The following is a 288,358-nucleotide window of genomic DNA, read 5'->3' as shown; positions in this document are numbered from 1 at the left end:
AATTATGGTACATCAAGGAAAAAGAGACATCTTGAATGCTGTCCAAGTGCCTATGAATGTTGCAAAAAGGCAATAAAAGAACTCCAACATTTGCACAGATACTTTGCCAAATAATTTAGGCCAAAATTACAAAAGTCAGAAAAGTAAAGATAAATAGGAAGCTGCACCACTGAAGAGACTACTGACATCAGTGAGCTCATGAAATCAGCAGAGTATTGAAGTTGATTCATGGATAGATGAATATGATAGGAACCCTAACTGGAAGTCAAAAGTGCATTTATGTCACAGCAGTGTTTAAAACATTTAATATATTGAGGCAATTGATGGTGGGGTGAAAGGAAAGCAATTCAGGTCAGTACTGGAAGGGCATTTTGAGAGCATCTGCTTTCAGATGAAAAACCTGAGGTAGAGGCCTTTTGATAATGTAGGCATAAAAAGAAGGAAACAACATTTATTAAGCCCTTAATAGTCCTACTTACATAGAATGATCAAAGTACCATGATAAATGCTTTACAAATAACTTGATTCTCATGTTACTACTGGGAGGTAGATTTTATTTTATTTTACTTTATGTTACTTTGAGAAACTATTCCATGAAATAAGTCTACCAGGAAAACTCCACACTTGTAGTAAAATAGAATTATCCTAAATTCCTCTATATGGCATGTGACAGGCAACCCAGGGTGGAAAACAATGACGTTTAAAATCCCAAGCATGTAAATTTAAAGGACTTTCTGTAGGAAATTTTTTTTCTTCCTTCAATACTTTCTACAAATGAACCTCCTAACATTTCTTAGGTACTAAATGTTCCCAAGTTATAAATATTTGGATGAGTTGAATGATCAGTTTTACTTAATTTCATACTTGGTTCAACAGTACACTTTTTACAAAAACATATAGGTGACATATTATTTAAGACAAAAAAAAATTCTACCTAACTTTTCTTCTCAGCATCTTTTCATTGATATTTCCTATAGTAACTCTGTTATATCCCAAATAATCTGCAGCTTCCCCTATTAATACAACTTCAGTCATACACTCTACCCATTGTAGAGTCATTACCAATAAATTTCATTTTTCCAAATAGTGCATAATGAGTCACAGCCATCTTCCACAATTCATTAGGAGCCTGGTCTCTAAGATTCTTAGAATAATTTGGAGGGGTAAGGTAAATTTAGAAAGCATTGTTTTTTTTGGGGAAAGCATTATTGACAATATTTTACTATAATCCTAGCTTGCTCTCTGGTGATTTTTGAATTCTTTCCTTAGTAAAAAGGGATTATGAAGAAATTTTTGTGAGATAATTTAGCTTGCTCTTCTACTAGGCTAATAAGAAGTGGAAGGGTTAATTGAACAGGCCTATGATTATCTTCATACATAGCCCCAGGCAATCCAATATGGGAATTTATATGTTTAATAAAAATGGATTGTATCTATTTCTTATAACTCCTCGTAATTCTTTAAAGAGTTTATATAATTCTTCATCAGTGCTATTTTTAGTAAGGGCTGCTTCTATTTTTATGACCACATGATAATTATACTTACTATCTGTAAAAAATGTTAAGCAATTGTGGCTGTTCTTTTAATACTGTGAATTGAGCATATAATTAATTCTTTTGTGTTGATATAAAAGGAGTTTGTAATTTCTTTTCTATATTGCATTTATGCTTGAATCTATAGGTCTAGAATAAGGTTTATCACATTATTTAAAAATTTCAGAGAACCCTGAACTTCAGATATTTTCCTTCATTCATTAGTTCTATGAAGCAATTAATCATTCCAGGCTTTGACATCATTACAGTAAAATAGCTGATACTGACAAAACTAGATCACATAATGTTTCAACAACTTGCTCATCAGTAAGATACCTAAGTATCGGCTACATAATTTTCAATTTAATAATTATTTCTCAAGCCCCTTACATTTATTCAATAACATTGGAAATAACTGGAGTTAAGTTATACTTCCCAATCTCTTATGCGCTCTTGTTCAGAGTTTACCATTTTTGTTTCTTTAAAATTGAACATTAAATTCTTAACCTTCAGGAAACAGGTTTCCATACTGACATCTCATTCCTTGAATGTTAACTTTATAACTGAATACCTGTTACATCCAAATTTCTTTCACATCTCTGTTTTATTAGCTTATTTTCCTCTTGTTCAAATACACTCCTATTTTAAAAAAGAAAATAAGATTCTATTTGAAATTAGTTATATATATATATATATATATATATATATATATATATATGTATATTTTCAAAAATCCAGTGTAAAATTTTTACCATTGCCAGTGCTACAGGATACATATATAATTTCTTCTTCTTAAATAACATGTATTAAGTAAGCTATTTTGATTAAGTAAGGTACATATACATATTCCCATTAATAAATACTAAGTAGAAGGGCACAGCTTTTCACAAACTCTCTGGGTCAAAAAAGACCTTGAGAGATATAACCTGATGGCAAGGTTTTCTCTAATTTCCTTATAAAATAATTTTTACAAAGGTGATAAATGGCACTTCAATTTATTCATTGTTTGTTATTGTAACAATTTTTTCAAACATTTCAAACATTCAAACATTAATTTTTTTAAAAAAAGTCTGAATTTGTTCTTATACAAATATTACTAATTATACAGAAAACATTTCAATTTAATGTATGTTCCCTTTACTCCCTAGAAGTTTGTAATACAAAAAAAATCTTATGACCAGATGTTTCTAAAAATCCCTTTTTATGATAAGATTTTATTTATACTTTTGTTAAGCATCTTATAAATTCCAAAACTCATATTCAAAATTTCCCTAAATTATTTTCCTTTACAAAATTTAAAAGTTTTCAAAATCTTCTTATCTGTATCAGTGTCATTCTAACTTCTTAATGCTCTAATTTATAAGAGCTTTCTATTCTCACTGACAAAATGATGTTCTAGGAATTGGAGATTCCCCACATTTTAAGATATCAAGGTAGTATTCATTAATTATTTACCCTGAATGATTATCATTCTTCGCTCATCTACAATATTTTTTTAAGACTCTGGAGGAACCATAAAATATTTTAATCAAAAAAAACTCTTTTTTTAGCATGCTAATTAAGATCAGTCAAAAAATAATAATTTCAGGGACAATTTTCATTTCTTCTAGATTCCTTATAGCTATAATTTGCTAAATCAGTAAATAAAACTCTGTTAGTCAATCAGAACAGAAAAGAAATAATAAAAAAAGAGAAAATAATGGAACCCCTTCTCCTCCAAAAACAACATGATTTTCAGGAAAATTTTCTTTTATGGTGCCAAATCATGAGTTTTTTGAAAAAAAAGAACTAATTTTGAAAAGAGAGAATGGAAAGAAGATTGGACAATCAGAACACAGAGACATGACAGCAGACCTAACCATGCAGAGACAGCTGAGTGCTTCCCTCTGCCTGTAATTTAAAACAACACATATAAACACATAAATGGAGAGAGGGTATTTTGCACAAGAGAGGCCCCTAAACTCCAGGGAAACCATACCTTGCTCTCACACTAGGGGTCCCCTAAATACTACTCAAAGACAACAACAACAGAGTGCCTGAAAAATACACATACTCTGGCAGGAAAACAAAAGAAAAAAAAGACCACCAAAAGTGACAAATCTTCAAAAAACCAGAGGAAAAATCCAAAGAATGCTCTATTTTTCGCAATACATTTTTATATTCAAAGGTTTTAATATTTAACCCTTCTTGATTTTAACTATAAATAACTATAACTATAACTTTTGAGAAGGCAGTCACTAAAAAAATCCCTCAGCCTAATCGGAATATTCCCTGTCCCCTCCTCAGCTTAGAGTAAATTAAATAACTTCCTTTTTAGGAAGTTATTTTCTGTAATAATCAAGTTATGTACTTTACAATGGACCTGATTCTCTTATCTTTCTGTAACTGACTTCCTTAAGGCTCTCTCAATGTCAAATAACATTTCTTTTGTGATGGCTTATTTAATAAATACCTTTCTCATTTGGGATCACTTACTGTCTGTTTCTATAACTTCAAGTAAATTCTCTTTTTTTAACATTTTATTTTAGTTTATCATGTCTTCATGAAACAATCCTATCTCTCTCTCTCTCTCTCTCTCTCTCTCTCTCTCTCTCTCTCTCTCTCTCTCTCTCTTTCTCTCTCTCCTAGTCCTTTTTTCTTAATTCCTCTTTCTGCTTACTTCAAGGTTGAGATAAACATGCCACAAGCAAGCAAGCTGTCTGATCTCTCACACCACTTTTAAATGCCTGTTGAAGCCTATCAAGAAATTGTGCAAAATCGTCATTAGCTCCTTGTTTTATTTTTATAAATGAAATATTGCCTCCTTCCTTTTTTTTTTTAGACTTTGCAAGGCAATGGGATTAAGTGGCTTGCCCAAGTCCATAGCTAGGTAATTATTAAGTGTCTGAGGTCAGATTTGAACCCAATTACTCCTGACTCCAAGGCCACTGCTCTATTCACTGTGCCACCTAGCCATCCCACCTCCTTCCTTTACAAGAATTTCAGTCATGCCTGTTTTGCAGCAGTGAATATTTGTTGAGAAGCTTGTAAGCTATACACAGTTTGTTTATTTACTCCTGCCCATGGAACAGTGCCAGTGGGCATTTCAAATGTTATTCTTTACCCTGCTGCTTCATTTCTTTTAGCTTGACTAGTACAATTCTCAAAAAATTCAGTTTAACATATTAAATAATCTCCTGGTTTAAGAGCAGTTTTTGCTATCATAACCCAATCTTCTGGGGCTATTTGTCTGGCTAATTTTCTATCATAGTTAAACATATGGGCTAGTATTGCCATATATGCTTGTTGCTGATTTTAATTCTTTAAATGTTTTAAAATCAAGATTATCATACTCTCTCAAAACATTCCCTGGATTCTTTGGATCAGGTCTCTGAGATATGGGAAAGGAGAACAATAACCCTTTCATGTCCCGTCGAATCTCTTCTCCTTTATCCACTAATTTTTGAGCAACCTTTTGAACAATATTCATTTGCCCCTTATCTTTTTTTAGCATTTTCTTCTTTAGACTATAAAGGAGAAGAAGGTGGGTTATTAAAGATAGAAGGAGGTAACATTGGAGGTAAAAGTCACCATTTATGTTCCTCCTTTTCTTTTATATTCTTATCTTCCGGCTGAATAGTTTGAACATCTACATCAACTTTTAATATACTATGAGTCAAAGTAGCATATCCAGTTGGAGCCATACAGAATTTTAAAATATTCCAAAGTGAAAAGACTGCTATGAGAAATTGCTCCTGACCTTCATGTCAAAAATGTTCAGTCATCTGTCTTCCCATAGTCTGTCATTTTTCAATATTTAGCACTCCTTCTTCTGGAAACCAAAGACAACATTTTTGTACACATTCAATAAATTGTTCCAGTTGTTAACAAGGCTTTTTTCTTGACTATCTGCTTTAACTCTCTCAAATAATGTCCTCTATCCTTAGAATGTCCCATATTAATGTTTTCTGATGTAAACCTGGTGAAAAAATATACACATGTATATGTTTATATATGTATGTGTGTGTGTGTGTGTGTGTGTGTGTGTGTGTGTGTCTCACAGGATGTCTAGACAGTGTCTTTCCTTTCAAGACTATTTCCCTTCCTTGTCCCTCCTATTAGGGCACCACTTATTTCCTGTGACAATTCAGGTGTGTGTTTGAACATTTATTTGAGAGTGAGTTTGAAGAGGTATCTCAGAAAAACTTAGATGTCATGTAAGCACCAACAATTAAAGTCATGAAAACAATCTCTTGTTTTTATTGTTGAACACCCACACTTTAATAACTACAACTTATCTCAGACATGACAAGTCAGATGGAACCCAGTTGCATAGCTTCCCTGATTAAATTAACAATACCTGTCCTTTGAAGTCTGGAGACTTCCTTATCAGAAAGCTTCACACACACCTCTAGCACCACAGATGTTTTAAGTCAGGGTTTATTGAGGAGCCAGAAAATTCATTTAATTAACAAGAATACATGTATATCTTTGGTGAGGAAGGTCACCAAAGACATACATGAATCACTCTTAGAGGCTGGCCTTTGACATAAATGTGGCTACATAAAATGTAAACACACATACAAATATATGCACACATATATGTACATGCATACATACATATATATATATATATCTGGGAGATAAGCTAGAGACATTCACAATAAGAACATGACTGAAAAAAGGTATCAGTTATCACTGTTACTCAGTGTTATATGAGAGATGTTTACTTAAGCAATAAGAGAAGAATAAGGAATTGAAGTTATTAAATACATAATGAAAAAATAAAACTGTCATTCTCACCAATAAAGTATACTTAGAGAGTCCCGGAACTATTATCTAAAAATTATTTGAAGCAATTAGCAATTTCAGCAAAACTTCAGAAATATAAACCCATATAAGTCATCACCTTTCTAAATATTACCAACAAGATACAACAGTAAGAGGAAGAAAGAGGAATTATATGTAAGAAAGCAGTAGACAAAAAAAATTTTGGAAATCTATATATCATGGCATTTATGAAAACACTATAAAATTTTATCCCTTTTTTAGAAATATTTTATTTATTTCAAATTTTAAAAATTGTCTCCCTAATCTTTCTTCCCTCCCCCTACCCCCCGAAGGCGGTTTATTAGTCTTTATATTGTTTCCTTGGTATACATTTATCTAAGTTGAATGTGATGAGAGAGAAATAATATCCTTAAGGAAGAAAAATTAAGTAAAAAGATAGAAAAATTACATAATAAGATAATGATTTTTTAAAAATTAAAAGTAATAATCTTTGGTCTTTATTCAAATTCCACAATTCTTTCTCTGGATACAGATGGTATTCTCCATTACAGATTCCCCAAAATTGTACCTGATTGTTGCACTGTTGAATGAGCAAGTCCATCAAGTTTGATCATCACCCTGTTGCTGTTGCTGTTAGGGTGTACAATGTTATTCTGGTTCTGCTCATCTCACTCAGCATCAGTTCATGCAAATCCTTCCGGGTTTCCATGAATTCCCATCCCTCTTGGTTTCTAATAGAACAATAGTGTCCCATCACACACACACATACACACACACACACACACACACACACACACACACACACACACACACATATATATACCACAGTTTTTTAAATCATTGCCCAATTGATGGGTATTCACTTAATTTCCAATTCTTTGTTACCACAAAGAGAGTTGCTATGAATATATTTTGTACAAGTGATGTTTTTACCCCTTTTTCATAATCTCTTCAGGGAATAGACAGAGTAGTGGTATTGATGGATTAAAGGGTATGCACATTTTTATTGCCCTTTGGAATAATTCCAAATTGCTCTCCAGAAAATTGAATGAATTCATAGCTCCACCTACAATGTATTAATGTCCCAGATTTCCCACATCTCTTCCACCATTGGTCATTGTCTTTTTTGGTCATATTGGTTAGTGCGAGAGGTGTGAGGTGATACCTCAGAGATGCTTTAATTTGCATTTCTCTAGTAAATAGTGAGTTAGAACAATTTTTCATATGAATATGGATAGCTTTGATTTCCTCATCTGTAAAAGACCTATACATATGCTTTGACCATTTCTCAACTGGGTTTGTGAACTGGGTTGTTTTTTATTTTTGAAAATTTGACTCAGTTCTCTGTATATTTTAGGAATGAGTCCTTTATCAGAAATAATAATTGTAAAAACTGTTTCACAGTTTACTACATTTCTTCTGATATTGCTGACAGTGGTTTTATCTGTACAAAACCTTTTTAATTTAACGTAATCAAAATCATCTAGTTTATTTTTAGTGATGTTCTCCATCTCTTCCTTAGTCATAAACTGCTTCCCTTTCCATAGGTCTGACAAGTAAACTTGATCTTCTAGTTTGCTTATAATATTGTTGTTATGTCTAAATCCTGTATCCATTTTGATCTTATCTTGCTATAGGGAATGAAGTGTTGGTCTAATCTAAGTTTCTGCCATACTAACTTCGAATTTTCCCAACAGATTCTATCAAAGAGAGAGTTATTATTCCAATAGCTGGATTTTTTGGGCTTAACAAACAACAGATTAGTGTAATTATTTACTACTGTTGCATCTAGTGTATTCCACTGATCCACTCTGTTTCTTAACCAATACTAGATAGTTTTGATGACTGATATTTTATAATATAATTTTAGATCTGGTAGGGCTACATCACCTTCTTTTGAACTTTTTTTATTAAATCCCTGGAAATTTTCAACTTTTTATTTTTCCATATGAATTTACTTACAAGTTTTTCTAACTCATTGAAGTAATTTATGGAAAATAAAACACTTTTCACAGAAATAAAATTAAATATCAATTGCTCAATTTTCTCTAAGTTAATATAAAAATATTGATTCTACTGAAATGTAATTATTTAGTGAAATACCAATCAAATTTTAAAAATTTATTTTATTCAGCTAGAAAAATAGTAAATAAAATTAATATGCAATAAAAAAGGTCAAGCATATTTAAAATTTTTTTAATAATTAAATTTTTTTTTTGATTTTTGCAAGGCAAATGGTCTTAAGTAGCTTGCCCAAGGCCACACAGCTAGGTAATTATTAAGTATCTGAGTTTGGATTTGAACTCAGGTACTTCTGACTCCAGGGCCATTGCACCACTTAGCTGCCCCAAATGTCAAGAATATTGAGGGAATTTATGAAAAAAAATAATCTAAAGGAAGGTTCCTAACTTTACCAGATATAAAATTATATTATAAAACATAAGTTACAGGAATTGTTTGCTACTGGCTATGAAACAGAGAGGTACATCAATGGAATAGATTAGGTGCAAAAGAAACATCAATAAATGACTATAGTAATCTGTTATTTGAAAAACAAAACAGTCACAGTTTCTGTGATATGAACTCACTCTTTCAAAAATATTCCTGAGAAAACTGCAAGATAATATGTCAGAGAATATGTTCACAAATAAAGAAGCAATTAGGAAATTTTATATAAAGCAAAATGTATAATTTTGATTACATTAATCTGAAAATTTTTGCACATATAAAACCAATGCAACCAAGATTAAAAGGAAAGCAGAAAGTTAGGAAATAATTTTACAAATAATATTCCTGACAAACTAATCATTTCTAATATATATATATATATATAAATATATATATATATATATGTATGTATGTATAAAGAACTGAGTAAAATTCTAGGAATACAATAAAATCATCAGTATATGAAAAGAAATTCACAGATGAAAAATTAAAGATATTAATTAAATTAAATTAAAGAAAAAATGCTCTCGATTATTACTCATCAGAGAAATTCAAAGTAAAACCACTCTGAGGTACTACCTCAAAAAAATCACACAGTCCATTATGACTAAAAAGGGAAATGATCCATGTGCAATCTAATGCATTGCAAGTAAAGGTATGAACTGATCCAAAATTTTCTGGAGGGTAATTTGGAATTATATCCAAAGAGAAATAAAACTGTACATACCCTTTGATTTAACAATATCATTGTTAGGTCTGTATCCCAAAAACATCATGATAAAGGGTCAAAAAGCATCATGCACAAGCATGCTTAGAGCAGCTCTTTCATAGTGGTAAAGAACTGGAAACTGAAGGGATGCTCAATAACTGGGGAATGACTGAAAAAAATGTGGAATATGAATGTGATGGAATTCCTTTGTTGTATAAGTAATGATGAAGGACAGGACTTCATAACAGCCTGGAAAAAATTGCATGAATTCATTTAAAGTGAAATGAGCAGAACCAGAACAACATAATTCACAACAATAGCAATACCATGTAATCATTAACTGTGACAGATGTGAATATTTCAGTAGTATATTAATCAAAGACAATTTTCTTTTTTTCTTTTTTATTTAATATATATTCTCATTTTGTACAAATAATGTGTTTTTTGCATTAATACAATATTCTTGTTTAAGAGTAAATGAAATAACCCCTCCCCCCCATGAATATAGACTTGCTTGAGAGATAAAGTATAGGGGAGAGAAAAAAAATAAAATTAAAAAAACATTAATAGTAATAATTGTAGGTATGGTCAAGTGGCACAATGGACAGAGCACCAGCCCTGCAGCCACAAGCATCCGAGCCCACATCTGGCCCATACACCCAACAATCACCCAGCCATGTGACATGCAAGCCACCCAAACCCCTCTGTCCTGCAAAAGCCAAAAAAAAAAAAAAAGAAAAGAAAAGAAAGACCCAAAATAAAATGAAATAGTAATAATAGTAGGGGTGGCTAGGTGGCAGACAGAGCATTGGCCCTTGAGCCAGGAGCACCTGGGTCCAAATCTGGCCTCAGACACCCAACAATCACCCCACTATGCGGCCCCAGGCAAGCTACCCAGCCCCATTTGCCCTGCAGCCCCCCCCCCAAATAAAAAATAATAATAAATGTGCTTGAGTCTGTTCCAACACCAACAGCTCTGTCGTGGGTAGATCACATTCTTTATGATAAGTCCATGGCAAAAGTTACTTCCATATTTTTCCACCATTGCCATAGCTGATCGCAACTCCCTCCTTTCTTATTTCTCTATTACCATGTACTATATTTTCTCTCTCCTTTTACTCTGACTCTGCTGTAGGGTAGCTGAGTGGCACAGCAGACAGATCCCCGGCTCTGGGGCCAAGAGGCCCTGAGCCCCCATACAACCCCTTAGGCCCAGCATGCACCTGGCCCTATGGTCCTGGACAGGCCATCCAATCCCGGCCCCTTGCAAGAAGTAAAAAAGAAAATGTGTTATATCTGACCACTCTCCCCACAATGGTCCATCCTCTCCTCCATCACTGACATTCACCCCTTCCCCCTGCTCTCCTCCTTCTTACTCCAGATGTCAATACCCCATTGAGTATATATGCTGTTTCCTCTCCTAGCCACCTCTGATGAGAGAGAAGATTCCCTTATTCCCCCTTGCCTTTCCCCCCTTCCATATCATTGCAATAGCTCATTGCAATAAAGAAAAAAATCTTATTATATGAAATATCTTGGCCTATTCCCCCTCTCCTTGTTCTTTCTCCCATTACTTTTCCCTTTCTTTCTATTGACTCCATTTTACACCATATTTTATCTTCGAATTCAGCTTTCTCCTTTGCTTTAACTATAAAAGCTCCCTCTACTTGCTCTATTAACTAAGAAGGTTCAGATGAGTATTATCAATGTCATTTTTCTATACAGGAATACATGCAGTTCATCATCATTTAAGTCCTTTATATTTTCCCCTTCTCCTCCAATCTCTGTGCTTCATCTGAGTCCTGTATCTGAAGATCAAACCTTCTGTTCAGCTCTGGCCATTCCAACAGGAACATTTGAAATTACCCTGGTTCATTGAAAGTCCATCTTTTTCCCTGGAAGAGGATATTCAGCCTTGCTGGGTAGTTGATTCTTGGATGCATTCTAAGCTCTTTTGCCTTCCTGTATATTATATTCCAAGCCCTACGAGCTTTCAATGTAGTTGCTGCTAAGTCATGTGTGAACCTGACTGCAGCTCCACGATATTTGAACTGTGTCCTTCTTGATGCTTGTAATATTTTCTCTTTGACTTGGGAGTTCTGGAACTTGGCTATAATATTCCTAAGGGGTTGTATTTTTGGGATCTCTTTCTTGGGGGGATTGGTGGATACTCTCCATTTCTATTTTGCACTCTGCTTGTAGAATATCAGGGCAATTTTCCTGTAGTAATTCTTTGAAAATGATGTCAAGGCTCTTTTTCTGATCATGACTTTCAGGTATTCCAATAAATTAACTTTCCTAAATCTGTTTTCCATATCAGTTATTTTTTCAATGAGATATTTCACATTTTCATCTAATTTTTCATTTTTTTGGTTTTCAAGTATTGATTCCTGATTTCTGGTAAATTCATCAATCTCCCTGAATTCTATTCTTCATCTGAAGGATTTGTTCTCCTCAGAAAGTTTTCTTATCGCTTTTTCCATCTGGTCAATTATGCTTTTTAAAGCATTCTTCTCCTCCATAACTTTTTGAACTGTTCTATCCATTTGACCTAAGCTGGTTTTTAGCATGTTATTTTCTTAAGCATTTTTTTGGATTTCCTTGACTAGGCTCCTGACTTCATTTTCATGTTTTTTCCTGCATCTCTCTCATTTCTTTTCCCAGTTTTTCCTTCTAACTCCCTCATTTGATTTTCAAAGTCTTTTTTGAGCTCTGTCATAGCCTGATCCCAATTTCTGTTATTCTTGGAGTCTTTAGATGCAGGAGCTTGTGCTTCCTCATCTTCAGACTGAGTATTTTGATTCTTCTTGGGCTCATTTGCAAAATATTTCTCAATGGTGTTCCTCTTTTTTCTCTGCTTGCTCATTTTCCCAGCCTTAGCCTGTTTTTGGGGTCCTTCCTGAGCTTTTGGGACACTCCCACAAGGGTCTCAGTGTGTGAAGCTGCATCTTCCCTCCTGGTCTATGAATGACCATAAGTGCCCCCCTCTGCCACTGGACTGAGGTGGGGGGGGTCATGCTGTTCTATGGGGAGGCCTTGACTGTGATCAGGATCTAAATGTGGTCAGCGCCCTAGAGTCCTGTTCCAGGGGCAGAGGACAGAGCTTTGCAGTCTCTCTAACTCCCCTCCCTAGGTTCAATGGGGTCATGACATGGGGGCTCCTGCTTAAGGGCTCCTGGATCTGAGCTGTGCTGGCCACTTTGCTCTCTGTGTTCCCTGAGGGCTGGGCTCCAAGTGCTTGCTCTGGCAGAGGTCCCCCAGCTGTTCCCCCAATTTGTTCCCAGTGCTCCCTGGGTTGTAGCTCAGGAGACTCCCCCACTGCTGTGAGCTATGTCTCCCAGTGCCTTCAGGCTGCCTCCAGGAGGCTGAATTTCTTTTCACTCTCCAAGCCACCCCTCTGGCAAGCCTCCCCTCTGACCCTGGGGAGGTTTTTTGCTCTTTTTTGCTCTTTTCCAGGTTATCTTGACTAGGAGAACTGCCTCACTGGGTCCTTTTGTGGGTTCTGTCTCTGGAAAGTTTAGTTAGAATCCTTAGATTATGAGTTTTATGAGAGAGAACCTAAGACTTGATCCTTTCTTGTCACCATCTTGGCTCCCTCAAAGACAATTTTCAAAGTCATATGATAGAAAATGCCATCTCTATGCAGAGAAGAAACTGTGGACTTTAAATGTTGGCCAAACCCTACTATCTTCAGTTTTTTAAAAAGTAGTCTTATATATCATGTTTTTTTTTTCTGTAATTTTTCTTTCTGTTTGGATTTAATTCTTCTTTCTCAAAAAAATTGATATGAATATATGCTTAGCATGGCTATAGATATATAGCTACTGATAAGATTATTTTCTTTCAGGAGGAAGGTGAAGGAAGAGAAGGAGGGAGTAAAACATTAAGTTCAAAATCTTGCAAAACTTATTTTTGCAAACAACTATTGTATGTATTTGGAAAAATAAAGTATTTTCAAAAGAACATTTTGTTGATATCATTGGTGAAAGCAATTGTAAGTAGGTCTCTATTGCATTGTCCATACTGACATCTGGGTCCTAGTTCTGAATGACCATGTGGACCACCAACACACCAGAACTTGCATCCCTAGGGGAGCAGGGACCATAGTAAGTACTCCAAAGCAGAAAAGAGTACTTGTGGTCATTAACAGGAACTTTACCCTGAAAGCAAAACTCTACTTTAGCTATGGCTATAGAAAATAATATCCTTACATGGAAGAACAAAACATACTCAGAAGAAGACAGCAAAGTCAAAATTGCCAAATTTGTCTCCCCCAAAATGACAATTTCAGGCAGTTGAGGAGCTCAAATTAAGGACTTTCAAAATTAAGTAAGACTTCTGGAGTGGAGCTGGCATGCTTCAGCAATTTTTTTCCCTACACAGTATTAAATGAAACTTCTAAGCAGACATTGAAACTATAGATCTCACAAAAAGCAAATGGAAGAGCATTCAGGTGGCACAGTGGATAGAGTATCAGCCCTAGAGTCGGGAGGAGCTGAGTTTAAATTCAGCCTCAGACATTTGGACAAGTCATTTAACCCTACTGCATTAAATAAATAAAATTTTAAAAAATTGAACAAATTTTCAATTGTGGACATATTGGAGGCAAATTTTAGAAGAGATTACATATTGTTTCAAGGATAATACACCATGATCAGGTAAGATTTATAAGAAGTGGGATGGAAAATACTCAACATAATTGAACATAATAATACAACCAACAGAAATCACATGATTGTTTGAACAGATGGTGAAAAAAAAGTCTTTCACAAAATACAGCATCCATTCCTACTAATAACACTAGAGAATAATATTAGAGAAGATAAAAGTAAATGGAGTTTTCCTTAATATAATAAGCAGTTTCTATCTAAAACTAATAATTCATATTTATATGTAATGGGGATAAGTTAGGAGCATTTTCAGTAATATCAGACATGAAACAAGGATTCCCATTATCACCATTATAATACAATACAATTACAATGGCATTATAAATTTTAGCTTTAGCAATAAGAGAAGAAAAAGAAATAGAAAGACTTGTAATTTTAAATGAAACAAAACTTTCATTCTTTGAAGATGATATGATGCTATAATTAGAGAACCCTAGAAAATCAAGTAAAAAAACTACTTGAAACAATTAATAATTTCAGCAAATTAGTAGGATATACAATAAATCCACAAAAATCATTAGCATTTCTATATATGAACAACAAATTCCAAAGGCAAGAGATAGAAAGAGAAATTCCATTTAAAGTTACTTTAGACTACATTAATTTCTTGGCAATCTTCCTTTCAAGGAAAACCCAGAAACTTTATGAATACAATTACAAAATATGTTTCACTCAATAAATCAAATGTAAGCAATTGCAAAAGTGGCAATTGCTCAATTAGGCTGAAATAATATAATAAAAAATGACAATTCTACCTAAATTAAATTACTTTTTCAGATTCATACCAATCAACCTACCAAAAATCTATTTTACACAGGAAGAAAAAAGAGCAAGAAAATGCATCTGTATCAACAAAGATTCAAGAATATCAAGTGAACTCCAACTCCTGGGATAAAAACTCTCTCTTCAATAAAAGCTGTTTGGAAAATTTAAAGTTAGTATGGCAGAAACTTGGATCAAACTGACATCTCACACCCTATACCAAGATAAGATCAAAATGGGTATAGGATTTAAACATAAAAGAGAATATTAAAGGCTAACTAGATCAAAGAATAGGTTACCTGTCAGATCTATCGAAATGGAAGCAATTTATGAGTAAGGAAGAGATGAAGTACATCATTAAAAACAAATTAGATAATTTTGATTACATTAAATTAAAAAGGTTTTGCACAAACAAACCACTGAAACCAAGATCAAAAGAAATGTAGTGAATTGGGAAATATTTTTTCAACTAATACTTCTGACAAAGGACTCATTTCTCAAATATATAGAGAACTGAGTCAAATTTATAAAAATACAAACAAACAACCAAAAAAACCCCCAAATCATTCCCCAATTGACAATTAGTCAAAGGATATGCAGACACATTTTACAGATGAGGAAATCAAGGTGATCCATAGTTATATGAAAAATTGCTCTAAATCATTATTGATTAGAGAAATGCAAATTAAAGCCTCTCTGAGGTACCACCTCACACCTCTCAGACTGACCAACATGACCAGAAAGAACAATGATCAATGTTGGAAGGGATGTGAGAAATCTGGGATACTAATGCATTGTTAGTGGAGCTCTGAACTGATCTAACTTTACTGGAGAGAATGTAAGAATTATTCCCAAAGGGCAATAAAAATGTATACCTTTGATCCAGCAATACTACTACTGGGTCTATACCCTGAAGAGATCATGAAAAAAGGTAAAAATATCACTTGTACAGAAATATTCATAGTGGCCCTGTTTGTGGTGGCAAAGAATTAGAAATTAAGTGAATGTCCTTCAATTGGGGAATGGCTTGATAAACTATGGTATATGTATGGGATGGAACACTATTGCTGTATTAGAAACCAGTAAGGATGGGAATTCAAAGAAGCCTGCAGTCATTTCCATGAACTGATGCTGAATGGGATGAGCAGAACCAGAAGAGCATTGTACACCCTAACAGCTACATAGGGGTGATGATCAACCATAATAGAACTGATCATTTCATCAGTGCAACAAGCAGGGACAATTTTAGGTTATCTGTGATGGAGAATACCATCTATATCCAAAGAAAGATTTGTGGATTTTAAACAAAGACCATAGACTTACCTGTAATTTAATTATGCAATTTTTCCATTTAGGATATGATTTGTCTCTCAACACATTCAATTTTCATCAATATATAGCATGGAAATAATTTTAAGATTATCAGACTGCATTCTGTGGGAGTGGGGTGGGGGGAGGGAAGCAAGATCGGGTGGAAAATTGTAAAATTCAAAAAACAATAGAAAAATCCATGTACCCCCTTTGACAAAACAATACCATTCCTAAATCTGTATCCCTAAGTATAAGAAAACACAATAAGTAAAAAAAGGAATTTTTGTGTACAAAATATGTATAGTATCCCCTTTCTAGAGGCAAAGAATTGGAAATGGAGGGAATGTCCATCAATTCAGGAATTACTGAACAGTTTGTGGCATTTGATTATGATGGAATGCTATACTGCTACAACAAATGATGAGCAAGAAGTTCACAGAAAAATCTGAAATGAATTAGTGAACTAGTACAAAATGAATTAAGTACAACCAGGAGAAGATTGTATTCAATGCTCTTATAGAGTACTGAGCTCTAAGTGAGTTTTATTGTAAAATTATTAACTCTTAATGGCTTAGTTATTCTCAGCAATACAATGATCCCTGACATTTCTGGAGGATTTATGATGAAAACTATTATCCATCTCCAGAGAAAGAATTTAGGGAATTTAAATACAGATTGAAACAAATTCTTTTTTCCTTTTTATATTTTTAATGTTTTTAGTCCTTATATTCTATTAAAATATGACTGAATTAGGAAATATGCTTTTCATGGCTGTATTTGTACAACCTATACCCTATATAAAATTGCTTAAGCAATGAGAAACATGCAGAGAGAAAGATAATTTAGAACTTAAAAATTTAAAGATGAATGATAAAAATTGTTTTTACATGTCCCCAGGCTGAGGTGTGGAGTGATGATTAAGGAGATTAACTGTATACCTTTAGGGTCTAGCCCACCTTGTTTGAGGATAACATATGTCTTGTTGCATTCCCCCACCCCTCCACCCCCAGGCCTAGGGAGTGGGCAACAAATGAAAGTCATAAACACTCCAGAGAAAGCCTCTGGCATCCTTTATTGGCCAACCCACTTTGAATTACAAAGTCCAGGGAGCAAAGCCTTTAGGAATTTCAATAATAAAGGTCTGTGGAACCAGCGCCTCCCACAACATAAGATGATAGAAAAGCCTACCAAAATGGGGGTCCATTTAACATTACCTAGAAAACAAAGATCTTAACTCAGAGAGAGATCTCGAAGTTCTAAGGAGAATATGAATTGGGGCAGCTAGGTGGTACAGTGGATAGAGCACTGGTCCTGGAATCAGGAGAACCTGAGTTCTAATCTGACCTCAGACACAACTAGCTTTCTGACATTGGACAAATAACTTAAGCCCATTGCCTAGCCAAAACAAACAAACAACAATAAAAACAACAAAAAGAAGAAGTCAGGAAGGAGTTTAACAATCAATTGGAAAACTTGGGAAATGAAATGAAAGAGAAAATTGATACACTGCAAGAGAAATTTATCATCATGCAACAAGAAAATGAAAATACAATTGCACAAGTTCAAAAAGAAAATAGTTCGCTAAAAGCCTCATTTGGAAAATGGAAAACTTCTTCAAAAATAGAATTGAACACTTGGAAAAGGAATTGCAAGATGTAGTAAATGAAGAAAATTTTTCTCTAAAAAATGATTGGAATCTCTTGAAACTAATGACTTCGTGAGATACAAGAATCTGTTCAACAAAAACAAAAAAGGATAAAATAGAGGAAAATGATAAATACATCATCAGCAAAATCAACTACCCTGGAGAATAGATTTAGGAGAAACTACTTAAGAACATTGTATTTCTTGAAAATAATGAAGAGATAATTTCATTGACAATCCTGGAAAGAAGGAAGGAGAATTGCCCTGATATCATGGAACCAGAGGGTAAAATAGTTATTGAAAAAACACATTGATTGTCTCCTGAAAGGGATATCAAAATGGAAACACCAGGGAGTATTGTGGCCAAATTCCAGAACTATCACAAACAAGAAAATCCTGCAAGCAGCCAGAAAGAAAAAAATAATACCATAGAACCACAAGTGAGGATTAGACAGGGATCAACATTAAGTAATCAAAGGAACTGGAATATGATATATATTTTTTAAATTTACATTTTACTTTATTTACACACTACTAAAATAATATTGTTGAAAGAGTAAACATAATTACAACTCTTCACACAAAAATAAAAATCCTCATGATAAATAAAATGAAACAAAGAAACAGAAAAACTTTGCTTCAGTCTTTATTCCAATACCAACAGCTCTGTCTTTGGCATGAATCACATTCTTTATCATAAGTCCATCAGAGAAGTTACTTCCATATTTTTCCACAGTTGCTTTTGCTGATTGTAACTCCCTCCATCCATTCCTCCCCAATACCATTTATTATAATTTCTCCTTTCACTCTGTCCCTCTTCAAATGTAGGGCAGCTGAGTGATGAAGCAGACAGAACACCAGCCCTGGGGCAGGAGGCCCCAAAGCCCACATCCCACCCCAGAGAGCCAGCTACCACCCAGCCCAATGGTCCTGTTCAGGCATACAAACCCACCACTTTGTAAAAAGTAAAAAAAAGAAAAATGTGTTATATCTGACTACCCTCTCCCATGATTCCCCCTCCTCTCCCTCTATCCCCTTTCTCCCATCCCTTTTCTCTCCTTTTTCTTCTATATATCTATACTCTATTAAGTATGTATGTTGTTTCCTGTCTGAGACATTTCTGATGAGAATGAAGGTTCCCCCATTTCCCCTCACCTTACCCCTTCCACACCATTGAAAAAGCTATTTCTGGACTCTTTTACATGAAATTTCTTAATATATCCTACCTCTCCTTTTCCTTTCTCTAAGTACATTGTCATTTCACCCACTGATTCCTTTTTTTACAATATATTATAATTCAAATTTAGTTCCCTCCTGTACCTTGTCTATATAAACTCCTAAGTGCTCTAATAAATGAAAAGGTTCATATGAGTATTATCAGTATCATTTTTCTATGCAGGAATACATGCAGTTCATAATCAATTCTCTCATAATTTACCCTTCTTCTCCACTCTCTATGCTTAATCTGAGTCCTGTACTTGAAGGTCAAACTTTCTGTTCAGCTCTGGTTGTTTCAACAGGAACAACTGAAATTCCCAGAATGTCAGGGCAATTTTCATGTAGAAATTCTTTAAAAATGAAGTCAAGATTTTTTTTTCCCCTGATCATTTCAGGTAGTGCAATAATAAATTGTCTCTCTTGGATCTTTTTTTGCAGGTCAGTAGTTTTTTTCAATGAGATATTTCATATTTTCTTCTAGGTTTTTTCTTTCTCTTGATATTGTTTTATTTTGTCCTGATTCCTCACAAAGTTATTAGCTTTCTTTAGCTGCAATCTACATCTGAAGGAGTTGTTTTCTTCAGAGACCTTTCTTATCTCTTTTTTCCATCTGGCCAATTCAGCTTTTTAACATATTTTTGTCTTCATTAACTTTATGAACTGCTCTTTCCATTTGACCCAATTGGCTTTTAGCATGTTGCTTTCTTCAGCATTTTTTTGGATCTCCTTTGTCAAGCTACTGATTTGGTTTTCATGTTTTTCCTGCATCTCTCTGATTTCTCTTTCCAATTTTTCCTCTGCCTCTCTTATTTTATTTTCAAAATCATTTTTGAGCTTTGTTATAGTGTGAGCCCAACTCCTATTTTTCTTGGCAGCCTTAGATGCAGAAGCTTAGACTTTCTCATCATCTTTGATCCTCCATGGTAACAAAGTAATTGTCTATGTTCAGGTTCCATTTTTTTATCTTTACTCATTCCCCAGCCTGTGCCTTGGTTTTGGGATACTTCGGGAGGTTTTGAAAATTATTAGGAAACCTCCTTCAAGGACCTCAGTTCCTTCAACATCTTAAGAGTCTCTCACTGCTCTCTTGGCCTGTGTTTTGATCTGTGCATGATCTCCTCTGCCCTGGAACTGTGAGGAGGGTCCCTGCTATGGGAGACCCCAGGCTGTTACCAGGATCTGAATATGGGCATGGCAGCAGAGTCCTGTCCTAGGAACAGAGGAGAGACCTCAAGAGTCTCCCCCATCCTTTTACCTTCCATGGGCTGAGTGCTCTTGAAGCAGCTGCCAGGTGGCTCCCGTCTGGGTGGTTCTGTGGGCCTGCTTCCCTTTCCTGGGGTCTGTACTGTGCTGTTGACTGTGGCTGTGCTGGGGAGGGCCACACTGGCCTGGACTTCATGCTTGCTGTAGCAGAAGCTTCCTAGCTGATCTTCCAAGTTGTGCCTGTGGATCCCTAGGTTAGCAGACCAGGCAACATCTTCTGCTACCAGGAGCTGGTGCTAACAGGGAGCCAGGTGTCCAATGGACTGGCTGCAAAGGGTTGGAACTCCTTTGCTGTGGCATGGTGATCCTAGCTATGCTGCACCCCTTCCAACCCCATGGAACAGATCATTCCCACAGTCTTGCAGGTTACCTTGGGCTGAAGAACTGCCTCACTGCATCTTTTTGTGGGTCTTCTCTCTTGAACATTTAGTTAGAGTCATAATTTTGTGGTATTTGAAATATTTTAGAGAGAGCTCCTAGGAAAGGCTGTTCTCATACTGTCATCTTGGCTCCACACCCTGAAATATGATATTCTGAAGGGCAAGGGAGCTTGGAATGCTTCCAAGAATTCATTATATGACAAAACCAAGCCTTCTCTTCCAGGGAAAAAAATGGACATTTAATACTATAGGAGACTTTCAACTTTTCCTGATGAAAAAACCAGAGGTAATAGAAAATTTGCACTACAAACAAGAGACTCAACATGAAAAGGGAAAAAAAGGAAAAAAATATTATTCAAGAAGATGAAACTGGCTATATCTCCGCCTGGGAGAAAGATTCTCATAAGTCTTGAGAACTATAACTCTATTAGAGAGAATACACTTAGCATGAAGCAATGGAATACACTTAGCATGAAGTAATGGACACATATGACTTGTCCATGACTGTGATAGAATGATTTAGAAAACATTAACTCCTTAAAAAGATGGTACATAGAGGAGGCAGAAGGATGGAAAAGATTGAGTGGGTAAATTAAATTGCATGAGGAAGTACAGAGGACCTCTTAAAAAAAGGGGATGAAGAGAGGTGGTGAGAACTGACTGAATCTTACTCTTATTAGATTTCGCTCAAAGAAGAATTAACATACAAACACTTAGCTAAGTGTAGAAACTCATCTTACCTTTCAAGTATTAAAAAGGAAAAGGGGGGAAAAGGGAGGAACAGAAGAACTAGAAGAAGGAAGGGAAGGAAGAAGGGGCAAAGAGAAAGGGGAAAGAAAATGTAGGGTTGGATATAAGGGGACAAACAAACTGAAGGTGGTGGTATTCAGAAGCAAAATAAGGGGGAATATGGATAAGGTGCAAAAGGGGGGAAATGAAAACACGGGGAAGATAGTATGGAGGGCAATTAAAGAGTTAGTAACTATAACTTTGGATGTGAATGGGAAGAACTGTACTGTAAAACATAAATGAATAGCAGAGCAGATTATAAACCAGAATCCAACAATATGTTCCTTTACAAGAAACTCATTTGAAGTAGAGAGATAAATACCCTGTAAAGGTAAAAGATTGGAGCAGTGAAAGTGAAAAAGTCAGGGATAGAAATCCTTATCTCACACAAGCATCTTCAAAAATAGATCTAATTAAAAGAGATTAGGAAGGAAATTATATTCTGCTAAAAGGTACCATAAATATTGAAATGATCTTAATACTAAATATGTATGCAGCAAGTGATAAAGCATCCAAATTCTTGGGGAGAAGGTGAATGAGTTATAGAAAATTCTACTGATGTGAGACCTCAACATCCTTCTCTCAAGAATTAGATAAATTTAAGTATAATGTAAACAAGAAGGAAGTTAAGGAGATAAAAATTATGTTAGAAAATGTAGACATGCTAGATCTCTGGGGAAAATTGAATGGAAATAGAAAGTAATATATCATTCTTTTTTCTGCAGTACCTGGTACCTACACAAATACTAACCATATACAAGTGCATAAAAACCTCATAATCAAATGCAGAAATGCATAAATAGTGACTACTTCCTTTTCAGATCATAATGCAAAAACTTCACATGCAAAATTGGACCATGGGGAGATAGATATAAAACAAATTGGAAAGTAAATAACCTAATTTTAAAGAATGAGTGGATCAAATCTTAAATTATAGGGAGAATTAGCTAGACAATGACAAAAAGGAGAAAACATACCAAAACATTTGGAATACAGCCAGGGTAGTTAATAGTGAATATATAGTTATAAATGCTTACATAAGTAAAATAGAGAAAGATGAAATGAATGAACTAAGCAAACAACTAAAAAATTAGAGAAAGAACAAATTAAAAACTCCCAAATAAATAACAAATTATATATTCTAAAAATTGAAAGAGAAATTATTAAAATTGAAAAAGGAAACTATTTTACTAATAAATAAAACCAAAAGATGATTTTATGAAAAAAGCAACAAAATAGATAAAGCTTTGCTTAATTTGATCAAAAAAATTAAGAATAAAGCCAAATTGCTAGTATCATAAATGAGAAAGGTGAATCCACCTACAATAAGGAAGACATTAAAGTAATAATTCAGTATTATTTTGCCCAAGTGTATGCCAATAAATTTCATAATATAAGTGAAGTAGATGAATATTTACAAATATATAGGTGGCTCAAGTGAAATAAAGGGGAAAGTAAATACTTCAATAACCCTATTTCAGAAAAAGTAATTCAATAAGCCATAAATGAAGTCCTTAAGAAAAAATCATCTTATATATGTATTGTTTCAGGAAAATCCCAGGGTCAAAAAGAGGGATCTTAAATGAAATAGTCTGATCATAAATTTCAGTGAAGATCCTGAAAGGGAACAGAGAGAACCACTAGGATAATACACCATGACCAGGTAGTATTTATACCAGGTAGGCAGGGATTTTTTCAATATTAGGAAAACACCCAACATAATTAAACAAATAAATAGCAAAACCAGCAGAAAGCATATTATTATCTCATTAGATGCTGGAAAATCTTTTGATAAAATATAAAACCCATTCCTATTAAAATACAGAAAGTTTAAGAATAAATGGAGTTTTCATTAAAATGCTGAATGGTGTCAATCTAAAACTATGAACAAATACCATATGTAATGGGAATAAACTCAGCATTCCGAAAATAAAATCAGGGGTGAAACAAGGATGCCAATTATCATCATTACTGTTCATTATAGTCTTAGAAATACTAGCTGTGGCAATGAAAGTAAAAAAAGAAATTGAAGGAATCAGAATTGGCAATGAGGAAGCTAAACTTTCAGTCTTAACAGTTGCTTATGATGGTGTTTTTAGAGAACCCAAGAAAATGATCTAAAAACATCTTGAAACAATTAACAAATTCAGCAAATTTAGCATGATATAAAATAAACCTATATAAATCATCAACATGTCCATATATGAACAACAAACCCCAAGAGCAAGAGACAGAAAGAGAAAATTGATCTAAAGTGAGTATAGACAACATTAAATACAAGAAAAACCCAGAAATGTATGAACAGTTATAAAGCACTTCTTACCCAAATAAAGTCAGATCTAAATAATTGGAAAAATAGAAATTTCTCATATTAGGTCAAGTAAATATAATAAAAATGATAATTTTACTCAAATGAAATTATTTATTCAGTGGCATACCAATGAAACTACCAAATATCTATTTTACTGAGCTAGATAAAATAGAAACAAAATTCATCTGGAACAATAAATGGTCAAGAAATACAAGGGAACTGATGAAAAAAAATGAAAAAGAAGGTGACCTAGCTCTACCAGATCTAAAACTATACTACAAAATAACATTCCACAAAACTGGTACTGGTTAAGAAATAGTGTCATGGATCAGTTAGGATAGTTTCAAAAGAAACCACAGTAAATGGCTATAGAAATCTATAATTTGACAAACCCAAAGATATTAGCTTCTGGGATAAGAACTCACTATTTGATAAAAAATGTTGGGGAAACTGGAAAACAGTATGGCAAAGACTTGGCATAAACCTACATCTCATATCTTATACTGAAATAAAGTAAAAATTTAGTCAAGATTTAGACATAAAGGGCAACACCATAGATAAATAAATAGACCATGAAATACTCTACTTATCAGATTTATGGAAAGGGAATAAATTTATGAGTGAACAAGAATTAGGGTATATTATAAACTGAAAAAACTGAATGATTTTGATTATATTAATTAAAAATCCTTTTGCACTAATAAGACCAATGCTGTCAAAATTAGAAGGAAAGTAGAAAGCTGTGAGAAAATCTTCACAACTAGGAGTTCTGATAAAGGTCTCATTTCTAAAATATATAAAGAGTTGCATCAAATTTATAAGGTAACAAGTCATTCTCCAACTAATAAATGGTCAAAGCATATGAATAGACAGTTTTCCAATAAAGAAATTAAGACTACAATCATATGAATAAATGCTCCAAATCATTATTGCTTAGAGAAATGAAAATTAAAGCAACTATGAGGTATCACCTTACACCTATCAGATTGACTAAGAGGAGAAAACAGGAAAATGATTAATGTTGGAGAGGTGAGGATGGGGACATTAATGCATTGCTGGTGAACTTATGAACAGATCCAACTATTCTGGAGAGCTTTATGGAACTATGCCCAAAGAGTAATAAAATGGTTAATTCCCTTTGAACCAACAATTCCAATTGTATATCCTGAAAAAAATCATAAAAAAATAGTAAAAGTTCCACAGTTTTCAAAATATTCACCTTATTATCCTGCTCCTCTGAAAATTATATATAAACATATATATATATATATAATATATGTTTGTGTGTGTGTGTGTGTGTGTGTGTGTGTGTGTGTCCATACAGAATTTGGAAAATGTTTGCTCATGTCAAGATGACACTGAAATTAAAAGCCATAAGGTTCTATGGACAACTGAAAAATATATAGTTATAAGTTTTAGTCAATAGATTACTTTTGGTGTTTTCATTATTATTATTAGTGTTTTTACATTGCTGCTTTTGTTTAAATTTATGGTCTGGTTTTGAAAGATTTTATCTGTTCAATTTGCTAAGAATAAGTTGAATCTTCTCAATGTGGCATATTAAATCTCACCAGAGAAATTTTCATTTCTGAGATGGAAGAAAAAGTTATTATTAAAACTGGTAAGAAACTTTCACTAGACAGAACCAATTGCAGAGTGTGTCAGGGATCTAGTGTTTCTAGCATTCTACACTAATTCCAGAATGTCACATAACTCTCACTCCAATATTAGTATTAGTATTTTGTTAGTATAATGTCTGGATGTTTCTGAAGCTTTTATTTATCATATTTATTGGACATAGAAAACACTTCAAATTTTGAGTACTTTAGTAAAATTACCCTGTAATAAATTGATAATTTCCTCTTTATTGGAGATAGAATGCTTATAATGAACAAATAAGCTAGCATATTGTTTGTCTGCTTTCTGTTGTAATGTGACAGAGTCCATCTGTGCAAGTTCACTATGCATTTTTCCCTCATAATTCATTTTTAAAGACTTTCTTCTGTCAGTGACAGTAGAACAGAAAAGGAATAGGAAATATAAATAGTTTTTAATTCATCAGCTTCCATGCCCATGCTTTTACAAAGTCAAATGATTGCATCTATCAATACTCCTTCAAATTTGGTGTGATCAAAATGTTCATTAAGATAACAGCAATTATACTTTGCATTTATATTATAGTCTTAAATGAGTGATTTCACATTTAATATTTTATTTTTATCTGTGTATTTTAATTGCAAAATGTGTTTACATGTTATGCATATTTATAAATCTCTCTATTACTAAAATAGCAAAATATTTCATATCAATGTTTTAGAAATTTAATTTACACAAATCTTAATTTTTTCATTTAACTCATTTGTCCTTAGCAATGAATTAATAATCAGACTTAGCAATAATGCATTCATTCAGTATTTTAAGTTTTATGAAGCACTTTCATAAAAAAAAGTGTGAAGTAATAGTGGAGATATTATCACCATTTTTTGCAGTAAGGAAACTGAGGTATATGAAGGTTCATACCCCTTGTGAGGAATACTCTCCCAATAGATTTCATAAGAAGACCTTTATCTCCACTCACAGAAGTTTCATAAGTTAGTTTCTATTCTTTTTTTACTTTTTTCTTCATTAATATATGGAAGACAAAAATTAGAAAAATTGTAGTGTTTTCTCTCTCCTTCCATTTTTGTTCCATTCTTTTTGCTTCCCTTTCTTCATCTAATCCCAAGACTGACACAAGCTGTTAAGGAAGATCAATAGACTTTTGAATTCAATTTTGTAAGGAACTTTTCATTAAAGAATGTTCCTCAAAAATGGGATTTTTGTTGGAGCCATTATATGATCCAACCATCATGGAGAGCAATTTAAAATTGTACCCAAATGACAAGCAAAATATGCATAAACTTTGATACAGCAATACCACTAATAGGACTATATCCAAAATATATCATAAAAAGGAAAGAAAAAGACCCATATGTATGAGAATATTTATTGCAGCTCTTATTATAGTGGCAAAGGATTAGAAATTTAGGTGATGTCCATCAATTGGAGAATGTCTGAACTGCAGTATGTGAATGCTAATGTTCTATAAAAAATCATGAGAAGATTGATTTAATAAAAGCCTGAACTTACATGAACTGATGCTGAATGAACAGAAACATGGAAACATTTTATAAGTTATTAGTAGTATTGTGTGATTTCATCTAGTAGATAGTAGATATCATCTAATTATGATAGACAATTCTTATCTGTAGTATAATGATCAAAGGGAATACTAAAAAAAAAGCTTGTGTTGGAAAATACAGTCCTCAGTGAGATAAAGAAGTATGGAATCCGAATGAACAGCAAAGCATACTATTTTCACTTTTCAAAAACGTATTTTTTTCATTTTTGTTCTGATTCTCCTTTCACAATATAACTAATATAAAAATATCTTTAACATGATTTTACATGTAAAATCTTTATCAATATATTCATTATCATATAGGGAGGATGGTGAAGGGAGGGAGACAGAAGAATGTGGAGCTCAAAATTTTACATTTTTGTATGCAAAAATGCAACTGGAAAATAATTAAATAAAAATAATTTCACATTGTTAATGCTCTGCAGTTCTTTCTCTGTTAATTATAGTCTTTGAAAGTTATCTAAAGCATTGAGAGATTTAATGACTTCACAAAGTCTTATAATCATTATATCAAAGAAGTTTGATATCAGCTTAAGACTACTGGGGTTCTGAGACTAACTCTGTTTTTCTTTTTCTATACCATAGCTCTTCTTAAAATTATTATGAAAAGTATAACAAAAATTATGGTTATATGTTTTAACTAACATAAATTATTGGATTTCTCTTCCCTGCCCAAATTTAGGAGAGAGAGAAAAAAAAATGAAATGATTTTGGTTCTCTTTAAAAGTAATAGTTTATTACTCAAAATTTGAATGATTATGATTTTGACCTGGTTATTTATATTTCACTTTTTTCTTTTTATCCTTTAAGGTTCTCATTTTCAATTGACAGCTATTACTCATTAGACTAACTCTGTGACATTGCACAATTGAAAACTTCAGCCTCAATTTTCTCATTTATAAATTAGAGTTACTTCTCAGGGTGTAGTGAGGATAGAATGAGATAATGCTTATTTAGAACATTGTAAACCTTAAAACACTTTGTAAGTGCAAGTAACTCCTAGGTGAAAAATTTGTATCACTAATTCATGTCCCAATTTCTTCAATGCAGTTTTCACAATAGAGTAAAGCAATGCAGTACAGAAAAGCAATGTGAAGGATCTATAATCAGAGGACTGATATTTGAATCTTGATTCTTCAATATACTGCCTGAGTGAATTTTCATTTCATTTCTTTGGATCTCACTTATCTCCACTTTAAAATGAATTAGTTTTATTTGATTCCATCCTGATGAGTGCAAATAATGAATCCTGTAAAGTAGATGTCTTATTCAAAATTTACTGTGCACATTTCCACTAAACTAGAACCACTGCATTTTGTATAATTATAACTTTAAATAGTGTGAGTTTAAACATGTTTTGACCCTTCATAGGATCTAGTATTGCTAATCAGGACTTGGCTATCTATGTGACCTTCCAATTCTATCTATTATTCTAGGTCTTCAAGAGTTAGTGTGAGTAAAAAATTCATTGAACTTGGTCAACTTTGTGGCAAAATATTTAAAACATATCTAAGGAAATGTCATATGATAAACACAGTCCATCTCTGGGACTGTATTTGAAGCCATTCTACCTTGATGGGAGATGCTAAAACTTGCTCTTTGATAATATCATCATGGAGACTATGGTGACATAATGATGAGGCTAAAATAGGACCATGAAGCTGTAAGATTATAGATGAAATAAATCAATAAAGTATTTTATGCTTTCCCCCTTAACAAAATCTTGATATTTATAAAGCAACTGTTTATATTTTAATTTGGCAGACTAAACAATTATAGAAGAAAACAACACCATAGACGAAGGGAAAGAAAAAAAGAAACAAGCCTTTATTAAATATCTACTATGCTCCAGGTACTCTGCTAAAATCTTTATAAATAGCATCTCATTTTATGGTGAAAACAGTCCTTAAAGGAAAGATTTCTCCCTTTTATAATTATATTTTATTATAATTTTACCAATAACTGAGAGAAATGAAGCTAAAATGTTTCATGTATGGTCCCACAACTATTAAAGATCTCTATTCATTGGGCCCTCTTGATGCTTTGCCACCAGATAACATGGGTAATAAATGAGAGAACATAAACTCAGATCCTATGGCTCTAAGTACATTGATTTTGCCTTGTTGTGATGCCTATTTCATTATCTTGCCTTTTTCACTAAAGAGACAATAGATCATTACAATTTTTATATACATTTAAGGAAGAAGGTGGATTCAAAGATAGTGTGGGAGACCTTATGAGTCATTTGACAATGAATAAGTCATTCATTTACTCAGATAATTTAATTTCTTATTTTCCAAGCTAGCATTATAACACTGAAGTCTTGTGGAATTGTATTGAAATATCATTGGTAGCTTAAAGCCCAAAGTTCTTGAAAGGAAATAGCTTATGCTAGAAAGAGAAATAAGTTAACACTACAGAGAATATAATAAGGTTTAAGAAGATTGGAAAGATGTATTGCTAGGCTATTGACAATTTGAATGCTTTATACTTAATTTTGGTGGTGATAGGGAACTACTCTAGTTTGTTGAATAAAGGAGTAGCCAGGTCAGATCTTCATTTCAGGAAAAACTTAAGGTGGTTAGATGAAGAAGGCTGTTTCAACAAACCAGGTTATAGACTTGAATGATAGACATGAAGTGATAGACATGAGGTGATAGACTTGGAGTTAAGCCAGAGGAAAACTTGATTTTTTACTAAACTCTCCAAAATGAGTATTTCTTAATTATTTAATTTCTTAAAATCTGATGACCTTTTTATGAATCCCTTTTCTTCTTGATCTCTGTAATCTTTGACAGTATAACATTCTGTTCTATTTAATGCTCTCTATTCTAGGTTTTTCTGACAGTTTCTTCCGTTTATTGTCTGACCTATCTGAACTTAACTCTTCATTATTCTTTAATGGATCATCATCTAATTCACATTCACTGGTCATGAATAGCACCAAGACTCTCTCCCACACCATCTTCTCTTCTTCCTTTATATATACCTTTTCACTTGGCAATCTCATTCACTCCTCTAAATTCAATAAATATCTCTTTTTATTATTCTCATGACTATTTATTCAGCCCAATCTCTTTCTTAACTTTACTTTTCTATCTAGTTCTACTGTAGAGATCTTGAACTAAATAGGCCACAAAAAGTTAAACTTAACATATCTAAGATGGAATCACCCCTGTACATTTTATTCTTCCTAAAGTTATTATTACTATCAATGACAAGATCATTTCCCAATTCATGGAGTTGTAATGTCATCTTCAACTCTCTTACCACCATCCCCCAAATCCATGCAATATCCAAGAACTAGTGATTCAAGTTTCATAGGATATTCTGTCTTTTTTTCCCATTTTTCCTCTGACTTTCCTCCAAGTCTATCATCTCATGTCTGGTTTGTTGAAATAGTCTTCTTCTTCATCTAACCACATCAACTATTTCCACATTCCAGTTCATACTATACTTTGCTATCAATCTCTTGAATGAAGATTTGATCTTGTAACGCCTTTATTCAACAAACTAGAGTAGTTCCATATCACTTCCAGGATCAAATATAAACACTCTTTTCAGCATTCAAAACTGTCAATAACCTAGTGTTCACCACCTTTCCAGTCTTAAACTTATTCACATTATCTGTTAATTCATTTCTCTTACTTGTATAAAATTTCAATAATCTCTGCATTTTCATTGATATCTTCCATCTTTGAAATATACCTCTTCTTCATTTTTGCCCTTTGAATTGTTATATATGATTATTCAGAAATAATTTTCTGTGCTATACCTTCCCCAATGGTTCATGAGTTCCTTGAGACCAGGGATTATTTTTATTAAATCTCTGTTTGTATCCCCAGATCTGGCATGTAAGAGGTGTTAATAAATGCTAGTTAAGTGACTGAGCAATTGATGTGGTGAAGGACAGATTTCAAAAGAATAGAGAGAAAAATAAGCTATGAAGAGGAATATGAAGTTGTTTAACATTGTCCTAAAGAACAGATCTTATTATGTCATTTTTTTCCTCCAAAGCAATTTCATCTTCTCTTCAATACTCATGTGTATAAAAATGCCAGAACATTTTGAGCTGATCTGGCTACTAGACAAGAAACAACAACTTTTGGAAGGAGATAAGTATAATAATGTCAAAAATGTGGAAGTTTATAATCTTGTTGATTTTACTTAGGTCTTTTTTCTTATCCCTATATTTATTTACAAAACAAATATGAACATTATGAGGGCAAATAGGTGGAAAAGTTGATAGAGTGCCAGACCTGCATATTTATCTTTCTGACATCAAATCTGAATTCAGATCCTAGCTGTGTGATATTACGCCAGTCACTTTGTCTAACTTCCTAAACTATAAAATGATATGGAGAAGAAAACTGAAAATTAGTTTCAGAATCTTTGCAAGGAAACCCCAACTGAAGTCACAAAGAGTTGGACAAAAAAAGCAGGAGACTCATGAAGTGTTAGGAAAACCAGTCTCCTCCCTTCATCTAATTTATTTTTAGCTTTCCCCCAATGGAGTCTCCAAAATGGCATAAAATGTGGAAAACATATCTACATATATTTGACATTAATTAAGAGAAATTTTCTAAGCCTAAATGGAACATATAAATGGGGACAGGTAAATTGAATCATTACCAGAAGAAGCACAATCAAAATTATTAACAATCTAATCTTAGTCCTTTTATAGGCTATTTTTCTTATTGGCGTTTCTAAATGTAGTGACTCATGGGCTTATGCTATGAATTAAAAGTTTTCCATTCAGGGAGAGATTTTTTTGCTATAGAACTTGAGCACATGGTAGCACATATGAGCAGGCTGCTTTGAAAATTTTAACAACTAAAGACCATCAGATAATAACAAAGATTCAAATGACCAGGAGGTAAATACAGAGTAGAACAAAGATATCCCCAATATAGATGAAAGATTACCCAATAGGAAAGGAAAAATGAACCAGGCATGCATATACTCTTTTCATGTGTATCTCTAAATGCAGTCTCCTAATAATGCTTGTCCTTCATTTTCAATGATCACAACACCAGGGCAGTGGTGCCATGACAAGGACATGAAATGGATTTTGAGTGAGGGCCATGCTGTACTAAGTCACCAACCTCAATTTTTTCTCCAGTGTCTTTTGGATCCAGATATGAATCTAGATGACTGGAAACAACCCTGGATGTGAGGCAAGCAGAATTAAGTGACTTATCCAAGGTTACACAGTAAGTTTCAAAAGTCTGAGGTTGGATTTTACTTCCATCCCTGACTTCAAGACTAATGCTCTATCCACTGAGCAATCTAGCTGCAAAGACATTCTTGGCTAAATTGGTTTTGGATGTCTTTATTGATAATTCTACCTGCACTATCCTAGGTCACATGTCCCTCTATATGTGTACATTGGTTACTTGTGCTTATTTTGTTTTTCTTTTTACACATGTTTTCTGATCACATATGTTCCCTAAGAATTTATTCTCCATGTGTGTTTCTGAGGGTGAACTGGGTCCAGTGTAAATCCGTGGGGTAAATATGGGACTCATCAGAAAGGCAAGAATAAATATAATTGTTACTGCCCTAGAGTTGTATTCATGTTTTTTTCTCATTTAAGATTGCTCTGCATAATTTTTAAACAATTACACCTTAACACAACTTGGGGATGTTTATTATCTACTTCCCAGGGCTAGAGATGAACACTATCCTGTGAATCCTAGAAGGAACTCAGTATGGGACTAAATTATCTAAAGAGACTGGTTTTTAAAGAAGAACCCTCAAAATTGTGCTCAATTCTTATAAACTCAGAGATTAGAGAATTAGACCAGAGTTTAACATGTAAAACATGTGTTGTACCAGAAGATTTTCAAAGTGCATTCCAGTTTGAAATCTATAATCATATCTTTGATCAAATCTATACAGTAGAAAGAAATACTGATTGAAATCCATTAAAATGTGTTTTCTTCTCCTAAATATCATAAAACAAGCGGTCTAAACAGTCATTAAAAATTAGTCCTCATCATTATATCCAGGAATTCTCATTTCAAATACTTTATAGATGTTACTTTTGAGCAAGTAATGCATCACATACAATGCAATCACATACAATAAATACAATAAAGAACTCTTAATAATGAGTTGTATTAATTAGTGTTTATATATCATTTTAAATTGTGCAAAGCTCTTTAAATTGATTTGATCCTAAGGCAAATACCATAAGGGAGGTGCCATTTATTATTACCTTCATTTTAAAGATGAGGAAATTAAATCAGAGAAAAGTGGAAAGAATTGCCCAGGATCACATAACTAGCAGGTATCTGAAGCAAGATTCAAACTCTGTTCCTGCTGGCTTGAGGTCCTGCTCTTTATTTAATAGACTAGTTGACTTGTGATCTAGCTTAACTGGAACATATAGAAATAATTAAAAATCTATGTGGATTGATCCCATTTCATATCTTTAAATATATGTCATTAGCTTCATGATAATAGGTAAATATTCATGTTTTTTCAGTTGATTTTTCTTTCAAATAGGTAATTAAAAGAAATTAAAAAATCTTGTATGGGGATTGTGAATAAACTAAGATATTAAGCATTAATTTAAATTAAGGTTTTTAAATCAATTTTATAACAAAAATAACAGATTCTTTTTGAACTACAATTATTTAGCAAGTATAGGTTTTAAACATATAAGAAGTCCATTTAGTGATAAAGACAATGAAACAATCCCTATTTATATGTAGCTTATATACAGATATTTATATGCAGCTTATATATATATATATATATATATATATATATATATATATATATACATATATTATATATGTGTGTGTGTGTGTATCTACACATACCTGAATAGTTAGACAAATCAAGAAATAGTTAAATAGGTGATAGTTCATCTTCAGTAATTAAAAATAGTCCTGTATCCTGAATTGCCCTGTGTACCTTTCAGTGGCAAAAATAGACATTTCTATCATTTCTTCCTTCCACTCTTCTCTAAGAAATACTTTAATTGTTTTCAGAAATGAAAGCAAGAGGCTGAGATCAAAGACCTCTGCTCTCCTCAGATGCAAGGAATGTTTCTCTAGAAGTATATATTTAGGTTCAAAGTAAAGTCCCAATTGTACTATCATGAGAGAAATGGCAGACAAATTCTATATCGATGATTTAATCTTTTTTGCCCATCAGATTTTAGTTCCACAATAAAAATACAAAGCAAATAACAAAGAGTTCATAGCAAAACAGCAAAGAAAGGAAAGTATCTTTAGTAGGATATATTCTAAAGAATACAAATAGATGGAATTCTGTCACTGGAGATGAGATTTCTCAGTTCAAAAATAGAGTCCTAGTACTCTTACAAGAAGTATATTTCTTAATTCTCTAATACGGCAGGCTGGTGATGTGTATGTGACAGAGATTGCCAACTCATTTCATATCAATTCTTTCCTTCACTTTAGCTATGCAGAAACTGGAAGTCATAGGATCCTGATGATATTGGATATCTTCTTTAATGTTTTTGCCAATTCCATCTCATCCTTATTGAAGGAATAGCACAGTCATCTCAACTGGTGAGAAAAGAAAAGAAAATGTACTTTCCGGTTCAGGTTGTGCAAGTAAAAGTAACTGAAGCGTCCACCCATCATTCTCTCATTCATTCTTCTAGTTCCAGGCTAGTTTTTTCCTACTTTCAGAGTTCAAAGAATATTGTTAGCTTGAGTGTCCAAGAATTGTCTACTTTTCCTCTATCCCCTTAGGTGCCAGTGAATATCACCTATAACTCTATTTAAGCTCTTAACATCTAATAGATATTATAAATGATTATTTAATTTGAATTTATAGCACTAACAAAATATCAAAAATTTCTCCAGTATTACAGGGACATATTTTTCCTTTCCCAATTCAGTCTTTAGAAAGAGTATACTAGGTTACCATTTAACATTGGCCCCATTAAGTTCAGATCTAGATGTTGTTTCACTACTGTCTAATGGACCTTATCCTGATGCTAAGGTATCTATAAAACTTTTTTTTCTTGGATTATGTAAAAAATAAAAAATGGAAAAAATATTAAGGTAGAAGAAAAAATTCAGTTACACATTAAGACTGCAAATAGTTTTAACAATAAATTATCTTGGAGATAGTGGACCAAAAATATTCTTCTGCCAAGGAGGAACACTTAATCTGAGTAAAATAAATCACATTTGTATAAGGTGGAAGTAAGAACAACAAACATCCTAAGAATCAGTGATGGTGGGAAATGATGTATTGAGAAGGAGAAAGTAAAACAATGTGACTGATCTATAGAATATTTATGTTTTAGGAATTGGCAGCAGGTAACATAGCAAGTGATATATCAAAATCCAGGTAAAATAGGAAGGGACAATGTTGTAAATAACAAAGGGTTTTACATTTGATCATGGAAGTAATAAGGACACATTGAATTTAAAAAATATGAGATGTGATTTGTTCATACTTACAGTTTAGTAAAATCAATTTGACAACTTTGAGGAGATAAAGATTTGAGCAAAAATTGTCTTAAACATTTGGGAGGCAATTGAAGTAGTCCAGGTGGTGAAGATACATCAGTGGAGAGAAACCCATGAAATTATATATTTATATAAATATATTCATATGCCCACACACACACACACACACACACACACACACACACATATATTTATAACCACAAATGTATATATACATATATATATATATATATGTTATAAAGCAGGCATGCTAAATTATAGGAGTCCTTGAATTTCTGTCTGTTTCTTGCTCTCTCTCTCTCTCTCTCTCTCTCTCTGTCTCTTTCTGCCTCTGGCTGCCTCCTCAGAAACACATTTTCTCCTTCGATATAAACAGAAATGTAGATAGATATAATTATTTTTTTGGTAATTCTATGTACTTAATTTCTGAAGTAAAAAGTTTTCTATACATTTTCTTAGATTACAAAAAAGTCCACACACACACACACACACACACACACACACACACACAAGCAAAATCAATCAATTTAAAAGAATTGGAAATTCAGTAGGTCTTAAGGGTAAATGAAAAAAGTCAAGCATGATGTTAAGAATTTCCTGTTCAGCTGTTTAAGCCATTTATCTACTAGGCATGGACCTTATCTTCATCAGATTGATGCAAATACTTATATATCTTGGAAATTTTATGTTTATAGAAAAAAAATCTATGATGCAATGTTTTTAAGATTAATTCTGTTTTTTCTTTTTTATTATTATATTTATTTTATTTTTGTACAAATGATGCTTTTTATACATTACTAAAATATTCTTGTTTAAGAGTAAACATAATACCCCCACCTCCAAAAAATATACACACTCATGAGCAATAAATTAAAGAGAAAAAATTTAAATTTAGATTAAAAAAATAATAATAGGGGCCACTAGGTGGCACAGTGGACGGAACACCAGCTCTGGAGTCAGGAGCACCTGAGTTCAAATCCAGGCCAGACAGCCAACAATCACCCAACTGTGTGACCTCGGGCAAGTCACCCTAACCTCATTGCCCTGAAAAAATCAAAATCAAAATATTAATAGTAATAATAATAATAATAATAATAATAATAATAATAACAACAACAACAACAACATTAAATGCATCAGTTTGTGTTCCAGTACCACCAGCTCTCTTGCAGGTGGATCACATTCTTTTAGATAAATCCATCACAAAAGTCACTTCCATATTTTTCCACTATTGCCATTTGCTGATCACAACTCCATCCATTTGTACTTCCCCATAATCATACACTATATTTTCTCTCACCTTTCACTCCATCCCTCTTCTTAAATGTGCCGCAGGGTACCTGAATGGCACAGCAGAATGGTTACCTGGCCCTGAGGCCAAGAGGCCCCGAACCCAAATACTACCACTAAGGCCCAACAATCATGCAGCCCTGTGGTCCCAGACAGGACATCCTATCCCAGCCCCTTGCAAGAAGTAAAAAAGAAAATGTGTTATATCTGACCACTCTCACCCACAGTCCACCCTCTCCTCCATCATGCACATCTCCCCCCAGCCCCAGGTCCCCCTTCACTCCTGCTTACTCAAGATGTCTATACACCACTGAGTATATATGTGTATATATATATATATATACTGCTTCCTCTCTGAACCACCTCTGATGAGAGTGAAGCTTCCCTCATTCCCCCTTACTTTCCCCCTTCCATATCATTGTAATAGCTCATTGTAATAAAAAATCTTATTATATGAAATATCTTAGCCTATTCTACCTCTTCTTTCTCTACTCCCATTACATTTCCCTTTTAACCATTGACTCCATTTTTACAATATATTATGTCTTCAAATTCAGATCTCTCCTGTGCTTCATCTATAAAACCTCCTTCTACCTGCTCTATTAAATGAGAGGTTCTTATGAGTTTTATCAACATCATTTTTCTATGCAGGAATCAATATAGTTCATCATCATTAAGTCCTTCATATTTTACCTTTCTCCTCCTCTCTCTATGCTTCACCTGAGTCCGATATTTGAAGATCAACCTTTCTGTTCAGCTCTGGCCATTTTAACAGGAATATTTGAAATTCCCCTGATTCATTGAAAATCTGTCTTTTTCCCTGGAAAAGGACACTCAGTTTTGCTGGGTAGTTGATTCTTGGTTGCATTCCGAGCTCTTTTGCCTCCTGGAATATTATATTCCAAGACCTATGAGCCCTTAATTTAGTTGCTGCTAAGTCCTGTGTGATCCTAACTGCAGCAGAATGACATTTGAATTGTGTCCTTCTGGCTGCTTGTATTATTTTCTCTTTGCTTTGGGAGTTCTGGAACTTGGCTATGATATTCCTGGGGGTTGGGTTATTTTGGATCTCTTTCTGGGGGAGATCAGTGGATTCTCTAGCTTTCTTTCTTTCCCTCTGCTTCTAGGATATCTGGGTAATTTTCCTTTAGGAATTCATTTTTTTTTTCGGTTTTTGCAAGGCAGACAGGGCTAAGTGATCCAAGGCCACACAGCTAGGTAATTATTAAGTGTCTGATGCCAGATTTGAACTCAGGCAGTCCTGACTCCAGGGCCAGTGCTCTATCCATTACACCACCTAGCCACTCCTCTGTAGGAATTCTATAAAAATGATGTCAAGGCTCATTTCCTGATCATGACTTTCAGGTATACCAATAATTTTTAAATTGTCTTTCCTGAATCTGTTTTCCAGATCAGTTGTTTTTTCAATGAGATGTTTCACATTTTCCTCTAATTTTTCATTCTTTTGGTTTTGAAATATTGTGTCTCAATTTCTTGTAAAGTCAGTAGCTTCCCTCAGTTCCATTCTATATCTGAAGGATTTGTTTTCCTCAGAGAACTTTCTTATCTCTTTTTCCATGTGGTCAATTCTGCTTTTTAAAGCATTCTTCTCCTCAATATCTTTTTCAACTGTTTTGTCCATTTGACCTATGCTGGTTTTTCACATGCTATTTTCTTCAGCATTTTTTTGGGTCTCCTTGACTAAGCTGCTGACTTCTTTTTCATGTTTTCCCTGCATCTCTCTCATTTCTTTTCCCAATTATTCTTCTATCACCCCCTTGATTTCAGAATCCATTTTGAGCTCTGCCATAGCCTGAGCCCAATTTCTATTTTTCTTGGAATCTTTAGTTGCAGAAGCTTGTACTTCCTCATCTTCATATTAAGAATTTTGATCCTTCTTGGGATCATAGACAAAGTATTTCTCAATGGTGTTCCTCTTTTTCCCTCTGTTAACACATTTCCCCAGACTGTGCCTGCTTTTTGGGGTGGTTCCTGAGGTTTTGAGTATTATTGGTACATCCCCCCCACAAGGATTTCACTGTGTGAGTGTCTGTCTTCCCTCCTGGTCTGTGAATGACCACAGTGCAACATTCTGCCATGGAAGTGAGGTGGGGGGGTGCTGGTGATCCACTGGGGTCCTAGACTGTGATCAGGATCTTAATGCATTCAGAGCCCCAGAGTCCTATTGTATATCCAGAGGAAAGACATCAGAGGTCTCTCTCCACTCCCCTACCTTTGGTAGCTTGAGGACTTAAGGCTCGGTTGCCTCAGAGCTCCTGCTTCCTGGCTCTGCCTGCTTGCCTCTCCTTGATCTAGGCTACTGTGGCCAGGCCATGCTGCTTGCTGAGTGCCCTGAGGGCTGGGCTTCACATGCTCATTCTGGCACAGGTACCCCTGCTGATCTTCCAAGTTGTTCCTGGTGCTCCCCAGGTATAGGTCAGGAAACTACACCTGCTACTGTGAGCCATGGCTCCCAGGCACCCTGGGGCTGCCTTCAGAAGGCTGAAGTTCCTTCACTCTGGTGGGCTGTCCCTCTAACCCTGTGGAGCGAAGTCTTTCCATTATTTTTGAGGCTACCTTGGGCTGGAAAACTGTATCACTGGACCTTTCTGTGAGTTCTGTCTCTTGAAAATTTAGTTCGAGTCATTATTTTATAATTTTTGAAATATTATAGAGAGAGACTACCTAAGAGAGGCTCTTCTCCTGTCACCATCTTGGCTCCATTAATTCTGTTTTAACATTAGTTTTATTAGATTAGTATCACAAAAGTTTTTAAATTATATGTAATCAGGATTATTTTATCTACTCTGGTCCTCTATCCCTTCTTTAGAATGGAAATTTTCACCCATTCATGTATATCCAATATGGCATTTTTGCAACATATTTTCTAATTTATTTATAATATGAACTGCAACATTTAGATCATATAACTATTTAGATATTATTATATCTGTAGAAATGTGATCTAAATAATATTACATTCACAATATTTAATTTTCTAAAGATTTTTCTTTTCATCAAATAGAGATCAAACATTACATCAACAATTGAGGTCTTTGCACTTTTCAAACAGCAGGATAGTAAATCTATTTAATTCTGTGACTAGTATATCTATTCTTTTCCACTAATTTATCTCTAAATATTTTAAGAATTTTTGTTTTGTGATAAAACTGAAATCTTGTAATTCTAATTTTCTCCGTTCTATCGAACTTAAAATATATAATTATGCTTATATTTGTCTTGATAATGATTTTATTGCTAAAATATAATTAATTAATATTGTGACTTCTACTTTCTTGACTTATTCAGTTTTAATCATGAGCAATTAAGGTTTTGTTTTGTTTTTGTTCTGCTTTAGTTTTGCTTAAGTTTTACCTATGTTTCTATAATCAGTGGTTTATGGTAGACTTCCAATGGTTGCTTTTTTAATCTTTTTTATTTATTTAATATTTATTCTCATTTTGTACAAATAATGATTTTTTTTTACATTGATAAAATATTCTTGTTTAAGAGTAAATGAAATACCCCCTCCTCCCCATAGATATAGACTTGCTTGAGCAATAAAGTAAAGGGGAGAGAAAAAAATTAAAATTAAAAATAATAGTAATAATTGTAGGTATGGCCAGGTGGCACAATGGATAGAGCACCAGCCCTGGAGCCATGAACACCCAAGCCCACATCTGGCCCCGTACACCCAACTATCACCCAGCCATGTGACATGAAAGCCACCAGAACCCCACTGCCCTGCAAAAACCAAAAAAAAAGAAAAAGAAAAAATACCCAAAAGAAAATAAAATAGTAATAATAGTAGGGCTGGATGGGTGGCGGACAGAGCATCGGCCCCGGAGCCAGGAGCACTCAGGTCCAAATCCGGCCTCAGACATCCAAGGATCACCCTGCTATGTGGCCCCAGGTAGGCTACCCAGTCCCACCTGCCCTGCACCCCCCCCCAAATAATAACAACAAAAATGTGCTTGAGTCTTTGTTCCAACACAAACAACTCTGTCACAGGTGGATCACATTATTTATGATAAGTCCATCACCAAAGTTACTTCCAAATTTTTCTACCATTGGCATTGATGAACGCAACTCCCTTCTTTCGTATTTCTCCACTACCATGTACTATATTTTCTCTTTCCTTTCACTCTGACTCTGCTTTAGGGTAGCTGAGCAGCAGATAGATCCCCGGCTCTGGGGTCAAGAGGCCCTGAGCTCCCATACCACCCCTTATGCCCAGGATCCACCTGGCCCCATTGTCCCAGACAGGCCATCCAATCCCAGCCCCTTGCAAGAAGTAAAAAAGAAAATGTGTTATATCTGACCACTCTCCCCCCATGGTCCATCCTCTCCTCCATCATTCACATCCCCATCGCTTCCCCCTGTCCCCCCCTTCTTACTCCAGATGTCTATACCCCATTGAGTATATATGCTGTTTCCTCTCCTAACCTCCTCTGATGAGAGTGAAGTTTCTCTCATTCCCCCTTGCCTTCCCCCCTTCCATATCATTGGAATAGCTCATTGTAATAAAGAAAAATCTTATAATATTAAATATCTTGGTCTATTCCTCCTCTTCTTTTTCTTTCTCCCATTAAATTTCTCTTTTTTCTATTGACTCCATTTTTACTCCATATTTTATCTTCGAATTCAGCTTTCTCCTGTGCTTCAACTATAAAGCTTCCTCTACCTGCTCTATTAAATGAGAAGGTTCACATGAGCATTATCAGTGTCATTTTTCTATGCAGGAATACATGCAGTTCATCATCATTAAGTCCCTCATATTTTCCCCCTCTCCTCCAGTCTCTATGCTTCACCCGAGTCCTGTATCTGAAGATTAAACCTTCTATTCAGCTCTGGCCATTCCATTAGGAACATTTGAAATTCCCCTGGTTCATTGAAAGTCCATCTTTTTTGCTGGAAGAGGACATTCAGCCTTGTTGAATAGTTGATTCTCATTTGCATTCTAAGCTCTTTTGCCTTCCAGCATATTATATTCCAAGCCCTATGAGCTTCCAATGTAGTTGCTACTAAGACCTGTGTGATCCTGACTGCAGCTCCACGATATTTGAACTGTGTCCTTCTGACTGCTTGTAATATTTTCTCTTTGACTTGGGAGTTCTGGAACTTGGCTATAATATTCCTAGGGGTTGTTTTTTGGGAATCTCTTTCTCAGGGGGATTGGTGGATGCTCTCCATTTCTATTTTGCCCTCTGCTTCTAGAATATCAGGGCAATTTTCCTGTAGTAATTCTTTGAAAATGATATCAAGGCTCTTTTCCTGATCACGACTTTCAGGTTCCAATAATTTTTAAACTATCTTTCCTAAGTCTGTTTTCCATATCAGTTGTTTTTTCAATGAGAAATTTCACATTTTCTTCTAATTTTTCATTTTTTGGTTTTGAAGTTTTGATGCTGGATTTCTGGTAAATTCATCAATCTTCCCGAATTCTATTCTTTGTCTGAAGGATTTGTTCTCCTCAGAGAGTTTTCTTATCTCTTTTTCCATCTGGCCAATTTTGCTTTTTAAAGCATTCTTCTCCTCACTAACTTTTTGAACTGCTTTATCTATTTGACCTAAGCTGGTTTTTAGCATGTTATTTTCTTCAGCATTTTTTTTTGTATTTCCTTGACTAGGCTGCTGACTTCATTTTCGTGTTTTTCCTGCATCTCTCTCATTTCTTTTCCCAGTTTTTCTTCTAACTCCCTCATTTGATTTTCAAAGTCTTTTTTGAGCTCTGTCATAGTCTGTGCCCAATTTCTGTTTTTTCTTTGAGTCTTTTGATGCAGGAGCCTGTGCTTTCTCATCTTCAGACTGAGTATTTTGAGTGTTCTTGGGCTCATATGTGAAATATTTCTCAATGGTGTTCCTCTTTTTCCTGGTTTTGGGGTGCCCCCTGAGCTTTTTGGACACTCCCACAGGGATCTCAGTGTGTGACGCTCTGTCTTCTCTCCTGGTCTGTGAATGACCATATGTGCCCCCCTCTACCACAGGGCTGAGGTGGGGGAGCTGCTGTTCTATGGGGAGGACTAGACTGCAATCAAAATCTGAATGTGGTCACAGCCCCAGAGTTCTGTTCCAGGGACAGAGGACAGAGCTCTGCAATCTTTCTTTACTCCCCTCCCTAGGTTCAGTGGGCTCATGCCCTGGGGGCTCCTCCTTACTGGCTGCCTGCTTCTGTTCCTTGATCTGGGCTGTGCTGGCCACTTTGCTCTCTGTGTGCACTGAAGGCTGGGCTCCACGTGCTTGCTCTGGCAGATGTCCCCCAGCTGTTTCCCCAATTTGTTCCCAGTGCTCCACGGGGTGTAGCTCAGGAGACTCCCCAGCTGCTTTGAGCTGTGTTGTCCAGTGCTCTGGGACTGCCTCCAGGAGGCTGACGTTCTTTAGCTCTGGCAGGCCACCCCTCTGGCGGGCCATGCCTCCGACCCCAGGGAGCAGAGCCTTTCTGCTCTTTTCCCGGTTACCCTGAATAGGAGAACTGCCTCATTGGGTCCCTCTGTGGGTTCTGTCTCTCAAAAGTTTAGTTAGAGTCCTTAGCTTATGAGTTTTATGAGAGAGCATCTAAGACATGATCCTTTCTTGCCACCATCTTGGCTCCACCCCCCCTAATTCCAATGGTTTTTTAATATCATACACACATTTTGTATAGAATTTATCTCCTCAGGTTGTGTTTTATTGATATTGTGTAGAAATGTTGATGAATTTTTGTTAATGTATTGTATCCATCAATTTTAGTGAAATTATTAATCATTGCAATTGATTTTTTACTTTTGTATTTATTAAATACACTTATAATTTTATTTTTCTTCATCCTTAATTAGTTTTATTATTTGAATTCTTTTCATTGACTTATTACTCCAGGCAGAATGTGAAGTATTTTATCAAATAAAAATGGTGACAATGACCATTCATGATTTATCCCTGATTTTAATGGAATTTTAAATCTTAGTTTTCTACATTGCTATTTTTCAATTTAAAAAAGGTCCATTTATTTCTATTTTTTCCAGTTATTGTTTTTATAGAAATAGGCATTATATTTTGTGAAGGAATCTTGTCCCACATTACTTGCTACAACATTTGGCTTTTTGATATGAAAGTATCAAATTAATAAAGCTATTTAAGCATATAGTTTTTAAAATATTAAACTAACCTTGTATCTCATTTTGTTAATGTTTTTAACATATTTATTTCAATATATGTTAAGAATATTAATTTTGAGGTGTCTACGTGGTGCAGTGGATAGAGCACCGCACCTGGAGTCAGGAGTACCTGAGTTCAAATCAGGCCTCAGACACTTAATAATTACCTAGCTGTGTGGCCTTGGGCAAGCCACTTAACTCCATTGCCTTGCAAAAACTAAAATAAAAGAATATTAATTTTCTGGGCAACTAGGTGACACAGTGGATAGAGGACTAGCTCTGGAGTCGGGAGGACTTGAGTCCAAATCTGACCTCAGACACTTACATACCTAGTTATGTGACCGTGGGTAAGTCACTTAACCCCATTGTCTTGCAAAGCAAAAAAACAAAAAGAATACAAATTTAAAAAATAATACTAATCCTCTGACTTTTGATGTGGAGCAAGAATGAGTCTTAGAAGTCTATTCAGTGGGAATTTATCAGAATTCAAAAAACAATCTATAAAATATCAAGCAATATTAATTTTTTCATAAACTGTTGAGGAATAAAATGAACATAAAACTATGAAGAGCATTTTAAAGAAAAACAGCTTTGAATGTTTAAAATACTCTCTGATTGTTGCACTGATTACCTATGACTTCCAAAGACCAATGATGAAATCATCTATCTCTTGACAGAGAGCTGATTGTTTCAAGGTAGAGAATGAAGATAAAATTTTTGTTTTGAAGATCATCAATAAGGTAACTTTTGACTTTTCAAGTTTGTTATCGAATTTTTCCCTTTCCTTACATTTTTTTCAACATAATAGTAGCAGAAAGAGAAAACAGATAAATTTATTTGCTTAAATATATTATGTGTACATATATATATATACATACAAATATATGTAGATGTGTATATTTATGTTTTTATCCTTTTTTATAAAATAGCCTTGAGGTTGTAAACAAATCTGAGTGAATAGAGAAATGATTTTCATCACTTGTGTCGAATCCAAATAAAGTTATGATCTTTAAAGTACACATACAGATTCATATAGGTCACATATCACCTTATGAAAAACATATTTATATAACCTGTGTGTTATTGTTTATTTTAAAAAATATTTTCCAATTATATTACTATTTGATACAGATGATAAGAAGTATAGTCGTGTAGCTAAGTCAGTTGTGCTCTATTCTTTGTTACCCATTTGGGTTTTCTTGGCATATATACTGGAATAGTTTGCCATCGCTTTTTCTAGATACGTTGAGGAATCTAAGGCAAATATGGTGATTTATTTGCTCAGGGACATACAAATAATAAATATTTGAACCAGGAGTCAAACTCAGATTTTCCTGTTTCCAATTCTATTGTCATATTCTTTATGCTCTGTGATGTTTCACAAATCCTCCATTGAGGGTTTGATTAAATGTGTTGAATTTTTTTTCCTGTCCTTTAATATTTTATTTGAGTACCAGCACAACAAGATGTTCACCTTTATTTTCTTATTTATTTTTCATCCATTCATTAATTCAATCATTCACTTACTTATTTGGTTTGTTATATGATTCTAAGTGAGTTTGTTATATGATTCTAAGTGAACAAATGATGTTGAGAAACAATTCTGAAATTTATAATTTTAGAGAGTTGCCCATGTTCCTGAGAGGTTCCCATTGATCATATACCCAGTATGAACCATAGACAAAATTTGAACTCTTCATTATTCATTGGAATACCTATACAGCTAATCAAAGAAAATACTGTACTCCAATAAAAGTTGACTAGTCACAAGCATTTATACCCTTACTTATTATGTGACTCTGGACAAGTCATTTAGTTTCTTGTCTTCTTTTTTCTTTTATATAAAATAGGTTTATTGGACTCTTAATGGCTACCAGATCATCTCCAAAGCTAAATTTATGATTCAATGATTCTATGACCTACAGAACTGTAAAATAGCAGGAGAAGGCAAGGACAATTTGTGAACTGAATCATTGTATAATATATACTCATTAATAAAATAATGCCTCATCAATTATGAAGCCAGTCTTATTAGACTTAAAGGTTATGATTATGTGTCATGGGTAGAGTGATATGTGAAAAAATGTTGAACTCTTAGTTGAATATCATAGTTCTCTAACTCTAAAGGATTTCTCCTTTTAAAATGATCTTCTTGTCACATCTTCCAGCATTAATTATAAAACATATACATTTGATGAATTTTTCCATGTGTAATTCAACCTTAAAGAAATTTATAAAGCATATGTAATCCTTGCTTTAAAAAAAAGTCATAGGGGTGGAGCCAAATTGGTTGTGAGAAGGCAACATTTCCCGGGAACTACTTCCCCCTAAACTCCAAAAGCTGTCAAATTATAACTCTACCCAAAATTAAGTGGGGCAGAACCCACATAAAATAGTGAGTGATACATTTTCCCACTCCAAGATAACCTAGAAGCTCCATGGGAAAGGTGTTTTTCATCAGGACTAGGAGTTGGAAAAAAGCCCTGGCCACAGTGCAGCCCAGCCCAGCCCAGCCCAATCCAAACCAGAAATCATCATGAAGAGCGTGAAGGAGTGGTAAGAGAACTCTGTACAGCAGAATGAGTGTGGAGTGAGGAGCACAGGCCACAGAACCTTCAGGGAGAAACCAGCCTGAACCTTCAGAGCACAGCCCACATATGGTAAGGGGGTCACAGGAGACTGCAGAAATAGCTTTGCTCTCCTTGGGGCAGGACTCAGGTGTATACCCCCATTCACATCCAGGATGCAGTTTGCCCTTCCATACTAAGATAGCAGGTATACTCCTCACAGCTCCAGGGCAGAGGGGAGTGCCTGTGGTCATCTACATATCAAAGCACAGGCAAGAGAGTATAAGACTTTGGAGGAATAAAGGTCTCAGTGGGGTGTCCCAAAAAATCTCAAAGCCTTGGAAGTTCTGTAAATTTGTCTTGGCCTGAGGAAATGAGTAACCAACAGTAAAAGAAGAATCTGTCCATAGAAAATTACTTTAGTCACATGGAAGATCAAAAAGAAACTCAGATGATGACAAAATCGAAGCTTTCATATCCCAAACCTCCAAGAGGAATAGAAAATGCGTTCAGACTGGGCCACTGATGATTGTTTGTAGAGCTGTGAAATCATTCAAACTTTTGGGAGTGCAATTTGGAATTACACCCAAATGACAATAAAAATGTGTATCCCCTTTGATGCAGCAATACCACTACTGGGGTCTGTACACTGAAGAGATCATGAAACGGGTTAAAATCTCAATTTTAGAAAAATATTCATAGCAGCCCTATTTGTGGTGGAAAAGAATTTGAAATTGAGTGAATGTCCATCAATTGGGGAATGGCTGAACAAATTATGGTGTATGTTTGTTATATAACACCATTCTATTTGAAACCAGGACAGAAGGGAATTCAGAGAAGCCTGGAAGGATTTGCATAAACTGATTCTGAGCAAGATGAGCAAAACCAGAAGAACATTATGCACCCTATAAGTAAAATGGGGGTGATGATTAACTTTAATGGACTTCCGTATTTCATCAGTGCAACAATCAGGGACAAATTTAGGGTATCTGTGATGGAGAATTGCATCTGTATCCAAAGAAACAATTGTGTATTTTAAACAAAGACCAAAGACCTTTACTTCTTTTAAAAAAGGTATCGTTATGTAATTTTGCTATCGCTTATAATTTTTTCCCTAAGGATATGATTTTTCTCTCAACACATTCAATTTTGATCAATGTATAGCATGGAAACAATGTAAAGACTGTCAGACTGCCTTCTTTGTGGGTGGGAGGAAGGAAGTGAGATTGGTGAAAAATTATAAAATTCAAAAAAAATAAAAAAAATCAACTAGAGATGAACAAAAAGTTTGATCTCCAATACAGGACTCAGGTGAACCACATAGGGGGTGAACAAGAAGGATTAAATTTGAGTAATTTAATGATGTTGAACTGTTTGTATTCCTTCAAGGGAAGAAGATACTGATAACTCATATGAACTATTTATAAGAGCAGTTACAAGGAGTATATAAAGATAAGGCACAGGAAGGAGCTGAACATAATGGTATAATATAGTAAAAGGATGGAGTCAATGGGTGATAAAGGAAAGTGCTGGAAGGAAATGAAATGAGAGGAAGAAGGAGCTAAGATATTTCACCTAAGGTTAAAGGAAAAGCTTTTACAATGGAGTATAATGGGGCATGGTGAGGGGGAATGAGTGAACCTTCATTCTTAATCTGATATGGGTCAGAGAGGAAATAATGTACACACTTAAAAGGGTACAGAAATCTATCTTACCCTAGAAAAAATGAGAGGAAAGGGATGGCATAAAGGGAAAAGGGGGAAAAAAGGGGAGGGAAGGGGGGGAGTAGGTGATAGAAGAGAAGGAAGATCATGGGAGAGGGTACTCAGATACAGCACACTTTTGAACAGGGAAAGGATGAAAGGAGAGAGAGAATAGCATAAATGATAGTGGGGAGGAATAAAGTTGAGGGAAATATAGCTAGTAATAGCAAATGTGGAAAAAATATTGAAGCAACTTCCCTAGTGGACTTATGTTAAAGAAGGCAACTCATCCCAGAGACAGAGCCATTGTAATCTGAACACAGACTGAAGTACACTTTTTTCTCTCTCACTATTCTTGAAGTTTCTCATCTTTTGGAGGGTAGGGTTATGTTTATTCTCACAATATGAGCTGTGTAATAATCTAAAATAAACAAATGAAAAAAATTTAAAAAGAGAATTCGACACAAACATCAGAAAATGCTTTGAGTTTATTCCCATTAAATATATTATTTATTGATATTTTAAATACTATTTAAAATAATTTTAAGGAAAACTCCATTTAATCCTAAATTTTCTAGTGTTTTTTAAAGGAATGGATGTTGTATTTTATCAAAGGCTTTTTGAGCATCTATTGGGATATATCTGTTAGTTATGCTATTGATATGTTCAATTGTGTTGAGTGTTTTCCTAGTGTTGAACCATCCCTGCCTGCTTGGTATAAAACTAAACTGACTATGGTGAATTATCCTAGTAATAACTTACTGTAGCCTCATTGCTAAAATTTTATTTAAATTTTTTTATAAATATTCATTAGGAAGATTGATCTATAATTTTCTTTGTCTGTTTTGGTTCTTCCTGGTTTGGATATCAGCACCATGTTTGTCAGCTTATTGGAACCCCTTCCTCTCCAATTTTTTCAAAGCTTTTATATAAAATTAATTGTTCCCTAAAAGTTTGATAGACTTGTAAATCCATCTGGAGACTTATTCTTAGGGAGTTTCTTAATGGTTTCTTCAATTTATTTTGATAAAATGGGGCTATTTACTTAATTTATTTCCTTTTCTGTTAAACTGGGCAATTTGTATTTTTGTGAATATTCACACATTTCACTCAAGTTATTCACTTTATTGGCATTCAGTTTAGCAAAGTAACTCCAAATTATCTCTTAAATTTCCTCTTCATTGGTGATTATTTCACTTTTTTATTTTTGATATTAATAATTTTATAATCTTTTTTTTGAAATCGAACTACTTTAATGGCTTTTTCATAAACCTACTAATAGTTTTATTTATGAGATCAATAGTTTACTTGCTTTCTATTTTATTAATATCTCCCTTGATTTTCAGAATTTCTAATTTGGTATTTAATTAAAGATGTTTAATTTGTTCTTTTTCTAGTTTTTTTAGTTGCATACCTAATTCATTGATTTGCTCTTTCTCTATTTTATTCATCTAAGTATTTAGGTACTTAAAGCTATAAATTTTCCCCCTCAAAACTGCCTTGGCTGCTTCCCATAAATTTTGGTATGATGTTTCATTAGGATCATTTTCTTGGACGTAATTATTATTTCTATTATTTAAGATAAAGTCATTTAATTTCAATTAGTTCATTTACCTTTCCCTGACCCATATAATAATATGTAATTTTTATTGCATCATAGTCTGAGAAGTGTGGACTTAAAACTTCTGACTTTCTTCATTCGATTTTAAGGATTTTCTTGCCTAGTACATTGTTAATTTCTTTTTTTCCAGTTTTTGCAAGGTAAACGGGGTTAAGTGGCTTGCCCAAGGCCACACAGCTAGGCAATTATTAAGTGTCTGAGACAGGATTTAAACCCAGGTACTCTTGACTCCAGAGCCAGTGGTTTATCCACTGCACCACCTAGCTGCCCCATTGTCAATTTCAATGAAGGTGCCATGTGCTGCTGAGTAAAAGGTATATTCTTTTATGTCCCAATTAAGTTTTCTCCAAAGTTCTATCATATCTATGTTTTTTAAGATTTCATTCACCTTCATATTTGTTGTTAGATTTGTCTAGTTCTGAGAGAGAGAGAATGTGGCTTGCATTATTAAAGTTTTGCTGTCTATCTCTCCTTGTAATTCACTCAATTTTTCCTCTAGGAATTTGAATGAAACACCACTAGGTATATCCATGTTTATTAATGACATAGCTTCATTACCAATGGTGCCTTTTAAGAAGATGTAGTTTTGAGGTAGCTAGGTGGTACAGTGGATAAAGCACTGGCTCTGGAGTCAGGAGGACCTGAGTTCAAATTCAGCCTCAGACACTTAATAATTTCCTAGCTGTGTGACCTTGGGCAAATCACTTAATCCCATTTCCTTGCAAAAACTGGAAAAAAAGATATAGCTTCCTTCTTTATCCCTTTTTAATGAGATTGATTTTTGCTTTTACTTTGTCTGAGATTAGTATCACTACCCCAGTTTGTTTGTTTTTTTTTTTAACTTCAGCTGAGGAATAATATATTTTGCTCCAAACTTTTACCATTATCCTGTGTGTATATCTCTCTGCTTCAAATGTCTTTCTTGTAAACAACATATTGTAAGATTCTGGTTTTTAATCCCTTCTGCTATCCACTTCTGTTTTATGGGATGGTTCATCCCAATCACATTTACAGTTAAGATTACTAATTCTGTATTTTCCTCTATGTTATCTTTCTTCATGTATAATTATCTCTTGCCTTTTCTCTTTAATTCTCCTCACCAAAATTTTACTACCTTTCCCTTTGATTTTTCTTTTAAAAATCTACAATTGTTTATTTTCACTTAAACCTTTCCTTCCCTTTTATCAGTCCTGTTTACCTTATCTTTCCTTTTTCCAGTACCCCCCTTTCCTGCAGAATAAATTCGATTTTTAATCCCAAGTGGGAATGTATCTTGTTTACTTAATGGGAGAAATCTATTGAATATAATTTACTCAGCATTCACATTTTCCCTTATTTTCTTCTGAAATTATAAATATTTGCATCTCTTTCCTTGGTATTATTTATCATGCTAATATTCTTAATCACATATCATCAATCACAGTTTGATAATTTGATTGATTAATCATTTCCTTTTGCTATCAAGATATCATCATAGACTGTTTACTTGATTGTTTGATAAGCAGTATTGTATCAAATTGTATCAAATTATAATTGTATCAAATTATAATTATCATTTGAACCTTAGCCCTTTTCAAATATCTTTCAAGCACACACAATCCTCCTCAGGAGCCAAAGTGTCACCGAAAGTCATATCATTGTTACCCTATTTGTGCCCCTCTTCCCAGGCAAATTTTCTTTCATACTTTACCTCCCCCCTCCATCCAGGGTACTTAACTCCTTGTTAAGAGAAGCAAGGCCTCACTTTTCCCCAGGGTAAGTAACACTTTGTTAAGTGAAGCAGAGGGTAAGTCAAACCCTGATCTAAATAAATGTAAGAATCTTAAAGATCTCTCAGTCCTGGGAGGCTCTTGAGGTATCACCTGAGAATTTACATATGATTTCTAGCTACAGAGACCTTGGCTCCAGACCTGGAAGTTTATGATGCTTCAATCACTCTAAATACTGGGAGGTTCTGAAAGTCTCACCTGAGACCTTTACAAATGGTTGTAAGTTACAGAGACACTGACTCAGTTCCTCTCACTTTATTATACCTTCATTAGACAAGGTGCTAAACATAGTAGGAATAAAGTGAGCCAAAGGATAATAAAACACTTAAGTTTTACCTTAAAACCCCTACTTTTCCTCAGGCCTTTTTGTCTAAAACATAGTGGTGTGATCTTGGACGTCTACAATGGAGAGAAGATCCAATTATACCAGGATTCTTTAAGTTCATTGTCTTACAATACAATCTATCTTCTAATTATCCTTAGAGAAATAAAGTCCTAAAGAATTAGAAGTGTTATAACTTCCCTTTTAGTATTGTATACAATTTGATAGTCGAGCAAGATTTGTTTTGTTTTGTTTTATTTTTTCCTTCCCCTTTTCATTTACTTGTTTGATGTTTTCATGCAACATTTTCATTGTGTATTTGGTGATTGAATTTTCTGTTCAGTTCTGCTCTTTGTGGCAGGAATTTCTGAACATCCATCTTGTTCCCTGACATAATATGCTGAATTTTGCAGGGTAGTACATTCTGGGTTATATTCCCAAATGCTTTGTTCTCCAAAATATGCTATTCCATTTCCTCTGGTCCTTTAGTGTGGAGGCTGAAGGGTCCTGTATGAGTCTTATTGGGTTTCCTTTATATTTGAATTTTTTTCTTTATGCTGCTTCCAACATTCTCTACTTTATTTGAGGGTTCTGAAATTTGGCTATTACAATCCTTGTAGTTTTTATCATGTAGTTTATCTCTGGGGGGTGGGTCTGAGGATTCTTTCAATGTTTATATTGTGATCTTGTTCCAATAGAATTGGACAATTTTCCCTTATAATTTCCTGAATGATGATTAGTTCAGGTTTTCTAGTAGTCTCAGCATTCATAGATTGTCTCTTCTGGATCTATTTTTCAGGTTATTTGTTTTCTCTAAAAGGTTTTTTACATTGTCTTCAATATTTTAATCTTTTTTAATTTTGTTTGATAGAATCTTGTAGTCTTGTAGTTGGTTTCTACTTGTTTAGTTCTAATTTTTAGGGTTTATTTTCTTCAATTAGCTTCTGTGTTTACTTTTCCAGTTGTTTATTTTTGCTTTTAACAGAGTTGATTTCTTTGACCAATTTTTCATAATTTTACTGCTTGACTTTCATTTCTTTTTTCCATATTTCTTCTTCCTCTTTTCATTGTTTTAAAATTCTTTTTGAGCTCTTCAATGAGCATTTGTATTTGAGTCCAATTTATAGACTCCTTTAATATATACCCTGTGAGTGATTTTTGTTCTTCAGACATGGCATTGCTGTCATCTTTGTAAAGCGGGTTTCCATAGTGAGCAGTCTTTTAGCTTTTTTGTTCTTCTTTGTTGGGGTGTAGGGAGTATAGATACAAATTCTCATTTTGCTGGAGCTGAGGTCTGATCCTTTTTGTTTGTTGTTGGCCAAGATGTTGCCTTTGTAGTCTTTGCAGAGGCTTTTTCTTCTTTTATGTCCAAGTTCTGACTTAACAGTGGTTTGTTACACACCCAGTTGTATCTTATATCCCAATGTTCTCAGGGTTCAGACTTTGTTTGTGTCTGGAATCCTTCCTGTTGGCTTGCTATCTAGCTGCTGCGACTTCTGCAATTGCTATTTGTCAGGACCTGGATTGCAATTCTGTCTAAAAGGCTCTTGGTAGCTTTCCCCATTCTCCTTCCTCTTGGCCTTTACTTCCCTTTCTCCCCAAAGACACAGGCCTTCACTGAAAATCCTTCACAGTGTCTACAATTGAAAACTCCTTGGAATCTTCCAATTTTCTTGGTTGGATCTTTAGTGTTAATGTCAGAATAGAGGTTGCATTTATTGTTGGTAGGAGCAAGTTCTGGCAGCATGTTAGATGCTTTGTGCTGTAATCTTTGCTCTACCCTGAAAGTTCAGTGTGTTCGTTTTGTTTTGTTTTTTTTTTTCAAATTATGCTGTAAAGGATATGTGTGTTTGCACAGATTTGAAATTTAGATGCTTGCTTTGTAAATTTTTCATTTTTATTCTTCAGATCGATATTTCCATTGTGCTTTTATTAGATTCTATAATTGTCTTTAAATAATCATTGATTAATAAAAACATTTGAGAGGAAAATATGTTTCAATAATTTACATGTGACCAATTTCCCAAGACTTATTTTTAGTTGTTATATTTAGTTACCATTCAGTTCAATTCTTCTGTTCTATTTTGGAATTATGATAAAGGTGCACAGATAGTATTCTGTTTTTACTTTGAGAGATGGAGGGACTGATTTAATTTATCTTGTGACTGGAAAGGATAGAAATTCAGTTCTTCTATTCTAAGGCAGTTTCCTATCATTAGTATCTTAGGAGAACTGGTTTGCTGTCTTGAAACACTGGCATAGCTGTGCCATGAATATACTATAAATCCACAATCATTTATTTCCATATCAAGACAGAACTTTTTCAAAGTTAGCATAGCTTTTCCACTTTATAGAAACATAGAAACTTCTACTCTGCATTGATTCTCTTTTAAAATTGGGAACAGAATCAATTATTTAGGCTAGGAAAAAGAATATTCATCAATGTTTATATGGGAAGTGAAAACACTATCCATATATTTATAGTCATTTGCATTTACTATACTTGTAGAGTAGAACTCCCAGTGGAATGGAGTTATGATTTTATTCCCTTTTGGTTGGGTTTCCCATGAATGATAGTTTTGGTTGAGGAAGGTAAAAAACATTTTTTGTCAAATTTGTACTTATTCTGGTTTTGTTCATTTAGTACCTAATATACCAAGTTTTCTGTGAGGAAGTTATGAACCTTTTAAAGCTGGATATCATAGACAATGTAATTTAACTTTCAAGTGTTACTATTGAACAACTAAATATGACTGTACTCTAGAATCAGATCAGGCCTTCAAATATATTGAATGTTTTATGTAATGTCATAATCCTTAAAAATATTTTTATCTTAACTCACTCAGATTCAATTTATATTCAATAAAAATTGCTTTAGTTTGATCAATAAGAAATAGCTTTAGTTTGATCAAAATATTATATGTGTGTATATTTACAATTAGATATATTTCTACCTATGCATGTATAAGTTTCTTTTAGTTTTGGGAACAAATAGAACATATAATATTATCTTCATCATACCTAATATCTGTGTATTTAATGACTTTAGGGGAATAATGAAAATATAAATCTCAGAAATGTCAATAATTGTTGAGAGATTTAAAATTTCACAAATATAAGCAAAAAGGCTTGTTAATTCATTTTTGCTTATATGGTGGAACTTTTAGATTTTTTTATCTCAGCTTGAAAATTGAAAACTTCTGAGCTGACATTTTCTTATATTCTATTGTCTGAATTCTCTTCATCAGCATCTTTTGACTGAATTATACAGAGTGTTGCTAACCCTTTATAGTCCTTTACCATAACTCTATCCTTCTTTATTATTGCCATAATCATTGATACTGTCCATACAATTATGTCTATTTCTGTGTACCAAATCCATTGCTCAGCCATATATGATCTGTTTTCTACCACTTTATCTGAAAACTTCCTACTGTTTCTAGTATTAAATATAATCCTTTGGCCTCACATTTGATGCTGGTCTTAATCTGCAACAGTTATCTTTCAGAAATATTTTACTGCTTTGCATATCCTATGGTTCCAATTTAAACAGGTTAATAACATCTTCTATAAACATGCCTCTGTTTTGTTTTCTTTTTACAAAGTGTTCTCATATTCATTGAATGCAATATCTTATTTTGACTTGTTCTGAATCTCTTTTTCTTTCTTCAATATAATATCATCTTCCAAGAAACTATCCATGATGAAGTAATCTTTATTACTTTCTCTTGCCTCACTATTATCATTATTACTATTGTTATTATTATTATTATTTCTGGATATTCTCTCCTCTTTAAGTTTATGTGATCCTGCTCTCTCCTGGGGCTCCTTCCCATCACTCTAACCACCCCTCTGTCTCCTTCACTGTATTTTAATTTTTATTATGCACAGCAACTCTAGATGTGCACAAAGGTCCCATCCTCTACTCTTTTCCTCTCCTATGTTATCCTAATTTTATCAGATGTCAAGGATCAAACTATCTCTCTCAAAATGTCATAGACCTTTATATGCAGCCCTAATCTTTATCTGTTCATTGCCCCACATCATCAGGCATCTCAAACTGAACATTTCCAAATGAGTTCTTACCTTTTGCCCTAAACACACACTATTCCTGATGTTCTTACCTCTGCAAAGACATTGCTATCCTTGTAGTCATCCACCTTATAAGCTCAGTGTCATAATTGACTCCTCTCTATCACTCATCTTACATATCTAAGCTACTGTAAAATCATCATTTTCTCCTTCATAATATGTATCATATAAATCTACTTTCCTTCACTCACATAGCAAGCCTCCCATTAAAGATATTCATCTATGCCCAAAGAGCAATAAAAGTGTTCATTACCCTTGATTTAGTAATTCCAATCCTAGGCCTTTATCCAGAAGAAATCATAAAAAACAGGAAAAGTCCCACACTTTCCAAAATATTCACAGAAGCTCTTTTTGTAGTGACAATGATTTTGAAATTGAGGGGATGCCTCAAAAGACTCTTCAGACTGAGGAGTAGTTAGGGTGATGGGAAAGAGACCCAGGAGAAAGGAGGAATACATAAACTTATTGAGGAGAGAATATCCAGAAATAACAACAACAACAATAATAATAATAGTGAGACAAGAGAAAGTAAAAACAATTAATTCATCATAAAAAGTTTTTAGAAATATGATATTATATTGAATGGCTAACAAGTTATGGTACATGAATACTGTAGAATATTATTCCTCTATAAGAAATAAATGGGGGCAGCTAGGTGGTGCAGTGGATAGAGCACTGGCCCTGGAGTCAGGAGTACCTGAGTTCAAATCCAGCCTTGGTCACTTAATAATTACCTAGCTGTGTGGCCTTGGGAAAGCCACTTAACCCCAATTGCCTTGCAAAGAAATCATTTGTGCAATTGTAAATTAAAATCTAAGCTTTTTTTACCTTCCTGAGTGAGGGTTTGGTGATTTCTTCACCCAAAACAAACCACAGATGTCCCTCTCAGATTTCCCCACCCTAGTTGTTCTTGCAAAATTTCAAGAGAGTGCAAGCTCCTTGAATACAAACACTCTTTGTTTCTGTAGCGTGTAGCTTAGCTTATATACATGTAGTAGTCATGGAACAAGCTTACTATTTGATTGATGTTCATAATTTTCCTGTTAAACACATTAATGCCAATCAAGACATTTCAAAAATTATTCTTCATTAAACTTAAACTTTATTTACAACATAATACCACATTACTGATGTGCAAATATATAGAGGAATCAAAATTACCTTCCAGGCTATGTACATCTATAGATTATTTTTTAAATGATCATTAAGTCAAGATATTAAAATCCCTAATTCTTTATAAGATGCCAGGATTTCAGATACTATCCAGGGTAAACAATGCTAACTACCTATGCAATATTTCCTTTATATTTTATCAACATTACTTCCTCCAACCACTATTTAACATATTCCAGATTTTTTTCCAGGTATGATACTAAGCTTTCTTCCATTGTCATCATTCTTACAGACTCTATTCAAAGGCCCTCCTGAAAAATTTTATCCTCTATCAATAGGATCTGGTTTAAAAGAAAATTTCTCAAAGGTGTGGATCCTTGGTTTTCGAGATATCTTTTCCATACACTGCCTGTAACAGTATCAGCACAATTATGGGCTCTGGATGATATTTCAAAACTTCCATCACCTTAGTATATACTCCTCCTACTCCTACTTCCTTCCTTTAGGTTGCTAGAAATTTCCATAGGAGAAAGAGAAAGAAAAAAATGGGGAGAGAGACGAGAGAGAGAGAGAGAGAGAGAGAGAGAGAGAGAGAGAGAGAAAGAGAGAGAGAAACACACAGAGACAAACACACAGACATATACAGACTGACTGTCTGAGAATTTGCCAGGAGTCATTATGGACAATAGACCTCTCTTCAATAATTACCCATGGATGATGAATGATACAGAACATTATGCCAGATAGATAGATAGATAGATCGATGGATAGATAGATAGGTAGATAGATAGATAGATAGATAGATAGAGATAATGGATAGATTGCTGGATGGATAGAGATAGATAGATGGATAGATGAATAGACAGACATAAATATAGATATAAATATGTATATATATAAAACTATATGGAAATATGCTATTTTATTTATGAATGCATTTATATATTAATATACTACCACATATTATGTTTTATATATCATACACATATATTAATATATGTTTGTGTGTGTATGCATGTACATATATATACACAACAAATTCATATATATTTTTTCCTCTATTTTTTACCCTATTAATGCATCAATAAATCATTCAGCAAACATTTATTAAGTGCCTATTGTCAGGCACTATTTGTTTCCAGGAATAAGAAGAAGAAAATGAAACAGTTCCTACTCTCAAGAAACTTATATTTTATTTTAGAATTTTATATACAGTAAAAGAATAAATGAATGAAACTACAACAAGATAATTTGGAGGAGAGGGACTTAGAGCTATGGAATTTAAGAAAAAAAATTCACATAGTTCTTGGTGTTTAATCTGACCTTTGAAGATAACTAAATAGAGATTTTCAGAAATGAATGTGAGGAAATACATTCACAGCATTGTGGGAGGGGCACATTAAACTTTGCAAAGATATGAAGAAAAAGAATTGCAATGTGTAAGGAAGAGCAAGAAACCTAATTTGTCTGCACTATAAATTATTAATTTTGGTTCTGAAAATACTTTTTCCTTTCATCCTAGTAATGAATATTTTGTGCCAAATTTAGAACGAAATGTGAATTAATCAAAGGATCAGTTGTAGTTCGAGTTTACATTTGTTTCTTCCTACTTACCTTGAATGAATCTGAAACAAATAAATAACAAATAAAACTTGCTGAAAACAATTATTTTTTTCAACCTAGCCTGCTCCTGAACAGAAAATTTAAGGAAAGGGATTGAATTAGAAAATTAGGTCGAAGACAAACTTTGAGGGCCATTTAAAGATCAACCAAGAGTGTTCTGTTTTTTACTAAAGGTAATAGGGATTAAAGTTTTCTGAGCCTGAGATGAGGAGGATCAGATTTATTTTTTATGACAATAACTTTGGCAAAAAAAAGGAAAATGTATTGAAAGAAGGGAAAATTTAGTACACCTAGTTGGCACAGCAAATAGAGCACTGGACCTGGTGTCAAGAGAACCCAAGTTCAAATCCTAACTCTTACAAGTGAGTGTATGGTACTTCAATCAATGTTTTAAGTCAAAGAATATTTAATAAACATCTATTGTGTCTCAAACACTGTTAAATTCTGGGCAGAAAATATCCACCCCAAAACACACATTCCATACCACACCATACACATATGCACACACACACACACACACACACACACACACACACACACACACATACACACACACACAAACACAAAAACTTCTTCTTTGGTCTTGATTCTGCTAAGTTTATTTTTTTCTCCTTATTACAATATATATTCCTTGAGAGAAAAGGGTATTTTCGTTTTTATGCGTTTACATCCCTGCTTTAATTTCTGTGCTTGGAATATAGTTAAAACTTATTAATTTTTTTCTCAAATTAATCTGATATGTTTCTATAAATTTGTCCTCTTCACTGATTATCCTCACCCACTGATTGATGGCAGACTTATGGTCAGTCCTTACAAGAGCAACTATCGTCATTCAGCTAAAGAGGTGAAAAACAAAACAAAAAAACCCCAATAATAATAATAAACATCAAATAAAGGGAAGAAAAGTGCAAAGCTTTCCTTGATTGGCTTCACACTTTAATTTTCTATTTTGTTTCAGGGCTCAAGATTTGAATCAGTAGTACATATAGACAGAAGTTGAGATATAGCTCTTGTAACTAACCAACAATGTAATAAATCATTGCATTTTGCAATTGCTGCATTCTATTGAAGATAGGAGAAGGGGTTGGGAGAGGTATGTGTTCATATGGGGTGAAGAATTCTCCAGGCTTTCTCACTCAGAAGGATAATGAGAGGCTTAAATTTTAATTCATAGGTTACTGCAAAATTTCATAGATTACAATAAAAGGGTCACAGAGTTGAGTAGAAGTAATAAAGATAAACAAAGAAAAAACAGCCACAAGCTGACTGGTGAGACCATCAAGGACAGCTAAGAGTGAAGAAAGAGAAACTACCATAATATGGTAATCTTGATCAAAATGGATCCAGCAGAACAGAAAAGAGGGTGGAATAAATAGAGGAGTTAGAGGGAGGGGGTCAATAAAAGACCCACCTGGACCTACCTGGAGTCAGGCATACAATTTAGAAGGACTAGAATCAGATAGACTTGAAGAAGGAATAGGGAAAAGGGGCAGAAGTGGCTTTCTATTATCTTGGAAGGTTAGACCAAAAATGGGGAGGAAATCAGAGACCCACAGAAAATGCCAGACCAGTACAAACAAGAGTTTTTTAATTTTATATTACAAAAAACTAGATAAATATTTCTCTAATATTTTTCCTTCAAGATTATCATAACTCATCCCATAAGATCAAGAACTAAAGGTATAGAACCCCTTAATTTTACAAAGATCCGTGAATGAATTATAATGTCCTTAATACTTTGTTGTTGTAAATAGGCAATGAAGTAACTGTGATTATTTTAGGATTAAGTTCAAAGGACTTTGTGAGCTTCTACAGAAATTCTTACCACTCTGTTAATTTTTGTGATTTTTGTCCAATAAATGACCTATTAATTATGAGGAAATAGTGAACATCTATCAATCCAAAAAAATTTTTAATTTCCTTTTTTGTACCAGGCATGGAGTTGAGATTAGGAGTATTCATACATATCTGTGTATATATATATATATATATATATATATATATGTATATATACATATATATGTATATATACACACACACATATATATATACATATATATATGTGTTTATATATACTATCTATGTACACAAATAAACACATATACACATTTACATATTATATATTATATTATATTATATTATATTATATTATATTATATTATATTATATTATATTATATTATATTATATTATATTATATTATAAAGCTTAGGAAATAGAACCAAGAGAACAGTATACGCACCAACAACAACATTGTGAAATGAACAACCTTGATGGAAGAGAACTTGGACAGCTGCATTTGACTGGTTATGGACTATATTATCCCCATGCAGAGGAAGAAAATCAAAACAAAACACACACACACACACACACACACACACACACACACAAACACACACACGCTAACACATGCACAGACTTCCAAATCTGATGAATACTATAAAAATTATCTCATCTCTTTCCCTTAATCTTTATTCCTTATGCTAAAAATTACTAATTTGCAAACATGTTTATCAAAATATATATGTTTAATGCTAACCTGACTATTCGCTGCTGAGGGAAGGGGAATAGGAAGGGAGGGTGGAAGGAAATTTTGAAATTTAGACATTAATATGTACATATGGATTAAAATAAATAAATAAATTTCAACAAAAAGAAACAATTGATATTTGTGCTCATTTTGAACCTATGATTGACCAACAATGGGTTTCTGTTTAAGCCCTCTTGAGCACTGTTTGGCCCTGAGTGGTTCAGAGTGAGTGTAAATAGCATTTTTTCTTCTTTTAGTGAAAAAGTTAAGAAGGCCTTCCCCTCTCAGATTGAATTTTTTGTTACTATGCAAAAGAGGCTTTTCTTGATCCTTGAGAAAACCAGATTAATATCTTTTGGAAGAAGTCATTCTTGTACTTTTTTCTTCATCTCTTATAAATGGGCATTCTCTCTGTCAAACCATGTACTTGGAAAGATTGGTTTTAAAGGACTCCCACTATATCCAAGGCCATTTCTGGTTGTTCTGATATGGCCACTGGACCCAGATGGTTCTCAGAGGAAATATTGAGGCTAGTGACTTTGCACAGCACAAACTCACTCAAATCTAATTCTTTGCATATCATGGCATCTTCTCTCCAATATGATCTTAGAGAATGAAAGACAAATGTCAATCAATTGCTCAAGATTAATTTTTCTCACAGTATCTCTAATAAACATATGCTTCCTACACAGTACTCTTTATCCTAATTAAATAACATAACATTTTCTTCCTCTTACATAATGAAACTGTAATATACCTTCTATGAAATACACAGTCACATTACATGCTTCTGTCAAAATTGACGGGCTTTCAGACTCCACTGAAAACAGAGAATGCATAATTTGTATATTGTTGGGAATATTGGATTGATCAATATAAGAGTGGATATAAGCATGAAAGCATTTTTCCTGGGTCCCTTCTCTAGAAGACATCAATATTTTTTTTTGTATGTTAGCAATTGGTATGTATGCTTTCCTAATCCCCTTTTAGGTGCTAAATTCCTTGAGGGGACCTATTGCATACCCATCTAATTTTGTATTTCTATTTCCCATTTCATTGACTTTTATGCAGTAGGCACTGAAAGGAATGGAAGGATATGGAATTGTTTGGCATAGAAGAGTACCAAACTATCAAATATTAGCTAACTATTTCTTGCACTAACAATATCATCATATTATCAGTGTCCACTTCCTGAAACATAGTTTATAGTTTCAGTTAGTTTCTATAATCTTGGACATGGCAGATAATTTAGTGATTATCCAATCTAATATTCTCATTTTTCTCCTGAGGAAATAGGCCCCAATAAACTTACACATTCTGATAGACACTACATAGAAAATACTAAGACCCAGATTTCCTTTCTATAGTATAGATTTTGTGAGTACGTTTAAAGAATCTCTCTTTAATGCATCAGTAACAGCCTCCTTTTGCATGATTAAAGTTGTCATTTTTGAGTTTTCCTTTTTTGAAAGTCAAATTGACTGTCTTATGTTAGGAAAAAAATAATTACATATCTCTATGTTCCTTCTCCAACACACATGATTGCAGGAATTAGGGAATGAGATTGAGAGTTTAAAATAAAAGAAAAAATGCTGTATATAAAATTAAAATAATTGTAAATTTAAAAAGATCATTTTTTTATTTTAAAATGATCTTAATCTAAATTTTCTAATTAGCATGCTTTTATTTCAATCAGTCTGGCCTCATACTTTTTTCATGTAGAAAAAGTTATTCATTAAATTCAAGAAAGCAATTATATTTTATTAACAAGGACATTGCTTTCATCCTCATTGGTGCCCATTATAATCAGGCTCACTGGTGCCTTTATAAAATACTCATAGAGAGGAAATTTTGAATAGATTACCTCAAGAAATTGTCTTCCAAACAAACAAATAAAAATCTGCTAACTGATATCTAACCCTGATTAAGGCTCGAATTAAGAGAATGAGCAAGGATGAAGTTGAGATTCCTTCAGGGAATCATACATTGCTTATTTATCACTAGAATGATGATTAATGTATGGCAAACTACAGAGAAATATTAATGGTTAAACTACATAATTTCTAATAAAAATTCAATATTATGTATTATGCAACATGATTTCTAAATATTTTATAGGTATTCTGCAAACTAGAATAAGAGTTCACAGTTTTTCCTAATTTATTCTTTGAGGTAGTGCTTTGCTTACTGAATATCAAAGTAATAGCACATTTCAGGAAACAAAACTGTTGAGTTACAAATTTTCCTCGTGTTGGAGGAAAGGGTTTTGGCTTTTTATAAAGAAACTAGCACAATTGTGCAGTTCCATTTCACAAGGCATAAATTTGTCTTAATAGTCTGCATATCAAAAAAATTAAATGAAGATAAGCAAGGGGTTTCAATTAATTTTGTCAAACTTGCATAGAGGTAGAGGAAAACAAAAGCTCAGGTACAAGTAAAGGGTGGGTAAAGTCATAGATGACACATAGACTACAACTAAAAATAATAAAACTAAGATTTATGTAGAATAAGCTATTAATTTTTAAGATAGAAAGTTAGATATAAATGATAGAGAGACAGAAAGACAAACAGACAATATAATTTTTAGCTGCTATGTGTCAGATGCTATGCTATTTTCTTTGAACAAATATGACAGCCTTTGGCCTTATGAAGATCATAATAATACAGAAACCAGCACATAATAGGATAGTGGAAAGGGAGAACTGAAGTATGCAAAAATAAAAGTATGGTGCAGAGATTGCTTTGGAGTACCTAATCTCTCCAGAATTATTGCAAAACCTCACTTATCAGAACAAGGGGACCCTGAGAAAGCAGGAAAGAGTTTAAGATTCCTCAATAAGAGGGATATAAGAATAATACCTTTATAACAGATGACATATTGTTTTTTTTTTTTGCTTTGCTAGTAGTTGGATCAATAATTTTCCAATGCAAAAGAAATTTAAAATTCAAATTAAATTATTTTTTCATAAATAAAACTAATCTAGTTAATACCCAAACTAAATATCTTGATTGCAAATTGTATTTAAATATTCAAATTGAATTGAACTAACTTCTTAAACTTCTCTGTAAAAGTCAAAAACAGTACCTTTCCACTACCAACTTAAGTACTTTCTCCTATCCTTTAGGATAAACTTCATTTAAGCTGGTTCTAGAGTCAGTATCTGAATTATACCAAAGATCTCAGTTTCATGCCTGTAAATGTAATTAGGCAAGATATAAATACAACCTTTAAATGATCTATTGTTCCTAGACCCCAAATTTGTGGTAATTTTCTCCCTAATTTTATATAGTCTTTGAGTAATCATGTATTCATAAGACTCCTATAAAGCCTATATATATATATATATATATGTATATATATATATACATATATATATATATATATATATGTGATACTCTAAGACCTAATGGACAGTTTTTCCTTCTGCTCAGCAAAAACTTATATCTTCCATTTATCAGTATCATTTTTGGCATCCTGGATTAAATTATATATTTCTAGTCCCTCTTTCATAGAATAACTATTTAATATTTGAAGACTTCTAATTCACTTCCTCATACATCAGTCTTCTCTGTACTAGATGTTCGATGGTTATAGATTATTTCTAGTATTTAATACTAGTGTCTATCAGAATGTGTAATATTAATAATAGTAATTTCTAACTCAACAGTTCTATTTCCTGAAATGTGCTATTACTTTGATATTCAGTAGATAATAGCACTACTTTGAAGGGTAAATTAGGAAGAAATGTGAATTCATATTCTGTGTTTGCAGAAGTCCTATAAAATATTTGGTAAAATAAATTTGGCATAATAAAATACTAGTATTTTGTTGCTATTAATTTCTAGTGATTTTTTCATTCAAAAGTCACTTTATACTTTCTTCCTCTCTAAATCAAGCTTTTTTATGACTATAATAATTGACCACATATAATCTTAATTACATTTTTTAGGGGTTTTTCTTTGCAAGGCAAATGGGGTTAGGTAGCTCGCCCAAAGCCAGACAGCTAGGTAATTATTAAGTGTCTGAGACCAGATATGAACCCAGGTACTCCTGACTCCAGGGCCACTCCTTTATCCACTGTGCCACCTAGCCGCCCCCTTAATTACATTTTCTTGCACTCTCTCCTGCCTCTTTCTTATGCCTTAAGCCTCAAATCATGTCATCTATACTAGAAGAATGACACTTTCCACTAAGGTTTAATTGACATTTCCTTTCCCTATAATTAAAGCCATGAATCCAAATATAACATAAAATTGCCCCTATGATATTACACTTGCTAGTACACTAATAGAGACTTGCATATATATCTCCAATTATATGAAACATTTCCCATTGCAAATCCAGGCTATCTCTCAGTTTAATATTTGACAGATGAATTCTCCAGATTTAGATAAGGTATAAATGGAGAAGTTTATTTAGTGGGTATGTAGCATGAAGATTGTGGAGTAGAAGTATTCCTACCAATAGATTTATTTCAATAGTCAATTTTCAATACCATCACAATTAACTCAAGGCAATGCTATTTATGTAAATATCATAATAATAACCACAGAAACCAAATTATTCCCTGTAAACAAATGGCACATTCTCCTTCAAATATTCAAAACATCTATGACATAGAGTACATTACTAGAGAATGATATGGAAGGAATATGTATGATCTGGGTCACTCACAATGATTACATTATCATGGTAGCAGAGCAAAACAAAACAAAATGAAAAAAACTCATTTATCCCTTAAAAAATTGCTGGAAAGAACCTTTATGGTGCATGGAAGAAATGTAAATTTGTGAAGGAAGATATGAAACATGGTAATATATTCTTAAAGTGATACAGTATAAAACAAGCTTTGTAAAAATGACTAAAAATGTGAAGAGAAAGATCAATTAAGAGAAATAAAATTTAAAAAAAAAAGAAATACTAATAATGGTTCCAGAGTACACATAATGAAATATATTTCCATCTCAAGATTTAACAGAGTAGGAGAGAATGTCACATACATTTTCACATATGGTCACTGTCTCAGATGTTTAAAATTAACATTTAATTAGTATTTTATTCAACACAAGGGATCATTAAATATGGAAGGGGATCTGCTCTACCTTCAGAAAGGACTTTAATTCAGTAAACATTTATTAACCAACTTAGCATTAAACCAACATATATATTATATGTCAGTCACTCTGCTACATGCTGGGAATACAAAGAAAAGAAAGCTAGCCTCTGCCCTTAGTTTACGTTCTAATGAGAATATTCAAAATATAAGGTGAAGCTGAAAAGTAGTGGAGTAGATGGTTTGATATTCAATGGAGAGTAAAGCCTGCTGCTACTATTGAAGAAAAATGGAGGATTACCTGTAATGTCCTTTTCCCACTAGAAAAAGTTCATTGTTCCATTCTCCATGTCTGCAATTGAAGGGCTAGATAACTGGGAGTTGATAAGGTAGTGACTATTTAAAACAAAGTCAATCTGCATGGTGATAAGATTTCAGTTCATTAGCTTATCCAGAACTAGACTACAATATGCCACAGAATTTAACCTAAATTGAGCTGATGATGGGAGACTTTTGCATAAAATCAAAATGCATTCTTAAAAATCCACTTTTAATAAAAATTCCAAATGACAACCTTCCAATATTACTTAATGGATTGATTCATTACTTACTAATTTGAGAAAAATTTCAGCAGAAATTCTATTCTTTCTAATTAATCTTATTTAAACAACAATTAATATTGTCAAGGAATAATACATCTTTTCACTTAATAGTTGTAATTTTTCCCAGGTGAAATAATAGTTATTCAAATTAGCAAAAATAAAAGAAAAAATAGAAGACACAACCTGACTGCTGAGAAAATGACTTGTAATTCTGTTTCATATTTAGAAGTGAATAGTGGACTAATAGTAATGAGAGGACATTGTCCAAATGTTTCCTTTTTTCACAGTATCAAAGGAAAGTGAAAAAATATATGTTGAGTAATGTTCAACTAATGATAAGTTCAATTATCTTTTCTAGTGTTGAGACAGGGAAAAAATGCATGTATTGCCTATGAGATTTCTCCCTTCCAAAAATTTTATAAAGGATAGAAATAATAAAAATATACAATATAATATTATGTATAGAAAATTGCATTAACTTACTGGTTTGTGAGACTTTATTAGCCAGGAAGGTAGGAAGAGAATATATCTTTCTATTTCAGTAGAATCAGATTTAAAAATGCTTTAAAACATTCACATTTAAATAAAGGTATATATTATGCCCTTGCTGAATTTTCACTATCATGATATATAGAGAAAAACAAAGGAAGAATACAGAAATGAAGAAATTCCCAAACTATTACTTCAGTAGATAGTCCCTTTGTCTTGTCTGACAAGACATACTTAGTTAACTTAAAAAAAAATCTAACCTATTAGGTATTAAAAGGGGAAAAGTGGAGAGGGGATGGAGAAAGGGAGAGGGAGGGGGGAAAAGCTGAACTAACAAAAGGAAGGGAAGGTAAAATGGTAAAATGGAAAGGGGAAAGAAAGGGGAGGGGTGATATGGGTGGACAAACATACTGAAGCAGATGGTATTTGTTAACAAAGTACTGGGGAATACGGATAAGGGGGGGGAAGAGGGAATAATAAAAAGAGAGGTAAGATAGCATGGAGGGAAATAAAGAAGTAATAATCATAAATGTGAATTTTACATGAACTCTCTCTTAAAAGATAAGTGGATAGCAGAGTGGATTAAAAACCAGAACACTAAAATATGCTGCTTACAAGAACATCATTTGAAGCACAGATACATATAGAGTAAAGGTAAAAGGTTGGAGCAAAATATATTTTGCTGCAGCTGAAGTGAAAAAAGCAGAGGTAGCAATCCTTATCGCAGACAAAGCAGCTGCAAAAAATGGATAGTGTTAAAAGAGATAAGGAAGGAAACTTTATCCTACTAAATGGTACCATAGAAAATAAAGTTATTTCAATACTGAATAGATATGCACCCAATGGGACAGCATCCAAATACTTAGAGGAGAAGCTGAAAGAACTACAGGAAGACAGATACCAAAACTCTACTAGTGGGAGACCTCAACTTCCTGATGTCAGATCTAGATAAATCGAATCATAAAATAAACAAGAAAGAAGTTAATGATGAAGTAGATTGTTAGAAAAACTAGATACGGTAGTTAGACTTATGAAAGAAATTGAATGACTATAGAAAGGATTGTAACTTTTTCTCTGCAGTACATGGAACTTATACAAAAACTGACCATGTACTAGGACATAAAAACTTAATGATCAATTACAGAAAGGCAAAAATAATGAATATATCTTTCTCAGGTCACAATGCAATAAAAGTCACCTGCAATATTGCGCGAAGGAGATATAGACCCAGAAGCAATTGGAAACTGAATAACCTCATTTTAAATAATGAGTAGACCTAAAAACAAATTACAGAAAGTATTAATCATTTTATTCTAGATAATGACAATAATAAAACAACATAGGAAAACCTATGGGATTCACTCAAAGCAGTTCTCAGGGGATAAATTATATAATTTAATGCTTATATGAATAAATTAGAGAAAGAGGAAATCAATGAACTAAACATGCAACTAAAAAAATTAGAGAAAGAACAAATCAAAAATCCCCCAATTAAAAATAATATTAGAAATTCTAAAAATTAAAGTAGAAATTAATAAAAGCAAAATCAAAAAACTATTGAATTAATAAGTAAAATCAAAAGTTGGTTTTATGAAAAAACCAATAAAATTTATAAACCTCTGGACCATTTGATTAAAATACAGAAAGAAGAAAAGCAAATTGCTAGTATCATAAATGAAAAAGTTGAACTCGCCACCAATGAGGAGGAAATGAAATAATAATTTGAAATTATTTTGCCCAACTCTATGCCAACAAATTTGATAATCTAAGTGAAATGGATGAATATTTACAAAAATACAAGTTGCCCAGGTTAAATGAAGAGGAGGAGATGAAATAACTAAACAACCCTATCTCAGAAAAAGAAATTCAACAAGCCATCATTGAAATCCCTAAGAAAAAAATCTCCATGGCCTGATGGATCCACAAGTGAATTCTACCAAACGTTTAAGGAAAAATTGGTTCCAATTCTATATAAACTCTTAGGAAAAATAGGGAAAGATGGAACTCTGACTAACTCTTTCTATGAAACCAATATGGTGCTGATACCTAAACTAGGAAGAGTTAAAACAGAGAAAGAAAATTATAGCCCTAATTACCTGCTGAATATAGATGTAAAAATCTTAAATAAAATCCTTGAAAAACTACTTCAGCAATAAAACTATTGGGTCTATACCCTGAAGAGATGATGAAAAATGGTAAAAAAAAATCACTTGTACAAAAATATTTATAGAAGCCCTGTTTGAGGTTGCAAAGCATTGCAAATCAAATAAATGTCCTTCAGTTGGGGAATGCCTTAACAAACTGTGGTATATGTATGTCATGGAACACTATTGTTCTATTAGAAACCAGGAGGGATAGGAATTCAGGGAAGCCTGTAGGGATTTGCATGAACTGATGCTGAGTGAGATGAGCAGAACCAGACAAACACTGTACATCCTAACAGTAACATGGGGGAGATGTTCAACCTTGATGGACCTGCTCATTACATCAGTACAATAGTCAGGGAAAATTTGGGGCTGTCTGCAATGGAGAATACCATTTGCATCCAGATAAAGAGCCATGGAGTTTGAACAAAGTTCAACAACTATTCCCTTTAATTTAGAAAAAAACATATCTTCTTGTAGTGGTATTGCTGGGTCAAAGGGTATGTACATTTTTGTTGCCCTTTGGGCATAGTTACAAATAGCTCTCCAGAAGGGTTGGATGAGTCCACAGCTCCACCAACAGTGTAATAGTGTCCCAGATTTCCCACATCCCTTCCAACAATGATCATTATCCTTCCTGGTCATACTGTCCAATCTCATAGGTGTGAGGTGGTACCTCAAGGAAGCTTTAATTTGCATTTCTCTAATAATTAATGATTTAGAGCATTTTTTTCATATGGTTATGGATTACATTGATCTCTTCATCTGTAAATTGCCTTTGCATATCCTTTGACCATTTCTCATTTGGGGAATGGCTTTTTGTTTTAAAAATATGACTCAGTTCTCTATATATTTTAGAAATGAGTCTTTTGTTACAATCATTAGTTGTAAAGATCGTTTCCCAATTTACTACATTTCTTTTTATCTTAGTTACATTGGTTTTATCTGTGCAAAAGCTTTTTAATTTAATGTAATCAAAATCATCTAATTGGTTTTTGGTGATGTTCTCCAACTCTTCCTTAGTCATAAACTGTTCCCCTTTGCATAGATCTGATAGGTAGACTAGTCCTTGATCTTCTAATTTGCTTATAGTATTGTTTTTTATGTCTATGTCCTGTAACCATTTGGATCTTATCTTGGTAAAGGGTGTGAGGTGTTGGTCTAATCTAAGTTTCTTCCATATTAACTTCCAATTTTCCCAGCACTTATTATCAAAGAGGGAGTTTTTATCCCAATGGCCAGACTCTTTGGGTATATCAAACAGCAGATTACTATAATCATCTCCTGCTTTTACACCTAGTCTATTCCACTGGTTCACCACTCTATTTCTTAGCCAATACCAAACAGTTTTGATGACTGATGCTTTATAATATAATTTTAGATCAGGTAGGGCTAAGCCACCTTCTTTTGCACTTTTTTTCATTAAGCTCCTGGCAAATCTTGACTTTTTTATTTCTCTATATGAATTTATTTACAATTTTTTCTAACTCGTTAAAGTAATTTTTTGGAATTTTTATTGGTAGGGCACTAAAGGGATAGTTTAGTTTTGGTAGAATTGTCATTTTTATTATATTAGCTCTTCCTATCCCTGAGCAGTTGATATTTGCCCGGTTATTTAAATCTGATTTAATTTGTGTGAGAAGTGTTTTATAAGTGTTTTCAAAAAGATTCTGAGTCTGTCTTTGCAAATAGACTCCCAAATATTTTATATTGTCTGAGGTTACTTTGAATGGGATTTCTCTTTCTAGCTCTTTCTGCTGTTTCTTGCTAGACATATATAGAAAAGTTGAGGATTTATGAGGGTTTATTTTATAACCTGCAACTTTGGTAAAATTGCTAATTGTTTCCAGTAGTGTTTTAGATGATTTCTTGGGATTCTCTAGGTAGACCTTCATGTCATCTGCAAAGAGTGAGAGTTTTGTATCTTCCTTCCCAATTCTAATTCCTTTAATTTCTTTTTCTTCTCTAATTGCTGATGCTAACATTTCTAATATAATATTGAATAGTAGTGGTGATAATGGGCACCCTTGTTTCACCCCTGAACTTACTGGGAATGCCTTTAGCCTCTTCCCATTGAGTTTCATGCTTGTTGATGGTTTCAGATAGATACTGCTAGTTATTCTAAGGAACAGTCCATTTATTCCTACACTCTCTAGTGTTCTTAATAGGAATGGATGCTGTATTTTGTCAAAAGCTTTTTCAGCATCTATTGATATGATCATATGATTTCTGATAGGTTTGTTGTTGATATAATTGAGTATAGTAACAATTTTCCTAATACTGAACCAATCCTGCATTCCTGGAATAAATCCTACTTGATCATAATGAATTATCCTAGTGATGACTTGTTATAATCGTTTTGCTAAGATTTTATTTAGGATTTTCACATCTATATTCATCAGGGAGATAGGATTATAATTTTCTTTCTCTGTTTTAACTCTTCCTGGTTTAGGGAACAGTACCATATTGGTTTCATTGAATGAGTTAGGCAAAGTTCCATCTTTCCCTATTTTTCCAAAGAGTTTATATAGGATTGGAACCAATTGTTCCTTAAATATTTGGTAGAATTCACTTGTGAATCCATCAGGCCCTGGAGATTTTTTTTTAGGTAGTTCAGTAATGGGTTGTTGAAATTCTTTTTCTGAGATAGGGTTGTTTAGGTATTTAATTTCTTCTTCATTTAACCTGAGCAACTTATATTTTGATAAATATTCATCCATTTCACTTAGATTATCAAATTTATTGGCATAGAGTTTGGCAAAATAATTTCGAATTAATAATTTAATTTCCTCCTCATTGGTGGTGAGTTCAGCTTTGTCGTTTATGATACTAGCTATTTGGTTTTCTTCTTTCTTTTTTTAAAGCAAATTTACCAGAGGTTTATCAATTTTATTGGTTTTTTTCATAATACCAACTTTTGGTTTTATTTATTATTTCAATAGTTTTTTTTTGCTTTCAATTTGATTAATTTCTCCTTTAATTTTTAGAATTTCTAATTTGGTACTTAATTGGGGATTTTTGATTTGTTCTTTCTCTAATTTTTTTAGTTGCATGTTTAGTTCATTGATTCCCTCTTTCTCCAATTTATTCATATAAGCATTTAGAGCTATAATATATCCCCTGAGAGTTGCTTTGAATGAATCCCATAGGTTTTGGTATGTTGTTTCATTATCATTATCTAGGACAAAATGGTTAATTCTTTCTCTAATTTGTTTTTTGGTCCACTCATTTTTTAAAATGAGGTTATTCAGTTTCCAATTTGTTCTGGGTCTATATCTCCTTGGCCCAGTATTGCATATGACTTTTACTGCATTGTGATCTGAGAAAGATGTATTCACTATTTCTGCCTTTCTGCAGTTGATCATTAGGTTTTTATGTCCTAGTGCATGATCAATTTTTTTGTATAAATTCCATGTACTGAAGAGAAAAAGGTATATTCCTTTCTATCCCCATTCAGTTTCCTCCATAAATCTACCAGATATAATTTTTCTAACAATCTATTTACCTCACTGATTTCTTTCTTGTTTGTTTTATGCTTACAACAGCATATTTTAGGATTCTGGTTTTTAATCCACTCTGCTATTTGCTTATGTTTTAAGGGAGAGTTCATCCCATTCACATTCAAGGTTATCCTTACTAATTCTTTATTGCCCTCTGTGCTATCTTCCCTCTGTTTGTATTTTTCCCCCTTTCCTCCCCTTTTGTCCATATTCCCCAGTCTTTTGTTTTTGTGAAAACCACCCCTTCAGTGTTTGCCCTCCTATATCACACCCTCCCCTTTCTTTCCCCTTTCCCTTTTTCCCTTTTCCCTTCCCTTCCCTTTATTATTTCCCCTTATTTACCCCACTCCCCTTCCCTTTCTCCTTCCCCCGTCCCCTTTTCCCCCTTTTAATACTTGAAAGGTTAGATGTTTTATAAGTTAACTGAGCATGTGTAGGTTGACTTTAAGCCAAGTCTGATGAGAAGAACATTCAGGTGTTTCTCCTCTGCTCCCTTCTTCCCCACTATTACCATAGGATTTTTTGTACCTCTCAGTGTAATGAGATTTACCCCTTTCAATCCTTTCCCTCCTCCCATCTATTTCCTGTCCCCCTTTTTAGGGCAGTAGTGGGTTTTTTAAGATCATTCTATCTCAGTCATAGAAAATTCTGAGTGTCTGCCCCTTCTAGTTCTGTATATTCTATCGAATAGAGTCAAAATTCCTGAGAGTTATTAGAGTCTTTCTCCCAAATGGGGTTAAAGCCAGTTACATCCCCTTAGATAGTAGTTTCATGGATAGGTCATGAATGTCCATCATTTCTGGCTAGGTGTATTCTCTCTGTTAGAGTTACATTTCTCAAGGTTTATGAGAATCTTTTTTTTAACCCCATGCTGGGATATAGCCAGTTTCAACTAACTTACTGGATTGCATTTTTTTCTTTTACTGCCCCCCCCCCTTTTTTTACCTTTTCATGTGTCTCTTGAACCTCCTGTTTGATGTCCAAATTTTCTGTTTAGCTCTGTTCTTTTCATCAGAAATTTTTGGAATTTTTCCATTTCGTTAAATGTCCATCTTTTTCCTCTGGAAGAGAAGGCTCAGCTTTGCAGGAAAGTAGATTCTTGGCTGCATTCCAAGCTCCCGTGCTCTTTGGAATATCTTGTTCCAGACCCTGCGATCCCTTAATGTTGATGCAGCCAGGTCCTGCATGATCCTTACTGTGGCTCCTTGTTATTTAAATTGTTTCTTTCTGGCTGCTTGCAGAATTTTCTCTTTTATCTAATAGTTCTGCAGTTTGTCCACAACATTCCTTGGTGCTTTGATTTTAGGATATTTTTCTGGTGGGGATCGATGTACTCTTTCAATAACTACTTTGCCCTCCGATTCCATGATATCAGGGTAGTTTTCCATCACTAGATCCTGTAATATTAAGTCCAGGCTTTATTTCCTTCAATGTTTTCAGGAAGTCCTATAATTTTCAGGTTGCCCCCCGCCCCGATCTATTCTCAAGGTCAGTGGTTTTGTTGATGAGGTATTTTACATTTGCTTCTATTTTTTCTATTTTTTTGATTTTGTTTAACTGACTCTTACTGTCTCATGGAGTCATTAGTTTCTGTAGACTCCATTATTTTTTTGGGGGGAGGAGTTTTATTAATTAACCTTTTGCAACTCCTTTACCAATTGGACAAATCTACTTTTGAAAGAGCTTTCCATTTGACCAATTGAGGTTTTGAGAGAATTAATTTCTTTTTACATTTGTTCATTTGAGGATCTGAGAGAATTATTCTCATTTTGTAATTGTCCAATTGATGATCTGAGAGATTTATTCTCCTTTTGTGTTTGTCCAATTGTACTTTCTAAGGTTTTGTTTTCTTGTTGCAAGATATTAATTGTCTCTCCCAAATTTTTAAGCTCCTTCTTTATTTCTTCAAGGAAATCTTTATGTGCTGGAGACCAGATTGTATTCTCCTCAGAGGTTCCAGGTCTCTCTGAGTTGGGGTCTTTCCCTTCAAGGAATTTTTCTATGGATCCACCTTTTTGTTGACCCTTCTTCATTATGCTGAGAACTTGAGTGGGGGGGGGCGCTGGTTAACCTGTGCGTGGGATCTCTAAAGGCTTTACTGAGTGCAGTTTCTCTGACTGGCCTGTAGGAGGTGCTGGTTGCCCTTTCTGGAGTGTCTGTGACCTGGGTTGTGAGGCCTTCTCCATTTGCCCAAAGGGAGGAGTTGGAACTATTGAATTCTTTTGCCTTTGATCAATGGTGGGCTTTACCCTGGCCTGAGGTCATTCCTCAGCTGGGCTGGTTCTTGGGCTCACACTCCTGGGCCTGAGGCAGAAGTAGTTTGCAATTGTTTGTTTGGAAGGAGGCCTCAGTGCAATGGAGGCATGGACGCAGAGTTTCTCAGACCACAGGAGCCCAGGGATGGTGTCTGCAGCTCTCCTGTACCAGACTCCTTCCCCCAGCTCCATCCCCAATCTCCAGGGGGACAGCACCAATACCAGCGCCCTGCTTCTGGGGGGATCCAAGCCCCTTTCATCCAGACCCATCGCTGAACCAGCAGGTCCCGCTCTCCGGCCCTCAGACTCCTGGTTCCCATTCAGCTGTTAATTTGGCTGATCCAGGGTTTATCCTCCCTCTGAGCCCAGACTCACCCACCCAAATTCTACCAAAGCTACAGTGGGAGACAAATCATGAGGTAGATGTTCTTTCTCCTGGCTTTTCTTTCTGGGTTTTGTGAATTGGAGTTCTTTTAAGAGGTTTGTTTCATGTGATAGATGGGGAAGAGATCAGGAGACTTTAGAACTGTGCCTGTCTTCTCTCTGCCATCTTGGCCATAACAGGACATGACTTCACTTTCATCACACTCAGTTTGGATCAATGTACTACATAGCAACAAAGTGAAGACTGACAGATTGCTTTCCATGTGGGGGGGAAGGAAACAAGAGTGGGGGAAAATTTTAAAACTCAAATAAAATTTTAATAAAAGGAACCAAAAACTAACAAAAAAGACTTTTGTACATTTCAAACAGAAAAGACTTTCCTCTATAGTTTATGATTATCTTGAAACCAAATTTTCCTTAAAATGTTTGTTTTTTTACAGAATCATAAATTTTCAGTGTCATAAGGAATCTCAGGCTATATCTTCTTCAACCAGAATCTGAACAAGTATTCCTGTTGCTGTATATATATATATATATATATATATATATATATATATATATATATATACATACATATATATATGTATATATATGCATATATACATATATATATGTATGTATATATATATATATATATATATATATGACAAGTATTCTTTGAACTATTACTGAATTCTAGAATGAAGATAAATACAAGCACTTCATTCCATTTCCACTCCTGTCACTACCTTTATGATTTTGAGCAATTAATCTAACTTTTTGGGTTTTAGGTTTTTTGTCTGGAAAATTAGCAGACCAGATTAGATGGTCCCCTAATGTTCCTTCTAACTATAAATCTTTAATTGCACCAAAAAACCCCAACCTCAAACAGAGCAACATAACAGGTTACAATAAGTTGTCAAGTTAAGTTCATTTACAAGGTAAAGAAAATGAGTTTTTTTTATAAATTTTAAAATTGTATTTTTATGTCAGGCAATGGGGCTAAGTGACTTGCCCAAGGTCATACTGCTAAGCAATTTTAAGTGCCTGAACACAGATTTGAACTCAGGTCCTCCTGACTGCAGGGCTGGTGCTCTATCCACTGCACCACCTATCTGGCCCAGAAATTGAGTTTTTTAAGGGGATAGTAATTTTAAGCAAAGAAGAGAGAGACAGCTACATACTGGGCTGGGAAAGCCCCAAAGACAGTTAAAAGAGAGAAAAAGGGAAAAAAAGAAAGGAAGCAGCCAAAAGACAGTGACTAGGCTTAGATCATCATGAATCCAGCAGCATAGAGCTTGAATCACATGGATCCAGCCACTTGGAGAATAGGATAGAAAAGTCTGGGAATGATGCTTCCCAGAGTGGGCTACCCTACAAAGAAAGAGGAGTATCCCAACTGAAAACTGACCAAATTTTTTTAAGACATGCTTTTTATTTAACATTATTTGTAAGACTCACTTTTACATTATTATAAATACTTTAAAATAAAAAAAATCAGCTTTTAAATAAAGAACTTTTTCCTTCAGTTATCATTGTACAGTTAAGCAAAAGAATAAATCTCAATATAAGGTACTCTTTCATATCTTTTCTGATTTGGGGGAACCATATTTAGCCTGGTAGAAGTAGGTGTTAAATTGACATACTTCTCTGAAAAAAATACTTTAGTTTTTTTCTTTCATCTTTTCTAATGCCTTTCTCCAACATTTTGAAATATATTCCTTCAGAACACATTAATATCCTTCTTTGAGACAGAATCAGAAATAAATAAAAAAATCCTTCTTTCAGATTTTTAAAGCCTCTTTGGTTCTAAGTTCTTGAATTTTTTTGATGGTTAAAAAATCTATCACAACTGCAACTAATACTTAGAATTTAATCTAATTGTAAATCAGAATAAAAATTAGACATGAGGCTTCAAATATACTATGACTACTGTGATGTTCTGAAACAACTGAAGTGAATCAAGCTAGTAAAGGAATACATATATTTAGTTAGATATTAAATAATACAAAAATTTTAGCAAGATTTTAAAATGTTTCTGTTTCTGTTTTTTGAATCCACAAAAGCAAAGATAGTGGAACATGAAAGAGAAACAAAATGATGTTAAATGACTCTTATTGACTTCAGATCTGAAGGTATTTACAAGTGTGAGCAAATTCCTTTAAGGAGGTTGTAGGGAGACATAGGGAGATGTAGAGAAGAGTCAGGGGGTGAGAGTCAAGAAATGATACACCTGGACATGATTGGAGTCAGGCATACACCATGTCAGAAAGGTGGCAAGTTTGGACAAGGGGAAAAATATCTGAGTAAAAGCAAATACAGTTCATCAATGTTTATCCTGCCATATTCAGCCTGTTTTAATCACTAAATAATTTTCTATAGTTGAAGGTACGTATTGTGTGTGTATGTCTGTGAGTGTGTATTGGTGCATTTGTGATTTTCTAATGGCACCTGCACAATATTTCTAAGGTATCCAGCTCATTAAAGTTTTTAGATATCAGCACTTAGGTTGCAACAGGAATACGGAGAACTGATCTATCAGCTGGAGGAGGTAAAGGAAATAATCTGAGAAGAATAGATGAAATTGTTAATAGTTATCTTAAAGAATGTGGGATATAATTCATTTAAATAGCTGGTTATTTGATCACTGATCTCTTGGGGTTATGGACCTCCCTTTGGAGACCATTGATTTAAGTTACCTGACTCTTGCATGATCACAAATCTTCTAAGGATTTGTACTCAGAACTTCTTAAAATATATATACATATATTATATATCTACATATATAGTAGTATCATTTATTCATAGTAATTTACAGTTGTTCCTAGAAAAATATAGTTTTAAATAGAGTTAGAAAATACCTTTGAGGAAAACCAAATCCCACATGCAATTTCCTAAATTAATTAATTATTTATTTAAGGCAATGGGATTAAGTGACTGTCCCAGGGTGACACAGTTAGTCAATTATTAAGTGTCTAAGATCAAATTTGAACTTAGATACTCCTGACTCCAGGGTTAGTGATCTATCCTCTGTGCCACCTAGCTTCCCCCTCACATGCTATTTTTCAGATAAAATTATAAGTTTTCTAGTTTTATTTTTGAGAGTTAAAGAAATAAGAATCACAGATGTGAGTATATTAAACATGCAAAATAAAAAGATAATACTTCAGCATTTGATTAGGTTTTAGTATACTTGAGTGTGTTTTCTTAATAAAATTATCAAATTAAAATTTAGTTATATCAAAGAGTTGAAAAGGTTATAGGAATATGTCAATTGCATTTATTATAATCTATACTTGTACATCAGGAAAAGCGAGTAATAAAACAAAAAGTAAACATGTTTAAAATAAAACACAAATGTTTTGTCTATGTTCCTTCACCTCTGTCTCATAATCTTACATATTTGTCTTGTACTATCAAAATGTTTCCAAATTAAAAAAAAACCTATGCAAGCCTATCTTTTGAGATTTATATGGTACCAGCAACAATCCTGAAAAGTATAAATTTAATAGAATATTATTATGATTTCAGAATTAAAGAGAAAATATCATATAAACCTGGAAGGCATCTAGTGACTGAGGTAGAAAAAGAACATTTTGTTATCAACATTATTAAATAAGCAATTTTGGAATGCTTAGCAAGTTCAATCAGTAATTGATCATGATACCAGAAAAATGACCTCCGACAAAGTGATGAAGGTGTAACAAAACAGGAGGAGACAGGGACAATATGTGATTTTGTTTTCTTTGAATGTGCATATTTATAAGTATTATGGAATAAGGATATTTGCTTATTAATACATATTTTTCTGAATGGGAAATAGTTGATAAAAATTATTTCAGCATTTAAAGGATTTTACTCACTGCAAATAGAAAACAAAACAAAAGTTAAAAATACTAATGGTTTATTACTTTGGAAGAAGTACCCAAAATGATTGAATCTTGGATAATTTTTCACACCTGTCATTTCGACACAACTTGTGTAGACTTCACAATATTGAATTGTGAAACTTAAATTCTGTAGCTTGAGTTTGAAAATGTATCTCTGAGTTAGGATGGAATGTTCTTTCTTGAGTGGGTATGAATTTTACCCTCTAAGAAAACTTCCAAGTGGAGGCTTTAGGGCAAATTGTTAGCTATGTTGCAATTGTGATTTGTTTAGTAGGGAAAGGGAGGGTTTGTAGGTCTTTGAAATTTGGTGGTGCATGGTGGACTTGAAATTCAATAAATTTAGGAGCTTATTAGGGGATGAATTAATTAAATGTTTATCCAAATATATATGACAAATTATTTATAAATATGCAAACTATCCTTGGCAGAAAAGTTTCCCCATCCCTGAATTAGAGTATAGGATAGAAGAGATGACCACTGAAATCTCTTCCATCCTATAATCCTAATACATGAGTATTAAATTCTAAATTATTATTAAGAGGCACACAACTACTAGACAAAATTGGAAATACATATTTTTAGATTATTTAGATACCCTAGAGATCCACAGCAAAATAAGAAATACACTAGAAAAGTACTTTAAATCTTTATCAAAATATTGACATACCAAAAGGATTATAGTTTGATTTTTAACTTATAGGAAAGTGAAATTAGCGAAATTTCTCAGAGTTGAAATAATATTTTTGGTATAGTTCTAATTTTACTGTGACACAAGTTTTAATAACCTCTACTAGAAAAAATAGATATTGTTGCTATATTTTTTAAAACTCTGTAGACTTAATGAGAGTCTGAGAATTTAGCATCTATTCTGGAGAGACCGTTAAATGTGATAGTTGAAGAAAAAATGTGAGAGAAAGAGGATGAAAAAAATTATGTTCCTGGGAGAATTGTTCTCAATTGCTATCTTGTAAAGACATAATAGAGAGAATTTTGTCAGGTTTTTAGAAGGATACTAAAGAGTTTTAGGTTTCACTTTAAAAACTATTTTAAGGCAACAGAAAGACTAGTGAGAAAACAACAGAAATTGTCTAAAAGAATTTATTCAGTTGATTAAATAAGTAAAATTTAATAAATATGAGAGGAAGATAAGATCTAATTGTTTAAAAGTGAAAAATTACTTAATCCAAAATCTAAAATCAATCAAAAGTTTAAAATATTTTTGGTCATAAAGATATTGCCTCAAATCAAGAATTTTGATATTAGTGATATTAAGAATTGAATTTTAAACTTGAATGGTATTTGATTCAAGTGATACAAATCTTATCTGGTAGGTTCGGACAAAAGAGTTTTTAGTGGGTTTTTTTTTGCCTATTTTTGTCTTTGTGTGTGTGTGTGTGTGTGTGTGTGTGTGTGTGTGTGTGTGTATGTGTGAGTTGTGAGTGTGTGTGAGTGTGCATGAACTCAATATACATATGACAGGATGAAAGTTTGGGGGAAAGGACAATGATTTGAATGAATCATATCTCTTTAAAATGTTTTAGGGTAGTTCCAATTAAACTCTTCTTAATCAAATATTGAATAGGGTCACTTCAAATAACTAATTTCAAGCATAAGTATTGTGATATATAAATAACTAGAAGCTTTACTAAGGATCACTTCCCCATACCCTCCAAAAATAGTACAAGAACAAAATAAAGAAAAGACTAGATGGCATGTTAAGAAAACAAAATCCAAATTCCTTTACTTTGGATATGATATTGAAATAATTTATATGTCTGATCTCAAAATATTAACTTTGATAACTGAAGACCATAATTGTGCTATAGAAATCTTTAAATTGAAAAGGTATTGATGGGAAAAAATAATTACTTAGAATTCATTAAAGAGAAAATGCATTCTAAGTATGATAATAGAGACATTTGTTAGATTATATATGACTTTAGCTTATTTCAGAAAGGAATTTTTTAAATTAAGAATAAATTAACTGAATTAAAACAATTTTGGTCTAGTTATATCAAATAACAAATTGATCCTAATTGTTTTTCATTTAAACTCCTTTATTTTTCAATATGTATATATATATGTATATATATATATATATATATATATATATATATATATATCTTAGAATGATTATACATATATTAACTCTTACTGAATTCTCAAATAATAGTAAAATTTGGGGGAAATTGGATGCAAAATGAATAGAGTAGCAAATCTGGACTCAGGAGGACCTGAATTCAAATCTCTTCTCAAAAACTTCATAATTTCCTAGTTGTGTGATGTTGAACAAGTCACTTAACCTCATTGCCTTGCAAAAACAAAAGAAAAAAAAAGATTATAATTTCAAGTTTATTTCTGTGTCTTCCTAATTGATATAATTAAGAATATTGCTTTTTGTCACTCTATAATGATATATAGCTACCATTATTATTATTATTTTAAAATTCTTGCAAATGTTCTTATATGACAGTGCAGGGGTATACCTACATATGTGAAAGTGTTGTTTGTGTGTGTGAGGAGAGGTAGTCTTCTTTCTAAGGTTATTAGCCCCTTTAAAAACTCTATTTTATCCAGTTCTGAGTAACCATATGGGATCTCTATGCTATGCCATTTGTATTTCTTAGTTTCAGAAGTCCTTGGTGACCAAAAAGTGTTCTGAATAATAACATACTTGAAATCAGAATTTCAGGGAGCTCAATGAGAATTGTGGATTGAGAACTAGACTTTATTCTATAGTAGAGTTGTCAAACATTGAAGAACAAATCACTTGTAGCCAGGGATGCTCCCAGGGGAATACAAACTAGATTAGAGTGTACTTGGGAAATACAGAAAAAAATAAATAAAAATAAAAAAACAACACATAAAACATTCTATTTTTAAAACCAAGTCATATAATATCTTGTTGGCTTGAATCTTTTTATGTGGATTAATGCTTCTGTATGAATTTGGTGCCATATTTTATAGGAATTGAATTAAAGAATAAACTTCATTCTTTTCAGCATTCCAGAGGCTAAGGTGTCAAAAGAGAAAAGGGGTATTAGGTCATTAAGTCTTCCATAGGGTATTAAGTTTATATATTTGTGATATTTTGAAGTGAATATTTCTTTGAAAATTTAATCTTTAGTGACTAAATGCAACTAATATAAATGGGAGTCTATAAGGCAGATCTGGAAGAAGACCTTATTGAAGACTTGAGCTATTTGGAGAAAGCTTAGATATAATACAATTACCTTAATTGCAACAAAGGACTTTGAAACGGAGAAGCAATAACATATGATCATCAGGCAAAGTGGGTAGTTACATTTACATATATATAAAATTATAATTTTATCTGTATATGCTGACACAAAATGTATTGTTATGAACATGTAATAGATAAATATGAATTGTTTATCAGAGATAACATCAATAAATTAATAATTTTTCAAATAAGATCCTTTTATGAGTCAAGTACATAAACAAGCCCCTACTATATGCCAGGCATGTGCTAAGAACTGAAAATTGCTTATAATGAGAATATTAGACTTTAACAGAAAATGACTATACTGGTTTTTTGGTCTAATAGAATAGTCACTTTGGATAAGGTTCCCAAAATTTATTTCCATAGAATGTAATTTTTCTCCATTCAACACACATTTAATAAATTATTTTATTTTCATGTTAAGGTAATCATTGTTTTCACAATGCTGAAACATTCTCATAGGAATTCATTCTGAATATTTCAAAGACATCAAATAATTAATATAGAAGGAACACACCCCACCCCCAAAGGAAACTGAGATAAAGGAAAATGGAAAAAAAATGGATTCTCTTTTGAAGTTGTAGCACCAAATCATCTCTCTTAGATTACATGCATAAATATCCTTTTTTTCTAATTTCACCAAATTTATGAATTTTAAATATTACCTTAATTAACAAGTTATTAAAATATAATGACCTTTCCTAGACAACAACAGCAATAAACCATTTTCCTCCTATTCTTTCACACTTTATTATTAGAAGTCTGGAACTCTAATAGTGAACAAGAGTCAGTATTTGCACTTTATTACTTTTCCTTCCTGTGCTTTTATCCTCTGTTGGGATCATGATTATTCAAGTCAACATTCTAATAATTCATAATGCATCATGAATTGAACTTTTCTCAATAATGTGCAAATGGAAAATGTGAAAAAATACAATCAAGCATGATGGTTTTACATACATATGCATTGGTTAATAAAGCTTTAACTGCACTTCCAACTGCAGAAAAGAATGAAAACTCTCTTTCAGTGAGGTAGCTTCTTCCACAAGGCCTTGGATCCAACATCAAAAATTTAAAGAGGAAAAGTTCCATTTTGTGTTATTCAAGGTCATCTTCTAGCAATCAATCAACATATATCTATTAGTAACTTATTATGAATCATGGGCTGTGGTAAATACAAGGGATAAAAATAGAAAAGCACAAAATTATAACAATTCCTGTCTTGCTGGAGTGTGAAGATAAATGAAGATTGGTATGTGATTTTCTATTTATCATTTTCTATTAGGTAGATACTAGATAAAAATTTGAAATTTATAAATTAATACAAGAAGTGATTTATTCATTCAACAAACAGATTATATATTTAGTGTTATCCAGAATTTTTGTTTTAGGAGTCTTAATAGGTGATTATATGAAGAGGGGGAGAAAGCTGAACCTGAGAAATTATTGAGGAAGTTCCCAAAACAGAGGAGATGACTGAAGTATGAATGTAATTCAGATTTTTTTTGCTGTAATCACAAACTTTTCACTATGCGTTGATGATTCTAGGAAATAAACCAAATCCTATTCCAAACTTTTCTTTATTTTAAAATCTGCTTTATCTAAATCACAAATAATTTCTAGGAAAGCACTATATTGATAGTATAACTTTTTAAAGTCAGCATTAGGTTTGAACTTTAGAATTTATGAAGAGTCATTTCTAACAATAAAAAAAGGAGGGGCTGCTAGGTGACACAGTGGATAGAGCACCAGCCCTGGAGTCAAGAGTACCTGAGTTCAAATCCAACCTCAGACACTTAAAAATTACCTAACTGTGTGGCCTTGGGTAAGCCACTTAACCCCACTGCCTTGCAAAAACTAAAAAAAAAAAACCTAGAATATCAAAAGGAGCAAAGGAGAGACACATGATAGCCACAAAAGGCCTAGACATATTTCCATTGATTGCATCCCTACAAGAATCAGGATAAAAAAAGTCATAGATTAAGTATATGTCTAATTGTATAGAAAGTGGTAATAGTTGGATTACCCTATTTCTTAACTAAGAACCTCATGTTTAAAAAAAAGTATGTATACTTAAGCCTATTGAACTATTAACTCCAATGCTTAACATAATGTAATCATATAAAGAAGTGAACCAGTATACAAGCCTCAATAAACATGCAAGTTCCTACCAGGTGCTAGTTATTGTGCTAAGCACTGGGCATTCAAAGAAATGCAAGTGGCAGTACTCATTTAATGATGCAGGAGAAATTATGATAATGACTATTTAGAAATAATCTTTATATAGCATAATTAGGAAATTAATATCATAAGGAACAAAGAATGAAGGAGGATTATTAATTCAAGGCTTCTTGCAGTAGATGCAGCTTTATTTCCCCTTACTTAGTGTCAGTATGGAACTGGCATGCATCATAATTCAGAAAACCATTTAGATTCATTTATAAAGCACATTAAGCTAGTGCACCCTACACCTTTTCTTTTCTTCCATTCTGTATAGATTGAAAAATAAAAATGTTGAGTTTTGGATGTATTTAGTAAATAACTAGATTTCTTATCCATTCTGTGATTTTTGTTTCATTTTCTTACTTTAGTAAATTATTTAATCAACTCACATTTTAGGTTGTGATTGTCAGTTTTGTGTTTTTTTCTCTTTATGATTTTCCTATATTGATTTTCACTTTTTTCTCTTTTTATTTCAACATTTTATCCTGTGATGTTTCATTACATTAAATTTGATTTAAATTCCTCTCCTCTACTATTACTACTTTATCCTTCATAAAGCTCCCACATTTGTTGAGGCAGAGGAGAAATTATTTTACTTTTGATATCCTTTTAAGCAAGATAGATATGTACCATCATGCCTGTTCTTGCTTTTTCTCTCTTATCCCCACTTGAAGTATTTTGCATTGTTTCTTGCAATTTACTTGATGTTTTCAGTTTTCTTATTGTACTTACATAGCATGTATTAATCTATTCAATTCTGTTGTTTCCCCTCCTTCCCTTTCTTCATTCCAAGTTTAAAAATCCCTTACTAACTAAACATCTCAAATTTCTTAAAGTTCATCATTCAATTGGCAATTTCCTAAATCAATGAAATTATAATCAAGATAGAGCAAGAAAACATGATTTATTTCTATTCCCTTCTAATCTATTCTGAACTCTATTTTCCCATTTATATGTCATATTAGGACACATTGTTTTATATTTTTCTTTCTGTTTTCTTCCTGAAAGGTAGACATTTAGAATACAACTTGAAAGTTATTCATCTATGCCATTTCTATTTTGATACACTGGTTGATCTCAGCACATTTTTACATCCCTTTATATATTTATTCTATTTTATTTTATTTTATTAAATTTATAGGCATGTAGGTGGTATAGCATAATTCACTCTCAGACATTTACTGACTGTATGATCTTGGATGTGTCACTTATTATCTCCAGAACTTCGTTTCCTTTAACTACAAATTGAAAGTGCAAGGCTTTATGAATTTTGGGGCATCTATAACACTAGATCTTTTATATTATGATCATATTTCTCATTCTAAATTAATGGTTCCTTCTTTATTACCCTCCAAAAATCTGTAGAGGCTTTAAGAAAATACCTTGTCTTCTAATTTAGTTCTATTCTAGTCTATTCCATTTTTTCTCTTCCATCCTCACAAGTTATAGTTGATTAATAACATATTACCTCTGACCTCTTCACCACGATATTGTTGCAGATGAAGAGAAGCATGGAATTTTGTCTATAGAATGTTAAATCATTTCTTCATTCTTCCCTTTTCTTAATTCATTAAGAACTTGCTCTTAGATTGCTTAATATATTCACTTGTCTTTATTAAGTCTTCTTTGAGTGCTATGAATTCTGATGACTTTTCCACCCAAGTAAGTTCTTAAGATTTTTATTTTTTTCTTTAAACATTCCAGAATTTCTGACTACTTTTTCACTACTACTGTGGATTCAATATTATTTTGTCAAATGTGTGATCTTAATTTATTTGATTTCATGCAATTATAGATATTTTTGAACTTTTTTCCTGATTAATTTTTCTTCTGTCATTATTTATCTGTTGCTTAGTCTGCTGCTAAGTTTCTTTTCAGCTTCCATATCATGAAATATTTGACTTTTAACTTATTTTCATATTTTCAGTTGCTTGAATCCTCATCCCTATTTTTGTGTCTTCTCCCTTCCATGTTTTCTTTTTGCTTTCTATTTTTCCACTTTGAGAACATATTACTATTATCTTTAAAAGTCAGAGGAACTGCTAATAGAATTGCCTTTTATTTGAATGAATTGGTGAACTCCTATTCTAATGATTTCTCATAACCCTAAATGGTTTTCAAATATGGCTGGGACCAATGTGGTTATTTTGAAACATCACTTTTCTAACTGGACTCTATTTTCTTTTTTAAGGTGATGTTATACATATTCACCAAACTAAAAAATTTGACCATTTCTTTAGCCTTTGTATTGGGCCAGAGATCTAAATCTAAAAGGTATTTTAAAGGTCTTTTATTCTGATTCCCTGTGTTTTATATGCAAGGAAACAAAGACTCAAATGGTTTAAAGTTTTGTCTAACAGTCATATAAGAAGTACTTGGCAGAATCCAGATAAGAACTCAGGTGTCTTATATTCCCAATACAGGATTTCTTCCTCTGAATGATATTGCCTCAGAAAGAGGCTACCTACAACTCAGTCATAAAATAACCAAAAGGTTAATACTTCCTCACCACAAACTGATGTGATGATGGAAAGAGACAATTAAAGTGTAGATTGGGAAGAAAAAGGAAAGCCCTTTAAAGTAGGAATTTCTGAACGTTATCCCATGCTACAAGGCAGATTGTATGGTTGGTATCTGTGATGAAAACAATAGCAAGAATGTCCCAATATTTTTATATTCCTTTCCCATTGTTTCTTTCAGTATTTCCATATTTCTTATAGTATTAATGATCACAAAGGATTATTCAGAGTATATATCTTGCATCACAAGGAGAATCAAAATGACTGGAGTATAGAATAGTAATAGTTGGAGAAAGGACAGCAATATCTAGTTCTATATTTATATCTAATAATACAAGATTTCTGATTAATTCCACCAATTGGCAGGGATGAGGAGGATTAATGAAAGGGAAGACCGTAAGCATGATTTGGCAATGGTGCAGAATCTAAATTATAATATAAAATAAAATTTCTCTATCTCTTCTTGCTGCAGATTTATGTGAGTTTACTTTGTATCCTGCAACTTTATTAAAGTTGCTAATTGTTTCAAATTCTTTTTTAATTTTAGAAGTTTTTATTTATTTTCAGTTTTGCTATTTTTTGTCCCAATCTTGCTACCCTCCCTCCACCTACCACAGAAGGCAGTGTGTTAGTCTTTACATCATTCACATAGTATGCATTGATCTAAGTTGAATGTGAGGAGAGAGAAATCATATCCTTAAGGAAGAAACGTACAATATGAGATATAGCAGAATTACATATTAAGAAAATTTTTAAATTAAATTAAAGGTACATAGAAAGTCTTTGTTCAAACTCCACAATTCTTTCTGAGGACACAGATGGCATTCTCCATTACAGAAATCCCAAATTTGTGCCTTATTGTTGCCCTGTTGGTATGATCAAGTCCATTAAGGTTGATCATCACTCTTGTGTTACTGTTAGGGTGTACAGTTTTCTTCTGGTTCTGCTCATCTCACTCAGCAGAAGGTGTCTTAGCCCTACCAGATCTAAAATTATATTATAAAGCATCAGTCATCAAAACTGTCTGGTATTGGCTAATAAATAGAGTGGTAGATCAGTGGAATAGACTGGGTGCAATAACAATCTTCTGTTTGATAAAACCAGAGTCCAACTATTGGGATAAAATCTCTTTCTTTGATAAAATCTGCTGGGAAAATTGAAAGTTTGTAGGAAAGAAACTTAGATTAGACCAACATCTCACAGCCTATACCAAGAGAAGATGAAAATAGATAGAGGATCTAGTCATAAAAAATATTATAAACAAACTAGAAGGTCAACGAATAGTTTACCTGTCAGATATATGGAAAGGGAAGTAATTTATTTTCAAGTAGTTTTTAAGATGATTTTCTAGAATTCTCTAAGTGTATCAGAATATAATCTGCAAAGACTGAAAGTTTTTTCCTCATTGTCTAATCTAATTTCTTCATTTTCCCCCTTTTTTTGTATTACTAAAGCTAACATTTCTAAGATAATATTAAAGAGTAATGATGACATTGGTCAACCTTGTTTCATCCCTAATTGTATTGGGAATACTTCAGTTTGTCCTCATTACATAAAGTGTTTACTGATGGTTTTAGATAGATATTATTTATTCTTTTGAGGAAAATTCTGTTTATTCCTGTTTTCAAAAGGAATGGAGGCTATATTTTTTCAAAGAATTTTTCAGTATCTATTGAGATAATCATATGATTTTGGCAGTTTTCTTAGTGATATGGTCAATTTTATTGATCATTTTCTTAATATTAAATCATTCCTATATACCTGGTAAAAAAATCTTACCTGACCATAGAGTACTGATAACTTGCTATTTTCTCTTTGCTAAATTTTTATTTAGAATATTTTGAATCAAAATTCATTAGGGAGATCGGTCTATTTCTGCTTTGGCTTTTTGTGGTTTAGGAATCGGCACCATGTTGGGAACATAAAATGAATTTTGAAGGACTCATTTTTCAACTATTCTTTCAAATAGTTTATCTAAAATAAAGAGTTAATTATTCCTTAACTTTGTGGTTGAATTCACTTTTAAATCCATGTGTTACTGGAGATACTTTTTAGGGAATTCATTAATGACTTAAAAATTTTTTTTGAAATGGTGGGATAATTTAAGGATTTTTTCCTCCTCTCAGTTTTGGTAAATTGTATTTTTGTAAATTTTCATCTATTTGACTTAAATTGTCAAATTTATTGTAATACAGTTTGGCAAATTAGCTCTAAATTATTTCTTTAATTTGCTCATTATTGGATGTGGATTTCACTATTTCATTTTGGAGACTGGTAATTTGGCTTTCTTTTTTTTTAAATCAGATTAACTGAAGGTTATTTATTCTATTGTTTTTACATAAAATAATTTTGTACTTCTATTTATTACTTCAAATCATTTCTTTCTTTCAAATTTTACTGAAATTCTCAATTGGACTTCTGGGGCAGAGCCAAAAGAGTGGTGTGAGATAATATGCTCCTGTAGAATTTCCTTTTATTTTATCTTTTCCAAGGCAAATGGGGTTAAGTGTCTTGCCTAAGGCAACACAGCTAGGTAATTATTAAGTGTTTGAGACCAGATTTGAACCCAGGTACTCCTGACTCTAAGGCTGGTGCTTTATCCACTGTGCTACCTAGCCGCCCCTCTTTCCTTTTTTTTTTTTTTTTTTAGTTTTCCTGTAGGATTTCCTACCAAAGTTAAATGAAGTCTTGATTCTGACATACAAACTACAGATTCCACCAGGAAAAAAAGAGATTAATCATAGAAGTTTTCAACTGTGGACATCGTGGAGGATCTTCAGTGAATGTCTGTTTCTTTGGGGGGGAAAAGGGGAAGTAAAGCCAAGGAGGTGGGAGAGTGGGAAAGCCAAGAGACTTTTAGCCACAGTACAATCCAGTTCTGGACAGTTTAACAACAGCAGAGATCCTGGCAGCTATATAGCAAGCCAGCAGGGGGGATCCCAGACCAAACAAAATCCGAACCCTGGAAGCACCAGGGTAAGAGACAGAATTGGGTCATGAACAAATACTGCTAAGTCAGAACCTGGACATAATTGAGGGAAAAAAAAAAAAAAAAAAACTTTGCAAATGTATAGGCAACATGGTGGCCAACTAAAAACCAGGGATCAGACCCCAGCCCCTGCAAAAAAAAAGGATGGATTTATACTCCTATATCCCAGGAGCAGAGCTAAAATAACAAAGATGAACAAAAAATCTGAAAGAGCACTCACTACAGAATACTACTTTACAGACAAAGATGACAGCAATGCCATGTCTGAAGAAGAAACTTGGAGAAAATCACTCCCAGAAGTATCAAAACAGTCTATAAATTCTCATCAAAGAGATTAACAAAGAATTTAAAAACCAAAGAAGAGAGGAAGAAGAAAAATGGAAAAAAAGAAATGAGAGTCATGCAGGAAAATTATGAAAAATTGACCAAAAATATCAACTGAGGTAAAAGTAAAAATAACAAACTGGAAAAGGAAACAAAGAAGCTAACTGAAAAAATAAAACCCTAAACTAGGATTGAACAAATAGAAATCAATGAATATATAAGCTGAAAAAAAATTGAAGAAAATTGAAGGAAAAATGAATGATCTGGAAAATAGTTTCAGAAGAGACAATCTACAAATCAGAAAGCTTGGATCAGAAAAAAAAGAACCTGGAAAACATCATGAAGGAAATTATAAGGGGAAAACAGTTCACATCTATGAGAGCAAGAAAACAATATAACCTTTGAAAGAATCCACAGGATGCCTCCAGAAAGAGACCACTGGATAAAAACTCCAAGGACTGTAATAGACAAATTCCAGAACTCTGAAATAAAGGAGATAATACTTCAACCAGCAAAAAAGAAAATAATTCAAACAAAAGGAAATGCAATAAGATTCATGCAGGACCTATCAGCCTCAACACTGAAGGGCTGGAAGTTCTCGAATAGCATATTTTGGCAATCAAATGGCCTAGGATTACAATCCAGAATGTACTATCCTTCAAAATTCAACATATACTGTTAGGGAAAAAGATGGATCTTCTACAAAATAGAGGATGTTCAGAATTTTCTGCACAAAGACCAGAACTGAGTTAGAACTCAGTCTCTAAATATATTCTAAATACATGACTCCAAATACACATAAAAATGCTAAAAGAAAAGAGGAAGAGAAAAAAAGCAAATGTTAGTCAAGATATTCAAATTGTATGCAATCCTAAAACGGAAAATATAACACTTCTAATTCCTTTGAACTTTACTTCTCTTAGGATAAATAAAGGATAGAATATAATTGAAGAGAAGGGAGCTAAAGGATAAGTGTATAGTTGGGACTTATCTGTCCATTGAAGAGGTCCAAGATGTTTGAGATAAAAAGGCCTAAAGAAAAGTAAGGGCATTAAATTTAAACTTCAGTATTTCATTATCCTTTGACCCACTTTAATTCTACTTGGCTTAGCACTTTGTCTAATGAGGGCATCATAAATCCCAAGGTCCTGAGTCTTGTAAAGCTTTCAGGTGAGTCCTTCAGGGCCTCCCAGTACTTTGAAATCTTTAAGATTCACGCAGCTAATTAGAAGAGGATTTGATATAACCTGTGCTTAATTTAACAAGGGGTTAAGTACTCTGATCCTAGGTGGGGGAAGAAGGAAGAGGGGTAAAAGTAAGAGAAAATAGGCCTGGGGGAGGGGCACAGATAGTTCAAGAAATGATGTGGCTGTGGATGATACTTTGACTCATAAGGAAGACTGTGTATACTTGAAAGATACTTGAAAAGGGAGTAAGGGTATAAATGATTATAATTACAATTTGATGTAATTTGAGGCAGTGCTGCTTATCAAGAAATCAGGATTATAATGCCAAGGAAAGAAACAAAACAATTTATAATTTTAGAGGTAAAGAAGAGAGAATGTGAATGCTGAGTGAATTCTATGCAATAAATTTAGCTCAGTGAGGGAATAAAATACATCCCTACTTGCATTTAAAAATCTAACTTAAACAACATGGAAGGGGGGCACTAGGAAAGGGAAAGATAAGGGAAGAAGAGACTGATAAAAGTATAAATGAAAATAAACTGAAAGATTTTTTAAAAGAAAGTTCAAAGGGAAAAGTAGTAAAATTTTGGTGAGGAGAAATAAGAGCAAAGGAAAGAGAAAAACATAAATGAAGAAATATAACATAGCGAGAAATATAGAATTGGTAATCTTAACTGTAAATGTGAATGGGACGAACTGTCCGATAAAATAAAAGAGGATAGTAAAATGGATTAAAAATCAGAATCCTACAATATGTTGTTTACTCAAACCACATTTGAAGCAGAAAGATACAGACAGGGCAAAAGTAAAAGAATGGAGCAAAATAAAAAGCTGAAATTAAAAAAAAAATCAGGGGTAACAATCCTAATCTCAGATAAAGTAAAAGCAAAAATCAGCATCATTAAAAGGGATAAAGAAGGAAATTACATCTTCTTAAAAGGCACAATTTTTAATGAAACTATATCATTACTAAACATGTATGTAGGTATAGCATTCAAATTCCTAGAGGAAAAGCTGAGTGAATTACAAGGGAACATAGTAAAATTTTTAAAATGAGAAGCTTCAATAACCATCTCTCAGAATTAGATAAATCTAACAACAAAATAAACAAGTAGGAAGGTTCAGAAGGTGTGTGAAATCTGAGAAACTTAGTTATGATAGAATTATGGATAAAAATTAATGGGGTTGGAAAAGAATATACCTGACCCTCATAAGTATATGAGACCTATAACAAGACTGACCATATACTAGGACACAAAACCTTATAATCAAATACCACCAACTGGTAGGCCACCATCCTTTACATTTTTTCATCAGTTCCCTTTCTACTCTTGCCCTTTTGTTGTTGCAGATGAATTTTGTTACTTTATATTCTAACTTGGTAAAGAAGCTATTTATTTGGTCATATAATGGCATGGAACTGAATAAGTAATGTAATTTGGGTAGAATTATCATTTTTATTATATTTTTAGCTTGACTAAACCATGAGTATTTGACATTTTTTCCAAATTATTTAGATTTTACTTTTATTTGGGTGAGAAGTGCCTTAAAATTTTATTTATACATTTTCTGGGTTTGTATTGGGAGGGAAATTCTCAAGTATTTAATGTCATCTATAGTTTTTTAACATGGAATTTTGCTTCTGTCTCTTGCTCTTGGACTTTTTTGTTCATTTATAGAAATGCCAACGTGGGTTTATTTTAAATCCTACTACTTTGCTGAATTTGTTAATTGATTCAAGGAATTTCTTAGATCATTTCCTTGGGTTCTCTACATATCCCATTATAACATCTGCAAAGAGTAAAAGTTTTGCTTCCTCATTGCCAATTCTGATTCCTTCAATTTCTTTTTCCTTCTCTAATTGTTAAATTAGAATTTCTAATACTATATTGAATAATAATGGCAATCAGGGATGTTCTTGTTTCACCCTTGGTTTTATTGGAAATATTCTGAGTTTATTTCTATTACATAAAATATTTGTTGATTGTTTCATATAGATGCTATAAACTCCATTTATTCCTAAATTTTCTAGTGTTTTTAATAGGAATGGATGTTGCATTCTATCAAACTTTTTTTTCAGCATCTATTAAAATAAACACATGATTTCTCTTGGTTTTGCTGGTCATATGTTTAATTATGTTGAGTGTTTCCCTACTGTTAAACCATCACTTTCTACCTGGAATAAATCTTACCTCATCCTAGGGTATTATCCTAGTAATAGCTTGCTGTAATCTGGTTTCTAAAATTTTATTTAATATTTTTGCATCAATATTCATTAGAGAGATTGGTCTATAATTTTCTTTGTCTGTTTTGGTTCTTCATGATTTTGGTATCATACTCATGTTGATTTCATTAAAAGAGTGTGGCAGAACTTCTTCCTCTATGATTTTTTAAAATATTTTATTTAGTGTAGGAATTAATTGTTTCTTGATTGTTTGGTAGAATTCTCTTGGAAATCCATCTGAACTTGGAGACTTTTTCTTAGGACGTTTGTTGATGGTTTCTTCAATTTCTTTTTCCTTAAATGGGGTTTTTAGGTATTCTATGCAGATCATTAAGCAATAAAAATTACATGTAATTAAATACTTGAGAATTTACCTCCCAATACAAACCCAGAAACTGTATAAATAAAATTTTAAGGTACTTCTCACCCAAATAAATGTCATCTAAATAATTTGAAAAAAATGTCAAATGCTCATGGTTTAGTCAAGCTAATAATATAATAAAAATGATAATTCTACCCAAATTAAATTACTTATTCACTTCCATACCATTAAACGACCAAATAAAATAGATACTTTACCAAGTTAGAATATAAAGTAACAAAATTCATCTGCAACAACAAAAGGGCAAGAGTAGAAAGGGAATTGATGAAAAAATGTAAAGGATGGTGGCCTACCATTTGGTGGCTCTTCCAGATCTAAAACTATACAGTAAAGTGGCACTCATCAAAACTGCATGGTACTGGTTAAGAAACAGTAATGTAGCAGTGGTTTAGTATGAGTTTAAAAGAAGTTGCAGTAAATGACTACAGCAATATAGTATTTCATAAACCAAAAGACATCTACTTCTGGGATAAGAAATCACTATTTGACAAAAATTGTCGGGAAAACTGCAAAATAGAATGGCAAAAACTAGGTATCAATTCACCTCTCATATCCTTTACCACAAAAATGGGTACAGGACTGAGACATAAAGAGCAACACCAAGGATAAATTAATAGAGCAAGAAATACTCTATTTTGCAAAGGCACTTTCCAGATGAAGAAATCAAAGAGATCATATGAAAAATTGCTCCAAATCACTATTTATTAGAGAACTGCAAATTAAAGCATCTCTGTGGCACCACCTCACACATCTCAGACTGGCCATTATAATTAATAAGGAAAATGATCAATATTGGAAGGGATGAGGGAAATCTGGGACACATTGTTGGTGGACCTCTGAACTCATCCAACCTTTCTTGAGAGCAATTTGGAATTACAACCCAAAGGTAACTAAATGTGCATACCCTTTTTGATACAGCAATACCACTACTGGGTCTATACCCTGAAGAGATTATGAAAAAGGGTAAAAATAACACTTGTACAAAAATATTCATAACAGCCCTGTTTTTGGTGGCAAAGAATTGGAAATTAAGTGAATGTCCTTCAAATGGGGAATGGCTAAACTGTGGTATATGCATGTGATGGAACACTATTGTTCTATTAGAAACCAGGAAGGATGGGAATTCATGGAGACCTCAAAGGATTTACATGAACTGATGCTGAACAAGATGAGCATACCCAGAAGAAAATTGTAAACAATTAAAAGCAACATGGGGATAATGATCAACCTTAATGGACTTATTCATTCCATGAGTGTGTGAGGGGTAAAATTCTGACTTTTCAGAAATATAGTGATAAATTAGTTTTAAGCCATAAGCCTCAGTTTCTATTTCTCAAGAATCAGGTAAGCACAAGAACTCAGATAGGCTAGAAAAATTAAGTTACCCTAACCATAAAAACTGTGAACAAAGAAAGACTGTCTTATACAAGCTTAGGTAACCCCCACCCCCTTCCTCTTTTGATCATCAAGTTTGGCCAATTATAAAGGTCAGCAAAAAAAGAGGAGGGGAAATGGGTTGTAGTTTTTGTGGGTTTTAACCCTGCTTCAGCTTCTGTATTTCGGCTTTTCCTGCTCTTTATCTCTCTCATAGAGAGTTAGGAACTATCCGGCTTCTTACAAGAAACAAAATAAATTTTAACTCTTTGCTGCCACTTTGAGAGGACTCTGAGTAGTCATTTTGGTTTAGGGTCTCACTACCGCACACAGTTTTGGAGGGTTCTTTTGGGAGTGTTGTCTTAGGGAGAGATGACCCCTGACTCAGCTCAAGGGCAGGTGCCTGTTGAGAGTTTTATTCCAACAGTCCATGATGCTGGACATGGAGTCTCCCCCTCTCTGAGACAAATGACCCACAGTACAGTAACTCAGTGGAAACTAGGACCAGGAAAGGTCAGAAAATTTTCCCTGAAGGAAAACCGGTCAGCTGGTGCAGTTGCAGTCAGGGTACTTATACACTTATAACCCAGAGGTAAGCAATCTGATGAGCCAAAGGGGAACCTGACTCATCAGAATGCCGAGCACTCTAGGGTGACTGCTGGTGGGTGGGCGATCTGCACTGTGAGCCTAGAAGAGAGACTAGGATAATTTCTTGAGCCACAGACTCGGAGGTGGCCGGTGACAGACCTCATGCTAAATATGGGGAAGGAACAATCTAAAGTAAAAGTTGCAACAAAAGATCAGGAAATACCCAAAGGCAGTCTATTAGGCAACGGGCTACAAGATTGGGATCAATTACAAAAATATCGAGGCAAGGCTAAGAAAATGATGATTAAATATCATTGTTTTATATGGGGGGATAAAAATTTGGGTGATGGAATAATTTGGCCCAAATATGACTTCACTGAGGATTGGGTATGTCAGAGGTTGAATATATTTGTGAATAACAGGAACCCACTGAACCCGGAGGAGTTGCTATAAGCAGCTCTCTGGCTCCTGGATGCCCAGTTATTCATAAGTAAAACACAGGAGGAGAAAAAGGAGGAAGCAGAGGTCCTATCTCACCCATGGGATCCCCTCCTGGCTCTCCCTCCACCCTATGTTTCTTCAGTATCAGGCTCATCAGCATCAGTTTTAGTTGAGACATCAACCCCTTCCCCCTTCTTCCTCTATACCTCCTAACATAAAACAAACCCCTCTGATAGACATGGGAGACCCCCCCCCTCTAAAATAAACATCATCATTTAAGTAGAGAATTAAAATAGCTAAAGAGGGACTTAAAGAACTATCCCTTTCCTGATTTAGACTCTCCTGGGGCCAAGTTATACCCCATCAGGGAAGTTCCTCTTGGACAGGGAGTGGTTGGGTTTGTGAATGCTCCTATGACTGGGGAAGAAGTAAGGAGTTTTAAGAAAGAATTAAAGTCCCTAATGGAAGATCCTGTGGGACTAGCTGAGCAGGTAGATCATATTTTGGAACTTAGTCTATATACCTGGATAGAGTTAATGCATATTATGAATATGTTACTCAATTTAGAAGAAAGAAGCTTGATCAGGGCAGCTGCTATGCTAGAATGGGACTGTCAGCACCCCCAAAGATTAGGAGTGGGAAGGGACCCCCGGGAGAAGACCAGTTTCATATCTGGGATCCCCACTGGGACAACAACAACCTAGTGCATCAAGCCCATATGCAGGATTTAAGGAATTTAATAATAATTGGAATTAAGAATGCTGTCCCAAAGATCCCAAAATTAAAGAAAGCTTTTGAGATTAATCAGACTAAAGATGAGTCCCTGTCAGCATTTTTAGAGAGACTAAAGGAAAGGATCCAGAAATATTCAAGGAAAGGAAATTTCTCCATCCCTATGACTAGAGTACAAAAAAATAAAATCCCTGGGGCAGCTTTTATTATGCCCCGAGGCAGGAACAAATCTACTAGGAAGGGATCAGATAACAAAATTATCAATTGGATTAGTCCCACAGGGATCTTTAATGGTCAATTAGAACCTTTAAAATGACAGAACAGGAAGAGAAAGACATAAATACACAGGTTTGGGCTAGCCCTGCCAATCCTGGAAAAATTGACATTCCTTCCATCAAAACTCAGTTAAAGGAACTGGCCACTGTGGTACAGGTCCGACAATATCCTATTTCTTTGGAAGGAAGAAGGGGACTGAAACCAGTGATCAAAATACTCTTGGAAAGAAGATTGATAGAGCCCTGTATATCACTGTATAACAGTCTGATTCTTCCCATAAGGAAAAAGGACAGGAATTACCGGATGGTCCAGGATTTAAGAGAAATTAACAAAATAGTTCTGCCCTCCTATCCAGTGATCTCCAACCCTTATACTATCATGGGACAGATCCCAAGAGATGGCTCTTGGTTCAGTGTAATTGATTTGAAAGATGCCTTTTGGAGTTGCCCCTTAGATGCAGGAAATAGAAATATTTTTGCATTTGAATGGGAAGACCTAGATACTGATAGAAAACAACAATATAGATGGTGTATGCTCCCACAGGGGTATACAGAGTGCCCAAATTTGTTTGGAAAGTGTTGGAAAGAGTTATGGAAGGATTTTCCAAACCCAAAGGTATCACTATCATCCAATATGTAGGTGATCTTTTGTTGATTGGTATTAAAGAGAGAAAGTAGGTCAGGCCACTGTTGACTTATTAAACTATTTGAGATAGAAGGGACTTAGGGTGTCCCAGGAAAAGTTTCAATTTGCTGAAAGGGAGGTAAAATATCTAGGACATCTTATAAGTGAAGGAAGAAAGAAAATAGATTCCTCCTGAGTTGAAGGGATTAATACACACTCCTAGGCTTGAGAATAAATGGGCTTTGAGAAAATTTTTAGGATTGGTGGGGTACTGTAGGAGCTGGATTAATTCTTATGCATACCTGACAAAGCCACTACATGAACATCTGTTCATGGAAAGACCAAATAGGATATTATGGGATTCACATAGTGAAGAGAGTTTTAAGAAATTAAGGATTATTTTGGCATCTGCCCCAAATCTGTTGCAGTCTTCCCCTGAAAAACCATTCCACTTGCTTGTGAATTCAGAGAAAGGAGTAGCTCTGGGGGTATTAGCATAAATAAGAGGAGAGCAGTGACATCCATTGACCTTTTTAACAAAGTTATTGGATCCAGTATACAGACTGTGGCAGTCACTGCACTCCTAGTTGAGGAAAGTAGAAGAATTATCTTTGGAGGAAGTCTGATTGTAAGTGTACCACATCAGTTGAGGACAATTTTGAACCAAAAGGCCAGCAGGTGGTTAACAGACTCTCACATATTAAAATATGAAACAATTCTTTTAGAAAGGGATGATTTAATACTAACTCAGGATCATAACTAGAATCCAGCCGAGTTTCTGTCTGCTTCCCTCAAGGATTCTCAGCAATTAGAACACAGTTGTTTGGAAGTTGTGAATTTTCAGACTGAAGTGAGAGGAATCACCCATTCCAGGTGGGGAAGATAGGTTTGAAGATAGATCCTTCGAGGGTGGTGGAAGGAAAAAGGATGAATGGATATGCTGTATTAGATGGGAACAAAAATATAGTTGTTCCAGTGGGAACCCTTCCAAAAGGATGGTCTGCTGAGACTCTGAACTGTATGCACTGAACCATGCATTAATAGGATTGGAAAACAAGGGAGGGACTAGATATACTGATTCCAAATATGCTTGGGAAGTGGTACATATAAAGAAAATGATAAATGATAAATATGATAACAATGATAAATAGTAAAGGGAAAGCTTTGGCCCCTGATGCACTAATAAGAGAAGCTTTAAATAATTTGCTTAAACTCCCTGTTATTGCATTAATACAGATCAAAGACATCAGTAAGGGAACTCTTTTTAAGCTAGAAGTAATTGCCTTGCTGATGAGACAGCTTGAGCAGCTGGAGGAGGAAAGCTTGGAGGAACAAAGGTATATTATTAGTAACATCAAAGATCCCTTCATACATCTCTCCATAATCCTTTAATGATAAGGAAAAGCAGAAAATGTTGCACCTCGGGGCTAAAGATTCACATGAGAGGGGTTGGCATTTGCCCGATGGATGGGAAGTGATGAACAAAGCAAATATGATGCTTGTCTTGCAGACTTTAAATCAAGGCAGTCATTGGGGAGTCCAGAATCTGTGTGATGCAGTCTTAACCAGGTATGTATCTCATGGCCTCTATACAATAGCTAGGCAATTGGTAGATGGGTACCTCATTTGTTGAAAGACAAATAGGGCTGCCCAGCACCAAACGCCAGCAGGGGATGGCCTCCGGGAATTTGACCCATTCAGAGCATACAGATGGACTTTACTGTTGGCCACCTCAAATACTTGTTGGTCGCCTGAAATACTTGTTGGTCATAGTAAACCATTTGACGTCTTGGGTGGAGGCCTTCCCTCTTTCAAGGGCAACTGCCCCCATGGTCAGCAAGATTCTGCTAGAACAAGCTATTCCTCAGTATGTTATGGTAGACAGGATTGATTCAGATCAAGGGACACACTTTGTTGTGGCTTGCTTCCTTGGGACCCACATCTGTGACCTCCCTCCCGGAGGGGAGCTGAAAATAAGGAGTCAAGCCACCACTGCCTTATGCCTCCAGCTCAATTTTATTACTGCTTGGCTATTACATATATACTGTTGGGTCTTCCAGGGTAGAACAAAGAATAATGAGGGAATGGGTGTGCAAGCATTGTGCATGTGCAGCGTCTTGCTTTACAGGAAAGGGGGGTACATTAGGGAGGAGGTGATAAGGCACAGCTGTGTCTAGTGCCCTTCGTCAGTGGGGCAGAAAGTCCAGCTCCCAAGGACCTGGCTCACCTTATCTCTCAGGGTTGCTTGCCAGCTCCTGAAACTGTCCAGGTGGTGGTTTTACTTGGAGATGATTTGTGTCATGGCAGTTAGAATAGTCTGTGTACCAACAACACTTTAAAACCTTTTCCAGTTCCTGGCTCAAGCCTTCGAAATTTTCTCAGAACTACATACTCCCTGGCATCCACCCTCCTCTGGCAAGGTGGAAATAATGAATCATCAAATTAAGAGACAGTTAACAAAATTGTCTCTTGAGACACAATTACCTGGGACCAAATGCCTGCCCCTTGCTAAGGAACAGGACAAAACCTAGATGGGATATTGGGTTATCTCCTTTTAAGATGCTGTATGGCCATCCATTTCTTGGCCCAATTGAACAATGGGATCCAAGTCTAGATAATAGGATGTTTGTCAGGGAATATATAAAGGTACTGACCCAACATTTGAAATAAATTCAACTTAAAGGACTTATTGCACAGACTCCTCCTTTAGGGTTTGCAGGCCACAAATTTGAGCCAGGTGATTGGGTGTTAATCTGGACATGTAAGAAGGAGAAATTGACTCCAAATTTGGAAAGAGCTTTCCAGGTTTTCCTGACCTCAGACCCTGCTGTGTGGAATCAGGAGGGAGGTTGGACCCACCATACTAGAGTAAAATGATTTGTGAATCCACCAAAAGAATGTACTGTGTACTCTGCACTCACAAATAAATTGAAACTGCATTTTAAGTGAGCATAGAACTAATGGATTCCCCAACACCTCGCCCAGGAGGTGGAGGATTCTTTGTATTCTCCCCTTTGTTATAATTTTGTTATCACTCCTTGGCTTCCTAGCTGGTATAATTGTATATAATATAAGGGATTTCCATGTGGGACCCATTCCTGGATGCAATTACAGTGTCACTCCCTGGCTTTGGCCCCCCTTCACTTTCTACTGCAATCCTGCAGAAATGTGCCTTAGATATCAGTTTCTGATTGTGTCCCTCTTAAATTTGAGCCTATTGTTATATCAGTCCTCAGTTTTAGATACCTTCCTTGAAGAAGAAAACACTTTTCAGGACTTAATTCAAACCATTGCTAATACCTTCAGTGTAACTGTTGGATTTGTGTGTGTGGGGGTGGGACTCAAGGATTGAGCACATGGCTATGGGAGCTGGTTCCACTTGAACCTCTTTAGTTTTTTGAGTAAGAAATCTTTAGTACATAGTGGAACTGGATTTTCTAATGAGAAGGAAGAACACCAATGGCCACTGGCAGAATCCATGACAGGGAGATATTGCTTTAACCAAACTGGGAAGGGACTTGACTTAGGACAAAATAGTTGCAGGTGGACTTCATCTGCTAAAATTGACCATATACAATTAGTGTCAAATTGTGGGAAGTATAAGGGCCATTGGGATAAGACCCATGTACAGTGTAATGATGGCACCTGGGTTAGATGTCATAATGGAAAAATGGATGAGAATCATTGCCAATATATACTCAGTGGAGTGAGAAGGTATAAAGGTGACCTATCCATAGCAGAATGTAAAAAGTATAATCCGAACAATGGTTCCCTGATTACTCAGCTCCAAAGTTGGAGATGGGTAAACAACAGTGGATGGGAAGGATTCTTTATTCCTTTTTTGGAGTGCCTGGAATAGAGGTGGAGAACTTTGCATTGAGAGATGGAACTGGGAAGAAAAGCCACAATTGTGGAAATGCCAGTACAAATACGATGGACAGATGAGGTGTGATGGAGACCTCTAGGGGATCAGGATATGCAGTATTATCCTGAACAGTATAATCAGACCAGGAGTTTCCAGAAAAAGAATCCGGCTATAAAAGGGCATTATTGGGTATGTGGACAAACAGCCTATACACACTTCCCACTAAATTGGATAGGGATCTGCTATATAGGATTAATTAGACTTAAGTTCTTTTTCTTCCCAGATCAAATAGGAAGTTCTTTAGGTGTTCAATTATATGATGACATAGGAAACCAGAAATGGAGTATAGATACTTCTCTAATGATAACAGGAAATGCTAATGGTTGGGGGAATGCTAAGAGCCCCCACAAAGGATAATTAAGGAGTATGACCCTGCTACGTGGGCACAAAATGGGAGTTGGGGATACAGGACATCAATCCATATGTTAAATAGAATCATTAGACTTCAGGCTGTAGTGGAAATTACAACTAATCAAATGGCAAAGGCACTGGACATATTGGCAGATGAGATCACCCAAACTAGGGAAGCGGTACTACAACACATGTTAGTATTAGATTATCTGTTGTCTGAGGAAGGGGTTGTTTGTGGAAAAATGAATTTGTCTACTTGTTGTGTGAAAATTGATGACAATGGGAAATTGGTGAAGGAGATCACCACAGAAATTAGAAAAATAGCCCATGTCCCTGTACTTGAAACTCTCCCTTTAATACTTCATGGTGGGCTTGGTTCAGAGGGAGCTGGTGGAATCAATTAGTGTGCTATGGACTTCTAATGTTAGACTGCCTGCATAACATCCATGATACAGTTGGTTACCAGTACAGTTCATAAAATTCTCCCTCAAATACTTTCAGCTAAAGACCAAGCCTGAATGCTGATGTTAAGGAGAGAAGGTTGGACTCCTGTGAGCTGAGATAATGGAGATAAAGAAATTGAACAGCATTGTGAGGAGTTATTACAAAAATTCAAGCAGAACAGGGGATAGAATGGGTGAAAAGTCAGCAGAGAATATAATAAATAAGAGGAGGGATTGTGTGGGGAAAAAATGGTGACTTTTCAGAAATATAGTGCTACATTAGTTTAAGCCGTAGGCCTCAGTTTCTATTACTCAAGAATCAGGTGAGCTGGAGAATCTGGATCTCCAGCTAGAAAAATTATGTCAACCTAACCATATAAGGTGTAAACAAAGAAAGACTCTCCTGTGCAAGCTTAGGTAAGCCCTCCCCGCTTCTTTTCAGACCATCAAGTTGATGAATTGTTGGAAAGGTCAGCAAAAAAGAGGAGCGGAAATGGGTTGTGGTTTTTGTGGGTTTTTTTTAACCATGCTACAGCTTCTGCAATTTGGCTTTTCCTGCTCTCTTGTCTCTCTGTCTCTGTCTCTGTCTCTGTTCCTGTCTCTCTGTCTCTCTGTCTCTCTCTCTCTCTCTCATAGAGAGTTAGGAACTGCTCCGCTTCTTGCAAGAATTGAAATAAATTTTAATTCTTTGCTCCCACTTTGAGAGGACTCTGAGTAGTCATTTTGGAGTAGGGTCTCAATACCACCCACAAGTGCAACAATCAGGCACAATTTTGGCATATTGTGATGGATAATACCATCTATATCCAGAGAAAGAATTGTGGAGTTTGAACAAAGACCAAAGACCATTAACTTTATTTTTTTAAAGTTATCTTATTATGAAATTTTGCTATCTCTTATACTTTATTTTTTCCCCGAGGGATATGATTTCTCTCACATCACATTCAACTTAGATCAATGTATAGCATGGAAACAATGTAAAGACTAACAAATTGCCTTCTGTGGGGGCTGGGAGAGAGGCAAGGAAAATTAGGGGTTTTATTGTAAAATTCAAAATAAATAAAATATTTTTAAAGAAATGGAATACCCTGTCTATTAGATCTAAGGAAAGGGGATAAATTTATGGCAAAAAGATAATAAGAGGACATTATAAGCTGAAAAATGAATGATTTGGGGTATATAGAATTAAAATATTTTTGCAGTAACAAAATCAATGCTGCCAAAATTAGAAGGAAAGAAACAATCAGGGAAACAATCTTTACAACTAGGAGTTCTGAAAAAGTTCCCATTTTTAAAATATATAGAGAACTGCACCAAATTTATAAGACATTCTCTATTTGATAAATGGTGAAAGGATATGAACAGAAAGTTTTCAAATGAAGAAATTAAAACTATACATATATAATCATGTTGAAAAATGTTCTAAATAATTATTGTAGGGAGAAATGCAAATTAAAATAACAATGAGGTATCACATCACACCTATCATATTGACTAAGATAAGAAAATGATCAATATTGGAGAGGTTGTAGGAGGATTGGGTCATTGATGCGGTAACTGATAGAGTTGTTAACAGATCCAAACTTTCAGGCGAGTAATATGCCCAAAGAGCAATAAAACTGTTCATACCCTTTGACCCAGTAATTCCAATTCTTGGTTTATATTCAGAAGAAATTATTTTTAAAAAGGGGCTGGGGAATTCCTACATGTTGCTGTTAGGGTGTATAATGTTCTTCTGGTTCTGATCATCTCACTCAGTTTCAGTTCTCTTTTTTTAGGATTTTGCAAGGCAATGGGGTTAAGTGGCTTGCCCAAGGCCACACAGTTAGGTAATTATTAAGTGTCTGAGCCCAGATTTGAACTGACTCCACGGCCAGTGCTCTATCCACTCTGCCATCTAGCTGCCCTTTCAGTTTCAGTTCTTGCAAATGATTTCAGGCTTCTCTGAATCCCCATTCCTTCCAGTTTCTAAAAGAACAATAGTGTTCCCTAACATGCATATACCACAATTTGTTCAACCATTACCCAATTGATTGACATTCACTCAATTTCCACTCCTTTGCCACCAGAAATAGGGCTTCTATGAATCTTTTTGTACAAGTGATGTTTTACTCCTTTACATAATCTCTTCAGGGTATAGACCCAGTAGTTCTATTGTTGGATCAAATGGTACGCACATTTTTATTACCCTTTGGGTGCAATTCCAAATTGCTCTCCAGAAAGGCTGGATGAGTTCACAGTTCCACCAACAATGCATTAGTGTCCCAGATTTCTCACATCCCTTCCCACATTGATCATTGTCCTTCCTGCTCATCTTGACCAGTCTGAGAGGTCTGAGGTGGTACCTCAGATATGCATTAATTTGCATTTCTTAAACAGTAATGATTTAGCAGCTCTGGTATTTTCACCAGATAAACTTACACACACACACACACACACACACACACACACACACACACACTCATATCCTCTTAAGAATTATACTCACTTTATGTTCTGTATCATTTTTTGCAATCTTAGCTCCTTTGTCTTTCAGAATATTATATTTCAAACTTTTAATTTCTTTAATTTGGAAGCTGACTGTGGTTCCATGATTTACTTCTTTCTTGTGACTGGAATTAATTTCTTTATAAATTGGAAACTCTGGAATTTGGCTAAACTAACACTTCTAATTATCATCAGGGATTTCTTTCAGGAAGGCATTGTAGAATTTTTCAATTCCTGTTTTACCCTACACGTTTCAGCTATTGATACAACTTTCTTTGATAATCTCTTTAAAACGTCTATCTAAACACTTTTAGCATGACTTTCAGTTAGTCTAGTAATTCTTAATTATATTTTCTGGATCTTATTTTTCAGGTCCATTGTTTTTCAAATAAGATATTTCATTCCTTCTTCTATTTTTATTCTTTTCCCTTTTTTGTTTGTTTCTTAAAATTTCATAGAGTCATTAGCCCTCCCTTTACTCAAATGTAATTTTTTTTTGTTTTGTTTTTTAGGTTTTTGCAAGGCAAACGGGGTTAAGTGGCTTGCCCAAGGCCACACAGATAGGTAATTATTAAGTGTCTGAGACCAGATTTGAACCCAGGTACTCCTGACTCCAGGGCCAGTGCTTTATCCACTACGCCACCTAGCTGCCCCATCAAATGTAATTTTTAAGGAATTATACTCAGTGAGAATCTTTATTTCTTTTTGATTTGATGAATTCTATTTTGTTTTGTTTTGGTAGTACCAAAATGTAAATGGTGGTACCTTCCTACTATTCTGATTTTTAAAGAGATTTTTTTTCCTTCACAGAATTTCTGAGCTTCTTTTACCAATAGATCAATTCCGAATTTTAATGCCATACTTTACTTAGAATTTTTTAGTTCTTTTTTATTTTGTGTGTATTTAAAATCATATTTTTCTTTTCATAATTCTGTTACATAACTCTCATTGTTTTCCCCAACTTTTCCCTCTGTCACTTTTCTCTTTTTGTAACTCTACCATGAAGGCTTGTTGGGTTTGTGTGTAATTACTTATCATTTTTCTTTGAAGCTTTTTTTTTTTTTGTTTTTGCAAAGCAATGGGGTTAAGTGGCTTTCCCAAAGCCACACAGCTAAGTAATTATTAAGTGTCAGAGGGTGAATTTGAACTCAGGTTCTTTTGACTCCAGGTCCAGTGCTCTATCCACTGTGCCACCTAGCCACCCTGAAGCATTTTCACATTAAGATTTTCTGAGATTATATCTTGTTCTTTCCAATCAGCATAGTAGGTTTTTTAGGTCTAAAGTAATATTTTTTGTTTGTTTATTTTTCCTATACTGATTTTTGATTTTGATCTTTGATCTGACATCAGAGATGTTCATGATTTTATTTTCAGAGGCAGATTTTGTATTCTGCAAGTTTTTGATGCCTCCAAGATGGTGTATGTCCAGGAAAGCTTTGGTCATTACTATCCTGTTCTATATTCTTGTCTTTACCTTGGAAGATACCTTGATCCCTTATAGCCACAAGTGCTAAACATCTCTGTCTCGAAAGCAGAGTATCTATTCTTTTATGACTAACCCCCTTCTCTCTACCCTTGGAACTACAACCCAGAAATGCAGCTCAGAATTTTTTGTGGACAACAAAACAAATAAATACTTTCTTAAAGTATTAGCAGATCTTTTCCCCCAAAATGGAAGCATCACTCCCCATTTCAATCCACATTCAACTCTGGTCACGGTCTAGCCCCCCCAAAGAGCAGGAACCCCCTCACACCTCCTTGACAGAGGGTAAAATAGAATTTGAGAAAATCCACTGATCTCCCCCAGAAAGAAATCCAAAAAACTAATGCCAGGAATATTATAGCCAAGATCCAGAACTCCCAAGACAAAGAGAAAATATTTCAAGAAGCCAGAAGGACACAATTCACGTATTGTGGAGCTGCAGTCAGGATCACACAGAACTTAGCAGCAACTATATTAAGGGCTCTTAGGGCTTGGAACATAATATTCCAGAAAGCAAAAGAGCTTGGAATGCAACCGAGAATCAACTTCTCAGCAAAACTGAACATCCTCTTCTGAAGAAATAGGTGGGCTTATAATGAAATAGGGGAATTTCATATGTTCCTGTTGAAATGACCAGAAATGACCAGAACTTTGAACTTCAAGTACAGGACTCAAGTTAAGCATAGAGAGGGTGGATGAGAAGGGTATATTATGAGGGGCTTGATAATGAGCTGTGGGTATTCCTGCATGGAAAGATGATATTGATAATATTCATATGAATCTTCTCATTTAATAGATCAGGGAGAAGGAGGTTTTATAGGTGAGTCACAGGAGAGAGCTGAATTTGAAAATATAATATATTGCAAAAATGAAGTCAAATGGTGAAAGGAAAATGTACTGGGAGAACAAGAAAGGAGAGGTAGAATAGGATAAGCTAGTTCACATAGCTTTTGCAATGCTATGGAATGGGGGGAAGGCTAGGGAGAAGGAGGGAACCTTCATTCTCATCTGAAATGGCTCAGAGAGGAAACAGCATACATGCTCAATAGGGTATAGACATATAGAACAAAAAGGACAGAAGGGGGACAGTGAGAGGGGTGAGGGAAAATGTGGGTGATAGAGGAGAGGGTAGGATCATAGGCAAGGATAGTCAGATATAATGCATTTTCTTTTTTATTTTTCTGTAAGGTTCTGGGATTGGGTTGTCTGTACAGGTAAAGTTACCAGGTGGTTACTGGTTCTCTGGGGTGGGATGTAGGCTTGGGGCTTCTCTGTCCACTGTGCCACTTGCCTGCCCTACAGAACATTTTTGAAGATGGACAGAGTGAAAGGAGATAGAAAATATAATATATGATAGTAGGGAGGAATGGATGGTGGGAATTATACTCAGCAACACCAACTGTGGAAAAAATTTGGAAGTAACTATTATGATAGACTTTTGATTAAAGAAAGTGATCTACCTGAGACAGAACTGATGGTATCAGAACACACATTGAAACACATTTTTTCTCTTTTTTTACTTTATTTCTCATGAGGTTTTATATTTTTGTTGAGAAGTATTATGTTTACTATTAAATAAGAATATTTTAGTAATGTGCAAATAAATTAAAGAAAAAGAAAAAATGCAAAGTGTTTGGTGTCTTCTCTGAATATGAGGTTTTTTTATATTGGATTTGAGTAGTTATATATGCCAAATTTTTTTTGCAAATAATTTCATACTACTAAGGTCACCCTATTTTTTTCCCAATTCAAAGAGTGGAATAATAGTCTTTTGTGCTTCTTTATCCACTAAAGTCTAGCTTTTACTTTTTATACTCCCTCATTTATGTTTTTATTGTTTTAACACTGTCTTGTTCTTCAACCCCTTTGTCCAAATATGCTTTTTTATTTCTCCTGATAAAAGTAGTATCTTCCAAGCTAATACTCAGTCAATCAAAGGCTGATTGATTGATTGATTAGTAAGCAGCATTACCTCACTATCATTAAGTACCCTCTGCTCTTCTATGCCATTTGAGATACACTTCTCAAGAGTCATAGATAGATCACATCAAATTATAATCACTTATATAATCACATATATCCCCTTTACAAGTACCCTCCATGGATATACAATCTTCATGAGTCAAAGTTTCTTGCAAAAGAAATCATTTCATTGAATCATTTATAATACACCCCTTCCTACCCAGCACACTTGCACCAATTATAACCAAACTGTCAAGAAAAGCAAAATAGCTTCTTGATCTTCCGAAGTCCAGTTCCTCTAGATACTTTCTCTATCACTCTCTCTCTTGTTCTCTCTCTCTCTCTCTCTTGTTCTCTCTCTCTCTCTCTCTCTCTGACTGCTCTCTCTGTCTGTGAATCTCCATGTCTCCTCCTCCTCCTCATCTTCCTCCTCCTCCTCCTCCTCTTCTTCTTCTTCTTCTTCTTCTTCTTCTTCTTTTCTCCTTCTATTCAAAAATCTCAGCATTTTCTGTATTTTTTTAATTAACTGAGAGAGAAAATTGGGAGAGTTCAGCTCCATATTGGCTTCTCATCCATCATTATGGCTATACCTATTGATAAAGATTCTTATACATAAAACCCTACATTTATTCCTCTTCTTATTAAAATTGATCTTTTCTATTTAACCTTCTCTAGACAAATACAATGAATATAACTATGCTTTTTTCAAATTTGTTTTTATTTTTAAGAATATTATGACACTTTTATGTCCTATATGCCTTTTTCCTTATTTGAGTTTACTAATAACTAGAAGATTTTTGCTCTACCATTAGTTTTTTACCTTTTTTATTCACTTTTCTTCCTTGCTTGAACTTTTAATATTATGATTTTTGTATCTAGGTTTATAAATATTTGAAAATCATTTGACACCTCCAGGTACTTTCTATAATTGAGAAAATAATTCCATAGCAAAAATAGAGTTGATTTCTCATTTACACATATTAAAATTATTCATGAAATCAAAAGCAATAGAAAGAAAGAAAGAAAGAAAGAAAGAAAGAAAGAAAGAAAGAAAGAAAGGAGGAGGTGAGAACTGCCTGAATCTTACTCTCATCATATTGGCTTCAAGTTAACATATACAAACTCAGGAAAGTTAAGAAACTTATATTAGCTTTAAAGTATTAAAGGGGGAAAAGGGGAAGGGGGGAGGAAAGGGGGATCAACAGAAGGAAGTGGAGGAAGAATTGGCAAAGGGAAAGGGGAAAAAGGGAAGAGAGATTGGCTATAGGAGGGCAAATACACTGAAGGCAGTGCTATTCAGAAGCAAAATACTGGGGAATATGGATAAAGGGGGAAAAGGGGGAAAATACAAACAGAGGGAAGATAACATGGGAGGCAATTATAACTTTGAATGTGAATGGGATGAACTCTCCCTTAAAATGTAAGTGAATAGCAGAGTGGATTGAAAACCAGAATCCTACAATATGCTGAATAAAAGAAACCCATTTGAAGCAGAGAGATACATATAGAGTAATGGTAAGAGGCTGGAATAAAATATATTTTGCTTCAGCTGAATTGAAACAAAAGTAAGGGTAGCAATACTTATATTAGAAAAAGCATCTGCAAAAATAGACATCATTAAAAGAGATAAGGAAGGAAACTATATCCTCCTAAAAGGTGCCATAGACAATAAAATAATTTCAAAACTAAATATGTATGCACCCAATGCTATAGCATCCAAATACTTAGAGGAGAAGATGAAGGAATTATAGGAAGATATATATAGACAGCAAAACTCTACTAGTGGGAGACCTCAACCTCCTACTCTCAGATTTAAATAAATCTAACTATAAAATAAACAAGAAGGAAGTTAAGGAAGTAAATAGATTGTTAGAAAACCTAGATATGATAGATTTATGGAGGATAATGAATGAGGATAGAAAAGGATTATACTTTCTTTTCTGCAATACATTGCACTTGCACAAAAATTGACCATGTACTAGCACATAAAAACCTAATGATCAATCACAGAAAGGCAGAAATAGTGAATACATCTTTCTCAGATCATAATGCTATAAAAATCATATGTAATATTGGGCTAGGAAGATATAAATCCAAAACTAATAGGAAACTATATAACCTTATTTTAAAGAAAGAGTGAATCAAACAGTAATTTATAGAAAGACTTATTTCATCCTACGTAATGACTATAATGAAACAACATACAAAAACCCATGGAATATATTCAAGGCAGCTCTCAGGGGATATAGTATATTTTTAAATGTTTATGTGAATAAACTAGAGAAAGAGGAAATCAATGAATTAAATATGCAACTAAAAAGTGAGAGAAAGAAAAAATTAAAACCCCCCATTTAATACCAAATTAGAAATTCTAAAAATTAAAAAGAGAAATTAACAAAATTGAATGCAGGAAAATATTGAATTAATAAATAAAACCAAGAGCTGGTTTTATGAAAAACCAATAATATTGATAAACCTCTGGTCAATTTGATTAAAAAAAAGAAAGAAGAAAACAAAATTGCTAATATCATAAATGGAAAAGGTGAACTCACCAACAATGAGAAGGCAATTAAAATAAGAATTCAGAATTATTTTGTCCAACTCTATGCCAATAAATTTGATAATCTAAAAGAAAAAGAGGAGTATTTACAAAAATATAAGTTGCCTAGGTTAAATGAAAAGGAAATTAAATACCTAAATAACTCTTTCTCAGAAAAAGGAATTCAATGAGCCATTATTGAACTCCTTAAGAAAAAATCTCCAGGGTCAGATGGATTCACAAATGAATTCTATCAAACATTTAAGGAACAACTGGTTCCAATTCTATATAAACTATTTAGAAAATTATGTGAAGATTGAACTCTGCCTAACTCTTTTTATGACATCAATTTGGTGTTGATACCTAAACCAGGAAGAGTTAAAACAGAGAAAGAAAATTATAGACCTAATTATCTGCTGAATATAAACGTAAAAATCTTAAATAAAATCATTGCAAAATTACTACAGCAAATTATCATTAGGATAACACATTATGATCAATAAGGATTTATTCCAGGAATGCAGGGCTGGTTCAATATTAGGAAAACTGTCAATATAATTAATTATATAAAGAACAATCCTCTCAGAAACCATATGATTGTCTCAATAGATGCAGAAAAAGGTTTTGACAAAGTACAGCTAAAAACACTAGAGAGCCTAGGTATAGATTGTTCCTTAGAATAATAAACCTTATCTATTTGAAACCATGAACAAGCATTATATTCAATGTGGATGGGTTTGAGACATTTCCAATAAGATCAGGGTTGAAACAAGGATGCCCATAGAAATGCTAGTTTCAGCAATAGGAGAGGAAAAAGAAATTGAAGGTGTTTGAATAGGGAAGTAAGAGATGAAACTCTCACTCTTTGCAGATGACATGATGATATACCTAGAGAATCCCAAAAATGATCTAAAAAGCTACTAGAAACAATTTGCAACTTTATCCAAGTCCCAGGATATAAAATAAACTCTCATAAATCCTCAGCAATTCTATATATGACTAGCAAGATGCAGCAGAAAGAGCTAGGAAGAGAAATCCCATTCAAAGCAAGCCCAGACAATATAAAATACCTAGGAGTCTCACTGTAAAAGCAGACTCAGAAAGTTTCTGAAATTATTAAAAAATATTTCTCACACAAATACAATCAGACTTAAATAACTAGATAAATGTCTACTGCTCATGGATAAGCCAAAAAAATATAAAAATGCTACTTCTATCAAAATTAAACTGCTTGTTTAGTGCCCTATTGATCAAAATTCCAAAAAATTACTTCAATGAGTTAGAAAAAAATTTAGGTAAATTTATATGGAGAAATAAAAAGTCAAAAGTCTCCAGGGATTTAATGAGACAAAGTGTAAAAAAGTGTAAAAAAAAGAAGTGGCCTAGCCCCACCAGATTTAAAATGTTATTTTATATCATCAGCCATCAAAAGTGTCCAATAGTGGCTAAGATATAGAGTGGTGGATCAATGCAGTAGACTAGGTGAAGTAACACCAAATGATTATAGTAATCTCCTGTTTGATAAATCCAAACAGTACAGATAATGGGGGGGAAGTTCTCTCTTCAATAAAAACTGTTACAAAAATTGTAAGTTAGTATGGAAGAAACTTAGATTAGAGGAACACCTCACACCCTATACCAAGATAAGATCAAAATGGCTACAAGATCTAGATATAAAAACCAATATTATAAGCAAACTAGGAGATTAAGAAATAGTTTACCTATCAGATCTATGGAAAGTGAAGCAGTTTATGACCAAGGAAGAGATGGAGAACATCATTAAAAACAAACTAGATAATTTTGATTACATTAAATTAAAAAGTTTTGCACAGACGAAACCTCTGTAACCAAGATTAAAAGAAATGTAATAAATTGGGAAACAATTTTACAACTTGTGGTTCTGACAAAGGACTCATCTCTAAAATATATAGAGAACTGAGTCAATTTTTTTCTTTTAAAAAGACAAGCCATTCCGCATCGACAAAAGATCACAAAACCAAATTATATATGAGGAAATCAAAGCAATCCATAATGGTTTGAAAAATTGCTCTCAGTCACTAATTATTAGAGAAATGCAAATTAAAACATCTCTGAGTTACCACCTCATACCTCTCAGATTGGTCAATATGACTAGATCAATGTTGGAAGGCATGTGAGCAATCTGGCACACTAATACAGTGTTGGTCAGTGGTGAACTCAATCCCTTCTTTCTGCAGAGCAATTTGGAATTATGGTCAAATGGTAACAAAAATGTTCATACCCTTGCTTTGATTCAGCAATACTACTACTGGGTCTATAGCCTTAAGAGATGATGGAAAAGGATAAAAACATTACATGTACAAAAATGTGCATAGCAGCTCTTTTTGTTGTGTCAAAGAAATGGAAACTGAGGGAAATTCCATCAATTTGGGGAATGGCTTAACCAACTGTGGTATATGTATGTGATGGAACACTATTGTTTTATTAGAAACCAGGAGGGATGGGAATTCAGGGAAACCTGGAAGGATTTGCATGAACTGATGCTGAGCGAGATGAGCAGAACCAGAACACCATTATACACCCTAACAGCAACATGGGAGTGATGATCTGCCTTAATGGACTTACTCATACCAACAGGGCAGCAAGCAGGTACAATTTTGGAGTATCTCTAATGGAGAATGCCATCTGTATCCTGAGTAAGAATTAGGCAGTTTGAACAAAGACCAAGGACTATTACCTTTAATTTAAAAAAAAATCTTATTATGTAATTCTGCTATATCTCATACTATATGTTTCTTCCATAAGGACATGATTTCTCTCTCAATATATTCAACTTAGATCAATCTATACTATGGGAATTATATAAAGACTAGCAGACTAACTTCTGGGGGGGAGGAAGGGAAGTAAGATTGGGGAGAAAATTGTAAAGCTCAAAATAAATAAAACCTTTCTAAAATTAAAAAAATAAGATATTCTTCAATGTGATGACTTACTGTAAAAGACATTGATGGAATTCAACTATTGCTAAAATTGATCATTAAGAATATAAGCACTTTGCAAGATAAAGTAATGGATGTAATGCCCCAAATATAATGTAGTATAAACTATTTCCCTTTACAAACTAATAAAGGAAAATTACTTTTAAATCACTTAAATCTTTTTTGCAAAACTCCTCTTCATTCTTTATATGATGCATTCATTATCACTTACACATGTGCTTTGTTAATTACAATATTAACATTTACAAACAGCCCTTTTAAATTGATAGGAGAATCTATTTCTTTAATTAGTGAATTATTGGATGTGAAATGTAGTTTTAAATGACCATGAAAGTAACTTAGTAAAATTATTCTTCCACAAATATAACCGTCCCTCTCTTAATCCTCTCCTGGCCTCTGGAAGTGAGCCCTCAGCTGGCTCTCCTTTGCCAGCCTTGCTTTGCATAGATTTTTCATTTACCCTGGCTGGAGGCCCGGGGGCTCGGGAGAGGAAGAGCGGGCCAGGTAGGCAGGAGAGGGCTCCGGGTTTGGCCACAGACCCTCAGACTCTTGGGGGCCATAGTACCATGGACACCACCCGTGTCCTAGGACCGGGCAGCCTGCCCTGACCTTCAGCCTGCTCTGTCGACCCCAGCTGCAGCCACATTCTGCTGGACCAGGGGCTGGGCTGTGCCTAGAGTCGAGTGCGAATCCTGCCCAGGGGAGCAGGGCCACCTTCACCCAAGCCGGCCTTGGGTTCCCCTTCTGTAAATGGGCAGGATAGAGGCCCTCGACTTACCTGGGGTTGTGAAGCTCAAACGAGCAGATGTGAAGTGTTCCTTAGTGCTCACTGCCTCCTCCCAAGGGTTCCACAGTTTTGTTCTTGTTTATCTGAATCAGCTTTCAGATAAAAGGTGGCAGCTTGGGGAGTTCGAAAGTCCAGGATTGGTTTATATGGTGCAGTATTTAGAGCCCTGGCCTGGGAGTCGGGAGCAGGGGAGTTCCAATATAGAATCAGACACTTGACACTTAATAGCTGTGTGACCTTGGACAAGTCACTTCACCCTGACTTTCTTCCATCCAGGGTCATCCCCATTCATCCTGATGCATATCTGGCCACTAGATCCAGATGGCTCCAGAGGAGAAAGTAAGGCTGGTGCCTTAGCATGGCTAAGACCCCCTCACTCAAATCCAATTCAGGTGCTTGTCATGTCCTCACCCCCCTGATGTTGTGGTCTTAGAAAATGAAGGAGAAAAACAAAGCTTCCTCTGTAAATGAGATGGAAGAGGAAATTGCAAACTCCAGTATCTTTGCCAAGAAAACCTCAAATAGTAGACTAAAATAACTCAATAACAATGTTGGTATTCCACATTTTTCTAAACTAAAAAGTTCACCTCCTTTTCTCTATTTGTTCTCTTTATACCCTGGTTAACCTAATACCAAGTCCCTACCTAATCTCCTTTTTGGTGACTTCTTCTCTAGGATCACTATTTTGGGAAAGACCCGAGTCATAGTTTACTTCACTATTAGCTAAACTTACTCCAGAGTTATTTCTCTTCAATTACAACGTTTTCAATATGGAAATTTCTACCCTCTTTTCCTCATTAGTGATTTCCTTTCTAGGGACACCACCATTTTAGGAGAGGTCCAGTCATACTCCACAATATTCACTGTAGCTCTTGGAATGAGGCATTTCAGTCAAGGGATTTTAAAGAGAAGATATCTGTTTCTTCTGCACATTTAAATTCCTCTATTAGGATGAATGAATGAATGAAGTACTTACCATCATTCAGATACAGTGTTAATCTCTACAGTTATAAATATTTTTTTAAAAAAAAATCAATTTTAGAAAGAAGACATTCTAATGATGGAAACAAGTATTTGTGCACAAATGTATGCATATATGCATACATGTATGTGTATGGACTATCTAGATATGAATTCACAATATACAAATAAGTATGTATATATAAAATAACAATTTATTCATATTTGTATCACATAAACATTGCATATACATATCTATATGCATTTATAACAAACGTAAAGTGAAGAAATTAAAATAGATGCATGAAATGTAATATGCGAACAGGAGTTTGGGAGGAGACTATTGTCCTTAGGAGGAAATCCTTTTCTTGGTTGACTTTTTATAAAAATGTAATCAGGGAACAATTAATACTGACATTTTACATTCTAATTATATGCCAAATTCAAGAACAAAGACCTTGGGTTGTTATCTCAAGCAGTGAATCAAGTATTTCTTCTTTATCAGGGTATTGACTAATTTTTTTTTAATTTTCTTGCATCATTCTCATTTCTTGTTTCAATTTTCCTCTATCTCTCCTTCTCTCTTACATGATTTTCAGCATCCAATTCATGCTATCTGTGTAGGCTTTAGATGGAGAAGATTTGACTTATCTTCTTCTGTGTGTGTGTGTGTGTGTGTGTGTGTGTGTGTGTGTGTGTGTGTGTGTGTTTTAATTTTCTTTGACACTGGAATAAGTCTCAATGTTCAGGATTTTTTCTGTTGTTCATTACATGACTTCTAACTCTTGAAGTTATGCTTCAAGAATGGAAGGCAAACTGTCCCAAACTTCTGCGCCTTTTTGTTGTTGGCTACCTCTAGGTACCTGCAATTCTCCGAAGGAGCTCTGATCTAAGGAAAGGTGTCTTTATGAAACAGTTCTGTGCTCCAGTCTACGAATTACTACAAGTCCTCTTTTCTTCACTGGAACTGTGAGGACAGTCCCCCTCTCCTATGACTGCAAGTCCTGATATGTTCCTGCTCCTTCTACTCCTAGAACTACCACCTAATCCTGTGACCCTGTGCCTAATATGGGCAAAGCAACAAAGTCCTACCTCAGTGCTAACAAAAATACCCCTGAAATCTACTTCTGAGCAGTTGTTCAACCACCTTATTGTCTATTGGTGGAAAGCTCCAAAATTTGCTAATGAAGATTGATGACACTCTAGATCTGCTCCTGATTTTATGGACCTAGAACTGTGCTGACTCAACCTAAGCTGAACTGTGTTCCACTGTCACCCTGGTAAGACATTTCTGCTAACTTTTGTACTAAAATTCTATCTTCTCCTTGGAGTCTATGAGCTTAAAGGCCTATAAATGGTCACTGCTAACACTGATTCATTCACCCCTGCTTTTCTGGAGCCTGGGTTGTGCTTTGTGCTCCTATTCATCTTGGTATAGCTTACCTTTCTGATTGAATTTCTAAGTTGTCTTGGACTGAAAAATTGTTTCACTGTCTTTTTGTAGAATTTTTCCTTATTAAGTTCATTATTTAAAATTTTTTGGAGTGGTTTGGGAAACAGGTCAGATGAATCCTTAATTTTATTCCACCATTTTACCTGCATCCCTTCAAAGATCAGTATTTAAGAATTTGAATAAGAATGCTACATCATTTTATTAGAAAAGGGAATAAAATTCTGGTAGACAAAGAGCTTAACAAGGTCTAATTTGTTAAAAAAAAAGGTATTACTATGTTTATGCATATATTTATTTTAAAAGCAAAAGTGAGACATTTACATTCTTTTGAGAAAATACAAAAAGGCAGTTTAAAAGTGTTGAGAAGAAATACTATCTCCTTATTCACTTGATAATTATAGTATTTATCTATACACTTGAGGTTTGCAAAGCATTATATATATATATATATATATATATATATATATATATATATATCATTTCATATCCCCAATAATCTTGTTACCATAGCTCTAAGCTTACCATCACTTTAGAGATGAGGAAACTGAGATTGAAAGACATTAAATGACCTACCCAGGATCTCACAACTAGTAAATATTGGAAGTGAAATTTGAAATCCAATTTTAACAGGTCAATTAGAAGAGAAGCATGGTAGTCCTAATATATAGAAAACAAAATATGAATTAAATTACCAATTCTGTCAGCTAATCATGGATATGTCACTAAAACTTTCAGTATCCCCCAGACGACACTCTTAGAACTATGGTTTGTAGGTAATTAAAAAAAAACAATAATAACTGAAATCAAGCAATGATGGTTAATATTTACATAACACTACTTACAATTGCATAACTAACTTGACTAACTTTACAGGCAATGTGCTAATAATTTATGAGTCATCAGTTAATCAATAAACATTTCAAATGACTATTTTGTGCCAAACACTCTGCTGAGTCCTATTGATTTAGAAAAGGAAAAATAGTTCTTTTCCTCAAGGACTTTATATTCTAAGGGGACTATATGCAAAGAAATAATATAAAGTTATCTCTACAAATACAAAATACCTAAAAGATGAAAGGATTCCAGTAAAACATTGAGATTGTATTTTTGATTTAAAGGAAGCCAGGAAGATCAGAAGTTGGAGTAGAGAAAGAATAACATTTCAGACATGAGAGACAGAAGGAGAAAATGCCCAGAGAAAAGATAAAACATAAGAAGCTTAAAAATGTAGGGCAGTTAGCAAATAAAGCACTCTGAATGGCAGAAAATTTTTCATTTGCTCCTAGAGGCAATATATAGTAACTGGATTTTAATGAGTGGGGATAAGGTTATATAAAATTTCCAATACTTAAAACACTTTATTGTCTCTGTGGAGATGGACTGAATTGGAAGGAATATGCAGTCAGGATAGGCAGAGGATATACAGTATACAGTCTTCTTATTGAAAGGGGTATGTGTGTGTCTCAACTCTATTAGACTCATATAGTACAAATCCTGATGGATACTATTCATGTTGCCCTAGTCATAGACCCAAACACAGGTCACAATATCGGGGAGATATTCAAGGAAGGCAGACCCATCAGCAGGCTACTGCAGTAATCAAGGCTTGAGGTGAGGGCAAGATACTAAGATTAATATTTGGATTGGAAAAGAAAAGGAGTTTTATTCAAGAGATATTGCAAAGTTGAAAGTTGGCATGATTAGCAAAGCTTAACAAATGGAAAGTGAAAGATATGAAGAAATCAGGAAATTTCTAAAGTTGTGAGCCTGAGAGCCAGGAGGATGAAGTTCGAGAATTTAAGAATACAGAAAGAATTTAGATGGAAAATAATGAATTCTATTTTGGGAATATTGAGTTTAAGATGTTTACTATACATTCATTTTAAGATGTTTGAAAGCCAATTGTTGCAAGATTAGAAGTCTGTGGAGATTTGGGAAAGAGAGAAGTAGATTTGTGAGTTATCTATGTGGTGATTGTAATTTAATCCATTGAATCTGGTAAAGTAACAAAGTGAATCATTTTATACTCATAACATTCCTGTGTAGTAGGTACTATCATTATATCCATTTGAAATTGTGGTTAAAATAAGGTACTGATTAGTAGGGGTAGAGGAGGATACTCACAAGGGTTTTCTTACACAAAATAAATCTCATGTCTGGTCCTAAAACTAAAGAACTAAATATTATTGAAAGAACTATAATAAAGTTTAGTTAGCCCAGTCACAGTCAATAAAAATTAAACATATAATCACTAAATTTTATAATAGAAAACAACCTCAGGGACCACTATTCCTTTGAAAGATAAAGGAAATTATTCCCAAGTACATTAGTAAGATTTCTCAAAAGCAAATACAGGTTTGAAAAGCGTAAACATTACTAGAAGCCAGGTAACCTGGTTCCTCCTCTTTCTACTATGCTATGATATGCTTTGTAACAAATATCCCTCTACGTTTTTCTTTCAAAATGCCTTTTTCCCCTTTTTTTCTCTCCATTCAGACTTCTGTAATCAATTTTCTCTTATTTTTCACCTACCATTTTAATCACTTCTAAGGAATTTTAGGTTTTCCCCTATATAATCTGTTATGATTACATTAATGTTACTGAAATAATATTTACAGTTCAAGTCAATTCTACTCACATTTATGTAACACCTATAGTCCACAAAGAACTGCTTAGGCATATTTTTCATTTATTAAAAGTAATAATCTCTGTTCTCATGGAAGCTATAAAATCTTTCTATTTCTCAAATTATAATTTAGTGTTCTCTCAATAACTATGGTACAAATAAGAATTTGAAAAATGAATAGAACAGATCAAGAGAATTTGGGGAAACAATCATTTTTGACAGGTTGAGAAAAAATTTCTTAGAGAAAAGTCCTCTTGAATTGGTCTTTTTAATTTTAGAAATAGTTCATTTCTATAAGTCTTTGCTCTCTCTCCAGTTGTCCCTTTCCCTAATTGAGCAACTTCAAAGAACACAAATGGAGAGCAGAAGCCAAAATGACTAAATAAATTTTTGGCAGGGACAACCATGCTCTTTTCCCAAAACCATTAAAAATAACTTTAAAATGATTAATGACTAAACAAAATCTAGAGCACCAGAACTCACAAAATGACTGAATAAAACAGTTTTCCAACCCAAGAAGATTAATTCTGCAGGAAACATTTGTTGCACCAAGATGAGAGAGAAAGATAATGCAACACAGACTGCTAACGTTCATACCAATTTAGCAAACCAGGAGCAGGCCTTGGGGTGATTTAATCAGTGTCAGCAGTGACCATTTTCTGACATCTTAGCCCCACATAATTCAAGATAACATAAGATTACCAGGAAAGGTTGTTCCTACTAGGGTGAAATTAGAGCACAGACCAGCATTAGCAAAGGTCCAACAGCTGCAAACCAAGAGTATGGGAACAAATTAAATAGCAGCAGCATCAGGAGCTGCTTCCAGAGCTATCAATTCTCACATGACAAACAGGTTAAATAGTTGGTCAACACTGAGACAGGACTCTGTTCCTTTGCCCATAGTGGCATTTGAGTCACAGTATTAGGTGTCAGTCCTAAAAGCAGAAGGAACACCAGAGTTTATTGCTATAAGTTTTCTGGTATGCTCCTAAGAGTTCCAGGGTAGAAAAAAATGTATTTGGTTACTCACAGACCAGAGCACAGGCCAGTACAAGAGTAAAGATGTCTCTCCTTGAATGATACCTCCTTTGAAGAAATGAAAACCTACAGGTCACTAGAATTTCAGAAAAAAATGCTGCACAAAGTCCCAGAAGGTCTTCCACCCTGGAGACAGAGTCCTACTTTAACAAAGAGGTAAAAATCAAGTAGTAGTTTGGGAAAATGAGCAGCAGAAAAAAATAGTCTGACCATTGAAAGCTATAAGGTCTATGGAAAATGAAAACACACTTTCAGAACCTATCAAAAGCCCATCCAAAGTCTCTCAGAAAAATGTAAATTAATCTCAGGTCAAAACAATGTTGAAAATCAAATACAAAACATGGAGAACAAATTGAAAAAAGAAATAAGCATGGTGTACAAAAATCAAGCAAAATTAATCAACATCTTGGTAAAGGAGAAACAAAAAAAGCAAACAACCAAACAAAAAACACTGAAGAAAATAACTTTAAAAAACAGAGTAGGACAAATGGTAAAAGAGGTACAAAAGTCAATAAGGAACAAAAGCCACTGTCCCTGGAGTCAAGAGGTCCTGAGTTCAAATCCAATCTCAGAAATTTAATAATTACCTACCTGTGTGACCTTGGGCAAGTTAACCCCACTGTCTACGAAAACAACAACAAACACAATAAGAAAAAACAAAAATAATATAACTCAAATTGGTCAAAGGACAAAAGGTGTACAAAATTCGCTGAAGAAAATAATTCATTGAAAATTGGATTTAAGCAAATGGAAACCAATATCTCTTTGGGGAAATCAAGAAACAATGAAACAAAACAAAAATTATGAAAACAATAGAAGATATTGAGAAATATCTCATTGAAAAAATAATTGATTTGAAATAGATCTATATGAGATAATGTAAAATTTATAGATTATTTGAAAGTTATGATTAGAAAAAGAGCCTAAAGATCATCTTTTCAGAAATTATCAAGAAAAGCTGTCCTGATATTTTAGAACCAGCAGGCAAGATAGAAATTAAAAGCATCTACTGATCACCTCCCGAAAGATGTCCCCAAGTAATTTTTTAGCAAAATTTTAGTTAGTAAAATTTTAGTGAAATTCCAGAGTCTCCTAATGAATAAGAAACTGTTTCAAGCAGCCAGAAAGAAACAATTCAAACACTGGGATAACAGTAAAGATAAAACAAGATTTATTAGCTTTTATCTTAAAGATAGAATAACATGGAATATGATATTCTTTAATGCAAAAAATTTGGATTAAAACAAGAATCAAATACTCAGCAAAAGTTAATATAATATTTCAGGGGAATAAATGAAATTTCAATGAAATAGGGCACTTAAAAATTTCTTGTTGAAATAAAACAGAGTTGAACAGAAAATTAAACTTTCAAATATAAGATTCAAAAGAAACAAAAAAGTAATCAAGACAAGGAAATCATAAAGACTCAATAAGATTAGATTTTTTATATTCTTACATGGAAAAGATATTACTGGTAACTCAAGAACTTTTTCATCATTCGAGTAGTTAGAAGGAGCATATATATATATATATATATATATATATATATAGAGAGAGAGAGAGAGAGAGAGAGAGGGAATAGTGGTGAGCTAAATATGAGGGGATGATATCTAAAAATATAAAATAAAGCATGAGAGTGAAAAATACTTGAAGAAAAGAAAGGAAAAGATAGAATAGGTTAAATTATATTACATAAAAGAGGCAAGAACTAGCCTCTTTTATGCAGCCTCTCTCTTCAGAATTAACTCAAAAAAGGAATAATATAAATATTTAATTTGGCATAGAAATTCTTTTACTTCACAGGAAATAAGAGAAAACAACATCTTGTGGAAGAACAGGAGAGAAAGAACAAAATAAATGGAGAGAAATAGGATGAAGGGAAATATAAGTTTAATGAACTCACTGTGAAAATAATTGAATACCAATTATAAATGCCACATTTCTCAAACATAAAAAGAATGAGTAAAATTTCTAAAAAAATAAGAATCATTCACCAATTGATAAGTGATCAAAGTTAATCTGCAGTTCTAGATGGTTATGTAAAGTCATACCAAAAAAGTTCCCTAATTCATTATTCTTAGAATTACCATAAAAATCACCTTGTGAAATTGAACAGAACTGCCCCCCTGCCAAAAAAAAGATAAAACCACAACAAAAATAAAGTTAAAAATAAGTTTGCCACAATCTGTATTCAGATACCATTAGTTCAGTCTTCGGGGGTGGATATCATTATTCTTTATCATAAATTCTTTAAAGTTGTCTTGGGACACAGCACAATCAACCTACAATATTGCTATTACTTTGTGTATAGTACATTTCCTATTACATCTGCTCATTTAAGTCTTTCCAGGTTTTACTGTGAATATCCGTTAATCATTTCTTATGTGACAATAGAATTTCATTATGATCACATGCTCTGATTCATTCAGACATTTTCCAAATGATAAGCATCCCCTCTATTTCCAGTTCCTTGCCACATGTAAGGACTGCTATAAATATCCTTATACATATAGGTCCTTTTCTTCCCTGATTTTCATCTCTTCTGGAATATAGACCTGTTAATAGCATTGGTAGATCAAGGTGTAGTCATAATTTTATAGTCCTTTGAAGCTAGTTGCAAACTGCTTTACAGAATGGTTGAATCATTTCACAACTCCTCCAAAAGTGTATTAGTTTCATCTTGTCTACATCACCTCCAACATTTGTCATTTTCTCTAAAAGCCAATCCAATAGGCATAAGTTAGGACTCACAATTTTTTAATTTGAAAACTCTCCAGTCAATAGTGAGTTATGACACTTTTGAAATATGATTATATGATCATAGATAGCATTAACAACTTCATCTGAAAACTCCACAACTTTTTTTTTTTATCATTTTTCAATTGGGGAATGGTTCTCATTTTTTGTATAATTTTGATTCTATTCTCTATGTTTAAGAAATAAGGTCTTTATCTGAGAAACTTTTTTCAATAATTTTGCCACAGTTATTATTAATAACTATATTTCACTCTATCCTATTCTCACATCCTCATTTATTCTTTGCTGTCTCCTTTTACACTATCCCTTCTCAAAAGCTTTTACCTCTACTTCCTCAATCTTCCCTCCTTTCTATCATGTACCTCCCCCCCCCCCTTTTCTCCCATCCCCTTCCTCTTCTACTTTCCTTTATGGAAAGAAAGAATTCTATAGCCAATTGTATGTGTATGTTATTCCCTCTCAGACAATTTCAACAAGAGAAAAGCTCTCTCACTCCCCCTCATCCCCACCCCCTTCTCAGTCTACTGCAAAAAATTTTTCTTGCCTCCTTTATGGAAAATAACTTACCCCATTTTACCTCCCCTTTTCCCTTTCTGCAGGTACAATCCTCTCAAACCCCTTAACTCCATATTTTTATATATTGTCCCTTCATATTTATGTATCTTGTCTATATATGCTTTTTCTAAATCCCCTAATAAAGTTCATTTGAATTAATACAAGCATTTCAATATCATTACATCTCTTATGATCTTCCTTTGCTGTTTGCTTTTTTATGGTTCATGTCTTCAAGTCTCATTTCTGAAAATCAAATTGCCTATTCATCTCTCATCATTTTTTATCAGGAAAGTTGCAAAGTCTCTTATGTCATTGAATGTTCATCTTTTCTCCTAAAAGAGTAACTTCAGTTTTTCAAGTTGGTTGATTCTTAGGCATAATCCAAGCTCTTTGGCCTTCCAGATTATCATATTACAAGCCCAATGATCACTTAAAATAGAAGCTGCTAAATCTTGCATTAACTTGACTTTAGATTCACAATAATTGAATTATTTCTTTGTGGCCGTTTGCAATATTTTCTCCTATATCTGAGAGTTCTGAAATTTAAAATATACCGATCAGTTTTCCTTTTGGAAACTCTTTCAGGAGATGATCAATGGATGCTTTCAATTTCTCTTTTAATCTCTGTTTCTGATATATGAGAGAAGTTTTCCCTTGATAATTTTTAAATAGATGATGTCTAGACTTAGTTATTTTTTGTTTCTTGTTTTTTGCTCATGACCTCACATAGTCTAATAATTTTTAAATTATCTCTCCTGGTTCTATTTTCTATGTCAGCTATTTTTACAATGATATAGTTCACATTGTTTTCTATTTTTTTCATTTTTTGTTTTCTTTTACTGTTTCTTGATATCCCATAAAGTTATTAGGCTACATTGGCTTAATTTCATATTTTAAGGAATTATTTTCTTCATTGAGTTTTTGTATCTCTTTATCTCATTTTGACAGTTTTGCTTTTTAAAGCATTCTTCTTCACAGTGGCTTTTTGGACCTCTTAACATTTTTTTTAGGTTTTTGCAAGGCAAATGGGGTTAAATGGTTTTCCCAAGGCCACACAGCTAGGTAATTATTAAGTGTCTGAGCCTGGATTTGAACCCAGGTACTCCTGACTCCAAGGCTGGAGCTTTATCCACTGCGCCACCTAGCTGCTCCTACCTCTTAACATTTCATCCAGTCTGGTTTTTAAAATGCTATTGTCTTCAGTAATTTTGTGTCTCTTTCACTAAACTGTTGAATTGGTTTTCATGCTTTTCCCATATCACTCTCATTTCTCTTTCCAATTTTTTCTCCATTTCCCTAATAAGATTTTTGAATTCCTTTTTGAGTTCTTCCATGACCTGATACCAATTCTGATTTTTCTTAGAGGTTTTGAATGTAGAATCTTTGACATTATGATCTTCTTCTAAGAGTGTATTTTGGATTTTTCTGTATGACTGCAGTAGCTGTCTACAGTTAGTGTTTTTTTTTTCCTTCTGTTGTTTACTCACTTCCCTAACCTATAACTAGATTTTAATTCCTTATTAAGGTTGGATTCTCTTTCCAGGGTGGACGGCACACTGTCTCAATCTTTTGTGTTCTTTTGCAGTTGTTTTCAGAGATACTTCCATGGATTTGCAAGTTTTCACATCTTCCAAGGTCTTATGAACTAAGGAGAGGTTTTGTACTACTTTATTAACCTGTGCTCTGGTCAGTGGGTATGCACAATCACATTTTTTTGAGTCATGTTTCCCACTTTGCTGTGGCAATATGCTCTGTTGTGCTTCTGCTCTTCTTCCTGCATCTGGAATCCAAGACTGTTACCCAGATATTATTATGAGAAAACAAGCAAAGTCTTACCTCAGAGAAAATTAAGATAGCCCCTATCCCCCTTACAGTCTTTGGACTGAGAACTCTGAAAGCATCTACCCTTTCTATTTCAGTATTTCCAGGAACTATTCCTAGTCTACTTGGGCTTGGTATGCTTTGAAGAGAACCACTCCCACCCTGGTGTAGCAGTCTTTTTCAGGTGATATTACAAGTTGTCCTTGGCAATCTCTGAACTGAGATATCTGGAAATAGTCAGTCAATGCCACTAACCTATTCTTGTTCCCCACGCCTCCCACTCCCCATCCCCACCCTCCAGTCTATTCCTGAGTTGCTGGTGCTCCAGCATATCCTGTGCTACTCTTTGCTCGTCTCTTGCCCAATTGCAGAAGTCCCTTCTCTGACCATCTTCCAAGTGGTCTTGGCCTGGGAAAATTGTTTCACACAATATATTTGTGGGTTATGACACCCTAGAATTTGTTTACAATCATTATTTAAAGGTTTTTCAGTGGTTTGGGGAAGAGTGTGGATGATTCCCTACCTTTACTTAACCATGTTAACTGCACCCTTCTCTAATTCAAAACTGATTGGAGAAAAATGACTTAAAATGATTTTGAGGTACCACCTCTCTTTGACTATTAGCTAAGCTAAAAGAAAAGGAAAGGAAATTGACCTAAGTCAAAGATCATGCATGGTTTTATATCCCTTTGGGTATGGTTTTAAGTTGTTCTACAAAATATTTGAATCAAGTGTAAATATTATCAATAATATACTGATGTTTCATTCTAGCCCTATCTACCCTGACCCCCACATTCCTTCCAACATTTCTCAATTTTCTTTTCTATTCTGAAATTTGAACACTAGATCTATATTCCAAAAGAAATTTTTAAAAAAGCAAAAGCATCTTGGCTAGTGACAAATAATTTGAAATTGAGGAGATAGTCATAAATTAAAGATTGCCTGAACAAACGTTGACTATGATGGAATACTATTCTGCTGTAAGAAATTATCAGAAGGATTCCCTAAGAAAACCTAGAAAAACATGAAGTGTTATAAGGTGAAATGCCACTGTGCAAAGTATCAAGTATATTGTAACATGATCAGTTATGATTTAGCAATTCTCAGGAATACAATGATCCAAGACAATTAAGAAAGATGTTATCCATGACCACAGAAAGAATATGTTGTGCCTCAATGCAGATTGAATCATACTTCTTTTATAACTTTATTTTCTTGAGTTTATTTTTTACTTTATTTTCTTTCATAACATGACCATTATAGAAGTATTGCCTATATTGTATTGCTAGTCTTTTCATTGAGAGAGGGGAAAGAGAAAGGGAAATGATTTTAAATCCAATATTTTAAGAATGAATGTTAAAATTTGCTATGACACACAATTGGAAGGGAAATAAAATATTAAATTAATTAGAAGTCCACAGAAAAGAAGACAAATATACTCAAAACAACCATTCATAGTCCAGCAAAACAAATTTCTGCCTAGTTTAATGGATACCCCTTTCTGTATTTCATATTTGTCACCTCATTTGCAGAATGTTTTATCTTCACTTTTCTGGACTTGTGATTCATCATTGCATTGGTCAATGTTATCAAGGTTTGCAAAGTTGTTTTCTCTTTTTATATTAATAGTATTTAAATTTTTCCTGGCAATTCTAGCAAAATTAAACTACTTGGTTAGTACCTTTCCCATCAAAATTCCAATAAATTAATTTAATGAATTAGAAAAAATTGTAAGTAATTTCATATAGAGAAATGAAATGTTGAGAATTTCCAGGTATTTAATGAAAAAAATGCAAAGGAAGGGGATTTAATCCTTCCAGATATAAAATTATATTATAAAACATCAATTATCAAAACTGCCTGGTAGTGGCTAAGAAATAGAGTGACAGATCAGTGGAATAGATTAGGGTCAATAGCAGGAAATGATTATAGTAATCTGCTGTTTGATAAACCCAAGGAGTTCAGTTATTGAGATAAAAACCATCTCTTCAATAAAAGCTATTGGGAAAATTGGAAGTTAGTATGGCAGAAATTTGGTTCAGACAAACACCTCACACCCTATACCAAGATAAGATCAAAATGGATACAGGATTTGGACATAAAAAACAATATTATAAGCAAACTAGGAGATCATGAAATAGTTTACCTGTCAGATTTATGGAAAGGGAAGCAATTTATGACCAAAGAAGTGATGTAGAACATCATTAAAATAAGCTAGACAATTTTGATTACATTAAAAAGCTTTTGCACAGACAAAACCACTCTAACCAAGATCAAAAGAAATGTAGTAAATTGGGAAACACATTTTGCAACTAGTATTTCTGACAAAGGACTCATTTCTAAAATATATGGAGAACTGAGTCAAAATTTAAAAAAAAAAACAAGCCATTCCCCAATTGACAAATGGTCAAAGGTTATGCAAAGGCAATTTACAGATGATGAAATCAAAGAGATCCATAGTCATATGAAAAATTGCTCTAAATCACTACTTATTAGAAAAATGCAAATTGAAGCATCTCTGAGGTACCACCTAACACCCCTCAAACTGGTCAATATAATGAGAAAGGACAATGTTCAATGATAGAATAGATGTGGGAAATCTGGGACACTAATACATTGTTGGTGGAGCTGTGAACTCATCCAACCTTTCTGGAGAGCAATTTGGAATTATGCCCAAAGGGCAACAAAAATGTGCATACACTTTAATCCAGCAATACCAGCACTGGGTCTGTTCCCTGAAGAAATTATGAAAAAGGGCAAAAACATCACATGTACAAAAATATTCATAACAGCCTTGTTTGTGGTGGCAAAGAATTGGAAATTAAATGAATGTCCTTCAATTGGTGTATAGCTTAACAAACCGTGGTATATGTATATTATGGAACACTATTATTCAATTAGAAATCAGGAAGGATGAGAATTCAGGGAAACCTGGAAGGATTTTCATGAATTGATGCTGAGTGGTATGAATAGAAACAGAAGACGATTGTACACCCTAACAGCAACATGGGGATGATGGGTTAACCTTAATGGACTTGCTCATTCCATCAGTGCAACAATCAGGCACAATTTCGGGATATTTGTGATAGAGAATACCATCTGTATCCAGAGAAAAAGTTGTGGAATTTGAACAAAGATCAGACTATTACCTTTAGTTAGAAAAAAAAAAACTTTATCTTACATAATTTTGCTATCTTATACTTTATGTTTCTTCCTTAAGGATCTGATTTCTCTCTCATCACATTCAACTTAGATCAATGTATTCTGTGGGAATGATGTAAAGACCATCAGACTGCCTTCTGTTGGGTTGGGGGCAGAGGGAAGCAAAATTAGGGGAAAAATTGTAAAATTCAAAATAAATAAAATCTTACTTAAAAGAAAAAATAGTATTTACAATTTCGAAAATACACTTAAAGTTAGTTTTCAACATTCATTTTTGTAATTTTTTTCCTTTTCTTCTTTCCTTCTGTTTGCTTAATGAGTGTTGGTTTCTATTTACTCCTACAAAATGACACATACATACCAACGAAACTAAAACGTATGAATAAAGTGATTATGAAACAGGTAGAAATAAATCAGTTTTACAGCAAAAATTACCTATAAGTCCTAATTTAAAAAGAAGGGCAAAGCCTACATAAGCATTAATTGTAATTGAAAAACATCACCCATTTCAGGGTGAATCAACTGTGGCTGGGGAGTCCCAGAGTACCACCTCCTGAGCCTCAATCCGGAAGGCCCCAGGAAGAGCATCCTCTCCATGGATGAGACTCCAATTAGGCTAAGCTCTTATTAGATCTTATATAGCTTGAGAACAAAGAAGGCTTCTTTTGCCAATTTTTTGTGGAATGAAACCAAATTTTCCAGGCCATCTGAGGAGGGAGCCACCCTGCCCTGAGCCCCAAGAATTATGATGTTTACATTCATGAATGGCTAGTTGTTGAAGAGATAGTCAATGTTGATCAAGTACAGCCTTGGGAATCTGGACAAAACCAGTCAAGGATGTTCACTAGTTCTTTTAATTACTCAAGTTATTTTAAATATATGCATAAGATCAGTCTGGCTCATCTCTCCTATCTGTATGTCAGGGGTGAATTGGGGGTCAGTAATTCTCTGTAAACCATATGTAAATTGAGGATCAGTAATTCTCTTTAACTAAAGTATAAGGCCTAAGCATGGAAAAATCTTACATCTTATAAACATACACCCTCCCCCTTTTTTAAGTCAGCAAGCAATCTGATAAAAATCACACAATGGTGATGTTATGGTGTACAATATTCTCCTGATTCTGCACATTTCATTAACACCATCAGTTCATGTAAATCTTTCTAGGACTTTCTGAAATATACTTCCTTATCATTTTTAAAGTATATTATTATTCCGTTATATGCATATACCAGAACTTGTTAAGACATTCCCAAATGATTGGGATTTCTTCAATTTCTAGTTTTTTACCAACATAGAAAGAGCTGCTATAAATATTGTTGTACATGTAGGTACTTTTCCCTCTTTGATTTCTTTGGGATACAGAATTTGTAGTATTTTTGCTGGATTAATGGGTATGCACAGTTTTATAGTTCTTTGGTCAGTCCCAAATTTCTTTCCAGAATAACTGGATATATTTACAACTGGATATATTTACAACTCCAACAGAAACAACAGCTAAAATAATCACAATAAAAGGAATAATGAGGAAGGTGATAATCATATAAAATCACCCTAAGTGCAAAGTGGTTTATGCAAAAATATAGATATTTTATTCAATACCCTAAATATTATTTATTCAATATCCTAAACATCCTAATTGTTTTTGCTTTCAAAGTTGATTTTCTTTGCAATATTGTTATTGTTGCTTAAATTGTTGATAGGGAACTGTTTATTTCATTTCTTAGGAATTCATCTAAGTCTTCATAACTATTCATTTTATTAAATTGACCTTGTAGGATAAATGTTTTTTTCTGGTTATGTTTATTTCACAAATTTATGGATCATTTGATGTCTCTTTGAAAATATTTATTTCTTAATTTCCTATAGCACAATTGTTTTCAATTGCATACATATAGCAATATATTCCAAATATGGGATAAGTTTGGCATATCTCCTCAACTTACTTTTAGTCTCAGTATGACAAGGAAAAGCTATTATACTCTTTTTGTACACTTGGAACAATTCTTATTATTTGATTTTGTTGTTGTTAAAATACTAGTAGTAGTATAGCAGGATCAAAGGTCATACAATGTTTAGTAACATTTTGTCTACAGTTCCACATGGTTTTCTAGAATGGTTGTATCAGAGAGTGCATCATTTTGTCCATTTTTCCACAGGCTCTTCAGAATTTATAATTATCCTTTTTGGTATCATTTTTGCCAAATGAAATCCCAGAATTTTTTTACCTTTTATTTTTCTTATTTATTGAGAAGCAAATTTATAGGTTTACAAATTATCTGAATTTCTTTTCTTGAGAATTATATGTTCATATCCTTAAACCAATTCTGAAATGGCACTTGTAAATTACTTGAATCAATTTCAAATAGATATATTTTATGGATATAAAAATGTTTACACATAAGAAAATATATGTATGCGTATTAATGCACACATTGATAATATCTTTTTTGGTTTGTTTTATTTTTGTTTTTTCGGTTTCTTTTGCAAGGCGATGGGGGTTAAGTGACTTGCCGAAGGTTACACAGCTAAGTAATTATTAAGTGTCTGAGGTCATAATTAAACTCATGTCCTTCTGTCTTCAAGGCCAGTACTCTATTTACTGAGCCACCTAGCTACACAGTAAAGATATCTTTTTAAGAGAAAGTTTTGAAAAGATCATTTTCAGGTCTTAAATTACTGGTTAATATTATCTTATCATATTTGTTTATGTAAATCTATTGAATTCTATGTGAATTAATTTATCTGTTTTAAATTTGGGGCTTCTTTATATCCAATATTTGCTGTTGGTCTTTTCTTCTACCTATAAAATATGAAAAGCATTTTAGCTATATTTTTATCTTTCTCATGATATGACTTTTGATGCTTTGGTAATATAACTTGAAGAATGTGAAAATTTATGATAAGACCTTTTCTACTTAGTCTACACATTCATCTGAAGCTTATTTTGTAAGAATTTTGTGCTAGTGGTATAAATCTAATTTCCACAATTCTGTATAACTTTTCTTCTTAGCAACGAAGTGTAGTTTGTCTTCTAATGTGGTCACATTGTTGTTATTCTTGTAATGTGCAGATGCACCCCAAAATATCATTGAAAAATATGTAGAAATGATGTAGGAATTAATAATTTAGTAATATGCAGTACCCATCACTTAAGACAAGGTATCTCAGGGAACCAAATTTATTTCAGCCCATTGTGGTAAAAACAACAGAGTTTAGAACCTATGTTAGTAATGAAACTTAATTAGAATAAGAATATATCATATATAAAATTGTATTCTCTTTCTTATTCCTTATTCTTTCATTGAAACTTCTTCCTGGTCCCCTACACACCCAGACTTGAAACTTAGGTATCATCCTCAACTGCTTGCTATCTTTCACAATCATTTTAAATTGGTTGTCAAGATTTTCTTAAACATTTCTTAAAATCCTCCTCTTCTCTCCTCTCATATTGCCATATTGGACTATTTTTCCTGACTGAAATCTTTCCCCAATTCAAACTACTATCCATTCAGCAACCAAATCAATTTTCTTAAAGCACTGTTTCAATTACATTACCCTCCTCCTTCTTAGTAAACTGCTATGACTCAATTTTATCTAGAAAATTGAATAAAATCATTAATTTTCTTATCTTCTTATACTTTATTCCCATTCACTTCATTTGATCTTGTGATATTAGACTTCTTGATCTTTTAGAAAGATACTCAAGACTGGTTGACACTCATGTTAGGAATGCTTTCTCTCTTCATCTCAAACTCCTGGTTTTATTGGCTTCCTTCACCCACAATCTTATTATTTATATGAAGTTTTTTTCTCAAGGCATCATAATTCCAATGTCTTCATGCTGTTAATTATTTCCTGTAATCCTGTGTTTGGCTGATATTTAGGAGTACTAGGAACTCTGGTATGAGGACTTATCTAGCCCTTTTATGACTGTTTATCCACCTTTGGTGTCCACCCTGTTGTACGCTAAAAAGCGAGACTGAAATTAAGTTATTAAATTTTGGGAATGGAGTTTATTACCTGACTATGTGGAGTTACATCACAAATCACACAGCCCTGAGTGTCCAGAGAACAAAGTTTTTATAGTACTTGGCGGGGGCGGGGAGATTGTGAGCAAGAATGATATAGAAGCAGAGATAGCAGTTAGATATATTTCCTTGTCAGAGTATCACAAACACATGTAAACATATCGTCTGGTATAGATAAGAGGCTGGTAAGGGACAGAAGAGGGTTAGGGTCTTGCTTTATACCTTAGTATGTTTCCTGTGACAGAGAGTCACATAACCATGGGCTTCCCATAGGCTTAGGACGAGTGGAATTTACTATCTCACATTTCCGGCTGCAGCTGGAGAAGGGGAAGGCAGTTGTGGGAGGAAGCAGGAAATTTGTATATTCAACAATAGGATTAAGTTAACAAGAGCATTTTGGGAGTCTCAGACAAATTTATGGTATATCTCATGACCCCCAGGTTCAACTATTTGCATCCTGTCAGGATGTTTCCAGATCCAAAGGGACCTAGCCAAATTTGTATAACTGAGGAATTTCTTGGGACCCAAAAAAGTGTCAAGGACCCCTTTTACACAGGGGTTACACAAATATTAATATTGTATTTCAAACTGTCACCTGTAGGACCAAGTCATTAAATGAACAGAAGCCACACCTTCGTAAACCATCTTGGCAGTTGGGCTCAACCAAGTTGAGTAAAATAAGTAAGCATCTAACTCATTGGTGAGTAGGGGGATATCATACACAAGTATGTGAAAACTTTGCCCTAGCAAAATGTGCTAAGAATTTGTTCCAATGGTCATGAAGAGGAGTAAAGCAGGTGCTGTGGAATGCTTAGAGCTTTGTCAGTCATGAGAGATGTAGTCATTCATTGCATCCAGGGCCAACAACTGATGATTTTGACTTTTGTTCTTCCACCACCAAACTTTGATGATTTTGAAGAGAGAGAGAGAGAGAGAGAGAGAGAGAGAGAGAATTATGCAATTTTACCTTAATTAAACCCAATTCATTTTCAAGTCACAATAACACCCTTTAAGATTTTTGTCCTTTTTTGTAAATGAAGGAAAAGAAGCAATAAATAATTAATTTGATTGACTTCCTACCTCACACCCACATACACATTCCTACACTTTATTAAATCTTATTCTTTTTGATACAGGCATAAAAATTGCTAGATAGGTTTACATGAGCTCAGGCTATATAAATTAAATGTAGAAATTCATGATTCTAAAATAAAGATTTGACTAGGAATGGTATAATGCACAAATAAATTAGTACAAATATCCTCCTTAGGTATTATAAAATTGCAGACCTAGAGAGGACCTTAGAGCTTTGGTTATCTAATTTCTTATTTTCCAAAAGAGGATTGAGAAATCAAGCTCCTCATGTCAACAACAGTAATTACAGTAGGAGTTAACTTTAGCACCCTGGCCTACTTCTGTCACAATATCCTATTTTATGTTTTGTATTACAGCATGAATAATTTTAGAGCTGAATTTATATCAATCTTTATTATTTTTAAACAAGAATCAGAATTTTTATTTTAGGATAGTAAGTTTTAATAATATTTTATTTGAATCTTTATTTTCAGTAATAATCTATATTTCTAAACATATGCCCAATAATTTTTCTTATTGAGAAAAAAGGAAGCAAAGAAAGGATAGAGGAAAGAAGAAAAGTAAATAGACTTTAAAATATAAATACCAGTGCATTTGTGTTTGACAATTATACGATATTTTATACAGGTAGTTCCCTATCTCTTTAGAGAAGTAAGGGAGATGTATCTTCTGAACTCCTCTCTGACATTTTCTTTTTTTCTTTTTTTTTTCCTTTTAGGTTTTTGCAAGGCAAATGGGCGTAAGTGCTTTGCCCAAGGCCACACAGCTAGATAATTATTAAGTGTCTGAGGCCGGATTTGAACTGAGGTACTCCTGACTCCAGGGCCAGTACTCTATCCACTGTGCCACCTAGCTGCCCCTCTGGCTTTTTTGTTGAGCAATTTTATTTCTTCTAAGATCTTGAAATCAGATTGAATGTAGGAAAATATGCTTAACCTGTAGCCAGCAGAATATTTCAAGGGGAAAAAAAGATCACACAAATTGACATAAATTGTCAGGCATTAGATCACTTTTGAGACAACTATATGACTCAATGGAGAGAGCTTTGAACCTGCATTTAGGAGACTGTGGATTAAAATCAGACCACTTATGTGATACTGGAGAATTCACATAATCCACTGGAGAAGAAAATGACAAACTACTCCAGTATCTTTGATAAGGCCCAATGAGGACACAAGGAGACATAAACAGCTGAATGACTATACAACAACAAATGAGTTTAAAGAAAGAAATTGCAATCTCTTCTAGATAATTCTTTCATAAAGAATTCATAATCCACAGCAAAAAGCTGTTAGAGCTGAGAGAACTTAAAAGGGTTTTTTGATATTTAATTTTTTGTTACAGTTTAAATTCTGCCTCTTGGCCTTTCAAAGATGTAACAGTAAGATCCTTGGTCACAAACCACTTTCCTTTCCATATATCTGACGGGTAAACTAATTCCTTGATGTCCTAGTTTGCTTATAATATTGTCTTTTATGTTTAAATCTTGGATCCATTTTGATCTTATCTTTGTATAGGGTATGAAGTGTTGGTCTAATTCAAGTTTCTGCCATATTAACTTCCAATTTTCTCAACAGTTTTTGTGCAATTACTTTTGATTCTTTTTGTTCAGACTTATGACTTCATTGATTTAGGGATTTCTTGTAAATTCATCCAACAATTTCACCTTCATATAGAGGCTAGAAGATTTACTAATGATTACATAACTAATAAATGCCACAACCATGACTCTATCTTCATTAAATAAAGATATTTTTTCTATACAATGTTTCAAGCTGACTCCCCAGTGTAAAATTGAGTTAGCCATTTCATTTGATCTCACAGTCACAGATTTAATTGACATTGATATTGTGATATATTGAAGTATTATTATGTAGATGTAAACTTAGACATGCTTATCAGAATTTATGTGCTCTGCAGAACACAATGTGTATGAATATGATTGTGCATATAGGTATAATTATATTTAAAATCATAAAATTCAAAACCAAAATATACATGTAATATGCTATCTGCTTATTTACATGTAACTAATAGAACCTACCTATAGTAAATGAGTTCTTTGATACCTCAGAGGATTTAAATAGAAGTTCAATTGACATTCAAAATTTAGTTTAGTACAATAAGTCAATATATAATTACCTTTAAATTCAAAGGGTTTTGAGTTATTTGAAAATACATGAATCTATATTTTCCTTAGGTGAACTCCATCTATTAGTTTAGCAGATGGACTAATCTGACATTTTCAATTAAGTATTTTTAAAATAATGTTTGTCATTTTTTTCATTATCTTATAGATTCTCGCAATAAAGCTGTGAATCAGGTGGAGCAGAACTCATTAATTATCTCTAAAGTAACTAAATCTAAAAGAGAACAGATCAATGCATGCCATGGAACAATGTAAAGATTAACAGACTGCCTTCTGTGGGGGTTGGGAGGAGGGAAGCAAGAATGGGGAAAATGAGAAAAATCAAAATAAATAAATTTTTTCTTTAAAAAAAAAGAGGTTGATTGACTTGTTTAAAGGAACATAGGATCAGAAAGTCTGGGTTTTTGATTTTATTTCTCTGCCTTCATTAAGGCACATTAAGCATATTTTTAAAAAATTAAAAATAAACAATTAGACTTTATTACTTTGACAAGTTTGTCATGATTTTCATGTTAACTTTTGCAAATAGAAAATGTATCTTGAATTTTTTTAATGAAACATTTAATACAATTCTACAAAAGCATACCAAGTGAAAATCCTTGTCTCTCTCTCTCTAAATATGTATATATATATATATATATACTTGAACCTTATTAATTTGTATCTATTGCACATAATTCTTATTATATTTTATGATTTTTTCTCTTTTTTGAAAATTCAGTTTGTAGAAGTATCAAGAGAATGCATCCTATATGATTTCTTTGTCCTAGACAATAATGTATATGAAAGATAACTATCTTTTTCATTGGCATCATTCCACTATTAAATAATTAGAAACATACACTTTAATCCATACATCTGAAATGAAATGAAATTCTCTTATTTTATAGATTCTAATAAAAGGCAATTTAAGCATAAAGAACCATCTGGGACTTTATTAGTTCTCTAAGTTGAATTATATTATAATGAATACTCTTTTTGCCTAAAACATTTCTGTTCCTAACTGATGTTAAAATAATAAAAAAAAAGAAAAGGAAATTTATTACTCTACTATAGCATATCATGGAAATATTTTAAAAAACTCACTGAATATTATTTTTGACTAAAATAATTTTACTTGATTAAAACTCTGTAATTCTATGGTTGCCAACAACCTTTCCAAAACATCTAGTTCAGTAAAACTGTGTTATTCCCTATACACTGAATAAAATTTTCCCATATACCTGCTTTTGGAACACATATCAAAACAAATGAACATTATGAAACAAACTCAATTCTTTTTGTTTTCCCTTATATTTTATTTTTTTCTTTAGGAATATGATTTCTCTCTCAACACATTCAACTTAGATCACTGTATAGCATGGAAACAATATTAAGACTAACACTGCCATCTGGGAGGTATGAGGGGGGAGGAAAGCAAGATTAGGGGAAAATGGTAAAATTCAAAAATAAAAAAATAATTTTTTAAAAAAGTATTTGCACTATATCAATAACTAATATAATATCCCAGAAAAAGGAAGATTTAATCCAGTAATTTTTCCTATCTCACTATCTAACTATACATCTTAGCCATTATATATACTGCTTGCCAATTGAAAAGTTTTTTTCAAGTTTATATATGTCTAAAAGAGGATGACCAGGCTTGTGAGTTATGTAGTAATTTTTCTAATTCTGCTATTGATTAGCATCATCCTTTTCACTTTGTCTTGAAACCTAAGGATCTACTTCATTTCTTCCATCTCCCTCAATCTCTAGGTGTAATCAATGATGAAGTAGTTTTCGTTGTACCTTTTAACTATCATTTTCATTCAAACCATTTAATAAGTATCCTTTTCACTTTCTTTACTCACCCCAAAAAGGTAGAACAAAATCTTTAGGATGTTAAAATTTAAGTTTCATACCAATTTGACCATTTAGTAGTAATTTAACCTTGGTCAAATTACATAATCTCTGCAACAGTTGTTTTAAATAAAAAAAAAATATTTTTATCTCATAGGATTTATTTGAAGACCTTTTTAAAAAAAATTAAGATACCATTATATCATCTCTTCCTTTTCTATTCTCTTTTCCTTCTCTTTTTCTTCACCTTTATCCTTGCATTTCATCATCATCATCATCATCATCATCATCATCATCTTTTTTACTACTACTACTACTACTACTACTACTACTACTACTACTACTACTACTACTTTGTTGCTCTTTCCCTCCTATTCCATAGGTTCAATTGTCATCTGCATACAATTAAATCTCTAATTACTTGAATAATCTCAGGAATGTTCTAATTCCACACCCCCGGTGCCTGCTAAATATCTTTATTATTAGCTATTGCTCTATGATCTTAAACTCAATATGTTTCAAAGAGTTAAAATATAACTTTCTTTTCTTTTCTTCTGTTGAAAGAAGTAATGTCTTAGCAATTCAGACAGTAATATTTTATTCTTTCCTCTCCATTACTCTCCATATTCAGTCTGGTCGAATGTTAATTCCACTTCCACAAGATCTCTTATGCCTGCTCATTCATACAGCAAACACATTTGTTCTTATTATCTCTCATATCATATCAAGAATAATTTAACAGGATTCTTGGCTTCTCTATTTTTATTGTCTTTTCTTGTAATTAATTCATATTATCAATATCATAATTCATCATGCACTGATCTGATAGTACTTTTTTGATTAAAACTCTTTAGTGGTTCCCAATCATCCCAGGTAGAAAATAGAAATGAAAAAGAAAAAAAAAATACTACACTCAAGAATGAAGGGAAACATAGCTGAGAGTTATTCTGATGGTCTGATTTAGTTCATTAAGAAATACTTCAAAAATATTATTGGTTCTCATATAGATTTGTAATTAACAAAATTGTGGTGAAACAAAGGGTGGTGAAAAGAGAGACTGATATGGAAAGTTAAATTTATGTTTAGTAAATTAGTACTTATGATTGAGTGAAACTTGGAAAATATTGCCAAATGTGGAAGAAGATTCAAGGAGACAGCATAGAACTTAAAAATAATCAATATAAACCAAAAAAAAAAGTTTATTGTTTTGTACAGGAATCTTGTGCCCTGCTCTGTAGGTCACATATTAGATGCCTGCTAATGATTTTAAGAAGAGTTAAAAGGAAGCTAATCAAGATGATAAGAGGTAGCAATCCATAATATACAACATTTAGTTGGAAGAAATGGAAATATTTAAACTAAGTAAGAGAAACTAAGAGAGAAAATATATCTCCAAGGAATAAATGTGAAACTAAGTAGAAAAGATTTTAGAAATCTCTTCTTGGGGCAGCTAGGTGGCGCAGTGGATAAAGCACCAGCCCTGGAGTCAGGAGTACCTGGGGTCAAATCTGGTCTCAAACATTTAATAATTACCTAGCTGTGTGGCCTTGGGCAAGACACTCAACCCCATTTGCCTTGCAAAAAAAAAAAAAAGTCCTCTTGATTACAGCATACAATGCAAGAAAACTCTTCTGTTACAGAAAGATTATTCAGACATTTTTGGGGTAGGGAGGAACAAACTCACAACTGTGGTTGTTAAAAAGGGTGCGGTTTTAGTTTTAGATTTGGTCCAGTTAGCTCACCTTTCTTTGCATTTTTTACCATTAATTCCCTTGATATTTGTTAATTTTTGATCTTCCATATGAATTTTTTCTTATTTTCTCTAACTCTAAAAAATATTTTGGGTGCTTGAAATGGCACCAGATAATTCTAATTACTTAGAATTGTCATTTTTATTATATTAATTTAGCTTACCCATGTATAATTGATATTTTTCCAATTGCTTAAATGTTAATTTAATAGGGTGAAAAATACTATGTAATTTGGTTCATAAAAGTCAAATTGACATCCTAAATATTTGAAATTGTCTACAGTTATTTAAAATGAAGGTTTTCTTTCTATCTCTTGCTGCTTTGCTTTATTGTATTCTATAGAAATGTGGGTTTGTTTTATAATCTCAACTTTAGCTAAAGATTGTAATTTTTTTCAAGTAGATTTTTAGTTGACATTCTAAGTATACCATCACATCATCTGAAAGAATGATTTTATTTGTCATTGCCTATTCCAGTACAATATTGAACAATATTGGCTAAAATGGACACCCTTGTTTCATACTTGATCTTATTGGGAAGACTTTTTGCTTATCATTATTGCATATGATGTTTGTTGGTTGTCTTACATATATACCACTTATTTTAAGGAAAATTCCACTTATTCCACTTCTGATGTTTTTAGTGGGAAGGGTGCTGTATTTTGTCAAAAAGCTCTTTCTGGACCTATTGACATGATCATATTATTTCTGTTAGTTTTATTATTGACATTGACAACTATTCTGATTTATCTCTGAAACAAATCTCCAACTGGTGATAATAGCTTTCATGACACATTGCTATAATTTCCTTGCTAATATTTTATTTAAGTTTTTTTGTATCAAAATTCATTAGTTAAATTGGTCTTTACATTTCTTTCTCAGCTTTTGCTCTTCCTGGTTTAGATGCCAGCACAATTTTGTGCCATATGAAATTGACAGGACTTCACCTATTTTCCAAATGATTTCTGTGGTACTCTAATTATTTGTTCTTTTAATGTTTTTTAGATTTACTTACAAATCCATCTTGCCTAGAAATTATTTCTTAGGGAGTTCATTGATGACTTACTAAATTTAAAATAAATGGGATTATTTAATATTTTGCTTCCCCTTCCATTCCCTGTGACACTCATAAGGGTGGTTCCCTCTTAGTTATTGCTGGTGAGATTCTTGCCAGGGTCCTCCTCAATAGGTTACTCCTTCATCAGGAAGGATAGTCATCTTTCTGAAAGCAGGTAGCTTCAGAAAGGGTTGAGGAACAATTGACTTAGTGTTTGCTGCCTTAAAGCTCCAGGAAAAATGCCAGGAACAGAACAGAACTTGGTATACAACTTTTGTATATATGACCAAGGCCTTCGCATTGGTCAGTAATAAGGAAAGTTATGACAAAGTTTTGTTGCTCAGAGAAGTTTATCAGTATTTTATTTCAAACTCATGTTTGCTTTTCATACTTACCTGGTTCTGGCTATTAGATGATGCTCTTGTGATTTCCCCATCCTCAATGGAATGAATCAATAGTGTATCCTTGTTCCCAGGCTTTTGGAAAGATATTTTCAGTAATGTTAACAAATGCCTTCACTGAGGATGAACAGAAGATCAAGGTCAGCTACTGCACTGATGGTAATTTCTTCAGCTTGAAAAGGCTAAAAGTCAAAATCAAAGTGGGGGGAGTGTTGGAGCATGAATTTCTGTTTGCAGATAATTGTGCACTCAGTAAAGCCTCTGAATCTGAGATGCAACAAGTATGGGTCTATTTTCAACTGCCTGTGCTAATTTTGGCCTAACCTTTAATATACAGAAAAGAGGTGCTCCATTAGCCAGCACCACACCATTCATATGTGGAACCATCAATTACAGCAAATGGAGAAATTTTGAATACTGTGAATAAGTTCTCTTATCTTGGCAGTATACCTTCAAGGGAGTTAGACATCGATAACATGTGCATGCATTACCAGAGCTAATTCAGTATATGGATAGTTCTGAAAGAAAGTGGAGGAGAGAACAGATTTAAGTCAGTTAACACTACCAAGCTGAAGGTTTACAGAGCTACGGTGCTGATCTTAATGCTATGTGCCTGTGAAACATGGAGAAGTTTTGAATACTTTAAAGATTGTTTCCTAGCTTTTGTCTTTGCTTCAAATCTTGTGTTACTTTTTCCTTCTTCTTTAATAATTTGAGTGCTAAAGGCAGAGTCAAGATGGCAAAGTGGAGACAGGAACTTCAGCAAGTTCTCCCCCAAACCATGCTAAATATCACTTAAAAATAATTTATTTTTAAATTTACACATTGCTAAAATAGTCTTCTTACAAAAGTAAACATAATCTTCCCTCTCCACATAACGACAAGGAAAGCCCATGAAAAATAAAGTGAGTGAAAAAGAAAAATATGGTACTTCAAACTGTTTTCAGAAAACATCAGTTCTGTCTCTGGGATGCATCATATTTTTTCTCATAAGTCTTTCAGATAGGTTATTTCAATATTTTTTCCTATAGTTGATGTTGCCATGATGTTGCCTCCAGTTATTCCTCCTACTCCCATTTATTTTATTTTCTCTCTCCTTTTACTTTGTCCCTCCTCAAAAATGTGTTATAGGCAGCAAAATGGGGGTGATGATCAACGTTAATGGACTTGCTCATTCCATCAGTGCAACAATCAGGCACAATTTTGGATTATCTGTGATGGAGAATGTCATCTGTATCCAGGGAAAGATTCTTGGAGTTCAAACAAAGACCAAAGACTATTACATTTATTTTTTAAAAAATGTTATTTTACTATGTAATTTTGCTACCTCTTAATTTTTTTTTCTTTAAGGATATGATTTCTCTCTCATCACATTCAACTTAGTTCAATGAATATCATGGAAACAAAGTAAAGAGTAACAGACTTCTTTCTTTGGGGGAGAGAAGGGAGATTAGGAGAAAAATATAAAATTCAAAATAAATAAATAGATTTTTAAATAGAAATTATAGTTAATATTTATTGAATCTATTTCCTGAATGGGAAAAAATGTATTATTGGGTAGTGAAGTGTCATAGTTGACAGAACACTGGGCCCTTTAGCTAGGAAAGCCCTACAACCAAAATCACCCAGCCACATGACCCCAGGCAAGCCACCCACCCGCAATGAACTACAAAAAAAAGTGAATTTTGTCTCTTACTATCTCTCCCTAAAACCTCTAACTAATGACTCTAGCCAATTTCTAGAGGGGCAGAACATACAAAAAGACTCAGTGAAGCATTTTCTAGCCCAAGACAACTTGGAAGATCTGTGGTAAAGATTTGTTACACTAAGGTGAGAAAGGGCCCCTAACATAGCTCAGGCTGCATGTGAACAAACTAGCTTCAGTCATCCAGGTACAACCCTAGAGAGCTCTGCATCCTTGGGGATGCCTGGTTCTGTGGATGTTTGAGTGGTCTCCACATCTCTCAGCCCAGTTATTATCAAAGACAATTGGGAAGCTCAGCAAGAAAACTCTCTTGGAATAGCATGAGAGTAGAACCCAGTTAGGCAAAGGCCTCAGTGCAAATCCAACACCAGGAAGTTGGAGCAAGTCTGGAGAGTCACCCAGCAGTTGCTGCCAAAACTCTTTGGTTTTGGAAATACTCAAATCCAGGTTGCATTCACGATAATACAAGATTTAGCAGCTTCTACATTAAGGGTTCACAGGGCTTGGTGTATGATATTCTGGAAGGCCAAAGAAATTGGATGACAGCCAAGAATCAACTATCCAGGAAAAATGACAAGATTCTTTCAAGTAATAAGAATGATATATTCTATGAAATAGGGACTTTCAAACTTTATTGATGAAATGACCAAAACTACAGAGAAAGTTTGATTTTCAAGAGAGGGAGGATAGGATGGGCAAATGATAAGGGATTTAATGATGTTGAATTGCTTGTATTCCTGCATGGGAAGATGATACTAATAACTGATTCTCATTTATTAGAACAGTTAGAAGGTGTATATATAGACATGGAATAGGAAGGAGTTGAATTTGAAGCTATAATATATTAAAAAGATTGATCTAATGGGGAAAAAAGGAATGTACTGGGGGATAGGTTAAGGGGCATTAGAATGAGATAAGTTGTTTTGAATAAAAGAGCAAAGAAAAGCTTTTTCAGTAGTGTGGTAGAGAGATAATGTTAAGAGGAGTGAGAATATGCTTTCATCAGAAAGTGTCTGAAAGTATTTTTTTAGATATGTGTTTATAGGGGGCGGATACAAGATCGTGACAAGAGAGGAAAATCTCTTAGGTGCTCTCTCATAAAACTTCGAAATTAAGGACTTTAACTAAATTTTTGAGAGACAGAAGCCTCAGAGGGTACCAGGGAGGCAGTTCTCCTACTCAAGGAAACCTGAAAAAGAGCAGAAAGGCTCTGCTTCCCAGGGTCAGAGGGGCAGCCCACCAGAGTGGTAGCCTGCCAGAGCAAAAGAACTTCAGCCTCCTGGAGGCAGCCCCAGGGCTCTGGGATCCAAGGCTCACAGCAGCGGGGGAATTTCCTGAGCTATGCCCCGGGAGCACCAGGCAGAAATTGGGGGAACAGCTGGGGGACCTCTACCAGAGTGAGCATGTGAATCCCAGCACTCAGGGCACAGGGCAAGCAGCAAGCAGCAGCTTGGCCAAGGCAGACCAGGAAACAGAAGTAGGCAGAGCCTGTAAGAAGGAACCCCTAGGGCATGAGCCCATTGAACTCAGGGAGGGGAGTGAAGAGAGAGTGTAGAGCTCTGCCCCTGGAACAAGAATCTGGGACTCTGACCACATTCAGATCCTGATCCCAGTCTAGGCCTCCCCATAGAACAGCAGGGCCATCCGCCACCTCAGCCCTGTAGCAGAGGGAGGAGCATGTGGTCATTCACAGACCAGGAGGGAGGACAGAGCCTCACACACTGAGACCCTTGTGGGAGTATCCCAAAAGCTCAGGAAGCACCCCCAAAACAGGTTTAGGTTGGGAAAATGAGCAAGCAGAGAAAAAAGAGGAACACCATTGAGAAATATTTTGCTTATGAGCCCAAGAAGGATCAAAATACTCAGTCTGAAGATGAGGAAGCACAACCTGCTGCATCTAAAGACTCCAAGAAAAACAGAAATTTGGCTCAGGCTATGACACAGATCAAAAAAGACTTTGAAAATCAAATGAGGGAGTTAGAAGAAAAACTGGGAAAAGCAATGAGAGAGATGCAGGAAAAACATGAAAATGAAGTCAGCAGCTTAGTCAAGGAAATCCAAAAAAATGCTGAAGAAAATAGCATGCTAAAAAGCAGCTTAGGTCAAATGGATAAAACAGTTCAAAAAGGTATTGAGGAGAAGAATGCTTTAAAAAGCAAAATTGGCCAGATGGAAAAAGAGATAAGAAAACTCTCTGAGGAGAACAAATCCTTCAGACAAAGAATAGAATTCAGGGAGACTTATGAATTTGTCAGAAATCAGGAATAAATACTTCAAACCCAAAAAATGAAAAATTAGAAGAAAATGTGAAATATCTCATTGAAAAAAACAACTGATATGGAAAACAGATTTAGGAAAGATAATTTAAAAATTATTGGAATACCTGAAAGTCATGATCAGGAAAAGAGCCTTGACATCATTTTCAGAGAATTACTACAGGAAAATTGCCCTGATATTCTAGAAGCAGAGAGCAAAATAGAAATGGAGAGAATCCACTGATCTCCCCAAGAAATAGATCCCCAAAAAACAACCCCTAGGAATATTATAGCCAAATTCCAGAACTCCCAAGTCAAAGAGAAAATATTACAAGCAGCCAGAAGGACACAGCTCAAATATCATGGAGCTGCAGTCAGGATCACACAGGACTTAGCAGCAACTACATTGAAAGTTCATAGAGCTTGGAATATAATATACAGGAAGGCAAAAGAGCTTAGAATGCAACCGACAATCAACTACCCAGCAAGGCTGAATGTCCTCTTCCAGGGAAAAAGATGGACTTTCAATATACCGGGGAATTTCAAATATTCCTGTTGGAATGGCCAGAGCTGAACAAAAGGCTTGATCTTCAGATACAGAGCTCCAGTGAAGCATAGAGATTGGAGGAGAAGGGAAAAATATGTGGAACTTGATGATGAACTGCATGTATTCCTGCATAGAAAAATGACACTGATAATACTCACATGAATCTTCTCAGTTAATAGAGCAGGTAGAAGGAGCTTTTATAGTTGAAGCACAGGAGAAAGCTGAATTTGAAGATAACATATGGTATAAAAATGGAATCAATAGCACAAAGGGAAATGCAATGGGAGAAAGAGAAAGGAGAGGGGGAATAGGCCAAGATATTTCATATAATAAGATTTTTCTTTATCACAATGAACTATTGCAATGTTATGGAAGGGGCGAAGGCAAGGGGGAATGAGGGAATCTTTGCTCACATTAGAGGAGGCTAATAGAGGAAACAGCATATATACTCAATGGGGTATAGGTATTTTCAGTAAGAAGGGGGGGACAGGGGGAAGGCGGGGGATGTGAGTGATGGAGGAGAAGATGGACCATGTGGGGAGAGTGGTCAGATATAACACATTTTCTCTTTTACTTCTTGCAACTGGCTGTGATTGGATGACCTGTCCAGGACCATAGGGCCAGGTGGATGCTGGGCCTAAGGGGTGGTAAGGGGCTTGGGGACTCTTGGCCTCAGGGCCAGGGATCTTTCTGCTGTGCCACTCAGCTATTCTACAGCAAAGTCAGAGTGAAAGCAGAGAGAAAATACAGTACATGGTAGTGGAGAAATCTAAAGGAGGGAGTTGAGATCAGCAATGGCAATGGTGAAAAAATATGGAAGTAACTTTTGTGATGGACTTATCATTAAGAATATGATTCATCCACGACAGAGTTGTTGGTGTTGGAACAAAGACTGAAGCACATTTTTTATTATTATTGTTTTTGGGGGTGCAGGGCAAATGGGACTGGGTGGCCCATCTGGGGCCGCATAGCAGGGTGATTGTTGGGCGTCTGAGGCCAGATTGTGACCTGGGTGCTCCTGGCTCGAGTGCCAATGCTCTGTCTGCCACCCAGACATCCCTACTATTATTACTATTTTATTTTATTTTGTTTTGTTTTTCTTTTTTTGTTTTTTTGCAGGGCAGTGGGGTTGGGGCGGCTTGCATGTTACACAGCTGAGTGATTTTTGGGTGTATGGGGCTGGATATGGGCTCAGGTGCTCCTGGCTCCAGGGCTGGTGCTCCCTGCATTGCGCCACCTAACCATACCTACAATTATTACTATTTTTTTAATTTTAATTTTTTTTTCTATCCCCTTTATGTTATCACTCAAGCAAGTCTATATTTTTTGGGGGAGGGGGTATTTTACTTACTCTTAAACAAGAATATTTCATTAATGTATAAAAAATATTATTTATACAAAATGAGAATAAATAAACATTAAATTAGAAAAAAAAAAGTCCCTGAAAGAGTAAATGACATACACACTCAATTGTTATAAAAATTTAACTTAAACTATAAGAAATGCTAAATGGTTGAACTCTAGAGAAGCATGCAATTACTTACAGGATCTGATGCCAAGGGAAAGGAATAGAGCCAAGAGAACAATGAACACAACAACAACCCCATTGCTTTAAATAAATAAAATTAAAATTCCAGCCAAGATTTCGGAGAGAAGACAGGCACACTGCTAAAGCTCTTCTGATCTTCCCTCACATGACATATGAAAAAAACCTCTTAACAGAAATCAGATCTACAAAACCCAGAAAGAAAAGCCAGGAGAACATCTACCTCAGGATTTGTCTTCCATTATAGTCTAAAATTGCAGGCACAGAGGGTGGACTGTGCCAGAAGCATGGATTGGGTGTGAGTCTGGGTGACTGGATTAGCCTCAGATTGGTATGATTAGCAGTGCCCTGGAGCCAGGGAGCCTGAGGGCCTGAGATCCAGACTGACTTGATAAGTGGTAGGGCTAGAACCTGGTTGGCTACAGGGGCTCTGACCAACTAGGGAGTATAGGCATTGGTTGAGGTGCTCACCATCTGGAGCTTGTGGGAAAGGCTGGAAGGAGAGTTCCAGTGCAAGAGATCTGTAGACATTACTTCCTGGGCTCTTCTGGTTCAGAGGAACTCAGAGACCATACCTTCATTTCAGCTGAAGCCCCTTCCAAGAACAAACACAATTACAGCCCATCTTCTGCCCCAGTCTAAGTCCTAGCAACAGAACCACTTCAGCTGTGAAAAGGGAGAGTGATTACCACACCCCAAGGTATAGACCACCATTGATCAAAGATGAAAGAATTCAACAGCTTCAACTACTCTCCCCAGGCCAAGGGAGAAGGCCTCAATCAAGGTCACAGGTATTCCAGAGAAAGGAACAAGAGCCCCGTAGTGGCTGGCTAGAGATATTACACTCAGTGGTCAAAACCTCTAGCATCACCTACTGGACAGCTGGAGATATTGCAGTCAGTGAGTAAAACCTCTAGCAGCACATACTAGATAGCTAGTGCACTCAGTGAGTAAAGTCTATAGGGATCCCAACACCAAACCTTTGTGAACCAGCCCATCCCCAATGCAAAGTCTTAGGGTAATGAGGAAAATCAAGCACAAAGGAGGGTTTCATAGAAAAATTCTTGGAAGGTAAAGACACTAACTCAGAGAGACCTAGAACATCTGTGGAGAATATTACCTGCTCTGCAGTACAGAAGGACTTCCTTGAAGAAATAAGGAAGGAGTTTAAAAATCAATTAGAAAATTTGGGAAAGGAAATTAACACTTTGAAACAAGAAAACAATTCTCTCAAAACCTTTGGGGGTGGCTAGGTGGCACAATGGATTAAACACCGGCCCTGGAGTCAAGAGTACCTGGGTTCAAATCCGGTCTCAAACACTTAATAATTACCTAGCTATGTGGCCTTGGGCAAGCCACTTAACCCCATCTGCCTTGCAAAATCCTAAAAAAAAAAATAAAACTCAACCGATCAAACTCACAAGTCCTTTGACTTGTGAAAGTCAAAGTGAAAATTATAAAAGCTTCCAGAAATAAACAATTCAACTACTGAGGCTCCAAAGTCAGAATTGCACAGGATCTGGCAGCATCTACATCAAGGGCTAGTAGGGTTTGGAATATGATATTCCAGAAGGCAAAAGATCTTGGATTACAACTAAGAATCAACTATCCAGCAAAACTGAACAGCCTCTTTCAGGGGAAAAGATGCACTTTCAGTGAAACAGGGGACTTTCAAACTTTCCTATTGAAACAACCAGAGCTGAACAGAAAGTTTGATCCCGAAGTACAGGACTCTGGTGAACCATAGAGGGGGCGGTGGAAGAGAAGGACTTACTATGAGGAACTTAATGATATTGAACTGATTTTGATTGTATTCCCACATTGGAAGAAGATACTGATAACTTATATGAACTTCCTCATTTATAAGAGCTGTTAGAAGGAGAATATATAGACAGGACATAGGAAGGAGAGGAATATAATGGTATGATATAGTAAAAAGATGGAGTCAATGTGTGATTGAAGAAAGTAATGGGAGGAAGGGAATGAGATGAAGAAGAAGCTAAGAAATTTCATATAAGAGTCAAGAAAAAACTTTTTCAATGGAGTTGAAAGGGGGAAGGAAAAGGGGAATGAGTGAGCCTTCATTCCCATCAAAAATGGCTCAGAGAGGAAATAAAATACACACTGAATAGGGTGAGAAAATCTATCTTACCCCAGAGAAACATGAGAAGAAAGGGATGGGATAAGGGGGAATGGGGGGATGGAAGGGGGGTAATAGGTGATAGAAGAGAGGGAAGATTGAGGGGGAGGGTACTCAGAGACAACATACTTTTGGATGAAAGGCCAGGATGAAAGGAGAAAGAGAATAGAACTAATGAGAGTGGGGAGGAATACAGTGGAGGTACAGCTAGAAATAGAAACAAGGGGGAAAATATTGAAGCAACATCTCTTGTGAACTTATGATAAAGAAAGCAACTCACCCCAGAGACAGAGCCATTGGAATCTGAACACTGACTGAAGTACATTTTTTTGTCTCTCTCTCTCTCTCTACTCTTGGGCTTTCTCATCTTCTTGGGGGTGGGTTATGTTTACTCTTATAACACATTCAATTTCGATTAATGTATAGCATGGAAACAATGTAAAGACTATCAGAATGGCTTCTGTGGGGAGGGAGGGAAGGGAGGGTGGGGCAAAATTGTAAAATTCAAAACATTACAAAATGATAGGCAAATACTACTATTGTATATAATTGGAAAACAAAGAAAATATTAATAAATAAAAAATAATTTCTGGGCTAGATAATTTCTGAGATCCCTTCCAGTTCTGGAACCATGATCTGAGTTCATGAACAAAGAAAGCCCTCCAGCAACTAGAAGTCAGTAAACCTGCAAGGTTAAAAAAAAGTGGGGGGAAAGGATGGGAGTATGGAGTGGACTGAATAGGGTAAATCCCATTACATAAAGAGATACAAAAGAACCATTGTAATAGAGGGGAAGAACTGAGGAGATGAGAAACACCTGAATCCTTCCCTCATCAAAGTTGGCTTAAAGTTAGCTTAGACAAACACTTTTAACATAAGAAATATTTTACCTTTCAAGTATTAAAAGGGGGAAAAGGAGGGGCGGAAAGATAGAAATCTCTATAAATCTCTCATATCTACCTTTTCTAAAATTCTGTTTACTTCATTCACTTCTTAATTTTTAAGTTAGTTTCATCTAATATTTGTCTCAACAGAAATTAAGGTCCTCTATTAGTTTAGTTTTACTGTTCATTTCTTCTTGTATCTCAATTTCTCCTCTAAAACTTTGGATGCATATCATTTGGTTACTATATAATTAGTATTGATATTACTTCATTGTCTATGGTACCTTTTAGCAAGATGTGATTTCCTTCCAGATCTGTATTAATTAGGTCTATTTTGCTTTTATTCCCTTTTGTCTGAGATCAGGATTTCTTTATTTTTTTAAACTTCTCTCTTAACTATCTTAACTGCTCTCTTTATTTTTTTAACTTCATTCTAATCATAATATATTCTATTCCAGTCTTTTACCATTACATGCTTCAAATGTGTTTCTTGTAAACAACATATTGTAGGATAGTGGTTTTTAATCCACTCTTGCTTACACATTCATTTTATGGAAGAGTTCATCCAATTTACATTCATAGTTAAGATCAGTAATTCATTATTTCCCAACACCCTAACTTCCCTAATTATATTTTATCTCCTTTGATGCAACGCCTTCTCACTACTATTTTACTTTTAACCATGACAATCCTCCATCTGTTTTTCTATCAATACTCCCCTTTTATTCCCCATCTCCCTCCAACTTTCTTGTAGGGTAAAATAAATTTCTAAACCCAATTGGGAGTGTATGTTATTTCCTCTTTGAGCTAAAATACATTGCAAATAAGATTCAATACATGTTCCCATATTCCTTTCTTTCTCTGTACTATATTGGGTCCTTTGTATTCATGTTATGAAATTTACCTTCTTCTGCCTTTCCCTTCTGGACCTTGTAAATGATGGGAAAGTTAGAAGATAGTAAGGCAGAATTTGGCAGAGGTCAGTATCTTAAATCATATACCAAGAAAACATAAAAATGTACATACTGTCTACATATAAATTTATGTCAAAAGAAAATTTGAAGAACATAGAATAATTACTTATCAGAATTATGGATAAGTAAGCAAATTATAAATAAACAAAAGATAGAGAGCAGAGTGATCGTAAGACTAGGCATAAGATTCAAGAGAACAAATTATTTGAGCATAAGTAGAAGTAAGGAAAATGTTTCCTTTGGTTTTACCCAGGTTTAATCAGCTAAGACGAAAAGAAAAGGGAATGAAAGAAAGCCATTTTTCTATTGCATGAGAGGAAGATATTCAGTTGAACAAAGCAAAAAAAAAATCATTATTCTTAAACAAATGTGAAATCGGATTGAATGAATGAATTATAAAATTAATTTATTTCAATTAAAAATATTTTGTTCTAAAATAAATTGAAGAAGGGGAACAGTAAAAGAATGAACATTTCTGTTTCCCTTTTAATTTTTTTGATATTCATTTTACCTTTGGAGATTTTCATTTTTCACTTATGCTTGTGATCTTTTCCTTTTTGTCTAATGAAGAAAACTTTAATGATAGTTATGAAAGCCATTTCTATTAGCAATAATTGCACCTCAGATGGACCTCATTGGCTACGATACTGTCACTGCGAAAGCTTATGAAAGCCATTTCTTTCCCTTTGACTTGAATTTCTTTATATGACCTTTTATATTCAGGCAATAGTTTTAAAAAATTTTGACACATCTTAGGCAGATGCTTATGCAAATATATTTTCTTCCAGAATGTTTTCCAGTTCTCCCAGCAGTTTTAGATAAATAGATAATTTTAAACCCATTAGCTGATATACTTAAATTTATCAAACCCTTACTATTTGGAATTATATCTGTGATAAATAAAATTTGTAATTGTAAAGCAGAATCAAATAGTTTTACAGCTTGAAATCTAGTATTGCTGAGTTCCCTTAAAATTCAGTTTCATTGCTGTTATTTATAATCTCCATATTTGTTTTTCTATTTGAACTTTATTTTATATTTTAGCATTATTTAAAGAAACTTTTTGATCATTTGAAATGAGCTTCTGTAGGCATGTCTGAATAGATAACTTGGCCTAAATTTTTCTACTGTAATTTATTCTTTAAAGATTGAATGAAATTTCAAAATATCTTCCAAACTTTCCCTCTCTGTGCTTAAGTATAATTATTTTCACTTTTACTATCAAGTAATTCATGAATTGTAATTTTATTTCAAATGTAAAGAAAGCCATTATCAATCATGAATTCTTGGAACTTCATTAATCCACACTGAGCAAAGCAAAAGCTATTATGCTGAAATTATCCAGAAAAATTAAATGGCAGAAGAGAGAAAATTTATGCCTGCGAGTTAGAAGTGCTTTCATCTAACTCAAAATTTGAGAAATTTTCAATATAGTAATGTTTTTGTTTGATATTAACACCATCAAATGTTTGATAAAAAAAACCATATAGACTTAAATGTCATTTTTTTGTGAATGATGTCTGTATTTTAGTATGCTATCACATCAATAAATAACTATGGTAAACTATTCAAATACATGATCAATAATAGGATGGAAGAGCTTTATAGTGAATAAAGCAAGGAACTAAACTCTTTTGTGTGGGAACATAAGTTGAAATAATGAATGGTTTTCTGAAAGTTTTATTTGTTATTTAGTTGTTTCAGGTTCATCTGTAGAGTAGTAAAGAAAAACTAACATAAACTGCAACTAAAATTGATTCCTTGTGAAATTTAAATTTTCACCCAAATTAGACACAAAATATTCAACATTGGATCAAAAGGGGAAAAAATAAACACTGAAAGTGTTAAAGCATATTAAAGGGAAACTAAATTTTGATTAAAGATCTCCAGATATCTCTGCATACACTCAGACAACAAGACAGACACACACACACACACAATCTTTCACATACACACAGAAATTATTACCAAAATTTCTTTTCTTCCTTTAGACTGGGCTGTCCTACATGTTCAGTCTAAAAATAGGTCACTACCAATGGAAACAAGAGCTTTGACATGTTCCATTTCCAACTCAGAATAATTCTCTTCTTTTTAATCATCTTAGATCATAGGGGCTAAGCATATCTATTTGATAGACCCTGTGGACAATGGGTATCCCTAACAAACTCTGACTAAGAACTCCTAAGTTCCAGGAGCATCGACCAAAAATGCGGAACTTAACATCTTCTTGAGATTTAATATTAAGTAAAACAATTTTACATGACAAGATTCTGAGAAGTGGGTTTCACTGGGTAAAATATAAATGAGCTAATCCTAAATTCTGTTTTTAATAGGAAATTTGTTTTATTTCATTCTCCCAAACCATTACCAAATTGCTCTATTTTATAATTATTTCCTTTTCTGAAACTATACATGCACTAATCCTAAAGAAACTAATAAGAAATTATTCAAGTAAATACCTAGGCTTACCTAAAAAAGAGTTTATTATGTTTTAAGTAACTTGTTTACCAAAATTAATTATTTGCATAATCTTAAAAATGGATTATATAATGACAGATTAGAGACAGAGTATCCTAGAAAAACCCAATGACTCATTTAAATAACAAAAGATGAGAAGATAATTCTCAAAGGTCATGTAATGGGAATATAATGAGAAGAGAAAGTTTGAATCTCACCTCTGCTGTGTAGTCATTATTTGTTCTTTGTCAAATCCCTTCACAAATCTCTGCTTTTTTTCTTCATGTATGAAATGATAAATATTATTTCTATTCTGTCACCCTCAGAGTGTTGATGCAAAAGATGAAATGATATGAATTTACACGAAGGGGGATGACTCCTGAGAGTCAGCATTATGTGATGAAAACTGTAATGGATTTGGAGTCAGAGGATGAGGTATCAAACCTAAATTACTGTTTGAGTGAAATTGGAAGCCACTTAACCACTCTGTACTTTAGTTTCCTCAAAGATGAAATGAATGAGTTTGGGTAATTTCCTTATTCATTAACTAATGTTATTCCATGTAAGTTGGAATAGTAGCTCATTCCTTATTCTCATTCATTTCATACACAATTCACCCTATTTTCTACCCTCCTCCCAAATTTCAAAATAAAATGAATGCATGAAGTTACCATTCCTAGAAATCCATAAATTTTTACCTTTTTTTCACATAGTACAAAATACATGTTTACTACTTCTTATCCTAAACTTTTAAAAATAAATATTATTTATTTACATGGTAAACATAAGCAATGATACATTGACAAATGTATCAAATGATAAAATATGTCATTTTTCTTGTATGACAGACAAGATGATTTAGAAAGCAAATGTAAAATCAATTTTAATATGTTTTGAAAAATGGAAATATTTTTAAAACAAGTATTTTGCCTTTTTTTAGGAAGCACTTGCAAGTTATAACATGTATTTGTACATCCATTTAATCTAAGATGCTCTCTTGGATCTGTGATCTCATCAATGTTGTTACTCTCTCCATTGACATAAAATTACATATATATGTGTGTGTGTGTGTGTTTGTGTGTGTGTGTGTGTGTGTGTGTACATGACTTTCCATAAAAACCAATGTGGAGGCCTTCTTCTGCATCTTTTCATTTTCATTGATTGACATGAAACTATTGAACTGTAATTTTTATTCCAATAATGACCCACCATTTTGGACACATATGACTCTGAAGCTAGGTGCAAAGGTATCCTGTTCAATACGTCACATTCCACTTGCATTGATCAATTTTCTTTCAGTTCTATATGTACTAGCAAATATGTTCATCAGAAATATGACCCAGTACTCATTATGGATTCTTCAACCATTGATACATTTTCAAATAATTTTTAGCTTTGTTGTTGATCTTCACGCATTTCTTTGACCAGAAAATAACATACTACCAGTTTGAAGCCAATGTGGTGAGGAAATAGTCTAAATTTAGTTAAATTAAACTAGCTTTCAGATAGGGACATCTAGAAAGATCACTGGAAGATGTGAATTTAAATCAGGCCTCAGACATTTACTTTCTTTGTGACCTTGGCCAAGTCACTTAACCTCCGTTTGCCCTAAGTCACTAAAGAAGAAAATAGCAAACCACTCTGGTATCTTTGCCAAGAATACCCCATGAGTTGAATATGACTGAAAAACTGAACAACAGCATTATTCACATAATGAAAAAAAAACAGTTGAAAGAAATATATTCAGAGAATTTCTACTTACATGGATATGATAGGATGTTTAACTTTCTGATACAGTGCTGGGAAACCAGGATCAGTTATATTCTACAATGTATATCTGTTTAAATATATGTAATTTACATATTTGAGCTTGTGTATATACACATATATGCATATACCTATATTATTTGAGAATATCACATTGAGTTCAAGGGAAAAAATGAGATAGGCATTTTCTTTAGATAAATTTAAAAGTTATTTCAAATGTGAATTCATTGTTTTATTTATCTTAAATACTCAAAAACTTTACAGGCAGAATAAAAATTTAAATTCATAAGCTGGTTGCCAGAGATATTTGACATATCATTTAGAGAAAAGGAAATAGCAGCCTAGAAAAAGGGACTGGGGGAAGAGAATGACAGAAACATATAACATGTCAACATATAAACTACAAGCATGTCTTTACCCAGGCAACACCCACTAAACATGAATGTAATACAAGACTCTATCCTACATCCTCTTCTTTCTAAGTTACTTTAATTAGTGATCACATCAGCTCCCATAAGTTGGATCAGCTCTGCACAGTGATTCTTAAATCTACCTTAAACTTTCTTAGGACTTCTAGTCTCATATTTCCAATTGTTTATTGAACATCTCAAAGTATCTTGAACATAAATATCAAAAACTGACCTCAGTATCTTTCTTCTCTGGAACTCTCTTCTTAATTCACAATTATTGAGGGTACCACTATCATTAAAGACATCCCAACTCACAACAAGGTGTAACCTTAAATTCATCATTCTCACGTCAGGTATCAAATTTAATATATTCCTAAGGCCTGTTGAGTGTTTCCTTCATATAATCTCTTGTATATGCCATATTTACTTTAACAGTACCAACACTTTGGAGAAAGCTCTCATCATCTCATGTTAAACTATTTTCATAAACTCCTGGTTGGTCTCTTTACCGTGTCCTATCCTCTTCCAAATTCATTCTTTACTCAGCTAACAAAGACATCTTCCTAAAGCGCCAGTCTAATATTCCTCTATTCTATACAGTAAATTCCAATGATTTTAAATCTCCTCCAGAAACAATATGAATTCCTCTATTTGACAACCAAAACCTTGCCTAAATGGATGCCCCTTGGATTTTCAGTCTTTTAACAAATTACCCATACTTCCCCTTCCATACTTGGCCATTCAGTGACACTAGCCTCCTAGCTGTTTTTTACACAAGACATTCAATCTCCAGACTCTGAGCATTTTAATTAACTGATTCCCATTTCTGGTACTCTTCCTCTCCTTATTTCTTTCTTCCGAATTCTTTGACTTGCCCTAAGTAACAATTACCATAATTTTACAGAAAAACTTTCCAAATATCCCTTAGTTCTAGTCACCCCATTCAATTGATTATCTCCTATTCAATTTTAGGCAGCTGGATGAGGGTTGACATTGAATTGCAGATGCTATGCTGGACTTGGAGTCAAAAAGATCTGAGTTAAAATCCTGAAGATACATATTAGCTTTAGTGATCTAGGGAAAGTTACTGAAGCTCTGTCTGCCTCAATATGCTACTCTTTCCAAAGGGAAAGATGCCAGAAGGGTTGTGAAGACTACATACATACATATGTATGTTCAAACAATTACATATATACATATATGTGTGTGTGAAAATGCTTCATATATTGTCTCTCCCATTAGTCTTCAGACTCTCAGAGCAGAGTCATATCTGACAGGAAGAAAAGTCTTCTTTGGATTTCTTTGTATCCTCATGTAGATGCTAAAAATGCTTCTATATTTCCAGGAAATGAACAAGGGAAAGGTCATAGGACACCTAAACAGAAGATCTTAGAGATGAATTATCATTCTTCAAAGTGGAAATGTTGCTATAATTGCTTTTTAAATGTATTTTTCCCTTGGCAGTCCTAACAGATTTTTGATATTAGGAAACTTGAAATTAATTTGAGCTAATTTTAGTCCTATTTAATTATATTCTGTTTTGTTTTTTAGCTTGGAACTTTCATGACATTTTTCTTTTCTGGAAAGTTCTCTTACTTTGGTCACAAATTGTTTCATTATCCATCTATAGAATGGTGCTAGTTTTTTAGATTTTTCCCAAAATACTATGGATTATCATTTGTGAATCTTTTAAGGACTTGATCATTAGTATGCTAATGCTTCATTTTATATATGCAGATGCTTATCAGAATGGGAAGATTGTCAAAGAGGATCATAAAATAACTGCATCAAATACATAAAATTAAACTGGATTTGTTGCAAAGCCTGATTCACCTGATTAGTGGTGGATATTGGTTCAGATAAGATGTTACCATTCCTGAAAAAAATAGGAAAGTGATAGTGGATAGTGATGTGGAATAGTTAAAACAAGAAATTATTAGTAGAGCAAGGTTCAATTCCTGATTCCATCAATAACTTACTATATGACCTCATTTATAATGAGTTCAGTGCCTGGCACTTGGTCTTCCTATCCACCCTAACTCCTGCCCTCATACAAGAGATTTCAAAGTATATGTTAATATTACAAAAAAATTTCCAGTCTTTATATCTAGTCTCATTTCATTTGCTCCTCTACTTCATCTCACCTACAACCCAGATGCTTATTTCACTGCCCTTGTCATCATTCACAATTGTTCCATTTCCATATTGATGAATCAGATATTATTTTTATCTGATGCTCTTAACAGTCTTCCTTTTCTTATGATTTACTATTCCAAGCACTATTTATTTTCTCCACTGGGAGCTCCAATTCCTCAAATTCAATTCTTTTCCAGGTTGTTACTCTGCTCTGACTATATTTCTTATTTTCCTAAACTATTCCATTTGGTGAACTAATTCTTTATATTACTCTTTTATTATTGAATACTTTGCCTCCTTGACCTATCATCAAATAAATCTTCTCCAGTATTAGTATTGTTACTACAAATACTCTACCAAAGCTTTGGGAATTTGACCTTTCATGTGGTCCATTTTGCTAAGTTTAAGCTTATTAGGAAATTGTTGCTGTATGGTACTGAAATAATGATTATAAAATGAAATAAATGTATCTAGCAACAAATTCTCAACTTAATATAGAAGTATATACTTCCTAGTGATAATAGTTGTTAACCCAAACCAAGTAGGCAGAGTTAACTTTGGACATAGTAGGAAAGAGGGAAAAGATTTCTGCTTAGAACAATGTGACAGTTAGAAGAATATCTACCAATGTCAAATTTTTGATCAATAATATTTGGTAAAGAAGACCCCCTAAAATATTCTCATTAACTTTAGATCTTCCTTTTAGATTATATATTATTTTGATATACATTTTCAATTGAAGAGATGCATTGAACACATTAAATATTAAACTGAAAAAAATTTCAGAGAGAATTATCCCAATATTCAAAATTAAAAAAAATCAAATTCTTCATCATCCAGCAGGTAAAGTTTAAAGATTAATGAGAAAGTGTGATATGATACAGAATAAAAACTACTAGAGAAGACAGAAAGAAATAGAATCATTTGTGCATATAGAATCCTGAATAATGAGAAAAATTAAATTTTCATATAAAGACAGGGGTGAAAGAGAAAATAATTGCTGATGGCATCTACATAATGTGAGATGAGAATGTGGGGAAATAAAACTAATTCTTCAGAAATGGCTTCCCTTTACTAGCAAAGAGGGCAAATTTAACTGCTCCCTGTTGTATCCTATATATAAAATGAGTTTGTGGAGAACCTTTTCAATTTCATATAATCAAAGCTATCTATTTTATTTTGTAATTGTCTCTAGTGTTTTGTTAGGAATACATTTCACAAAATATGTTTCAGCTTCTCTTCTTTTTTTAAAGATATGATCTTTAACATTTTTCTCATCCTTTTTCAGGGTTTGTTGAGATGTATTTTGAGGAATATATCTAATTCTGCAAATGTACTTAACATGTTTCCAGTAGTTTTATAACTTAAACAGGGAATTTTTCCAAAATATTATTTAACAAGATTATTGATACAGCATTTATAAGATAAATATATTACTTTTATTATTATTGTCATTTTATTATATTGTCATTATTATAGTGACAAATTCTGTTATAAACACAATACTGAATATTTCTCCTGCCATTTAATGTTTTTGTTGTTTCTACTATGTTTACTGTAATTTTAAAGGACATTAGTGTCATTAGAGTATCCAATATTTGGAAGAGAACATGGTATAACAAAATTTGCAAAGGGAAGATGGGGCCAGACTATGAAAACCTAAAAGTTTTTTTGATCCTGAGATTTGAAAGTTCTTCCTTTAATTGTGATATAGTCAAAATTGAGCTTTAGTCATATCCATTTAGCATCCAAATGAATGAGGAACAGTTGTTCAGGGAGACTCCAAGAAAAAAAAATTAACTTAAATGTTAATTTAGTACGTCAGGTATCATATGATGTGATGATGAGGACTTACACTAGAGTGGTGGTTGTGTCAGAATAAGGGAAAAGAGAACATGTACAAGATATGTTAATTGGGTGAAATAAGATAACTTGTCAACTGACTGAATTTAATGGAAAAGAGGTGGTGAGAAGATAAAAATTATACATAGCTTGTAAGGCTGTGTGTTTAGAATGATAACCTACTTTTGTCAGTAAAGGGAAAATTCATCAGAGAGGAGGGTTTAGAGCCAAGTATATTGAGCTCAGTATTGGATATGCTAAGTTTAAAATGTTTGGGGAAAATTAGGAAGAAATATCCCATATATACATAAATATTTAAAGCAACAGGGGCAAATATATACATACATATATATATATATATATATATATATATACTTATTAATAGCAGCTTTTTTTGAAAGAGTTTATTTATTTTCAGTTTTACAATTTTCCCTATTCTTGCTTCCCTCATCCCCCCCACAGAAGGAAGTCTGTTAGTCTTTACATTGTTTCCATGATATACATTGATCTCAGTTGAATGTGATGAGAGAGAAATCATATCCTTAAGGAAGAAAAATAAAGTATAAGAAATAGCAAAATTACATAATAAGATAACTTTTATTATTCTAAATTGAAGATAATAGTCTTTGTTCAAATTTCACAATTCTTTCTCTGGATACAGATGGTATTCACCATTGCAGATAGCCCAAAATTGTCCCTGGTTGTTATACTTATGGAAGGAGCAAGGCCATTAAGGTTGAGTATCACCACCATGTTGTTATTAGGGTATACAATGCTTTTCTGTAATTATTCATGGATGAACAGAATTCAGAAAAGTTTGGAAAGACTCACATGGTGAGTGAAGTGAGCAGAACCAGGAGAATATTGTGCACATTAACAGTATCATTGTATGATGATCAAGTATGATCATAGCTCTCCGGAGTAGTACAAAAAGGAAAGACAATTCTAAGGAACTGTGAGAGAAAACACTATCTACATCCAAAAAAAAATAAACTATGAATTCCGAATGGAAAACAAAGCATACTATTTTTTATTTTAAAGTTTGTTTTATACTTCATGATATATTTGAACTTACATGTTTTCCTGTTCCCTTTTGTTTTAATTCATCTTTCACAACATGACTAATATGTTTAATATAATTATACATGTAATAACCTACATCAGATTACTTACTGTCAAGGGGAAGAGGGAGGAAAAAGGAAGGCTAAAACAGAGATGTAACTTAAAATCTTAAAAAAATAATGTTACCTTTTCTTCTAGTTGGAATAATAAATAAATGAATTTGAATAAAAATATAAAGGATATAATTTTCAAAATACCTTCTGAAGAAATAGTGAAAATCTCATTGAATAAAGATAGGTAAGTACATGCAAGAAGTTTTCCTATGGCCTACACTACCATTTTTCTCTCTTCCTTGTAATGCAATTACTTGACCCATTCATTTCACAGAATACATACCAACTTCTAACTCAGCATTTTCATTAGCTGTCCCCCTCACTTTGAATTCTTTTCTATCAATGTGACATTCTATTATGGTACATATTTTCAGTCTTTTATAATAGTTAAAATAAGTGATTCTGAAAGATAAATATATAAATTGAGTAAGGATTTGTGTGATGTGTGTATATATATGATATATCATTGTGCATACATATATGACATATAAATATATTTATGTGAGGGTGTAAAAATATTTTGTGTACTTATACTTGCATACATTGTAGTAAATCATTGATCCTTAGTTCACAACATTATCTCAAAAGGATTTGTCATTCTCTTTGAAACTGGAAAGTCTCTATGTGTATTTCTGGCAACAGGTCTTTCTGTTACTAGGTTTATTAAACATGATTATATTGAGTTCTGTTTTTTCTTATTCTCCCTTCTCTAATGTTTATTCACCTACTTTAAAAAATAATGAATGATCTGTATTCTTTCTATTTTATTTGTTTGAAATCCAGAATGTTAGTCCCCCTTTATTTTTACCTTTATTATTAATCATCTAAATCTTATATGTCCTTTTAAAAGTAGTGCCTAGAGAAGCTTTAATCTTCTTAATCAACTCCCATATTTATTTTATGAATGATGAATCAAAAATGTTATGTGATTAACAAACAGGTGTAATTAACATTTTCAAGTTTTAGCACTTTCTCCTTTGATCATAATTCAATATTTTCCAACTATATTTCATTATATGTTTGTTTTATGTTTGAATAATCTAAGTGGTGTCATGGATAAAATGATGGCCTTGTATTCAGGAAGATGGGAGTCCAAATCAAATCTCAGAGAGACACTTGGTAACTCTGTGACCTTGGGCAAGTCCTTTAACTCAGATTACTCTGCATCCAGGTCATCTCCAGACATCCTGATTCATATTTGGCCACTGGACCTAGATACTTCTGACACAGAAAGTGAGGTTGGTGATTTAGCACAACACCCTCCTCACTCAAATCCAATTTATGTGCTTGTTATGACATAACCTCCCCCCATGTCATGGTCTCTTGCAGAAAAATATCATCAACATAATCATCATCATCATTATTATTATTACTACTATTATTAATCTACTAAATAATCCTCTATATAAACTCATAAAATGAGAAAGAAAGAATAAATAGGAAAAATTCTGAAATATATCTTTGGAAAAATTGAACTGGAAAATAAACTATAGAGAGATCATTTAAGAATTATTAAATTATCTGAAGCCCATGATTAAAAAAATGAGAAAGGCAGAATCAAGATAAATGAGAAAGCTAGGAAGTTGCCAGAATTCTCCCTAGTTTCTCTTGGAAACAAAGTTAAATCAAACTCTAAACAGATTCCTGGGAGATAGAACCCAAAATAAAGGTGCAATGAAGCAGTTTTCCTGTTTAATATAACTTAGAAGAGCTTTTAGAAAAATCTGCCTCACTTGGTTAAAACAATTGCACAAATATAGAACAGGCAATGGCCAGGAAAGTCAGTGGAAGTCTCTTAGTCACATCATAAAGGACCAACCGAAGTCCCATGGTGTGTGTGTTCAACAGGCTAGTGGCACAGTATTACAGTTGTGAAATCTTGAATCCCAGTGCAAAAGACAAAATGCAAGACCGAGAACATCTGGCAAGTGTGACAAGAACAGACAAACCCATTATACTGAGCAAATCATCAGCACATGAGGCCTTGGTGCAGAAAAGCAGTGAGTGACCGGGTCCCTGGCCCAATCCAAAAGTAGTTTGGGATTGTGTCCCTCCTATCCTAGGAGCACAGTTCAACTCTAAAAGTCATGAAATTCACTACAAAAACTGAAAAACCCAGAAAATATTCCATCATAGAAAGCTAGTATGACATTAGCTAAGATTAAAAACAAACTCAGAAGATAAGAATGTCAAAATCAGGGAGGCATGGTCAAGATTTTGGAGTGAAGGCAGGAAATCCCTAGAGCTAAATATATCTAAATAATGACTCTAACTAAATTCTAGAGAGGTAGAATCCACTGAAATACTGAATGAAATAAATATCCAATCCAAGACTACTTGGATGTTCCATGGGAAATGTTGGTTACATCAGGGTTAAAAAGGCCTGCAGTGTGGTTTCTGCTCCAGAGTGAACTGACTCCAGCCATCCAAAAATAATTCAAGGGGCCCTTGGGTCCCTTGGGGCAACTGGGGCATCTGGGTCCCTGGCAGCAGTAGTGATTTCTAGACCATTAAGCTCAGGGATTACCAAGGACAACTTGAAAGGTCAGCAGGAATACTCTGACACACCAGAGTGAGCATAGCCCAGTTACCACAGGCCACAGTACAGACCCATTCCCCCAAAACCAGGAACAGGCCTGGGGAGCCATCCACCAGTTGCTCCAGAATATGCAGTCCATGGATGGTAAGGAGGTTGAGAGAGGTTTCCTTGCTATCTCTGAGTCCATCCTCAGACCCAGGTCACAGCATGGGCCCCAGTCTCAGTAAAAACAGTTTTACTGCTATAGCAGAGCAGGGAATCCCCACATAATCCTAGGCCGAGGGTAGTGCTTGTGGTCATTTACAGACCACAGCACAGTCCAGGAGAGAAGTCAGAGACTCTCATAAGACCTTGAAGAAATTGAGGTCCCTGGGGGTTGTCCCTAAAAATATCTGCAAAAAAAACCCCTTAAAAGTTTGCTAAAGTGCATCATCCACCCTGGAAGCAAAGCTCCACCTTAACAAAGAGTTGAAATCAAGTCATAGGCTGAGGAAATGAACAAACAACAGAAGAAAAAATTTCTGAACTTATACAATTACTTTTGGTCCTAGGGAGGATTAAAATATACTTTCAGAAAATAACAAAGCCAATGTTTCTGTAACAAATCATGGAAAATTGTTTTTAGGTTTTGCAAGGCATTGGGGTTAAGTGACCTGCCCAAGGCCACACAGCTAGGTAATTATTAAGTGTCTGAGGCTAGATTTGAATTCTGGTACTCCTGACTCCAAGGCTGGTGCCACCTAGTCACCTCATAAGTAATATTTTTAGATCAGTTTTTCATATGACTATGGATCAATTTGATTCTTCATCTGTAAATTGCCATTGCAAATCTTTGACCATTTGTCAATTGGCAATGGCTTGTCTTAAAAATTTGATGCAGTTCTCTGTATATGTAAGAAATGAATCTTTTGTCAGAAATACTAGCTATAAAATTTGTTTTCAAATTTACTATATTTCTTTTGAAATGTAGTTCCAGTGGTTCTGTCTGTGCAAAAGCTTTTTAATTTAATTTAATCAAAAATGTCTAGTTTGTTTATCATCTCTTCCTTAGTCATGAAGTGCTTCCCTTTCTGTAGATCTGACAGGTGAACTATTCCTTTATCTCCTAATTTGTTTATAGTATTGTTTTTTAATGTCTAAATCCTGTATCCATTTTGATCTTATCATAGCATAGGGTGTGAGGTGTTGGTCTAATCTAAGTTTCTGCTATACTAAATTCCAATTTTCCCAAAGTTTTTATCGAAGAGAGAACTGTTATCCCAATAGGTTGGATCTTTGGGTTTTTCAAATAGCAGAATACTATAATCAATTAGTGCTATTGCACCTAATCTTTTCCACTGATCTACCACTCTATTTCTTAGCTAATACCAGACACTTTTGATGACTGATGCTTTCTTTTATATATTCTAGGGCTAAGCTACCTCCCTTTGCACTTTTTTTCCATTAAAGCCCATTTAATTCTTGACTTTTCATTTCTCCATATGAATTTACTTACAATTTTTTTCTAAATCATTAAAGTAATTTTTTGGAATTTTGATTGGTAGGACACTAAACAAGTAGTTTAATATTGGTAAATTTGTCATTTTTGTTATACTAGCTTGGCCTATACATGAGCAGGTGATATTTTCCCAGTTATTTAAATCTGATTTTTCTTGTGTGAGAAGTGTTTCCAAATTGTTTTCAAAAAGTTTCTGAGTCTGCCTTGGCAGGTATACTCCCATGTATTTTATAGTGTCTGAAGCTATTTTGAGTGGTATTTTTCTCTTTCTGCTGCATCTTGTGAGTCATATTTAGAAATGCTGAGGATTCATGAGGGTTTATGTTATATCCTGCCACTTTGTTAAATTGCTAATCATTTCTAGTAGTTTTTTATATGATTTTTTGGGATTCTCTAGGTATACCATTTTGTCATTTGCAAAGAGTGAGAGTTTTGTCTCTTCCTTCCCAAGTTTAATTCCTTCAATTTCTTTGTCTTCTCTAATTGCTGAAACTTACATTTATAATGATATTGAATAGTAGTGGTGATGGTGGGCATCCTTATATCAACCCTGATCTCAGTGGGAATGCTTCTCACCCATCCCCATTGCACATAGTGCTTGTTAATGGTTTCACATAGAAACTGTTCATTATTCTAAGGAACTATCCATTTATTCCTATGCTTTCCATTATTTTTAGTAGGAATGGATGCTTTATTTTGTTAAAAGATTTTTCAGCATCTTTTGATATAATCATATGATTTCTGATACGTTTGTTATTGATATAATGAATTACACTGACAATTTTCCTAATTTTGAACCAACCCTGTATTCCTGGGATACTTATTTATAATGCATTATCCTAGTGATCACTTATTATATTTGTTTTACAAACATTTTATTTAAGATTTTTGCATCTATATTCATCAGAGAGATAGGTCTAAAATTTTCTTTCTCTCTTTTAACTCCCCCTGGTTTAGTTATTAGCACAATATTGGAGTCATAGAAAGAGTTAGACAGAGTTCTGGTTTCACCTATTTTTCTAAATAGTTTATACAGAATTGGAACCAGTTGTTCCTTAAATGTTTGATGGAATTAATTTGTGAATCCATCTTGTCTTACAGATTTTTTCTTAGGGATTTCAGTAATGGCTTGTTGAATTTCGTTTTATGAGATAGGGTTATTCAGGTATTTAATTTCCTCTTTGCTTAATCCTGGGACACTTAAATGTTTGTAACTATTCATCTATTTCACCTAGATTATCAAATTTATTGGCCTAGAACTGGGCAAAATAATCCTGATTTATTACTTTATTTCCTCCTCATTTGTGGCAAGTTCAGCTTTTTAATTTACACTACTAACAATTTGGTATTGTTTCTTTTTTTAATAAAATTGACCAGAGATCAATTTTATTGTTTTTTTTTCATAAAACCAACTCTTGGTTTTATTTCTTATTTCAATAGTTTTCTTGATTTCAATTATATTAATTTCCCCTTTAATTCTTAAAATGCCTAATTTGGTATTTAATTGGTGTTTTTAATTTGTTCTTCAATTTTTTAGTTGTATATTTAGTTCATTGATTTCTTCTTTCTCTAATTAATCCATGTAAGCATTTAAACATATAATATAACCCCTGACAGATGCCTTGCATGTATCCCATAAGTTTTGGTGTGTTATTTCATTATTTTCATTATCTAGGATGAAATAATTGATTTTTTTAGGTTTTTTTTTTTTTTGCAAGGCAGATGGGGTTAAGTGGCTTGCCCAAGACCACACAGCTAGGTAATTATTAAGTGTCTGAGATGGGATTTGTACTCCTGACTCCAGGGCCGGTGCTTTATCCACTGCGCCACCTAGATGCCCCCAAAATAATTGATTCTTTCAATAATTTCTTGTTTGATCAATACGTTTTTTTAAAAATGAAAGTATTTAGTTTCTAATTAGTTGTGGGTCTATATTCTCCTGCCCCAATTTTGCATGTGATTTTTATTGCATTATGATATGAGAAAGATGTTGTCATGATTTCTCCCTTTCTGCAATTGATTATTAGGTTTTTATGCCATTATATGGTCAATTTTTGTGTAACTGCCATGTACTTCAGTAAAGAAAGTATATTCCTTTCCATCCCCATTTGAGTTCCTCCATAGGACTATCATATCTAGGTTTTCTAACAATCTATTTACCTCCTACACTTCATTCTTGTTTGTTTTATGGTAAGAATTGCCTAAATCTGAGATTTGCTTCTTGTAACTCCTTGTAACTCCTTCACCTTCCCCTCTAAGAATTTGGATGTTATACCTTTGGCTGCATACTATATAGTTTTGAAATTATTTTATTATTTATGATACCTTTTAGGAGTATATAGGAGTATATAGAGTCCTATCCTCTCTCTTTAACACTATCTATTTTTGCAGCTGCTTTCTCTGAGATAAGGATTGCTACCCCTGCTTTTTTCACTTCAGCTGAAGCAACCTATGTTTTGCTCCAACCTTTTACCTTTTCTCTATATGCATCTCTCTGCTTCAAACAAGTTTCTTGTAAGCAGCAAATTGTAGGATTCTAGTTTTTAATCCACTCTGCTTTTCACTTCCCATTCAAATTTATAATTACTAACTTTTTATTTCCCTCCATGTTATCTTCCCTCTGTTAGTATTTTTCTCCTTTTTTCCCTTTATCCATATTCCCTGTTATTTTGTTTCTGAATACCACCACCTTCAGTGTGTTTGCTCTCCTATATCCAAGGCCCCTCCCATTTTCCCCTTTCCTCTTGCCCCTTCTTTATTCCCTTCCTTCTCTTGTTTCCCCCTGTCCTCCCCCACCCCTTTCCCCCTTTTAATACTTGAAAGGTAAAATAAGTTTCCTAACTTAACTGACTGTATGTGTTAACTTTATGCTAAATCATATGAGAATAAAATTCAGGTACTTTGTACATCCTCCCTTCTTCCCATTTATTGTAATAGGTCCTTTGCACTTGTTAATGTATTGATATTTAGCTCATTCAGTCTCCTTCATCCCCCCATCTCTTACTGTCTCCCTTTTTTTAGGAAGTATTATTTTTAAATCATTCTATCTGAGCCACAGCAAAGTCAGGAGTGTCCTTCACTTCTGTCTAAGTATATTCTCTCAAATAGAACACAATTATTGAGAGTTATTGGAATCTTTCTCTCGGGAAGGGATAAAATCAGTTTCATCCTATTGGATAGCAGTTTTATTTTCTTTACCTTTTTTTACCTTTTCATTTGTCTCTTGAGTCTCCTGTTTTAATTTTCTATTAAGCTCCGATCTTTTTGTCAGGAAAAGTTGGAAGTCTCCAGTTTCATTAAAATGTCCTAGAAGAGAAGGTGCAGTTTGGCCAGATAATGAATTCATTTCTACATTTCAAGCTCCCTTGCTTTTTGGAATATTCCCTTCCAAGCCCTTTGATCCCTTAATGTTGATGAAACCCGGTCCTGTGTAATTCTTACTGTTGTTCCTTGATATCTAAATTGTGTCTTTCTGGCTGCTTGCATGATTTTCTGTTTTATCTGATATTTCTGGAATTTGGCTAAAACATTCCTTGGAATTTTCATTTTGAGTTCCATTTCTGGAGGGGATCAGTCTATTCTTTCAAATAACTGTTTTTCCCTCTGGTTCTATGTTATCATCAGTTTTCCATCACTATATCTTATAAAAATGAGTTGAGGATTTTTTAACTTCAGTGTTTTCAGGAAGACCAATAAATTTTTGGTTATCTCTCCTTTATCTATTCACCAGGTCAGTGGTTTTGCTGATGAGCTATTTTACATTTTCTTCTATTTTTTTCAATTTTTTGATTTTGTTTAACAGACTTGTTGTCTCATGAAGTCATTAGTTTTCACAGACTCAATATTTTTAGAGAAGAGTTTTCTTCATTTACCTTTTGCAACTCTTTTTCCAATTGATCAATTTTATTTTTTATGAGTATTCCGTTTGACCAATCGAGGGTCAGAGAGAATTATTTTCTTTTTGCATTTGTCCAATTGCATTTCCCAAGGATTTATTTTCTTGCTGCAGGGTGTCAATTTTCTCTCCCAAATTTTCCAATTGACTTTTAATCTCCTTCCTGATTTCCTCAAGGAAGTATTTCAGTGCTGTAAACCAGATAATATTCTCCACAGAGTTTCTATGTCTCTCTTAATTAGAGTGTTTTCCTTTTAAGAATTTTTCTATGGATCCTCTTTTTTACTGGCCTTTCCCTATTTTCCTAAGATCTTGTGTTGGAGGAAGGGCTGGTTCACAGAGATTTGGTGTTGAGCTTCCTAGAGGCTTTATTCACTGGATTTACTAACTTCAAATGTTCTGGCCAGTAGGGGCTGCTGGTTTGCTTTCTCTGGAGTGTCTGTGACCTTCATTTGAGACCCTCTTCCTTGGCCTGGAGGGGGTGGTTGAAGCTGCTGAATAGATTTATCATTGAAAAATGGTGGACTATGTCCTGGGCAAGGTAATTGCTCTTCCTATTCACAGCTGAGGGAGCTCTGCTGCTCAAACCAGAACCTGTGTGTGTGGGGGGGGGGTGGGGGGAGGTGGGCTGTAATTGTGGTTATTCTGGGAAGAGGCTTCAGTTTCAATGAAGCTATTGACTCTGAGTTCCTCCAGATCATATGAGCCCAGGGATCAATAACTGCAGCTCTCCTGCATTGGAACTCGCCCTCCTGTCCTGCTGGTAAATCCCAGACTGTCAGTCCCACAGCCAATTCTTCTGTTCCCCAGTTGACTCATGCCTCCTGGTTGATCAGGCTAGCTCTGCTCTCAGGCTTTCACTCCATCCTGTGCTCCTGGAAGAGTCTCTGCTTTCTGTGCCCAGCTCACCCATGATCCCGGAAGACAAAACATGAGGTAGATGTTCTCCTCCTAGCTTCTCTTTCTGGGTTTTGTTGATCAGATTTCTATTAAGAGATTTGTTTCATATTATACATTTGGGAAGATCAGGAGACCTTAGCACAGTGCTTGTCTTCTCTCCACCATCTGGATCACAAGTCACTTCAGCTCAAAAAGTTTTTCACTAATAAAATCAATGCTGACAAAATCAGAAGGAAAGCACAAAGCTGGGAAACATTCTTCACAACTTGGAGTTCTAATAAATTTCTCATTTCTAACATATTAAGAGAGCTGCAAGAAATTTATAAGGATGCAATTCATTCCCTAATTGCTAAATGGTCAAAGATATAAACAGACAGTTTCAAATGAAGAAATTAATAAAATATAATATAATCATATGAAATATGTCCTAAATCATTACTGACTACAGAAATATAAATTAAAACAACCCTTAGGTATCACCTCACATCTATCAGATTGACTAAGATGACAGAAAGGGAAAATGATCAATGTTGGAGAGGTTGTGGTAGAATTGGCATATTGATGAATTGCTGGTAGAATTGTGAACAGATCTAACCATCTGGAAAGAAATATGTTACTATGCCCAAAGAGCAATATATCTGTTCATTACCTTTGGCCAAACCACTAAAATACTAGGCCTATGTCCATAAGAATTAATTAAAAATGGGAAAAGTATCACGTTTTCCAACATATTCATAGCAGCTCTTTTGTAGTAGCAAAGAACTGGAATTTGAGGAATGCCCATCAATCGGGGAATAGTTGAACAAATATATGAATGATATAAAACACTATTGTATTATTTAAAAAATACAAAAATGGTTGGATGCTAGAGGATCTGATGCTTAATGAAAAGAGTAGAACCAAGAGACCATTCTACACATTAATAACAGCATTGTGAGTTGATCAACCTTGATGGATACAGCTCTTATTAGCAGTTCAGAGAACTAGAACAATGCTATTAGTCCAGCTATCCCCAATGTTACCCCAATTCAGAGAAGGAAAGACAAAACAAGGCAAATTAAAACAAAAGAAAAAACCGTTCCAAATATGATGATCACTACATTCACTTTGCAAAATTTTCTCTTATATCTTTCTTTCCCTTATTTCTAATTCCCCATATCAAAAATGGTTAATCTGCACACATGTTTAACACAAATGTGTCTGCACAGTATTTACCTGTTTGCCACTGAGGGGAGGAGGTAAGTAGAGTAAGAAATTTTGTAATCTACAAATATATGCATATATATATATATATGGATGAATATTGATAAAACTTTCATAACATGTATTTGGAAAAATGATCAATTATAAAATGAGAAAAAGGTGAATGTAGTATATGCTGTTCTGCATTCAGGTTCTGAAATAACCTGAAAGTTATTTTTTTGGATATCGGTGGTATTTTCTGTTACAGATATCTCAAGAACACTGGACTGCTAAGAGGAGCTGCATCCATCATCTTCAATCATCTCACAATTTTGCTATTCATATGAGCAAATTTCTCCTGCTTCCAATCACTTCCCTCAGCATCAGAACTGAAAAAAGTCTTTCCATAATTTTCCAGTCTGACTGCTCATAGTTTCTTACAAAATAACAGTACTCCCATTACATTTATATACCATAACTTGTTCAGTCCAAATGAGGGAAATTTCCTCAATTTCTAATATATGTAGATAATTGCATGAAATTTATCAGTTTGCAATGCATCCCCCAACTGATAAATGGTCAAAGTTAAATTATATTTTTTATATGTAGGTCTTTTCCTCTTTTTTGTGTTTTCTTTGAGATATAGATAAAGGATATACACATGTGGTTTGGATAGAGTTCCAAATTGTTTGCAGAATGGTTGGATAAGTTTTCAGTTCTGCCAACAGTGCATTAGTGTCCCTATTTTTCAGGTGTACTCTACAGTCATGATCATTTTCCTTTTTTTGTCACTTTAGACAATCTGATAAGTGAATGGTGGTGAGATGCTGATCTTTGCACTTTTTTCCCATAATTTTTCATAGTTCTCTCATCAGCTTTCATTAAATAATGAGTTCTTATCCCAGAGCCTAAAATCTTTGACTTTATCAAACAATAGAATATCAAAGTCATTTATTACATTTTCCACTGAGCCACTTCTCTATTTCTTAGCCAGTATCAGAGTTTTAATGACTGCTATTTTATAAAACAATTTTATATCTGGTCCTGTTTGACCACCTTCCTTTGAAATTTTGCCCCCAATAATTCCCCTTCATGTTCTTAATTGTTTCTTCTTCCTGATAAATTTTCTTACTCATTTTTTCTAACTCTAGAAAATAGCTTTTTGTTAGATTGAAAATGATGACACAGAATAAGAAATTTAATTTAGATAGAATTGCCACCTAAGTTAATTGACATTTTCTAGTCGTTCAGATATGACATTTATTTGCGTGAAAAGGATTTTCTAATTGTGTTTAGTCTTTAGTTTTGTCTGGGGAGTTAGATACCCAAGTTTCTTAAATAGTCCAGGGTTACTTTAAATGAAATTTAGACTTCCTTTTCTTGCTGTTTGGCTTTCTTGGTCAAATATTTGTTCATATATATTAATATATAAATGCTGATAATTTATGTTGCTTTATTTTTATATCCTGCTACTTTGATTAATTTGTTAACTGTTTCAACTAGTTTTAGTAGAATTTCTATGGTTCCTTAAATACACTGTTATATCATCTACAAACAGTGAAATTTTTGATTCTTCATTGCCGTTTCTAATTTTCGATTTTTTCCTTCTCTTTTTTTCCTAAAGTGAGCATTTCTAAAACAATAAAGAATAATAATGGTTATAATAGCTGTACTTGTTTCATCCCTGATCTTTTTGCATTTGTTTCTGTATTATTGCCACTGCATATAATCCTTTTTGATGTCAATAGATACTAATAATCATTTTGAGGAAAATTACATATTTTTAGCTCTCTAGCATTTTTTAATATAAATTCATTTTTTCCCCAAATTTTTGCAAGGATAATTTTCAACCTTCAATTTTGGTAATATTTTGAGTTCTATACATTTTCTCCCATCTTCCCTTCCCTTGTCAGTGAGTAATCTGGTATGTTATAGCTATATAGCCATGTAAAACATATTTTCATATCAATGATGGCATGAAAGAAAGAAGAAATGGAAAAAAAATTTAATAGGAAGAAGTGCTATAATTAGTCAAAGGGTTTTTAAGCATCTATTGAGATTATCACATAATTTCTGCTAGTTTTGTCACTGGTATGTTCAATTATGTTGGTTATTTAGGAAACCTTGGACCATCCATGCATGTCTAGTATAAGTCTGGTATTTTAGTATCATTGTCGATAATCATAGTGACAACTTGAAAATTCTATGATAATATTTCATTCAAAATTTTTACATCAGTATTCATTACAGAAATGATTCTATAATTTTCTTTGTTTTGATTCTGCCTGATTTAGTTATCAGCATCATGTTAATGTGATGAAAGGAATTTAGGATAACTCCTTCATCAATTTTTTTCAAATACTTTTTAAAGAATTGGAATTAATTGTTCTTTAAATGTTTCATAGAACTCACTTGTAAATCCATTTGGCAGTCAAGATTATTTTCTTGGTAGTTTACTTATGGCATTCAATTTCTCTCTCTGAAATGGGTTTAGTTAAATATTTTATATCTTCTGTCAACCAGGGATGTTTATTCTATTTTTTCATATTCATCTAGTTCTCTTATTTAGTCAGATTTGTTGGTATATATCTGGGCAAAATACCTAAGAATTATTACTTTAATTCCTTCCTCATTGGTGGTGAGTTCACACTTTTCATTTTAGTTACTGGTAATCTGGCTTCCATATTTTTTCCCATCCATTTTTCTAACTCTTTATATTTTATTATCAACTACCCAAATTTTAATTAGTTCAATAGTTTTCTTACTTTCAATTTTATTAACTTCTTTTTCTTAACTTAAGGTTTTCTAATCTCATATTTAATTTGAGACATTTCTTTTTACATTTTTTACTTTTTCTGATTTTTTAGTTGCATGACCAATTCATTGATCTACTATTTCTCTAATTTATTCATAAAAGCATTTAGAGATATAAAATTTCCCCTTATAACTACTTTGGCTACATTCCTCAAGTGTTGGTATGATGTCTCATCATTTATCATTGTCTTGGATCCAGTGGTTGATTATTTCTATGATTTCTTGTCTTATATATGCATTACTTAAAATTAGATTATGTAATTTAAAATTAATTTTAGTGTATCTTTCAATGACCCTTTATTTCATGTAATTTTTATTGTATCATATGAAAAGAATAGATTTAATAATTATGCCTTTCCTTTTTTGCTTTTGAGGTTTTTATGACCTTACACATGATCAGTTTTTCTGGAGGTGATATGACCCCACTGAGACAAATATATATTCCTTTCTAACCCCATTCAATTTTCTCTAAAGATGTATTATATGTAAATTTTCTAAAATTCCATCTAGTTCTGAACTTGCTTCTTGTTTATTTTGTGGTTACCATTATCTAATACTGAGAGAGGGAGGTTAAGGTCCCCCACTACTGAAGTTTGCTATCTATATTTTCCTGCAATTTATTTAGCTTCTCATTTAAGAATTTGGTTACTCTGCCATTTGGTGCATATGCATTATAAAGATATTGTTTCATTGCCTTTAGTAACTTTTAGGAAGATGCAGTTTCCTTCCTTATTCCTTTTAACTAGATTTATTTTTGTTTTCACTTTGTATAATATCTGCTTATTTCACTTCAGCAGAAGAATAATATTATCTGCTCTGTCTTTTATCTTTACTCTATGTGTATCTCCTTGCTTCAGATGTGTTTCTTTCAAAGATTTTAGTTTTGTATCTATTCTGTTAACTACTTCCATTTTATGGAGAATTCATCCCATTACCATTGTCAGTTATAATTACAAACTCTGCATTTCCCTCAATTTTATCTTTCCCATTTATACTTTTCCCCCTCTCCTTTCCCTTCATTGCTCCTCACCAATAATTTGTTTCTGACTGCTGATTCCTCAATCTGCTCTCCTTCCCTCCTATTTTCTTTTTATTTTCCCTTATACTTTATTATTTACTTACATTTTCTTCACATTTTATCAGTCCCTGTTTTCTCTTTCTTTCCCATTCCACACATCTACTTCTCTGGAAGATAAGATAAATTTCTCCATTCAATAGGGAATTAATGTTATTCTATCTTTGAGCCAAATCTCTTGAGAGTAATATTTAATCAATGTCACACTTTCCAGTCTTTCTTTCAACTATAACTATTCCTTTATCATTACCTTCTGGTTCCAGTATAATTTATTTGTTCATGCCTTTATTATTTTTGTCTGTTTTACAACTACACCCTCTTTAAAGGTTTTATTACATTTGTCTATCCTGATAGAAGCACAATTCTCAAAGGTTGATTGTTCGGTAAATGTCATGACATCATAATCAATTCAAACTCATACCTCCTGTTTAAGTATGTTCCCCTCAACTGTCCCATCAGAAATAAAATTCTCAAGGATCATAAGAAAAATCAAATCACAATCAATTTTGACCCACACATTCTGTTCAAATACATTCCCTCCAGCAGTTCCCATAGAAATAGAGTCTTCATGAGCTAAAAGTATCATCACATTATGGTTAATTTATACTCACAAATTCTGCCTAAATATTCTCCTTTCAATTGGTCATAAGAGACATATAAAAAAGGTTCAAAGTATTGCCTTCGCAGGTAGGGATGTAGATAGTTTAGTCTTATTGAATAATACTTTTCCTATTTACTTTTTTACTCATCTCTTGAGACATGTATTTGAAGATCACATTTATTGCTGAGTTCTGGTCTTTTTATCAGGTAAGGTTGAAAGTCCTCTATTTCATTGAAAATCCATCTTTTCAGGGCAAGTAGGTGGCACAGTGGATAAAGGATCAGCCCTGGAGTCAGGAGAACCTGAGTTCAAATCTGACCTCAGACATTTAATAATTACCTAGCTGTGTGACCTTGGGCAAGCCACTTAACCCCATTGCCTTGCAAAAAAAACCCTAAGAAAAGAAAATCCATCTTTTATCCTGAAAGAATATACTGAATTTTATAGAGTTGTTGATTTTTGGTTTATTCCCAACTCCTTCAACCTCTAGAAAATCTAATTCTTCAATTCTGAAACTGATAAGTATTCCATCATAATGACTGTGACTCAGATATTTAGATTACTTCTTTTTGACTGCTTATTGTATTTTCTCATTTAACTGGGAATTGTATTTTTACTACAGTATTGCATGAAGTTTTTATCTTCAGATCTCTTTCTTGGAGTGATCAATGGATGCTTTGAAGGACTATTTGTCTTTTTGTTCTAGGATATCAGCACAATTTTCCAAGATAAACTCATGGAAGATATTGCCCAGGCTCTTCTTATGATCATGACTTTCATGTAGATCAATAATTTATAAATTATCTCTTCTGAATATATTTTCCAATTCAGTTGTTTTACTAAGAGTTACTTTACATTTTCTTCTTTTTTCTTTTTTACTTGATGGAGTTCTGGTATTTCATAAATCCAGTACTTTTCCAATTGTGTAATTCTAAATTTTAGGGAATTATTTTATTGTTATTTTTTGCATTTCTTTTCCCAGTTGCTTTATTTTAATTTTTTGATAGTTTCTTTCCTTTTCCAGATGGATAATTTTACTTTTTAAGGAATGCATTTCCTTTTTAATTTGCACAGTTTTACTTTTAAAGGTTCTATTTCCTCCAGTCAATTTTTCATAATTCTTCTGCTTGATTCTTCTCTCAGGTTTTCTTCTTCCTTCTTCAGTTCTGAAAAATAATATCTAAGATCTTCCACAATGTCATTTTAGATTTCATCCAAATTGATAATTCCCTTTTGAGGCTTCACATGTAGGCATTTTTCACTACTTTTCAAGGGTGTTTTTATCTTCACTATCAGAATAGTAGCTTTAAACATTTAGCATTCTTCTTGCTTTCTTTTTGCTCATTGAAAATATTTTTGGTAGTTCTTTGTGCCAAAGAACTGGAGATTTTGAGGTTTCCCATCAATTGGGGAATAGAGGAATAAATGTGGTATATTACTATGATGGAATACTCATATGAAAACCTGAGGATGTGACATCAGAATAGTCTGGAAAAACCTACATGAACTGAAGCTGAGTGAAATGAGTAGAACCAGAAGAAAACTGGATACACTAACACCATCGATCATGATGGATTTTTCATTTCATTAGCATAATAATCCAAGACAATTCTAAAGTACTTGCCATGGAAACCAACATCCATATCCACAGAAGGAGAGTTGGAGTTTAAATAGAGATCAAATCTTACTATCTTCAAGTTTTCAAAGTTTTCTATTGCATTGTTTTTCTTTTTTCTAATGCTTTTTTTCCCAATTTGATATGATTCTTTTCCACATCATGATTAATATGGATCTACATATATCATGTTTGGATATGTGTAACCTATATTAGATTGCTTTTTTGTCAGATGAAAGGGAAGGAGAAAAAATGTGAAACTCAAAAGCTTTCAAAATAATGATTTTTGAAAACTACTATTACATATACCTGGAAAAACAAATAAATAAAAATATTATTTAAAAAAAATGACTGTTGACAACTTACTGCATATAGTTGGAAAAATAAATAAATTAAAATGTAAAATAACCAGATGTCAAATAACCATGTTTCAGTTTATCTTGGCACCTTTATAGTACATTATTCTTCTCTATTCACAATATGGAGCAGTTCAGTTAGATTGTTTCATTATATTAGCTGGGTCTAAAAAGGAACAATTGATGATTATCCATTTGCTTAGATCTGACTTCATTTGTGTGAAAAAGAATTTTGTGACTATGTTCAAACAGTTTCTGGGTTTGTCTTGGGAGGTGGATTCCCAAGTATGTTTCGTTGTCTACAGCTTAAATAAATAGAATTTTTCTTTCCATCTCTTGCCTTTGGACTTTGTTCTACAAAAATAACATGCTGATGTTTTATCGTGGTTTATTTTCAACCTGCTACTTTGCTGAAGTTGTTGTTTAAAGTTGTTATTTAGTTGATTTTCTAGGAATCTCTATGCATAACATCATAGCATCTGGAAAGTGATTGTTTTGCTTCATCATTGCTAATTCTAATCCCTTAAATTACTTTTCCTTCTCTTATTACTAAAGCTAGCATTTCTAATACTATATTGAATAGTAGTGATGATAATGGCCATCTTGGTTTCACCTATAATCGTAGGGAAATATTCCTAGTTTATCCCTATTGCATGCAATGTTTTTTGTTTGTCTAGATTTAAATTTAGTTAGATATTGCATAATATTTTAGAAAAATTCCATTTATTTCTATAACCTCTAGTGTTGTTTATTTACTTTATGTGAAATTTCTTTTTTATTTATTTTTATGGGGTTTTGTTAAGAACATATGCAAAGGCTGCTAAATTGTTTTCATAGGTTTCATTTACATCCTACTGTTTTAAACAAATTATTTATTGTTTTAGTTAATTTTGTTTAAATATGTATAGAATAATGTATGCAAATAATAAATTATAATCTGGAAATCATAATTTTGTTTTTACCTATGACTGATCTCTGAATTTTTTCTTGTCTTATTGATATAACTCTTATTTCTAGAACTATATATTTTCTATATAAAAGTGGCAAAAGTGGATATCCTTCCTTTACCCTTTCTTTCCTGATAGCATTAGAAATACCTCTTTTATTTTTCCATTACAGATAATCCTAGTTCTTGGGAAATGTTAAGATTTTGAGGAAATGTCTATTTCTATATTTTCTGATTCTTTTTCTAAACATAAATGGTTGTAGTATTTGTCATTTTCTAATATTGAACATTTTTTTCATACTTAAGTTTTTTTTAGCTATTTATTTTGCAAGGTAATGGGGTTAAGTGGCTTGCCCAAGGCCACACAGGTAGGTAATTATTAAGTGTTTGAGGTTAGAATTGAAATAGGGTACTCCTGACTCCAGCGCCGGTAGTCTATCCACTGCACCACCTATTTACCCCTATTCAAGTGTTTTAATAGGAATGGAAGCATTTTATCAAAAGCTTTTTTAGAATCCATTGAAATAATCAAAGGATTTCTTTTAGTTTTGCTATTGATATGTTCAAGAAATTTGATGATTTGAACCATTTTTGCTGACCTGTTACAAATCTTACCTGACCATAGTTTATATTCCTATAATAACTAGTTGCAATCTCTTTACTAAATTTTTATTTTTGATTTTATCCATAAATGTTCATTTGGGAGATTGGGTGATCATTTTCTTTCTCTGTTTTGGCTCTTCTTGTTTAGGTATCAGCACCATATTGATGTCTTAAATGGAATTTGACAGATGTAGAATTGAAAGTAATTGTTACTTGAATGTTTGATAGAATTCACTTATAAATCCTTTTGGAAGTTTTCACTTTTTCTTATGGAGTCAATTGATGTTTCCTTCAATTTCTATTTCTGAAATGGGGTTACTTGAGTATTTTATATCCTCTTCTGTTAATCTGGGTAGTTTACAATTTTGTAAATATTTATCTATTTCACTCAAGTTTTCAAATTCATTGGCATATATTTAGGAAAAATAGCTGTGAATTTTCTCTTTAATTTCCTCCTCATTCACAGTAGGTTTACTATTCTCATTTTTGATACGTTTAATTTGTTATTTTTCTTCCTTTTTTAATCAAAGAAGTCAAATATTATTTATTTCATGGAATTTTTCAAAAATTTTTATTTATTATAACAATGATTTCTTACTTTCAAATTTATTGATCTCTCCCTTGATATTCAGAATTTCCAATTTGGTATTAAATTGGGGATCTTTGATTTGTTCTTTTTCTAGATTCTTAATTGCATGGCCAATTCATTGATTCCTTCTTTCTCTGTCTGATTCAATGAAATGTTTGGAGATATTCTATTCCACAAAAATAGGTTTGACTGAATCCCATAAATTTTAGTTTGATCCCTCATTGTTGCTATTTTCTTGGATGAAGTAGATGATTATTTCTATGATATGTTAACTGATCCAATCATTCTTTAAAATTAGGCTATTTAACTTCCAATTTTTTTTTAGTTTTTGCAAGGCAATGGGTTAAGTGGTTTGCCCAAGGCCACACAGCTAGGTAATTATTAAGTGTCTGAGGCAGGATTTGAATTTAGGAACTCCTGACTCCAGGGCTGGTACTTTATGCACTTATCCACCTAGCTACCCCCAATTAATTTTGATTAATTTTTTTGATTGCCCTTTATTACATGCAATTTTATTACAATAAGATGTGAAAAGCATGCATTTATCATTTCTGCCTTTCTGCATTTGACTTTAATATTTTTATGCCCTAGTTTATGGTTAAATGTGATATAAAACCATGTACTGCAGAGAAAAGGTATATTCTTTTCAATCCCCATTCAGCTTTGTTCAGAGGCCTATCATGGCAAAGTATTTTTTTAAGATTTCATTCAGTTTCTTGACTTCTTTCTTGTTTATCTAATTCTGAGAGAAGGAGGTTGAGGTGTCCTACTGTTAAAGTTTTGCTGTCCATATCTCCCTGTAATTCATTCAGGTTCTCTTCCAAGAATTTTGATGTTATATCAGCTGGTGTATATCTGCTTAATATTGATATAACTTCATGGTGCCTTTGAAGAAGGTGTAATTTCCTTCGTTATCCCAACAAATGAAATCTAGTTTTTCTTTTACATTTTCTGAGATCAGTGGTGTACCCCTGAATTTTTTTTTTACTTTTATCAAAGCCTAATATATTTTGTCCTAGCCTTTTACTTTTACCCTGTTTATATATCTCTGCTTCACATGTGCTTTTAGTAAGCAGCATATTGTAGGATTCTGGTTTTTAATGTATTCTGCTATCTGCTTGTATTTTATGGTAGAGTTTATCCCATTCACATTTACAGTATTGAATACCAATTCTGTATTTTCTTCCATGCTATCTTTCCCCATTTGTACTTTTCTCTTTCCTTTCCTCTTGTTCCTCCTCACTGAAATTTGTTCCCTTTTCTCATTAACTTTTCTTTTAAATTTTAACATTAACTTTGCTTTCACTTTTACTTTCACTTTCACTTCCTTTTTATAAATCCTTCCTTCCCACTTCTTTATTTTCCCCTTCTATTTCCCTATCTGTTAGGGCCAAATCTATTAAGAGTAAGACTTTTACTCAGTATTCACACTTTTCTTTCTTTCTTTCTTTCTTTCTTTCTTTCTTTCTTTCTTTCTTTCTTTCTTTCTTTCTTTCTTTCTTTCCTTCCTTCCTTCCTTCCTTCCTTCCTTCTTTCTTTCTTTCTTTCTTTCTTTCTTTCTTTCTTTCTTTCTTTCTTTCTTTCTTTCTTTCTTCTATTATAGGTCTTTGTGCCTCTTCACCTGATGTTATTTATCCACTAAAGTCTAACCTTCTCCTAATATAGTTCTTTTTATCTCTTTATTATTTTAACTTTGTCTTGTACCTACAACTCTTTTGTCCCTTTAACTGTGCTGATAGAAGTACCATTCTCAAAGGTTTATTGATCAATTGGTTCATTAATTGATAAACAGCATTGCTTCATAGTCATTAAGTACAATCCCCTCTTCTGTTCCATTAGAAATACCCTCTCAAGATTCTTAAATCACATCAAATTTTAAATTATTTATACCACCCTCTCTTTTCAAGGCCCTCCAAGAGCACAAAATCTTAATGAGCCAATGCTTCATACAAAGTCAAATCCTTTCACGAATCATTTATACTTTCCCTCCAAGCAGACTTTCTTCAATTGTAGCCAAAGTACCAGCTAAAGCAAAGCTGTTCCATGTTCTTTAAATGACAGTGCCCCTAAGTACACTGTTTCCCTGTCTCTATAGTATGCCAACCATAATCCTACACCCTTACCAACTCCTTTAGAACTCTCTGTCCCTTTAGAATATCAACCATAGCCTTATAACCCTTCTTAACTAAAGCATGAATTAAGGCAAGATCACTTCCTGATCTATTTATGTTCAACTTTTCTAAATACACTCTAACTTAGAGTACTTCCATTATTATAAGTGTGGTCACTTCATGATTTAATTATGTATAGAACCTATAAGTACTTCCCTTGCTCTATCTCTGTTAGAAATACCACTTTCACAATCAAGATCCTTTCATGTCTCATTTATACCTATTTCCTCCAAGGACAATCAATTCAATTATATTCAAACCTCTGTCCTAAGAGAAATGCAATAGGAATGTATTCAGTTTAATCTTCTTGAAAAGCATTTATTTTCCTGTCCATTTACCTTTTTTATACATCTTTTGAGTGTTCTACTTTTAAATCAAATTTTATGTCTAGTTTTGGTCTTTTTATCAATAAATATCGGAAGTTCTATATTTCATTGACAGTTCATCAACTTCCTTGATAGAAGATGATGAATTTTGCAGATTACTTAATTCTTGGTAGCAATTGAAGGTTGTTCACCCTCTGAAATGTACTCCAGATACTCTGATCCTTTAATGTCAAAGTTGACTAGTCCTGTGTAATTCTGATTGTGCTTCCTTTGTTTTTAAATTGTTTCTCTTGATTGCTTGCTTTATTCTTTTGTTGAGAATTCTGGAATTTGTCTGATACTCCATGGAATTTTCATTTAGGGATCTCTTTCAGGAGGGTTTCTTTCAAGGACTATTTTGCCCTCTTGATCAGTATAGTAGGATAGTTTTTCATGATGATTTAATGAAAAATATTTTCCAGACCCTGTTTTTGATCTAAGATTTTAGGGTTGACCAATAATTCATAAACTATCTCTCCTGGATCTATTTTGAAGTTATTTGTTTTCCCTAAGAACTACTTTACATTTTCTTCAATTTTTTCAGTTCTTTGATTTTTTTCCCCTGGAATATTGATGTCTCATAGAATCAATGGTATCTACTTGGCTAATTAGAATTTTTAAGCTTTTATTTTTTTCAGTTAGTTTTTATGGTTTCTTTTTTAATTGACCAATTTTCTTTCAAATGAGTTGTTTTCCTTTTCCAGCTTGTTAATTTTATTTTTTGATGAGCTGCATTCTTTTTTTGAATAGGTTGATTTCATTTTTAATGAGTTACATTTTTATCCAGTTAGACATTTTTAGTTTAAACAGAGTTGATTTCAGTTTAAAAGGAGTTAAAAAGCATTCAGTTTTCCAAAATTCTTCCTCTGGCTTTCTTTTCTTTTTTTTCCCTTTCTTCTTCTCCTTCTTCTCCTTCTTCTCCTTCTTCTCCTTCCTCCTCCTCCTCCTCCTCTTCTTCTTCCTCTAATTCTACTTCTTCCTCTTCTTCCTCTTCTTCTTTCTTCTTCTTCTTCTTCCTCCTCTTCTTCCTGTTCATCCTCTCCCTCCTCCTCCTCCTCTACCCCCTCCTCCTCTCCCTCCTCCTCTTCTTTGATTTTTAAAATCTTTTTTAAAGCTCTTCCATGGGGTTTGGGATTTGAGCCTGTTTCATAAACTCATATCAGACTTCCCATGTCTGAATTTGTCATTACTTTTTTCTTCTGTGATAGAATTATTCTCATATCTAACTGCCTATAACCTTGCTATAGTTAGTGTTCTTTTTTGTGGTTTGGGGTTTTTTTGCTCATTTTGATAGCTGAGCTCTCTCCTGGGATATGGGGAGCATTGTCATTAGCTTTTTATTCTGGGGCCAGAGTATTGTGCCTGACTTGTCACTTGACAAATTGCCTATGTAGTCTAGCATTTCCTATGTAAGGGTTCACTCACTACCCAGTTCTGTCCCTTGTACTAGTGTTCCCAGACCTCAGACTTTATCTGCTGTTGGAACCCTTCCAGATGGCCTTCTATCTAGCTGAGTTGGAACCTTGACTTCTATCTTGTTGCCAAGAGCTATCCTGTACTATGTATAAAAGGCTCCCACTAACTCCCAAATTCTTACCTTGCTGGGCTATGTTTCCATTTTTTCCCTTCTCTGAATATCCTTCATGGTGTTCAGAACTGAGAACCTCTTTAGCTCTTTATATTGGTGGAATCTGTAGCTTTAATATCTGAGTAGAGGCTTCATGTAGGATTTTGTTAAGAAAAGCTCCAGGAACATTCTAGTTTCACACCACCATCTCAGTTCCACTTTGGAAGTGTCAGGTTCATTTTTCTATCCAACTTTTCACAATATTACTTTAATCAAATATTACTTTAAGCAAAGTGTCCTCACCACCAATGAGGAGGAAAGTAAAGTAATAATTTGAAATTATTTTGCCCAACTGTATGCCAAAAAAATTGATAATCTAAGTGAAATGGATGAATATTTAGAAAAATATAAGTTGCCCAGGTTAATTGAAGAAGAGATTAAATACCTAAACAACCCTATCTCAGAAAAAGAAATTCAACAAGCCATTATTGAACTCCCTAAAAAAAATCTCCAGAGCCTGATGGATTCACAAGTGAATTTCACCAAACATTTAAGGAACAATTGGTTCCAGTCTTATAAAAAGTCTTTGGAAAAATAGGGAAAGGTGGAACTCTGCCTATCTTTTTCTATGATACCAATATGGTATTGTTACCTAAACCAGGAAGAGTTAAAACAGAGAAAGAAAATTATAGACCTATCTCCCTGATGAATATAGATGCAAAAATCCTAAATAAAATCCTGGCAAAATGATTACAACAAGTCATCACTAGGATAATACATTATGATCAAGTAGGATTTATTCCAGGGATGCAGGGCTGGTTCAATATTAGGAAAACTGTTAGTATACTCAATTATATCAATAACAAACCTATCAGAAATCATATGATCATATCAATAGATGCTGAAAAAGCTTTTGACAAAATCCAGCATCCATTCCTATTAAAAACACTAGAGAGTGTAGGAATAAATGGACTGTTCCTTAAAATAATTAGCAGTATCTATTTGAAACTATCACCAAGCATTATATTCTATGGGGAGAGGTGAGAGGCATTCTCAATAAGATTAGGGGTGAAACAAGGGTGCCCATTATCACCACTACTATTCAATATTGTATTAGAAAAGTTAGCATCAGAAATTAGAGAAGAAAAAGAAATTGAAGGATTTAAAATTGGGAAGGAAGAGACAAAACACTCACTCTTTGCAGATGACATGATGGTCTACCTAGAGAATCCCAAGAAATCATCCAAAAAACCTGCTGGAAACAATTAGCAATTTTAGCAAAGTTGCAGGTTATAAAATAAACCCTCATAAATCCTCAACTTTTCTATATAGGTCTAGCAAGAAACAGAAGAAAGAGCTAGAAAGAGAAATCCCATTCAAAGTAACCTCAGACAATATAAAATATTTGGGAATCTATTTGCCAAGACAGACTTGGAATATTTTTGAAAACAATTATAAAACAATTCTCACAAATATTGGCTGCTCATGGATAAGTAGAGCTAATATAAAAAAAATGACAATTCTACCAAAACTAAAATATCTGTTAATGCCCTACCAATCAAAATTCCAAAAAATTACTTTAATGAGTTAGAAAATAATTGTAAGTAAATTCATATAGAGAAATAAAAAGTCAAAAACTGCCAGGAGCTTAATAAAAAAATGCAAAAGATGGTGGCTTAGCCCTATGTGATCTAAAATTAGATTATAAAGCATTAGTCATCAAAACTGTTTGGTATTGGCTAAGAAATAGAGTGGTAGACCAGTGGAGTAGACCAGGTGTAAAAGCAGGAGATGATTATCATAATCTGCTGTTTGATAAACCCAAAGAGTCTGGCCATTGGGATAAAAACTCCATCTTTGATAAAAATTGCTGGGATAATTGGAAGTTAGTATGGAAGAAACTTAGATTAGACCAACACCTTACACCATTTACCAAGATAAGATCCAAATGGTTACAGGACATAGACGTAAAAAACAATACTATAAGCAAATTAGAAGATCAAGGACTAGTCTACCTGTCAGATCTATGGAAAGGGGAACAGTTTATGACTAAGGAATACTTGGAGAACATCAAAATCCAACTAGATGATTTCGATTACATTAAATTAAAAAGCTTTCACACAGATAAAATCACTGCAACCAAGATCAAAAGAAATGTAGTAAATTGGGAAACAGTCTTTACAACTAATGATTCTGACAAAGAACTCATTTCTAAAATATATAGAGAATTGAGTCATATTTTTAAAACAAAAAATAACCATTCCGCAATTGACAAATGGTCAAAGGATATGCAAAAGCAATTTGCAGGTAAGAAGATCAAAACAATCCATAGTCATATGAAAAAAATGCTCTAAATCATTAATTATTAGAGAAATGGAAATTAAAGCTTCTCTGAGGTACCACCTCACACCTCTCAGATTGGCCAATATGAACAGGAAGGATAAAGATCATTGTTGGAAGGGTTGTGGGAAATCTGGATCACTACTACACTGTTGTTGGAGCTGTGAACTCATCCAACCCTTCTGGAGAACTATTTGGAACTATGCCCAAAGGGCAACAAAAATGTGCATACCCTTTCACCTAGCAATACCACTACTGGGTCTATCCCCTGAAGAGATGATGAAAAAGGGTAAAAACATTACTTGTACAAAAATATTTATAGCAGCCCTATTTGTGGTGGCAAAGAATTGGAAATCAAGTAAATATCCTACATTTGGGGAATAGCTTAGCAAACTGTGGTATATGTATGTCATGGAACACTATTTTTCTATTAGAAACCAGGAGGAATGGGATTTCAGGGAAGTCTGGAGGGATTTGCATGAACTGATGCTGAGTGAGATGAGCAGAACCAGAAAAACACTGTACACCCTAACAGCAACATAGGAGTGATGTTGCACCTTGAAGGACTTGCTCATTCCATCAGTGCAACAATCGGGAACAATTTTGGGCTGTCTGCAAAGGAGAGTGCCATCTGTATCCCGATAAGGACTTGTGGACTTTGAAAAAAGTGCAAGGACTATTCCCTTTAATTTAGAAAAATACAGATATCTTATTGTCTGTTTTTGTTACCTCTTAGACTTCTCTTCCCTTTTTAAGGGTACCATTTCTCTCTCATCACACCCAATTTGGATCAAGGTACAACATGGAAACAAAGTAAAGACTGACAGAGTGCTTTCCGTGGGGGGAGGGAGGGGGAAGGAAGCAAAATTGGGGGAAAATTGTAAAACTCAAATAATATCTTTAATAAAAATAAAATAAAAAAAACAAAAACGTCACTAAAGATCACTTTATTGCCAAAAACTGACGTAGTCCGCAGTCCTTATACTATTATTCTTTTTCAGCTTTTGAAATTGTTGAGCACCCATGTTTTCTTTTTTCTCCTGTGTTTCCTATGATTCCACTTTCTCCTGTTTCTCCTCATTCTATGAGGTTTTTTTCCCAACATATTAACAATTACTTTGGAATCGTGTTTGTTCACAGCTCTTTTCTCTGGACATTCTAATCTGTGATTTCTTCCAAAGCCAAATCTTTAAATGTTTGCACAAATCTATATACTCTATTCCAATCTTTCTTTTATAGCTCCATATCTGCAAAAAAATATTGTCTGCTAAATATTTATGTCTGGTGATGTTCATCATTTAAAGTTTACAGTGTCTAAAGAAGAAAGTCAATATATTCCCCCCAAAATAGCAATCTTCTTTCAAAATTTTCTGTTTAACTTTCTTGATCATGCTACCATGCTCCACATATTCCAGGTTGTAAACCTCAACAGTATATAGTATATTTTCTTTTCAAATTCCAAATTGTCCTCCAAATTTCAAATATTTTTCAAGGTTCTATTTTGTTGATTCTTCCTTCACAATATCTCACAAAGCAGGCATTAAAAACAGGATAGGAGAACTGATTCATGTATGGTAGAAAGACACAAATTGAAAGGTCTTAATTCTGAAACAAATTTTGGCCTTAAATAACAAGTGCCTCAGGATGAATTGGACAATATCAGTAGGAATATTATGAGTTTGGGGTAAAAATAATCCAGAAAACACTGACTATACAATGCTCATGCCAGTAAAAAGCAAGCTTTGGTGTTTCTCCCCAGTTAGAAAGGATTTACAGATTTATCATGAATAAATGATGTTTACCCTAATTAATTATGTGGAAAATCTTTAGAAGTCTGATCATTATGTGATGCACATTATAGCCACAATGATTAAGGATGCCTTTAATGTTTAAGAACATGATGAGTTAGTAAGAGATATTTTGCATAATAGTATTCACTCTGGATCACATTTTATACTTTAAAAATGGTGAAAGTATTATCTTCATTTACAAATTCTATAATTGAGGCTTAGGGAATTTCAATAACTTTGTCTAGGTTGCGTAACTATAATTAAGAGGAAGAGTGAGGGCTTGAATTTAGGTTTCTGTCTTTGATTCATAGGATCATAGATTTAGAATTGTAAGGGATTTCTTACACTATCTTGTCTAGTATCCTTATTTTATAGAGGAGGAAATTAAGGTCAATAGATTTTATATTATTTTAATGAGTTCAAACAGGGTGTACATGGCAGAAATGAGATTGACAATAAATGCTACAATTACAAATTACATCTTTCAATTTTACCATGGTGCCTCTCAGTCCCACATGGGGAGTTCTTGCCATGATCTAACAACAGCTTTTATGCCCATTATTAAAGTGAAGTGAGAGAGAGAACATATTTAGAATTTTATGAGAAGTAAAAAACAAACTATATCAGTGAACACAATTGATCGGTGTCCAAAAGTTTATTATTTTTTCAACACACATTTGCAAGTTTCTGCTATTACACATCATCTTTGAGACTGCAAACCTTGAAATCAAGTTCCTGTATTTTCAGGATTTCAAATATGTCATAGAAGGTATTGTCACACAAGACTAAAAATTGGACTTGATCACCTTACAACTCTTATATTCTGAAAATCTCAGATTTATGTATAGATAGAAAAAGAAAACATGTATTCACCTCCATATTAATTACCATATTCATGCATGTGGTCTGACTAAATCTGGAGAAGAAGGGGTCAGGAAGAATATGATAAATTTTTTCAACTAGTAAAAGACTTTTCTATGGAATAGATTCAGTTTCTTTGACTCAAGAGGAAGATTAATGAACAATGAATGTAAGTTACAAAAACACAAGCTTGGGCTTAATGTCAGAAGACACGTCCTGGAGTCATAATGATTGTATACTAAAATAGTTCTCTCAACAACTAAATTCCTCCATAGGAGGAATTCTTCAAGATATACTTAATAATGATTTGTCAGAAATGCAGAAATGGTGGAAATTTGCTCATTGGGTTTTTTTTGTTTTTTTTTTCTTTTTAGTAATCCTATGCACTAGATGACTGCTGAAACTCCTACCAGTTTTGAAATACTGATTTCCTATGAGTCATATATCTCCATTCATTCATTGGAAGTTTTAAATCAATACAAAATATTCCTATTGAATTCTTATTGAAATTACTTTAAGTTAGAAAGGGAAAAAATTTTGAAATGTGCTTGAAAATATGTTACTAAAATGACTTTAATTTCTTTGGCTTATGTATTATAAATATTATAATGAATAAATGAATGTTTGATATAACTGCATTATCTCTTTTACTGTATGATGTTTTCCTTTCCTATTTGAATCTTTTGAATACTTTAAATTATTTCAAGAGCAGATTCAAATACTTGCTTCTCCATAACCCACTCTGAATATCCTCGTTGCTATGTGCCAAAATGCAATAATATTCTTTATTATATTTGTCCTAGCTAATTTTTACAGGAAATGCATTTTCACTTGCCACACTATCCTTTACTATCCTCTCATTTTATTTTAAGAACCAGGTGCTAGATCTATCTTTTTTCTCCCCATTATTTATCAAAGTTTCTTGAACATAATTGGTACAGTGCTTGCTGAATGAAATGAATGAATAAAATTGAAACCTGTATCTAAGAAGTGAAAAGAATAAATGATTAAGTGAACTTAACCAGAGTTGCTTTGGTTTTTTTTTTAGATGACAGAAATGTACTTGAGTGCTATGGATGAGAAAATGGATTTCGTTTCCCCTGTATTTAGCATGCACAGATATTGCATCTGCTGCACCTCCTCTCTTCAACTAAATACCTGGGCATCTTACTATTATCTTTCTTGATGTTAATTTCTACTTCATTCAGTGGAAATATAGCTTATTCTCTCTTTATGTGAATGAGGCTTAGACAACTGGTGTGACAGCAGATTAAGTTGCCCAAACACAGAAGTAAGTAATTGATGGTCATAGTTTTCATCTTGCAATGTGCAGTTTTAGTATGCAATTACAAGAATTATATGCAGCACTCAATCTATTTCCTGAGTATAAATTGAAGGGTTGTTCTGACTGAGTTATGAAAGAAATTATAAACTAATTTGTGGAAACAACATCTGTTGTACATGATTGGGGAAAAAAAAGCTATAAAAAAAGAAATTGCTTGTTTCACTGTGTTTTGAAGCTATTTACAAGATCAAAGGAAATGTAAGTACTCTGCCTCTGAACAGTTCCATTACAACAGATATTTTCACCAGAAGTTCTGTTTTCTCTCCAACATTTTTCATAATATTTTATATTCAATGATAAATATTAAAAATACATTCAACTTTGAAATACTTTATCTTGCTTCTTAATATCTGTTTTGTTGCATACTGAAGAAATATTCTATTTTTGCTATGCTTTTAATGAACAGAAAATAAATGTGTGACATTATTTTACTAAATGCTAAACAGACTTGGAAATGTAAGGTACTGTGCCTTTTATATATGAATAGTTTGGTTGCTGAAAGGAGCAACCTTTGAAAGAGTAAGTACAATGTGTGCATGTTTTGTGTGTATGTGTGTAGGTAAGAGAACAATCTTTCAGAAAGAAATGTAAGGCAAGACAAAATATTTTGGTGAATGAAAATTTTACTACCTGCCTGAGATGAATGTTTTGAGCTGATCTATTTAAAAGCAGAGTAATGATGAAGGCAAAGATGACTAGAGAGAAATGTGGTCCATAAAAGATTTGCTTTTGATTGCTTTGAGAGTTTATGAGTATATAACTGTGTTTTTAAATATATATATATATATATATATATATATATATATATATATATATAGCATACAGGCACATATATGCATATATATATATATATATATATATATATATATATATATATGATAAAATAACTGAGGATCATGACAAAAAGTAACACAAGAAATGTTGATTTCATACCAGACAAAGGAATTTCCTCATAAGGTAAATCCAAGCCTAAAACCACCCAGAATATCAGATTCTGTTTTTCTGTTTTGAGGCATTAGAAGCAATTATGAAATAATCTGGTAGCTTTCCAAAAAAATAGACTACATGGAACAAGATTAACAAAGAAGAAGCAGAAAAAGAAAGTGCAAGAAGAGTCACAAGAGACTAGAACTGAACCAACAAAAAGACTTCCAGTTGAGGCAGTTGATTCTTCAGTTGCTTGAAGCAAACATATGGGTTAGAAGACAGATTTTGATTGACTGAGTTAATGGACACTGCTTGGCACATTGCACTCAGAAAATCCAAGGGCTGACTGGAGAAAATATTCCTACCAATCTATATTTGAAAACTCTTCTGCTTATGCCAGATCACCAATTATCTTACTTCAGTGTGGATAAAATGGACATGTTTACTCTCCTTTTTTCAAAGGCTTTGCTGTGATTTTGAAAGATCATTGCTATCCCTCATCATCTTATGAAAAACATACCAGAGACTCAATTTGCATTTTCTTCTGACCTAGGAGAGAAAAGGGGAAAAGTGAAAACTTGACTATATGCTGCATAAATTTCCCTATCATTTAGTCTCCTTGAGCTGCATTAGAAACATGAAAACTCAATTTCAGGCTATCCTTTTTTCCTCTATAAAATTCTGCCTTTGTCATGATCATTTCTTTCTTCCTTTGATTCTTCTTGGTAGAGAGAAAAATTGAATTACATAAACGGTATATTGAATTGAAGGTTTCTTCAATATTATTGTAGATTGTGATATTTGGTGTTACTTGAGAACCTTTTTTAACAATAGACTAAATATTTCTGAAGTTAAAACTAAGGACAAAAGATGGCCCGAAATTTATATCAGGGCATCAAATGACCTATAACACAACATAGTAATGTGAATAGTTGGCAACTACCAATTTTTTTAGACATTGTTCAGTTCTGAATCACAGATTCAGAATAAACAAAAAATAAAACTTGGTTTCTAGTGCGGATTAATCAGGTAGAGAGCCCCTAAAGAGCATATTAAGAAAGTACGAAATTCAACAAGCAACAATGGTGTGCCTCAAATTCAGTTGAAGAGCAGGTTATCAGTTCTAAAAAAAAAAGCCCAGTGTCCTAAATGAAAAACCAAGACAGAAATCTCAGGCAAGGGGAGTGTCAGGAATTCTATCATTCTGAACCAATAGAGATTTCTAGCTGACCAATAGTACACTGAATAGTAGTATTCTACTATTCCTCAGAACAAAATTGAAGTCGTGAACTTGAAAGTCTCAGCTTATGAGAGCAATAGTCAAACTTTTCCTTGATCAATTGTCTTTGGGATCACTAAATTCTGACATGTCTCCAGTGCTTTTCTGGGATAACAAATTATTTAATAACACAAGAAAAAAGAAGAAAAAAGACTAATTCTCACATTCTCACTTGAAGTGGCAGTACGTCTAGGTATAATTTCAATTTTGAATCATGAAGTAGACTGAAAGAATGAGCAAACGAAAAATTCTTTTTGTAAATTTCCATTGTGATAAAGAAACTGAAGATGAAAAAACAAAAAAAAGTTTCCAAAACATCTACAAGCAAAGTCTCAGAAAATTTGGTTAATTTCCTCTTATCTTTTTCTTTATTTTCTATCTCTTTCTTTCTTTTTTTTTGCAAAGCAATGGAGTTTAGTGACTTGTCCATGGTCACAAAACTAGGTTGTTATTAATTGAACTCAGGTCCTCCTGACTCCAGGGCTGGTGCTCTACCACTGAGCCACCTAGCTACCCCCTTTTTAAATTTTGTTATATATTTTTGTTTTTTTGCAAGGCAATTGGATTAAATGGCTTGCCCAAGTTCACACACAAATGAACTAGAATTTCTGAAAAATGAGAAGCAAACAAAAAATTTTAAGTAAATGAAATGAGATCACTTGAGGGGAAAATAAAATAAATTAAAGGGAAAAAAGAAGTGCAAAAGAAATTAATAGTTTGGCAGAAAATGTATAATCTTATTCAAACAAAAAAATGCTTGAAAATTAAAATGGAACAAATAGATGGGAATAATGTTATGAATCAACAGAAAATATTAAAACCAAATTGAAAGACTAAAAAAAAAGAAAATATAAAATATTTCATAACAAAAACAACTGACCTGAAAACAGATCTAGGAGAAAACCTGCACCACTTGAGTTCTATTGGAAAACAAAAGAAACTTAGACATCTTAATTCAAGAAATGTTCAAAGAAAACTGCCTTTTTCATCTAGAAATAGTGTGCAAAGTATATATATAAAAATTCACTATATGCTAAAAGAAAATTCATAGTAAAAACTCCCAAGAAGTTCAAGGACAAAATCCATTGTCTCCAGATTAAAGAAAAATGCTGAATTGATCCAAAAAGAAATAATTCAAGTACCAAAAAGTTACAGTCATGATCACATATAATGTAGTATTCCCCACTATAAAGCATTGAAGAACATAGAATAAAATATGGCAGTATTCAAAGGATATACATTTAGAATATAACTAGGAGTAACTTACCTAACAAAATTGAGTGTAATTTTACAAAAAAAGAAGAACCAGACCTTTTCCAAAATAGAGACTTTCAAAGGATTCTTGATTAAAATAAGAGCTTTGTAAAAACAGTAAATTTTCAACATGAAGTACTAAAAATATAAAATGTTAAACAGGAATAAACAATGATATGCTGTTTTATGTCAGGTGTCTGTCTAAACATTATCAGGAATCAAAGAAGAAAGGTTTAATTATACAAAATATGGAAATGGTTCTTTTCTATCTTTACCTTAAAAGAATGGAAAAGATAAAAAAGGAATATAGATGATAAGGTAAAAATTGTCTCACACAAGAAAAAGGCTCAAGAAGACATCTATAAAGTGATTCTATCAATAAAATACCAAAAAAACCTTATAATCATATATGGATATTTTTTCTTTGGAGGTTAATTGATGGCTTTGTTGAATTTCTTTTTCTGAGATAGGGTTATTTAGGTATTTAATTTCCTCTTCATTTAACCTTGGCAACTACTTTTTTTGTAAATATCCTTTCATTTCACTTAGCCAAATTTAATGGCATACACTTGGCCAAAATAGCTCTGAATCATTACTTTTATTTCCTTCTCATTTGGTGGTGTTTGCCTTTTTCATTTTTATTCTAGCATTTTTATTTTCTTTCTTTTTTTAGTCAAATTAACAAAAAGTCTATCTATTTTTCTATATAACCAAATCTTGGTTTTATTTATTTATTTGTTTATTTATTTATTCAGTTGTTGACTTTCAATTTTGTTAAGTTCAACTTTAATTTTTATAATTTCTAATTTGATATTTAATTGGAGGTTTTTAATTTGTTCTTTCTCTAATTTTTTAGTTGCATGCTTAGTTCATTGAATTTCTCTTTCTACTTCATATTAATGTAAGAAATTAGAGATATACTATATCCCTATAAACTACTTTGACTGTATCCCATTATGTTTTGGTATGTTGTCTCATTCTTGTCTTCGTCTAGCATAAAATCAACAATTCTATCTATAATTTATTGTTTTATCTACCCATTCTTTCTCTTTTAAATTTTATTTATGTAAGGCAATGGGGTGAAGGTACTTGCCCAATGCTTCCCTGTAAGAAATTATTAAGTGTCTGAGGCCAGATTTGAATTCATATTTTCCTGATTGGAGGGCTGCTGCTCTATCTAGTGTCCCACCTAGCTGTCCTCACTCATTTTTAAAAATGTGGTTAGTTTCCAATTAGTTTTACATCTATTTCTCCATGGCCAATTATTGCATGTGATTTTTATTGCTTTATTGTCTGAAAAGGAAGTATTCACTATTTCTGCCTTTCTGCATTTGATTATGAGTGTTTTATGCCCTAGTACATATTCAGGTTTTGTGAAGGAGCAATGTACTACAGAAAAAAATGTATATTCCTCTCTATCCCCATTTAATTTTCGCCAAAGTTCTATCATGTCAAGGTTTTCTAACATTTTATTTACATTCTTAACATCATTCTTGTTTATCTTATAGTTATAACTAATGTAATTGTGACATAGTGAGTTTTATATCTCCCACCAGTAGAGTTTTGCTATCTTATGTCTTCCTGTAACTTATTCAGCTTCTCCTCTAACAATCTGGCTCCTGTACCACTTGGTGCATACTTATTTAGAATTGAAATTGTTTCATTTTTTATTCGTTGTGCAGAGGCCATAATAATCTTCTCTGTATCATTCCAATTTTAGTATATGTGCTGCTAAAGTGAGCACTGCTTCATTTTTCATTGTACCTTTCAGGAGGATATAGATATCTCTTTTAATGAGATAGATTTTTGCAGTTGCTTTATCTGAGAAAAGGATTGTTACCCCAGTCTTTTTTCAACTCAGATGAAGCATAATACATTCTGTTTCAGCCTTTTACCTTTATTCTGCATGTATCTCTCTGCTTCAAATTGGTTTCTTGAAAGCAGTCTATTGTAGGATTCTGGATTTTAATCCACTCTGCTATCTGCTTATGTTTTATGTAATAGTTCTTCCTATTCACATTCAAAGTTATAATTATTATCTTTTTATTACCCTCTATCATGTATTCCCCTCTGTTTGCATTTTTCTCCTTTTTTCACCTAATCTCTATTTCCTAGTATTTTGCTTCTAAACACCAAATTCCTTCGGTGTATTTGTTGCTTTGCACCCAAACCCCCTCCTCTTTCTTTTACCTTTCACTTTGCCCCTTATTCCTTCCCTTACTTCTGTCAATTTCTCTTTTCCTCATCCCTCCCATCTCCCCCTTGTCCCCCATTAACACCTGCAATGTAAGATAAGTTTCTAAACTTAACTGAGTGTTTATGTTAATCCTTCTTTGAGCCAAATCTGACGAGAGTAAGATTCAGGTGGTTCTCATCTATTCATTTCTTCTCCTCTATTGCAACAAGGCCCTGTGTATCTCTGCATATGATGTAATTTACTCCCATTCTATCTCCTCCATCCTCCCATCTCTCTACTGATCCCCCTTTTTAAGGAGATATTATTTTTAAATCATTCTTTCATTCACGGACAAGCCACGAGTGCCCATTACTTCTGGCTAAGTATATTCTGTCAGGTGTGGATATTGCCAAGTTCATCTCATTGGATAACTTTTAATTTTCTCTTTTCTCTTTTTTCTCTTTCCATGTTCCTCTCGAGTCTTCTTTCTGAAGTCCAAATTTTCTATTTAGCTCAGGTCTTTTCATCAGTTAAAGTTGGAAGTCTCCTATTTCATTACATGTACATCTTTCTGCTGGAAGAAAATGCTCACTCTTGCCACATAATGGAAACTTGATTGCATTCTAGACTCACTTACTCTTCAGATTATCATATTTCAGGCCCTTTGATCCCATAATGTTGTTGCAGCCAGGTCCTATGTTATCCTTACAGTGGCTTCTTGGCATTTAAATTGTTTCTTCCTGGCTAAATGCAGGATCTTCCCTTTTATATGACAGTTATGAAATTTGGCCACAATATTCCTTGGTGCTTTCATTTTGGGATTCCTTTCAGAAGGTGATCAATGTATTTTTCAGTAATTATTTTGCACTCTGGTTCCATGATATCAGGGATATTCTCCTAGTACAGATTTTTTTTTCTTCTCAATATTTTCAGGAAGCCCAATGTTTCTTAAATTGTCTCTTCTAGATCTATTCTTCAGGTCAGTGTTTTGGGGAATGCAGTATTTTACATTTTTTTCCAAGGTTTCCATTTTGTTTGGTTTTGTTGAACAGATTTTTGCTGTCTCATGAGTTATTGGTTTCCACAGATTCAAAGATTTTTTTAGAGAAGAACTTTCTTCAGATACCCTTTGTGTATCCATTTCAAATCTATTTTGTAGGAGTTTTCAAGGTGCTGTGTTTGGAGAGAATTAATTTATTTTTGTACTTGTTCAAATGTGTTTTTGTTTTCTTGTTGAAAAATGATAATTTTCTCTTGCATTTCTTTTCCCAATTGATTTGATTTGATTTGATTTTCATTATTATTAATTTTTTTCCATATGCACATGCATATTTTTAAGTGGCAAAATTTTCTTCCACCCTCCCATCAGCAGCAAATAGTCAGGTTAGTATTGTCCATACATATTTTTGTTAAACATGTTTGCAGATTAGTCATTTTCATTATTAGGATTTAGGATAAAAGGAAAGAGATACATATGAGATAAACTCTATAAAGTGAATCAGATTGTGGCAGGATGTTTTTTTTTTCCTGTTTTATTTTGTCTCATTTTGCTTTGTTTTGTTTTGTTTTTCTTGGCCATTCTAAAATGGTTTTCCTAACTCTCTGAACCGCTGATAGGGGCTGCTTCCATCATCTCACTGTGTTTTTGTTAATGTGTACATTGCTCTCTTGGTTCTGCTCCCTTCATTTTGTATCAGATCCTATAAGCTATTCCATTATTCTCTAGAGTCCGACAATTTATTTTTTCTTATAGATTAATAATATTACATATATTCATGTACCATAACTTATTTAGCCATTCCCCATTAGATGGGCATTCCCTTAATTCCCACTTCCTTGTGATTACAAAATGAGCTGCTATGAATATTTTTTAACATGAAGCAGTTTTCCCATTTTTTACAATTTCTTCTAGATATAGTTCAAGAATTCAAATTTCTGAGTCAATGGGTATGAACAATTTTAAAGTGCTTTGATCATAGTTCTATATTGCTCTCCAGAAAGGTTGGATCTATTCACAACTCCACAAGCAATGGATTAATATCTCAATCCTCCCACAACCTCTTCAAAATTGATCATCTTCCCTTTTTCTCATCTTGTCTAATTTAATCAGTGTAAGATGTTTCCTCATGGTTGCTTAATTTGCATTTCTCTAATCAATAATGATTTGGAGATTTTTTTCCATATGATTATATATATAGCATTATATTTTTTCCTTTGAAAACAGTCTGCTCGTATACTTTAAACATTTATCAATTAGAGAATGACTAGTGATCTTATGAATTTGATACAGTTCTCTATATATTTTAGAAATGAGACCTTTATCAGAAGTCTGGTTCGTGAAGATTATTTCTAATCTTTCTTCTAATTTTGGCAGCATTGATGTTATGAATGCAAAAACTTTTTTTAATTTAATATAGTCAAAATCATTCATTTTGCAGTTTGTAATTTGCTCTTATTTTTGATTCATCATTACTCTATCTCCTTTTCATAGATCAGATAGAGTATTTTTGTCTATTAATTTATCTATGGTATTGTTCTTTATGACTAAATCCTGTACCAATTTTGACTTATTTTGGTTTAGGGTGTGAGATGTAGATCTATGCCTAGTTTTTGCCATACCATTTTCCAGTTTTCTCAACAAATTTTGTTAAATAGTGAGTTATTCTCCCATAGGCTGAGGTCTTTGGGTATGCCAAATATTAGATTGCAGTAGTCATTTGCTTCAGTTTCTTTGAACTATCCTAATCCACTGATCCATTACTCTATTTTTTAACTAATACAAGGCAGTTTTGATGACTGCTGCATTTAGCATAGCTTTAGATCTGGTATAGCTAAGTCACCTTTCTTTATATATATTTTTTATCAGTTTCTTTGCTATTCTTGCTCTTTTGTTGCTCCAAATGAATTTTACTACTCTTTTTCCTAGTCCAGTAAAATAGTTTTTTGTTAGTTTGATTGGTATGGTACCGAATAAGCAATTTAATTTGGGTAGAATTATCATTTTTATTATTTTAGCTCAAACTATCCATGAGCATTTGTCATTTTTTATTTATTTAGATCTGACTTTATTTGGGTAAGGAGAACTTTATAATTTTGTTCATACAGTTAATGGGTATGTTTTGGCAGGTAGATTCCTAAGTATTTAATATTGTCTGAAGTTATTTTAAATGCTTTTTAATTAATTTTTTAAAATTTGTCTTAAATTTAAATTTAATTTAATTACAATATTTAATTAAATAATTTTTGAAAATTAATTAAATTTTAATTTTAATTAAATAAATCAAATTTATTTAAATTTCTCTTTCTCTCTCTCTTATTCTTGAACTTTTTAGTTCCTATACCAAAATGCAGATGATTTATGATTAATTTTATAACCTGCTACTTTGCTGAATTTGATAAATGTTTCAACAAGTTTTTTAGATAATTTGCTTAGGTGCTCTAGGTATACCATCATATCATCTGGAAAGAGTGAAACTTTTGCTTTCTCATTACCAGTTCTAATTCATTCAATTTATATTTCTTCTTTTATTGAGACTACTAGCATTTCTAAAATTCTATTGCATAGGAATTGTGATATTGGTCACCCTTGTTTCACCTTTGAATGTATTTGAAATATGAGTTTATTCCCATTAAATATAATATTTCTTTTATTTTTTTTTTGCAAGGCAGTGGGGTTAAGTGACTTGCCCAAGGACACACAGCTAGGTAATTATTAAGCATCGAAGGCCAAATTTGAACTCAGGTACTCCTGAGTCTATGACCAATTTCCCATCCACTGTGCCACCTAGCCACCCTAAATATAATATTTCTTGATGATTTTTTAGACAGACCCTATTTATTATTTTAAGAAAAACTACATTTATTTCTAAATTTTCCAGTGGTTTTAATAGGATTGGACACTGTATTTTATAAAATGCTTTTTCAGCATCTATTGAGATAATCATGATTTCTGTTGGTTTTACTATTGATATGTTTAATTATTTTGAGTGTTTTCCTAATGATGAACCATCCCTACCTGTCTGGTATAAATCCAACTTGATCATGGTGTCTTACTCTGGTAATAACTTACTGTATTCTCATTGCTAATATTTTATTTATGATTTTTCCATCAATATTCATTAGGGAGATTGGTCTACAATTTTCTTTGGCTACTTTGGTTCTTCCTGGTTTAGCTATCAGCACCATATTGGGGTCATAAAAGGAGTTTTTCAGAACTCCTTCCTCTCCTATTTTTAAAATATTTTATGTAGCAGATGAATTGTTTCTTAAATGTTTCATAGAATTCATTCATAGATCTATCTACACCTGGATAATTTTTCTTAAGGAGTTTTTTTCTTTATTTGGGTAAGGAGGACTTTATAATTTTATTCATACAGTTAATGGGTATGTTTAAATATGCTTCTTCAATTTATTTTTTTCTTAAATCAGTTAAGTAATTTATTTCCTCTTCTGTTAATCTGGGCAGTTTGTACTTTTGTAAATATTCATCCATTTCACTTAAGTTGTCCAACTTATTTGCAAACAGTTTGACAAGTAGCTCAGAAACAACTCTTTGATTTCCTACTCATTGGTAGTTAGTTCACCCTTTTCATTTTTGATACTAGTAATTTGGTTATTTTCATTTTTTAAAATTAGATTACACAGAAGTTTGTATATTTTATTCTTCCTTTCACAAAATCAACTCTTAGTTTTATTCATTAGATCAATGGTTTTCTTGATTTCCATTTTGTTAATCACTCCTTTAATATTCAAAATTTCTAATTTGGTATTTAATTGGGGACGCTTAATTTCTTCTTTCTCTAGTTTTTTTAGTTGCATATCCAATTCATTGGTCTCCTCTTTCTCCATTTTATTCATATAGGCATTTAGAGATATAAAGCTTCCCCACAAAACTGCCTTGCCTGCATCCCCAAAAATTTCATATGATGTCTCAATTTTTATCATTTTCTTGGATATAATTATTAGTCATTTCTATTATTTGCTATTTGATGCAACATTATGTAAAATAAAGTTATTTAATTTCTAATTAGATCTTGACTTATCTTTCCCTGACCATTTATTATTTGTAATTTTTATTGCATCATGGTCTGAAAAGTACGTATTTATCATTTCTTTCTTTCTGCATTTGCGTTTAAGGTTTTTGTGCCCTAGTACATGGTCAGTTTTGGTGAAGGTGCCATGTACTGCCGACAAAAAGGTATATTTTTTTGTGTCCATTGTTTTCTTCTTCTAAGATTTCATTCATATTCTCAGCTTCCTTTTTGTTTATTTTGTTGTTAAATTTATCTAGTTCTGAGAGCGGGAGATTGAGGTCTCCCATTATTAAAGTTTTGCTGTCTATCACTCCTTGTAAGTCATTCAACTTCCAGGACTTCTGCATGGAGCCAAGATGGCAGTATGAAGCTAAAATGCTCTTGGAACCTTTGCCTAGCAAAGATAGATGAATTCTCTACTCTAACATTCACATTACAGATTATGCCAACAAAAAGAGAAGATTCAAAAAAGTTTTTAACTGTAGACATTGTAGATGATCTTCTGTAAAGGTTTATCTCTTTGGGGAAACAGGGGAACTAAAGTCCAGGATGCAGTAGAGCAAGGAAAGCCAGCAGAAGGTTTTCAGCCACAGTGCAATCCAGGTCCTGACAGCTTAACAATAAAAGAGGTCCCAGCAGCTAGATGGCAAGCCAGCAGGGAGGATGCCAACCGTAATCAAAATATGAACCCTAAAATCACCAGGGGGAAAAAGAGACAATTGGGCTGGAAATTGGACATAAAGGAGGGGGAAATAATCTCCAGAACATCAAGACCTGGACTGCATAGGCAACATCTTGGCCAACAATGAGCCAGAGATCAGATCCACAGCCTTTAGCAAAATAAAACCATGGATCTATACTTCATATACCTCAGGAGCAGAACTAAGACATCAAAGATGAACAAAAAATCTGAAAGAATGATCATAGAAAACTACTTTACAGACAAAGATGGCAACAATGCCATATCTGAAGAAGAAAGCAATGAAAAATCATTCACAGGGGAAGTATCAAAATAGTCTATAAATTATATTCCAATACAAAAGCTCATCAAAGAGCTTTTAAAAAAGAATTTATAAACAGAAGAGAAGAAGGAAAAAATGGAAAAAAAATAAATGAAAGTCATGCAGGAATATTGTGAAAAGTTGACCAAAGAAATCAATTACATTAAAAGTAAAAATAACCAACTGGAAAATGAAACACAGAACCTAATAGAAGAAAAAAATTCTAAAAATTAGACTTGAATAATTAGCAAGCAATTAATCTGCAAGACTACAAGATTCTAATCTGGCTTCCCTCCCAACAGCCCCCACAGAAGACATTTTTCTAATCTTTACATCATTCCCATAGTGCACATTGATCTAAGTTGTATGTGATGAGAGAAAAAACATATTCTCAAGGAAGAAATAAACAAAAGAAAAAAGAAAAAAAAAGAAAAGAAAATAATTGCAGAAAATATAAAAAAAAGCCTACATGATTCCAGGAAAGAAAATAAAAAGGCTGAAAAAAATTGAAAAATACCCTACCTTCTTGGGAATATGAACGATCTGGAAAATAGTTCTAGGAGAGACAATATGTGAATCATCAGACTGTCAGAAAACCTGGATCAACAAAAGAACCTGGAAAACATGATGCAGGGAATTATAAGTGAAAACAGTCCGAATCTATTGGAACAAGATATGAATAATCATTGAAAGAATCCACAGAATCTCTCTAGAAAGAGACCCCAGTATAAAAACTGCATGGGCTGCAATAGCCAAATTCCAGAACCCCCCCCCCCCAATAAAGGAAAGAATACTGCAAAAATTAGAAAGAAAACAGTTAAAATATAAAGGAAAAAATCAAACTAATTATAGACCCATCAGCCTCAACACTGAAGCATCAGAAGAACTAGAATAATATATTTTGGAGAGCTAAGAATCTGGATTACAACCCAGAATTTACTACCCTGAAAAATTCAGCATAAACTGTCAGGGAAAAGATGTATGTTCAATGAATTAAAGGACTTCTAGAATTTCCTGATACACCAAACAGAACTGAATAGGAAATTGAATCCCAAATATACAGGTGAAGAGTTGCATAAAAAAGTAAAAAAGGTAAATGAAAAGGGTAATGAAAAAAACAAAACTCTTTTAAACAAATGTTGGTTGACTATCAAATTATGTACAGCCCTAAAAGGGAAGATATAACACTTCTAATTCTTTAGAATTTTTCTCCTCTAGTGATAATTAGACAGTAGAATATAATTGAAGAGAATAAACCTAAAGGATATGGGTATAATTGGGTCTTCTCTCTCAATTGAAGAGGTCCAAGATGACATCACTATGTGTTGAGACAAAAAGCCCTGAAAAATTAAAGCAGAGGTATTAACTTTAACTTAAGTCTGTCATTGTACTTTGATGCACTTTAATCACAAGATGCTAAGCACCTTATCTAATGAGGACATCATAAACTGCAAGGACAGTATCTCTGTTACTTTTAATCATTTGTAAAGCTCTCAGAAGAGACCACCAGAACCTCTCAGTACTTTGATATCTTCCTGATTCTTAAGGTTACATAGAGCAACATCCAGGTGCTTCAATTAACAAGAGGTTAAATACCCTGGGGGGGGGGGGTAATTTGAGAGAGAAATAGGCCTTGCTTCCCTTAACAAGGTATTAAGTTACTTGGGTGGGGAGAGCTGGAGGTATAGTGTGAAAAAAATAGACCGAGGGAAGGGGCACAAATAGTTCAAGAAATTATATGGTCTTTGAGGATATTTTGGTTTGTGAGGATGAATGAGTGTTCTGGAAAGATACTTGAAAAAGGTTAGGTCAAAAGTGATTATAATTATAATTTGATGCAATTTGAGTCAATGCTGCTTATCAGGCAATCAACTCAACAATCTGTGATGATATCCTGAGAACAATAGGAGCTTATCAAGCAATCAAATAATTGAGCTGTGATTGATGATACTTGATTAATAATACTAGAGCATTAAAAATAACACCAAGTGAAGAGGCATGAAGATTTATAATTTTAGAGGGAAAGAAGGGAGAATGAAAATGATGAGTAAATTATATTCAATAGATTTAGCCCAGTGGGGGGAATAAAATAAATTCCATCTTGGGTTTAACACTTTAACTTAATCTACTGGCAAGGGGGGGGGGCACTGTTAATGGAAAGATAAGGGAAGAAGAGACTGTGAAATGAAAGGGAAGGTATAAGAGAAAATAAATGGAGAGTTAAATTTTTAAAAGAAAAATCAAAGGGAAAATGTATTAAAATTTTTGTTGAGTAAGAATAAGAGTAAAGGAAGAAACCTTTTCATATGATTTTATATGTAGATTTAATTTCTTCATTTGAAAACTATCTATACTTATCCTTTGACCATTTATAAATTTTGGGAATGACTTGTCATGATAAAAATTTGATGCAATTTTATATATATATATATTAGAAATGGGACCTCTATAAGAACTCCTAGTTGTGAAGATTCTTTTCCAGTTTGCTTCTTTCCTTCTAATTGTAGTTAGATTGATTTTATTAGTGCAACATCTTTTGTATTACAATCAAAATCATTCATTTTTCCAGTTTGTAATGTACTCTAACTTTTTTTTTGGACATTAAGTTTTCCCCTTTCCATAGATCTGATAGAGTATTTCTTGGTCTATTAATTCATCTATGTTGTCTAACTTTTCTTTGTCTAAATTCTGTACACATTTTCACCTTATTTTTGTATAAGGTGTGATATGTGGGTCCCAGTTGAATTTTAAACTCCTTCCTGATCTCTTCTAAGAAGTATTTCTGGACTGGAAACAATTCATATTCTCCAATGAAGTTCTAGTTCTCACTGAGTTAGGATCCTTGTCTTCAATATAACTTTCAATGGACCCCTTTTCTGCTAACTTTTCTTCATTTTCCTTGCATTCTGTGCAGGGGGAGGGGCTGCTTCATAGATCTTTGGTATTGAAATCTCTTTGCTCACTGGGCTTAGTAACTCCAAGTGGGCCATCCTATAGGGGATGCTAGATGTTTTACTGGAGTGTCTGTGACCTTAATTAGTAACCCACTCCCTAGTGGGAGATGCAGCAGAATCTAGGTTATCCTTGAACAAAGTGCGCTGGACCCTCAGGCTATATAGTTATTCTATTTAATCCTCAATCAGCACTGGGGAGATCTGCTGCCCACACCTGAGCTTGGGGGCCTTGGGGGGGGTTCTGTTACTCTGTTTATTCTGGGAAATTATTTTCTCCCACAAGATTTGGGGGGATGGGCCTCAACTGGAAAACTGGTGACTTATTAAAAACATGGGAGCTCATTGCCTTGTTCCAGACCAGCCTAACTGACTGGATTGATGTCTAGCCACTGTGCTAGAACTCTCTGGCTGCCTACTGTAAACATTTTTGAGCTGGGGATCTCCACTGCACACACAGCAAACGGTTCTGCTGCTGTTCTCAGGTTTTTTCCCAGGCATCATCCTGCAATGCCTGCACTGGCTCTTGGTTATGTGCTCTCTGTCCCAGATCATCCATGCTCCCCAAGACAGACCTTGTTGATAGATGTTCTAAATTCTTCTCCTGGTTTTTGGATCCAAATTCTGTTAAGAGCTTTGGTTCATGTTAGTTATGAGGGAAAGCCAGGAGAGTTTAAGACAGTGCGTGTCTTCTCTCTGCCATTCTTCCCCAGAAGTCCTGCTTTTAGTAGTCTTGATCATAAAATCACAACCAGTCCAATCAGATTGTATCCTCCAACCCCCACCTCATCATTCCTCCCTTTTAGCCTCATTTCTGCTTCTTGAACAAGTCTTCAGCTCAACTAGAAGCAATTTTACTGGTTACTCCCATGCCTGGGACAATGTTCCTAATAATCTATATCTCCTAACATCCCTGACTTTCTTTGAAGTTTTATTGAAACCCTAACTTCAAAATTAAGCCCTTTGCCTATCCTTAATTTTAGAGGCTTCCTTATGCTAATTATTTTCTTTTTATCCTGTATATATGTTGTTTATACTTTAGCTTCCAAGCTCCTCAAAACAAGAATTATATTTGCCTTTTCTGTATTCCCAGTACTTGGCAATTATGCCTGACACAAAGAAGTTGCTTACCTGATTCTTATCAAATGAATGATGAAGTTATCTGTATTCACTTACCAATCCATGGTGGTGAAACCTATATGAAGGAAAATTAGAAAGGCTAAAACAAATAACTTGAATTTATCCACATCTCAGCATGAAGTTCATGGATAGCATATGATATTCATATCACAATCTTTCTTTACATGTGATTCCCCAATAGATGCTCAGTAAGAAAATGGAGCCTTAATTATTATCTCATAAATATAGGTAACAAATCTGAGACTATGAAATTAAATTTACTCTCTCCATCCTATAGTTAAGCAATTAGAACAAAAAAGTAATCAGACAGTTAGTAACCCTAAAGAATGAATAGAATTTCTTTCAGGAACAAGTTATGATTCATTCTGTATTTTTCTTTAATATATTGTGGATGAACATTGGTGTAACACTTTATCCTGATATAGCTGAGAAATAAGATGGAGACTCTATGAAATCTATTCCAAACTTTATAAGTTTGGCTTTCATCATAAGAAATAAAAAAAAAAAAACTACATAGGGGAAAACCGAAATTGCTCAGCAAATTGGAAAGACTAGAAATCTCCTTTTGAAAAAAAATAAATCTTACGTCTTTGATATCCTAGACCACCTTTAAATAAGGCCCAGCAGTCTCTCCTATATACATTATCTATAAATTTGCCTGTCACTGATGGCAGCCTGAGCGTACACCTTTGACATCTTGACCTTTAAAATACTCTGGACTTCCAAAATTTCCAAACACTAGAAAATCAACATTTCCATCTTTGGATCTACTACTCTAGAGCACAGCTCAAAGTTCTCTATTTATCCTATACTCCTATTAGGTGACTCAAGTTACCATATTTCTGAACCTTCATGCTATCTTAAACTTTCCTCCTGGGCCACACTGATATCTGTTTTTTATGTTTACTAATTTTCAAACTGTTTTCTTCTTTGTTCCTATTGCTTAAGGTACAATACTGAAATAAATATTGCCATTCTACCATTAAGTGATTTTCAATTGATACTTCCATTCTCAATTTTGCAATATATTTTCTCCCTGCCTACATCTCTTAGAATGCTTAATCTGCTTCTTGTCTCAATTTGTGTAAAACTCTTTTCTGATCTAAATGATTATATATACGTGTGTGTGTGTAGCTTTGTGTGTGTTTATTCATACATTCTTATTTATGAACATGTCTTTTCACTCTTGAAAACATGAGTTATTTCTCTTAAAAATCTTTTAATCCTATCAACCTACTCAATGATACCTATCACCCTATTCAATGCCTGAAATGAAATGTTTGTTGAATGATTAATTAATGTGTTTTGGATAATTCAAGAAGCTGTAGGTTTGTATGGAAATCACAATAATTGAAACATAATTCAATCACAGAGTGCCTTACTGGGACTCAAGAATTACTGTGGTATCAACAATATTGAATATCAAAAAAATTATTGTTTTCTAAATAAAGTACAACATACTGGGATAAATATTATAATAGTGATATATCTTTCAAAATTTTTTTCAGAATTTTACCATTTTTTCCTCTATATTCTCTTCCCTCCCCCCACCCCCCACAGAAGACAGTCTGTTAGTCTTAAATGGTATACATTGATTTAAGTTGAATGTGATGAGAGAGAAATCATATCCTTAAGGAAGAAAAATAAAGTATAAGAGACAGCAAAATTGCGTAATAAGATAACAAATTTTTTGTTTTAATAATGGTAATAGTCTTTGGTCTTTGTTCAAACTCCACAATACTTTCCTGGATACAGATGGTATTCTCCATCACAGATATTCCCCAATTGTGCCAGACTGTTGCACTGATGGAATGAGCAAGTCTATCATCACCCTATATTGTTGTTAGGGTATACAATGTTTGCCTGGTTCTGCTGATCTCCCTCAGCATCAGTTCATGAAAATCATTTCAGACTTCATATAATTCCCAACCCTCCTCATTTCTAAGAGATCAATAGTGTTCCATTTCTCTCTCTCTCTCTCTCTCTCTCTCTCTCTCTCTTTCTCTCTCTCTCTCTCTCACACACACACACACACACACACACACACACACACACACACACACACATATATATATATATATATATATATATACCACAGTTTATTAAGCTGATGGTACCCCAACTGATGGACATTCATTCAATTTCCAATTCTTTACCACAAAAAACAGGGCTGCTATAAATATTTTTGTACAAGTAATGCTTTTACCCTTTTTCCTCATCTCTTTAGGGTATAGACCCATTAGTAGTATTGCTGGGTCAAAGGGTATGTACATTTTTGTTGCCCTTTGGGCATAGTTCCAAATAGCTCTCCAGAAGGGTTGGATGAGTTCACAGCTCCACCAACAGTGTAATAGTGTCCCAGATTTCACACATCCCTTCCAACAATGATCATTATCCTTCCTGGTCATACTGGCCAATCTCTGAGGTGTGAGGTGGTACCTCAGGGAAGCTTTAATTTGCATTTCTCTAATAATTAATCATTTAGATCATTTTTCATATGGCTATGGATTACTTTGATCTCCTCATCTGTAAATTGCCTTTGCATATCCTTTGACCATTTGGCAATTGGGGAATGGCTTATTGTTTTAAAAATATGACTCAGTTCTCTGTATATTTTAGAAATGAATCTTTAGTTGTAAAATCCATTAGTTGTAAAGATCATTTCCAAATTTACTACATTTCTTTTGATCTTAGTTACATTGGTTTTATCTGTGCAAAAGCTTTTTAATTTAATGTAATTGAAATCATCTAATTGGTTTTTGGTGATGTTCTCCAACTCTTCCTTAGTCATAAACTGTTCCCCTTTGCATAGATCTGACAGGTAGACTAGTCCTTGATCTTCTAATTTGCTTATAGTATTGTTTTTTATGTCTATGTCCTGTAACCATTTGGATCTTATCTTGGTAAAGGGTGTGAGGTGTTGTCTAATCGAAGTTTCTTCCATACTAACTTCCAGTTTTCCCAGCAATTTTTATCAGAGGGAGTTTTTATCACAATGGCCAGCCTCTTTGGGTTTATCAAACAGCAGATTACTATAGTCATTTCCTGCTTTTACACCCAGTCTATTCCACCCGTACACCACTCTATTTCTTAGCCAATACCAAACAGTTTGGATGGCTAATGTTTTATAATATAATTTTAGATCTGGTATGGCTAAGCTACCTTCCTTTGCACTTTTTTCATTAAGCTCCTGGAAATTCTTGACTTTTTATTTCTCCATATGAATTTACTTACAATTTTTTGTAACTCATTAAAGTAATTTTTTGGAATTTTGATTGGTAGGGCACTAAACAGATAGTTGAGGTAGAATTGTCATTTTTATTATATTAGCTGTACCTATCCATGAGCAGTTGATATTTGCCCAGTTATTTAAATCTAATTTAATTTGTGTGAGAAGTGTTTTATAATTGTTTTCAAAAAGATTCTGAGTCTGTCTTGGCAAATAGACTCCCAAATATTTTATATTGTCTGAGGTTACTTTGAATGGGATTTCTCTTTCTAGCTCTTCCTGCTGTTTCTTGATAGACATATATAAAAAAGTTGAGGATTTATGAGGGTTTATTTTATAAGCTGCAACTTTGCTAAAATTGCTAATTGTTTACAGTAGTTTTTTTAGATGATTTCTTGGGATTCTCTTGGTAGACCATCATGTCATCTGAAAAGAGTAAGGGTTTTGTCTCTTCCTCCCCAATTCTAATTCCTTTAATTTCTTTTTCTTCTCTAATTGCTGATGCTAACATTTCTAATACAATATTGAATAGTAGTGGTGATAATGGGAACCCTTTTTTCACCCCTGATCTTATTGGGAATGCCTCTAGCCTCTCCCCATTGAGTATAATGCTTGTTGATGGTTTCAGATAGATACTGCTAATTATTTTAAGGAACAGTCCATTTATTCCTACACTCTCTAGTGTTTTTAATAGGAATGGATGCTGGATTTTGTCAAAAGCTTTTTCAACATCTATTGATATTATCATACGATTTCTGATAGGTTTGTTGTTGATTGAGTATACTAACAGTTTTCCTAATTTTGAACCAACCCTGCATTTCTGGAATAAATCGTACTTGATCAAAATGTATTAACCTACTGATGACTTGTAATCATTTTGGTAAGATTTTATTTAGGATTTTTGCATCTATATTCATCAGGGAGATAGGTCTATAATTTTCTTTCTCTATTTACCTCTTCCTGGTTTAGGTAACAGTACAATATTGGTTTCATAGAAAGAGTTAGGAAGAGTTCCATCTTTCCCTATTTTTCCAAAGAGTTTCTATAGGATTGGAAGCAATTTTTCCTTTAATGTTTAGTAGAATTCACTTGTGAATCCATCAGGCCCTGGAGATTTCTTTTAGGGAGTTCAGTAATGGCTTGTTGAATTTCTTTTTCTGAGGTAGGGTTGTTTAGTTATTTTATCTCTTCTTCATTTAACCTGGGCAACCCATAGTTTTGTAACTATTCTATTCATCCATTTCATTTAGATTATCAAATTTATTGGTATAGAGTTGGGCAAAATAATTTTGAAATATTAATTTAATTTCCTCCTCATTGGTGGTGAGTTCACCTTCTTCATTTATGATACCAGCAATTTGCTTTTCTTCTTTCTTTTTTTTTAAATCAAATTGACCAGAGGTTTATCAATTTAACGGTTTTTTTCATAATACCAACTTTTGGTTTTATTTATTAATTCAATATTTTTTGCTTTCAATTTTATTAATTTCTCCTTTAATTTTTAGAATTTCTAATTTGGTACTTAGTTGGGGATTTTTGATTTGTTCTTTCTCTAATTTTTTTAGTTGCATGTTTAGTTCATTGATTTCCTCTTTCTCCAATTTATTCATATAAGCATTTAGAAGTATAATATATACCCTGAGATTTGCTTTGAATGAATCCCATAGGTTTTGGTATGTTGTTTCATTATCATCATTATCTAGGATAAAATGGTTAATTCTTTCTATAATTTGTTTTTTGGTCCACTCATTTTTCAAAATGAGGTTATTCAGTTTCCAATTTGTTCTGGGTGTATATCTCCTTGGCCCAGTATTGAATATGACTTTTATTACATTGTGATCTGAGAAACATGTATTCACTATTTCTGCCTTTCTTCAGTTGATCATTAGGTTTTTATGTCCTAGTACATGGTCAATTTTTATATAAGTTCCATGTACTGCCGAGAAAAAGGCATATTCGTTTCTATCCTCATTCAGTTTCCTCCATAAATCTGCCATATATAATTTTTCTAACAATCTATTTACCTCCCTGATTTATTTCTTGTTTGTTTTATGATTCGATTTATCTTGATCTGATAGAGGGAAGTTGAGGTCTCCCACTACTAGTAGAGTTTTGCTGTCTGTGTCTTCCTATAATTCTTTCAACTTCTCCTCTAAGAATTTGGATGATGTCCCACTGGGTGCATATATATTCAATATTGAAATGACTTTATTGCCTATGGTACCTTTTAGGAGGATATAGTTTCCTTCCTTATCTGTTTTAACACTATCTATTTTTGCTGCTGCTTTGTCTGAGAAAAGCATTGCTACCCCTGCTTTTTTTACTTCAGCTGAAGCAAAATCTATTTTGCTCCAACCTTTTACCTTTACTCTATATGTATCTCTCTGCTTCAAATGTGTTTCTTGTAAGCAGCATATTGTAAGATTCTGGTTTTTAATCCACTCTGCTATTTGCTTATGTTTTAAGGGAGAGTTCATCCCATTCACATTCAAGTTTATGATTACTAATTCTTTATTGCCCTCCTTGCTATCTTCCCTCTGTTTGTATTTTCCCCCTTTCCCCCCACCTTTTATCCATATTCCCCAGTCTTTTGTTTCTGAAAACCATCCCCTTCAGTGTGTTTGCCCTCCTATATCACACCCTCCCCTTTCTTTCCCCTTTCCTTTTTTCCCTTTTCCCTTCCTTTCCTTTTCTTATTTCCCCTTATTTCCCCCACTCCCCTTCCCTTTCTCCATCCTCCCTATCCTTTTCCCCTTTTAATACTTGAAAGATTAGATGTTTTATAAGTTAGCTGAGTACATGTAGGTTGACTTTAAACCAAGTCTGATGAGAAAAAGATTCAGGTGTTTCTCTTCTGCTCCCTTCTTCCCCACTATTACCTTGGGTTTTTTGTACCTCTTAGTGTAATGAGATTTACCCCACTCAATCCCCTCCGTCCTCCCATCTCTTTCCTGTCCCCCTCTTTAGGGCAGTAGTGGGTTTTTTTAGATCATTCTATCTAAGTCATAGTACATTCTAAGTGTCTGTCCTTTTTAGGTCTGTATATTCCATTGAATAGAGTCAAAATTCCTGAGAGTTATTAGAGTCTTTCTCCTAAGTGGGGTTAAAGCCAGTTACATCCCATTAGATAGTAGGCTCATGGATAGGTAATGAATGTCCATCATTTCTGGCTAGGTGTATTCTCTCTGTTAGAGTTACAATTCTCAAGGTTTATGAAAGTCTTTGTTTCCCCCATGCTGGTATATAGCCAGTTTCAACTTACTGGATTGCATTTTTTTATTGCCCCCCTCTTTTTTTACCTTTTTATGTGTCTCTTGAACCTCCTGTTTGATGTCCAAATTTTCTGTTTAGGTCTGGTTGTTTCATCAGAAATTTTTGGAATTCTTCCCTTTCGTTAAATGTCTATGTTTTTCCCTGGAAGAGAAGGCTCAGCTTTGCAGGAAAGTAGATTTTTGGCTGCATTCCAAGCTCCCTTGCTCTTCGAAATATCTCATTCCAGGCCCTTCCATCACTTAAAGTTGATGCAGCCAGGTCCTGCGTGATCCTTAATGTGGGTCCTCGATATTTAAATTGTTTCTTTCTGGCTGCTTGCAGGATTTCCTCTTTTATCTTATAGTTCTGCAGTTTGGCCACAACATTCCTTGGTATTTTCATTTTAGGATCTTTTTCTGGTGGGGATTGATGTACTCTTTCAATAACTACTTTGCCCTCCGATTTCATGATATCAGGGCAGTTTTCCATCACTAGATCCTGTAATATTAAGTCTAGGCTTTTTTTCTCTTCAATGTTTTCAGGAAGTCCTATAATTTTCAGGTTGCCCCCCTCGATCTGTTCTCGAGGTCAGTGGTTTTGTTGATGAGGTATTTTACATTTGATTCTATTTTTTCTACTTTTTGATTTTGTTTACCTGACTCTTGCTGTCTCATGGAGTCATTAGTTTCTGTAGACTCCATTCTTTTTTTGGGGGAGGAGTTTTCTTCGTTAACTTTTTGAAACTCCTTTTCTAATTGCTCAATTCTACTCTTGAAAGAGCTTTCCATTTGACCAATTGAGATTTTGAGAGAATTAATTTCTTTTTTGCATTTGCCCATTTGAAGATCTGAGAGATTTGTTTTCTTGTTTCAAGGTGTTAATTGTCTCCCCCCAGATTTTCTAGTTGATTTTTAAACTCCTTCCTTATTTCTTCAAGGAAGTCTTTCTGTGCTGAATACCAGATTGTATTCTCCTCAGAGGTTCCAGGCCTTTCTGAGTTAGTGTCTTTCCCTTCCAGGAATTTTTCTATGGATCCACCTTTCCACTGACCCTTCTTCATTTTGCTAAGACCTGAGTTGGGGAGGGGCTGATTCACAGGGGCTTGGGATGGCTAAAAGCTTTACTCACTGAGTGTGCTTTCTCTGGCTGGCCAGTAGGAGGTGTTGGTTGCTTTCTCTGGAGTGTCTGTGACCTTGATTGAGGCCTTCTCCCTTTCCTTGAAGGGAGGAGTTGGAGGTATTGAATTCTTTGCCTTCAATAAATGGTGGGCTTTACCCTAGCCTGAGGTCATTCCTCAGCTGGGCTGGTTCTTTTGCTCACACACCTGGGCCTGAGGCAGAAGTAGATTGCATTTTTTTGTTAGGGGAAGAAGTCTGAGTTGTAATGGGACTCAGACCAGAGGAGGCCAGGGATGGTGTCCACCACTCCCCTGCTCCAGAACTCTTCCCCCAGCCCTGTCCGGGATCTCCAGGGGTACAGCTCCAACACCAGTGCCTCTGCTCCCCTGCAGACTCATGCCCCTATGGTCCAGCCCCACCTCTGATCCAGCAGGTCCTGCTCTTGGCCCTCAGACTCCCAGTTCCAATTCAGCTGCTAGTCTGGTTGATGGGGGCTGATCCTCCCTTTGGGCCCAGACTCACCTGCCACAGCCACATCTCCTGCTGGAGACAAATACCAAGGTAGATGTTCTTTCTCTTGGCTTTTCTTTCTGGGTTTGGTAGGTGAGAATTTTTTTAAGAGGTTTGTTTCATGTGATAGACGGGGAAGAGATCAGGAGACTTTAGAACCTTTAGAACTGTGCCTGTCTTCTCTCTGACATCTTGGCCCCACAACTCCATTTGAAATATATTAATGTCCCAGATTTCCCACATCACTTCAAAATTAATCATTGTGCTTTCTGGTCATATTGGCCAGTTTGAGAAGTATGAAATGTTACTCCAGAAATGTTTAAATTTATGTATTTCTAATCAGTAGTGACTGAAAGAAATTTTTCATATGGCTATGTATCTCCTTGATTTTCTCATTTCTAAATTACCTTTGCTTGTGTTTTGGTCATTTATCACTTGGGGAATGGCTTATTTTTATAAAAATTTGTCTCAGTTTTCTGTATATTTCAGAAATGAGTCATTTGTCAGAAATATTACTTGTAAAAAATGCTTCCCAATTTAGTACATTTCTTTTGATCTTTATTACAATGCTTTCATCTGTGCAAAAGCATTTTAATTTAATGTAATCAAAATTATCTAGTTTGTTTGTAATGATGTTCTCCATCTCTTTCTTGGTCATGAACTGCTTTCCTTATCATAGATTTGACAGGTAAACTATTCCTTGATCTTCTATTTTGCTTATAATATTATTTTTTATGTCTAAATCCTATATCCATTTTGATCTTATCTTGGTAGTGGGGGTGAGGTATAATCTAAATTTCTACCATAATAAATTCCAATTTTCCCATCAGCTTTTTCTGAAGAGAATGGTTTTTAGACAAATAGCTGGACTCTTTGGGTTTATCAAACAGCAGATTACTGTAATCATTTTCTACTATTGTACCTAGTCTATTCCACTGATTCACCACTTTCTTCTTAGCCAATACCAGAAAGTTGTTTTTTTTTTGCTTTTTTGCAAGACAAATGGGATTAAGTGGCTTGCCCAAGGCCACACAGTTAGGTAATTATTAAGTGTCTGAGCTCAGATTTGAACTCAGGTACTTCTGACTCCAGGACTGGTGCTCTATCCACTGCACCAACTAGCTGCCCCCAAATAAAAGACAGTTTTGAAGACTGATGCTTGCTTTAGAATATAATTTTAGATTTTGTAGTCACCTTCTTTTGTACTTTTTTCATTAAATTCCTGGAATTCTTGACATTTTATTTCTCCATATTAATTTACTCACAATTGTTTCTAACTCCTTAAAGTAATTTTTTTTTGAAATTTGATTGTTAGGGCACTAAAAAAGTCATTTAGTTTTGGTAAAATTTTCATTCTTATTATATTAGCTTGACCTAACCATGAGTAGTTGATGTTTGCACAGTTATTTAAATCTGATTTTATTTGAGCAAGAAATGTTTTCTAAGTTTTTTCAAAAAATTTCTGACTCTTTCTTGGCACATATCCTCCCAAGTACTTTATACTGTCTGAAGTTTCTTTGAACAGGATTTCTCTTTCATGTTTTTACTGGTGCATCTTGCTAGTCATATATAGAAATGTTGAGGATTTATGAGAGTTTTTTTTTAATTCTGTGACTTTACTAACATTGCTAATTATTCCTGATAGTTTTTTTTGTCATTCAAGAAATATTTAATTTATTTTGAGTTTTACAATTTTTCCCCTAATTTTGTTTCCCTCCCACCCACCACAGAAGGCAATCTGTTAGGCTTTACATTGTTTCCATGGTATTCCCTCATCTCAGCTGAATGTGATGAGAGAGAAATCATATAATTAAGGAAGAAAAGTAAAATATAAGAGAGAGCAAAATTACATGAAAAGATAACAGATTTTTTCTAAGTTAAAGGAAATTGTCTTTGATCATTTTTTTAAACTCCACAGTTCTTTCTCTGGATACAGATGGTATTATCCGTCACAGATAACTGAAAATTGAACCTGATTTTTGTACTAATGGAATGAACAAGTCCATCAATGCTGATCATCATTCTCATGTTGCTGTTAGGGCATACAGTGTTTTCCTGGTTCTGCTCATCTCAATCAGCATCAGTTCATGCAAATCCTTCTAGCCTTCCCTGAATTCCCAATATTCCTGGCTTGTAATTGAACAGTAGTATTCCATAATGTTGATGTAGCCAGGTCCTGTGTAATCTTTACTGTGGCTCCTTGGTATCTAAATTGTTTCTTTTTGGCTATTTGCAGGACTTTTGCTTTTATTTTATGCTTCTTGAATTTGCCACAACATTCCTTGGTGTTTTCCTTTTGGGATCTTTTTCTGGAGGGAATAGATGTTCCCTTTCAATAAATATTTTGCCCTCTGCTTCCACGATATCAGGGCAGTTTTCCACCACTAAATCATGTAATATAAATTTTAGGCTTTTTCCTCTTCAATGTTTTCATGATTTGTTTATTTGTTGCAAGGTGTTAATTTTCTCTCCCAAAATTTCCAAATGATTTTTCCTCCTTATTTTTTCAAGAAAGTCTTTCTGTGATGGAGATCAAATCATATTCTCCTCAGAGGTTCTAGTTCTCTCTGAATTAGGGTCTTTTCCTTCTAGGAATTTTTCTGTTGTCCTTTCTTCATTTTCCTAAAATCTTGTGTTATGGGAGGGGCTGGTTCACAGAGGTTTGGTTTTCTGATCCCTAGAGGCTTTCCTCAATGGATTTAGTAACTCCAAGTGGGCCAGTCATTAGGGGGTCATAGAGCATTTTCTCATTGGGTGTAATAACTCCACCTGGCCAGTAGGGGTACTAGAAGCTGAAACTTGTGCTCTAGTCCTTCTGGTAAGCCCCAGACCATCAGTCACACAGCCAACAACTCCACTCTCCAGTTGGTTCTCAGGCAACGACTCCCCCAGTGAATGCCTCCGCTCCTGATCTTAGGGTAGTTTGGCTCTCACCTCACTCCCACTGGCTGTCTGCTCTCAGTGTCTGGCTCACCCACAATACCCGAAGACAGTTCTTGAAGTAGGTGTCCTAGATTCTCCTTTTGGGTTTTGTCTTTTGGTTTTCTTTTAAGAGGTTTGTTTCATACTATAAATGAGGGAAGAGCAGGAGACCTTATCACAGGATCTGTCTTCTCTCTGCCATCTTGAGCAGAAGTCTCTATATAAAGACTTTTAAAGGGAAAGTCAAATAAGAGTATTGAGCTGGTAGGAACTAGAGAAGGTTTATGGAAAATGTCATCTATAAGGAATCACATAAGAAATAATTAAGGATAGCTTACTAATTATTTTGATAACATCTCAACAGTCTTCCTTCTATGTTTGGGACATCCTACCTTTGATGTTAATAAGGTACAGGGTACATTATATATGGGAATTTCTTTGACCAGATACAGAATATGACATATAAACTCTATCAGCTAAAGGAAAAACACAGTAAACTTTCACAGGGCTGTGACAAAACATAACATCTCTTTATGTTTTACAACAAGGACTTTTTGGGAAGAAAGTCTTCATGGAAATGTTCAAATTAAGTGAACTATTTGCTGGTGAAATATTTTTCACTAGAATTTCTTCTTCATCATAAGGAAGGAAAGAAGGAAGGAAGAATTAGCATTGGATAAATGGAATTAACCAGTTGGATCCCTAGAGGGACAGCTACTCAAAGGCTTTTGTTTATCAAACAAAGCATTAGGAAGATAGGTGACTTGCAAGTGAATTGGATTGAAGTGGGACTGTGCAAAAAACAATGAACTCTTTCCATTGGATGTTTCTAGCTTCAGTGGCAAGATATATTTCAGAATGACTGTAGATTTCCCTGAATAAAGTGTGAGGTCTTGGTCTTTTTAAACTAAGGCTTTCCAGATCTCAGTTTGATTGTTATTGTTTGTGATTGGTAAATATTTCAATGGACAAATACAATGCAATTTAGGGTAAGATCATGACAGAGAGACAGAGACAGAGAGAGGCAGAGACAGAGAAAGAGATAGACAGACTGAGGCAGATAGAGAGGCATAACAAGAACCAGAGAGAAATAAAACATTATATTATCATTTATAGACATCTAGTCATATATAAACAACTTAGGGTCTTTATTGCTATTCATTACCATTCAATAAGGCATAAAACAAGAGTTTTCTCTCTAGGTGTGATAGTTCAGTATAATATTAGGATCTAGATTTATTCCCTGTAGAATAGTTACTTCATGATAATTCAAATTTTCTAATAAGATGGATAAAATTAATATAGAAGAAATGATAATCTCTTCAACTAAGGGAATAGTTTTATTTTCTAATTTTTTTAATCTAATCAAGAAAGATAAGTTGAGGGTGGCTAGGTGGCACAGTAGATAGAACACCAGCCCTGGAGTCAGGAGAACTTGAGTTCAAATCTGGCCTCAGACAATGATTACCTAGGTGTATGGTCTTGGGCAAGCCCCATAACCTTGCAAAATCTTTAAAGAAAAAGAAAGATAAGCTGAGACTTCTAGCCAAGATGGTGGGGGTAAGATAGGCCCTGTGCTAAATTCTCCTGATCTTCCCTCATATATAATATAAAAAAAAATTTCTTAACACAAATTTCATCAACAAAAACCAGAAAAAGAAGCTAGGAGAAGAGTATCAATCTCAAGGACTGTCTTCAGGGATCATGGGTGACCCAGGGACAGAGAGAAGAGAGCCAGTCCAGGGGTGGTGGGATGAGACTGGGACTAACCTAGGATCATCTGTGGAGGCATTGACTACGGGAACTGTGGTCCAAGGGGCACAGAGGCTTTGGCTGTGGGACTGACAGTCTGAGGTGTTTCAGTAGGCCTTGAGGGAGAGTTCCAGCCCAGAGAGTTGCAGACATAGATCTGGAGGGTTGCTCTGGTCTGTAGGACTTCAGACTCCATACAATCACTTCAGTGGAGTACTCTTCCCAGAATAAACACAGTAAAAGCCCCCTCCTCACCCCCAGACTCAAGGTGTGCAACAGAGCTCCCTCAGCTGAATAGGGAGATTAATTACCCTTGCCTCAGTACAGAGTCCACTTTGTTCAATTTTCTTACTGATAAAGTATCCAGCAGCACAGGACAACCCACCCACTCCAGGCCAAGGAAAAGGGACTCAAGTCAAGGACACAGACACTCAAGAGAAAGCAATCAGCATCCACTACTGGCCAGCCTACTTTGAGCTACTAAGCCAAGCAAGCAAAGCTTCTAGTGACCAAAACTCTGTGAACCAGCCCCTCCCCAGCACAAGATTTTAGGAAAATGATGAAAGGCCAGAAGAAAGGAGGGTCCATATAGAAAAATTCCTAGAAGGAAACGATACTAACTCAGAAAGATGTAAAACTTCTGAGGAGAACATGATTTGGTCTCCAGCACAGAAAAACATCCTTGAATAAATCAGGACAGAGGTTAAAAATCAAGTGGAAAAATTGGAAGAGAAAATTAACACCTTGCAACAAGAAAAGAAATCCTTGGAAAATATAATAGGAAAAATGCAAAAAGAAAATAATTCTCTCAAAACCTCAATTGGTCAAATGGAAAACTCTTACAAAAATAGAATTGATCAATTGGAAAAGGAGTTGCAAAAGGTAAATGAAGAAAATTCTTCCCTAAACAAAGAATGGAGTCTGTGGAAACCAATGATTTCATGAGACAACAAGAATCTGGTTAATAAAATCAAAGAATCCAAAAAAATAAGAAGAAAATATGAAATTATTTCACTGGCAAAACTACTTATCTAGAGAATAAAAGTAGGAGAGAGAGTTTAAGAATCATGATTCTCCCTGAACATATTGAAGAGAAAAAAGCCTGGACTTAATATTACAAGATTTTGTGATGGAAAATTTCCCTGACATTATTGAACCAGAGGGCAAAATAGTTACTGAAAAAAAAATATATCTATCCCTTCTGTAAAGGGATCCCAAAATGAAAACACCAAGGAATATTGTGTACAAATTCTAAAACTATCAGATAAAAGAGAAAACCCTGCAAGCAGCCAAAAAGAAATGGTTTAGATATCAAGGAGCCACAGTAAGGATTACACAGGACCTGGATGCATCAACCTTAAGGTACTGAAGGACTTGGAATTCAATATTCCGAAAAGCAAGGGAGCTTGGAATGAAGTCAAGAATTCACTATTTGGCAAAACTGAGTCTTATCTTCCAGGGGAAAAAATGGACATTTAATGAAATAGGAAACTTCCAACTTTTCCTGAAAAAAAAGACAAGAGTTTAATAGATAATTTAAACAGGAGACTCAAGAGACACATGAAAAGGTAAAAAAGAGGTAAAGAAAAAAACCTGCTAACCAATAAGATGAAACTGCCTATATCCCTACATTGGAGAAAGACTTCAATAACTCTCGAGAATTGTAACTCTATTAGAGTGAACATACTTAGCCAGAAGTGATGGACACTCATGACTTATCCATAAAACTACTACCCAATAAGAAGAAACTGGCTATATTGCTGCCTGGGAGAAAGACTTTAATAGCTCTTTAGAATTGTAACTCTATTAGAAAGAACATACTTAGCCAGAAATGACTGACACTCATGACTTTTCTGTGACTCAGATAGAATGGTTAAAAAACAATACCTCCATAAAAAGGGGGGCAAAAAAAGAGACAGAAACAGGGAAAAAAATTTAATGGGGGTAAATCTCATTACACTAATTGGTACAAGGACCTAGTTCTTTGTAAGGTAAGAAGGGAGAAGGTGAGAACTGCCTGAATCTTATTCTCATCATATTTGAGTTAAAGTTAACAGACAAACACTCAATTATGTTGAGAAACTTACCTTACCTTTCAAAAATTAAAAGGGGAAAAAAAGGAGGGGAGAGGAAAAGGGGACGTAATAGAAGGAAGGGAAGGAAGAAAGGGCAAAGGGAAAGGGAAAGAAAGGGAAGGGGTTGTTGGATATAGGAAAGAAAACACACTGAAACTGGTGCTATTCAGAAACAAAATACAGGGGAATATCTATAAAGGGAAAAAAGTGGGAAAATACTAACAGAGGGAAGATAACATGAAGGGCAATAAAGAGTGAATTATTGTAACTTTAAATGTGAATGGAATGAACTCTCCATTAAAACATGAGTAAATAGCAGAGTGGATTAAAAACAAAAATCCTACAATATGCTGCTTACAAGAAAGTCATTTGAAGCAGAGAGATACATATAGAGGAAAGGTAAAAGGAGCAAAATATATTTTGTTTCAGCTGAAGTGAAAAAGCAGGGTAGCAATCCTTAACTCAGACAGACAAAGCAACAACAAAAAAGGTATCATTAAAAGGGATAAGGAAAGAAACCATATGCTCCTAAAAGATACCAGAGACTATAAAGTAATTTCAATACTAAATGTGTATTCACCAAATAGTATAGCAAACATTTGGAGAAATTGAAGGAGTTACAGGAAGATATAGACATGAAAACTATACTGAACATTCTGCTTTTAGATTTAGATAAATCTAACCATAAAATAAACCAGAAGAAAGTTATGGAGGTAAATAGATTATTATAAAACCTAGATGTGATAGACCTATGGAAGAAAATGAAGGGGGATGGAAAGGAATATACTATTTTTTTTCTGCAGGACATTGCACTTATACAAAAATTCACCATGTACTAGGGCATAAAAACCTAATAATCAATTGCAGAAAGGCAGAAATAGTGAGTATATTTTTCTCAGATCATAATGCAATAAAAATCACATGTAATATTTGGTGAAGGAGATATGGACCCAAAACTAAATAACCTAATTTTAAACAATAAATGGATCAAATAAAAAATATATAAAGAATTGATTATTTCATCCTAGATAATGACAATATTGAAAGAACATGCAAAAGTGTATGTGATATAGCCATGGCAGCTGTCAGGAGATGTATATGTAAATGATTACTTAGATAAAAGAGAGAAAGAAGAAATCAATGAACTAAAAATGCAACTAAAAAATTAGAGAAAAAGAAGTTTAAAAAACACCAATTAAATACCAAATTAGAAATTCTAAGAATTAAGGAGAAATTTAAAAAAATCTAAAGTAAGAAAACTATTGAACTAATAAATAAAACCAAGAATAGCTTTTATGAAAAAAACAATAAAATTGTTAAACCTTTGAAGAATTTGATAAAAAAAGAAAGATGGAAAAACAAATTGCTAGTATCATTAATAAAAAAGATGAACTCACCACCAAAAAAGAAGAAATTAAGGTAATAATGCAGAATTATTTTGCCCAACTCTATGCCAAAAAATTAATAATAAAAAGGAAGTAGATGAATATTTACAAACATATAAATTTCCAAGGTTAAATCAAGAGGAAATTAAATATCCAAATAACCCTATTTCAGAAAAGGAAATTCCAAAACCTATTATTGAACTTCCTAAAAAAAAATCTCCAGGGTCATATACATTCACAAATGAATTTTATGCAGCATTTAAGGAATAATTAGTTTCAATTATATACAATCTCTTTGGAAAAAAAAGTGAAGATGGATTTCTGCCTAACTTTTTCCATCAGCAAAAATATGGTATTGATACCTAAACCAGGAAGAGTCAAAATTGAGAAAGAAAATTACAGAACTATCTCCCTGATGAATATAGGTAGAAAAATCTTAAATAAAATCTTAGTAAAATGACTGCAAGTTACCACTAGGATAATGCACTATGTCCAAGTAGGATATATCCCAGGAATGCAGGGTTACTTCAATATTAGTAAGTATTAGTAAAAGTGTCAGTGTAATTAATTATATTAATACCAAACCTATCAGAAATCATGTGATCATATTAATAAATGCTGAAAATTCTTTTGAAAAAATTCCTACTAAAAATACTAGAGAGTAAAGGAATAACAGGTTTGTTCCTTGGAATAATAAGCAGTAAATAACTGAAACCATCAACAAACATTATATGCAAAGGGGATAGGCTAGAGGCATTCCCAAGAAGATCAGGGTTGAAAAAAGGATGCCCATTATCACCACTATTATTTAATATTGTAATAGAAATGTTAGCTTCAGCAATTACAGAAGAAAAAGAAATCAAAGGAATTAGAACTGGTTAGGAAGAGACAAAACTCTCACTTTATGCAGATGACATCATGGTATACCTAGAGAATCCCAAGAAATCATCTTAAAAACTAATGGAGTGAGGTTTCTGGCCAAGATGGTGGGGAGAAGATAAACACTGTGTTAATCTCCTGATCATCCCTCATAAATAATATGAAACAAACCTCTTAACAGAAATCTCATCAACAAAACCCAGAATGAGAAGCTAGGAGAAGAACATCTACTGCAAGGTCTGTCTTCTAGGATCCTGGGTGAGCCTGGGTACAGAGGGCAGACCCTGCTGGGAGCACAGGACAGGGTGAGACTGGCCTGTTCTGCCTCAGGGGGCCAGAGCCAACTGGGGAGCAGAGGCACTGGTGGTGACACTGACTGTCTGGAGCTTGACGAACATGTATGGAGGTTGAGTTCCAGTGTGGGAGAACTGCAGACAACAATCCCTGGCCTCCTCTGGTCCAGAGGAACTCCAAAGTCCATGTCTTTATTTCAACTGAAGCTTTTCCCTCAACAACCCCAATTACAACCCACCTTTGCTCCAGACTCAGTTGTGAACAGATGAGGTCCCTCAGATTTGATTAAGGAGAGCAATTACCTTGCCCATTGTTCAAAGATAAAAGTATTCAGCAGTTTCAACCAGACCAATGGAGAGGGCCTCAAATTAAAATCACAGACACTCCAGAGAAAGGAATCCAACACAGTCTACTGGCCAGCACACTTGGAGTTACTAAACCCAGTGAGTAAAACCTCTAAGGATCTCACCACCTAAAAGTCTGTGAACCAGCCCCTCCCCAGCACAGTCTTAGTAAAATGAAGAAAGGCCAAAGACAAGGAGGATTCATAGAAAAATCCCTCGAAGGAAAAGATCCTAAATTTGAGGATAATACAAACTGGGCTCCTACAAAGAAACACTTCCTTGAAGAATTCAGGAAGGAGTTTAAAAATCAAATGGAGGGGGGTAGCTGGGTGGTGCAGTAGAAAAAGAGCACCAGCTCTGCTGTCAGTAGTACCTAAGTTCAAATATGGCCTCAGACACTTAATAATTACCTAGCTGTGTGACCTTGGGCAAGCCACTTAATCCCATTTTCCTTGCCAAAAAAATCAAATGGAAAATTTTGGAGAGAAAATTAACACCTTGCAACAAGAAAACAAATCTTTGGAAAAAACAACTGGACAATTTCAAAATTAGAATAATTCTCTCAGGTCCTCAATTTGGCAAATGCAAAAAGAAAATAATTCTCTCAAAACCTCAATTGGTCAAAATGGAAAACTCTTACAAAAATAGAATTGATCAATTGGAAAAGAGTTGCAAAAGGTAAATGAAGAAAATTCTTCTCTAAAAAAAGAATGGTGTCTGTGGAAACTAATGACTTCACGAGAAAACAAGAATCTGTTAAATGAAAACAAAAAATTGAAAAAATAGAAGAAAATATAAAATATCTCATTAGCAATACCACCAACATTGAGAATAGTTCAAGAAGAGATAACCTAAGATTTATTGGTCTTCATGAAATCATTGAAGGGGAAAAAATACTGGACTTAATATTACAGGATTTAGTGATGGAAAACTGCCCTGACATCATGGAACTAGAGGGAAAAATACTTATTGAAAGAATACATTTATTCCCTCCAGAAAAGGATCCCAAACTCAAAATGCCAAATAATATTGAGGACAAATTCCAGAACTATCAGATAAAAGAGAAAATCCTGTAAGCAGCCAGAAAGAAACAATTTAAATACCAAGGATCCACAGTAAGGATTACACAGAACCTGGTTACATCAACATTAAGGAATTAGAGGGTTTGGAATATGATATTCTGAATAGAAAGTGAGCTTGGAATGGAGTCAAGGATTCATTTTCCTAGAAATAATCAACAATTCCATCCAAGAAAGAGACAATGATGAGACATCATTGAAACATTGTGGGATGCATTCAAAACAGTTATAAGAGGGAAATTGTCTATCTCTAAATGCTTACATGAATAAAACAGAGAAAAAGAGATCAGTGAATTGGGTGTGCAACTAAAAAAGTTAGGAAAATAATGAATTAAAAATCCCAAATTAAATACCATATTAGAAATCCTAAAAAATCAAAGGAGAAATTAATGAAATAGAAAGTAAGAAAAATGAACTGGACAATAAAACTAAGTGTATGTCTTATGAAAAAAGACAAAAATTAAATATTTTGTTAATCTGATTTTCAAAAAGAAGGATAAAATTAAATTACCTATAATTTAATTTAAAGGGTGATTTCATCACCAATGAGGCGGTAAATAAAACAATAATTTGAAGGTATTTTGTATAATTGTATGCTAATAATTCTAACAGTATAAGGGAAATATTGTCAAAAATATAAGCACGGGGTGGCTAGGTGGCCTAGTGGATAAAGCACTGGCCTTGGAGTCAGAAGTACCTGGGTTCAAATTCGGCCTCAGACATTTAATAATTACTTAGCTGTGTGGCCTTGGGAAAGCCACTTAACCACATCTGCCTTGCAAAAACCTAAAAAAATAAAAATAAAAAAAATATAAGCAGGACAAATTAATGGAAACGAAATGAAGTACTAAATACACCCATTTCAAAAAAAAAATTGAGCAAGCCATCAATAAACTCTTTAAGAAAATAATTTGTAAGTAAGTTTAGAATGAATTTGACAATGCTTTCAAAGAATAGTTAATTGCAATTCTATATATTGGATTTTAGGTGAAATAGATGAAGAATGAGTCCTGCCAAATTCCTTTTAAAATATCAACATGGTTCTGATATCTAAATCGGAAACAAAATCAATAAATAAAATTATAGAGCCACTTCCCTAATGAATATTGATGCAATAATTTTAAATCAAATTTTAGAGAAGAGATTGCATACATGATTAGGTAGAACTTATATCAGGTATTTAATGATGATTCAGTATGACAGAAACAATCATCATAATTGTCCATATTAGTAACAACAGTAAGAGAAATAATATGATTATCTCAATATATGCTGCAATACATTTCTCAAAAATACAGCATCCATTCTTACTAAAACATTGGAGAAAGTAGAAAAAAATGAAATATTTCTTAAAATGATCAGTTGTACCTATCTAAAACTATCATGAACTATTATATGAAATTTAAATACATAAGAAGCATTCCCTGTAACATCAGGCATGAAATAAGCATGTCATATTAATTAATTTTAGCAAAAAGAGAAGAAATAGAAATTGAAAGAAATAGAACAGACAACAAGGAAACAACACTCTTACTCTTTGTTATACATATAGAACCCTAGAAAATCATCTTTAAAATACTGGAAACAGTAACTTTAGCAAAGTAACAGGATATAAAATAAACTCACATAAATCATCTTCATATATGAACAATAAACCTTAGAGCAAGAAGTAGAAAAAATTCCATTTAAAATAATTATAGATGACAAAAAAGTACTTGGTTATCTAACTCCCAAGACAAACCCAGAAATTGTATGAGCCTAATTCGAAAATCCTTCTCACACAAATAAAACCAGATCTAAACATGTCAATTTGGCATAGGTGAGTAGTGTTAAAATAAAATAAAAAACAAACAAACAAATAAATAAATAAATAAAATAATAAATAAATAATAAATAAAATAAAAAAGAAATTGAGGAAGAAAGAAGAAATAGAAAGGAAAAATGGAAGGAAAAGGAGAAGGGGGAAAAAGTAGCAAGAGAGGAATGGAATAAAAAGGAGGGTAGGAAAGGAGAAGAGAGAGGGACAGCAAGAGAAGAGGGAAAATGGTAACCGAACTAAATTTTCTTTGTTATTCATTGTTAATTAGTTATATGGTTCTGACAAGTCAAAAGCTAACATTTTTGGATAAAACAACTTGCCAATGTCTTAAAATTTATAACACTTGTGTATTTTCATAGCCACTAGTAACAATGAGATCCAAATAATAACATAAAAAAATAAAACCTTCCCTCTTCCAATTTCTCTGAATACTGTTATTTTCATTACAAGTAAGGTGGACTCGTATGGCAAGTACCTGCAGAACCAGGAGCTGCCACCCAGGCTGCAGGACACTACCACAGCCACGTCAGAGGAGCCCAAGCTTCTAGCCTTCCTGTAACACTACAAGTTCCACCTGGCCCTGCAAAATGAGATCTGAGAGGACTACATGACAGAGAATCTGTGGCAGCTGCTGCACCCGGGCCCCTTGCCAGTGTACCCTGGCTTGCCCTCCATGCATGATTGCATGCCAGCCAAGAGCGCTATCATCCTGGTGGATGAATTAGAGTCCCCGTGGCAGCTGGCTGCCTTCCTCAACTTCCTGGACCTCCCTGATGAGGAGTATGCCAAGTACCCTACAAGCATCCTGGGGACATCTCCAACGCACTCCTCTGGGACAGCCTGTAGTGGCGCCAGTGGGGCGTCAACAACATCCAGAGGCCCAGCTACCTGGAGAACTTCAAATGCTTTATCTGTGACCAGCAGCTGGCCCCGCTGGCCACCGAGTGGGCCATGCTGCCCACCCCAGCCACGTCCTGCCCCCACCAGCCTGTGTGGCACAGCGCTCCCACATGCCCTGCCCACCCCCCAGCCCATGCTTCAGGAGGCTCGAGGACATCCCAGACACTGACAGCTGGAAAGAGATGTGGCTACAGGACTACTGGCAAGGCCTGGACCAGGGAGAGGCCCTCACCACCATAATCCACAACAATGAGACACACCATGGGAAGTTTTGGGATTACATGTACACCATCTTCCTCTGAAGGAATCAATACCCCCAGCCACCTACATGAGTCAGTGCTCTTGGCACATTCCTGAGGTGGGGCAGGGTCTGGAAGTTAAAGGGTAAGACTCTACCTCTTCTTGAGGTACTCAGTGAAAATTTTCTGTTACATTTTTGTGTGCTGGAGTCATTTTATTCTCTATAGAATCATGGAAAGGATGCTAAAGATGCCATTTTTATATACAAATCCTTTTTGGAATCCTTATATTCTAAAACCCTTCCCATTCCAAGGAAATTGATATTTTATCTTCTTCACTTACTCCACTTGGTCTGCTGCTTGTGTGTAAACAGTTTTGTTGTCTTCTAGCCATGTGGCATTATGATGTTGTAATACCCAATGACATTATTCAGTATAGTTATTTGGTGGGGAATGAAGCCAAGGCACCAAACTAATGAGGATGGGAAGGTGAGAGATGGTCACCAAAAGTGGCTGGGTAAATAAAAAACTAAAATCAATCAGCTCTGGGCATGCAGCCAAACCCATGTAAATCACTGTGGTTTGTAGGCACAGTTGGGCTCCCTCTGGCCCGGCAGACCCTAGGTTTCTAGGGAAGCAGAGCATGAGTGCTGGGTCCTAGACAGACACAAAAGCTTTGGGATTCTTCACTGGTTGGGAGTGTTGGACAGCTTTCCCACCCACCCTTACAACTATGGCCCCCACACCTCCACAAACTGGTATGATGTAAATCTGTTCAGTAGATCACCCCTCCTCTTATTAGGCAAAGCCTTTGGCAGTGGTGGAAAGGGATTTTCTTTGGTGCTCAGAAAGCTATGAGCCTTTGATAGAATGTGCACTTTGCAACTGATTAAAAAGGCTGTCTAAGCTCTTTCTTTGGGCAGTCTATTGGAAAGCTCAGTAAGGAAAAGACCTTCATAGGTAGTTTCTAAAGAATGAAATAATGACATCTGAAGCTTTTCCTAGTTTCCCATGCGAATGTGGCACTATTCTGGCCAGCTGTAAAAGAAATGAAAAGCAGTAGTTCACTCTCTGAGTTTTCAACTTTAGAAACATAGATATAGTAATGGTATAGGGCATCTAATAAGCAGAGACTAAAACTATATATTACAGTCTGTGCAATAAGAAGGGATAGATGTTTTTATTAGAATGGTAGGAAAGGTGTTAGCATCACCTCTATTGGTATTTTTTTATACCAAGAGAAAGTTTGTAAAGTGTTCCATATATTAGATACTGTGCCCCCTTAACTTAAAAAACATAAGACAGAGCACGAATGAGAGTCACATAGGGCAAGGTGGCGTAAAGTTGTTAAAATGTGTATTGCTGGAGAGTATTTCCAAATTAGTGAGATCACAGATTTATTTGAGTGTATTTGTGTTTAATGTATGAAGTATATAGAAAACATGCCAAATAGATTTTTTTCACATTTACAATATTTCTTTCCCCATTGAAGATATATTCACTTCATTTTTATTTTTTAATATAAAAATATTTTGTGTTCCAATTAGATACAATGTTAGTTTCTACTCATCAGTTTTGCAAGGTTTTGAGTATTACAATTTTTCCCCCTCTCTATTTACCCATTCCCTCCCTCTAATAGAAAGAAATCCGATATAGGCTTTATATTTGTTTCCTTAATAAACATAGATTGAAATTCAATGTGCTGTGAGAAAAAAATCAGATCCAAAAGAAAGAAAGAAAATATTAAAGATCACATCCTATGTACTAGGACAAGTTTTAAAAGTTGAAGGAAATAAGCTTTGATCTTCCTTTAAACTACATACTTTTGTCTCTGGATACAGATGGTATTCTCCATCACATATTCCCTAAAATTGTCCCTAATTATTGCACTGATGGAAAGAAAAAAATCCATCATGATTGATTATCACCCTATGTTGCCATTAGTATATGTAATGTTCTTCTACTTCTGCTAATCTCACTCAGCATAAATTCAAGCAAATCTTTCCAGGCTTATCAGAAATCCCATCCCTCATGATTTCTTTTTTTTTTTAGGTTTTTGCAAGGCAAATGGGGTTAAGTGGCTTGCCAAAGGCCACACAGCTAGGTAATTATTAAGTGTCTGAAACCAGATTTGAACCCAGGTACTCCTGACTCCAAGGCCAGTGCTTTATTCACTACTCCACCTAGCTTCCCCCCCTCATGATTTCTTATACAACAATAATAGTCTATGACATACTTATACCATTATTTGTTCAGTTTTTCCCCAAATGATGAGCATCCCCTCAATTTACAATACTTTGCCACTTCAAAAAGAGCTGCTATGAATCGATGTGAGATTGTTACCTCTTTTCATGGTCTCTTCAGGATACAGACCCAGTAGTGGTATTGCTGGAAAAAAGGAAGGCATATTTTTATTTCCCTTTTTGAATAATTCTAAATTGCTCTCCAGAAAAATTGGATGAGTTCATGACTCCATCAAAAATACATTAATACCCCGGATTTCCCACATGCCTTCCAACACTGATCATTATCATTTCTGATTATATTGGACAATCTGAAAGATGTGAGGTGGTACCTCAGAGATGCTTTAATTTGCATTGCTCTAATCAAAAATTACTTGAAGCAATTTTTCAAATGACGATAGGTACCCTTGATTTCTTCATCTGAGAATTGCCTTCGCATATACTTTGATCTTTTGTCAGTTTGAGGAATGACTTATTATTTTTTTGTAAATTTGATTCAGTTCCCTACATATCTTAGAAATGAGTCCTTTGTCAGAAACACTAGTTGTAAAAACTGTTTACCAATATAATACATACATTTTAATCTTGATTACATATAGTTTTGTTTCTATAATTTTTTAAAATTTTTAAATTTTATATTATTACAATAATCTTTTTATGAGAGTAAACATAAATCCCCCCCACCCCAAGAAGATGAGAAAGCTCAAGAATAGTGAGAGAGGAAAAAAAAGATGTATGTAAGTCTGTGTTCAGATTCCATTGGTTCTGTCTCTGGGGTGAGCCTTCTTTATCATAAGTTCACCAGAGAAGTTGCTTCAATATTTCTTGCACACTTGCTATTACAAGCTGTATTTCCCTCTATTCTATTCCTCTCCACTCTCATCAATTCTATTCTCTCTCTCTCTCTCCTTTCATCCTGTCCCCATCCAAAAGTATGTTGTAGCTCAGTACCCTCTCCCACAATCTTCCCTCTCTTCTATCACCTATAACCCCCCTTTCGTTCCCCCATTCCCCCTTATCCCATCCATTTCTTCTCATTTTTCTCAAGGGTAAGATAGATTTCTATACCCTATTAAGTGTGTATGTTATTTATTCTCCAAGTCATTTCTAATTAGAATGAAGGCACATTTCCCCTTGCCTCCCCCCATTCCACTACACTGAAAAAGCTTTTTCTTGACTCTTATGTGAAATATGTTAACTCCTTCTTCCTTTCCTTTCTCTTCCTCCTACTACTTCCCCTTATCACCCACTGAATCTATCTTTTTACTATATTATACCATTATATTCCACTCTTTCCTGTGCTCCTTCTAACAGCACTTATAAATGAGAAAGTTCATTTTAGTTATCAATATCTTCTTCCCATGCAGGAATACAAACAATTCCACATCATTAAGTTCCTCATAGTTAGTCATTCTCATTCACCCCATCCTATGGTTCACCAGAGTCCTGTACTTGAAGATCAAACTTTCTGTTCGGCACTGGTTGTTTCAATAGGAAAGTTCCCTGTTTCATTGAAAGTGCATCTTTTCCCTTCAAAGAAGATCCTCAGTTTTGCTGGGTAGTCGATTCTTGTTTGAAAACAAAGAGTTTTTGCCTTCTGGAATATCATATACCAATCCATATGAGCCCTTAATGTAGATGCTGCCAAATCCTATGTAATCCTGACTATAGAGCCACAGTAGTTGAATTGTTTGTTTCTAGAAGTTTCTTGTTTTCTCTTTGACTTGAGAGTTTGGGAAGTTGGGTATAATATTCCTGGTAATTTTTCTTTTGGGATCTCTTTCAGGAAGTGATCAGTGAATTCCATCAATTTCTATGTTATCCACTGATTCTAGGATCACAGGGTAATCTTGCTGTATTATTTCTTGAAAAATGAAGTCTAGGCTCTTTTCCAGGTCATAACTGTCAGGTAGCCCAATATTTTTAAAATTGTTTCTTCTGGTTCTGTTTTCAAGTCATTATTCCAATAATATATTTCACATTTTCTTCTAATTTTTGGCTCTTTTTGGAAGAGTTTTAATTCTTCCCGATTTCTCTCACAGTCCTCGTCTTCCTTTAGTTCTCTTGTGCATTTCAAGGAGATTTTCCTCAGAGAGCTTTTTCATCACTTTTTCCAGCTAGCCAATTCTACTTTTTAAGGCATTCTTCTCCTCATTTGCCTTTTGTTTTCCTTTTTCCATTTAGCCTAAACTGTTTTTTCTTAGGGTTTTGCATAGCAAAGGGGTTAGGTAACTTGCCCAAGGCCACATAGCTAGGTAATTATTAAGTGTCTGAGGTCGTATTTGAACTCAGGTACTCCTGACTTCAGGGCCGGTGCTTTATACACTGCATCATTTAGTAGCTCCCTAAACTGCTTTTTAACATTATTTTCTTCAGTATTTTTTTGTATTTCTTTCACCAAGCTACTGATTTGGTTATCATGGGGATTTATCTTTATCATTCCCATTTCTCCTCCCAATATTTCCTACACCTCCCTTAATTGCATTTCAAAGCTGAGCCCACTTTCACTTACTCTTAGAGCCTTTTGATATATAAGCTTCAAGGTTGTCATCTTCTGACTCTCCATGGGACTCTTCTTTTTCTTTTGTTTTCTCATTTCCTTATCCTAAGACTTATTTACTGCACTTCCAAGGCTTTGGGGGTTGGGGGGACACCCCACTGAGACATTTATCTATTCAAGGTCTTATGATCTCTTGCTGTGCTTTGATCCATAGATAATCACAGAGCTCCCCTCTGCCCTGGAGCTGTGAGTAGGGTCCCTGTTCTGCTATCTGCACTTGGAATGCCAAAGTGCTACTTGGATCTGAGTGTGGGCAGATAGCAGGGTCCTGTCCCAAGGAGAGCTAAAAAGCTCTGCAAATTCCCCCTACTCCTTTACTATCTGTGTTCTGTGCTTCCCCAATTCCTGCTGCAGGTTCTTACCACAGGGTTTTTCTGACACTGTTGCTGAGGTACCCTCATGCATCATAGTTGTCTCATCACCCCTTCACACTGTTCTTGGTGATCCCTGGGCTACTCTTTTCCAACCCCCAGTACAGGTGAAAAACACCTTTTCTGCAGAACTTCTAAGTTGTCTTATTCTGGGAAATTGTATCATTTCAGTCTTTCTGTGTGTCCTGCCCTTCTAAATTTTGCCTAGTGTTATAATTTTATGGTTTTTGGAGCTTTTGGGGGAAGTAGTTTCAGGGAAATCTTGCCTTTATGCCACCATCTTGACTCTTCCCCTCTATATTTTTTTAATTTGATGTAATAAAAATTAGCCAGCTTATTTTTTCTAATATTCTCAGTCTCTTTCCAGAGATTTGACAGGTAAACTATTCTTTGTTCTAACAATTTGCATTAACATTGACTCTTATATCTAAATCCTGCACCTATTTTAACCATGTCTTTGTTATACAATGTGAGCTGTTGGTCTAATCCTAGTTTCTGTCATAGCATCATCCAGTTTTTTTTTTAAAGTTTTTGCAAGTCAATGGGGTTAAGTGGCTTGCCCAAGGCCACACAGCTAGGTAATTATTAAGTGTCTGAATTCAGATTTGAACTCAGGTATTCCTGACTCCAGGGCTGGTGCTCTATCCACTGCACAACCCCATCAACCAGTTTTCCCAGCAATTTTTTTTTCAAAGAGTGAGTTCTTATCTTAAAAGCTGAATTCTTTGAGTATATCAAACAATAAATTACTGTAGTCTTTTCCTGTTGGCTCTTTTGCACCTAATCTATTCCAGTGATCCATGATTCTATTTCTTAATCAGTACTAGTACTGGTGCTTTATAATATAATTCTTGATCTGGTATGGCTTGGTCACCTTCATTTGCATGTTTTTCATTAATTCCTTAGACATTCTTGATTTTTGGTTTCTCCATATAAATTTAATTACTATTGTTTCTAAGCCACTAAATTAATTTTTTGGCAGTTTGATTGGTATGGAACAAAATAAGTAATTTAATTTAGGTAGAACTTCTAAGTGACTTGCCCAAGATCAAACAGCTAGGTAATTATTAAGTGTTTGAGGCCAAATTTGAACTCAAGTCCTCCTGAATCCGGGTCTGGTGCTCTATCTGCTGTGCCCTAGCTGCCCCCATGGTTGGATTTTAACTCAAGTCATCCTGATTCCAGGGTACTTGCAGTAATCACTGAACCACCTAACTGCCTAAATTTTTGATATGAACTAACAACCTGGAGTTCAAAAAGGACAAAAATATGAAGATAGCTCAACAAAGCTGTTTTAGACAGAAGAACACAAGACAGACAGTGGGGAGCAGGGGCCAGATATCTGAAAGACTATCATAAAGCTTCATTTTATTCTTCTAGAACACAGATAAATTTGTATGAAATCAGATCAATGAATAGTAATTGCTTAAAGGTGGATTTATATTTGATATAAGGAGACAGAACTTTTAGAGAATTTTGCATTGTTCATTCACATCAGACTCTTCATGACCTTATTTGGAATTTTCCTGGAAATAGTAATGCAGTGGTTTATTCTTTTCTTCCCCAGTAAGAGGATTAGAAGTATCTAGGAATGGATTGCAGTATATTGCAAGGTTATGAGTTATCTCTTTCTAGAGGTCTTTAAACAAAGTATTGTCAGTGTTATTATATTAATTGTCCCTATATGGTTTGGACTAAGTGACATCAAAAATCCCTTCTGACTCTATGGTTGTAAGACTAAATTTTTCTTGGCTTCATCAATAAAATTAGAAATTTGGATGTGGGTGGTGTTTAAGTTTTCTTTTTTTCTTTTATTTTTTGGTGTATACCCCATTGTGTTTTAATCAGGTGTGTGGGTTTGACTGCAACATTAAAAAATTATGAGAAATACATACTTGAAAGAGCTAATACTGAAAAGTAAATAGAATCTTTATAATCTATATTTACATTAAGCTAATAAAAACGGATGTTTTTGACAAAAGGATTTGAAGAATGACTTTTGTTTCAAGTGGCTGCCATCTTCATATTTTGCTCTTTCATCCATGTTGTGATCATTCTTTTAGGGATTCAGCAAAAAATATTGAAGGTTAGTAGAAAAGCACTCATCTGAGCCCTGCTCTGCTAACCCTATTCTGTGTATAATTATGGGCAATGTCATTTTGCCTTTATAAATGACATTTTTCTCATTAAAAATTTTATATTGAATAGATTTTCTTTTTTTGCTAGTACAAAATCCTGAATTAAAATTCTTTTTTTGGTCTATTTATTTTATATTATTGTAATAATTTTGTTATAAGAGTAGACATAAACCTCCTCCCCCTCAAGAAGATGAGAAACCTCAAGAATAGTGAGAGAAAAAATATACTTCAGTCTATGTCTAGATTCCAGTGGCTCTGTCTCTGGGGCGAGCCTTCTTTATCATAAGTCCTCCAGAGAAGTTGCTTCAATATTTTTCCTATAGTTGTTATTACTAGTTGTATTTCCCTCTACTCTATTCCTCCCACTCTCATCTATTCTATCCTCTCTCCTTTCATCCTGGCCCTGTCCAAAAGTGTTTTGAATGTGAGTACCCTTTCCTCTCTTCTATCACCTATTCCACCCTTTCCTCCCCCTATTCTCCCTTATCCCATAACTTTCTTATAATTTTTCTCTAAGTCAACAAAGATTTATATACCTATTGAGTGTGTATGTTATTTCCTCTCTGAGATATTTCTGATGAAAAGGAAGGCTTGGTCTTTCCCCCTTGACTTCTCCCATTCCAATACATTGAAAAAGCTTTTTCTTGACTCTTATGTGAAATATCTTTGTTCCTTCTTTCTCTTCTTTCTCTTCCTCCAGTATTTGCCTTTATCAACAATTGACTCCATCTTTTTACTATATTATACCATTATATTCTATATTCTGCTCCTTCCTGTGCCAGATATATATATATATATATATATATATATATGCTCTTTCTAACATCTCATAAATGAGAAAGGAGAAAGTTCATATGAGTTAACAGTATCTTCTTCCCACACAGGAATACAAACAGTTCAATATCATTAAGTTCCTCATAGTTAGTCATTCGCATCTATCCCCTCTATGGTTCACCAGAGTCCTGTACCTGAAGATCAAACTTTCTGTTCAGCACTGGTTGTTTCAATAGGAAAGTTTGAAAGTTCCCTGTTTCATTTAAAGTTCACCTTTTGCCCTGAAAGAGGATGCTCAATTTTTCTGGGTAGTTGATTCTTGACAAAGATCCTTTGACTTCCAAAACATCATATTCCAATTCCTATGAGCTCTTAATGTAGATGATGCCAGATCCTGTGCAATGCTGACTATGGAACCACATTAGTTGAATTATATCTGACAGCTTTTAGCATTTTCCCTTTGACTTGGGAGTTTTGGAATTTGGCTATAATATTCCTGGAAGTTTTACTTTTGGTATCTCAGGAGTTGATCAGTAAATTCCCTCTATTTTTATTTTATTCTCTTCCTCTAGGATCTCAGGGCAATATTGCTATATTATTTCTTGAAAAATGAAGTCTAGGTTCTTTTCCAGGTGATGAGTTTCAGGTAGCCCAATATTTTTAAAATTTGTTCTGCTAGAACTGTTTTTGAGGTGATTTGTTTTTCCAATGAGATAGTTCTTTTTTTCTTGTAATTTTTGACTTTTTTTGAAAGAGTTTTATTTCATTCCTGATTTCTCTCAAAGTCATCAGCTTCCTTTAGTTCTATTCTGCATTTGAAGGAGTTATTTTCTTCAGAGAGCTTTTTTATATCCTTTTTCAAATGGTCAATTCTGCTTTTTAAGTCACTCTTCTTCTGATTTGTCTTTTGTTTTGCTTTTTTCCATTTGGCCTAAACTGGTTTTTAACATATTACTTTCTTCAGTATTTTTTTTTGTATTTCTTTCACTAAGCTACTGATTAGGTTTTATGGGGATTTATCTGCATCACTCTCATTTCTCCTCCCAATTTTTCCTCCACCTCACCTAATTGCTTTTCAAAATCTTTTTTGATCTCATCCTTAGCCTGAGCTTCTTACTATCTGTGGGCTGTACTCTGGAGGTGCCGGCTGGTTTCCCCTTATTCTCGCTGTAGGTTCTGTGGCCAGTGCTCCTCACTCCACACTCATTCTGGTGTAGCAGAGTTTTCTCATCATCCCTTCAAGCTGTTCCCAGTGATTTCTAGGCTGGGCTGGACTGGATTGGATTGCATTATGGCTGAAGTTTTTTTCCAATTCCTGATCCTGTGGAAACATATCTTTCCCATTGAAATTCTAAGTTATCTTGGACTGGGAAAATGTATCACTCAGCATTTCTCTGGGTTCTGCCCCTCTAAATTTTGGCTAGCATCATAATTTGACAGCTTTTGGAATTTTTGGTGAGAAGGTCAGAGGTGACTGCAGAAATCTCTCTGCTCTCCCTGGAATAGGACTTTGTTATTTGCCCACAATCACATCCAGGTTGCAGTTTGCCTTTCCATACTAAAATAGTAGATATCCTTCTCACAGCTCCAGGGCAGAGGGGAGCACCTGCGATCATCTACATAACAAATCACAGGCAAGAGAGCATAAGACCTTGGAGGAATAAATGTCCCAGTGAAGTGTCCCAAAAAGATCCCCAAACCTGGGCAGTTTTGTAAATTTGTCTTGGGCTGAGTAAATGATTAAACAACAGAAAAAAGAAGATTCTGACCATAGAAAATAATAACACAAACTGCCAATCAAGTTAAAACCCTTAATATCTATTAAGAATTTGTGAGATTTTTTATATATTGATTTTGTGTATTATTTTTATACATATATGTACACATATATTTTTGGTGGCCATGAATAATAAAACCAGTGTCCTGTGATTTTGATTTTTTAAATCATCAGAATGCAGGAGAAAGTATTTTTATGTTCTAAAGAGAAAGCTTCTTGCAAGCAATTTCCTATCATATATGTGAAAACTTTTAAAGGGCAGCATTTCAAAACTGGTAATGGACAAATTCCTTATCTCATAATATAGAATAGGGAGGAGATCTATAGAAAAATCTTTATACTTGTTTTGGGGCATTTGGAGCTTACCCAGTTCTACCTATCATAGAAGCTTCCTGAGGGGACTCTTTCCTGGGATTTCCAAGATCTTCTATAGTTAAATGAATCCTCTTTTATCTTCTATTTCTGGGAGTGAGGAGTTGCCTTCTTTAATTGTCTGCATAATGTAAACCTGCCTTTTCTTTAAAACTTAGCTTAGAATGAGATGGTACCTTTTTTTCTGACATTCTTTCTGGTTTGTGGTCTTTCCCTCTATTGTTCTTTTTGCTGTATCCTGAGTTGAAAATCATAGTTCTCCTATATCTAGGCTTCTTGAACTGTCTTCCCCTCTTTAACTTTGGCTGATAAAAGAGACATGAAGCATTTGATTTTCTCTTCTGTTTAATTTGCACTTTTGAGTTTCATGACCCTAGTGATTGATCCCTGGCAACCTCAGAGTTCACGCTATGGCAAATTGGTGGAGCCAGTCAGCCTGTTGCAAAAAACTGGGAAAAGCAAGACTTCCTGGGACTTAATCTGAAGGGGATTTGTATTTGAAACTGGGACAAGGCTGTCTATCAACAAGGTTAAACTATAAACTTAATCTTCTTTCACTCTGAAGAGAAGTATAAAAACAAGAGGAGGGAAGGAGGTAATGAACCCATATAATTGGTGAGTAAAATTGTAAAGTTATAATTATCTCTTTTTAAGTAAATAACCCTTTATAAAAGCTAAGTCAATTTAGCAAGTGACTAAATAGAACTAGTGTTCAGGAGAAACCTCCTATGTTATGGAGACATCATCAGTGGTTTTTAGAATCATTTGTAGACAAGATAGTTTCAAGCCTTGGGAAGGGTGTTATAGAATCCTGACACAGGGATGGATTCAAGGAAGTGAAGAACATGGTAGTTAGTATTACATGCGAACAGATATATATATATATATATATATATATATATATATATATATATATATATATATGTATATGTAGTTTTCCCTAAGGATATAAAATGTTTCCTTTTTGTTTATTTCTGAATAGAGCTTAATATCAATGATCATGATGCTTCCTGATGACAATATTTCATTTTCAGAAGGTCCTAGGGGTTAGGAAATAACAGTATATGCTGACTCAATTTTTGTGATTAGAATAAATTTCTATAGATTAATAAATGAACAGATTTATCGTGAAGTGCTAAATTACATATTGTTTTTAACAGTCTTTAAATCTCATACTGACTTGAGTTCAATCTAAGAAAAAATGTTAAGATATTCTTTTTAAAATATTACAAACATATGATTTCTCATCACCACCTAATAGGTTTTGACCTTTACATGAAAATCTAAAAAATTGAAAGTAATTACTTAAATATTGTAAATATTATCACACAACTATCTAAATGTGTATGAAGGATTATTGTTTCCTGAATCAAGTAGAAGATAATAACTTTTGTAGAAATTTAAATTTTTCAAAAAGCTAGAAAAAAAAGATTGAAAATATAAACACTAAGCATGATTTAAATGTCTTCAAATTTTAACATAAAGAGTTAAGATGATGAGAATAAGGATGATTATATGAGATATTTAATGAGATACTATGAAGAAGGAAGCAGGACCCTTTTTCTCATGTTTTTCAGAAGATTATATATACTATTTAGTAAAATGATTAGCAAATACCATTTAAAATTTTATAAGAATATCTATACTTTATGCATGAAATGACTTAAAATTCAGTTGACTTGCAAATTTGGTAATTAACAGTGGTTTCTAACAGATATTTTTTATATTCATTGCATTTTTCCTCTGATTCATCACAGAGGTTTATAATAATTTCCCCATAACCCCAAACTGCTTAAAGATAGATGATCTCTGAGAATGTTCACAGTTCTAAATCTGTGATATTTTCATTTTGTTAGACTGTGAAAAAATGTTTGAGTTGGTTAGAATTATTTACTTAAAGAATTTTCCCTTTAATACCTTGGAATGGTTGTCCCTTTGTCTTGTTATTGGCTGCTATGATCCTGCTACTTGGCCATTTTTAACTAATAACAGATTTTGAATCATACATAAGTCACTGAATTTTATCACAGATACTTGGGGAAATCCTTTGTATCAACTGTCCTTTTCTGTAGCACAATAGGAAATATTCCTTTCTAAAAGCTATATATGACTGACTTTATAATTTTTTTAAATTTAATTTTAAATTTTATTTTTAATTATTATTGGGGAGAAAACACTAGCTTGGGAATTTAGTCAGTGATAGTAGAAATCACCTATAATAGTTAATTAGAAAAATATCTTTCTTGAATAGGAATAAATATAGAGATATCTATTGCAAAGATGGTATATATCATGTAAACATATTTACATATGCATAATCATATATACAAATATTTTAGCTTGTAGGTATGATATATCTATCTAACATCTGTTTATTTTTCTGTGTGCACCTGATAGCATATATATTATATATATTACATATATATATATATATATATATATATATATATATCCATACTCATATGTATGTGTGATGAGGTTGAAATTGGAAAGAGTGTAAGACCTGAAAATTAGCACCAAAAATAACAATAAGAACAACTAAGACATTATGAGTATTTTTTTTTTAATTTTGGGGCTCAGATGGTGATTGCAACCATCAAAAAAATGCTTGCTTTTTTAAAGGAAAACCACTGCAACCTAATAAGAAGGAATATCACTTTCCTGACATAGGTCCCTGAAGTCAAATCTATGCTTCTTCCACTGGCAAAGTAAGACTATGAGAGCAGGACTCTAAGGATAACTGAGTGCCACAGAATTTGTACTTTCAAATTGTAGTATTAGAGAAAACTTTTGAGAGTCCTTTGGATTGCAAGGAGATGAGATCAATCAATATTTCAAGAAATTAATTCATGTTATTCACTGGAGGGTGAAATTCTGAGTCTAAAGTTGAATTGGTCATAAAACAAGAAAATAGAATTCATTAGAAAAAGGTCCTGATATTGGGAAAGTTTGAAGGCAAGGCGGTGCAGTTGAGTAAGCAGGACTTGAGTTCAAATCCAGCCTCAGATACTTAATACTGCTTAGCAATGTGAACTTGGGCAAGTCACTTGACCCCATTGCCTTGCAAAAGTAAAAAAACAAACAAAAGCAAACAAAAATAAAGATTGAATGCCAAAGGTAAAAGGAATGAGGGAGGTCGAGATATACAAATAGTTTCATGGAAACCAAGAACATGGCCTTGGGTTCATGATTGAATGAATTAACAAAAAAATCATATATATATATATATATATATATATATATATATATATATACACACACACACACACACACACACACACACACACACACATATATATATATTGTGAGTGTGTGTATGCATGTATGCATAAATGAAAATTCTTTCATACAAAAACTTGCAGTCCAGGGGTGGCTAGGTGACACAGTAAATAGATCACTGGACCTGGAGTCAGGAGTACCTGAGTTCAAATGTGGCCTCAGACACTTAATAATTATCTAGCTGAGTGACCTTGCTCAGGTCACTTAGCCCCATTGCCTTGCAAAAACAACCAACAACAGCAACAAAAAATAACTTATATTCTATCTGACATTCATAAGAGCTAATTTTATATAGTTCTTTAAAAATATAAAACATTCAAAAATATAGTGATTTATTTGAGAATCACCACCATCCCATGTGGTAACTACTGCTATTAATTTTATTATTATTATTCTTGTTTTACAACTGAAACACTCAAGCCACCGAGATATTATATTATTAACCCAAAAGTAACAACCTTAACAAATATTGGAAACAAGATTTGTCTTTTTTCCTTTAGTTTTTACAAGGCAATGGGGTTAAGTGGCTTGCCCAAGGCCACACAGCTAGGTAATTATTAAATGTCTGAGACAGGATTTGAACTCAGGTCCTCCTAACTCTGTCTACTGCGCCCCTTAGCCACCCCTAGGAAACAAGATTTAAATCTAGCTTTTTAAACTTAGCACTTTAACTACTATACCTGGTTTTATGTTCCAGCTCTCTGTAGATTCAGCTTAGAACACCAATGTATTTTTATGGAACTGAGATTTAGACTGCCATTTGTTGCCAAAATATCTTATATGGTACTGGGGGAAGTAACAGACATTTTTATATTCCATTACTTATATCTTAAACCTAATAGGTTAACCAATGCTGAAAAATACATACACAATGATTTTTGAACATACAAAGTATAAATACCTGCTTTTATGTTTCGGGATTTGGGAACCAAATTATGTAGATTAAATTTATTTGATTATGCGTCCATTTCCTGAACAAAAAGGGTGCTTAAGGGCACAATGTTTAGTATATCATATTTTATTAAAATAGTTTTTCTAACTGAAACCTGTCAATGTGAACTGAGATATTTTTTACTATTATGTGGATGAGCATTTAATTTCCAACATGTATCAAAGTAATTTTATCATAGCCTGAAAGGTTGCTGTAATTTTGCCAGAATATTTTCAACTAAATTAAAACTTATTTGGAAACACATGAATATGTACCCCATGGGTGATGATTTTAAAAGGCAAGTTAATTTCCTTTGTCACACTATAGTATAGAAATACTTCAACAGGCATGGAGGATCTAAATAAAATATAAAATATTATTTGCACATCTTGCATATACATAAATATTCCAAGGGCTTCTAGCCATTTCCCCAGTTTTAATAGACTAATATTATTTTAATAATATATCAGACTTAATTTTCACTAAGAAATTAGATAATCTTTCTTTTGACCCAAATGGTTTATAATTTAGTGCAGGGAAAGCATGTCAATGATAATCTATTACTCAACTAATTTTACAGATGATGAGAGGAAAAATCAACTGATTTTTCCAGCATCATGCTATGAGTAATGTCTGAGGTTGGATATGAACTTTCCAATTACACAATAAATACCATGATATCATACCATCTCTACAAGTATGTATATTAAATTTTGATAATTCAAACCTATGATTCATTTGAACAGAATACTCCCTATATGAGTTAAGATTTAAACTCAATTTTATTTTCATTCTGCATACCTCTTGGGCATTTTCTTATATCAAATCTCTTATGAAGTTTTTTCAATATTATGTAACTTTTTCAAGAGAGCCTGTGACATAATCTATGAAACATAAGAGTAGTCAATGCCAGTTTTCATACTTCATTACCAAATTCCTCATTTATTATTTTAGTTTTCATAGATGTTATCTTTAAACCTTCTTCAGCACCCATTTGTACACTGATATACAGATAATATATTAAAGCTTATTTAATTTTTTCATGCATTTTTTCAAACTTTTATATGTCATTTATTGACTTAATTGTCTTAAGACCATATTATAAGATAAAATGTATTTTAAAATTGGTCTTTGTTTAAGGAATAAGTTTGGGATTCATTATAAGAAATCAACTTTTCTCTTCATATTTAATTCCAGGTACAGTTCATATGTTTTAGCAGTTTTCTAGTACAGAGACTGAAAGACTAGATTTCTGGTCTTTGTGTCCATCTGATATAATAGTCTGAACATTAGGTACTCCTCATTTGCTTTTTTTTAATATGTGGATAAAAAAAGGAAATACAATATTAAAAAGTCCCAACCTGCCCTTTTTTAAACAAAATATTGATTTTGAAAAATGTATAAAACAAAGTATTAACATTTCCTGTGGATATTTTATTGCTAAGTGTATATCACTAAAACAAAGAGACTATATCTCGGTAAATCATCATACATTCTCTGTCTCTGCCCTGTGGATAAAATAGGAATCAAGGCAAATATTATTTTGAGGAAATAAACTCCTTTGCATAGTCTATCAAAAATGAAAAATTAAACATATTCTAACATCATAACATAGAAATGATAGAGGAAAAACACACTTAGTCAGATTATCCTGACATCACTGAAGAACTAAACAGAAAAGAGGAAAATATAGTATCAAAATATAATCTATGTTTAAAACACAGGATGATTTTAGGTACTTCCAAAAAATATGAATTCTGTAAAATATCTGTAATCTTATAAAGTCTAGTGTTGCTTCTATAAGTCACCTTTAGTAAGTCTTTGTACAAATCCTTAAAACCCTAACCATCAAACGTCCTAAAGGATTTACCCTCATTTCTTTGGGTATCAGAGAAACATAGAGATGGGTAATTGGGCAATACGATATAGTGTTTTCCATGAAGTGGATCCAGAAAAGATTAGGCTCAGAGATGATCCCAGAAATACAATTCCTATATTTGAATATCTATGATTCAGATCAATTATAGGCAAGGTTCTGCTTGGTGAAAAGTAAATGTTAAACTGCAGAAATAAGAGAGACGGAATCATTTAGATAAAATAATCATAGTAGCACAAGGAGGAAAAAAGCATTGACAAGAAAAGCTTGATGAGAGTTGATCAAGTAATAATGTGACTGACACAACTGAAAGAGGCAGAGTGCTACACTCAGCTACTTGAGTGATTTTATTCATTATTTATACTTTCATTTAGCCAAGTGACACTAAACATGAATCTTCAGACTGTGGTTTTTATTCCTCTGATCATGCTGTGGAATCAGGAGGAATTATATTGTAATCTTTTAGGAATTTTTTAAGTTTATCTCTCTATTTTACTTGTTTTAACCTTAGCAAAATGCTTTACTTTTAAAATGAATATCCTTGACCTGGGCTCACAAGATTGAGCTATCCATAGGCTAATAATCACTTATGCCCCAATTTCACGTGCCTACATTATATATTTTACAAACTCACTCAACCAACTCATTATTGGTAACAAACTAATAAACAAAGGTCAAAAAGTTGTTTAAAAATTTCCTTCAGGGGCGGCTAGGTGGCGCAGTGGATAAAACACCAGCCCTCTAGTCAGGAGTACCTGGGTTCAAATCTAGTCTCCAACACTTAATAATTACCTAGTTGTGTGGCCTTGGGCAAGCCAATTAACCCCATTTGCTTTGCAAGAAAACAACCTAAAAAAAATTGCCTTCAAACTCTCAAAAGACATAAAATTAACTAAAAAATTAACTTCAACTTCTCAGGTTAAATTTATAGAATAAGTATCCTGTTGGGTAAATGAGGGGATTTGGGTCAAATAACTGAAAATTAGTATCAATTATAACTGATTTTCTCTCATACCAGAAAAGATAATACACCCTAAAATTTTTAGCACCAATTTAAAATTCTTAATTATGCATGTTTTGCAGTCTTAATAAATTATAGGGAAAAACTCATCTAAAAAGCTTTTTTCAAAGCTAGAATTACAGAAAATATGAGTAGAGGTTGCAATTGAATGACTTTCAGTAAATAAAAGTATTGTTCATTAAAAAATAAAATGAGATATGAAATTTTGCCTCTTTCAAACATTAAAGTGGCCCATATACTTCTTTTAAAGATTATGATTTACTGTTTATTGTAAAGAAAGTGTCAAAAAAATGGTTACAGTTTTTAATCATTGGTTACCTCTGCCCAGGACTCCTTATGCTTGAAAGATTAAGTAAAGGATTCCTTCCAATTCTCCCCTTAATGGGAGTATCCAGACCAGTTATTTCTTTATTTCCTTACCAAACTGGATCCCTTCATATTTCTCTATGATGTCCCCAGAAACATGTCTTTTATCTTGATTTTTTTTTCAATTACTCTGTAAGCTCCTTGAGAGTGATAATGACTGTCTTTCTCTCCCTTGTTAATGTTTGGATACTTAATAAATATTTAATGACTGATTGATTCTTTAGAAGACATTCTTAATCAATTTGATTACAGTTATAGTGCCTTGTCTATTGGATGAAGGCAAAGAAACAGTGATTGACTGAACAGATCAGTCACTCACCATGAGCTAATTTAAAAAACAAATGCCATTATAACCTAGTTACTATTATATCCAAATTCTTTCTTTTACACTCTGTGAGTACATAGGCAAAAACCAGAACCACATGTATTTTCTTCACTTTGTGCGAATTACAATCAACAAATTTGAACAGAAATGAGCACAATACAACCCCAAATCACAGAAATTATGCACTTATGCAGATTCAATAATAGACTTGATTTCTTTTCTTCACATTTCATCTCCATCTGATCATAGGACAATATTATGAACCTGAATAAGAATAAAAATAATTTTTAGAATGCTCTCCTCTGACTATAATGTTCATTTCCTTCTCCTGGTATCCTGGGTTTTTTCCAAGACTCAAGTTAAATCCCACTCTACAGATTGCCTTTATTTGTTTCCCCACATCCACCAACCCGGTACATTCACTCTGAGTTTATCAAATTACCTTAATATAAATATCGTGGATATATGTGGATAAACACACACACACATACATATATCCACATAAGCATGTGGATATGTGTACACACATGCACATATTTACATATTACATACATACAATCTGCACATTATATGTGTGTAATATAGACATACATATAAATACATGTTAAGTTATTTACATAATGTCTCCTCCATCAGTGAGTGTACTTCTTAAGGCAAAGACATTATTTATGTCTTTCTAAGTATTACAATCATTTAGCATAGTGCCTAACACATAGTAAGCACTTGTTACTTTTTGGCTGTTGATAGCAGAGTTAGATACAACACTGAGGAAATATTTCAGACATTTTCCAAAAAATTAAGTCTTGTAGAAAGAGGAACTGAGAGTAAGTTTTAGTTATTGGTTACATTTTCACTAATTAAATCATTACATAGAAACGAGAAATAAAATGTTTAAATTAATTTTCAAACAGTTCATCTAAATTGGGATTTATTTAAATTAATATTATGTGGAGTGGAACTTACAGCCAAGATGTTGGAGAAAAGCCAGATACTGTTTTAAGCTCTCCTGGTTTTCCCTCAGAACTAACATGAGTCAAGTCTCATTACAGATTTTGGATCAACATTTTGGATCCAAAGAACTCATAGAAGAACAGAGGGGAATATCTCACAGCAAGGTCTGTCCTGGGTGGGGGGGGAGTGTGGTAGTGCCCAGGGCAGAGAGCAGAGACCCAGCACAGCAGCAGGGCAAGAGTGGGGACTATTATGAGAACAACAGTGGAATCCTTTGCCATGTGCATGGCAGATGGGAGACCTCTAGTGCAGCAGCTCAAACTTCTATCCAACCAGTTCAACTGTTCTGGAAGACCTGGGTAGAGTGTGTTTTCAGTGGAGTCCCCATGTTTCTAGTTGAGTTCCTCCCACCACCTTTTTTTTTTCTATGGGAGGGCCTGACCTCCTCCAGAACAAACACAGAAACAACCTAGGTGTTTGCACTTTGCCATAACAAAAAGAGCTGCTATGAATATTTTTATGTGTGGGAATTTCTTTTTTCATGATCTCTTCAGATAAAGATCCAGTAATGATATTGATGGATCAACGGATATTCATTGTCCCTTGGGCATAATTCCAAATAGTGCTCCATGAAAGTCGAATCAGTTCACAGCTCTAGCAACATTGCCTTAGTGTTCCAGTTTTCCCAAATACCCTCCAACATTGATCATTTTCCTTTCTAGTCATATTGTCTAATCTGATAGGTGTGAGATGGGACCTCAGAAGTATTTTAATTTGCATTTCTCTAATCAATAATGATTTAGAACAAATTTTCACATAACTATAGATAGCTTTGATGTCTTCATCTGAGAATTGCCTTTTCAGACCCTATGATCACTTATCAATTGTGGAATGACTTTTTTCCCCCAAATTTGACTCAGTTCTCCATAAATTTTAGAAATGATTCCTTTCCCAGAAGTGCTACTTGCAAAAAATCGGTCCCCAACTTATTACAGTCCTTTTCATCTTGATTTCAGTGGTTTTGTTTGTGCAAAAACTTTTTAGTTAATGTAATCAAAATTATGCCCATCCGCTGGGGAACAGCTGAACAAAATGTGTTATATGTATGTGATGGAGCTTTATTGTTCTATAAGAAATCAGAGGGATGGGATTTCAGATAAGCCTGAAAAGACTTGCATGAATTAATGCTGAATGAAATGAACAGAAACAGAAGGAAATAGACACTGATATTAATATTGTTCCTTCATTCTCGAAGATCATGACATCAGGGAGGTGATGCATGACAAGCACATGAATTGAATCTGAATGAATGGGAGACTGTACTAAGTCACAAGCCTCATTTTCTCCTCCAGAGCCATCTGGATCCAGTGACCAGACATGGATCAGGATGACCCTGGATGTGAGGCAATCAGAATTGTGTCTTGCCCAGTGTCACACAAAGAGTAAATGGTAAATGTCTGAGGCTGGATTCCAACTGCTCTCCTCTTGACTCTGAGGCAGGTGCTATGTCCTCTGAGTCACCTAGCTGTCCACACACTAGCTACAACATAGGATGATTATCAAATATGATGTACTTGTTCATTTTATCAGTACAACAATCAAAGGTAATTTTAAAGACTTATGATGGAAAATATCAACCATATTCAGAAAAGGAACTCTGGAGTTTAAATTAGGACTAATGCTTATTATCTTCAATTTTAAAAGGTATCTTACAGTATTTCATCATTTTTTCCCCTTCTCTAACATTTACTTTCTTTCATGTGGATTTGATTATTCTCTCACAACACAATCGATATAGATCTATTGTTTGGCATAGTTATAAATGTAGAATCTATATTAGATTGCTTTCTGTGTGGGGAAGGGGAGGGGAGTGAGGGAGAAAATGTAAAACTCAAAACTTTGTAAAATAATTATTAAAAACTACTTTTGCATATAGTTGGAAAAAATGAAGAATTAATAATTTAAAAAAATAAAATAAAATATGGGCAAATTGGAAAATAACTTTCCTAATCCCTGGTAAAAGAGTGGCAAAAATAACTACTCTGACACAGTTAAGGGATATAATATACATTTCCTAAGATAGTAAGGATTCAGTTTTCAAACACAAGGTCAAGAGTAGATGCTGATAAGGAGCATTCTTGGTTGGTATCTCCCTTTCATGAAGATTGGCTCTAGTGAAGTGGGAGAAATTTTTCAGTCTGTACCGAGGTGAGGTACTTGCCAGATTTCAGGAGACATGTATTCCCCAGAGACTTTTATGTGCTCATAGAAAGATTGGATATCTTAGGACCTGTACAAACCATCCTTCTATGCTAAAACAAATCTTTATTCTCTTGCTTTCCATCTGAAGAATGAACTTACAACATTCTCCAATGATTCCTGGCTTGAATTACTTTCTGTGCCTGAGAACATAAATTTTCCCTTTTGATAGGGAAAATTTGATAGTCTACACATGCTACAGGGTCTGCTAAAACATAGTATTGTGACAAACTTGATAAGGTTTGACAATGACTTTCCTCTTTTCTTGATTTTTATCATTTTAGCATAATACCTGGCATATAGATTTTGCTTAATAAATGATTATTGCCTATTTGCCTAACTTCAAACTACATACCAGTCTTCTCATAACATTATTTCATAATGTTAGGGTTAGCTAATTACTGGATTGGAATCAAGAAAAGTGTTTTTCATGAGTTCAAGTCTAGCCTTAGATGATTAAGAGTTGAGTCATCCTGGTAAATCACTTAACCTTTATTTTCCTCAGTTTCCTCATCTGTAAAATTAATAAGAGAAAGAAGTGGCAAATGAATTCTGTATCTTTGCCAAGAAAATCCTAAATTGTGTCACAATGACTGAAATGACTGAACAACAATAACATATAACATAAGTTACAACTAATTACTTAAACTTTGCCAGTCATCATTTCAATACCTATAAAATATTAATAATCACTTTCTTGCTAGGTTCTTGTGAGAATAAAATGTGATCACACTCAGAAAGCATTTTGCCACAATTAAAACAAACTATGAAAATTCCAGCTATTTGGAAGTGGGCAGGGAGAGGATGTCATTTTAAGGGGGTTTCACACAATTTAATTTCCAAATGATTACCTATTCATAAGCCATTTCTTTGGAGAGTATAATTTCTACAACAAACTACTACAACAAACTGGTCTACTCCCCAACACTTTACTGTATCTCATGGCTAAATGTCACATTATTATGATTCCATTTTAGAGGGAGTTGTTTTCTGACCTTTCTTCTAAAATTCCTGAAATGCAGTGTACTCAGCTGTGACTTGAATGTCTCTTAAAATGAAAAGTAATTCAATCTAGCAACTCTTGCAATATGCACACACAGTAGGGGCAATAAAAAAGTTTTATTGATAAAATTTGTGTACTCTAGAATCAATTATTAGGGAGGATAAGATGCAAACACAAATAATATAATAAAAAAACAGGCTTGAGAATATTTTCAAGTGTTTGCTACAGCCCAAACCTTTTCTCTGCAATAAAATTATATTGTAACATTTACATACAAATATATTTGTGTGCATATAAATATATGCACACATAGCACATTTTGTACATAATTGTAATATTGCTAGAAGAATGGAAATAATGAAATATTACAATTGCTAAAGAGGTAAAAATTTTAGTCAAATTAAAATAGAAATAAGTAAATCTTGTGTAAATAAAACACCTCATATTTCACAATACAGGAAGCAGTATTAAGTTTAGGGGATAGTGACTAGGCCTGGAAAACATTTAAATGAGGAAACTACCAATGGATTCTGGTAAATTCTATTCAATATAAAGTTTTTAAGAGAATTGCCTAGAGCACTGAGAGAAATTTTATAGAGTTAGTCAGCCATTATGTATCAGAGACTGCACTTAAATCCAAATATTTCTCATATTTTGCTATACCTTTGATATATCTTGCTAGCACTTTGCTATATCTCATGGCTAAAGATAATACCATATAATACTGAAAAAGGAATCAGGAGAGTTTTAAAAGTAGTACAAAGGATACTGGAACCCTATAAATTTCCTATGCTGGGGGGAAATATTCTACCATGAATAAAACCCTGTTTGTCTTGGTCTAGTTTATCTCCATGCCATATACTTTCCTGTATCTGTGCTCATACTGTTCATGCTAGGTAGATTGGAATCACTTAATTTCTCCCTCCTTCATAAAGTCTATCTTCTTCAATTTCTTTTCTGATATCCCAATAGTTTCATAGCCCTATTACAAAAAAATTACAATTTACCTTATACTATAAGTAATCATGTTTTGCCATGCTCTCACTCCTAGATTGTCAAAGGGTCAGAAATTGTCTTTGCAGGCAGAGGTTATGCCTTAATGACCTAGAGGTCTAATATTAAGTCTAGTTCATAAAAGTTCATCTATAAATGGAATAAATGCCAGAACTTATCATTATGGTTTTAAACAAAAGAACCGTAAAGCAAAAAGTAACTGGTGTTATGGTTTTAGCTTGGGACAGATTTAAGAGAGGAGCACAGGACTTTTACATGGCTTGAAAGCTCTCTAAAGAAGAAGATTAGTGTTTTGTTAAACACAATTCTAATCAAATGATACAGATTACATAATGGAATTATATTTATCCCCAGTGCATGCATTTATATTTGTGCTTTTTTGTATTATCCACCTGGATATATTAGTTTAAGTAATCTATTCTAATTTAGACCTTGAGTTTCCTCATTCCAGAACAGAAAAGAAAGGTCTCAAAAGTATCAGGATCAGTGAATTAATCTATTTCAGTCCTAGACATTTTCCTCGTTGAGAATTGGGCATGCTTTGAAATAATATATTATGTCAAAGTAGGTAATAGAAATGATATAAATTACAAGGAAATTATTTTATTGGATATAATAATGCTTAAATATATATATTTATGCATACCAACGACATCTGTCTATAAAAAGTTAGGGTTTATAATAGAAAGAATTGTTTAACATGAGCTTTGAGATCTGTTAATAGGCATATCATCTTACTAAAAATTTAAATCATTTTCATTCCACATTTCAACCTGAAAAAAATTTGATATTCCCTTTTTACTTATTGATGGATACACTATTGGAAAAATGTCTATATAGCACTCCAAAAATAAATGCATTCAAGTGAATGTATGTGAACATCTAAAATATTTGTAATGTTTTATTTGTTTTGTTCTGCAGTCTTTTCAGATGTTATGATTTCTTAGTTTCAGATATTATGGCATATTTAATCACAATGGGGTTACTAGAATATGACAATTTTGCATAATGAAACTATGTGAAAAAGCAAAAAGGGCAAAAATGAGATTCAAGTTGAACAAGTAAGTACCATGCTTCAGCATATATCAGAACTATTTTCATTAGCTCACATTTCACAGAGAGATCACTTTTCCACAGATCTCTAAAAATCTTTACTTTAAATCATCATCATGTTGTCAAATGGGTTTTGCAGATAGCTAGAAAGAAGAGGAATAAAAATCCAGTGGGTGAGCACTTAGACTTAGCATGCATGAAGAGCTATTGACTTCTATTAAAATAATAATAATGACAATAACAAAGGAAGATAAATCTCCCGCATAGCATTTATTTTTAATAATATCCTTGAATGAAGGGATTGTAAAACGAATAAGAAACAAAACATAGTAATTATATCATTGACCTTATTTGGGACACTTCACTTACTAATCATGAAATTTATTTTCAGCAGTTTTATTGACCAATCCACTTGCTATATAAAATCAAATTTTTCACCCACATAAACTTAGCATTTTTCAGATACTATGATTTACTGTGATGTGAGCATCATTTTATTAACATGTCTAATATGTGGTTTTCATAGAATTCCATTTTATCAATAAGTTTTGCAAAAGTAAAGGAAGATTCAGCAATTGAATCTTCCAGGTTTTATTTTTTCCTCTTCAATGTTAATGTCCACACACACACACACACACACACACACACACACACATACACATATGTATGTATATTTATAAAATACATTAAATAGAGTATGGTTCATATTTCTGAGAAATACAAATATGGTTAAATGAAAAATCAGAAAGTTGAATTTTATATATAATAGAAATATGTATTTGATATGCAAAATTAAAGAAAGAAATCCATTACCTATAAGTTCATCCAAATAAAAGGGTACTAAACTAAATACTTAACAACCTCATGACAAAGAAATGGATGGAGACTAACTATATAATTTAAATATTCATTGAAAATTTAGAATATAAATAAAAACAATTAACTATATGAAAATTTGGTAAACTAATTTACTATTGAACATCCAAAGGGTCAACAGAGATATATAATAATAATAATATTTCAAATATTATAATTCCAAATATATTAGTCATAAATATTATAAATTTCAGAAAAATGGAATTCACAATTCTATTATTCATGCTGTGTGAGACCACAGTGTACTGAGAAAGAATTCTCACATACATTGGTCACATGGTGACTTAGGAATCTGGTCTTCTTTTGTTCCTCTCAGGGGCATCACTTCATCTACAAGAGAAGTGTTACAATCAAACTTATGCTAAAATCTATTTTAGTCAAACTGATTCGGAGACATATATGGGATTTTTAATATTTATTCTATGACTTGCAAGGTTTTAAGATGATACCTGTGGATTAGATGAGTTGAGCTAATTAAATATTTTGTCTCTGATTCATTTTCTGGTTCCCAAAATATGCAGATGAACATTGGAGAAAATATAATTTCAGTAATATACAGTTATTTTGAAAAACCACATCAAAAAAAGCTAGTATTTACTCAAAAAAGTCAGTATTTAGGAAAGGATGTAAACATTTTCTTCCGGAAATATTCCTATGCAACTTTACAAAGTGTTTATGCTGCTAAAATTCAAAAATTTGATCAAAACATAAGATATACCAAAAAGACTTCTAATGAAGTAATCTTTTTTAAAAAAAATCATTTAACAATGATGTTCTGTTCTCCACTGTCTGTGGGTCAGGTATGTTACCCTTCACTTCTTCCCAAAGTGAGCCTATCTCCCTTCTCCAGATTTGTGTCCTATCACTTTGGCTTCAGAGGGTTTCCTTATTGAGCAGACAACATCTCAAATAGAAGTCTGGACTCTTAAGTCACTATTGCTCAAGACCACAGGTATATAACTCTATTCTTTACATCTAGAATTGAAAAGAAAAAGAAAGAACAAAATCAAAACCTTAATACCACATTTCTTGAGGCCACAGGGAATAAAAAGAAGAGTAACTTTAAGGCACTCAATTCAGTTGTTTTTTAATTCTGGAAGGATAACTTGTATAATGTCTCACATAATGGAAGGGCATAAGTAATAGTCATCTTGAGATACTTCAGTGAAAATGAACACTTTTACGTGAGATTTTACTAGTGCTTAAACAAGTGTGGAAAGTTTTATCAAAGGATTCAATTTCAAAAATTCCCAAAAAATTATCTGAAAAAACAAAGCAAATGTTCAAAGTAGAGACTTTCCTTCTAATAACTGACAAGAAAACAGAAACAATTTTTATGTCTATATTTTAATTGTGTATATATAGATATAATGAAGCCATATTCAGGGTTCTCTTATTAATCATTACTATATGGCTTAAATGGGAAATGTCACCAAAATAAATTTTTCTAAGACATGATTACTGCACTAAAAACATATTATTCTTAGTTTGTACCTTAAACTCATTCTTTCATGGATTTAGTTCTCACAGTTGTGAATTGAAAGGTTTTGAATATATAATTTATAATTCCTTCCACATAAAATTTTATAATCTTTTGAAATCCTATAAAATATGGTCCAATGTCCACATTTCCATAAATCCACAAAATATTAAATTGTGGATAATTACAGAGGTGGTATGGGTAAAGATCTGATAGTAGAGAAGATTATTTATCAATTTTATGAGTATTCTTGGTACCACTCAAGGGAACAACACTGTTACCATCAACAATAGCATGTATTTGATATTTTTTATGTAAACAATAGTCACATAAGCTTTCATTTATTAAATCAATTTACCAGAAAAGTAATGTACCATATCATTTGGGCACAGTGTGGTGTTGCAATCGAGTTACAAGCCAAGTTGTTTCATTTATATATTGAATCTGTTTTGCTTTTTAAAGGCTTGGAGTATCTTCACTATTCATCAGAGAAAACTTAAGAATAAAATTTCTCAGATTATTATCCTTTTTTCCCTATATTTGTTTGGTTTGTGGAACATGAAGACATAATATAGGATTATGAAAAGAAAATGAAATGCCTCTGTATACATTTTTTAATATGACTAATTTCTATCCCCATGTAGAAATTCCTCCTTATGCAAAAGACACATATAACTGACTTTTCAGTGACATCACAAAATTTATCAAACAAAGTGAAGGCAAGGAAATATTGTATAGGAGCTATTGGACCTGGTATCTTCACAAAAATTCCCAACCCATATATGTTGTGAAAAAAAAATTATAAAATATTGCACTTAAAATATGCTGATGAAACAGCTGGAAGCAAAATTTCAGTCAATCTTGGGGCTGCTAGGTGGCACAGTGGAGCACTGGCCCTGGAGTCAGGAATACCTGAGTTCAAATCTTGACTCAGACACTTAATAATTAACTAGCTGGGTGGCCTTGGGCAAGCCACTTAAACCCATTGTCTTGCAAAAACTTAAAAAAAACAGAATTTCAGTAAATCACAATAGGAACAGAGATATCAATACAGCTACCTTTAGTTCAGTCCTGTTCTGTCTCAAATTATATACTACTCTTCTCCCCACAAAACCTCAATCCCAAAAGTGCTTTGACCAGGACATGTGGAAAATAATAGACACCTAATAAATGCCAGTTAATTTGTTGACTTAATGTCTATACCTAAGCCAGTGCAGCTCTCCAGCATCTTTCTCAATTTACCTTCTTTGTGCATAGGTAGGGAGCAAGAGGAAGGCAATGTTGCTTAATTGACATAACCATAACCAATCTCTGATTTGCTCTTGGTCACATTGAAGGAGATTTTATGTTAGTTTTAAAGCTATCTCTTTATTTTTACTTTCTAATGTACTTCCTTCTATTAGCATGTTAAGATAAAGTTTAAATAACTCCCTCCCTGTGTATTTTACTAGTAGTTATATTTCTTAATCCTGTCCTTTTAATGCACAATTATGAGTCCTTTAATTCCACTTTTTGTATATGCGTGTGACTTTCTCATACTAAATTTATATTGCATATTGATTAATTTTTTTATAATATTTTCCTTTTGGGGGAGCCCTAGCCTTGTGCAGACCTTCCATGTTTTTCCCCAGGATGAAAGTTAAAGAAGTTAAATGACACTAAGAGAAGTTTAGTTGTTATAATTCAGTAATTATAATCTTAAGTTTATGATTTTCTTTTTTACATTTTGAAAATTATTTCAACAGAATCAGCTTCATTTTAAGGGTATGTATTTTATTTTATGCATTTAAGTACATTTAGAAAAGGGATCTCAAAATAGTTAATAAACAATGTTCTAATAAAGTCAGGCTTTTCTAGTGAAAATTCTTGCTAGGGCACAGAATCCATAATGGATTAAGGAAGATAGAGAGCACCTTATTACTTGCCACAATAATACAAAAGTACTCAAATCTATCTTACAATTCAATATTAAAAAGTCCCTTTGAGTTAATGAATTCCTCTTCATATTCAAATACATCTTCAGAATAGCAAATCATATAGACCTTATTACAGAATACTTTTCAACATTCAGGAATCATACATTCACAGTAAGTTAGCACCATATTGTTTTCTGACTTAAAAAAGAACAGGTAATAAAAGTCATCTAATGTGAAAAACTCTCCTCTTTGATGGTTTTACCATATTCCCTAGTTGATTCATTCATAACTGTGTCAATTGTCATGTTACGACAAAGCAAGTCTTTAACTATAGAACTGCAAGAAAATGGTGAGTTCATAAGCATTTTTCAATGATGCCCTATTAAACTGCTTCAGTAGTTACTAATTAACTATGAGGTAGATCAAGAGGTAAGGTAGCTTTATTCTCACTCATATAAACATAATAAGACCTAAATAGAACTTTTTGTGGTTTTTAATTTTAATTTTATCTTTAAACGTATTTTTTCTAATTACATGTAAAGCTAGTTTTCAACATTCATTTTGTAATATTTTGAGTTCCAAATTTTTCTCTTTCCCCTCCTTTCCCTTTTTCCTCCCCAATACAGCACAATCTGATATAAATTATATATGCACAATCATGTTAAAATTTTTTCTACATTAGTTGCATTGTGAGAAAAAGGATAAGAAAAGGGAAAATCACAAGGATAGGGAAGCAAATAGAAAAGTGAAAAGAGAATGATTTGATCTTCATTCAGATAGTTTTTCTCTTCATTGGATGGCATTTTCCAATATAAATCTCTTGGATTTATCTTGTATCATTGTATTGCTAAGAAGAGCTAAGTCTATCATGGTCTATGATATAGTGCTGCTATTACTGTGTAAGTTTTCCTGATTCTACTCTCCCCACTCAGTATCGGGTCAGATTAGTCTTTCCAAGTTATTCTGAAATCTACCTGCTCATTGGTTCTTAAAACTCAACATTCATATGCTACACCTTGTTCAGCCATTCCCCAACTGATAGGAATCCACTCAAATTCCAATTTTTTTGTCAACACACACACACACACACACACACACACACACACACAGAAAAAAAAGCTATCTATTTTGTACATGTGGACTCTTTTCCCTTAAAGAAAATTCTTAAGTAGAACTATTGCTAGATCCAAGAGTAGGCACAATTTTATAGACTTTGGGGCATAATTGCTCTCCAGATTGCTCTCCAAATTGTTTTCCAGATTGGTTAGATCAGTTAACAATTCGAACAGTACACTAATGTTCCAGTTTTGCCACATCCCCTCCAACATTTAATAGATGGAATATTTTTCAATCATTTTCTTTAATTCCATGACCAGATAATTCTCCACTTATCATTCTATTCTGTTTTGGGAAAAATTGCAATTGTATGTTAGAAGAAAAAACTGAAATTAGCACCCATTTAATTACTATTGAGGATTTTATAATGCTTCTTAGTTAACTTCTTAGTTGCTTTTTCATCATTTGAGAAATAATTTTGACAGTTATTTCTATATATAAACACAATAAAGTTGTTTGTATTGTCAGATGTGATGCCACAAGACTAGAGACCAGTTGTTTTATATAATTTTTCTGGAAAAATGTTTTTATTATCCTGTTACATTTGAGTCATCCAATTCTAACATTTTGGACTTGAAGCAATTAAATAATGTCTTATTGAGAGGATTTGAATGAAATAAGTCAAAATGAGGAAGTAATAACCCTCTTTTGGTAACAAATTTTCCTTTTGTTAAAGAATACTAAGTGAACTTTTTTGAATTTGCTATACTATAGATCCACTTTTACAAAATGAGTGTTTTCTTTATTTTTAAGTCATATAATCTACATTTTCATCTGCTTTCTGCATATGGAAAAATAATGAATGTTTTGACTGTGGAGGATACCCTCATAGCTTCTATCACATCTCTAAAACTTAACCTTTTTTTAAACCTTTCTCTAACCCTCCACATCTTTAAAACTTACGTTTTTTTAAAAAAGTTTTCTCTACCCTTCCCCCACTATCTATGATGTATTTCATGCTTCATATTTTAGTAAACTCATTCCACAAGAACTCCTTGATAATTTTGGTTTCAAAATTTCACATTATGGAGTTAAAATTCATTCTGGACAGTATTTCTGCAAGGAGATGTTAACATTTCCTATCTCTAAACTACTGTTTTAAAATGGAAACTTGATTTAGACACTTTTTTTTACCCTAGAACTGGTAAGTCAAGTCAACATATACTTCCTGTCAAATGAAAGTGACAGTTATTTTAATTCTAATAAAGGATATTATATGTCCATGGAAAAACTGAGATCTAACTTACGGTGCTGCTTAATAAGAAAAGCATAAAATATATTTTGAAAGAGATCAGAAAGAGAAATATTTGTCTGAGAGGATCAACCATTTATAATACAGAAGGAAGTATGATAAGGAATGAATGGAATATCATTTTAAATTTAATTCTGAAAACAGGCCTGGAAAGAGAAACGTGGGAGAGAAATTGAAATAAAATAATGGAACAACAAAAACATTTAAATTAAAAAAATTCATTGTTTTTTATGAATCCCATCAAATACAAGAAAAGAATGATGATCATCCTATTGATGATAGTAATAATAATATAAATAGAAAAAAGGAAAAATAATTCATCAAATAAAAAATAAATTATTAGTAAATACTTCCCTACATTGAAAACCCCTTGGTCACTAGGAACAACACAACAATTTAAAAAAGGTACATTTTGGGGGATGCATAAAATATTGAATTTTATTTTGCATGCTAGTTTAGACTGAATAGCTCATGAATCTTGTGGTTATGCATTTCCTAAGTTCTCCTTTAGGAGGTCTGCAAGAGAAAGAACATTTTGGAAAGGAAGGATATAATAAGAATATTAAGTGGTCAAAATTTTACCATGTGTTCAGTTAAGAAATAAAGATAAAAATACACGGGGGGCGGAAATCCAGCTCTATTCACAAGGAAATTACATGCTAATAGAGAAAACAATGCATATGTATGTTTGTATAAATATGTATATATATATATATATATATATATATATATACACATATCTAATTTGAATAATCAAATAAAGCTAAAAGTACTTCAGGAGTGACTATTCTCACCTCTGCTGTCTCAAGGACAGGTATGTTATATTTCACCACATACTGAAAGTGGAGAACACTTTAAAAGTCTAGTCACTATGCCTTTTACAATTAGCTTTGTTCCTGTATAATAGAATTCATCAAGTTATTGTTGTTTAAGGGTTAGTCATATCCAATACTCGCTGAGCCCCATTTTGGGGTATTTTTGGAAAGAAAACTGAAATGGCTTGCTATTTCCTTCTCTAGCTCATTTTCAGGTGAGGAACTGAGGTAAACAGAGTTGAATAACTTTCCCAGAGTCAAACAACTACTGAGTATATAAGGTCAAATTTGAACTCAAGTCCTCTTGACATCAGGATCAGCATTCAAACCATGGCCCAAGCAAGTTTACTAAATCTCCAAAGTACCTAGTCCAAATCCTCCTTTGGCTTGAGTTCCTAGCACCCTGACTTCACCTGACCTCTCTTCTGTCCTGGAGAAATGCATATCTCTCCTTGAATCCTACTGAATCTCCACATTTAACAAGAAAATTAAACTCATGCTTCAATCTGCATTCAAACTCCATATGTTGCACAATGAACTCCAAATTATTTTTGTTTAATTTTGCATCAGTTCCTATTAGTCTCATTTTCATTTTTTGTTTATTTTGGAAAGCAGTCCCCACTTAATTTCTTATTGCATAATAGTGCTCCATCATGTATATGCCAAAACTTGATTCCCAAATTGATGAGCATGCCCTCAATTTTCAATTCTTTGCCACTCTGCTGTCCTGTAACTTCAAATGTTAGAGTTTTTCTTGACCTGAGATTTACATTTGAAAGTCAAATTTTCTATTGAGCTCTGAACTTTTAATTAGGAATGTAAAAATTTGCTCTACTATCCATTTTTTCCCTTGAATTTTCTCTGAGTATGTAATTCTTGGTTGTAATTTTAGCTTCTGAGATATTAGGGATAAGCTTCATGGAAAGTTGATGTCTAGACTGTTCTTGATCATTATTTTCTGATAATTCAAAAATTTTTTAATTATCTCTCCGACATTTATTTTCCAGTTTAGTTGTTTTTGCAGTGAAATGTTTCACAATTTCTGTACATCATTTTTCCATTTGACCAATTCTGCTTTTTAGGAAGTTTTTCTTTTTAATAGACTTTTGTGCCTTTATACCATTTGCTCTATTCTGATTTTTAAGGTGTATTTACTTCAGTAATTTTGGAGGGCTGCCACTTTTACCAAGCTATCTATATATAGTTATGTCTATAGATAGCTGTAAATCTAATTTTCTTCCATCACTCTCATTTCTTTTCCCAATTTTTCTTCTACTCCTCTTATTTGATTTTGAAAACTCTTTTTAGCTCTTCAAGGAATTCTTTTGGGGTTTTAAGGCCAATTCACATATTTTCTTTGAGGCTTTGGATGTATCTGTTTTGACTTATTTTTTTCTTTCTGAGTTTGTGATTTGATCTTCCCTGTCACCATAGGAAATTTCTATGGTCACTGTCTTTGTTTTTCTCATTGTATTTGGCAATTAAAAAATCGTTGGTAAGTTTATATTGATTTGAGGTTTTTCCCCCCTATTTCTCACATCTGAACAAAAACAAAATGAATCTAATCTTTTTGATATTATATCCCTTCAAATGCATGCATGAAGTTATTTTATTCCTTCATCCAACTATCCATCCACCCATTCATTCATTCATTCTGAAAGGAAGCATTTATTAAGGGCATACTCTCTGCAGAATACTGAACATATCTTACACAGCTACAAAGTATAATTGAATTTTTTGGATGCCCAAATTACCTAAGATGACACATCTGTGTAGGAGATGGCAAGTTTCTGTTTCTGAAAGAAGACCTTCCGTGATGCATGAGGATCAGACTTTTTCCATTGACTGCTCAACTGGAAGATGCTGCATCTTTAAAAATTTCCAGACTGATATAGTCTCTATTGCTCTGTTACAATAATATCCAGGGCCTAAAAATTCCATTCATTCTCATCTTGGGCACAATGAACTAAACTGAATAGAGGAGAGAACTCATGTCCTTTCACTTAGGCCCTATTGTCCTGAGAAAAGAGTTTAAGGTCTTAATCTGTTCATCTCTTCTTTTCAATTCAAGACAAAGGCAAGGAAATCTCAAATCCCAGGAGCTCTAGTTACGGTGAACTTGGATTCAGAAATACAAGCCAAAGTTGCTGCCAGCTTAGTCCTGAAGTTCTGAGAAGACAAGGTCTGAGAAGACAAACTCAGGGAAATTTGGATTTGGAAATTTATGTTACCATAGAATGTAGATGATTTAAACTGTGAAACTAACTAACCAACCCTTCTCATAGAGCAACATGATTTAAAGGGAAATATACCTCTGGTAGCAGGACATATTATAGCTTTATATCTATCTATCTATCTATACATATATATGTATCTTTTTCATATTATATCTTCAAAATGAATATTCCTTAATAAACCAAGAAATACTCTAGCTATCAGATCTATGGAAAGGGGATAAATTTATGACCAAACAAGTATTAGAGTAGAGTATAAAATGCAAAATGAATTATTTTGCTCATATTAAATTTAAAAAAATTATGCAAATAAAATCAATGCTGTCAAAATTTCCCAGCAGAATTCTGGGAAAACATCTCCACAGCTAAGAATTTTGATAAAGGTCTAATTTCTAAAATATACATAGAATTGCATCAAATTTATAAGGTTACTTATAAATTCATCCCCATATTTATGAATGTCAAAGGATATGAATAGACAGTTTTCAAATGAAGAAATTAAAGCTATATTTATTCATGTGAAAAATGCTCCAAATCATTATTGATTAAAGAAATGCAAATTAAAACAACAATGAATTATTGTCTCACACTAATTAGATTGGTCAAAATGAAATAAAGGGAAAATGATCAATATAGGAGAGGAATGGGACATTTATTCATTGCTGGTGTTGTTGTGAATGTATCCAAACATTCTGGAGAGCAATATGGAACTATGCCCAAAGAGCAAAAAAAAAAAAAATTCATACCTTTGACCCCGAAATTTCAATTCTAGGTTTATATTCAGAAGAAATTATAAAAAATGTGAAAATCCCAACATGTTCCAAAATATTCATAGCAGTTCTTCTTGTAGTAGCAAAGAACTGGAAATTGAGGGGATGCCTATCAAATGGGGAATGGCTAAGCAAGTTATGGTACATGAGTACTATGGAATATTGTTGTTCTATGAGAAACTATAAAAACTCTAGAGAAGCATGGAATGAGTTACAGGATCTGATGCTGAGCAAAGGGAGGAGAACCAAGAGAACAATGAGCACATTAACAACATTATGTGATGATCAACCTTGATAGAAGCAGCTCCTCTCCACAGTTCCGAGAGCTAAGACAACTATATTAGATTGGCTAAGACCAATGATATTCCCATCCCAAGGAAGAAAAACCAAACAAACAAAAAACCCTTCAGGATCTGATGAATATTTTATGAAATTATGTCATATATTTCTTTCCCTTATTCTTAATTCCTGATACTGAAAATGACTAATCTGTAAACATGTTTATCAAAAATATATATGTACAATGTTAGCCAGACTGTTCGTCCCCTTAGGGAGAGGGGTTGGGAAGGGAGGATGGAAGGAAATTTTGTAAATGGATGAAAAAAATAATCATTTAATTAATTAATAATAAATAAAAAGGAAAAAAGAAATTAATTTCCTAATTTAGTGCCAAAAATAAATCAAATAAATATTTATTTGTAAAAACATATCTGACAGTTAAGTAATTAAGCACAACTAGAGGTTAAGACCCTTAAAATTGAGAAAAACATCATTGTTTGAGACTTGATCTCATGGCAGAGAGACTAGACACTCTCATACTCCCTTGAGGATACTAGAAAAGACTGGAGATGGGGTAAAATGTAATACTCTTGACCTTCAGAAAGGGGGCCAAAAAATTGACACATAAAAAGTAGCATTTTTTTTTTAATTTTTCAAGGCAATGGGGTTAAGTGGCTTGCCTAAGAACACATGGCTAGGTAATTATTAAGTGTCTGAGGCCGGATTTAAACTCAGGTACTCCTGACTCCAAGGTCAGTGCTCTATCCACTGTGCCACCTAGCCACCCCTAAAAGTAGCATTTCTAAGAAGCAGCATTAATAATTCAAGGTTTAAGCTACATTCAAAGTTTAAGACAGAGTTTATTCAAAAGTATGGAGAGGAAAATTATGTTGCATATGAACAACAGTATAAAATAAATCTTCTAAAGTTTATTAAGCAAGGGAATAATGAGCATATATTTTACTAAAAATGGGTTATGTCACAGATTCAATTAGTTCATGTTTCAGTTAAGGTACTTGTTAACATCTTTTAAAACACTGTCCAAAAATTTTTAAAGACATTATCAGCTGATGTAATGCTGGAAAAGATTGTTAAAATGCAGAACTACAGATTTGCACAATCCCAAGCTAATCAAAAACCTATATGAGTTACTGGAATTTGTGCGATTATATGCATTTGAATTGAAGATGTGAAAGAAAAAAATTTCATGAACATAAATACAAAAATATATACATGAGAGACATTTGAAGGTCATATTTACTTTTAGATTCTCTCGAGCCACTTTAAATGTCTTTCAAGTTTAAAAATAAACAAGGGAAGAGGACAAGTCAGGTCATTTGCCCTTGTACCCAGAATACTGAGAGGAGAGGCTGTCATTAGTATAAATTAGAAATTTGGGCGAGAAGAGAGTTGTTTATCATTAATATTCTCTAACACCAAAGGTATTATAGTATGTGTTTTTGGTTTATAATTTTCCTAAGAAATCTGATATTTGCCTAGGAAGTTTCCCCATATTTTCCTTGGAGAGTTGAAGAACTAATTGCTAAATGTCAATAGATAAAAAAATAAGACACAGACAGGTGCCATTGATGTTCACTGTCTTTAAGGATGTAGACTACTTTTTCTATGTATCCTCTTTCTAAAAGAATTTATGTCGTGGTTGTTGCCATTGTTGTTTGCTGTACCGCTGTATGCTTAATTTCTTTGGGTACTTCAATAAATAATATATGCCTCAGGGTGGCTAGGTGGCGCAGTGGATAGAGCATCAGCCCTAGAGTCAGGAGTACCTGAGTTCAAATCTGGCATCAGACACTTAATAATTACCTTACTGTGTGGCCTTGGGCAAGCCACTTAACCCCATTTAACTTGCAAAAAATAACTAAAAGAAATAGTATATGCCTCTATTTTAAAACCTGAGAATTGTCAAATTAAAGTTTATTCAATATTAATTCTTAGGAAAATATTCATATTACTTTTATTCCTAAAACTTCTTCTTGTAGTGCTCTAGCTGATAGATGTATACTGCTTATTCTTTTTTTCTATGAAATTTATTTTTTGTATGTCACATTCTATGTATTTTTTCTATGTAACCCTTCCTTATTCATTTGAGGAATCATTAGAAAGTAATATTCTTTGAGTAAAATTATTTGCTTGCTGATTACTTCTCATAATATTTTCAGGTTATCTCATTAGGTATATTAGCAAGTATTTACTCAACTGTCATATCAAGAAACCTCACCATTTATAATTTATATCACAAGTGAGCAGGTCTTTATTACATATAAACTCTCTAATAATATATAAAATGAGTTTGAATATGTTATTTCCCAAATATATTAATAGAATATAAAAGGAAAATTTGTACTGAGTTCACTGTTGATCAATCACTATTCTAGGTAACCATTTTGTTACATTTCATGGAAAGAGAGACAATAGAATTTCTAACCATACTCTCTAATTGATCTCAGTGGTCCCAGTAACTATATCTTTAGGCATTCCTGTAGAAGAACTGGAATAAATGAAGACAAAACAGGGAAAATATGTGACTACTCACTTAAAATGCCATAGTGTTGTAGAATTATAGATTTAGAGGTTATGTGAAATGATAGAATTTTGGACCTGGAGTCAAGAATCCTAGTTAAAATCTGAACCAGACATTTAATAGCTATGTAACTATGGGAAATTCAGGTAGCTTCTGACTGCCTCACTTCTCTCAAGTGGAAAAAAATAATATTGGAGAGTGTGTAAATGGAAGTTGAACTGAAGAGGTGAGATATATGTGTGTATTTGTGGCTTTTATTCATTCCTTCCTTTATTTCTTCCTTGCTTCCATTTTACTTTATGTCTTATTATGGACTGCTAATGACCCCAGATTCTTGAAAGCTCTACCAGTGAGTATAAGCTCTGAAAGGTTCTAGAAAGAAGTGAAAGGTTGGCCCAGTGATGATCAACTCCAAGTCTATTGTCTAAAGGCTTACTAAACTGGGTTCACCAAGGCTCATCATAAGCCTCTCTGAAGTGTATGTATATATATATATATATATATATATATATACATATATATATATGTATATATATACACGTATTAAATATATATGTATACATATATTTATTTGTTTATTTAATGGGTTGTCCACAATAAATCTCAAATGCTCCCTAATAGCAATGGGTTATGATCTACACTAATGAAGGGAAATATACTCCCTGTAATTATATATCCTTGAATTATAGAAGCACTTTAGAAATTAATTCTCTCTCAAAAAAGTTTCAGAGGAACTATATAGTCTATAAAATGAATCATCTTTTGTGGAGTAAGAGTTAGACCAAATAATTTCTAAAACCAATTAAAATTCTGAAAGTCTATGATACTGTGAAGTATTAAATAACTGTCTTAAACTGTAGAGATTTTCAGTAAAGATTTTCCTGAAGTCATTTGACCATATTTGTTAAATGTATGAATCTTCTATACAGGAAAAAAGTCTCATTGTTGCAGCAACATTACTAAGAATAGTTAGTATTTATATATTATATATTGTTTTAACATTTGTAAAACATGTTTTATAAACCAAACCAAGGAAACCAAGATTAGAAGGAAAGCAGAAAAAAGTTTATATAGTCAGTGTTTCTGTTTGAGGCCTTATTTCTAAAATATATAGAAAACTGAATCAAGTCTACAACAATAGAAGTCAATCCCTTTTTGAAAGATGATCAAAACATATAAACAAGCAGTAAAGCAAATTAAAACAACTGTGAAATAACATCATGCCTATCAGATTGGTTAATATAATAGAAAAGGAAAATGAATAATTTTGGAACAGAAGAGAATATTACTGTACTCTTTGTGACATTCTGAACTCACCCAGCTATTCTGTAGAGCAATTAGCAACTATTCTTAAATGGATATAAAACTTTGCATACCTTTTTTTTCTCTGTTTTTTTTTTTGTGAGACAATGAGGTTAGGTGACTTGCCCAAGGTCACAGAACTTGTGCTTGAGTTTGGATTGAATATTACTAGGCTTGTATTCCAACAAGATTTTTTTTAAATGGAAAAGAACTCAAAGGTACAAAAACATTTATAGAAGTTTCTGTTTTTGTTTTTTGTGATAGCAAAGAATTGGAACTTGAGGGTATGTCTATTAGTTTGGCAATGACTGAACAAGTTGTGGTATTTGAACATTAATGGAATAATATTTTACCAAAAAATAATGAGCATTCAGATTTCAGAATAGCCTGAAAAGACTTACATAAAGTGATACTGAATGAAAGGAGCAGAACCAGGAAAGCAATGAAATTGAGCATAACCTTTTATCTAGCAATATTAGATCTGTATCCCAAAGAGATCACAAAAAAAGGGAAAGACCTGAATGTACAAGAATATTCATTGCAGGTTTTTTTTGTGATGGCAAAGAATTAGATATTGTGGTGTTGAGGAATGGCTGAATTTTGGGATATTATTATTTTATAAGGAATTATGAGATTTCAGAAAAGATTTATTATTACCAATGATTTAGACCAATGATTTAGACCAATGATTTATAACCAATGATCAGTGAATTGAACTGAACCAGCAAACAATATACATATGATCTTACTGAATTTGGTTAGGTTGTTCTGCATTGGTAGAGAAAAATAAAAGTGTTTCCTGTGATGATGACATTTGATAGATTTAACTCTTCTCGACAATACAATGATGCAAGACATTTCCAAAAGACTCAGGAAAATGCTAACCAAATCCCAAGAAAGGACTATGAAATCAGAATGAAGATCAAAGCACACTATTTTTGACTTTTTTCCCCTTTCTCCTATTATTTCCCATTCTTCTAATTCTTCTTTCATAATATTACAAATGTGGAAATATATTTAACATGACTGCACATGTATAACCCTTACTAGATTGCTCGCTGTCTTGGGGAGGGGTACAGGAATATTGAAAGAAAAATTTGGAAGTAAAAATCTTACAAAAATTAATGTTGAAAAGTACATATATATATATATTTCAAAAAAGTTAAAGTACTATCAAAAACCCTTTTTAAAGCACTTTACAAATATTATCTCATTTTGTCTTTACAGCAGTACTGCAAGATAAGTTATTATTACCTCTCTTTTTATAGATAAGAAAACTGAGACCTACAGAAGTTAAATGACTTCACTAGCAAATTTGAACTCTGATTTTCCTGTTTCCCAAACTATTACTCTATGCACTGACAGATCTAGAATCAGATTTTAGTTTTATTTTTCTCTCTCCCAATGTTCAGTAACTCAAAATCAATCCAATAAAAATTTGTTAAATATTTATGGTATGTACTTTGGACACTGTTAGGAAGTCTTCATCTTTTACTTCAGTGAAATCTGCAGTTTATTCAAATTTGATGGTTATGGGTTTAGAAATTGATCTCTTCCATTGAAAAGTATTAGTACCATTATTACAATTGAGTCCTACAGTTCTTTTTGGTTCTTTAAGGCAACATGTAAAACTATAATGCAAGATTTGAATTAAATAACACTTCTGTTAACAAAGGACACCCAGGTCTATAAGGGTACCTGAAATGAAACAGTCCAATTAAATATACTTACTGTCTGAGAGGTGGCAAGGTGGCCCAGGGTGGCTATGTGGTGGAGTGGTTAGAGCACTAGCCCTGGGGTCAGGAGTACCTGAGTTCAAATCCAATCTCAGACACTTAATAATTACCTAGCTGTGTGGCCTTGCGCAATCCACTTAACCCCATTGCCTTACAACAACCTAAAATAAATTATAAGGGGAAAGAAGATAATAAAAAGGAGAAATATTTCTCATTTGCTTAAATGGGAGTGAAAAAGGAAGAGATAATATAATTTCTAAATAATTTTGGGGTGGAAGGGAGATGCATTTAAGGAAAAAGTCAGATAGTAAGGTTTTTGGATAATCCAGTCCCAAGCTTCTGCTCAAGGCTGCCTTAACTGTTCAAGGCTGGTTCAGCCTCTGCTGCCATTTTGCAAAGGATTATTAATATTTCAAGTAACTCCAAGCCTCAGAAATTCTTCTAATTGGTTGTGTGTTGTGTAACTCCCTTGTCCTTGTCCCCTGTAAAGAAAAGAAGTTCTAGCATATAATATAGTCATTACAGAACTCATGAAAACACTAATTCTATTCATTGTTGCTCTAGTTTATGGGTGATTGAACTTTGAAGACAGTAAAAAGTTTTTGTTTACTTTTTAACCTAAATTAACTTTTATATCTCAAACATATTGGTGAAAATACTACATTCTTAGAATTGATCTGCTAATTCTTCAGTTCACCAGTTTGTAACTCCAGTTTGATTTTATAAACATCATCTAAGACTATCTATCTAAATAGTCACATATAAATTAAGGTAAATATAGATGTGGAATTATGAGTTGGAGATTTAAAAATCTTGAACAATTTATATGTTTAATATAAATTAATTGCAATAAATGTAAATAATTTGAAAAAGCTCACTACATTTCCCCTCACCTTCTTAACACACACACACATACACAAAAATTCCTTCTACATTTTCATAGCTTTGTAGAACTTAGATCATTAAAAAAGTATACTGTCACCATTTCCTGGTTTATATTCTTCAGTTCTCCTTAACTAATTAAGGTCAATCAATTTTGATAGCTTTGCTGTAAGCAAAGACTGATAGCCCTTAATCTTTGTTACTTATGTCTATTGAATACCATCAAGATTCAAATTTCTGACTTACAGCTTCCTAATTAAATTGCTTATAAGCCCTTTTTCAGGTGGAACTTTTCTAATTAATATGAATGTCATAAGGGAAGTGGGGATGGTTTTAGAGTGTAGCAGGCAGAGAAAAATCATAGAAGCAGACTCTTACAAATATGCTATTTATCAATGTCAACTAACAGATAATTCCATGTGTGCTAATCCCTAACCTTTTTCTCTATAGTCCTTTTAGTTGCCTCTGTCTTTGATTTACAAAACAGGTGACCCTTGTTTAACCCTGTCAGCTTTAGTTCAGAGGGACTCTCAGAAAAGATAAGACTATGATCTGACAAATTGATTGGCTGCAAGGAATAGTTTACCTGGAAAAGCATCTAAATAACAAGTGATAAAGTCTTTCTCTTTGAGGCTTACAGCTTATGGCTATATGGCAAGAATTAAGGAGCTGACCTAAGGAAGGAGAAAACATCTGGTGAAAGGGAAAAACTGAAAAGACAAGCAATAAAAAGAACAGAGTTTTCTGTGTAATGATAGTTCTGAGAGTAACAACAGCTACATTTTATTTATAATCTATTTGGTGGACGTTAATGGAAAATATTGTCCTGATTTGGAAACAATTATTAAAATTCCATTAAGGATTTTAGACTAAATATGAATTACAACCTATGGAAAGGGAATTAATCAGATCAAGGAATGGATTGCAACATAGCCTTTATCCCAGGAGGCTGATGATGACCTTAAATCCATATCTCTCTGGTTTTGTAGATAAGGTTTGTTTAACAATAGCAATTATCATTGCTCATCAGTAAGGTTCCTGTAATGTTTATTTCCAATTTAATATTAACACTGAAATAGCTCAGATATGTGAATAATTTTATAGAGACTTAGGTTCAGTTTTTCTGGTGGGATGAAGATAATAGGAAATTAGAAAATCTGAAAAAATCCTGCTAAGTATAAAATCTGAAAAAAAAAACTTCTTTTAAGGTTTCTTTTGTTTGATTTTAGCTGTGTTCTTAACTTAGAATCCCAAAAACTTTTTAAAAAAGATTTTGATAAATTATTTCAACATAATTTGGTTATTTTTGTAATCCTATATATTGTATTTTTATGCATTGAGAAGGAGACTTTACAACAATACCTAAGGGGTACATGCCAGTTACATAAACATATTTACATCTTGTGAAGTCTCCTTGGTTCTTAGTTTAATTTTTGCAAAACAAACAAACAGCAAAAATGACTTTGTATTGGGCGTGTTGTAGATGGAATTTTCTTTAAAATATAAATTGGACATAATGACCAAAAATGTTATTTCTGTAGGCAACATGGTGATTTATTGGATACAGTATTGAGACTAGGTTCAGAAGAACTGAGTTCAAATCTTGTACCAGTCACTTATTGTTAAGGGACAGCTCCTAAGAGTGATTTACACTCTTTGTCACCAGAGATATGCATGTATGCTTCCTCATTAAATGTATTTGTTGGCTCACCAGTAAACACTGACTTAAAATATCTGTGTCACTAGAGGTGTTTGGCAAGCTTCTGATAAGGAAGTTTACAGACATTGAGGGATAAATACCAGGGAAGTTATGCAGCAGGGTTTCCTCTGACCTATCATGTCTCAGATAAGTTTTGTTATAAAAGTCTGAGTATTCAAGAACAAAGTTAAGAGACATTGTTTCACAACCTTAGGTGTTGGTGTTTTCTTGGCATCTAGATGTTCGTGGGACATTTCTTATCAACCTGGCTCTCAATATTAAATGCCAGACCAACAAGAGAGCTATGGCAGGCAATAACTGATAGCCAAAAAGGAGGGAACCTGAGGGGAATTAGTCTTGAAAGGAAAGAGTGTCTGTACATCCTGCAGAGCATGCTATAAGACAGCAAGTATTGGGGGTATGTGTTTTTTTTAATTTTTTCACAAGATTCAAAACAGAGAGTATTAATATGGGACAGGGACAGTCTAAGGAGAGAGGACACTATCTGAGTACTAAAGCAGATAGTTAAAGAAAGAGACTTGTTAATAACAATAACAAAACAATTGGAATAATTTACTGAATATACAAAAATGCCTTGGTTTCCAGAAGAAGGAGTTTAAGTAGTGAAAAATGGGAAACTGGGGCATCTAGGTGGAGCAGTGAGTGGATAAAGCACCTGCCCTGGAGTCAGGAGTACTTGAGTTCAAATCTGGTTTCAGACACTTAATAATTACCTAGCTGTATGGCCTTGGGCAAGCCACTTAACCCCATTTGCCTTGCAAAAACCTAAAAAAAAAAATGGGAAACTGTGGGGAAGCAGATGAAGGAACAATAAATAGGAAGGTCAGGAGGCATTACAGATAGGAGTCTTTTCATCTTGGAATATTTTAAAAATCTGTAAAACTCCACCTGGAGATGTTCCCTTGTCTCAGAGTATATTAAAAGTTGATATAGATGTTCAAACTATTCAGCAGGACGGTAAGAGTAAAAAAGAAAAGGAGGAAGAAGAATGGTGTTCTTTACCTCCAGCACTACCTCTTTCTAACTTTAATGAAGCACCTTCTGCTCCTTTATGGTCGAAAGGAGAAAACATTAACAAAGATAAGAGGCATATGAATGTTGTTCAAATGGCTTCTCAAAAAACAATAGATAAAGGAGAGGAGATTCCATATGGGACATGAAAGAGTTATTGTTCTCCTTTCTCATATTGGAGAGACCTGATCCAAAGAATCCAGGGAATGTTTTGAGAGATTATGATTACCTAAATTTTAAAACATTTAATGAATTAAATTCAACAACCAGCATGAATGGCAAATACTAGTCCATATGTTTTAACTACGATAGAAATATTAGCCAGACAAATATTAGCCCCAGAAGATTGGACTATGATAGCAAAACTCCTCTTATACCAGGAGATTACTTAATACGGAAAACTGAATTTTTATGGATTGTTTTGATTTCCTCATCTATAAATTACCTTTGCATATCATTTGACCATTTATCAATTGGGGAATGGCTTGTCTTTTTAAAAATTTGACTTAGTTCTCTGTATATTTTTGAAATGAGTCCTTTGTCAGAAATACTAGTTGTAAAAATTGTTTCCCAATTTACTACATTTCTTTTAATCTTAGTTACAGTGATCTTGTCATTGCAAAAGCTTTTTTTAATTTAGTGTAATCAAAATTATCTTGTTTGCTTTTAATGGTGATCTCCATCTCTTCCTTGGTCATAAACTGATTCCTTTTCCATAGATCTGACAGGTAAAATATTCCTTGATCTCCTAGTTGCTTATAATAATTTTTTTATGTCTAGTTCCTGTATCCATTTTGACCTTATTTTGGAATAGGGTGTGAGTTGTTGGTCTAATCAAAGTTTCTTCCATAGTAAGTTCCAATATTCCCAGCAATTTTTATCAAAGAGAAAGTTTTTATCCTAATAGCTTGACTCTTTTTATTTATTAAACAGCTGATTACTATAATCAATTCCTGCTATTGCATCTAGTCTATTCCATTGATCCATCACTGTATTTCTTTTTTAGGTTTTTTTTTGCAAGGCAAATGGGGTTAAGTGGCTTGCCCAAGGCCACACAGCTAGGTACTTATTAAGTGTCTGAGACCCTGAGACCGGATTTGAACCCAGGTACTCCTGACTCCAGGGCTGGTGCTTTTATCTACAGCACCACCTAGCCGCCCCTATCACTGTATTTCTTAGCCAATACCAGACAGTTTTGATGACTGATGCTTTATAATATACGTTTGGATCTGGTAGGGCTAAGTCACCTTCTTTTGCACTTTTTTCATTAAATTGCTGGAGATTCCTGACTTTTTATTTCTCCATATGAATAGGATATAATAAAGTTCTTAATAGTTATATTAAGGAAGAGATGCTGAGAAGAGAAGTTAGGCATAGTTTTTCTTGTTTAAATCATAAGAAAACTATATGTTTTTGCAAAACATGTACTGTTGAACCATGTATTAAATTAAGTAAAACTAATCATTCAGCTCATCCTAATATTTATAGAATGGGACTATTTAGGAACTTAGAAATATCAGGAATTCCATTTGTATTACGTACTGAAGGTAGAAAAATATTTTCTACAGAACCTCCTTGTTTAAATTTATATGCTTAGACTTTTAAACATGAACATTATCCACTTTGGGTTGCCTGTCATGCCCCAAATAGAAGAATTTATGATCATTCTATTTTACTACAATTGTGGAATTTTCCTGGTAGAGGATATTGCAGGCTATATTAAACTAATTATATACCCAGATATTGCTTTCATCATAGGAACTTTCAAAAATGTCAGTATTGCTAGAGTAAAAGAGAGGTGTAATGTTTACTGTTACAATTGTGCTATTTGAGCTTGTGAAAGTAAAGAAGTGATGGACAATGATATTGTTTTCATGATAAGACAATCAAAATTTGTTATTGTACCCAGTAAGTTAGAAGTCTGGTATATGTCTCCTGCTGATGAGTTCTTATAAAAGGTATTAAAGAGAATTAGCCAAAAGAGATGTGTTAGCTGCATTGTGTTTGAATTATTAGGAATTATAATAGCTACTGCAGCTGCCACTTCTACAACTATATCCATACAAGTGATTAATAAGAGAAAAAATAAAAGCAAAATATATTCAAGAATTATCAGAAAATGTTACTGGGGCGTTAAAAGTTCAGGAGAGAATTAATGAAGATCTTTATCATTTGATTAATGCTTTACAAACCTCTGTAATGAACATAGGGAATCATGTGGATGCCATAGAGACAAGTCTACAATTGCAATGTGATTATAGATTTTCTGCTATTTGTTACTCCCTTAAAATATAATATTTCACTTAATCCTTGGGATTATATAAGAATTATTTGAATGGAATATGGTATAATGATTCTGTAACTTTGGACATGAATCAGTTGCATAAAATTGTTAATTGTATTGCATTGGGAACTAGAATGAAAATGGACTCAGATATTGATACTTTGTTTAATTATGTTAATGGGTTTCATCCTTTCCATTTTATGGACTTATTAATAAGTATGCTGCCTGTTATTTTTACATTGTTATTGGTATGATATTTTATTTCCATTTGTCTCCAAAGTCTTTTTCTCTAGGATAAAACTTGGGCACCCAAATACACCTCCTAAAGCTTCAGCATATCTGAGAAGGGGGAGCTGTTGAGGAACAACCCCTAAGAGTGATATACGCATGTCTTTAATGAGCTTTGTCAACAGCAACATGTATGTATTCTTGCTCATTAAATGGATTTGTTAACTCACCAGTAAACCCTGACCTAAAACATCTGTGGCACCAGAGATGTTTGGGAAGTCTTCTGATAAGCAAGTTTACAGACTCTGAAGGATATTGTAAATTTAACCCAAGAAGCTATGCAGTGGAGTTTTGTCTGACCTGTCATGTCTGAGATAGTTTTTGTTATAAAAGTCTGAGTATTCAAGAATAAAGTTAAGAGAGATTGTTTCACAACCTTAGGTTTTGATGCTTTCTTGGAATCTAGGTGTTCGTGGGACATTTCTTTTCACCCTGGCTCTCAATATTAAATATCAGACCCACACAAGAGCTATTGAGAGTGATAACTTACTACCTATCTGACCCTGCACAAGTAATTTAACCTCTATTTGCCCTAATCCAATGAAGAAGGAAATGATAAACTGCTCCAGCATCTTTGTCAAGAAAACTCCACAGACAGTATTGGTGTCCACAGAATCACAAAGTTGCTTACAATGGAACAACAGCAAGATCATTTCCATTTTTCTTTTGGGGGAAGGTGGATGTGGAATTCTATTTATGTAGCATATCTTTTTTTACCTCCCCAATATTATCACCTGTAGACTTTCTATCTCAATGATCCGTTGAAATTATGTGTCTTCCCTCATACTTTACCTAAGTCTCTCCCTATCATCACATGCAAACTATTAGTTCTTTAGCTGATTTCATTGTTCCTTTATCTAATTTTCCAATCCCCCTTACATTTTGTCATACACTACTATGGTATTATGTCTATATTCCTTTGTGAGACTATTCTAAGTTTACTTGCTTCAATTACATTTATCTAGAAATCCTGGAAAAATCCTTGTCTGAAACCAACTGTTATACTATCTTGCTCTATTTTTCTTTCCATGCTGTACACAATATTGCAAAGGACATTTTAGTGATGAGAATATCAGAATAAAACTAAAAATCCCAAAAATTCAAATCTTATCTTTTCTTTTTTCTTTTTTTTTGGCTACTTTACTTCATCTAATCTCACCTTTACCCAGTTTCCTACTCTTAAGTTTTTTTTTCTATTTAATCCAATTCTATGAATATTTCTTTTCTTTTTGTTTTCTCATACAACTCATGAGAAAGAATATAGGTTTCTATGTCTTTGGTTGTAATTTAGCAAGTTAAAAAATCTTAGTTCAAAAGTGTCAAGGTCTCCTACTGCATCCAGGATTATTTCTAGTTGAGCTGATCCATATCTGGTCACTAGACCCAGAAGACATATGAGAAAAAAGTGAGATTGCTAACTTAATATATACTTCCTGTACTGAAATACAAATCACTTACATGCCATAGAAATACATCCCTGATATCCTTGTCTTCTTCAAGAAAAATGGACAAAACAACAGAAGCAGTAGTGGTAGCAACAGCAACAGCAATCACCCTCATCAAAAAAGCAAGGGGAGGAAAATCAGGAAAATTCTTTTGTTTTCTTGAGGAACTCATGTTGTCCAGTCTATCAAAGTTTTTCCACAAAATGGAACAGAATCCAGAATTCTGAATATATTTATATGCTGAAGCCATTAATATTCCCCTAAACTAGTTAACAAGATAGGTGTAACTTTAGAAGAGTGATGTGAAAAGTACAATTAATTGTACTTTTGTACAATTGTACAACCTGAGTAATTTTGGGTTAATCACTTATCTTCTCTTATATTCATGTTCTTCAACTGAAAAATTAGGAGGTTAGATTAAGCAGTTTTTAAAATAGCTTACTTTTCTATGATCCTGGTATCATTGTATCTCCAAAAACTTGTACTTTAAACGTATATATCTGTATACATCTGTATAGAGACTTTTTTCCGTTTTTTTAATGATTTTAAAAAAAAATTAAAATCAGATGACCAAGAAACTGACCAAAAACCACCTCACAATTAACTAGGTAAAGCAGCTAAGTGACTCATTAGATAGGGTCACTAGATTCAAATCTGCCCTTAGATACTTAGTAGGTAGACAACCCTGTGCAAGTCACATGCCCCTATTTATTTCAATTTCCTCATCTCTAAAATTGCATCAAGAAGGAAATGAAAATTCACTTTAGTATTATTACCAAGAAAGCCCCATTTATGGTCACAAGGAATCAGATATATGATGATAGGTTCAGCAAATAGCTACAATAGGTTATGGGGTCTATCCTAGAAAACTCTCAAATTTGGTAGAAATTTCAAGAACTTGATTCACTGGCAATATCATTCAGAATCTGTAATAGAGAAGCATGAGAGAAGAATATTAAAATTTTAAGCATTTTATTTACCTGAAATATTTGTAGAATCATATCATCTCAGTAGGAGAAAGGACCTCTGATCAAGCACAGTGTCTGTGCTTACTAGATATTAACTGATTGACATCATCATACTCCATCTTACACAATCTATTCTCAAGTTTAACTGATCTAATTTCAATCCCCCATATTAGATATCATATTTCTCAGATTGTTCTCCTTGGTCTCCTCTTTTTTTTGAAATCACCAGCTCCCTTCCAGGTCAATTTCAAATACTACATTCTTTAAAATATCATTTTCAATTTCTTCAAAGTTAGCAGTACTATCCTTGTTTTAAAATTTTTCATATGTACGTGTTTTGAATATATTTACTTTTATAAGTACATGTTGTTTTGCTCCAGTTTAATGTAAACTCCTGACAACTGAAATACTTTTTATTTTTCCCTTTATGGATTCAGTACTTAGTATAGTCTGTCACAAATATTTGTAGAATTGAATGAAATTGATTCTATTACTACCATGATATGAACTGACATTCCCCTTTTGCTATAACATCCCTTCATGATTATCCAGGCACTTATATGTTAACCTTTTTGTTGCTGTTCAGTCCTTTTCAGTCATATCTAACTCTTCACCATCCATTTGTGGTATTTTTGGCAAAGATAATCAAGTGCTTTGCCATTTCTTTCTCTAGCTCATTCTACCGATGAGGAAAATTCTGATAAACAGGGATAAGTGACTTGCATGGGGTCCATGACTAGTATCTGAGATCAGATTTGAAATCAGGAAGAGTCTTCCTAACACAAATCCATTAACTCTCAAATCTGAACCACCTAGCTGCCCCTATGGAGACTTCTAGTAATAGTTAATTTGATCTCTTCTGAGTCAACTCATTTCATTTGGATATAAATCCAATGATAACAATTTCACCTCCTCCCTTATATTCAGTTGAAAACTGACTACAGCTTCTTTCTATTGCTTTTAGAAAGAATTAATTTTGTAAAATTCATGAATTTGTATTCAGTTTGATAAATAAAAGACATGCCAATGAATATTCAAATTATATAACCAATCTGAAAAAGGTAGAACAGTGTAGTTTCCAGCCCTTAAAAAACTACCAGAAAGTAGTATAATAAATAAAACCAGAAGGGCAATTATTTGACCAAGATTGGAAACCACTTGTCTCTTTTTTGAATCTGACTCAAAACAATTAGATTTTCAAATTCTTTTAAATCTGCTGAAACCTAAATTCTATTGATAAAAAGAAATGTCTGATTGAATTACTACACTATTTAAATTATCTCTTTAGAGAAATTGCATGAGCCCTTTCACATTTCAACTTTGAATAGTTCCTACAAGATCCATTTCTATCAACTGTGAGAAGGAAGTCAAAAATTCAGCAGCCATGTCAATGGTCCATTCTGTTTTGAAAAATAAAATTGTATATACACGGTTTGCACCTCTGTTATTCAAAGGATCTCTGCTGTTCTTATGTCACTTTAAAATGAGTCTAGAAGAGACCCTCTCTGGTGCCATATTCACCACCAGCAATTCAACATTTTCTGTCAACTAAACTAAATCAGATACTGACAACTGATTTGAAAAATCATTATATTAACATTGAATGTCTTAATTACTAGCAAGAAACATAAAACTCCCAAATATTTTCTTCACAGAAAAAGAGATCATAGAAGCACTAATATTATAATGAAGCCCACATGAAGAGTTAAAAAGTTTCTTCCTGTACCAGTGGATGAGGTTCTTCCACCACACACTATTGCAAGAGGGATGAACTGCTGAGAGGAGCTGCTTCCATCAAGGTTAATCATCTCACAATGTTCTCTTGGTTCTGCTCTCTTTTCCCACATCCTGTTAACTCATTCCATGCTTCTCTAAATTGGAACCAGTTATTATTTCTTATAGAACAATAATATTCCATAGTATTCCTGTACCATAATTTGTTTAGCCATTCCCCAACTGATGGGCATTCTCTCAATTTCTAATTCTTTGCCACTACAAAAATAGCTACTATGAATATTTTGGAATATGTGGAACTTTTATCATATTTTTATTATTTCTTCTGGACATTGACCTAGAATTGGAATTTCTGGGTCAAAGGCAATGAACAGTTTTATTGATCTTTTGACTTAATTCTATGTTGTTCTCCTGAATGGTTGAATTATTTCACAACTTCACCATCAATGCATTAATGTCCCAATCTTCCTACAACCTCTTCAACATTGATCATTTTCTATTTTTTCTCTTCTTAGCCAATATAATAGGTATGAGCTGATACTTCAGAGTTGTTTTAATTTGATTTCTCTAATAAATAATGATTTGGAACACTTTTTTTTCACATGATTATATATAGCTTTAATTTCCTCATTTGAAAAGTGTCTATTTATACATAGCCATTGGCCATTTACCAATTGGGGAATGACTTGTAACTTTATAAATTTGATGCAATGCTCTATATATTATAGAAGTGAGACCTTTATCAGAACTCCTGCTTGTGAAGATTGTTCCCCAGCTTTCTCCTTTCCTTCTAATTTTGACATCATTGATTTTGTTAGTACAAAAACTTTTTAATTCAATTCAAAATAATTCATTTTGCGGGTTATAATGTACTCTATTTTTTGTTCGGTCATAAATTTGTCCCCCTTTCCATAGATCTGATAGATAGAGTACTACCTCATCTATTAATTTATCTATGATGTAAACCTTTATGTCTAAATCATGTCCTCATTTTGATCTTATTTTTGTATAGTGTGTGAGATGTGGGTCTATGCTTAAGTTTTGCCATGCTGTTCTCCAGTTTTCCCATTTTTTTTTGTCAAATAAATGTCTTTGGGTTTGCCAAACCATAATTGCCCTAGTTATTTACTGTGGTTTCTTTTGAACCTATCTTCATCCACTAATCCATTACTCTATTTCTTAACCATTACCAAACAGTTTTGATGACTACCACTTTATAATACAATTTTAGATCTGGTGGAGCTAGGTCACCATACTTTACAGTTTTTTTATCAGTTCCTTAACTATTCTTGACCATTTTTGCTCCAGTAAATTTTATTACAGTGTTTGAAAGCTCAGTAAAAAAAAAAGTTATTTGGTAGTTTGATTAGAATGGCACTGAACAAGTAATATATTTTGGGTACAAGTGTCATTTTTATCATATTAATTTGACCTAACAATGAGCATTTGATGTTTTTCCAGTTATTTAGATATGGCTTTATTTGAGTGAGAAGGGCTTTATAATTTCATTCATACAATTTCTGGGTTTTTCTTGGGAGGTAGATTCCCAAGTATTTGATGTTGTCTATAGATACTTTAAATGAAATTTCTCTTTCTATCTCTTGCTTTTGGGCTTTGTTTTTCTGACAATTTATGAAGGTTTATTTTATATCCTGTTCGGTTGCTGAATTTGTTTTATCAAGGGATTTAGTTGATTTTTCTCAGGTTCTCTAGGTATAACATATCATCTGCAAAGAGTGAAAATTTTACTTATTCATTACCAATTCTGATTCCATCAATTTCTTTTTCTTCTTTTACTACTAAAACTAGCTTTTCTAATACTTTATTGAATAACAATGGTGATAATGGGCAATCTTGTCCCCCCCGATTTTATTGGAAATCTTCTGAGTTTATTTACATTACACGTATTATTTGTAGATGTTTTTAGATAGATTCTATTTATTATTTTAAAGAAAGAATGTTATAGTTTATCAAAGGGTTTTTCAACATACATTGAGATAACCATATGATTTTTGTTGGTTTTGTTATTTTTATGTTCAATTATGTTGAATGTTTTTCTAATATTGAACCAACCCTACCTACCTGATATGAATCCTACTTGATCATGGTGTATTATCCTAGTAATAACTTCCAATTGTCTCATTTCTATAGTTTTATTTAAGATGTTTTCATCAATATTCATTAGGGGAGATTGATCTTTATTTTCTTTGTCTGTTTTGGTTCTTCCAAGTTTATGTATCAGCACCATGGGGTCATAAAAGGAATTTGTCAGAACTTCTTTTTCCTCCTATTTTTAAAAATAGTTTAAGTAGAATAGGAATTAATTTTTCCTTAAATGTTTGGTAGAATTCACTTGTAAATCTATCTGGACCTGGTGACCTTTTGTTTTTCTTTTTTTTTTTTTTTTTTAGGGGAGGGGAGGATATCATTTATTAAGTCCTGACATTACACATCTTACTAGTCACCAGTCTTTACTCATAAGACAACAGGCACAGAACTGCAAGGAATCATTCCTAACTCAGTGATCATTAGATCCAGCAATTCTGGAGGTGTCATATTATACACCAGATTCAGCAATCTCAGATATTGTGGTTTCTGCCAATTATTCAATGTCACATGGTCTTCTCCATCACACAGCAGGTCATCAGGATCATCTAGCTCATTTGAGACAAAAGCATCAGTTTTCACATGCTTGCAGAACTTGTAGGTCTCATAACAGACCAAAACAGGTACATTATAGGCATGAGCCACCAACGCTAGCTGTCCTGTCCCCATCTGAGACAACACAGCACTATTGGCAAGCAGTGCATAAGCCCCTAATAGCACCTTAGATACCTTGGGGAGCACATAAGAAGCTGCAGGAATCATCAGATAGGAGTTAGGGACCCCAGCACAGACCAGACAATGCAGAGTACTCCATCCCTCGAGCCAAGGTCAGCTGTCCTTCACTACCACTCCAAACCATCGACCACTAGCCCAAGCTTCCTGAAGAATAAAGTATACTAGGGATGAACAATCATAAACCAGGATCACATCTCCATCACTGATCTTCTCAGAGGCTGAGTGGGAGATTGCCTGAACTGCCAATACAATCTTCTCTTGCATATACAGGTCCATGGCTGCTCAGAGTTATGACTTTGCCTCCTCTTCTGGTTGGGTGTTAATCACAGCTGTAATCTCTTTTGTAAGGAACTTGATGTCATTGTATATGCTGGCTGAGAGTAGTCAACACTGAGTCAAGAAGCTGATATAAGGTTTGAGCTTATTAACCAGATATCTAGAGAGTTCTTCACTGGGAGGTATGGTGTAGTCTTGAATTACCTGCTGGAAGGCAGGAAGAAGGGCAATGCATCTGGCACTGGAGCCACTGATTAGGCCCTGGGAGTACTGTAAGCCAAGTCACACCACAACTAGGTGGATCACAGAGGATGGGATGCACATATACTGGGTTAGTGGAATACATCAACTGTACGGGTGCAGCTGAGAGAAGAGACTGACTTTAGAGCCATAATCCTGTAGAGAAGGCACCTGTTGCTGCTCTGGTTTCTTAAGAAAACTTCTTAAAGTTGTGATCTCATCCACTTGAACATGCACTGGTTTCTCCAGCTGTGTTATGACAGGACTGAGCAGATGATCCCACTGACTCCCCCTTTCATCCCTGTTTTAGGGCCCGCTCAGTTTCCTGCTTGGCTCTAAACTCAGCTCGATTCTCTTCCATCATATTCAACCCTTTAATTATCCTAAGAGAAGTAAATTTCTAAAGAATTGGAAGAGTTACATCTTCCCTTTTAGTATTGAATACAATTTGATTGTTTTGTTTGTTTTTTCCTTCCTTATTTCATTTACCTTTTTTATGAAATTCTTGATTAGTGTATTTGGCAATTTAATTCTCTGTTTAGTTGTGATCTTTGTATCAGGAAATTCTGGAAGTCCTCGATTTCATTGAACATCCATCTTTTCCCTGACAATATATATGCTGAATTTTGAGGTGTAGTACATTCTGGGTTATAATTCCAGGTCCTTTGCTCTCTGATATATGCATGTTCTTCCAGTTCTTCCTATTCTTTAATGTTGAGGCTGATAGGTCCTGTGTGAGTCTGATTGTGCTTCCTTTGTAATTGATTTGTTTTAATATTTGCTGCATGTAATATTCTCTCCTGAGAATTGTGGAATTTGGCTATAACCTTGGAATTTTTATCCTGGTGCCTCTTTCTGCCACAGGGGTTCTGTGGATTCTTTCTATGGTTATATTGTTACCTTGTTCTAATAGATTTGTGCAGATTTCCATTGTAATATCCTTCAATTAACTTTTGTTTCTTTTTCCAATTGGTTATTTTTACTTTAAATGGAGTTGATTTCTTTGGTCAATTTTTCATAATCTTCCTGAATGACTCTCATTTCTTTTTTTCCATTTTTCTTCTTCCTCCTGTGTTTGGTTTTTAAATTCTTTTTAAGCTCTTCAATGAGCAATTGTATTTGATTCCATTTTATAGACTGCTTTGATATTTCACCTGTGAGTGATTTTTTTGTCTGTAATGTAGTTTTCCATAGTAAAGGCTCTTGTACCTTTTTTGGCTTATCTTTGTTGTTTGAGCTCTGCTCCTGGGGTATAGGGAGTAGAGATTAAATTTTTTTTTGTTTTGCTGCGACTGGAGTATCATATCCCAGTCATTGATCAAGATGTTGCCTTTCCAGTCTAGGCCTTGCCTTTCTACAGTTTTTTCCTCCTTTAATATCCAGATTTTGACATAGCAATTTTTTGTTCCTGATTCAGTCCTGTCTTTTTTTCCAGTGTTCTCAGGATTCAGACTTTATTTGGTGTTGGGATCCTCCCTTCTGGCTTTCTATATAGCTATGGAGATCTCTGCTTCTGTAAAGCTGTGTGGACCTTGATTGCATTGTGGCTAAAATCCTTTGAATGGTGTTCCTGCTCTCTTGCCTCCTGGGTTTTACTTTCCCTTTTCCCTCTTAGAAACAGAACTTCACTGAAGATCCTCCATAAAATTTTCAGTTGAAAACTTCTTTTAATCTTCTCTTTCTCTTGGTGGGATCTCTTGTTTGAATGTCAGAGTAGAGACTTCATTTATATTTGCTAGGGAAGAGCTCTGGGAGCCTGTAAGTTTTATGTTGCCATATTGACACCCCTTGAAGTTATCTCTTATTAACTTTAGATTTGAGTGCAGGGCATGGAGGATGCTGGCATTACTCAGCTTTCCATGACCTCATCAGTGGGGGTGTTGCACTCTATGAGCAAGGCAGAATTAAAGTACCTCAAAGGAAATATGATATTGATACATTTGAAATATACATCCCAAGCATTCACATGGACTCTTTGTGGTCTACCTAGTGGAAGAAAATTCCAAACTTTTATTGGCCTGATCAGTCCACTTTGAACACACTGTAATTTGATTTTGATCTTCAGTAATTAAGGGCAAGGACCAACCAAATCCATATCCTTTAACTACAATCTATTCACCTATATTCAACCATTTAAGTCTCCTAAGACATCTGCAATTCTCAAGCTGCTAGTATTATCTTTCCTTGATGGTATGTATATAGTTTAATGTTCTTAATGAGCATTTGCTTTTCCACCTTTCATTTGCCTTTTTATGTACCTCTAGAGTCTTGTATTTGAATATCAAATTTTCTCTTCAGTTCTTGTAAATTAGAAAGTTTTGAAAGTCTATCTCCTTAATAAAAGATGATGAATTTTTCAATCTAATTTATTAATTAAATTAATGCTTGATTACAGCAAATGGAAGTGTGGAAAAGTTCACTTCCCTAGTCTATATCATTATCAAGGAGATAAGGATTGACCATGTGGTTGACACACAAATTGCAAGAGCTCATTCAGAATTTGGGAGACTCCAACAGAAAGTGTGGGAGAGAAGACATATTAGACTGACTCCCAAAGTAAATATTTATAGAGCTTTTGTGTTGAACTCATTGCTATATGCATGTGAAAGCTGGACAGTCTACCAGTGACTTGACAAGAAACTGACTCACTTCCATTTAAATTGTCTTAGTAAGTTTCTGAAGATCACCTAGCAGAAGAAGTTACCAGACATTGTGTTTTTTCTCAAATTAAGCAACCTAGCATACCAACATTATTACAAAGAGTGCAACTATGATAGACTGGTCTTGTTTTTAAAATGTCAGATATATGTTTGTCATAAAAAACTATTTTATGGAGAATTCAAACAAGGTAAGCACTCCTGAGGAGGCATTAGAATAAGTGATACCAAGAGACTCTGAAAGTCTCTATGAAAAACTTTAGAATTCATTATACAGTAAAGGAGATGGCACAGGACCATCCAGAATGACATGCCCTCGTCAGTAAGGGTGTTGCACTCTATGAGGAAGGAAGAATTGAAGTAGTTCAAAAGAAACATGACATATAAGTCACTTATATATGTGACTTGTATATGTCACATTTCCTTTGAACTGCTTCAATTCTGTACCAATTCTATAGTACCCATTCCAGTTGTCCACATGGACTATTTGTGCCCAACTGTGGTAGAGCATTACAAACTTGTATTGGCCTGATCAGCCACAGTGGGACCAAATATAATTTGAGTCAAGCATAGTGATATCATTTTGGTTTTCTTTGATAATGAAGGACAAGAACCAGGCATATAAACCAGAAGACTAGATTGGGTTTATTTTATTTGTTTGCTTGTTTTTTAAGACAATGGGTTAAGTGATTTAACCCAGATTGCACAGCTAGCAAATTTCAAGTGTCTCAGGCTAGATTTTAACTCAGGTCTTCTGTACTCCAGGATCAGTGCTCTATCCACTGCCCCACTAGACTAGTTTGGATTTCAGTGTCTACCCCAGTTTCTTGGTGTTCCGCTTCACTGTGACCACTCCAGAGAAGCATGTATCCAGATCCACCTTCAGTAAGCTGCCCATCATTTGCTAGCCTTGTTTCACTCACAATTGCTATTTAGATGTGATACCTGCTGAGCTCTTTTGCAGAAAAAACTGTTTATCTTTCAGGTCTATTGGATCTTGTGATGTCTATGAGTATGGGCAGGTAACAATGTGAGTGAAATCATCTCTGAAGAAGCTTTTATAAATTTTTTGTGTTTCAATTGCAAGATGGAATGCCCACCTGCCATGGTAATCAGGCCAGGGTTGACAAACAATTTTTAGGGCACCTTTTCTAGCCCCACACTAGGAAGAGATGAATGTGATCCTTTAAAAGGCTGCTCATACATCTAGGGGCAACCTAATCCCAGTGCTACTTCCCTGAAGAGACAATCCTTTGGCGTCAGTGCCTATATGGAGGATTGTGATTACCACTTATAGTATATCCACACCTGCTGCTTAATCATTTGCTTGTTGTCATAACACTTGAGAAAAAAATGGTAAAGTGATAATGGATGATGTCTTTGATTCGAATGTAAATTGGATTTAAGTGAGACAGAGTTGCAGGAAGTCATGGGCCTCACTTTCTCTACCGAAATAAGCACAGTCCTTTGACAAGACAAAGTTGAGTCAAGAAAACTCATGATGCCTCATTATCAAAAGATATTTAACTAAGCTTTAACCATTCCACAGCAGCTGCTTCAACTGCCTTCATAGATGTTGGAACAAATTGTTCAAATCCACCCAGGCCATTTGGGAAGTCTTCACAGGCTTGGGATAGAAACCCCAATGCTCACTGAAGAATTTGAGACCACCTCAATTATTCTCAAACTGGTTTATCCCATTTGTCGAAATGGTTAAATTCGTATGGTATACATGCATGATTCAACATCTTGGAGCCTCAGATGAAATTTTGGTGGTTCAGGGGAATATCAAAGGTAGAAAGCAGCCATGAAAAGGGCTTGACTCACTAGAGGTAATAAGCACACACCATGTGCAAGCTTTATACTTGACCCTGGGATCACAAAGTCAAATTTGATATTGCCCTTAAGGGTGAACATAAAAATTAGGAATTCGAAATTAATAGAAGTCTTTTTTTTATTTTTCTACCATCAAATAACAAGTGTCAAATACATGACTGACTCCTAATTCTAAGTCCAGTATTTTTGAGTATATTATAGTGTCTATCAGGAAGAATGTAGGTAACTAAAGCTATATCAAACTTGACTTGAAAATGGAATACAACAAAATTGAATTTCAAGAGATTTTGAATGGAAAATTGCTTGCCAAGTCAAATTTAGGTAGTATGAGTATATCATGATTTCTACTAGCAACAATGAAGTATATGGTAAATAATGTTATGGATAAATTTTGAATTTCCTGAATATCACAATGTGTGTGTTACTTATTTCCTTCTTTTTTCAAGAGAAAGATATTTTAGATATATCAAGTTTTTATTACTTCCCTTGGGTTAATATAAAACAGAGGGATTATTTGTGGTAAGTCCTAACTAATAAATTTTGAATGTGAAGGTAAAATGGGAAAGACTTGGAAACTGATTAGAGGTGGGATATAAGTGAATGAAAAGCATGAGTCAGACATCATTAGCCAGAAGGATTAAGAATGGTGTTACTTCTACTAGGAATATTAGGAATAAGGGTATTTTGTAAGGTGAATGACAATAATGGCAGGTACTCCCCCCACCCAAAAAATGTAAACTGAACTAAACAGTGAAATTCTTGATGTAGGAAGATTTGTGAGGTACTGGAGAGAACTGGTCATTAACATCAAC

The 288,358-nt window shown here is 33.7% G+C and overlaps 3 pseudogenes; 1 reads left to right on the top strand and 2 right to left on the bottom strand.

Annotated features, from left to right (window-relative positions):
• The first annotated feature begins 96,347 nt into the window (after positions 1-96,347).
• Positions 96,348-228,796, top strand: LOC141492339 (GDP-fucose protein O-fucosyltransferase 4-like; annotated as a pseudogene).
• LOC141492376 (U6 spliceosomal RNA) lies at positions 196,280-196,379 on the bottom strand (annotated as a pseudogene).
• A 53,357-nt stretch (positions 228,797-282,153) lies between the features above and the next one.
• On the bottom strand, positions 282,154-283,137 carry LOC141492338 (translation initiation factor eIF2B subunit delta pseudogene; annotated as a pseudogene).
• Between the last annotated feature and the right edge of the window lie 5,221 nt (positions 283,138-288,358).

Source organism: Macrotis lagotis, chromosome 6 (genome assembly GCF_037893015.1).
Source record: "Macrotis lagotis isolate mMagLag1 chromosome 6, bilby.v1.9.chrom.fasta, whole genome shotgun sequence".
NCBI lineage: Eukaryota > Metazoa > Chordata > Mammalia > Peramelemorphia > Peramelidae > Macrotis > Macrotis lagotis.
Note: the sequence above shows the minus strand (reverse complement) of the source record. Positions and strands in the feature narration are given on the sequence as shown.